The sequence below is a fragment of the Leuciscus leuciscus genome (genome assembly GCF_965113295.1).
Source record: "Leuciscus leuciscus genome assembly, chromosome: 11".
NCBI lineage: Eukaryota > Metazoa > Chordata > Actinopteri > Cypriniformes > Leuciscidae > Leuciscus > Leuciscus leuciscus.
In genome coordinates, this window is record NC_138735.1 from 19,372,811 (window position 1) to 19,661,168 (window position 288,358).

Sequence of the window (288,358 nt, forward strand, 5' to 3'; positions counted from 1 at the left end):
ATGTACTTAACCATGCAGATGTTTTCTGGCCCAACGTGACTGAGGGGCCCATATTGCGGATCTAGATGATGGTTCTGATAAAGACTACAGAGGAAATGACTTCTATATTCGGTTTCAAGCTCGATGGGCAATGAGGGCCTATGAAACCAATACACCGTTTGAAGTGTTAGTCAATAAGCAGCCTGTGCGCTCGTTCCCTGATTGCACATGGCAGCCATGTAGCCTAACAGCTAAAGTAACACTCTCTTCCGACAGTTGTTTCAGCTTAAAGCTGAAAATGGTTATTGCTTGGGATCTGGAGGCATTTATAGTTACTTTCGTCCAAGAAAGTACTTGACAACGCTCTTAATTTTTCTGGCAAAAGGAACCATCCGCGGAGCGGTCAGTCTAGGACATGTGTGGGCAATTAGCTTGAAGTTAGCTTCCCCTGATCTGAAGCACAGAAATGTTTTGTCAAGAAATAAAAGTAAGTCTTAGCTAAGCAGTTTAACTGCTATTACATGTGATAGCTCTCTGGAGAAGTTTCCTTACATTAGCAGGTTTGTTATTGGTAATTATTTGGTTCCAGTGAGGCATGAATCCCCCTCCGCTCTCTGTAAAAAAGAAAAGAAAAAAGATTGAGACCGATATGCAAATAGTGGTTTAATGTCATTTTGACAGTGTGTAAACACACTTTGTAGTAATAGGGTGAAATTACTTTGGTTTAAGTTTCAATAATTGAGGTTCCACCCCATAGTTATTGGTTGATTAGAGCCAGTGACACATGACATTTGTCTGTATACTGATAATTACGTTAACTAGCAACCGGCTTTGATGTTGAATCTCAAAGAACGGTGCTGACAATGGTGACAGTTGTCTGGGAAATCAAAGCGGTGCAATTAGTTTGCAATTAGCCTACTGGTTTACCGTTTGATCTGAGTGATGTCCTAGTCTGATGAATGGCATTCAATGATGTTTCTGAATAGCTTTTGAGTTTTGGTGCATCCAAAGTGAAAATGGTCTTCCCTTTGGGAAGTGTTCTGTGTTTGACACCTAAGCTTAGCCGTTTCATATACGTTGGTGATAAAGATGTGGATATTTCAGGATAGTGATGGGCTTATTTGCTGAGATCAGAGCATGCTTGAGGTCAAAGCATTAGGCAGCTGACTCTATAAAGTCTTTGATCCAGAGTGTGACTGCATTGCACGCGCGCTTTTGGCACTCGAGACCGTGGAAGACAACACCACAAATGTCATTTATGTTTAGAGTCTCTCTCTCTCTCTCTCTCTCTCTCTCTCTCTCTCTCTCTCTCTCTCTCTCTCTCTCTCTCTCTCTCTCTCTCTCTCTCTCTCTCTCTCTCTCTCTCTCTCTCTCTCTCTCTCTCTCTCTCTCTCTCTCTCTCTCTCTCTCTCTCTCTCTCTAATCTCATCCAAGCATAATGAATGAGATAAATGAACCAAGTAGGCCCCCTCTAGCTGATATACACATGCACAAGGTTCTCTCTGCACCTGTGAGGCTCATTTAGGCTTGTAGATGGGAGAGGGCCCTTGCAGGGGTTAATTCTGTGTCCCTCTTTTGTGTGTTGGGAGGGGGACTTTTTTTGGTTTTGCTCTGCACAGCCTAAGTGACCTCCTGCAGGGTCTTTAGGCTTAACTGACACAAGAACAGTTCATAGTGTCCTATTCTAGAGGCCTCAAACACGTAGGCTCAAAGATCCTTAAGGATTTTTTTTTTTAGTCTATGGATTCACGTACCAACCATCTCTTTTTTTCTTAGACGAGTTTTGTTAAATTATTTGAATAAATTTTTTTGTACTACACCATAAAAAAAAGTTGCTGCCTTAAATTAAGTACAATCAACTTGGATGTTTAAGTCATTTCAACTTAAATTGCATTAAACTGACTTAAAAAAAATAGTAATCTTGTACAACTTATAATAAAAGTTGAAAATTGCTTAAATTATTTTGATGAGTAATGTAGAAATGTATGTTGCATAACTTATTGATCTTATAATTTCTGATAATGCAGTAGTCTTTTTTTTTTTCATTTAGAGTTTTTTTTTTTTAGACGTCTTTGTCTTTATTTCGATGACAGTGCAAGGGTAAAAAGAAATGTTTGGGGGAGCAGAGAGGACTCAAACTCATGACTTTCGAAGCACTGCTTCACTGTATTTCAGAGCGCTTGCTCACAAGGCTATGACTCTGACAAATTCATTAAATTAACATTTTCTAAAAGATGTTGTAGTTTATATTTTGAAAGATACTCGCAGTTCCCTTGAGATCTAAGATGGGTTTATTTTAGTCTTGGGCAGAGGGGTTTTAGCTGACAAAAATGTGGGAAACCTTGTTTTGGATTAACAAAAGACCATTACCTACTGGTACAATAAGAGACATTTCTTGTCAGTGATCAGTGAGTCCACTAGATAGGATTGTTTGCCACTTCTCTCCCTCAAAGGCTTTTAGAAATTGTGGGGGTTGGGGGGCTGGCTTTGGGGTTTGAGGTGCGGCATGTACTAAGTGTGTAGTTGTAAGGGGGTGGGGTCACACTTTGTGAATTCAGTGAATCTAATTTGAGCTCTTCCCCTGAAGCCCTCATCTCATTCCCCTTTCCCCTTTTTCCAAACCTCATGTGAACCAAGACCGGGGGTTTTCATGCCCCTGATGAAAATAGCCTTTGTTGCTCTTAATCTAATATCCTGCGCATTTAAACAGCAGTGAAAATGAGAATCCTGCTAAAATGTTGGAAGTATCTGTTTTCACCCAGTAGTTCCGCTGAACACGCTGGCCGGAAAATGGATCAGAGCAAGTCACACAACAGCATGCAAATGGAATTAAGATGTGTTGAATGCATTTGCTGGAAATTTGTGTCCTGTTACATTGGAACCCCTTTAAAAACGAGTAGAAGGAAAAAACCTGTGTGGTGGTATCAAACTTGAGTCACTCTGTTCTTTCCATTAGATATGCTATGCTAAAACTCATGTTTTGTCGTCCGCTGGTTCTTAACTTCCCTTACAGCCTCTCCTGAAACTGTCACCAGTCAAGTATCTCTCCCAGATTGACACCCATTAGCACATGAAAGATGACACAAATGTAGAGTTAAAGTATAAGACGTGCTAGTCTTCTCTTTGGTTGCCTGAATAGGGTACGTGATGACGTGGTCACAGTGTTTGTTTGATTTGGGGCTTTTGAGGGGTTTGTCACAAGTGAAGATTGATCAGTGTTTGAGTTTGGTCTGGGATAACTGAAACTTTTACCAGGTGTGAAAGCAGCTTTAAAGAATGCTAATAGGTCACTTAGCAGCCTTTGTTTTCATTTCCTCAACTGATGAACTCAGTTGCTAAGATAGCACAGAACCAGGGTTAGCATGTTTATTGAGCTGAAGTTTCATGAAAGAAAAGCCACTTTCTATTGACCTTCTAACATGAGAATGAGAAATGATTGGCTTTCAATTGTCAGTGCACCAACATTCAAACTGTTTTTCTTGAGTATTGGTGGCTAAAGGGTCAGTGGCATGAATGTTCTTTTCTTTTTTTTATCCAATAAATATTCACAAGGTATTAAAATTGCAATGCATACCTACATACAAGGTGATTTTTGGAATTAGTTTACTTTATAAAAAATACATTTTTAAAAAGTAACAAAAAAAAATCAGGGTTGTCTTATACTGTCCTGATATAATGAAGAAAAAAAGCTTTATTGTAAGTTTTTTTTAGTTTTTTTCAGGACAAGGTTAGGTCAAATATTACAATGTCAATGTAATTCATACAATTATTATGAATTAACTTTCTGAAACTTTTTTTATTTTTTATATATTGGTTAAGATGTGTATCCAAAGTGTTACACCTTTTTCTTGGTTACACCAGCACAACATTTTAGAACTTTGGTTGAAAGTTTTTTTTATAATTTTTTTTATTACATTTTTAGGAATGGCACATTTGTATTTATTATTTTATTTTCTAGGACATTCCTCTGCCATTGACCGTAAAGCAAATGCTTCACTGAAGTTAAATTCAATGGAAAGTATGCTATTAACATTGAATATTTAGCCTGTCTTCAGATAAATTACACTGAAGCTATTTAAATCCCACACAGCATTACAAATGACAGTAGCTAAAATAAATGAAACTAAATGGCGCTAATGATCCTGGCTCAGTCTCTTATCTCTGGAAAATCTCTTTCTCGCTTAACTTAAGGCAGTAGATTGCGAAGGACAGGAATGCTGCCGAGACAGCTGAAGATTTATAACAGGGAGGTGTGAGTTGGGCAGATGTAACAGTGTAGTACAAACAGCAGTGCATTGTGGTCTATACAAGTATTTCTTTCTTTAACTGACCATACTCTTTTGTGGAGTTATTTTTTTACCCCATCGATGCTTTAGAGGCACTGCATTTCAACTATATGTGTGAGTGAGATTTGAGGAACCCCAGGCTGCTTCTATGGGATTCCTGTGAGCTACAAGTGGCAACATAAATGTTCATAGACGTGCTGCCCTCCCTCCCTCACTCGCATTCTCAATCCCCTCCCTCCTCTTCTCCTCTCCTCCCTCTCTCTCTCTAAATCTCAGGTTACCGTGGCTGGAGTTTTTAGACATCTCTGACTAGTGTTTCCCTTATGTCCTTGTCCCTGCCTCCAGCCTGGGAAGAGCCACCCAGTACCCTCTCTGATTGGACTGGGTAGTTTGTCTTGACGCACCACTGTGCTGAGTGCTGGAGGACGTGTTTCAACAGATGGTTGGGGTTAGTGTGTGTCATCACATTGGAGAACAGATTAGAGGAGGAAGGTTGTCTTCCAGGAGCAGTGTGGTCCCCACAAACACTCTGAGGAGCTCAAGAGCGAACAACCCACAGCGAGAGAAAGATCAACTCCATGAGCAAGACTGATATCCAGGTACTAACACTTCTTATTCTCACTCTCTCCAACTAGTTTGTTTTTCCTTGGAGGGTCTGGAATTTTTAGTTCATCTGTATTAAATGTTTTTGGCTGTCTCAGGTGGTTATCTTGTGTGAAGCTGAAGTGCTGTCAGGTTTGGGATTTAAAGAGGGGTATTTCTGAATGGGAGATTGTTTCTGACTGACGAGACGTCTTTTTGCATGTTATGCAAGTTTTAATGAACCATGTAATTGGATTTTCACTACATGAAAATGGCATACCCTTTAGCAAACCTTGATTTAATTGCCGTTTCTGTCATGCTAAAAAGTTGAAGGGAACATCTCACTAAAAATCATGACCTTTAGACTGTGCCAGTTATGCATTCACATAAATTTGATTTGAAGTGAAAGCTAAACCTTTGCTGCACAAACTATTTTTCAGACTGATCCCTGCACATGTTGCCGGCAAACAAGTTTAATCCGTTCAATTTTGCATCAGTTGTTTAAATAAGCTGTGTCCTGCATTAAGCTGACACTGTTTTCATAATGAAGAAATGTGGTGTTAAGAACATCCCCTGGACCAGGTTGCAACATATGCAAATGGCGGGGTGCCTCTAAAGAAATCATGCCACAAGTTTCACTCAACTCCAGTAAACCAAAAAAAGGCAGAACTGCCAATGAAGAACTAGATGTCTAGCATTAATATGTTGCTGCCGGGCATGTATACAGTGTGAGGTGTTTGCTGAGGGGACTGTACAGCTGTAAGGGCAAAGGGGGGCAGAAGAATGATGCCAGGAATGCCACAAAGACAGAGTTGTGTGAATGATGTTTATTTACACACATTAATCAGCCATGTCAACATCACTCACTCACACACTGAAATTCATTTGAGAAAACCACAAATACATCAGCACTAGTGTTGAGATTTTACAATGAGGGCAGTCATTACCAGTGACGACTGCAGGATTATGAAGGGACGTGATTTGAGAAACTTGTTTCTTTTCGTTCAGTGTGTTTTCGTTTCTGTAGATGTACAGTTATGCCTTATTAGCAAAATTTTTTTGGCTGTGACTTCATTAGTGTTTGAAAAATCATTTGAGAGATGACGCTTATGCAGACATTACCTTTCGTTGAACCAATTTAATGCACAAGTGGATTTGATTTAATGTGAGGTTAAAAATGACCTTGCTAAATTAATCTTGATGGGTTGCATTAGTCGCCAAAAACTGCTTTTCATTACATTTCTTTAACACGAGCCATATGTAATTAGGTGTTTTAGCTCTGAGGTCTTTGAGGAGATCTGAACTAAAGACTGTTTATGGTCTCAAACCCTTGGTTAAGTTTGAAAGCAGACAATACCACTGACCTGTTCGTTCTCTGCGAACAGAGCCATGTCGTAAACTTGTCAGTTACAGTTCTTCATCAATCACTTTCTCTAAGTGCAATTCGTTTTAAAGATACTTAAAACTATCTGTTTAGTTTATCTCATTTTTGTGCACTGTTTTTAAAAGTGAATGGTACTGTCAAAAAGGAAAATGTCAGTTACTCAAATGTTATTTCAAACGTGTATGAATATCTTTTGTGGAATGTGAAAGGAAATGTTGAATGTGCTGGCCCCTCTTTATCTTAATGAAAGTGAAAGTTCTGGGGTGTCGAGCTTCAAAATCACAATACAACACCATAAAATGTTGCTCTTCTGTATGGTTTTCTGAATTATAGACTCTGTATGATAGCTTTGTGTAATGAACGGATGAGAATTTTGGAGCTTGACAGCCCGGATCCCTATTCACTTTCTTCATTGGAACCCAAAAGGAGAAATATTTCATATTTGTTTTCCATATAAGAAGATGCAAACATGTTTGGAATGACACAAGGGTGAGTAAATAATGACATAATTTTCAGATTTGGCTGAACGGATATATGATCTTGATCCCAGCATCTTTGAGAGATTGTTGTGGTTTTGTGTCAGTCTAAACAGTTGCTGCAGCTGTTGTGAATAATTTGCAGTTCTAGATTTGGGTCTGCCAACACTAATATTGTTTCAGTAGCTGTTCGGTCTTTTGGAGAGTTAGACCGGGGATCAGCTGTACCGTGAGAGTGGGACCACGAGAGAGCATGAACTCTAAGCTGTGTGTGTGTGTGTGTGTGTGTGTGTGTGTGTGTGCGTGTGCATGTTTGTGTGAGAATGAGAGAGAGAATCTTTGTCTAACTGTCAATAAAACTCTATGATCTAATATCCTGCATGTATTCTCAGTTTTCCTGAAGCTTTGGACATGTGTTAAGTATTTGACCCCCTGCCATTCGTGTTCACTTACCAACTCAAATCAAAAGCATCGGGAACCCATGTGCCGCTGTACCGCATGGCTCTTGTGCCGTTTATAAAATGCCTCTTTGCCTTTAACTAGTTGCATATATTCACTGCTGTTCTGTCAAACAAATCACAGTTGCCAGGGTGCTGGACATTTAACTGCCCATATGTACGATCCTTTCTGTCAAGTGCTGGAAAAATGGCAGCATATGTGGAGGTGGCCACCGGTGCCAGCTGTTCCCAGGATACTCTGAGGAGCACCAGCCATTCCCACCACATGGACTTGGGTCTTGTTTAGATGGGTAGTGAGAGAGGAAATTGAGCCACACTGTGTAGTATCTGTTTATCTCTGCTTAATAATAGTGTTCCTGCAGGAAGTGAGGTGGTAATTTAAATGGGAAGGGTGGGTGATATCAAGGCTGTAATTGAGAGTTGACAATGCTTCGGCATGATGTTGTCTCTCTTATCTGTGGCTCTTAGTCCTATGCTTTGGGTACACGGTTTATAATTTCACTGTGCATGTTATTGATCTCTCTTCATAGAAGGGGGAGGGGGGGGGTTGTGATGTTTGGATGATGCTTTCTGATCTAGGAACAACAGACTCATGGGAAACACTGCCACAGATGGCGCTCTCAATAGCGCCCCCAAGTGTTTGAAGAGCATCACTCTATTGCATCAGGGTCACAGTAGGCGAATCAACTGTAAAATGCAAAGATACTTGAGAACACTTGAGTTCGCCAGGTTGCCACATTGTAAGAACCATTAGGAGAATCTCTAGGCAAATATAGCTGTTCTTTCAAAAACATGTGGCGACTAGTGGTTCCTCTAGATCCACCTTAAAGGAAAGGTTTTAAGGCACTTGAAATTATTTTGAGGCAACTTCAGACAGTATCTAGAGGTTCTCAATGGTTCTAGCAATGGTCTCTCCACTTATTTTGTTTTTACAATAATGCCCTCCTTAATGCAGAGAGGCATTCTAGAGTTAGGCGCTGACTACTTGAATCCCTTGGTGTCATGATAATTAAGATAACTCAGCCAGTCATTATTGACCTTTGGCAAGAAAAGGCAGGCAGCTTTGCCGACAGCTCACCTAATAAAAGACAGCATGCAATGCTTTCAAAAATGTAACCTCCCACCCTTCTTGCTTAATATTTTTATTCAACTTCTGCAAGAATGAATTGAGTGGGTTAGGGTTAGGGCCTCTCTGTAAGTTAAAGGCCTCTTTTGGACATGACAGCTAAGCATGCAACGTATCCAGACTCAAACGTACTCTGTTGCTGAACGACTTTGATTTGCTTTCATGTCTCTTTCTTGTCTTTACCATGGGGATATGAGTCTGACCTCTGCTGTGGCTTGCTCTTGAGTGGAATGCCTATAAACCTTTCATTGCTTTGGGTTTGTCTCGCCAGAGCCCAACAGGCAAGCCACTGGAGAGTCGTACCATCCAAATGAAGTGGTTCTGTGGTTTTCCTGTTTGGTTGCCATGGTGTGATCGATGTGGCAGAGAAGAAATTAGACGTAGATCAAGGGTAGGGAAATTGCATTTGTTTTTTTCCTCTTAATTAATTTAGCCAAAATGTTGTTTTTAGTTGAGTGACACTTTTTTAATGATACAAAAAAACGGCAGCTTCCATTTAATTTATTTTCTGTTCCAGGACCAGTATGAATACCTGTTTCTATCTCAAAGGAAAAAATAAAGGAAAATATTGACTTAACCGCTCAATTGCGATTTTCAGATTTGACTTTTTTTGTAATTGCAAATGACTCGCGACCATCTCAAAATATTACTTGTTCATTATTGCTACTTTTTGTCATAATTGCAACTATTTCTCATACTTTCTCTTGTGATTGCAACTTTCTCACAATTGCATCTTTTCATCTCACGATTGCATCTTAAAAATTGAGACTTTTTCCGTAATTACAATGATCATAGTTCGGACTTTTTCTTTTGCGACTTTCAACAGTCTCACAATTGTTAACTTATTTTCTTATGGGACTTTGATTATCTCTCAAAGTAACTTTTCTTATTAAAAATTTTGTATATACATTTATATACATACTACTAGATTTTTTTACTCTTAGGTTGAAACAGGCTTTCATTAGAAAAAGACTGGCCAGCTGAGGTTCCCAGAGGGCATAGCAGAATTCTGCTCAGGCTAATTTACATATGGCATGTTTGTCTCTGGCACTCAGCGTTTTAGGTTTGGCCTGCTGACTGTGGATTCATAAATGCATGTGAATATTTGGCTGCACGGCTTTTGAAAATGAATCCTGTGATTTTGAAAAGATCATACAGTCGGTGGATGGGGCGTGACCTGTAAGTACAGGTGTCAGAAAAATGGCAGTACACTCAAAGTTAATTACGTTACAAATGATGTGATCGCACGCTTCAAAAAAAAAAAAAAAAGCCACACGCATTCACGCCTCAAGCGCTGGCGAAGTGAGCATCAGAGTACAAATTACAGGTTGCATTTCTGCATGTGTCTATGTGGCTGAAGGGATGGATGACAAATAGTTTTTTTTCTTTCTTTTAGGAGTAACATCCCACTCGTATCTATAGCAGAGTGACAGATGGGGTCAGGGATGGGTATTCTCATTGTCGTTTTTTCTGCATAGATTCTGTCTGTACATGCCCCACATTCTGGAAGTGTACCATTTCACACTAGGACAGAAATGCTCTGACTGGGGCCTGCTGACAGAGCCCTCTATGCACCCACTTACCCCACCCAAAAACAGTCTGGAATTCGATTCCTAAGCGCCCCAGTACATTTTCAGCTTTCAGGTAGCCACAGTCTTCGCTAGAATAGGTAGACTCAAATTAACATGCACTAGACAGTGCTGGTGGCTTTGCTAGCCTCAAGTTTGTGATTTCCAGCCCATTTGACTTGTAAAGCCACGTGATCACGCTTTGTCATTTGAGGTGCTGCAACTAAGGCCCTGTTTACACCTGATATTAAAATGCATTTTGGTCGATCAGATCACAAGTGGGCGATGCAAAATACAGGTGACAACGGGGTCTAAAACAACGGGGTCATCCGAAGGACCTGTCCTTCGGATGAGACGTTAAACCGATGTCCTGACTCTCTGTGGTCATTAAAAATCCCAGGATGTCCTTCGAAAAAGAGTAGGGGTGTAACCCCGGCATCCTGGCCAAATTTGCCCCTTGGCCTCTGTCGATCATGGCCTCCTAATCATCCCCATATACTGATTGGCTTCATCACTGTCTCCTCTCCACCAGTAAGCTGGTGTGTGGTGAGCGTTCTGGCGCAATATGGCTGCCGTCGCATCATCCAAGTGGATGCTGCACATTGGTGGTGGTTGAGGAGATTCCCCCCTTCTATGTAAAGCGCTTTGAGGTCTCAGAAAAAGCGCTATATAAATGTAACAGATTATTAAACATTTTGAGCTTTCGACCACTTTCAGAGGTAGTCAAACGCATTCGCCGGGATTGCTTTCGTAGTGTAAATGCTCATGTGGTCCGAAGTGTTCGAACAGCCACAAAAGACTGTCTACTCTCTGCCTACTGACCTAAATTTTAAACATTGAGGGAACCGTGCTAGCCAGATTTAAACTTAGTTTAAAAATGACGAAAAACGTTCCAAGCACAATGTTCTCTCACCATTCCTGATTTCTAACGCACTCACAGCGTTCGGCAGGATCTTGCGGCTGTCAGAGCAGAAACGAAAGCTGCTGCTCTCCGTATGTTGTTCCGTCTTCTCTGGGTGCATTTATGTGTAAATTGCGTGAGCTTATCTTATCCAATAGAATGAAAAAGCCCATATATTTACCCCCGCCATACAGCCTCCCATCAAATAAATCAGGACAGAAATGGTTGAAAGTGGACAAAAGAGACATTAAAATACCAGGTGGAAACAAGTATGTGTCTCCCTAGTCTATTTATGATTCGATCGACCAAAACACATCTTAACACCAGGTGTAAACAGGGCCTAAGTCCCTTACTTTGGAGTTACTAAGTGCAAGTTGAAAGCTGATCCTGGCATTAAATGGAGTAACACTGTCTCAATCTCTCCACTTTCAGACAGGCCATATGGTCCAGTGGTGAGGCCTGCCGTGTGCGCTTGCTGGTAGACCAAGTATTTATATTTGGGGTTTGAACACATTTCAGTTTGGCTCATTAATGTAGCAATAAGGGTAATAATTCAAGGGAATCGCTGTCTAATCCTGTTTTTACCTGGCTTTTTTTCCCTCCTCCTTTTACCTGTGCTCTTCTGTGACTGCTTATAAATTGACCTTCTTCCTTGAAGAATCATGTTAAAAAGTACTAATTTGTTTTGACAAGTGTTCCAGTAGGGATATTCATCAATCCTCATCAGATCTTCATGGGTCATTTAATCTGTATACATCTGTGGCCAGGTCTCAATGATTAACCTGCTCTCCAAGACACAGAACCCCCATGGTATAGATGTGGCCTGGTGGCACCTCTTCTATTATAGTGAGGGATTTATGTCTTCAGGCTTGTAATGGTGCCACGCGTCTTCAGTCAGCGAACTGCACATAATATTAGGATCACTTAAGCGGCAAGGATACTCCAGCTCAAACAGATTTGCTTGGCTCCCTACGTTCTTCATGTGGGAGCTGGCCACTGATTTCATGGAAAAGACATTGATTTATTTATTCAAGACAGTTACGTCAGTGGAAACTCACTGAAGCAATTTGAATATTTTCTTTATGTGGCATTTTAATGTGTTTGGTGTATTTGCCACTGTGGTAAAGAGGAATATTTCTTTAAAAATGAAATTAAGATGAAACATATTCTTTGGGAGGTTCTCTTTAACTGGTTTTATATTGCAATCTGGAGTTTTAAAAGTCTTTTTTTCTACTTGTGATGTACGTTTTGTGGAGAATATGAATACGTCAAAGGCTCTGAAAGAAGAGAATTTCTCAATACAAAGAAGCATATTTATTATGGTATGGCTGGTTGCAGCTGTAATTAATTTTTCTCCCCCTCCCACCAAAGACCCATAAAATGCTTTTACTGTGTCTGTTTCTCTGTTATTTGTCATATACTGAGTTGATCAAAGGCCAAATGTTTGACATTGCCCCCCCTCCATTATGCTGTCTATTGAGATCTGCTTTTTTGCTTCTTTCATTAACCACATACTTAAAGGAATGGCCTGAAAACCTCTCCAGCGAGACCTCCCAGCTGACCGAGAGGGGCGAGGATGGCTTGCTTCGGCTGCTCCAACTCGAGCAAAAACGCCAGGAAGAATCTCTGTTAGGCTTTGCTAGATCTCTGCCAAATTTGGTCAGAGCTGATTTCAGTCCTACCTGGCAATCTCAGTCGATTGTACTTGCGTTTAAACAGCAGGGTAAGTAGCCGGAGAATGTCGAGGAGGTCTGAAGCTTTGACTGGTTTATGCTGTGCCGACTTTGCAGGTGGCTAATGAGTTGGGCCTTCATAAGAGAAAGCTAATCTCTCCCAAAGCCAAGCCGAGGAGGAGCTGAATGGAATTTGCTTAGCTCTGAATTCTGTGCCCTGTATGTTTAAGCCTGTGAGCTGCTCTCTCTTTCTCTCTCACAGTCATTGAGATGCTGTACGGCACCCACCGGCGCTCCTGAGTCATGTATGCCACAGTACAGGTCACCTATAGCTCCACCGTCGCTCTCAGACAGCGTGACTTCAGGGGCCTCTCTGGTGCTAGTATATTGGATTATGGAAAAATCATAAAACTCTCGAAGGTGGCTCCAGCCCCCCTGCCTTGGTATTTAGAAATAAAGGGTAGTGATGTGTGCTTAGTTTGGAGATTAGAGAGGGGTTTTGGGTGGGCTTTAAGGTGTGAGTGAGGCCCAGTGGCTGGGGTTCTTGTGCGATGGCACGGTCGACTGCCATCAGCTGCAGCTGGGTGAGGGTGTGTGCAAAGCTGGTGTCACTGGAGAACATGTTAATGTGAGCTGGCATAGCAAAGCAGCGTGGCAGCCTGGGGGAACTAAAGTGGCCATGGCATCAATGTTTAAAAGTATTAGATCTCAAACTGTCTGCACAAGTTCACAGAAGAATAAATTACTTAATCTGTTCTACCACTCTCCGAATGTTTTCTTTCTGCAATCTTAATGCCACGACTTCAAGCAAATCAGCAAATCAAAGAACAAACTGTTGTGACGTCGTCTTGAACAAAATCAGATCAAAACGAAGTTCGTTTAAATTTCGCTTCTGTAGTTTTTACTTGCCACTTTCAAACTGTCATTGGGCCGTGGCGATTACGTAATAATTGTGTGCTCTGGAACTCCCTTCTTTGATGTGGAAATCTTCTCCGGTTCATTTCATCTGTTCAGTCTGTAAAAATGCGAGCAAAAAAATGTATACGCTGGAGATGCTTTATGGTAGAAATTGAAGTTGTGTAATTCTAATTGAAAGTGACACTGACACTTTTTTATCTTTAATACTCTAAAGCTTTCTTTAAAGCAATCTATTATATAAAGTGCTTTATACATACATGTGACGTGATTTGTTTGGAATACCGAAATACAGAAACATATCCACATCATGCTTTTTTAACTGTGGTTTTGTCACCACTGTCATTTTTATTTACTTTCTGACTGAGAGGAAAGCACTTATTAACTTCCGCTCCCAGGGATGTTGGGATGTTTGCTACTAGTATACCACTGCAAAGGTATTTCGTGAAGAACAAAAAAGAACTTTGCCATGAGTATATCAGTGCCTTAAATCTGGGTCTTTGTCCTAACCAGCTGCCACAGGATAATTTTGTCCGTTGCCAGGTTTTTATTTGTTGCGTCATGCTGGGTAGCCCCAATTCTCAATGACCGAGATTCCTGCTCCCCACAAAGAGCCTCTTCAAGACAAAACTTTAAGACTTTGAAGTCTGTGGGAGGCAGATTATTTTAATGATATTTACATACATTTATAATTAATGAGATGGAGCCCTCAGGTAACAGGACCCCAAAGCCCCCCTCTTTGGGGTTGGAGACTAGCATAAGACCGGTTTTCGATGATAGTCACTGCCATTTGCTTTGAAACCACAATGTCAAAGCATTTATGCTATTTAATGTGGTGGTTAAACACTAACAGTTCTCTGCTAAATATAGTCCAGTGCCTGTTGAAATGAGTTTTATAAAAGTTTCTAAAAAATAAACAGAAATCATGAAGTAATGGTTCATAGTAGTTCATGTGTATCTTGTAAAAGCCTAAGCTTATTGCATTTTGGCTTTTTTTTTTTTTTAAATACACAACCACTAGAATTTGGTTGTTTTGGTCCATTTCTTCAAAAACCACCAGATACTGTGGTCAGGATGGATATCTTTAGTCTACAGGCATCCATATGCCATGTTCTCCTATTTGGACATTGGCATTTTTATGCTGGCTGGCATCACACTGTTGACAACTGCTGGCGCTCCTGATTTGATTAGATTTTTTTTGAGGTTTGCTCAGCTGTTCTAAAAGATAGAAAAGCTTATGTTCTCTCGGCTCAAGTCATAGATGCGCTCACAAACATGGCAAGTGCTAAAGAGAAAAGCTACATAGGAACATCAATTGGATGTTTCAAGCACACGGATTGCTTTTGAAAGAACTTCTCCCATTGGGGTTGTGTGACTAGGACAAAGCTCTGGCTTGCAAAGGTGGCTTTTGTCATGGAACTTCTGTAGTCATTCAAATGTAGAAATTGGGCTTTCTGTGTTTTTATTTTATTTTATTTTATTTATGTAGAAATGCTAAAATCATCTTGCTGTACACATTAGCATTTTGCTAAAGCCATTATTTACTCTCATTACTTTGTTTTTAAGTAATGGGAGCTTCAGAGAACCATCATAATCTCATTTAAGGGACGCACGTTATATTAGTATTAGATATTGGAGACATTTTTTTAATTAATTTCTCATGTTCTGTTTAAAAAAAGTTTATATTTTATATAAAATAATGTTATTTAAAAATTATAATTAATAATAATTTAATTTATTGATTTTGTTTTTTATATATTTAACAATTTAATGGTGAATGTACTGTGATATGGGACTAATTCAAAATCTTTATAACAATTAGTACAGATGGGACTGCAATGTACTAGAACATCATCAGTTGAAGCAAGTTTCAGTGACTAATCTGAAAAAGAGTTTCTTCTGAGCTTTCAGGCAGAGAAGCAAAGCTGCATGTGCTTTTCCCATTTAGAAAAGGTGTTTGCGTGCGAGTCGGTTGGCATGGCTGTCGTTCATGCGACTGCAGTGTATCCATTCACTCTACAGTGATTAAGCAGAATGGTCCAGTGGCGTGAGAACAAACTGAAGCCACTTCAGTCGGATTCCACATTCTTGTTCTAACCGCATAATCAGTCGTCTGTTCCATCAGTGAGAACAAAATGTGCCCTGAAAGTGATTGAGCAAAGAGGAGCTACACACTCTAAAACTGGTCACATCACGATAGTTTTGTTGGCCTTCCTCGCTCCCATGTGGGTGGATGGCTCTTGTTGATGGAGGCTCGTGCGGTGTGCTCTGGCCACGGACCTCCACGACACCGTAGGGTGTGACGCTGTGGATGGAGCAGTCCAGTCCTGGCTGATTCCTAAAAAAAGAAATGTTGCAAAATCCAAACCTCAAAATTCTGTGGCTAAGTAATCATTTCTCCCCCGATGGGAATAATCAGCATACAGAAATATGCAAACAGCCTCTGCAGAAATAGTCATTTATGTCCATGTCCCTTTACGATCTATGTCTTTAAACAGCCTGTCTTTTATGTAAAACTCACCAGATGATCCTAAAGAAACAGTTCAACTATAAATGAAAATTTTAATTGAATTACTCATTTTATTCAGTGATATCTGTAATGGGATATTTTGAGCGTCGTCCCGCAAAAATCGCTTTAACAGCGCCATTTAAAGTTAAAACAAATCTTGTCTTGGACTCTTTGATAATTAAAATGCAACTGTCACAACCAATAAACTGTGAAGTGTTCTTACTGCTGATTGTTCTCCAGTGACTTGGCTTCTTTACAGGGAGCGAGCGAAGTCTCTATAGTGAGGGAATGGAAAGGGGGATTAGCCCTCGAGACTGTGTTTGTCTATGGAAACCTTGCATTTATGAATGGCTGACTCACTTTTTAACCGTGCCATCTGGTTTGATTTATACTCGTTCTTGGCTCACCAGGGACTCTCATTTGCAATGAAGATGCACAAACAACTTTGCCATGGTGAAGGACGAGCTCTTGCATGGTGCTTTGCTTTAAAAGGAATTATTTCAAGCTGACAGGGATCAGGGGTTTCATTTAAGTGATTTTTAGAAGCTGATCGCACATGTTACGAATGCGGCCTTGCCATTTTCGTCTTCCTGGACGAGGGATTGACAGAAACCAGACTATTCGTGATGCAGTCTAGATGTTATTAAACCCAGCGCGGTTGGAAAGAATGTGCCGGGTCGTGACATTCTGATCTTAATCGTGTGGCCTCTTCCTCAGGAACTCATCTTTCCTTACCTGTGAATTCGGCAGACCTCGTTTTGGAGTCTTCTGAGAGTCCAGGTGTTTGAGGTTTGGGTTAACCACCCCACATTACCACGTGGGTCAAAGGAGGTTCAGGGTGCATGAAAGTACGTGGTCTGGGCCTTTACCACAAGCAGCAGTGGCGGTTTTTTGCTTGCCAAGAACCTCTGAGTCGCTGTCTCTGATAGCACTACATGGTAGAAAACACCGCTATGTGGGTAGGAAGGTGGGAGGGATGCTGGATGCTTTAGTATACATGGAGTGGGGAAGAAAGCATAGAGAAATCATAAAAGTACAGAATTTGGATCACATTGAAGGACCCTGGTCCTGTCATCCATTAATCTGAAAATTGCACCTCTTTCATAAGGGGTTATTTTTTGGCAGCTGTGTCTCAGGCTTGAAAAGTCCAATAGTAGCCTTTTTGTTTTGCTCCTTTGAACCTTCGAGACCTTTTTTTCTCTTAATAAATCCCAAATATTATTCGACCAGCTTAGCTCTGATTAGTACAGTAGAGGCTAATTTACTGGGTAATTTCCTCTAATCCCTAAAAACAATAAGGAGCTGAGATGATGCTTGCTCTGGTGCTCGTCTGTGACCCAGAAGAAAGCTTTCTTGTGTTCCTCAGCAATGCAGGTCTACAAAGGCATAGCGCTTGGCAAATGTGCGCAGCCGATTGGGGTGAATGAAGACCATGAACTACAATTTAAAATGATTTTAAGTCATGAAATTGTTGTAAATGTATTTATAAATAATTTTCCTTTTGGAGTAATTTGCCGTCATCTACTGCTCTCTAGGTTTTTTTCTCTAATCATTAAACACACAAATGTAATCTCAGAATTAACATTTGTCTTCCATACTTAAAACTGTGGATTTTTATATTTTGCTTTTTAACTTTATTTTTTTTGAACTCGGAATAGCTCATCAATATTTGCCAGAATTGTAATATCAGTGCATCCCTAATTTTTCTGAATATATTTTTAGGAATTTGACAGTTCTTTATGACTTCTCCAGAGTTTATTGCAGAGATCTGGACACTCCATCTCCAGATATCCACTGTACTTCAATGGTGAACGTGATTTTCACCAAGTACAACATGTTCCTGGATCATCTTTGTTGATCCTGGAACAACAATCCAATCAACTAATCAGATTTGAAGGACAAGTTTACAGTTTATGTCAAGTTTAGGCCTAAAACCAGGGTGAGGTGCTTCTGCATCAGTGTTATTCACCAATCATTTTCCTCTGATTTTAGGGATAAATTATGGGAATGGTTTGGTTTAGGGGTATAGATATAATTAGGGCTACATTTTCTGACAGTAATGTTGTTCCAGGATCAACAAAATATGTTGATCCAGGAACATATCTGTCTTTGCATAATCACGGTGACCTTACTGCAATATAACTGTAACAAATTTATAACAAATAGTTGCTTAAGACATATATTTAAAGTGAGTGAGTTGGAAGTACTTTTTGTTCTGCACATTACAAGAACATTAATCTGAATAACCATTCGACTAAAGCCAGAGGAAGTCACCAGGTTTTCCACCGAAGGCTTCAGACACAAACATCACATCTTTTTTGCAAACCAGCCCAGTGCTGATTCAGTGTCAGGGAGCCATGGGAGTGTGGAAGCTTTGTTTCCCATTATTCACGGAAATGGAGGATAGCAGGTCTGTTTTTCGCAGGCAAAGGGTCAGAGCGTCAAAGAAAAGCAAAGTAGTGGTTTATGTTCTTGCCAGTGCCACCAACTGGAACACATTTTCACAGTAATAAGGGTAATTAAAACAAAATTATAATTCACGACCCTTTTCCCTCCAGGGAAGAAAATAGAAGAGCTATTTTGGGTCGACTGTATTCTAAAATTACAGTGCTGGAATGAGGGTGAATGTGTCATCATTGAGGGCAGAGACAGTTTAATTCATGGTTGCTTGAGGAACACATGATTGAGCTAAACAGCTCAGTATTGGCTCAGATCTGGAGTTTTTTTTAATATATTTTCTTTTGGCTGAAGTTAGTTTCAAATTGCTGGAGACACATCACACAATAGTTCATCCTGTGGTGTCACATAAGAAGGTAAATGAAAGGATTTAGCACTTTAAATTGAATACTGATGAGAAAAGTAAATCTAATTTGCACAGTGTGGACATAAAACAAATGATGGAAAGGAAGCATACGTCTAAATGAACGTTTGAAGGAGTTGTTCTCCATATTTTCTCGGCCTTAGGAGGTTTTCATGAGATCTGGAAGTCACACTGTGTGTGTGCGCGCACTCTGGTCTGACTGGACCCTGCCATTCCCTGCTGTTTGTCTAAACAGCGCCAGTGTTTGTACAGTGCTGTCAGGGTGACTGGACTGACTATCCCTCATGCTGCCTGTCTGAAATCCACTCGGTCCAAAAAAGCACTTAGAGACCCATCTGAGAGGCAGACCATCATCTGCACAATGATGGAGAAGGACAAGCACATGGTTTTCCATTCAATGGCTCCTTCTTATCGGATGTCAGATGTACCCAAAGAGTGAAACTTAAAGGGATGGTCTAAACCTACTTTTTTACATTTACTGCCATTCTAATTCCATGTGACGTGTGTGTGTGTTTTTTGTTTGTTTGTTTGTTTTTTTACCTTGATATCAATCCCCCCCAAAAAAAAAGCAATACAAAGGCAATGTAAAATAGTTATAAAATATTACATGACCTCAAAAGATTGAACCTAGCTCCATATTGACTACTTTTATGCTTCCTATATTTAGTTTGATATATATGATAACAGCATAAATGTTTTTTTGGAATGTCATGAGTGAGTAAATAAAGTGACTCCCATTGAACAGATATCAATATTCTTGATGCTGCTCTGCTGCACTCCTTTACACACTGCTCTCTGTGTTGAGATGATAAAAAGCTTAAAGAGTAACATTTCTAAGGTGTTCTCAGTAGGTTTAACAGCGCTTGTCAATGTCAATTTTTGTGATATGACCAGTCGACCAAGCATGAAGCTTCAGTTTTATTGGTAAAAGAGTGTTAGGGAAGATATAAAATAAGAAGCTAAACAATTAATGTTTGACAACTTTTTATTATAGACATGTTACACAACCAACAATAATATTCAGTGATGCAAAGTATTTGTCTTTTGATTTGTCAAATTTTGCCATTTTGAAGTGAAAAGCCTTTAATCATATGTAATTTAATTGAATGTGATGAGACAAAAAACATTAAACAGAGCTGTTTTTAGTCTTGTTAGGCTTATGATTAAGAGTGAAAGTGTGCATATTTTAAAATAAAAACTGTAATTGTTTGCAGTAAATTATACTTTTTGCCATCTTTGTCTTTCTATTTTTATTCCATTAAATTCTTTTCAATTTAATTTCTTTGAATAAAAAAATATATATATTTACATCACTAATTCTGAAGGGAATTCCCGCGTCTTTCAAAATGGAGTATTGTTAGTTTGAATATGTGGACACATTGGCCTTGAGTTGATACTGTAACACCAGTGCTGACTCTAATTTACTCATTTATTTCTACTCTCACTGGTCTTATTGTTGCATAAATGACTTAAGCCATTTTCATTGCAAGCAAAATTATCAAGCCAAATGAATGCCATGCGACGAGCCTCAGGTGCATAAATGCCCATATTGTTTAACAGCTCACTGATTGGAGACAAAGATCAGCTTGAGGCCACAGGCAATATGGTCCTCCATAAGGTTTATACAATAAACTCATAGATAAATTGGACGGTATATCAATCAAACTTACTTTTGCACATGCTAGTCGTCAGGTAAATTAAAATGTGCAAAATCAACTCATGCTTATGCTTATGTCTTAAAATCTCAAGACATGGCTTTTTAGGAAATTGAGTATGTCTGTGGAATATGAAAGATTTCACTGAGTAATCTTTGCTGGTGTAGAGCGAATGCAGTGCTGTGTAAAGGGGTCCAGTGTGTAAATCTGTGACTGGCGACCACAGCACAAGGGTTAATGTAGCGGAACCCTCTACCCCCTGTACTGGCTTCGTAATTCCCACCGGGTGTCCGCTAGGGGTCACAAGCTCTGGGCCGTCTGACTGACAGCTCTGCCATAAAATGTGATTGGCTGGGTTTGGGCCAGAGCAGCCCCTAATAGCCAATAGAATAGCCTCAATAGTACTGAAGTAGTGTGACTGATTAGAAAGAAAGAACTGGCTTGTCTGCACACACGGAGAGAGACACTCAGGCCTTTCTGACTTGAAGAAAGTGTCTGTAAATATGAGTGCAGAACTGAAGTAAAGATATTGGGTGTACTGTTGCCACATGTGATGCTGCTAAGCTAAGAACTGTACAGGTAGGGTTCAGAGTTTTTGTGTTTTACTGTTCGTTAAGTAGCAAAGATTTCTGTAAAAGATTCAGCTAGTGTTTTAAAATTGTTCTTCCATGTTGATTTTGGTGCATGCACATCCTGGAAGCATGTTGGAGTTTAAAATGTGTTGACTCCTTTAAGAGGGTGTGCTGTGTTTATTTTCAAGTGCAAAGGTTGAGATTTTCTATGGTCTGTTCCTGTGCTTGTGGATTGATGTGAAAATAGATGGCATCAAGCTTAAAACGGATGCGAATGATTTCGCAGACAATGATCTGGAATTCTCGTTTGTCTTGTGGAGGAAGGAAAAGTGGTACTTTTTAGTCTCTCCAATTTCTGTTAACCAAAGTAACATTTGATTTGACCTCTTTGGAAATCATCTCTTTGCTTTTTTCCCTAAAACAGATTACCTTGTGAGGATTCCAGCCTTCTAAATCGTGTTTGCAAACCCGGTGCGCAGTCCCATGATGCAGCTGGTGAAACTGGCCTGGATGATGGTTCTGGCCGCCCCACTGGTCTGCTTTGGTTTTACCACCCGCGGTCAGGGCCTGCGTGGGCGGGTTCAAGGTGACCGCCGAAACATCAGACCCAACATCATACTCATCATGACAGATGACCAGGATGTGGAGTTGGGTGAGTATACCAGATGCAATTCATCATTAATGGCCCATCTGTTCTGCAGACGAATGAGGTGGAGACCTCATACGACTCTCTTGAGGCTTTGTCAGCACTCGGCATGCATCAGTTATGAATAAGCAAGTCGTCTGGAAAGTTACTGTAGAGATCTTCAAATACCATAATGATACTTGGAGAAACATGGGAATGGAACTTCAGATGAAACAGATTTTTATTGACCTCACTGACTTAGATGTTTGAATTTGCACACTCCACTTCAATATTTGGAGACATTTGAATTAATTCATTTTTAGTTTTTATTTCAAGTTGTTGTGGTTTTTCTTGTTTTCCAGTAAATATTTAAACATTCTTAAATCAAGGTACATTTACTTGAGAAATTGTTTTCTCTGAAAAAATTATGAAAATGTATATATTTTTTGTCTAAAACAAGAAAAATATCTTCCAATGGGTTAAAAAAATTAAGTTTATTTTTCTTGCCCCATTGTCCGATGTTGTTCTTGGTTTATGCATAAACTTACTTGATTATTATTTTTTTCAGAAAACAAGACTTGATATCCAGAGCAATTTTGCTTCTCAAGTAAATATATATTAAATTAAGAATGTTTAGTGTTTTTGTTTTGTTTACCTTTGTCTCAAACCAGCGTGAGTTTCCATACTGGTCCAATGCTGGTTTAAGTTAGTGCTGGTCTAGCTGGTGAACCAGTACAGCCAGTCATAGCTGGTAATGCCCGTTGACCAACATGATATTTCTAGTGATAACAGCTGACGAAGGTCTTGATCCTGGAGGGTCATGTTCCTTCAGAATTTGGCTCCAACACATCTGCCTTGTAATATTAAAGACCTTGAATAGCTTCAGGAGTGTTTATTTGCGGTTTTAGCTAAACCAAGGCAGTCATGCTGGTTAAACTAGTTAAAAAGCCTTGTGAGAACACCAACACACCATCATTCAAAACGTGCTGGTGACCATTTATGCTGGTCTTATTCAGGAGGATTGTCAGTCCTCTCTTGTAGGAGCTCTGTTTAGTTTAAGTTGTTCATTATTAACTCAGCCTTGGAAAGAAAAAGACTTTAGCCTTCTCGGACTTCAGTCCTGGAAACATTTGCTTGCTTGTTGTTAGTCTACTTGATCTGCCACCCAAGTCCCTCTCTTGGTATTTGTCCCATATTGTAAGCATGTTGTAACTGGATCAAGTTCCTTCCTCTTGAGCATAACATCCAATGAGTCTCAATCACAGACTGTCATCACAGGTTTGACTTATTTCCTATTTCAATATTTAATGGCTTCCCTCAGACATCTGAGAGGATAAGGGCCTTAGTCCTGGAACCACAACCAGTCGTTGCATTGCCACAGAACTGCAGGGATCCTTTTCCACATCTAACACTACTTTTGACAGCATAGTGAATATTTAGACATGTAAAAGGTTTGAACTTCTCAAACATGCATAACTGAACTTGCATTTGTCTGGCTTTGTGTGTCAGGCTCATTGCAGGTGATGAACAAAACTCGCAAGATCATGGAGGACGGTGGAACCTCATTCACAAATGCGTTTGTAACTACGCCCATGTGCTGTCCATCACGCTCTTCCATGCTGACTGGGAAGTATGTCCACAACCACAACACGTACACCAACAACGAGAACTGTTCCTCGCCTTCATGGCAAGCTCAGCATGAGCCGCGGTCCTTTGCCGTTTATCTCAACAACACTGGATACCGAACAGGTGAGAAACCAAATGAGAGACCGATGACTCATTCTAACCTGCTTGATTCAAAACTGGGTTGAATCCAGTTTGCATCATGTCCTGTTTCATAAATGTTGTTCACTTCCCTATAAAATAAAGGCAAAAAGCCTATAAATAAAATGTTTTAATTTAACATAGCTGTCAAAATTAATGCACTAATTTTATGGTTGAATTTTTTTTCTATTTAACGCAATTTACACAATCAGTGCAGTTAATTTTTCATTGCATCCTTTGGCTAGCATTACAGTATTTGATCACGCTATCATTCATTCAAGTGCTTTTAAAGCATTTACAGTCTTTGTTACCGCAATTAATCGTGTGATTATAATTTTTTTATTATTGATTGACAGCACTAATATAAATGTTATATTTGATGAAAAATACATTAAAAAACTTAAAATTGTAAAAAGTTATTACAATTTAAAATAACTTTTTTTAATATATTTAAAAAATATATATAGTAAGTCTATCACTTTTGATCAAATTAATACATCCTTGCTAGATAAAAATATTAATTTATAAAAAATAATAATAAACAAATCTAACTGACTGCAAACTTTTGAATGGCAGTGTACATTATTGTTTTGTGTGTGTGTGTGTGTAATACTTGTTAATCTTTTTTTAATCTAAATAATAAAAATAACAGACATTCCAGTTTTACATGAACACAATTCTGCCAGGAAAATGTCACATAAAAAAAAAAAAAAATCTGTTGACTGATAATGCTCAAATTATGCTTAATGTTTTGACCTGAAGGTCTTCATGAAAGTTTATTATTATTAATAATATTATTAGTTTACATTATCATATCTCATCTGTCATTTATCATTAGCACTATTCTGAATATATACTAGGAATTTGTGTTCTGCAATTTCACGGGATTTTTGCTTCACATTTGTTTCTCAAAGTCAAATAAAAGTTCAACAGGAATTTTTAATCTGTCTGGTTTGTGGAAGCTAAACATTCTGGTAACCCAGTGCCGTGTGTCTTGAGTGGCAGTAAGTTCTGACCCTGAATACAGGGGTTCAGGCCTTACCACTGCTTGTGGTTTCCAGCTGATGTGTTAGTCTACAATTAACTCTCCAGGGCAGACTGGCTGCGTGCCCGGCTCTTTTGGAAGATGTTTTGGCTTAGCTTTGAGGGGAAAGGGTAGAGAAGACATGAATACAATGTAGAGACAGATATTTACAGGTACTGTTCAAAGGCAGTGTGTTGAGACAGTTGTCATAAAATGATAATTTTAGTCTTTGCGTCGACCTCACTGAACATACTCGAGTTTATATGTTGTCTTTATTTTTTTTCCCACAGCTTTCTTTGGGAAGTACCTCAATGAGTATAACGGCACCTACATCCCACCTGGGTGGCGTGAATGGGTGGGGCTGATCAAAAATTCCCGTTTCTATAATTACACCGTCTGTCGGAACGGGAACAAGGAGAAGCACGGCGCAGATTATGCCAAGGTATGTGCGCCTGGTCACATAAGTTCACAGCCCTGTTAGTGTGCCAAAGGCTTCTTTAAACTCAATTTTCAGTTTATGCTCAATTGTATGTTCTGTGCTCAACTAATTTCAGGCCTCTAATTACATATAAAATTTGGGTTGGTTGACTCCACATGGAATGTGGTTAGATTAAAGGGGGCATGGGGAAGTTACTCTAGTGTCTTGTGTATCATCAGGTGGGTATGTTGAATAAGACTTGGTAGGCAAAGAGATGATGTCCTTGGGGCAAAGTTTCTTTTGGAAACAACCACTGTTGTTGTGCTGCTGATTTGAAAGGGGTGGATATTTAGACTATGTTAAGAATGGCATACTTCTCTAGTACAGCATTTTGTTTCACATACTGCTTTTACATTTCTTTAGCAAGCAGTATACAGAGTATATACTATGCAATTTTAAACTAGTATTCCATTTCAAATAGCCATTGTTTGCAGGTCATCCTAGACTTTTACCATCCTTCTGCAAGACCTACAATATGAGCGAAGTGATAAAATCTGAGTTTAAAAGGTTTAATTTGATATGGCCACCTTCCATCTCTCGAGTGTTTTGAAGCTGCTGTCAAAACAAGGTTTTGGATCTTCTCATGGCTGTTTTTCAGGTAGCATATTTTTGGGGAACGTGGAATTTGTGCTGAGGTTTCATGGTTTGGGAATAAATTGAGTTGGAGGCAGTCTAAGGGATGAGTAAATAAATGTTTCGACTGTTAATTGGATGTCAATAACCTGCTTGGATGAAGGTGTTAAGTTGCCCATAAGCGGAGAGGCACAAGAGGCTGAAGGTTTCTCCATTAGGTCTGGAGGAATTTTGTGGCTAGGTGTTCAAGTGGTTCCTGGAAACCCTTTAGGAACACTTAAAGGTTAAGGTTCCTGTTTAAAGGTTAAGATTCATGTTTGAAGGGATTAAATAGGTAGGCAGAGCTATAAACGTATAGAAGAACGTCTCGGACAGAAATGTTTTCCCAAATTTTGCATCATAAATGAATGCACTATGATTCTTATTGTTGAAGAATGCCGCACATTTCAAATCACCTGTAGCCTTTTAGTCAAGTGAATCATTAAGAATTTGCTGCAAAGGCACAGTTTGTGCCTTAATTCAGTCCAGGCAAAAGATCTGTTGATGAATTGGACAGGTTAGGTACATCCGGATGCTATTTCACTCAAACATTCAATATGATGCTGAATAGTTTTCCAAAATAAACAAACATGCTGGTTCAATTAGTGGTACAACAGAGACTGAAGTGACATATATGTGTTTTGCTGTAATGCTGAGGAACAAGGTCCACTGAGCACATCTCTAAACAATAACTTCCACAAGATTTTCACTCCCACAGATGCCGGTAGCTGCATGTTTTAGCAATGGGGAGGGTAGAAGGGGGGGATGGAGACTTTCCCACAACCAGCCCAGACCAGGAGCACTGCCATCAAAGGGCTTACGGCTTCAGTATCACGTGATTTTTACCCCCAAGCCCTTGTGCGCATTCCTGCTGCTGCCTCATAGCAGTAAGATTGAGACCATAGTGTTGTCAAAACACCAGACCCATGGAGGGCTACAAACCTCTATTACCATTGAGTGACGCAGTCAACACCCTTGTCGTGCTCAATACCAAGTTGTTAGCATCAGGGCATTAGTTCTGTTGATGTGGGTCCATGATAAATAATAGTGTCCATGATAAAGAATAATCATAAATAATGGTTTCATGTGATTTTGAAAAATGTCTATACTATTTTTAAGAAAACTTGAAATGTAATGATTCTAAAATGTCATGAAGTGTAACCAAGTAAAAAGTAATGGTGTACTTTCAATATTCTTGACATCCTAATCATGATTGTCAAAAAGAAAATTTATATTTTTTCTCTCCTGCATGTTGGTTGCATCACATGAATGATTTGGCTGACCAAAGGTTTTTTGTTTTGTGTTTTCCTTTTAAGAAATAATAATAGTGTCAAACTACTTTGGGGTTTTTTGGTCACAGTTTATTTTGATGGTCCACTTTAGATATTATAACTAAGTAACTTTGCAGCTACATGTCAATTAACTCTCATTAGAATATAAGTAGACTGTTAGGTTAGGGTTAGTATAAATTGACAGTTATAGAATAATGTAAGCATGTTTGATGTTAGCATCAAAACAAAGTGTTACCTTTTTGGTTATGAATATAATATTCTAAAATCTATTTTCAAATACTTAAAATAAAATTACAAATAAAGATAGAAAAATTCAATAATAATTCAGATAAATTCATAAATGCATAAATGCGTATACATTGTAAAAAGTTATATGATCAATAAGTTGACAACATAGATTTTGACATTGCTTTAACTCTTCAAAATAAGTTAAGCAATTTTCAACTTTTTTTTTATAAGTTATACAAGATTAATTTTTTTTCAAGTCAGTTTAATGTAATTTAAGTTTAAATTACTTAAATTGTTAGGTACACTCAACTTGGATGTTTAAGGCAGCAACTTTTTTTTTTTTTACAGTATATAAAAATGGTTAAATACATTTAATAAATTCCTAAATACAAATAAATAGATCTGGACCAAAAAAAAACTTGTTTTCTTTGTTTAAGCCTTGAAAGCAAAGCCAAAACCAAGCATTGTATTTTATGTTTGAATTTATTCTGCCCATTCCAGGACTACTTCACTGATTTGATTACCAATGACAGCATCAACTACTTTCGAATGTCCAAGCGCATGTACCCGCATCGGCCGGTGATGATGGTGATCAGTCATGCAGCGCCTCATGGCCCAGAGGATTCAGCACCCCAGTTCTCCGAGCTCTTCCCAAACGCTTCCCAGCACATGTGAGTGACTCCCAGAACATTTAGTTACACTCTGCTAGAGCAACAATGCTGAACTACACTGAACCCAATGTATCCTGTCCAAGAGCCAAGCCCTGCTGGAATATGCCCTGGAGTTTGAATTGTTGAGTCTAGATATTTTTATTGTCCTGTATGTATTTATAATAGGATATTCCAAGGGACACATATTTCAGAAGAACAGTAGCATTCCAAGCAGATCATTTTCCTATAAATTTTAAACCATTATAATTTGGCTTAAAGATAAATATAAGTTTGTAGCTTTAGGAATTTTTGTGGCCTTATATATTTGGATACGCCATTAAAATTAGACTCTTAAGAGATGACTGTGCACTGAAATGCACTTCACACGTGACACTACCACCATGAAACTGAAGTGATTTATCATCCAAGTAAAGTTCTGGCACATGCCAAGTAAGATGATGGGGGATGAGATTTTTATGGTCCTCTCTTTGGTGCCAAGACCTTTATGGCTTCACTGCACTATCAGTTTTGTGGCTAGGCTCCTATTCCACACACTGTGCTGTGGCAACAGGCCATCCATCTCCAAGTCCTTAACATCCCAAGCATGTCAGGATCCTGGTCAGGGCGACATCACACTTTTGTCCCTCAGGCCTATCTATTTCTTTCTCACAATTCTTTCAGCTTGTCTTCCTACACAACTTTCTGGCTTCTCTCATATCAATCATGCCTTTCACTATATAGGTTTGGGGAATGCATTGTCTTAGAAGACCCTTTTGTGTTATTAATATGTTTTTAAGTGCATGGGCTCTGAATAGATCACACTTGGATACCCCGAGGTTCACATCGGCAGGCAAGTCGCTCTAGTGCCGAAAGGGTTGCCTGGCAAGTTGTACCAAAAAAAAACAGGGAAACAGATGGCAGGCGCAGGTTGCATTTTGGAATGATGCAGCATGGTTTCAGACACGTTTGGGGGTTTATTTGTCATCTGTGTGAAAATGAACAAAAGCATGCACATCCGAACAAAAGAAATAAGGTGCTCAAGCATAAAAAAGTTATGGCTCCAAGAATTTTAATTTATTCATATGCATTTTATATATAATACATGCATGCATACAAACATACATACACACACACACACACAAAAAAATATTTATACACTTATTTATTTACACATTTATTTATATTTTATGCATATATAAATATATAAATAATGTAAGTACAATTTAAATTCAATTAATTTATATTTTACTTTTCATAATTTTAACTTTTTTTCTTGTATTATTAATTTCCATAATAGAATAGTAGGTGGCCCTGCTAACGTCATCATGTTAATGGGTTAATAAATCCACAGATCATTTTTGGGCCACTCTGGAAGAAAAGCATTACATAATCATGTGAGCTTTCTAATGTGGGGATTTATTGCAAATAATCTTAAACGCATTGTTTATATTGCTATAAAATAAATCTGCCCATGAAATTGATTTTAGTTTTAGTTTTCAAACAGATTTTCACAGTGTGAGAGTTTTGCGAACAATTCATGAAAAGTAATGCTTTCAATGTTATAGCAGAAACTACAAAGGAGGATTTAATCTCAAAGACAAATGTTCTTCACGCTGCCTTGTGACAGGTGTCAAAGTCAGACTAATTCTATCCTTTGACCTCCAAATTCCAAATTTGCTCTACCTGTGCAAAGAGACAGGTTCCTTTTGTGTGGTATATTAGTGTGCCTCACTGGCTGGGTGAAGAGTTCAGTGAGCGGACAAAGACGGACTGAGGAGGAAAGGGCAGAAGCCATCCACTCAGACAGAATGGAGCTTTCCTGTGGCCATCATTCATTATGACACCAGGCACAAGAGTATGGTCAGAAAAGCAAAGGAAGACCATGTCTTTCAGCTGTGGAGGGAGGCCAACTGCAGTCAACAGGTGGCCATCTCGTAGCCTTAGCTCCACAAACTAGTCCGCAGCCTCCTGTTTACCCAGCTTTTTATTCTCCACTTCAAATGCAAATGAGTTATAGCCCTGTCGTTGCTGGACTTATTACAAACTTTATTTTGGGCCTGAAGGCTGGGGAAGCTATTATTTTTCTTCTGCATGTGCCAACCCTCAAACGATTAAATGCTGCCAAGAAACCCTGAGACTCTCAGCATGGTGTGAGGAGAGATGGAGAGCGAACCCAAGAAAAACACCTAGCGAGGAGAATTAGTGCGTTTCCGTGGAGGGGGAAGGGCGACTGCTCTGTTATTGATGCTTGTCAAGTGTGTTATACAACAGACAACTTTAAGCACAAGTGGTTGTGAAATAGCAGACAGGTGCATGTTTTTCTCACAGTAGCATGTTGTGTTTATTCGCACAGAACTCCCAGCTATAACTACGCACCAAACATGGATAAGCACTGGATCATGCAGTACACCGGCCCGATGAAGCCAATTCACATGGAGTTCACCAACTACCTGCACAGGAAGAGGCTCCAGACGCTGATGTCTGTAGATGACTCGGTGGAAAAGGTCAGTGGTTTAGGCTTTCTTGCTCTGAATTCTGGATATTCAATTGGCTTTGTATATGAATTGAAAGGAAATGTGTGTTTGCTCTGCATTACAGATATATAATGCTCTGGTCGACACTGGGGAGCTGGATAATACCTATATCATTTACACAGCTGACCATGGTTACCACATTGGCCAGTTTGGCCTAGTCAAAGGGAAGTCTATGCCATATGATTTTGACATCAGAGTGCCTTTTTTTGTCAGAGGTCCTAATGTGGAGCAAGGGGCAAGGTAAAATCAATTTCTATTTGAAACACACCTTTTGCACAATATAATTTCTTTTCACACTTTATTTATATAATTAATCAATGTATATATTATTCTACATATTTATTTTAGGAATTATTATTAGTTTTTAGCCATTTACTATATTTTTTCTACTGATATATTAAACATAAATATATAAATGTAATCTACTGTGTACAATATGTATGTAAAAATTATGATGATGATTAGCGATATAATATAGAAATTACTTTTAACAATTACTTTGTTTATATATTAAAATGTATGTATATATATATATATATATATATATATATATATATATATATATATATATATATATATATATATATATATATATATATATATATATATATATATATATATACACACACACACACACACACACACACACACACACACACACACACACACACATATATATATATATATATATATATGCGTGTGTGTTATTAATATATACCCTTTAGATATACATTAAATTATATATTCTTAAATTAACAGTTATTAAGGTCACACTTGAGTTTAGGGTCCTATTCTCATTAACTAACTATGACTTTTGCCTCAATAAACTCCTAATTACTGCTTATTAATAGTTATAGTTGTAAGTTTAGGTATTGGGTAGGATTAAGGGGTGTAGAATATGGTCATGCAGCAGAATAAGGCATTAATATGTGTTTTATATGTATACTAATTAACAGCCAATATCCTAATAATATGCATGCTGATAAGCAACTAGTTCATAGTGAGAATTGGACCCTAAAATAAAGTGTTGCCGTTATTTGTAATATAATATAATATAATATAATATAATATAATATAATATAATATAATATAATATAATATAATATAATATAATATAATATAATATAATATATTACTCCACAGGAACAACCATCTTGTGCTAAACCTCGATCTAGCACCCACAATCCTGGATATAGCTGGCCTGGACACTCCACCCGATATGGATGGCAAATCTATCCTGAAGCTTTTGGAGCAGGAAAAGACTGGCAATAGGTGAGCAAAATCCTCTTCATAAACACATTCCCAGTATAATATATGGTTGGGTAGTATCTGTTTATTGCTTTTAATTTAATTAACTCGAGTTTAATGGTTCCTGAACATTTGGAGTTAATTTATAAAGGGTTTCTGGCGAGTAAAGAACGCTGGAAATGTTCTGGGGTCACTGCCACTCACGATGGCAGGAGATGTTGAGCAAATTAAGGTGTCATAATTCAGGCCAAGTTAAACATCTGCTTATGGTATGCAAATGACACAAAGATTGAGTGAAATAAAATATTTGCGTTTTCATGTTGCAGATTCAAACCCAACCGGAAACCCAAAGTCTGGAGGGACACATTCCTCGTGGAGCGGGGGTAAGACAAACAATATTCCCTCTCTTCTCAATCATACTATAAAATCACTGCAGAATGTGCAAAATAAATTTGAATTGATTTATTTTGTAAAGGAGGCTCACCGCATACAATTCAAACCATTCCAGGATTTCGTTGTAAAATCGCCAAAAGATAAGATCAGAAGTACTTGTTATGATTTTAGGATTCCATTGCACAAACATCCTTCTTCCTTGACGTGTCTTGGTTCAAGTTCACCTAAAAATGAAGCAAAAAATATTCGTATTTTTCCAAATTACCATTAAAAATCACTAGAGCATCACAAGTAAGATCAGACTTTTACATTCTTTGATCAAATGTGTTCTCAGGAGCTCAACTATTCACATGGCAGATTTAGACCCCCATTATCGGATATGTTTCAGTAACCTACTCGTGACAGAAAAAAAAAAATCCTTCCCCAGGGGAAATATATGATATTACCTGTGGTATCAGACTCAAACTTGATATGTGTGTGTAGTGTTTCCCTTGATTTCTGTGACTGATGTTAGGAATGTGGGTATATGGTATTGAGGTTACCCTATTTAACTCACATTGCCTTTGCATTCTCTTATATATTGTAACTGTGGCCGTGGGCTCAACCACGCAGCTATTTCAGTCTAGCATTCCTCGTGTCACTCACATGGAGCTGTCAGTCTACATAATGGCACATTATCGCTCCCACAGTCAGCCTGTGCTTAGTTTCTCCTTAAGGCTAAGTAAAAGAAGGTTTTCCAGAGATGGCGCAATCGTAAAGCACATCGTTGATCAGTGCCGGCTGTTGCTTCCGTGACTCAGTAACTGTTGTGTATAAAGCCAGACCGCGGACTCGAAGCATGTTTATACCAAAATGCCATTAATTCAACCTGTTTTGCACGGTCACGACAGCTCCCATTTTGTGAGAAGTCAGATTAGTGAGTACTTCATTTATCAGCCGTGGTGAAATCATGCAGAGTATTTCATTTCCGCTACAGGCGGAGGCCGGAATGATTCGGAATGGTGTTCCAGCACTTTTATATTTTTAAAAAGTTTTAAATGATTGTAGATGATGGCAAAGTTTTTGTAAAACTTCATTTTAAGGTGACGTAGTTACACGTTACTACATGTACTTACTATAGTAATGACAGTAAATTATGCATAATTACAAGTAACTAACCCTAAACCAAACCGTAACTCTATAGTAAGTAGTTCATTAATATTACTCTACTTATTTGATTAAGTACAATGTAACTATGTCACCTTAAAATAACATGTAACCAATATCTATTATTGAATTCCATAAAATATTTTGAATTCATGCTTTTGGGGGGACTTCATTCATATTTTAAATCAGAATCATCACATTTTTGGGTTCGCTCCACTTCAAATCCTAATTCTACCTTTTTAATGCTTTATTGTTATGGGTGGATGGGCTTAACAAATGTCTTATGTACAATCTAATACATAGAAATTGTTCTAGAAACAAGTTTGCTTAGAAATTGCTAGTAAATTTCACAAATATTTTCAGGAAAACTGCAAGTAACACATAAAAACTCCAATATTTACAAATTCCCCAAAAATAAAAAAAATCCCCTGTTGAACGATAACTAGGACAGATATATCCTGGAAGATTTTGGTCCCATTGTTTCACTGTAAAAAGTGATCAGTTGACTTAATTTGAAGTTTACCTAATTTTAAGGCAGCGGATTTCCTCACTTTTTAAGTTAAGTCAACTGATCACTTTTTACAGTGTTCTATGTGCTGTGAAAGCTGTATGCACTTATAACAACAGTTATGAGATGCGGACCTGGAAGGGACGGTAATGATTTCCAGGCTTCCGAAACTTCAGTGAGGCTGCCAACTTCAAAACGTGGCCTAGCAACTCACCCAAGCACATTTGTCATTCTAGTAAAATCCTGCGCAAGAAAGATGACTCAGGAGGCAACCTGAACACACAACACTCCAACAGCTTACCCAAGTACAAGAAGCTGAAGGAAGTGTGTCAGCAGGCTGAGTTTCAGACGCCCTGCGAACAACCAGGACAGGTATAAACTCAAATACACACATGCATCACTGTTATTCTCACCCATTGTATATATCTGTATGTGAACTTGCCCACTTATGCGCAATGTTTGACCTCAAACATTCACGTAGTCTCAACCTGGTCCTTGTTTCCTCTACTATCGGCTATGTGCTAAGAACTGTGAGTTATAACGAAGCTTATAATGATTGAATACATTAATTTGCACCTTCAACATGAAGCCGGAGATTGGAGTGTGCAGCACATGGCCGATGTCCTGTGAGTGGTGCCACTGTAATTGAAACCGATATTTACAAAAAATTCAGGATAATTGGAGATTGGTCGTAGTTTTCTTTCATCAGCACACTGTGTGCCTGCTGCACCAGAACCTCTGTGGCGTGGCAATGAATCAGAGACAGCTGAACATTACAAATTGGTACATTTTCAGGTAGTGTAAATGCAGACAGTATTTCAAGGACTACACTAATGCAAACCAGATTCATTTTATGGTCAAGTTAAGTGATTGCCTGCAACACTTTGTCTGGAAATTTGATTGAATGCAGAAAGGTCGTTTGTGTGCGCCTGGAATAACACGCAGGTTTCCGTATTCACATTTTAGTCCAGTCACCTGCCAGAACAAAGCTGAAGAAGTGTTGGAGAAAGATCTGAACATATATTTTATGAATAGACCTCATTTCATTATTTACATATTTAAGTCAACATGAAATTAGATTAGACGTCATTTGCTTTAACACAGGTCCCTCGTATTAAATGCAGCTTTAAGTTAAATGTATTGAATGTGCTTTTGTGTTCACTTTAAACAGCAAAATATATGTACAATGTATTCTCTTCCCCCTCACCGCTGAACTGACATTGACATTGTGGATTTTGTGAGAAACGCACACTCTAAGAAGACTGATATGGTTTAGGTGTTGAGCACAGACAAAGCTTGAAGTTGTTATGGTCTGCTACTTCCAGCTCAAGTCTTAGCTTGAGTAGAGTATCAGTATCTGTTTTTCCAATATACTCTCCCTCTTTCTTTTTGACTAGGAATGTTGTTGAAAAAGCCTAGCAAAGACGGCGTTTACGCAGTCTTACTGCCTGCAGTGGGGTCAATGAGGGCAGTGTGTGTGATTGAGCCTGTGTGAAAGTTTATGCCCGTTTCTTCCTGAGTCTGAGTTGTGTCTCCGTCATTCAAGAAGCGAGGCCTTACATAGTTGGCTGTGGCGCTGTTTGCTTATGTCTGTTTGACTTCTGGCTATTTGGAGCCAGTCTCTGTGTGTGGATGTGAGGTACAAGAAATTTTCAACGTGTGTGTGTGTGGGGGTGTTTGGCTACTACGTTTGGAGGAACTAAATGAGTGAAATGCTCAAGCTAGCCTTGGCTAACTCCTTTTTGGTTTGCCGCCCTTCAAACAAACATCCTTGCTGCAAACAGATATAGCATCATCTGCAGATACATAAACTCATTGACGGGACTCCAGAGTTTAACAGGGAAACAGAGCAGGGTTGTGGCCATTGTTTGGATATGGTTTCCCATAGTCGTGAGCACATGTCTGAGCTGTGGTCAGTTTGCAAAGTAAACAGCTCTGCGAAATTAGGAGATTGAGTCTAAATTGGCTTCTGATTGCTTCTTTATGGGAAAGAATTGCAAGGTGGGTCTTGTGCCGTATGATTGTGAATTAATGGGATTACTCTACAAATGCAGATGTTTGACCGCAAAGCTCACTGTTCACAGACAGAGGATTAGTTTAATTCATAAAATAGCTGTGGTTATGCAAATGAGGCGGCTCTAGCACATTAAGTGGTTAGCCAGACAAAAATGTCTGTCCTCAAGCTGAATTCCTGCCCTTTTTGTTACAGAAATGGCACTGTGTGGAGGAGGTCAGTGGGAAGTGGCGTTTACAGAAGTGTAAGAGCTCTCTGAAGGAGGGATCCAAGAAAAGAGTGAGAAGTCTTCGCTCTCGAAGCTATGAGAGCCGGGAGAAAGACTGCCACTGTGGAGAGCGACCTTACAAAGCGGCCAAGGCAGCGCGGCGGGCACACCGACAGTTTGGCCACAGCAGTAATCCACGTAAGTATGTGCGCTCAAATGAGGTGAAGAGAGTTCATGGGTCTGCTAGCTGTTCAAGACTGTGTAGACAAACACTGGACCTTTTAGACTTGGGTTGAAAGTCACTCACAAGTCGCCACCTACTGGTTTATCAATGTAGCCTACAGGAAGAGGCACTTATCAAATCGGTAAAGAGTGAACTGATTCAAAAGTTTTGAGTCACTGGGAAGAATCAAAGTCCTCACTACTAATGGACTAATCTTGTTCAACACTGAAACTATCTTCCCAAGATACAAACTACTTATTTAGTTTAACTGGTAACACTTTACAATAAGGTATAATGTGTTAACAAACATGAACTAACAATGAGCAATGCATTTGTTAACTCTATTTATTCATCTTTGTTAATGTTAGTTAATAAAAATACTGCTGTTCATTGTTTGTTAGTTCACAGTGCATTAAATAATGTTAACAAATACAACTTTAGATTTTAATAATGCATTCGCAAATGCTGAAATTAACATTAAGATTAATACATTCTGTAGAAGTATTGTCCATTCTTAGTTCATGTTAACTAATAAAACCTTACTGTAAAGTATTAACGTTTAACTAGTTAGCTACACTAAAACTACATAAAAAGCTATATATAAGCTATAAAAGTATTCTATAACTAAGAATATACCTGCGACCGATAAGTGGTTTGGAGAATGGATGGATGGATAGATAGATGTAATAATATACATAAATTAAAATGTTACATTTTTTAAAATGTTTTTTAAAGTCCCTTATGTTCACCAAGGCTGTATGCATTTGATATTGTGAAATATTATTACAGTTCGTAATAACTTTTTCAATTTAATATTTTTCAATATGCAATTTGTCTGTGATGGCAAAGCTGAATTTTCAGCAGCTGTTGCTCCAGTCTTCAGTGTCACTCCCATAGTGAGAGAACTCTGAATCATATTTTTGGTGCCATCTATTGGTTAGGAGCTGAAGTGGCATATTTTTGTGGAAGTGGAAATTTAAGGAGCTCCAGCAATGTTAATAAATATTTAACTATGAAATGTGAGTATTTAAGTATGTGTAGCTTATGCTGATGTCCTCCCTAAGGCTACAGACCTCGCTTTGTGCACACACGGCCTGCCAGATCCCTGTCAGTGGAGTTTGAGGGCCAAATCTATGATGTGGACCTGCAGGCTGATGACAAAACCCCTCTTGAGCCTCGACCAATCAGCAAACGGCACTATGAACCTGAGGGAGGTACTGATTCTGACTTTGGGTTGGAGTCTGATGACGGATCAGAGGAGATGCAGTCAGATGACACTAATGCTGTGGGATACCCCAATTCTCTCAAAGTCACACACAAGTAAGAGCTGCAAGCCTTTGGACATTCAGTATTATTGTAGTTTAGGCTGCTAAGTGTGTTTTGCTCATTTATTGTTAATTTTGACTTGGGATCACAGGTGTTTCATATTAATGAACGACACTGTGCGCTGTGAAAGAGAGATTTACCAGTCTTCCAGAGCGTGGAAAGACCACAAGAACTTTGTGGACCAAGAGGTGAGACCCACTGTCCCATACTAACTTTAGGATTACTGCTGTTTAAACCACATGAATGATGTTTTTCATATACTTGTCCCATAGATTGAACTTCTCCAAGATAAAATGAAGAAACTGCGTGAGGTTAGAGGTCATTTGAAGAGGAGGAGACCAGATGAGTGTGACTGTGGAAAGAGGAGGTCAGTTTTGACATTTGTCTTGGCAATGTGAACTGGATGATTTTGAGGCAACTCTGAGCGTACAATGGAAACATGATTGGTCATCGTTCCACTCATCATCTCTCTTGTATTTTACTTCTTTAGATACACTACTGTTCAAAAGTTTGGAGTCAGTAAGATTTTTTTCTTAAGCAACTAATACTTTTATTAAGTGAGGGAACATTCAATTAATCAACAGTAAAGACTTTTATATTATTACAAAAAATATACATTTAAAAATAAATCCTGTTCTTTTGGATGTTCTATTGACTGTTTTCAACATTAATGCTAAAAAAATTATTCTTGAGCACCAAATTTTTTAAGGATTGCTGGAATAAACTACATTTTAAAATATATTCAAATTGAAAACCGTTGTTTTAAATTGGGATATTACTTTAAGAAATTATTTTCTTATTAATTTTTGTCTTGTTTTCCTGTTCAAATATCTCGACATTTCTTAAATCAAGATACATTTACTCGAAGCAAAATGAAAATGAGTTTTTCCTTGAAACAAGAATGCCTTGTGTATCTGCCAATGGAATAAGAAAAATAATCTTGTTTTCCCTTTGAATTAAGTTTATTTTCTAATATTGAATATAAACTCACTTAATAAATAAATGCAGCCTTGGTGAGACAACCTTGGTGAGACAAAATCTTACCAACCCCAAACTTCTGAATGATAATGTAACTGTAGTTTGGATATTGAATATCTGAATTCTTCAATCCTGATTAAATAGTTACAAATTCATCATTTTGAATCTGAACAGCAATATTTAGCAAATCAATCTGAGTTAGTCGAAGGCCTTTTGAGAAATTCCAGCTGAATTTAGTGCTGTTCTCTCCTTATTACAACCAGTTACTATAGCAAAGAGAGAGAGCAGAAAAACAAACCTGAAAGATTGAAGAATAGGAATGACCACCTCCATCCCTTTAAGTGAGTCCTTTTCGTGTGCGTCTGTGCCTCGTCAGTTTGTCTGTACTCTGTAATATTGTCTCTTTGTTAAAGTGTGTTGGATTAATGGCTAAATCTGTGTAGCGTCTCTAACACACTTTAAACAATACACAATTCACACCGATAATGTCTCTTCTAAATTCAATGATTGTTGTATGTGAAATAGTGTATGGATATGTTTACAATCGGTTTGGTGGAAATGTTGGTGAGCTTATATAAATCATGCAATCTAAGAGTTCTCCGTTGGTCCTGTTGCATGTGTAATGTTGCATGCATGCATGTGTACCTGTACATTGACTTCTTTTCATTCCATGGGTCACTGTTTTATACCATGTGTCTACCCATAAACATTAGCATTTCAAGTGTAAACAAATCACTTTAATTGTAAAGTGAGATTATGAAACACCCTGATCTGAAAATAGGACAAGAACCTTGTGGTTTGGGGGAGGGTGGTGTGTGCACGATCCTTCCACTTTCTCACGACCTCTGACCCCATCTATGTGTGGAGCTGGCTGGTCTACCTCCCCCAATCATTGTGTAACTCACCTGGGATGGCGTTCCCTTTTGCTTTGGCTCTAATGTCTCATTCATTTATGCCACCAGAGAGGCCACGCAGGAAGTGGACAGCAAGGCTCAACTCTACAACGAGATCCGCCGCAGGAAGAAAGAGAGGAAGGAGAGGAAGAGGCAGAAGAAGGGTGATGACTGCAGTCTTCCTGGTCTCACCTGCTTCACACACAATAATGACCACTGGCAGACTGCCCCCTTCTGGAACTGTAAGGAAATGCTCATTGTTTTTGCTACACTCTTAAACAGGGTAGAAAAGATACACCTTTGTACCTTATTTACTCATAAAGGGTACATATTAGTACCTTAAAGGTAAATATTAGTGCCTAAAGTGTATGTATTAGTCAGATGTGTGTAGTAACAAAGTACAAATACATTGTTACTGTACTGAAGTACAGTTTTTGGATATTTCTACTTTTACATGTCTAAATATTTTTAACTCCACTACATTTTGAAGAGAAAATTGATACTTATTCTCTGATATGTTTTCCAGACACTTCCATTATATTTTCAAATCGAAGGCACAAAAAATAAAAGCTATGCACTATGCAGATTGGTCAGAGCGATATCCAGTTCTCTAATGAATCTTCTGATTTAATTCAGTTCCTTTGAATCTTTAAAACTGGTTCACAAAGAGGTCTGAATGATCAATTTAATCACAAATATGAATCTAAATCCCGAGAAGTACACTGAATAATAAGTACCTTTTGAAAGGGTACTGCCCCAGTGACAGATTTTGTACCATTATTTGAGAGTGTAGTCTATAAGTCAGCTCTTTTTAAACATATTTTTTTCTAGTTAATGTGTTCATTGACAAAACTATTTCTCTTTTTTTCATAGTGGGTGGCTTCTGTGCCTGCACAAGCTCTAACAACAACACATACTGGTGTCTGAGAACTATTAATGACACTCACAACACGCTCTTCTGTGAATTTGCAACTGGCTTCCTGGAGTATTTTGACCTAAACAGTGACCCGTATCAGGTGAGGATGTGTGACATGTTTTCAGTTGCATTTGAGTAGAATAAATTGCTCTATTGAGTCTGAGATTATGCACATCAGTAGTGCTGTAGCGCTGCTGTGGGGATTCAGGTTTGAATCTGATCCTTCTGCCTCACTACTTTCTTTGTATGCAGTGCACTGTTAAATAAAAGCTTTAAAAGCCCATAATTTAAAAAAGAACTCTGAGGATAATGACTCTTCCTGTAAAGACATGCTATTATCCTTCATCTACATTACAGCACTTACAATAACTGACTCAATAATACATATTATGTTTTGCAGTTAACCAACGCTGTTTACACAGTGGAGAGGGACATTCTGAGCCAATTGCATTTGCAGCTGATGGAAATGAGGAGCTGTCAAGGCCACAAGCAGTGCAACCCCAGACCCAAAAGCTCAGATGCAGGTAACACTCCTGTCCAGTCTCTGCACCACATGTTCCGTGTGAAATGGGGGGGAAAAACATGCCAGCACACCTTTATTTTTGATTTTAAGATGCTTTCAGTGTCCAAATCTGAAAAATCCAGTTGCATCTCTGGTGAGAAACCAGATTAAACCAGCCTAAGGTGGTTTGCTGGTCTGGTTTAAGATGGTTTCCCAGCATTTTTTTTTTTTTTTTGCTGGTCTTCCAGCCTGACTACCTGAAGCGCCATTTAAAACCAACCAGTAAACCAACTTAGGCTAATTTATTGTTTTTTATTCTAGCAGGTATACACAATGATGCATGCTGGCTCATTTTTTTAAGCCAAGATTTCATTGTCCAAGTTGAGAAGAAAGTGCTGAATATTTAGTAACACTAAATATGTTTTGGCACACTCTGAGGACGCATGAATGGGATGAACCATGTGTCGGATCTCTAAATGGTGGATGATGGATTGGTCACTGAGTTTGGTTTCTCTCTAAACCACCTGCTCATCTCTTTATTTCCCTTTAATATTTTCCATTTTATTCCCTCAACAGGGGACAGTGATTTCAGCAGTCTAGCAATCACATCATCTCATAGTTTTGCGTTTTTTCCCATTCCTGGCGAATATGAATGGCTCCTGTGAAAGTTTTGTACCAATAGAGATGGTTTATTTTATATTTATATATATTTATAGGTGTAAGAACCTATTTATGTGCTGTGTAATTTTGAAAATCTAAAACTATAAACATACTGACAAACATTCCTCTCTGAGTGTTTTTTTTTTTTTCATATATTTTAGCAGTGGAATTGTGGTTTAAAAATTCATTTCTAGGAAGGAAGAGGTCATAACTTTGGGTAATTGGCTGTATAAAACCTGCTGTCATCAGAACCACTGAGATTTTCACTGTTCTGAAAACCGTTTATAATTTCCTATGAGGAGAGACTGACTCATCATAACGACCTCATAAAGACCAGTTATAAATGCTACTGAGATTATTTGCAATATTGAATATTTTTGATTTATACAAATCGTCATAGCTTTTCAACAACTAAATTAATAATGTGGTCAGCACCCGTGTTTTGGGGGGCAAAAACAATGGCATTGATTTGTGATAAATAATCTAAAATCAATAGTTTGCCCAAAAAACAGATTGTCAGCATGTACTCATACGCATGTTGTTTCAGATCTGTATGACTCTGTTCCGTTAAAAAACAAAAGAGAGGCAAAAAAAAAAAAAAAAGGATTTACCACAAAATATCACAAAAACAGATGCATGTTTTTACATATTAGTCTGCATGTTGGCATATTCTCATGTTATTTGTGACCTTACGTCATTCATCGCTGTTAACAGTCATTCCATTCTTAACACTACACTTCCTTACTATCTTTTTCTTCAGGACCATCAGAGGATTTTCCTCATTTATCCTTTAAATCATCATTCCTTCATTGTGTCTTTAACACAACCTCTCCTCAGGAGCTGAGGGTTATGCATGAAGATCTGCAATGTGATTTACTTCATTTTTTTAATTACAATAGACATTTAACATGTTAAATGCTTTTATTTTCCTGATCAGGAAGTAAAGATGGAGGAAGCTATGATCAACACAGGTATCCACATTTTTGAATCCCTCATTGGCTTTTGAAATAACTGCATGGGCAGCTTGTTTCCACTAATACGCCATGTTTCATTGAGCTAAGTGTGTGGTTGCATGCTGGGTTGAGCTAACAATTTAAGTACATTTAAAAATCACACGAATATTAGTATTTTAAACCCCAATTACAAGTTCATTTTAACTCTTGAACAGTTTGTTGCTTTTTATGTATGCCTAGATGTCATTTAAACCAAAATCATTTACATTATTTATAAAATGTTTTGAAATTTTAAATCCAAGACTTTTGAGACTTCATATACACATCATTTAGTGGGAAATAGCATCTCATAAACATCTCAGTGCACAGATCATCAATATTTGAGACTTTTTAATTACATTTTTCTCGTCCATGCCTGTCTTGACATCTCTGTTTTTTGGCTTACCTGCTTACCAGGCAACAGCATCGAAAATGGTCAAAGTTGAGGAGGCCAAGCCTTTCATTCCTGTGAGTCTTTGAGACCATACGAATCCATTTCTGTTCTCATTCCACTGTCAAGTAGTTCTCCACACCATATACCATATCTCCATAGACGTTGAGTGGCAGTTCTGGTTCAGCGCGGGCCGTGTCTCCTAGGCCATCAGTTACTGCCTGACCCACTCGGGGAATGCTCATTTCATTCTCTCACCCTCCTTTAACACGCTTTTGTTTTTGCAGATTTTCATTTCCTGTACCTCTCACCCACCCTTTCAGCCTCATATTTATTTCTTTTTTCGGTTGCTGATTTCTTGGTTCCAGGATTTTCCATCTTTTCAGTCTCTTGTTGGATGTTTTACTTTGATTTGAACCTCATTGCACAGATTTTCAGTCTGTCTGCGCACCCTTTATTTATGATGTATTGGTTTTGGGTGTCCGTTTGGAGGACATTTGTTGTCTTGATCTGCATTCACACTGCTTTACTGCTTCGAAATAGAGCTTTTCTATTGGTCTAAAGCTTAAATAAAGCACTGCAGTGGTGTGTGGGGCACTAATTCAAGACCCCTCGGCAGGAGTAGGCCGGGAATAACTGCATGTTTTAGACACATTCCAAAGCAAAGCTTTTCTGCGCAGCTATCGCCAGCCCTTACTGACTTTTCTCGCTTCCCCCCCTTTCCCGTTTCCCAGAACACAACCAGCCTGGGACGTCCACAAAGGTTAAACTGCCCAATTTCACAGAGGACTTCATCTGGCAAGAACTGGCAGATTTGTACAGCGTGAATGAGAGTCTGTACGAACACAGGCACAACTACAGTCCCGTTCTGGATGACTGGATGAACTTTTGGAAGGATGTAGATAGTATGTTTGCACTGCTGAGAAATTTAAAGACACTCAACCAAACCGATAAGCTTGACCCCCTGGCTGAGCTGGGCTCCGGGGTCCCGGAGGAGGCCAGCGGCGCTGGTTCCCCCATCCAAGAGGAACGGCCCCAGAGCCCCGTCACCACAGGTCCCCCAAGAGGCCTGAGCCCTAAAACGCTTCAAGAGAGTCTCTTAAAGTCTCTTAATGAACTCCCAGAGGGTCGCCCGACCAAACCGAGCGCTCTTCCAAGAGGAGACACCTGGGTTCATCAGCTGGAAAATGAGTTGGACAATGACGGAATGACGTTTAGTGGCAACGGAGTCACCGAACTGGAGACCCGCCATGACTATCTGTTGCGCAGCTCAAAAATTGTAGATCTCCACCTGCAGGAAGAAGAGGAGGACATTTTTCAGGCCCAGGGTTACCTTCCCCTTTCGCCACAGCCAGCCAGACCTCCAGAGCCTGCTCTGGAAACTCTTCCAGCATGGAGTGAAACCTTACAGGAGAGGTGGAACGGAAGCTCCAAACCTTTAACCCACAAGCCCAGGGACGTTCAGGAGGGCAGTGCCGCGGGCCCATCCCATTGAGAAAGGACTGCTGCCATGCACTGTGAAGCCAGCCAACTCAGAGACACTAACCCCACGGAGCATGGACTGATCTCCTGTATAATCCAATGAATTATTTTATTTTTTACAGGTTTTTCCATTTATTAGAATTCAGTGTTATGTATTTTGTAAAAAAAAAAAAAAATTATATATATATGAATATAAAAATGTTGAGGTAAAGTATTGGATGCATCTTAAATGTTGGGTTTGGTTTTAAATCTGAAGTGGGAAAATGCCATCAAAGTAAGGTTTTAATATATTTTTAATCAAAAAGAAAGAGGTTAAAATGGTGAAACCATTGCATTCAGTTTTGAATTAACCACATGCAGATTGTTTCCCCAAGATGCACTTTTGTTTCATGTTTCTCGACTTCAACGCATTCTTCAGTCTCATTTAGACATAAACAACTCCATGTTGACACTAACACAAGTCATTATTTGTTGGATTCACGTTCGATAATGAGTATTGTTGTTCTCCTCTTCTATGTTTACTTCAGCTTATTGGGTTTACACTATAAAACACAGCTTGAACATGTTTTATACACTTGGATTGTGGGTTTAATGGTTTGACTTCTTGGCAAAATGTTTTTCTCACAAATGTTGTATAGTTCGGTCCATATAATGTAAGAAGGGTATTCACTGTATAAGTGCTTTTATCATGGATGACTCTAACGTTTTCACTAACCCACAGTAATTACTTTTAAAGTAGCTTGTTTCATTTGTGAAGAATGTGAGATGGGCCTTTATTCAGAATGTTGTGACCATTTTTGTCCTGTCTTTTAGAATTACAATGTCTAAACTCATTTTTGAAGAAATTGTTTGAATATGAGGTGACCTTCCAAATTTGCAAATATTACGTTACTTTTTAACCAATGGTGTTGGAACAATTCTGGCTTCTGGAAAGCCAAGAAGCTGTTTTGAAATAAAAATCTTCCAAACATTTGTTTCAGCTACCTTGTGCTTTTAACCCTTAAATGCATGAATGTTTCGCCAATCATTATTACATATTAAGGTCTTTAGCGACCCGGATCTATATCTAACATGGATCTCTGCCTGTCACGATAATATAAAACTCCTGATATTAGAGTAACAATTACAGAAGAACAAGAATAAAGCATATTTTATTACCTTTTGAAGCTTGGAAGGTTTGAGCAGATGTTTCATACCATCATCACTGTCCTCGTCAGAGCTCATTTCCCAGTACATTCAGCATCATATTCGCCATTTCAAACATATTCTCAAAACTATCATTTTCAACATCTTCAAAATCAATATTTTAATCGCTAACTACTTCTTCAACAGATCCACCATCAAGTGACAGTGAACCTAATATTTGATTGTGTTCAGTACTTGTAATTTTTTTCTGATGTTTTTTTTTTTTTTTTGCTGAGTAAATAAGTTTTGCTGACAATACTTCCTATTTTTTTTGTTTTCTGCCTGCCGTGACTATGAGTGAGACGTCACTTCATTATTGTATCGGACATTGCCACCTTGTGGAATAAAGGTGAACTGCACTTATTCAGTCATCAAAGATTCAATTATTGTTGTGCAGAAAAATATACTTACACTGTTACACACCTTGGGTGGTTTGCGACCCTATACAATTTTTACAAAAAATGAATGGGAAAACAGGCGTCATTTTTTTATATAATTTTTCTTGTCATATTAGTTGTAATGAATTGATTGAGGAATACTAAAAAGTCCAACTTTAAAAAATGAACGAGGAGAAGGGTAGTGATTGACATCCCGGGTCAAAAAAGACCCGAGGTATGCATTTAAGGGTTAACTTTGAAGTTTTTTTTTTTTTTTTATAAATTAGAATTTACAATGCAATGAATTTACATTTTAAAAAAATGTAGGACACTGCAAATTACAGTTTTATAGCTTTTTGTAATGTACTGTAAAACAATTTTATAGTTCATGTTTCTATCTGTAATTTGGGTGTAGAAGGTGCTTTTCTGCCTTCCAGAATCCTACAATGATAAGAAAATTAAGTAAAGGTATGTCCATATGATGAAAATGCACTTTTTTCTTTGTTCTTTCATATGTGTCACGCTTGTGGACTTCTTATGATTAGTTGTATCCTTTCTAGACATAAGTTGTTTTTTCTCTCTCTCTCGACATGCTCTTTATTAGGCCCTGTCCTGGGCTGAGTGCTTTGATTGACAGCCATTAGTAATATTCTGTCAAGAAGAACAAGCTGCTGGCATTACTCTACAAATGCCATTAATTTTTCTTCATGTTTGCCCTATAAATATATACACTCCAGAAAGACAGCAGTAATTTTTTTTTATTATTATTATTGTTTAACCGTAAACTCTGGCAATATACAATTTAAACAGTTGCAGTGATAATAATGTATTAATTTGAATATAGCTTTTCAATTGTGTTGATTAAGATTGTAGTAGAAAGGATTCAATCTGCTTGATTCCAGGCACGTCCTGATTTTTCCGAGTTAGACACATTCCTGGGCGAACATATTTTGTTGATCCAGGAACAACATTCCTTTCTGAAAATGTAGTCCTACCTCAAAACCCAACCCTACCAATAGGTTATCCCTACAATCAGAGTGAAATTATGTAACACAGTAAATAACACTGATGTAGAAGCACCTCACCCTGATTCTAAGCCTAAACATGATATAAATTGTAAACTTGTCCCTTAAGTCTGATTGGTTTACTGGAATGTTGTTCCCGGAGCAATAGAGAGGATGATCCAGGAACATGTTGCTGGTGAAATCAGGTTATGCTGACTGGCACAGTGTAAACCCTAGGCCTATTTTTTAGGTATTTTCAAATATTAGGACAACTTCCTGCAATTAGCTTTTTTTACACGCTGATTTTAACGAGCTATGTTGTATTTGTTACAAATTCTGAGTGTTGTTGCTGAAGCGTTTTCTATATTTAAAGTAATAGTAATCTACCATTAGAGGGCAGCACTTTAGTTTGTCTAAACCTGGAAATGATCTTGATTTGGGGTTTCATTAGCCTACTCAGTTTTTCAAAGTATCGTTTTGCTGAAGGTGTAGGATGGTATGGTTTTAATAAATTTTTTAAAACAATGCAATGAAAAGTCTCGCCTAAAATAAAAAAATAAAAATAAAAAAAGCCATTTTAATAACATCACGATGTTGAAAAATTCATTATTTTTATAATCATATTACGGCGTTCTGAGAAATGTCGATGTAGTAGACGAATATGCCCACCAGGAGGTGCCATTGTAATTATTCCACAAATTAATGGGAGAGCGGGGCACAACCTAACGCTTTTTGACTAAATCTATACTTAGGGTTCAGAATATATATATATATATTTTTTTCACATTATTTTCCCACATGTATAGTACAATTATGTGGTATTGTTTTATTTATACAGTGTATACTTTTTTCTTGATATACCCCGAAAGAATGGGAGTGAAATGTGACAACATGCTCCATAGGTCTGCTATCTGATCTAATAAAAAATATATATAGCAAAATATTTAAATACAATTAAAATACACAAAAATACAATTATTAACTTTTTCATATAAAATAATGGCATTTTTTAATAATTTATTTTTTTTTGAGTTTGACAACGAACACACCAGAAAACACAGCTATACAACATAGTTCAAAACATAATAATAATAATAATTTCTGAACATTGACTCTCAGTCTTTATTCACCTTTTTCCTCATGTTTTCTCAATATAATTCATAAAAGTATAGAATAGAATAGCATATTTCTAATAGGGGCTCACTGGGATTTAAACCCTGCTAGTCTTCTGCTGTTAGCGAAGCATTACAGAACCATATCAACTGTTATAACACATTGGAGATTAAAATAATATCAGATTTGTCTAATCTGAAATAAACACCAAAAATAGAGATGAAAAATGTACATAAGAAATTGACTTTTGCTATAGATAAATAAATGTTCAGTGATATCTTCCAAAGATTTCTGAATTTTGGTGCAATTTTTGCACTATATTAGTATATATATTTTCTCTATATAGTGTTGATATGGCTACTAGTGGGAAAGTTATAAGGGGTCGTTTGCTTTTCTCATCGGAGGACACAAGACCGAGACATGACTCGGACAAAAAAACATTCCTGGAAGAACTATTAAACAGTGATGCAAGATTTTTTGTATGAAGCTACAATATATTTTATATACAATGTAGCTACAATATATTTTATGATAATAAACATGCTTCTCATACTTTCATTGGAAACTCCTTAAGCTGGACAAACATGGCACATGCTCATTCTACGACTTTTTCGGTGAGTAGGGTGGTGATGAACACTAAAAAAGAGTGGCATTGTCTATAGACATGGGTCAAAGGTCAGCTGGACATCTGGGTAAGAGAGACCCCTGAGGAAGACCATAAAGTTTAGGTTTGCCTCTATTATTACACATTTGTCTAAGGGACAAAACATGTTTTAGAAGTTAGTTTTTATTATTTAATAATACATTCATTATAAACTTATATATTTGCAGGCAAAGGTCTCCACTAATGAACCATGCTAGGAACAGGTTTTTCTGATAACATTTTTTTCTAAAAATTTACATTTATTATAACTTAATTTGTGTCATCTCCGTCAGACGCATTAAAAAAGCAAGCTATTTTAATTTGATTCGTCCAACAACAGTGTAAAGTCTTCAAATATAATAGACTACTGGTGTTCAGTAAAGAAGCTAAGTGAAAAAAATACATTCTCTACATTTTTCCTGAGTTAGGGTTATTATGAACAATCCAGTTCCTAAATTCCTTAAATCTCTACCCTCCTTTTTAATATTAAACATGACCAACAACCAAACTTTCAGGACTATGTGTTGTGAGATCCACAATGAGCAGCAAATAGGAAAGGGGTCCTCGGAGTTAATGATGACCATGACAGTGCCTGACTTATTCAGAATAAAAAAAAAACGCAAAGTGAGGACACAACTTTGATAGCCATTTTTTATGGAAAATATAATTCAAGATTTACTTTTTGTATTGTTTGATATATTAGCCTACAGATCTCTGCCTTTCAATTTAAATGTAGGACTATATTTTTGAATTTGTTGCACTTTTAAACAATTTGTTTGGCAGTTTTACATTGTGACCTCATGCTGAGGACAGGTTCAATTACTTCCATGTATTTAAAATAAAACGAGATTATTTAAAAAAAATAAAAAAGCAATAAATGTCCTGAGGTTGCAGATTAGATGTAACTTTTTAAGCATTTTTATTTTATTTTTAATAATTATTAAAGCTTTTGTGTGACGTGTTGTCCCTTATCTCAAGAATCAGTGATATATGTATAGGCTACGTATGAGCATCATGTGAGAAATATTCGTGAAAAATAGAGATTGATTACTTTGTTTTAGAAACAATGGTATTTGGGAAATACATTTCCCAGAATGCGCTTCGCGAGCTCCGTGATCACCCCCCTTCATCAAATCCGCAATCTCACACTCACTGTCCGTGTCGAGGACAACAACTCACTACCTCTGTCTGTCTCTATCGCTCGTGTAAGTACACTACTCTTCATTCAATTCACTCTTCATGCTGTTCATTAATGTTATGTCTCGATATTTTAATTAGAGCTTAGAGTCGGGCTGAAAGAGATGTGTTGTGAATGAATTCAATGAAAGGATCAGTGTTTGGACTACTATATTTCTCTAAATTAAATTCATTTATGAAGTCGTAACTTCATAAACGTTAGGTCGGTAATTAGTTATATTAGATAAAAAAATAATTCTGGCAGGTTGACATGGTTTTAAAATGTTCTTGTAATGTTTTATCAGTGGTCTGTCGCACGTTTACTGATATTCTTTGTCTTCCTCGACCACTAATCTAACGTTACCAGACAGGAGCTCGACTTCACAAAACAAATGACAGGCTATGTAACGCTGTTTATGTTGCTTCTTTAACAGTTAGTAAGTAAATACTAATACTAGTTTTCCCCCCTTTGTTTTCAGGATTCAATCTCTTCTGAATCATTCAACTACAAACAATAATTTCAGCACTATGACCAGAAATCAATTCTGCCTATTTACATTGACATGACATGAATTGAACTTTTTGCTGCTACACTTATCGGTGAGGCAGCATATGATATGACCACTTTCCGATTTATTATGATGATGAGGAATAAGTAGAAAAACAGTTGGACAGATACAGAGGGATCATGCTTGGAAATGTAGTCTTCTTTGACCTCTTTATTGTGTGTCTGTGTAGTCTAACTTAATTTATAATTAAATTATAGTTCTACTTGCATTGACTCGAAGCAGCCAAAATGACTTCATTGTATAACGACGAGACCAGAAGTGATATATCAGAGTCTCTGGAAGTCTGTGAATTTGAGGGACAGTACGGAGATCCGGGTGGTTCTTACAAATCCAAAAGCTTGCCTGTTCTTAATGGCAGCTGTCCGACCGTCAATGAGGCGTTGGAACCGAGGCTGGTTAGCACGACGCAGACTTTAGTAAACACCGACCGGTGCTTGGTGTTCAACGAGCTGCGGCAGAAAGGAGACTCAAGCGAACTGGATTCACCCACCAGGACTGATTTCTCCCCTTCCATGTCCAGTATGGTGGGTCTTAGTAGCTCTATGAAAACTGAGGCCAACCGAGCTGGTGGCAAAAAAATAGGCTTTTCATTGGCAAGATTCATCCGCTTTCCTGTGAGGAAGTACGTGAGGATGATTCTGTCAGACTCTAGGTGTTTTCTGTTCTGTATGTGTTACCTGACGTTCATCCAGTCGCTGATGGTCTCTGGCTACCTTAGTAGTGTCATCACCACTATAGAGAAGAGATACAGCCTTAGAAGCTCTGAATCAGGACTGCTGGTTAGCTGCTTTGACATTGGAAGTCTGCTGGTAGTGGTCTTCATCAGTTATTTCGGGGGTCGAGGGCAGAGGCCACGCTGGTTGGCGGTAGGTGGGGTGTTTATCGCTGTGGGAGCAGCTCTCTTCTCCCTTCCACATTTTATCTCTCCACCCTATCAAGTCCAAGAGGTCAACTCATCCACGGGGAATGAGGGCCTGTGCCTGAACGGGAACGGGAGCAGAAGGGACGGTTTGGACGTGTCGTCCTGTCCACGAGACCAAGAGGGCAACGATCACTCCATGTATGTTGCCCTTTTCGTCTGTGCCCAGGTCCTGGTGGGCATGGGATCCACTCCCATCTACACGCTGGGACCAACGTACCTGGATGATAACGTGAAAAAGGAGAACGCATCCCTCTACCTTGGTAAGAAACTTCTTTGTAGTTTTGTGCCATAACCTACTTACTGTGTACATTACCTAGCTACTACTTGTTGATCACAGGGTGACCTTTAATTTCTAATATCTTTTAACATTGCCATCAATCCTTTTTATATGTGTTATTATAATTTTTTATTAAATTTCTTTAAACAAAAATAAATACACATTATGGCCATATCCACCTCTTGATGGAAATAAATGTTGTGAACTTGTGATTATTCCCATCAAGAGGTGCATACATTCTTGGTCAAGATCTTGAATTGACAAGGTTTTTTTTTTTTTTTTATGGACAAAGTTTACTCAAGCACATCAATGAATTTAAGGTCTGGACTCAGAGGTGCCAGTTTGTGTGTAAAAATGATTCTACATGCTCCCTCCCAACCATTCTTTCATTTGAGCTTGATGAATCTTGACATTGTCATCCTGGAATATGGCCATGATGTGTCTTCCTATATGGTTGTTTAAGAAATAAAAAAATACTCCATCAATTAGAGTTAGAAGAACTATTGCCAAACATATAACATGCTAGAAACATGATAATCACTGCAATAATGATCCAATCATTGACTCTTTGCATGTGTCTATTTAAATCCAAACAGTGGCATTTTTGTTTTGGCCGGGCAGTATATAAATATACATACACACACTTTTTTTAGTGATTTAATTGCAAGTCAAGGGGGGTGTTTTACATGATCACATGACCCTTGTTCTTTCCTCTGTTATATATACCTTTATCCTTAATCTTTTCCAAATCCCATTCCTTCCACCCTGTGATTTGAGCATGCCGATGAATTTGTATGAAGCCCCTTTGGCGTTTAAGCTCCTTTGTGTTTAAGGAGACTTTTGTGGAAGAAATGCTTGAAAACAAATGTGACATCCATGTTAAGTAATATTTTTGTTTTGGTCTTAAAGGGATAGTTCACTTTGAAATTAAATTTTGGTATGTTTTAGCTTACCTCAAGGGCATCCAAGATGTAGGTGTCTTTTTTTCCGCAGTAGTTTCAATTTTGATATTTTTAGGTCAAACCGTTCTTGTCTGTCAGTCATATAATGCAGGTCGATGGTCACTGTCTCAAAGAGCATGCACAGAGTCCAAATTAAAACAATTCCCCGTCGTCCAAATTAAACAATTCCCCATCGTAAGTACACATTGATGGCCTAAGACACGAAACGAGCGGTTTGTGTGAGAAAACGAACAGTATTTATCGTTTTTATCTCTTATACACAGCCATGTCCGAGTGATCTGATCTGACGTGTACGCAGACTGGTGCATAGATATATACACTAGATGTCGCATTGGCTATGGTTTCGTTCCAATGAACTGCAGTAGCCAAGGCGACTTCTATTGTATATATCTATACCCGCCCGCGCTCTCATATCACTTGGACGTGGCTGTGTACAAGAGGTAAAAACAATATAAATACTGTTCGTTTTCTCACACAAACCGCTCCTTTCGTGTCTTAGGCCATCAATGTGTACTTACGATGGGGAATTGTTTAATTTGGACGACGGGGAATTGTTTTAATTTGGACTCTGTGCATGCTCTTTGAGACAGTGACCATAGACCTGCATTATATGACTGACAGACAAGAACGGTTTGACCTAAAAATATAAAAATTTAAACTACTGCGGAAAAAAAGACACCTACATCTTGGATGCCCTTGAGGTAAGCTAAAACATACCAAAAATTTAATTTCAAAGTGAACTATCCCTTTAAGTCATAACCATCGAAATATGAAATATGCAGAGAGTGTGCACAGTGACAGGTTTTGACATAACAAAGCTGCTTTAGTTGTATGATTGATTGGGATGGACCAGTGATTTTGAATGTTATAGATAGACCCCTTTATCTACAGTTTGGTGAGTAAGTGGGGCAGTGACGGCCCTCTGTCTGTGGCACATCCCGTGTCTGACTGTGTTTTCCCAGCGTCTTTTAAAGAAGCACAGGGCTGATCTAGGAACAGGGTGGGGCCTTTGTGATGGGTGATAATGCTTCAGTGAACATGCACACAGTCTTTGGAATAAAGAGCATCCCATTATAAAGTACACATGCTGCAGCCTTAAAGTCAATGTATTGATCACCGCTTGCATCACCTGAAGCTATTCCAGTGAGCGTGATGTGAGCTAGAGAGACAAAACAACTGGCTTTTCTTTGTATTTGCTCGCTACATTCTCACAGCCTGGGGTTTTCATTCTCCCGTGAAGCTTTGCTTCATAGCGGAGAAAATTTTCTTTCACTATGTTGATGTCTTGGTCTTTCTGATCTTGTATAAAGCATTAAATAGGTTGATTAAGACGATAAAAAGGCAGTTTTTTCATTGCTGATTTACTGTATGATTGCATTACCATGTGCTTTTCTTTCTTAGACTTTTGTTTAAGTCTCACTTCAGAGACTGCAACTAACTGACAGCTAAAAATAATATATGAATCATAAAACGAAGTACCATTATTGTGTCAAAATTTTGCCTACTTTCTTTCTGGCATCTCACTCTTCCAATTATTTCAAACCCCATCAGAATTTGTGAAAAGCACTTGGGGCAAGAAGACAAATTGAAATCTCCTGTACTTTGAGAGGAATTGGATTGGAATGTTTGCTACTTGTTTGAGCTGCGCACACATTTGGATAGTGTCGCTTAGAGCCGTTATACTTCCCTCTTCACATGGTTCAGACAGGGTTTATCATTGCAAAACATGTTTATTCTCTTTTCTCTGCACACTTTCATCTGCCGCCTTTTACCTATGGTGTCTGAGTTAGTTGCGCTCAACGGACAAGGAGTCCCAATGAAAACATTTACATACCCCAAAATCCCTCAGGCAAATTCATTTTAATGAGCTGAAGTTAACCAAATCCACCGCCTCCTTTTTCTGACACACTTTCACACACTAAAACCGACCCCTGTTCAGTTGGCAGAGACACTTAAATGAACAATGACTTGAGAATAACATTGCACACTAACCTCTTTACTGAAAGACGTTGTTCATCCAAACATCTTTTTTTTTATCATTTACATTTATGCCTTTAGCAGATGCTTTTATGCAAAGCAACATAAAATAGAAGAACATAAGAAATTAGCCTAAGAGCCAACAATATTCATAGTTTACATATTTAAACAAAATTACAGTTACAATAAATAGTATACATGGTAAAACATATTTATCTACTCGCACACAAAAGATGAATTTTGAAGAATATCCTGAATACTGTTTTTAATATAATTAAAGTGAATTAAGACTGGGGTTGTCAATCTCCAATAATGAAAAAAAGAAAAAAACATATCAGTTTATACCACTTGAGCATTTTATTCCAAGTCATTCGAAGGCCAGAATATTCATCTAAAATATCAAATTTTGATCTCTACAGAAAAAGACGTATACAGATTTGTAATGACATGAAGGTAAGTAAATAATGACAGAATTTAAATTTATGGCTGAACTATGCCTTTAATGGTCTTGTTCTTCATTTGAACAATGGCTAGAACTTTGACCCTCAATCGGCAGCGTGCAATTTCCTCTTAGGTGGCACTTCATTAATGAAGTGGGGGCCCAGGTGTTTCTTTGTCTGATTTACAGCTTATCGTTGCTTGTAGACTGCAGTCAGCCGAGGGGGTCAGTTTTGATTGGATTGGTTCTGTGTGTTTGAGTGTGTGTTGCCAAACGCAGAATGAAGTAATATTACTTCAGTAGGCAGCTCTGCAACTTTAAGCTCTGACACTATAATGACTAAGGGCCTGCATTATTTCTGTTTTGGCTGTTGCGCTTTTTGTCAGAGATAGTTAATGCGCTGACGGCTCCCTGGTGGGTGAGCAGTTTTATTTGCGGTAGTAATTGATGAATACTGCGAGATGGATGAAGGCTCTGTTATATTGGTGTGCACAATATCAGGACGCCCTGTGTAAAAACACCTCCTCTGTCAGCCCGCTTCTGATAAATTTAGAAGGGGGTAACAGCTGCTGCATGTTGTGTGTGCGTATGTGGAAAAGAGAGAGACTCTGACTTTGTTGGGTGTTTCTTCAACAACAGGCACTTTTGGTCCAGTGGGTTTTAAAAAAAAAAAGTCTTAAAACATCATTTTCATACTCAATTTTTTATTTTTTTATTTACATTTTTTAAGAAAAGTAATACAAATTCCCACCACACCATCACTATTTAATATAATATTTCAAAGATTGTGATTTTAATAGTTTTATACATTTTTGTTGTATGTCTTTGTTGTGGTTGAAAGGATGCTAAAACATTTTTTAAAGACATTTTTTTCAATTTTATGATGAATTATCATATTAGAAAGATTAAATTATTGGACAAGGGTAAAACAATATACAGGGTGGGCCATTTATATGGATACATTGTAATAACATGGGAATGTTTGGTGATATTAAAGTCCTGTTTGTGGCACATTAGTATATGTCATGGTCACCACCCATCTTGAGGAGTTTGCCCCCTCACATATACTAATGTGCCACAAACAGGACTTTAATATCACCAACCATTCCCATGTTATAACGGTGTATCCATATAAATGGCCCACCCTGTAGAATCTAGACATAAAAATGTAAATTATGCACAAAAGAAATTCTAAACCTGTTGTAGTGTGATCTTAGTTGAAGTCTTTTAGTCCTTCTGCTTTGTTAAAATGCCCAAAGTTGAAGAAGAAACAACCTACTTTTTCATACTAATGCATTGCAGTTTCCTCTCTTATTGTGCTGAACCATTCTTAAGACACACACACAGAGCCACATCCATTCGTCCTCTCTTGCTCCTGAGTTTAATATTTTCCTCCACACGCTCCATCCATTATGTGCGATCATGTTCCCAGGGCTGTGCTTGTGCTCTTGTGTGGCCTTACAGAACATCGGCACACATATCACGGAACAGCCACTTCCCAACTCATCCACAGTTACACATTAAGGGTTACTCAGCAAGTAGCCAAGCTTTTTACTCACCTTTACTGTCACATACTCTCCTCCTCCTCCTTTAAACACATCGTCGTCCTTGTAAATGCTTCACGTCACCGGACATGAACTGTATTATTAGAAAGTCTTCTATTTCAATACAAACTCTAATTGATTTTTTGCAGAAATGGATTCTAATTCTGGGTCTCCGAGTGAGCGAATTGCAGTGTTTGGTATCGTTAAAGGTCACATGAAAACGTGGTATTCAATTTCCGTATGATATGAAACAGTTGGCTTGCTTTGGGGCGCATTTTATAGTAGTGCCGCTCAAAAATCCACAGTCTATATCTGGACTGAGTGAATAATGTATGAATGTGTGTTAGTTTCGAATGACTTTGAATGACACAATGATTGTACATTGGCATTTTATATGGCTTTAACATTATAAATTGGGCCATTACACCTATGTGCATGTGAGCTGCCAGATTGGCTCTGACAGATGTCACATAGAGTTTCAAATGGGATCAGAGCACTTGTTATGACATTAATCGTAATTAGTGCCTGTCCGCAGGGGTTGCGAACAATGCATGTCAATTTGAACAACTCAGATTAAACAATCTTATTCTGCAAATTAACCCTAATTGCAGATCCGGGTTTTTCACTAAATGACAGCGGGTTGAGCTAAATTATTACAGATCACTTTATTCATTGCTTTATCCCTTGGAGAGTTACAGCCTTCTGCCTTTGAAATTAAATTGCTGTTAAAACTACAAGAGAATAGGGCGAGGAGTTAAATTTCATCTTGAGTCCTTTAATCTTTGTCTTTGTAGTGTGCCGGTAGTCTTTTGTTGATGTTTACCTCAAAGCATTTTGAGATTACTGCATTCCAGGTATTTATCTTAATCTTATTTTAAGATCAGCCAAGCAGTTACTTAACACTTAAATAAGTGCTCTTGTGTGATTCTTGATGTTTGAATGCTTCTGACAGTATGAAATGCGGGTCTATGTATATCAGAGTAAACACTTGAATGGAAGACTGAAGGATTAAGTCGATTATTCCACACTTACTTTAGGGGAATTCACTCCTCTCACAAAGAATAAAGAACCTCTTTTAAAAGGATGTTTTCCTACGTCAATTGCTTTCTAACTGTTGAATTTTTAAAGGGAAGGTTCACTCAAAAATTCTGTTATCATTTACTCACCAGTTCCAATCCTCTATAACATTCATTCTTCTGTGGAACATGTTTGTCATTTTAGTACTTCATCTTACATTTGTACATTTCTAATTTTGTTTAACATTTCTATTTTTTATTTCAGCTTTATTTCTTTTAAAATGATTTCCCTGCAGTCAATAATTGTATCCCTCAAAACTCATCCCTGATCATCAAAATGACGTTAGATTTTTTTACCCTGTAAATTGAATGTATACACTCAGAAAAAAGGTACAAAAGCTGTCACTGGGGCGGTACTTTTTCAAAATGTACACTTTTGTACCTTTTTCTCACTATAGTGACTTGAATTTCTGTCCGTTTCTCACATAAAGCTGTTGTTGGAAAGTAGCGCACAAGTGAAAGCTTCAGTCCCCATTCAATGCAACCGCATGGAAAAGAACGACCAGCGCAGTCTTTGACCCAGGTGTTCCACCTGAAGAAAGTAAGTCTTACAGGTTCATTTTTTTGGGGTGAACTATTCCTTTAAGAAGTGCAGTCGCCTCTAGCTTTGTGTGTACTGTGGACATTTAAATCTCTCCATTACATCATTGGTCTGAAAGACACCTATTGTCTCTGCTGACCTCCGTTCTCAAAATACATCTTGTTGCTGCTTGTTGAAACGGCACGATATGCGGTTGGAATCATATTAAACCTGAACGAGAGGAAAAAAAGGTTATGCAAACCCTCATACCCTGTCCATCTTTTCACCGAACCCTGTTGTTTTGCTATAAATACATGGTAAGGTGATGATTTGCAGCTTCTCGGTGCATTTGCCATGGCTTATATCCCTTAATCACTCTTTGGCCTGTCTGGGGTTTTGGATGTGACTTTGTCTTATCTAATGACATTCCCTCAGGATATAAGGCTCTCTGAAACAGAATGTTCGCCACATCTCAATCCCAGCTCAGAGGCTGCAGAAAGAGATATTTTCTGAGGTTCTTTGCTAGTTATGTATCCATGAAGTATGCCTGTACAGGGATTTAAAGGTTGAAATTCTGATTTGTTATTTAGAAAACAAAGTCAGGAATTTTGCATGAAATGTCATTTGTCTATGCCATGTGTACAGAGTCATAAAAAAGTAACAGCACTTTTGGCTCGCTGGTTGACTTTAGTTGTGCAGTCATTGCTATGTAAGACTTAATTAGCCCAAATTCTCAATTCTTATGCTAATCTCGTTTTGAAAACCTTGCCCCAGTTCAGAGCAGCATCTGAATGTTGATGTAACATCTGCTACTGAAGACTGCTGGAGTAATGATTTATATGGCTTGCTTAGTTACTCTTTGCATGGATGGATCTGCATGGATGTTTTTGGCTATATGACTCTGAGGAATTCTACTGGGTTGTGTTCCTCAGAATCCTCACATTGCTGGTTTTGGGGACTTTGGAGATTTGGTTTGTAACATGCACCCACATGCTGCCAGTGCAGATGGCCATCCAGGGATTAAACTTTCAGTGAACCCCTGAATTACCTTGTCTTTCATAATTGAGGATGTATGTCACATAATAATAATAATAATAAACTTTCAGGGCAGTTATGTTACTGTAATTCAGTTGTAGTCTTACAAGCTGAAGAACATTTGCAGAACTTGTTATTCAGATTTCCCTCCATCTCGATCAATAGTCATTGAATGTTTTAGAGATAAATTACTGTTTAAAAGTTTGGGGTCAGTAAGATTATTATTATTATTATTATAGAAAGTGATACTTTTATTTAGCAATGACTCATTAAATTCATCAAAAGCGACAGTAAAGACATAATGTTATAAGATTTCCAGTTAGAATAAATGCTGTTCTTTTGAATTTTCTATTCATCAAAGAGTCCTGAAAAAATTAAAAATGCATCACAGTTTTGACAAAAATATTAAGCAGCACTGTTTTCAACATTCATCATATTAGAATTATTGCTAAAGGATCATGTGACACTGAAGACTGGAGTAATGATGCTGAAAATTCAGCTTTGCTACACAGGGATAAATTACATTTGAAAATGTATTAAAATAGAAGTTATTTTAAATTGTAATAGTATTTCACAAAATTACTGTTTTACTATAGTTTTGATCAAATAAATGCAGACTTTCATGGTGAACATAAGAGACTTCATTCAAAAAGCATATACAATCTTACCAACCCCAAACTTATTAATATTTAAATGATTAATATGATTGATATTTCAGAGACTGAAGAATAAACCATAATATTGTTGTGCCTGAAGCATTTACTAACTTTAAATCACAAGGATGGACATTTACAGTTCTTGCAAACCTCTTTTTGAAGGCCATAATGCCATGATCTGACAGTCAAACTTTTTTGTAAAATATACATCTGACTATGGAAAGCCAGAAAGGTCAAAAATGTTTATCATACATCCAGAAATATAAATACAGCACTTTTGAATGAGTCTTAGGGTGAGTTTGAGTTAGTTGGACATTTTTTTTGAACTCCACTACTACTAAATTTATTTAATGATTATGAAAAATGGTTTCTAACCGATGTAACATTTCAACTTGTATTTCAAAATGTACCTATATTGAAGGATGAAGGATGGTCCCAGATACAGATGTCTGGTCTAAGCCCTGAACATCCACTGACCCCGACTACACCAGCCTGTCACTGATGCTGCAGGTGTGTGTGAGTTCATTATCTGACACCAATGCCCAGACGCACACAAAAGAGTGGGTACCCGTCTCACTGTCTTTTCCCCCATTGGGCCCTCATTGTCTCTGTCCACTATGCAGATAAATACAGTGTGGACAAGCCAGTCGGTCCAGATGGCTCTTTTAGAAAGAATGTGCCGAGGGATCATCTGTCAGTTGCCCAGAATACTGGGTCATGGCAAAGGCATTTCTAAAGCTCATGCAATCAGTTCAAAGCCAGTTTGTAATCCAGCGTGAGGAGGAAAACATAGGCATGCACTCTGATGGCCTATGCATGTCTTCATTGTAGACTTCCTCTGATTGTGAACCCGTCAGCCTATTCGACTATTATAGATATGACATAATGTATGGCACGTATATAATAGTGGCATCTAAAGTTACCAAACATATCAACATTTAGGTAACCTGATTATATTGCCTCTTGGCCAAATTGTAAAGCATCATTGCATGTATCTTTCAAAATTGTATTTATTTATTTATTTATTTAATTATTGTTTTTTTACATTTACATTTTATTTTATACTATAATATGATATTATGCTGTTTATTTTTATCTTGTGTTTTATGCTAAAACTTTATCTTGTGCTGTTTATTATTTTTTTCATTTTATTTTATGCTGTAATCTTATTTTAGGCTGTTTGTTTTTCATTTTATTTTATTCTGTATTATCTAAATCTGATTATTTTGTATTTATGCTACACAGTAGGTCAGCTATTTCAAACTGTTTCTTGTTCTGTCTTTACTTTCCCAATTAAAGTTTTCTGTAGTTTAGTACCACGTCGTCTTTTATTCTATGGTCAGGTGACAGAGAAAGAGTGAGTGAACACAAGAAAAAGGAAAGGAAATGTAGAAAGCGAAGATAGAGCTCCCAGAGTGGATGGGATAACAGATTTAGGAAACCAGAGTAAGCATCTGACCTCACGGTGAATGACCTGACGCAGTGGTTGGCAAGGGGAAAGGTACAAAGGGATTACCAACTATTTCTTTTGGGCAGTTCCACGTAATAACATTCTTGCGCTAAAGCCCTTTAATGAGTGCAGCGCGCCTTTGATCAGCAAGTCACATGGAGGTGGTGATCGCCAGAGTGTGTTGAGCCATTTTGGGCTAGGACGGTCTTTAGCATCAGCCATCCCCTTTCTCAGGTGCTGTCAGAGGATGTGATGAAACATCAGCTCTGTTGATGCAATACATTTGTCTCTTTCGAAATGTAACTCTTTTTAGGTGTGCACTCACAGAATTCCACTAAAAGAATCTCAGATTTACACAGAATTTAAAGCCTTATTCAGATGGGACAAGTTTTCTAAATTATGTACAAGTCATAATTCTTATCTCCCGACATCTTTGATTTCATACCGATTCGGGCGGGACTAACATCTCTGTGTTAATACAGAGATGGGAGTGTGTGTTTACTAGTCATGGCCGTTACAGAAGGTCATCTACTGTGCTTGTGTGCATCACGTATGACATGTTTTTAATTAATTACTTATTAATATAACTTTTATTTATTATTAAAACCCTATTTAAATAAACTTCACATGAGTTTATAGAAGTGGCTGTTTATATCAGAGATTGAGACAGCTAGACAAGTATCTTACCTGACACTTATTTTAAAATGGACGTTCTTCGCAGTTTCCACGATTTGGATCCATTTATTAATTTTATAATTGAATTATTTCGTCCGACACCATCCATATTGAAATGAAATAAAAGCATGCGAAAGATTGGTGTTAAAACGGTAGCTCAGTTTGGTCAAAAAACACATGGAGAGAAGCGTTAGTATAATACAATATCGCAGTTGCATAATACAATATCGCACAGACATTTGCTTTCGGACGGGATTAGATTTCTCAGAGGACCGTTGAGTTTGCTGAAAAACTTAAAGTAAAAGGTTGTGTGAGGGGGAAAACGCACATGGCAGATTCGGGCAGGATTAAAAGCACAAAGTACACCTGTGAAACACAAATTTCTCTAACATCCTCCATTAAAAACTAGTTTCGTTTAAATAGTGCTTAAGTTCTGCATCCCCACCCCCTGTGTTTTTTTGCCTAAATATGTCTAAAAGAAATTTCTTACAGACATCACTGTCATATATATTTATAGTCCTACTACACAATCCGATTTCAGATTCTGAAAGTTTTGTTTATGAACCCTAAATATTGCAACGAGATTTATGTTAGTTAACATGTGCATTACATGTCGCCACGTTCAGAAATGGAGAAAGCCAATTATAGCAGCAATGCTGTAATTCCTGTTTTTGCCTTGATGACATATCTAAAAAGAAAGCTGACATAAATGTCTGCAGAGTTTTTATTAGTCTCATCCACTGACCGTTCAATCCCATTGATTGAGGTGCTTTACATGAACATTTTTCATTCCAATTAAGCCACCAATACGATTATCAATGGATTATTTGACTGCACGTAAGCTATAGTTAAAGGAATAGTTCACCCCGAAATGAAACTTTTTGCAGGAGTGGAAAAAAAGCTTGGCACTGTCATTGATGTCAAAATGTAATTGGTTCTCGCTGAATACAACATTGCCAGTTTTACTGCGGGTTGTTTTAATTGATAAATCAGTTTATATTTGGTTAAATTAGTAGGTAACGTGTCCATTCAAAAGAGTTTTTCTCTTGCTTTGATGTCCTTTGATGTCTTAACTTACTGGAAACTGTTCCCAAGTGCATTTCTTGGCAGCCAATAAAACCAAAGCAGCAAATAACATTAAGGTGGCAATTAGTCTGTGGAACAGGAGGTCAGGTCCATGAGGAGCATATCAGCAGTTTTAGCGCCACCTCAGAATGTAGGAGGGTGATGGGAGTCCCCTGAAAGATTACCTAGTGATATCTCCAGCTGGAGGAGAGCGCATGGGGAATCTGGAGTAGATCACTACGCCACTTCCACACACCACTTTACATTGGGAAATCGTTGTCTTAAGATGAAGGCTTTGATCTTTCTTCTTTCAGTAAAAATAGCGTACTTTACTTTTTTTTTTCTCCTTCCACGTCCACTTAATGTAGTGAAAATGTTCGTTTGTAAAGTTACAGGTCCGCAATTCCTGTAACAGACCAAAGCATTTTTAATCAAGACAATTCCTGCCATGGTCTTCAGTTTAGGAGGGAGCTTGGAACATCAGCAGTAGTGTTTCAGATTTGTAGTGAATGTTGCTGTCAGCATCGGTCGGAGTTCCACACGTTTGCATCAGAATCAGCAGAAACCGTTAAGGGAGTCAGCAATGTGCAGCAGAACCCCTGGAGAGACCCACCGGTTCAGCAAATAAAGTGCTCAGTCGCTTGTTGTGAGTGAAATGTTCATGGCTGGGTGCCCTGTCCTGATTATTTTTCTTTGACTTTTTTTATGAAGGAATTAAAGAACCCAGAACAATCTCTGAGGTCTCATTTTGATAATGCCCTGTGCAAGTTTATCTAATGCATAACAGACAAGAGCATCAATTATTTCTAATAGCCTAGCTATTATATAAAAGTGTTCTGTGCTTGCATATTGTGGCTCTAGTTTGACTTATAAATATTACAACCTAATGTCATAACCTATACACAAATTTAATTTATAGCTGAGCAGCAGAAGTGCATTAAGAACATTTGTTGGTGTAAATGTTTAATACTCTCTTCATAGCTTGACTCCCTCAAAATTGATTCTGGTGCTGATTGAATATATTAATCCAGCAGCTGATCTAATGTGTGTCATCTCATTTTATACTATTTAAAAAGAAGAATTCATAAGCGGTTCCATTGGAGAAACAACAAATATGTGTACAGGTGGACAGCTTTACCAGCTTGCTTTGAAAAGGTTAGAATATATCTAAACATATCTTCAGGCAGAGCCTGCTGAAGGTGACAGCTTCTAGAATAAGATCTGGTCTTATGAGGAAACCTGTACGGTATTGACACATTACCCAGTTAACATATATGGCTGTAGCAAAAAAAAAAAAAAAGTAAAGGGGTAGTTCACCCAAAAATGCTGTTATCTTGTACTCACCCTCATGTCATTTCAAATCTGTATGACTTTCTTTCTTTGGCAAAACTTAAAAGAAGATATTCTGAAGAATGTTGGGGTCTGAACAACATTGATATTTTCCAAAATGCCTTTCTTTGTTACATAGAAAGGCACAAACACCCTCTGAAGTTTTCAAAGGACATGGTAATAATGATTTAAAAAACAACAACACTGACAGTTAAGATTGAGGGCTGTCAATTTGATTATACATCAGCTTATCTGAAAGACATTGTTCACTTAAAAAATGTAATTATGTCATTGTTTGCTCACCCTCATGTCATTCCAGACACCTACTGTATGACTCTTTCATTGGCAGAACACAAAAGGAAGTGTTTAGCCGAATTCAAATCAGTGGAAGTGAATGGGGAACGGACGCTGTTAAGTTCAACCTTTAACAACAAATGAATCGCCATAAAAGTACTATAAATTTAGTCCATAAAACTACTGCATTGTATTTTGAGTCTCATGAGGTTATATTTTAGATTTGGATGAGAAACAGACAGGTATTTAGAAGTGACAATTCATATTCTTAAATATTTTTGGAAGGATTCAAATGAGTTTTAGTTTTTATATATTGTGGGTGTGTATAGAATCACCAATTTCTCACATCCGAAACTCATAACCTCCTTGTTGACCATTCTGGGAAGTGCGTGTTAGTCCATGTCAAGAGTCAAGGCCCAGAGTCCAAAACAATTACAGCACATGAGCATTGCATCATTGTTTCACTAGTAATATCTCTACTCCCTAAAATGATGTCTTAGAGACCTGGAAGTTGCTCTGTCAGTATGGTTAAGATATCGTTAGTGGGTCAATGTCAATGAAAAGTTGTGAGATTTATCATTGGAGTCCTGCTAGTTGTTTGCTGAATGAAGCACAGAGTTCTTTCTCTCTCTCATTTTTCTCTTTCTGTCTCCTCTGTGTCAGCTACATTGCTCTTTTTGTCTGATGGATCATTGCTGCTCTGTGGCCTTTGAGGCCCCTGTGTCCTCTCTGCACCTCATTAGCCTCAAAGTCACACCTGCCCCAGGGACGCAAATGCCCTCCGAGAGGACTGTGGTTTCCTGCATTCACAGATTTGTGCTTGAGGTACAGCTTAGTGAAGGGAGTTATTGCTACTATGCCGTGTGAAGTTTCTGACCATAATTTTAGGAGTACCTCAAGGCTTTGTAGACAGACCATTCCTATTCTTGCAGCTTCCTATAGAAAAGGTGTTGTCTTTCCACTTATTTTACTCTCTCGTGCTTCAGTTAATTTATTTCCAACACCATTTCGTCCGAGGGGGACATTCACACCCCACCCCACAGCAACAACCTGCACCAGGGCCCAGGATTCCCATAGCTATGGCCCTGGATGCAAACTACATATAATGACATTTTCTGGCATTAAAGCAAACATTTATTATTAGTAATTATTTAAATGAATAGATTCAACTTCTGATTGGATGAGATGCATTTAAAGACTTTATAAGATAGTTGTTGCTTAAAACACAGTATTTTGCATCCAGGGCCATAGCAATGGGAATCCTGGGCCCTGGTGCAGGTTGTTGCTGTGGGGTGGGGTGTGAATGTCCTCCTAGGTCGAAATGGCGTTGGAAATCAATTAACTGAAGCACGAGAGAGCAAAATAAGTGGACAGACAACACCTTTTGTATAGGAAGCTGCAAGAATAGGAATTGTCTGACTACAAACCTTGAGGTACTCCTAAACTTCACTCTCATGGTTTCTTCTTCACTCTTGCTTGAGCCTCATTGATATACACACTATGTGGTTTTAAATGTTTAGCACATTTGCATGTCTCACAGTTTATAACATCAAAGCACCTGGCCCTAGTTCACACTTTATTCATTGCTCTTTTCCACCAGAATAGTTTGCGTTCTGGAGCCAGGGCCTGTTCTCAGCCAGGTGAACTGGAGCATGTTGTGAACTGGCCGCGTGTTTCCACTGTCTTGAGGAACGAACGGTGACGCAATGCCGCTACGTGTTGTTTTACCTGACTAAAAATCAGCGCTGATGAAAGCCGTCGCCTGCGTCGGGGTGAAAAATCTGTCCTTGAAAACACAGAAAGAACTACAGGCGACTGTCAACTAGCAAGCGCATTCTGCGCCTGTGTGAAAGAAGATAACGGTCTATTTAAGCAGATATTTGTCAGTCAAAATGGAAAGCGAAACTAAGACTGCAGGTATACAAACCATGATCAAAGTAGCGCTTGCTTACCATTTTGAATATCAATCATGCTGATCTTGTTGTTTATTGCACTCCACTTATATTATTATGAAAATATTCGCGCAGTAGAATGCTCAGGTAATTTGATATAAAATTATAGCAGCCTTCTGTCAGTGACATCATGACTTCTTTGCTTGCTTTCATCACTTTTGCTCGTATTCGCGTCCACTGACTCATTCACTAAGCTGAACAGCCATTCAGAGTTCTCTCTCTCACTGATGGCCCGACACTGATTCTACATGTTGAATCAGCCCAAAAAAAAGGACACCGTTCGACTAGAGCCAACGGTGTGGAATGAAAAAACGAAGTCGGCTGATGGTCAAAAACAGCCTGACGTTGCCCAACGGCCGACCAGCGGCTTGGTGTGTCCTTGGCTTAAAATCAAACAGTGCGTGTCCCGGTGTTTGTGCAAGCAGTGTGGCACTTCTGTTTTGCTGTTCACAGTGCCGGGCATGATTCTAGCTTATATCGGCATCTCACATTAACTCCGGGTCTTCTTTGGAGATCTATTGAAACTGAAACCGTTGATTTACTTACTCTCTCTCACACTGGGTCTCTCTTCTATATATTTAGATATATGGAGCAATGTTATTACATTGCTCAACGAGGCTGCCATTCAGTAGACAGCGACAAAATTTCTTCATCCCCCGCTCCCCGGCTCCATTCGAAACCAGCAAGTTTTTAGGGCTGGAGTCTGAAAACTGAAAACTGATCTTTCTCGCCCGAAACCCCCTTTTCTGCAGTGGAAATGCGTGGAATAGTTCGAGAACGGAACTAAAGCCAGGAACCCGCACCGGAACAGTTTTAGTGGAAAATCAGTGGTGTAGTTCATATTACCCCATATGCTCTCTGAACTTTAATACAGTAAAACCACAGCTGTCCTTCAAAACTCTTATTTAGACACTTTCTCTGGGTAATGAGTGTTGTTGCTCTCCTCTCAAAGCCACATCCAGCACTCTGACTGGATTGAACTGGCAGCACAGGCCGGTGAGGGGACAGCTGTGTCAGGCCATTCAGATGGGGCTCTCTGGGAGATATATATATATATATATAAGGTTAGAACTTGTAAGAAGACACTGCTGCATCAGCAAATTGCCATGACAATGTCATTCCCCATTTCATTGTCTTTTACCCCTGTCTCCTAGCAAGGTTACAAGGTCGAACAACCACAGAGATTCAGTGCTATGTCCTTACAGTGGCTGGGAATTGTTCCCTGCCACCTCCTCTACATTTAAATGACGCTATATTTTACACATAATGTTGCTTTTCATTGGTTACATCACTTCCTATCGTGACAACAAAAAGGCTGAAAGGCTTTCTCTGAATTCCTCTTCTGAGATATTTTTGGGCTTCACCCCACTGAACACTGTGTGATGAATTGCTGCATATTATGCTGTTGTTGTGCTCAAGCACAATTCTCTCGGGGTACAAGGCTTCATTAGAGCCCAGTGTGAGATTATACAACTCATGCCCATATTTAATCAGCTTCATGCTCATAACAGGACAGAAGTCCTGCAATGAATCCCCCATAGGGCACAATCAGTGACATTGGGGGATGTTGCAATGCTTTATTTCATCATATGCTTTATGCTCCGTTGTTTAAAGGCTGTTAAGGGCCATTAATTATTTCTAGCACAGTGGAATTCACCTTGCGCAACCTTTTGCTCCCTTTCGCAGCAACGTCAGTGTGCACATTCTGGCTTTAATTTTTCGGTATGTAATGAAATCAATTTATTAATCTTCCCTAATTATTTTTGCCACTGGGGACACAGCTCATTTAGCATGAAAGGTGCCCGCTTCAGACTTCATCTTCTTCTGTAGAGATAACAAATCCTCAAGGAGTCAGTCGGGGTTGAAAGTGTTTCAGTCAACCTCTGTGAGCAGTAACGTGTCTGATGCCGAAAGTAAAGTGAAAAAATCAGCAGTTCCTTGCACCATGTTACTAGCCATATCTACATCCATCAAACATGGGAAAAGAGAACACACACAGCTGCACTTCACTAAAGCGACCAGTGGTGCGTGGTGGAGTTGTTTTAATCTTTTAATCTAACATAAATTAATGTTTCAGTTATATTTGATGTTTAAAGTCATAGGGACACCTTTAATCTCACACTATTACACTAAAATTATGTCATTTATTATATTATAATGTTATTCATTTTATTTTATTTTGTTTATTTATATATTATGTATATATAATATATAAATAATTATGTAAGTTCAATTCAGGATATTTAAGTAGCTTTTATAAATAAATGAATAAAATAAAATAAAATTACTGGTGTGCATCTTGAGACAAAACAATGATACTGACATATTTTAAGTTGCTTTCAGTTAAAAAAAGCTCAAACATGCATATTAGTCTGGGACTAGGCTTAAAGGGATAGTTCACTTTGAAATACATTTTTGGTATGTTTTAGCTTACCTCAAGGGCATCCAAGATGTAGGTGTCTTTTTTTCCGCAGTAGTTTCAATTTTGATATTTTTAGGTCAAACCGTTCTTGTCTGTCAGTCATATAATGCAGGTCTATGGTCACTGTCTCACAGAGCATGCACAGAGTCCAAATTAAAACAATTCCCCGTCGTCCAAATTAAACAATTCCCCATCGTAAGTACACATTGATGGCCTAAGACACGAAACGAGCGGTTTGTGTGAGAAAACGAACAGTATTTAAATCGTTTTTACCTCTTATACACAGCCATGTCCGAGTGATCTGATCTGACGTGTACGCAGACTGGTGCATAGATATATACACTAGATGTCGCCTTAAAGACATTCGTTCCAATGAACTGCCGTAGACAAGGCGACATCTAGTGTGTATATATACGATGGGGAATTGTTTAATTTGGACGACGGGGAATTGTTTTAATTTGGACTCTGTGCATGCTCTTTGAGGTGGTGACCATAGACCTGCATTATATGACTGACAGACAAGAACGGTTTGACCTAAAAATATCAAAATTGAAACTACTGCGGAAAAAAAGACACCTACATCTTGGATGCCCTTGAGGTAAGCTAAAACATACCAAAAATTTATTTCAAAGTGAACTATCCCTTTAAGCCTTGTCTTTGAAACCGGTGGATAGTGTCCTCTACGACATTTCTGCTGAGAAGGTCTGTTGTGTACGTTTCATTGCGAAGGTTGATTTGAAATTCATGGAGCATGCTTTTGTGACGTCAGTTGTTGACGTTGGTTATGACAGTAGGGTATTGCATAGCCAGCATGTTTTTCTCCTCAGCAAACACCTCCTCTTTCCTTCCCAGGAAGAAGGAGAAAAAGCACATCTATGCTGGTATTCTGCCAGGCAACAGGCAACCTTGAAGTATCTCTAATTAAATGACCGTCCTTCACCCTCCGTTCACGCATAACATTATTAACATGATGAATTGAGCCAAACAAAGCCTTTACACAATTAGGAATGAAATATGTTCAAGCTCAACTGTCACATTTGAGGTGAGCTCTTTCAGTTATGAAGTGGAGACCAGTAATGATGAATAATATATTGAATTCTAGTATGTTGACTAGTAAGTAATCAAATGCTGTTGGACTTTTGTTAATGATTATGGATTGGCTCTGTGGGCTCGAAACCTGCTTTTCTGTATGCGTGTCATGATGATTATGAGTTAATGAAATTGTAAATTACTTTTTTATATTATTATATTAAATTTATATTAATTAGTATAAAGTGTCAAGCATGTACATTTTTGCCGCCTTTATGTTGGTTTAAAAAATAATAGATTTTTTACATAGATTTAAAGTTATTAGAATAGTAAAGTTATTAGAATATTTTGTATATCTTTAATATTTGTATATTTTTACCTTTTTTTATTTATTAAAACACTGCAAATGTATTGCATGGTGGTGACCGAACATCGTCCATTTTGATTGTGATGACAAAAAAAAGAGTGAGTCAGTTGTTTACTTGGTAATTAGACCATTCAGTTTTAGTAATGTGTGGCACTTCCTCCTCTAATGTGAATTAATATTTATTTTTTATTTTTTAAATTTTTTGCAATATTCAGTAAATGAATGAGATTGAATTATTATTATTTTATTTAGGATAAATATACAAACCTGGTTATTGTTTATTTTAAACACGTTCAGTTTGCTAGTACTATTACAGAAATGTTTGCTGTTTCTCACCTGTTTATGTATGACTGACAAATATGCATCACATTAAGTTTGTTTATTAGTTTGTTAAACTAAACAACTATGTAATCCAATTGAATGGAAACCTTATATGCAATTCAAATACATAAATCTTAAATTTAGGCCTAAATATTTTTGTAGTGTGCTGTTAAGGATAGGGTTAGGACTATATTTCTATGTTCCGGGGGGTAAAAAAGTATATTTTTTTCATGAGATTGCAACTATATCTAACAATGGGACTTTATATCTCTCAGTATTTCATGTAAATGTGACTTTTTATCTCACAGTGCAACTTTATTTCTTATTTGAACCTCATCTCGCAATTTCCTGTTACCTGCTGTGTGTGTGTCTATATATATATATATATATATATATATTTCTTTTTACACTGAGGCTAAAACTGGCTTTCAAGCATTCAGAACATCAAGCAAAGTCTATTTCTGTGATATTTGCTATGTCAAACAATTCAAAACTGGCTCACCTCAAACATTCTCGACTCGACACCTACTGATAAACTGAAATGCTGGGTATGTTTTTACGCAATAGAAATGCACCACATATTTGCGTCTCTATATCAAGGCTATATCTGGCATTTCATGACCACGTTTCACCCCACAAAAATGTTATTGGACTGATTTAATCGGTATGTTTATCCAGGGACATTAGCTCTGTTTCCTGTCTCTTCTGTTCAGTAAGGAGATAAAATTACACATAATTTGTAGTTTCTCAATTACCTGACACTGAAATCAAGATAATAACTTTATTAAGTGAGAGACTTACTAGTCTTTACCAATATTCATTATGTGCTCAGTGTGAGCACTTGTTATTGTTAAAGTGGATTAGTATTGAAGCATTAATGTAATGACATGCCACTCTGATTTCAGATGCTTTACACAGACTTGTACTCACTCTTCATGTGTCATTTTGTCATTAGAATACATTTCCATCTGCTTATGCAGTGTAGTAGGAGGCCTGCTACCACAGAAGCACTAATAAATGGCTTGGACTGTTGATGAATTCATGATGAATTAAATGATGAGTTTAATGCTTCAGACAAAGGCAGTTTATTATTTTGTATCGGACTGTCTGGTGAAGGCTGTGCATGTTTCCTCTCTGTTAGTTAGATGTTGGATGGCTGTTTGGTTCTGTCTGCTGGGCATTTCTGCTTTGGGCTGATAAGAACATTTTATCAGCAGCTTTTGTGTATATAATTTATAGAATAATTTCTCTCCCCTCCCATAGTCTCCAGGGGTATTTTAAAGGAACCTGTTATTTAATTAAGCTGTAGATGAGGCTGATTGAATGTTTAAGAAGTCAAAACTAAATGAGACCCTGGTGTTCCAGAGTTTCTAAAGAAAGCCACCCATGTGAATAGATGAATAGCATTATGGGAAAAGCCTGTAGCATTATTTTCTTGGCTCACACTTTAAAGTCCACAAGAAAATTATGGGTGATATGCTTCAGACTCTATGCCATTTTATTTCTCAGCTGTGCACACTAAAGTGTATAAGTGACTTCACACTGACACAGCTTTCTTTTTAAACTGATTTATTGTGGATTTGTTGAAGGCAAAGGGCAGGGTGAAAGTGTGTGTGACTGAGATCAGTCATGGGTGCTGCTTAAATGGAAGGCTGTGTCCTTCCCTTCAGAGACTTGTAGGCTAGAGTCCTCCTCAAAATTAAAAGCTAGAATGAGACAGTTTAGTAAGTGGTTACGTTATAAATGTTTCTACACCTGCGGTTAAGATGCGAAAATACTAATTTGAAAAATACTTCTTTTTTTTTTTAGTTAAAAAACGGACTTTCTATTAAAGCAGTACAGGTAATGACAACCATCTGTGGTCTCCCAGTGGTTTACATTGCACAGTTTGGCATTATGCGATTCATTTACAACAAAACAAAAGAACATATCATTATTTTGTAGCAAGCAGGGTGGGGCCAAGAGCTATGGGAATGGAACAAGGTACTCTTCAATACTCAATCAATACTCTTGATGCATCCTTCAAAATAGGCTGAATGAAGTATACGAAACGAAGGTTGCCTTTAAAGGATCCTTCAAACTGAGACATCCTTTGACTGAGCTTCATGATGTGGCAGCTGAGATATGTGACCTTACTAGTCTAGGACGCAACTTTCCGATTGAGAAGCACCCCATTTAACCAGTGTACCATATCTTGACAGAATTCAGCTGTTAGTTCTTCTGAAGTGCACATTGTTTTATGTATTTATGCATTTTTTTGTGATTTAATGCTTAAGTTTGAAAGGTTTGTGGCATTAAATGTTCTTTTCTTTAAATATTCCAATTATTAGATAGAACTGTTAAACAGAGACAAACGAAGACACCTAATGATGAAATGAGAGCTGCTGTGCATCTACACTAAGGCACTGTGTTCTCAGCACTGTCAAAATAAGTCTTGCTTTTGACACTAATCAGTCACCAAACAGAAAAACTTGTTGGCCAATCATTTAAAAATATCACAATTCGGAATATTGGCCATGACATCTCTTGATAAGTGCTGTCCCATTAAGAGTAAATCCTTGAGTGAATTGCTGTATCGTCATGTTGTTTGCCTTAAATTTACTTTACCTCTATTTATTTATTTTGTGGGTGTTTTTAGTGCATTTAGAATATCAACCGTTAATTGGATGCCAACCATCAAGTTAAAATATTCACATCATTATTGGTCAGAATTTCATTATCAGCTCATCCAAAAGAAAAGAAACAATTAAATTGTTCTCATTTGTAAGTCGCTTTGGATAAAAGCATCTGCTAAAATGAGTAAATGTAAGTTGCCCAACACACCCATTTTATTCTGTCAAGAATCACTTGAAACTCAATTGTATTGGTGGTGTCTGAACCAGGAGGAACCAGGCAGATTATATGTGATCACACAGACAAAAGTCAGCCTGTCTCCTATCGCAGTGTGATCATCACCCATTGCTAAATATGGTTCAGAGTGTGAAATATCTGTGCCCACATGTCATGCCTCTCTGCCCAGTGTGACTGTGCGTGTGCATATTAGATTTGGCTCATTCTCTCTGCTCTGGCTTTAGAGGTCTCACGTAAGGACAGGAGACAAGAGTCTAAGCCAGTGTAGTCCTGTTTACATCAAATAGAACGTGACTTATCTGTCTCCCTCAACATGTTTGTACTTGTGTGTTATATAACCTGGCAGGCCTTTGGCCAAACCTTCTCCCATATTGAGTCAGATTAGAGATTAGGCCTAGTCGTGCACCTGTCTCAGTTCTGTGTGAACTTCTGGCTGGATCAGAACCAGCTTGGCAACCGCATTGGCCATGTGGAAGTGGAGAGAGTCCACTGCTGCTTTCTGGGAACAGGTGTAAACAGATGACTGTAGGGATAATGCTCTCTCCACAGTACACGCATCCCTCCAGCCTCGAAAGCAACAACACAAAGCAATCGAGCCTTGCATATGCATCTGTCGAGGATTAGGAAACGCTACTGAAGTCCTTTTTTAAGGAAAGTCAGTGCTCTCTGCAGTCAATTATATACACAGCCATGGACTATTTCCAGTCATGCAGTTATAGCTTTAATTTACTTAAATGGATGATGGCTGAAATCTCCAAAACTGTTTGCTTATCTTGTTGCAGTGACAAATAAAATTGGCTTACATTGGTCACACTTCTTTTTTTTGTATTCACTAAGAACTGGCTCATCATATGAGTCATTTGTTGGGAGTCAGTCATATTACATTGGTTGTGCAGTGTGTGTTTGATTCACTAAAAAGTACAGGCTTATAAGAATTTGGATTTCTCTTATTTGTTTTTCAGCAGGTCTTCTCCATATACTGGTGTATAAACAGAGCTGTATATCAGTTAGAAAACTGCTACTATACATGATGCTCCTCAACTGAGTGGAAGCATGATGCACTATTAATGATTAGCCCGTCATCTCAGTGTGGCTGACTCATTCGCCCAATGAGTCAAGAGTCGGACTACAAGTGGAGAGAACATTACCTGCCTTAATCAGACATGCTGTGATATAAAAAAAAAAGGAAAAAAAAGTAATAATGTGGATGTTGTTTTGTAACGTGGTTGTTTTTGTGTCTTTTAGCTATTATGTATGTGATGGGTGCTCTGGGACCAGCTGCGGGGTACCTCCTGGGAGGCGTTCTGATTGGCTTCTACGTGGATCCCAAAACAATTGCCAACATTGATCAAAGTGATCCACGCTTTGTTGGAAACTGGTAAGATCTGTTCCGCATTTAGATGTGTGTAGCTTCATTCCAGCCTATGAAGGAATAACAAATAAAATTTTGACCACTTTTTGAGCACATTTTGCCAAAAAAATAACGCTAGAATTTCCCATTATAGTTCATTTAATTCGGTTTTTGGTCACACTTTATATAAGCCGTCTATAATTACTATGTACTGTTTAATGTAATTTCTTAGGTGGAGTGGTTTCCTGCTCTGTGCTTTTGCAATGCTGTTGGTCATCTTCCCCATGTTCACTTTCCCCAAAAAACTGCCCCCTCGTCACAAGAAGAAGAAGAAGAAAATGCACGGGGAGGACAGCACCTCGAATGATGACGATGTCCTGAAAGAGAAATCCAACAGCAAAGGCCAGACCGTGGCGTCCTCCATGGGCTTTGGGAAGGACATCAAAGGTGTGTGTCTGATAAAGGTCATGTGATGATGCACACTACAGGAAGCGTGCATCTACATATTAAAGTGTCACCTTGAAAATGTGGCTATTTTTGTCCCTCTAGCTCTCAACACATTCTAAGAAACATCAGATTAGCAGAGATTAGCGCTTCAGTCATCATATTGAGAAGCCTTTGGCCAATGTAAATCTGCTTCTCTGCAGATTAGTTATTTTATTTAGCGTAATTGTGTTATATAAAGTAGTGACTTGATGCTTTTGTCCAAAGCATTACGGTGCAGTTATAATAAAGACAGGATCTGAACCTGCAGTCTTTCAGTTATAACATACAACATACAAATGATATACATCTATTCTTAATAACAGGCTCATGGCCTACCTGGAAGAAAATGATCGTTTAGTAGAGGAGCAGAACGGTTTCAGAAAGGCAAGAGCTTGTGTGGATCATGTATTTTCTATCACTACTGTAGTTAGAAATAGATTAATGCAAGACAAACCATCATTTGTTTGTTATATTGATTTTCAAAAAGCTTTTGACTCTGTAAACAGAGATTTATTATTTTATTGTCTTTCGGGAGAAGGGCTAGAGGGAAGGTTTTATTGGGCCTTACAATCATTGTATAAAGATCCTCAAGCTTGTGTTAAAGTCAATGAGTACTATTCAGAGTGGTTCCCTACACCACAAGGGGTTAAACAGGGGGACTGTCTCTCCCCTACCCTGTTTGCCATATTTATTAATAATTTGGCACAGGAAATAAAAGCGCTTGGATTGGGTATAAATTATGATGGGGATAACACACTAGACATATTACTTTATGCAGATGATATAATTTTGGTGGCGGAAAATGAAGAATATCTTCAGAAGATGTTAAAGTGTGCCGAAAAATGGTGTGGGAAGTGGAGACTTAGAGTTAACCATAGTAAAACACAGATTATGCATTTTAGAAAATCTGGGCATAGAAGAAGTAAGTTTCAGTTTTATTTTTGGGGTCACAAGCTGGATTATGTTGAACATTATAAATATCTGGGCTTTATTTTGGATGAGTATTTGAATTACAAGTATCGTATAGGTATATTGGCCGAATCTGCTAGTAGAGCGGTTGGGGGTGTAATAGCAAAAACGAAACAGTTGGGAAACCTGGGATATGCTACCTATTCCAAATTATTCCAGGCCTGTGTTTGCCCTGTCATGGACTATATGGCAGGAATATGGGGCTCAAAAATAAATGTGAGAGGAGAGATGGTACAAAATAGAGCAATACGTTATTTTCTAGGAGTCCACAAATTTACCCCAATCTTAGCAATAACGGGTGACATGGGTTGGGAACCAAGTGAAGTAAGGTGGAAAGGTAGTATGATGGCTTTATGGAATAGATTGGTGAAAATGCCTGAGAACCGAGTTGCTAAGAAAATATTCAACTGGGATGTGTCTGTAAAGGGTGCATGGGCATGTGAAGTACAAGATATATTTACACAAATTGGAGCTCCTGACCTTTTTCAAAATATAAACACAGTACATATACTTGCCATAAAGGAAGTTTTATTAGATACATATAAAAGTAAATGGTCACAAGATATATTTCTTAAACCAAAATTAAGAACAAATAGAATAATAAAGAGTTGTTTTGGAAATGAAAAATATGTATGTGCTCCCCTATCAAAAAAACAGAGATCATTGTGCGCTCAGCTCCGCTCTGGAGTTTTGCCCCTGCACCTGGAAACAGGACGTTACAGGGGAGTGCCAGAGGAAGAAAGAATCTGTGATTATTGTAATATTGATATAGAGAATGAGTTTCATTTAGTGTTTTACTGCCCTTTATACCATGAGATGCGGCTGAAGCTGTTTAAAAAGTGTAAAACTACAGATTTGATGTGGTTGAATGATGCGGATAGACTAAAGTGGTTTTTTGATTATAAGATATTCGCCCTTGCTGATTATCTAGAAAAAGCCTGGGCAAAGAGAACAAAAAGTACATTTAGGTGAAACACTAAATCTGTAATTCTTTATTTAATTTTTTCACTTTTATGTACTTCTTTATTTATTTATGCATGTGTTAACCTACTGTGAAGTATGTTACCATCTACAGGAAGTGAATGTTATAATTTGAAGTGATTTGTGGTGTCTTATAATCCCGAAAGGGATGGGTCCTATATGGACATGACACAATAATAAAATGTATTCATTCATTCATTCATTTATTCATATAAGCCCAGATCTTTAACCATTTGGGTCCACCTCTCTCTCATTTAATTAAACCACGCTGCTGACCACTAGTGTCAGGAGATTTTCAAATAGGGCTGCTGATATGAACATGAAGATTGATGATCAAGCTCAAAAAGTTATAACTAAAGACTGCGCAAGCTTGCAGAAGTTGCCTTTCATTATTCATCTGGGAAAAGCATTAATGACAATTCTGCCACCCTCATCACTAATATGGGCCTTTTCATTACCAAACCGCAGCTGCTGAGGAAAAAATATTGCTGAAACTTTATCTAATAGACGATAAAAAACCTGCTTCTGCCTTACAATGATCAATAAAATGGGTAATTAAATTACATTAATGTATAAAATAAGAATTAAAGTCACGTTGTGAATATAAAGTAATTTAAGAGAAATAAAGTCGGAATTGTAAGATTTAAAGCAGCATTATGTAAGATATTATGTGCTTTTTTTTGCACTGGTGTGTATAGATAGATAGATAGACTGTATATACAGTACATCATCAATTTTCATTGATTCAAGCAACTGTTGTGGCACAATACATCAAAATATCATCATAGAGAATTACAAATGACCAAAGGCTTCAGAAACAAGGATATTGACTGTACGAAAAGTAGAGCAAATAAAGTCAGTAAGTTAATTAATACTTTTAGTGACAGTAAAGACATTAATAATATTACATAAGATTTTTATTTCAAATAAATGCTAGTTATTTTTTTATTGTATATTCATCAAAGAATCCTAATAAAAAAAAGGTATCCACAAAAATATTGACCTTTTTTAACAATAAGAAATGTTTCTTGAGCGCCCAATCAGCATATTAGAATGATTTCTGAAGGATCATGTGACATTGAAGACTGGAGTAATGATGCTGAAAACTCAGCTTTGCCATCACAGGAATAAATTACGTTTTAAAATAAATTCAAATAGAAAATAATTTTAATTGTAAGAAAAAAGTTGTAAAAAAAAAATGTTATCAAGTAAATGCAGTCTTGGTGAACCTAAGACACTTCTTTCAAAAGCATTAAAACAAATTTACTGACCCCAAACTTTTGAACAGTAGTGTATATTAAGTGATATAAACCTCATTTCTGTTCTCGTCACACTGTGTCTAAACTATAACCAGATTAATGGCAACTTTTATCCTGCTTTGAAAAAGTCACACAAGTGACTACAATCAAGACAAGCCCTGTTCTATAAACCCACTGTAACCCACTTCCATTCCCCCCTGGCCTGCATGTGTTTGCATAAGTAGGCTTTCAACATAACTGTAATGCTTACAGTAGGATAGAGTAGTTTCTGGGACTTTGATGTCGAGACAGACAGGCAAGCTGTTTTGTTCATTAGTAGGTTTAAGCATTTAATATGGTTGCTTTGTACCAACTCCTGTGTCTCTCCTGTCAGTCCCATAGATGCTTTGAGGGGTTTAGAGTTCAACATTCGGAAGCAAATTAAAGTTTGATTATAGTCGGTTACCATGGAAACAATGCTACAGCGATAACTTGCTAATTAAAAGAATTGGCTTTGTTGGACATGATGAAGCATTAGCTAAAACCTATGGGATTTAAACGGATTGAATTTAGAAGAGCTGTGGAGACACCATGTTTAGGTTTAGCTGTCTTTACTCTGTTAGGACAGTAATCATCTGTTAGTATGGATTACGACTGCTTTGAGAGCTGGTAGAAGAAAGCATGTTGCGTCGTGACTAAAAGCAGTTCATGAAGAGTATAGAAATTAGCACATTTTTAGTGGTCAACTGATAAGCTTAAGGGTTTTTTATATATGTATCACCTTGCTCTCTGCTATTTTTATTTTTTATTTTATTGATAACCAGTTTTATAGATAACCAATATATTGTGAATCACCCTATATTAGTTTTTTTATGAGTATCTTTCATATGATAAATTATGTTTTGGTGCCTAAATTCACTTGTTAACTGTTTTTAGTCTTTAGTGTTTTAATATAAATATAAAAAAAATAATAGTGGCCATTTAACGGTTATCAACCATAACATGAAAATAATTATCATCTTATCGATATTGGCCTGAATTATAATAACGATGCAGAGTTAGTTTACACACAAACTGTCAATTACTCACCCTCATGTCGCTTCAAAAAGTTAATAAAGAGATCATAAAATTAATCCATATGAATCCAGTCAATCGTTTGAAATTATGAACCGATTGAATTTAGGTTTTTTACACTTATAAAAAAATATAAAAATCAGCGAACATAAACGGAAGCTCAACCATCCTTGATGTGCGAGAACAAACCTCATTGGTTCTTGCAGAACCTCAAACGTGCTGCGTAACACGAGAATGAACCTCATTGGTTCCCGCACGTCTATTTACCATATCTGGTGTGTCCATTGATGAATGTTTATATGTGAATTAAAGCCTGTTCATCTTATAAAGCAATCGTGTCTATTCAGAAAATTCATATGGATTAGATTTACGGTCTCTTTATGACATTTTTGAAGCGTCAAAATGGTAGTTGCGTGGACTGTCAATGGAGGGACAGAAATCTGTCCAATTACATTAAAATATCTTCATTTGTGTCTCGAAGATGAACAATTGTCTTAAGGGTTTGGGGTGAGTAATTGACATTTTTGGGTGAACTAATCCTTTAATGTATCTATAGCCAGGGTATGTGAGCCAGTGTATTTATAGTTGCTGATGCTGTTTTTGTTTTTTGGTTATTTCATTGAACAGAGCTCCCCAAGGCTGCCATAAGGATCCTCAGCAACATGACGTTTCTATTTGTGAGTCTGTCCTACACGGCCGAGAGCGCTATTGTCACTGCCTTCATCACCTTCATCCCCAAGTTCATCGAGTCGCAGTTTGGAATCCCTGCCTCCAATGCCAGCATATACACAGGTACACGATTATCCTGTTTTCAGGATATAAGTAATTAAATCTCTCATTCTATATTCCCTTTTTTTCTCCCTAACACTTTTACGTATGGTTTCCTTTCTTGTCATATCACACATTTCACATGATTCACACTCTGTTCATCACATTAAAGAACATGTATTAAAAATAACGTGTGAAAACGTGATTTTTTCTTTTTTTTTTATCACTGCTGTTCCCACTTATTTTATAGAGGCATATTTGATTGCTGCTATATAAAGCTGTTCTACCTTCTTTGAGCGTTTATCACTGGGTTTCAAGATACCATAAAATCCCTTTCTCACTATTTTATGCTCTTGCTCATCTAAATAAGCCCTCAAAAACATCTTGCCCTCCATCTCAGACTCAAGATCATTTAAGCCATGCATATGTCCAAATATCTCAGCACAGATGCTCTCTCATAAGGTAACTGGAGACTGGCCATCCACTTCTGTCAGCACGGGTCACTGCTACTTTGTTCCAGTTTATTTACTACATACATTCTAATGTATATTCCTATAGTATTATATACTAAAGTATCAAAGTATCTAAATTAAAAAAAAAATTGAAATTGAAAAATAATCTTTGTTCATACAGTAGTGGGTAAAAGTGAATCCCGGAGGGAATTGGTTTGGGTATTTGTTTTTAATGACCTTACATGTTTGATTAAACCATCGAAATATTACAATATTTTAAATGTTTTAATATTTTAAATATGAGAACAACACAACATTAAACTTGGTTAAGGTATTTATCTGACAAAATTATTGGCAAAAAAGGGAAACTTCAGCTACAGGTTTAATTTTACTATGAAAAAAAAAATGCATAGAAAAACAAAAATCTATCAGGAAAAAGCATACATTGATTACAACATAATCAGTTACTAATATTTTGTTGTCGTGTGTGTGTATTGGCAGTAGCAAGTCCCATACTTGCTTTGCAGCAACAATTAACAACAGCAGCGTAGCAGATCTATTCCACTAAAACCATACATATCAACATTGTCAGACAAACACTCTGAGAGTTGTCATGACTCATGACAGAATTTTCATTATTAGTTAAGCTTTTGTTCAAATATGAATAATAATAATGATGGCTTTGTTCAAATATGAGCAATAATAATAATGATCCTTGCCTTAGGAACCCTATTAACATCTCCCTGAGTGTCTGTATATAAACTAGCAGAATTCTGATTTTGAGTCATTATTGTGGCCCCTAAGCTTGTTGCCAGGATACAGGGAGAGAAACGAATTAATGGTATGCTCGCTATGTTGACTCTTAACTATGCTTGTGTGTTCTTAGATTATAACAGGAAAACAACTTGTTGGCTAGAGCTGTCAGGCCTTAACCTCTGATAAACTGGGTAGAAGTGTATGACATCCCAACAGTCCCTCGTGGATAAGATCTCTCCTTCAAACAGAAGAAAGTACAACATGTTCTCTGATTTAAACCCGTGCTATAGTAACAGCAGATTGATATGCCTGCTGAAGTCAGAGCTTTCACAAAGGCCTGGATGTTTTACACATCAATAGATGCAAGCAGGGCTGGACTGGCCATCGGGCATACCGGGCATTTGCCCGGTGGGCCGACGTGCTTTTTGGGCCGATACATCTCATACTCATACATCATTTTTATTATTTTTCTATTTTTTATTTTTTTTAACGGCCCATAAAATTTGTACATCGGCGGCCCATTCGTTTTGTTTTGTTTTGCTTAATTGGCGGCGCTGGGTTTGTGCCGGTGTAATGCAGTGGTCAAAAAAAGTCAGTGTTATTTTATTTTTTTCTGACAGACCAGCCCATGAAACACGTAGATCAGCGGCCCATTGGTTCTTTTCTTGATTGACACTGGGCTGGCCCAATCACAACTTTAAACTAGTGAGCGCGCGTGCAGCAGTTTCAGTTGTATCTGTCAAAGTAGTCTGCGAGATGGAGAAGAAACGCAAGGATTGTGCAGAGAAATAGCGTGAAAAAATTGAACCAGGCCCTTAAAGCAGACACTGTAAAATGTGTCAAAATATATGTTTTCTGCCCTTCATCAGCTCCTGTGATGATGATGATAGTGAGGAGGATCAGGAGAGAGATGAGAAAGTGTAGAGCCTGCGGTAAGCAGAACTACTTTCAAAACACTTAAGCTATGTCATGATCGAGTGTAGGAACCCATAACCCAGTTACAGATTATTTCCACATTGCATAGTTGACGATTACATAGACAGTATATAAAGACGATTACCGCAATTCACTAGAAATTTAATGAGAGGCGTTTGTAAACCATGTTTTCCGCCAAAATAAAAGCTTGATGCAGTTTGCGTCAAAATAAAAGATCATGTGCTTATCTCTTTCAAGTATAGAAATTGGTCCAAAACTAATTATGAAAGTTTCCTTTATTTTTTAGTGCATTTGTTTTACAAAATATGGCTATTACTGTCATTGGATTAATATTATAACTATTATTATGTAGTAGGTGTAATGTAAATAGACACTGTAACTAAAAGAGGTTTGAATTTTTCGTTTAATTTGCACACTGAATATGGGTTGGAGATTTTAATTTTGAACTCTCAAAGTGCACCAGATTGATGAATTTAACATTAAAATGCACAAAATTTTCTCACGTGGGGGCATGCCCCCGGACCTCCCTAGAAGAACCAAGGTCCACCCACCACAGTTTTACCAAAAATCCTGTGAGAAACACTGGTATTGCTATGCCATTGCAGCTTATAGCTTGTTTTAGGATTCATCACTGTGGAGTATAGTTCAACTGTATTAATTAATAAATGTCAAATTTTCACTCGTTCCTATACTCACTCATGACATGGCATTAGTGGTTTTAAGGAATAGGAGTTGGTATGCATATAATTAAGGGCGTGCAAAGATGATCATATAGTGGGCCAGTCTGGGCCAAAATGCCCGGGCCGATTTTTTGTCCCAGTCCAGCCCTGGATGCAAGCAGTTTGTCGTTTTATGCTGTTTCCTCAGTTATGGCTGCCAAGATTCCCGTCACCCTAAAAGACTGCAGCTGCAGAAACTAGAGACGGACAGAAGACAGATGGTGTACTATAAAACAGAAAACTGAGGCCAGGGAGCATCAGAATTACATTTACTCTCCATCTTTCCTACAAATTAATTACAGGAATTTAAGGTGCTATAAATCATAGAATGATTCAACTGTTCCTAGATCTCCTATAATCCTATGATTAACATTTATTTAATTGTCCATAAAGGTGCAAACACATTAGTGGAATTGCAGTTAAATTTCACTAGCAAAAAAGGTCCGCTGTTTATTGTCAATAGCACAGATATGTGTGAAGCATTGGTCTCACAGAATTCACTTTCAAATCAAGCAGTTTTCTGTTGGTCAACTTGGCAAATTTACGCGACCAACTAGAAAATGAGCCTGTGTTTTCACAATCACTTAAAACTCCTTCAATATCAAACAGTGTAGTGTTAATTTCGTCTATTTTTTAATGTACTCTTTTTAATTTTTAGCATATTTAGTCAACCTTCTCCTGGTTTTGTTTAGTCAAGTTTTAGTCGACATATGTCAGGGCATTTTAGTCTAGTTTTAGGGGCTGTTTGCACAACACCTTTAAAAATGCGCATGCGCATGCATATTTTGGCGAGTAGTGTTTATTTTCAAAGTGGCATTGCCATCTACTGGCCTTGCATGCATAACACAGCGTTTTTTTTTGACAACTTTGTCGTCTGTACGGAAAACGTTACGGAAAACGTTTCTGTTTTTAGTATATCGTTGACGTGTAAACATACTCTTAGTCAGTGAAAACTGTTAAATTGATAATCACTTTTATTTTGCTCAATTATAATTGCAGTGTGAGTGTATGTAAGTGCATTTATTCAGCAACCACAATCGCAAACAATAGTCAAGATCCATTTTTGGATTTATTGCCGTTCATCACAGAAGGTTTGGTTGCAAATTTAGTCACAGCAGACAGCACAAGCGGCTTGTGAAGGAACACAGTTCTGTATAACACTTTAATTTGAGCAAATTATTTCAGTGGAGATCGCTAAACGGTAGCTTACTTGTTTATCGGTGTCTCAGATCATCGACGTATCTTCCATGGTTTAGAGAGAGTAAAACACCAGGCAGAAAAATGTATCCTTTTTTAAGAGAAAAGTTCTGATTAGGGGATTTAAACTCTTGACATCTGGCAACCCCAAGCATGAAGGCTTGTAGAGGCTTGTTTAAAACAGTCTGGAATATTTTGTCTCCTATTTTTCAACAAAGACAGAGTTTTTGTTTTATTAAAGTACATTTTAGCCTCTCTTTTTTTGTTTTTGTTTTTGTCAACGATATTGCATGTTGAAATAGTCACCGTTATCATTAATGACATTGGTGTCGCCTTGTCATCGTTTCGTCGTTAGATATTGAAAAAAGGTTGTCAAAGAACTTTTTTTGTTAAAGTATTCGTTATTGAAATTAACTCTAAAACAGTGGCTTGATGTAAAAAAAAATATATATTTTTCATTATCTTGCATCTCTTGTGGCTCTGTCCGAAATCGCCCCCTATACCCTCATTCACTATTCCTTACATTACTCCACTAATATAGTTCACTTGAGGGAGTGAATAAAAATGAGTGAGCGACTTTGAAACTGAGTGTTCCGGAAAGGCTGCTGCTTTTGCATAGTTTGTGCTTGCTGTTTAATAATCATTTGAAACTTAACTACTGGAAGCTCCATTAGTAATGAAATGATTTTTCTTGAACTCTGTCATGAAATATACTTTATTGTCCCTGATAGTAATGGACATAGACAGCATTTCGCCAAAACCTGATGCATTAAAAATTGACACAAAATATTCATAAAAATAAATAGACTTCACTAATTCATGTTCAACAGTCTAATTGATGCCGGTACAAAAGAGTTTTTGAACCTATTCCGTTTATAACGGAGAGTTCTGTACCTTCTTCAAGACAAAAGCGGTAGAGTACATGAGATGGGTCGCTTAAAATCCTTTTTGCCTCATTTAATGTGCATTGCTCATACAGAGTCTGAATACTAGGATAGTCTTTCAGTCCAATCATTTTCATCGAAGATTGAACAATATAGTATCTTTGATTGTCATGTAAAACTCTGTATAAACATTGATAAACAATTTTATGATCAATTGAAAAGTAATTTATTATGTAGCCACATTAAGACCAGCTGTTTAGAAAATGGATGGATGAATGGTTCAGCTGCAAACGCCATCTTCTGGTCACATGTAGGAATTAATTCGGCATGTGACTCTTATAGTGCATTATGGTATTTTCTAGCCGTTGAGCATATATTGTTTGTACACTCGTTATTGCGGTGCATTGTGGGATTGATTGAGTGCACTCGATCCACTGTGGTTTCGGACACCACTACAAATGGCTGTCCCCTCAAATAGTGCCCTATGTAAGAGTATGGGGGTGATGTCGGACAGCCTGTGTCTTCAAGTCCACATGACCTCAGACGGCACTAATGACAGCGATGTGTGAGAGAGAGTGTGTGTGTGTGCGTGCAAGAGGGATCTGTCAGTAGGCTGTGGTCATTAACACCCTGCTTTGCTCCAGCTTGTGGCCTACAGGAATTGTTGTGCATGCCCCACGTTCCCCTCCTCCTCAACATACACACGCAGCTCTATGCCAGCTGTGCACGCAGTCTCCCAGGACATCCTCTCAAACTTTCCCTGCTCGAGGGTTTGTGTGAATAGTGCTCGTTTCTTCTTCTCTCATGATAGGGAGGTGTTCCTGACGCACTCCTGGCTAAATATAGCCCAAAGGAACGTTGTATTGGCTTCACACAGCCGTGGTTGTCTCGTGAATGGGTGTTTTTACCACCTTGTCAGGTTGGAAGGGTATGTGTGTTTATCCATGTGTGGGTGTACGAACATGTTGGAGTGTAATGAAGTTAGGTCTAATCAGCTTGAAGCTGAGTGGCATGGGTTTTCATGCTTGTTTATGCTGGTTAGCCGGTGTACTTCCTGATGAAGTTGGCTGATCAGGTAAAGCCCCGCTGGTTTAGCTTTGAGGTCAAAGTTTATCTGGTTAGCACCATCCAGATAGCACCTGATGTCGCATCTACACCATCTGGGAAATGTATTCATTGAAAACCTTTCAAAAGTAGCTGTGCATTCTTTAATCAAACTAACTTCCCCTCCTCATGCAGTGACATCTATTTTATTTTGTGATGTTTACTGGAGCGAGGGCTGGTCAACCTGTCACTCACATGAGATCGACCAAGAGCAGACCACAATGATCCATCGATCCAATCAATGCACGATGGACAAAATCAAGTCCCGGCCTATATTGTTTTGTTGTTTGAAAACCCGTTTCACGCCGACTTTAAACCGGAATATATAAATAGCTAATATTTAATTATGTTGTACTTTTCAGGTAGCGCTTTACTAAGCTTAAGCTAAGCTGTTAACTTACTAACTGAAATCAACATATTTTAATTTGACCATTTTTAGCTTCTGTAATATAATATGTAATAAAAAAGATGTTAATTTTCATTCTTTCAGCATGAACATGATCAAATACACTTCCTTTTGCCATTATATAAGTGCTTTTATGAGGAGCTCGCTCTTGACCGTGCTGAAAGCAGGCATGTGCTTGCCTTGCCCACCCAATGGATTTACACAGTGACCTCAGACTGCCAGCAGTCAGCTTTGACTTTCAAATCCCAAGCTGTGATGCCAGCACGTGTGCCACGCTGATGGAAGCTGCTCTGCCTCACTGTTATTCTGCCAGCCTGTGATGTCTATCTTTGGTTCTTAGTCACTCAATCTTTTTTTGCTAGGTTTTTTTTCTGCTTCAGTCTTCAGTCTAAAATGTACAGCCACATGATAGTAGTATTGAGCATTTTTGTTCTTTTTCATGATGGTCCTGTGAACCCTGCTCAGGATGTTCACATTCCTTCAGGTCTTTGTGTCAACTTCCACCAATAGAAATGTTCACATTCCTTTTGAGTTGGATTGTCACATTTTGCTTCTCTACTTATGAAGATTTTTTTTTTGTCTTCTCCATTTATAATGATAGACAATGTTTATTCCACCCCAAATATGATATATACACACTACTGTTCAAAAGTTTGGCGTCATAAGTGACAGTAAAGACTGTAATAATGTTAGAAAAAAATTATATTAAAAAAAATGTCATGGTTTACACAAAAAAGCAGCAGCACAACTGTTTTCAACATTGATAAGAAATTTAAAAAAAAATCTTGAGCACCAAATCTGCATATTAGAATGAGTTCTGAAGGATCATGTGACTGGTGTAATGATGTTGAAAATTCAGCTTTCTTTGCCATCACCGGAATAAATTACATTTTAAAATATTATTACTAAATATACAGTATGTATATGTGTGTGTGTATATGTATATATGTATATATGTGTGTGTGTGTATATATGTGTATATGTGTACTGTGCCTTTAAGACTTCTGTTCTGATAAACATGGACATATTAATGTGTTCATTCAAGTGTGATATTTATTGTGATATGTGGCTTTCTGGACAAGCATTACGACTGATCTCTCTTCTTTTTCTTTCAGGGGTCATTATTGTGCCCAGTGCAGGCGTGGGCATTGTACTGGGCGGCTACATCATAAAGAAACTTAAGCTTGGAGCTCGCGAGTCGGCCAAGCTGGCCATGATCTGCAGTGGGGTTTCTCTTCTGTGCTTCTCCACCCTCTTCATCGTGGGCTGTGAGAGCATAAACCTGGGTGGCATCAATATCCCTTATACCACAGGGTAAGTGAATGCACAGGGGTTTGAGGTATACTGCATGGATATGGGTATCCTATTTATGTTTTGTGGTTTCAATTATATTGGGGTTTTACAAACATTAAAATACGATGTAAGAGGCATATGCTGAACAGCAGGTGCAAGGGCAGTTTCTTGCATCATTGCACATTTCAGTGCCCTTACATATGTCTAAACGTATGGCCTGTAAAGACTTTTTTTTCACATTTTTTCAGCCAACAAATCATACACAACTTTTTACCTCCTAAAAATCTGACTGTCACATTTTATGTTTTATTTATTTGAAGAAACTATAACTAATTTTTAATAATCCATCTGAAAGCAAATATTATTATTTTTTTAACTAAGAAAACGATATATGAAAAAATTCTCATTTCAATTTCTTACTTTTTTTGGGCTTCCTCACAGACTGTACTCTGTCCATGAGCCGTGTGTTTGACATTCCTGCTCTATGAGGTCCATTGTCTATTTCCTTTCGTCCACCTGACAAGGCTCTATTGAGTGACACGAGTTGGTTTCTAGGGCTGAAGTCTGCAGTGGGTTTGCACGGCCCTGACTAGCGAGACAGCGTGTTTGAGGAACACATGGCACTGAAGTGTGAGGCTTTTTCCACAGATAGAGCTCTTCTGTGAGACACAGGTGTAGAAATACAAAGCATTTGTGCTCAGTCAACACTCACATTCCACATCCGTCCAAACACTTTGTGTTTCTTTTCGCTGATCTTCTCAAGGTTAGCCTTTCTTAAAGTGACAGTATTTCCTATGGTTAAAGGAGACACACATGCACATTCAGAAGTGCTTATTTATTATTTATTCATTTATTAAGCACAGCTACTTCAGCTCAGGTGACCTTGACGAGAAAACTGCCTCCGTTAACTGAAGCTTAAAGGAATCATTTTCCAACATAACTCATGTCTATGTCAATGTCATTTTAAACCCGTATGACTTTCTTTCTTCTATGGAACACAAAATGTAGAAGAACTGGCCATACTTATCCATTTAATATAAATGAAAGAGGATCTGAGCTGCCAAGCTTTAAAATGACAAACAAAAGCACCATGTTATCCCTTTAAATCCTGTACGGATGAGAGCTGACTATTATGGTGTCTAGTTTTGTCGCAGAGAGGTCCGTCTCATTTAGTGTTTAAAGACTGGATTCCATTCCGTCCATCCTGCTGGCTGTGTTATGCCATGATTCATCCCCTCATTCTGCTGTAGATCTGTGAGGATAATGTAAAGTCAACCAAAGCTGTTGCTGTGTTTAATGTGGGAAAGAGCTGTTTGAATTTGCCTGACAATTCCCACAGCATTAAAATAACTGTTTATACAGTATCTCTATTTATTTAACTGTCTGTCTCTTGCCTTCTCACTCTCTTCTTTATATATATATACACACACACACACACACACACACACACACACGCATAGTTTATACATTCTATCATTGGCTTATGCATGAATACAATGCCTAGGGTTGTCACAGAGACAAGTGTGATTTCTCAGAACACAAGGTGTTGTGTTGTGTTATACGTTATTCCAAACATTGCCTACAGCAGCTACTATTATGCATTTTATTCCCAAACTAACAGCTCTGTCCGTCCTCTGCTTGTTTTTCTTCAGGCCGACACTGACTCTGACCCATAGAAACCTGACGGGAGGCTGTAATGTGAACTGTGGCTGTCGGATCAACGAGTATGCTCCTGTTTGTGGCTCCGATGGCATCACATATTTCAACCCCTGTCTGGCGGGATGCAGCACGGTTGGCAATGACAGCACTGGGGTGAGCCAGACTTCATGTCTTTCTGGAGGGGGTCTGTATTTTAAGGACAGCACAAACCTTTTTAGGTCAAGATTTAAAACCACAAACATTGATAATAAATCTTAATCATCTATTCTAGTTCAGTCTGTACAGATGTTCTGTAGTCTTCCATTGCAGCTATTTCTATAAACATGTAAATATCTTATCTCATTATCCTTGCCTCTTGATCTGGATCATTGATACAGCTTCCCTTTTATGGACCCTTTTCACATTTCCGGGTTTCTCAGAAGCGAAAAGTCATCATAGTTGGCTTAACTTCTATAGTGGTGAATGAGAGACTACATTAAATATTTTTGTGTGTGTTCCCGTTTTCTCAAATAGCAAAAAAAAAAACTTCATAATAGTGTTTTCTAAAAATAGAGAGATTGATAACGGCAGTCAGAAGAGAGAAAGACGTCACTCCGACAGCCGCTGTATTAGAAACACCCTCAACTAGTTTATCAACAAAGGTAATATAATACAAAATATAGCGTTGTAATGTACATTAAAAAAAATCTTTTAAATTAAAATATAAAAAACATTATTAAAAAAAAAAAGAAAACAGATTTGAAAGCTAGTTGGTGTCAGCATTTGTTATTTTAATGCATAAAAAAACTTTTAAATCGCAGATTCAATGTTTGAATTTTAAATTGTTGTTATTATTATATTTTTAAAAGAGTGAAATGAAGGTGTTTGACATTGTTTTCCTTAAGTAATCTCATAAATTAATATCCGTGGTAATGTCGTGGTCACCATTATTTTACCAAATAAGACAAGTTCATGGATCAACATTTCTGTCTGAAAATGTTGTCCTATCCATACCCATAACCCTAAAATCAGAGGGAAATGATTGGTGAATAACACTGATGTAGAAGCACCTTATCCTGGTTGCAAGTCCAAACTTGACAAACTCTAAACTTGTCCCTCAAATCTGATTAGTTGATTGGAATGTTGTTCCAGGATCAACAAAGATGATGATGATGTGGTTAGTTAAATCTCGTGTGTTTTTTTTTTAATGTAGATCAGAAACTACACGGACTGTGCATGCGTGCAGAGCAGACAGGTCATCACCCCTCCCACCAGCGGCCAGGGCAACCAGCTGCAGCTGGTCATAGTGAAGACCTACCTGAACGAGAACGGGTTCGCTGTGTCAGGGAAGTGTGATCGCACATGCAACACGCTCATCCCCTTCCTCATCTTCCTCTTCATCGTTACGCTCATCACAGCTTGTGCACAGCCCTCCGCCATTATCGTCACTCTCAGGTAGGAAACAGTAACTATTGTATATAGTTACTAAAGAAATAGAAATCATTTGGGCACTTTTTGATATGTTTTAAATATATATTATTCAACTGTCTGAGAAAGAAGACTCTTATGCTCATCAAGGCTTTTATTTGATCATAATACAATAAAAAGTAATATTTTGAAATATCAACTACATGTACTTTCTATAGATTTAGGAATGTAATTATGCATAATTTAGTTAATACGATAGTAATATATACATAAGGGATTTGAATATAACACTATGCAATTAATAGTACATGACAGAATAAAATCTTTTTCTGTTGCAGGTCAGTAGAAGAGCAAGAAAGACCGTTTGCTTTAGGAATGCAGTTTGTGCTGCTAAGAACTCTGGGTAAGTCAAAATTATTATTTTTTTCAAGGAATGCAAAGATTTCAATATTAACTTTGTCATGAAATCCATCAGCCTTGTTTATCCCTGCAGCAGAGCTGCTCATATAGCACCTCCTAGTCTAAACTTTCTTAAATTACAGCTCAGTACTAAGCATTATACATTTCAATTAGTTAAGATGAAGGGAAAAAAACAGCATAAAATTGAAAGCTTAAGTGAAAAACCTATTTCATTTCATTTAAACTCCCCTCTTCTTCCATGTCTGCAGCCTACATTCCCACACCCATCTACTTTGGGGCGGTGATCGACACCACCTGTATGCTCTGGCAGCAGGACTGCGGCGTTCACGGCTCTTGCTGGGAGTACGACGTCACTTCCTTCCGCTTCGTCTACTTCGGCCTGGCTGCCAGCCTCAAGTTTGTGGGCTTCGTGTTCATCTTCCTCACCTGGTACTCCATTAAATACAAAGAAGATCGGCTGAAGCGCTGGCAGCAGCATCTGCCTCCTCTGGGCACCGTCAGTGAGCTCATCTGTCACGCGGGCGGCCACAAGAGCCACGCTCGCACCCGCTCCTGCCCCGTTTTCACACCCCGTCCCGAACCCCCTGAGCAGCCCGCTCTTAACCGCGGACACTGCAGCCAGAGCTGTCCCGGAAACAGCCTCAAAGCAATAACCCCACCCGCCCGCTCAATGCAGGAAATTAATCACATTTGAGGACGTGTGCCGCGACATCTGCCTCCATGTGCCTTCCTGTCAGGTGTCCTCCTCCTGCAAAAGGCAGGGCCAACGTACGCCTGTTTTTCCTCCCGCGCGGCTTTCAGGGGCTTGCTGCGCTCACCGATCTCAATGTCACAGCAGATGCACATCACGTAAAAATCATAGAGTATTTGCTGTAGAAGCGTATGGAAGACATCTCATGGTGCTAAATGGGGAAGAGGGAGGACATTTCTGTGTCTCCAATCTTGGATGACAAGATGATTATATCAAAGACGTACCACAAGCACAAATAGAAATCTGTTCTATGCAACACCGTATAGCATTAAAGCCTGCAGGCAGCGTATTATCATCATTCCCAACAGCAGAACATCGCATATGGTCTTTCGGAAACAAATCTTTGACAAATTCACATCGCAATGGTGTTAACTCCCTTCTGGCTAGTTTGGAGGGGTTGGTTATCATCAATAAGGAGCTGTACTGGAACATTCAGCCTCCTCCAGACTGATCACACAGCGCTGTATGCGAATTCAGTGCCTCAAATTGCCCTGTCAGCAGTGAGGTCTGCTGGATAACAGGCAGAGCACTGAGTGGACTGCTAAAATGCATTTGGAGAAGGACTGAAACATCGTCTTCTCATTCTTCATCTCATAATCATTGTCTGTTCAGTGATTGACTCTTAATGGCGATATGTGTTTTGACGCATACTGTGGGATCAGATGTTAGCATGATTTAGCAGACATGTTGTTCAGTGGTCCAATATCAGGCTTTGTTTAGACCAATTTGATGGATTTTTTTGGTGAATCCGTATTTGAATATTTAGTTTTTTTGTAGTGTGAACAGCAAAAAACACACGAGATCTGATGTTTACAAACCCCATCTAAACCACATTCACATCTAGTTTGAAAACTAGTTTGATTTGTTTTCCACAGTCTGAACGGTAAGATCAGACATGGAATGACAAATCGAATGTTTTTGCTCTCTTAGAATAATCTAAAAGAACCTTTAGTTCAATGGAAATTAGTCTTTAAAATCCATAGAAAATTTTCATTGAACTAAAGGTTCTCTCTTCCCACAAAGAAATAAAAAATTGGGCTTTGAAGAACTGTTCGCTGAAAGGTTCTTTTGGGAAACCCAAAATGGTGGTTCTATGGTATTGCTGTGGAAACCCCCCTTTTGGAACCTTCATTTTTAAGAGTGTGTAGCGAACTGTGTGACATTCACTATGTAGTGAATTAGTGAACAAGTCAGTGGTTTAAGCGTAAATGTCATGACAGACATTTTTTTTAGGTTTTATTTGTCGTCTTTCCACTCTTAAAGCCTGTACACTCCAAGAACAACAACTATAAAGATAACAGTAACTGTATTAGCATTCACACCAACGGATGATAATCTGTTGTTGTTTTTACTAAGCGTGAGCTGCAATTATGTATAAAAAAAAAAAAAAAAAAGCATTCTGAAAGTGATCTGTCTCATTATCATTGTGGTGTGGAATTAAAATGCTTATCAAAATTTTTCAGTATTAGAGCTACAGTTGTCATCCTTGGTGTGAACGGCCCTTTGCACTCAGTAGGAGACTTTCTTGGCATCGTGTTGACATCATTATGTAGATACACCAAACATTGACTACAAATCAAACGTGTCATTCCTAAAGTTTCGATTTGAAACCAAAACCGAATTTGTGTGAACAAAGCGAGTCAAATTCAGATTCAAATGAGAAAGACTCCGTCGACCGCTCATGCCGCTGCTGCGTTCAAGTACCTAAGCATGTCTGAGCAGTTTTAGCGATAGCATTCATAAAGCCATAGCAGAATCCGAATGGATTCTCAGCTTTGGTTCGGGAGCTGCCGACTGACATGAGCATGTGCTCCGGCTGAAGCGTGGTCCTCAAGCACTATATTCTTATGCACCAACTCTATACACAATTCAACATCTGCCTAATAATATGCAAACCTCAGATTTCAGTATTCTGTGATGGGTTTATAATGCTAGTTTGGCATTTCATTAGAAATATATAGCATTTAGATCAATACAGTACAGAAGTCATGAATTATTTAGCCATGTGCAATGATTTACATAGGCTAGGTATTATTGGGTTCAGTTCTGATTTATGAGGGACTAACATGGTAGTTAAACAATGCTTAGCATGCAAACAACAAAAACTCAGAAAAATTTAGACTATGCTGTATTAATTCCATCCTTTCACAAATTTCCACTTTAAAATGATTTTGTAAGCTGTTCTGCATTATGATCACAATCTCAGAAACACATTACTACGAGTACATGCTTTTCCGAGACCTCTAGAATGTTTATTGTCAGTTTTTCATAAATTGTATTTCAGATGCTGACTTCAGTGTTAGAATGTGACATTTAAGACTAAGATGGTTAAATCAAGCCCTGCTATTATTTGAATTTGAAATGGCTTGCTTTTTTATGTTAGTGAAGTAGGTGTACAGTGGTGAGAGAAAGTCTGAGCGCTTTAAAATAATCAGGAGCTCGCCATAAGTTTAAGCTACAATGTGAGCTGCTCAAAATCAATAAACATGAAATAAGTAATTCTACAAATAAACCGACTGCAACCTTGTAATGTGTAAGTTGGTCATGTAGTGGCTCCATGACAGCCTAAAATATCGATGAATGAGATAAAGTATAAAATAAAAAAATACTACATTTTTACTACATTGCAGGACTCCCTTAGTATCCTGTAATTATTTTCTGCTGTGTAATCACCAATATTGAATGTGTTGGTGTCTCTGCAGGGCTGATTTCAGATCAGTGTAAAGGCCAGCTGTGTTTGTCTATCTCCATACTCATGGACACAGATGATCTGAACTCCCACATGTGAACTCTTCATCTTCTAGACAGTTACTTTAATTCTGTCTTTCTTCAATATTTTGACATGTATTTATTGAAATAAAAGATTTTAAGAGAAGTGGCAATATCTATCTGTCTGTCTGTCTGTCATGTATAAGGAAGTACACAGAATGTATAAGGAAATGCGTTTTTCTTGATAAACTAGGCTTTGTCTTCCAGTAGACAGTGGCGCCACCTACAGTACAGTTCACCCTACGACCACAGACTTAACACTCCTTTATAAAGCTGAGAAATATCAAGAGTTAGAAAAAGACGAGCGTGAAAAGAGTTAAAGGTATAGTTCACCCCAAAATAAAAATTCATTATTTCCTCACCCTCATGTTGTTCTAAACCTGTACAAGTTTCTTTCCTGTTGAACATAAAAAAAAAAAAAATTGGTAACCACACAGTTGACGGTAGCCACTGACTTTCATCGTTTTTTTTTCCTTCTATGGAAGTCAGTGGCTACCGTCAATTGTTTGATTACCAACATTCTTCAAAATATCTTGTGTTCAACATAAAAAGATTGTGTTCAACAACTTGAGGGTAAATGATAACGGGGAGGGGGGGTGCCACATACATACATACACACACGCATACATACATATGTATTATCACTCATATCACACATTTTTCTGTGATTAATCGCACCTTACTTGGACTTATAACGCGAAGATCGCGCGTTAGAGTCTCAGTACCGTGTAAGTGGGGAAGTGAATGAACAGATCTCTCTTCCACTCACATTATCCATAACTAAGGTGCCATATCGGAGCAAGACATCCAGCCCCCAATCGCTCCCCGTGCACCACAGAAAAAATTACTTCCCACTGCTCTGGGTGTGTGTGTGTGTGTGTGTGTGAGAGAGTGTGTGCACTTGGATGGGTAAAATGCACCATACACCATGGGACACCATACTTGGCTACACGTCACGGTCAGTATCAACGATAATAGTACAGCTAACTGATGTCTTTATATGAAATTGATTTTCTCTCAATTTCAGCCATTAATTATATCCATTCAGCCAGCATTACCGTATAATTTAAAGCTATCGAATTTAACATTTATTAGGCTTCAAATAATATAACTTTTCATTTAAGTGACCTTAAAACAGTCTTCACATAAACCCATTATATTAGATGTCACATTCACCTGTGGCCTTCAAATTCAATATATATCAGAGCTCAATTTGTTCTATTGGCCCAGTCAGACCAGTTCAGATTTTTACTTGCCCTGTCAAAATGCACAAAAAGTTATTGTATTTTCATGCAAATAATTAATTTATGCTCTTATTTATATGCAGGAATAAGAGCGTAGTCATATAATGTAACGCTAGCCTCGCATTTGTTTTAATAGACAGGTAAGCAAATATATATTTTTATTGTACACATACAGTTATTTAGGGCCCGAGCACCGATGGTGTGAGGACCCTCTTGGAATTGCTCTGTTTATTATTATTATTCTTCTCCGCATTTAATTGCATTTTTGAGGGCCTAAACATGCTCGAAAACTCACAAAACTTTGCACACGCGTCAGAACTGGCGAAAATTTACATCTGATATAGGTTTCAGAATTGGACGGGGCAAAATGGCTCGATAGCGCCACCTATAAAAGTTCAACGGAGTGCGCCTCCCGCAACGTTCCACGTACGTGCACGAAATTCGGTACATACATGTAATCACCTAATACCTACAAAAAAGTCTCTTGGAGCATAGCCCTAAACACAACAGGAAGTCAGCCATTTTGAACTTCCTCTCAGATTTTTGTGCAGTTTTTGCCATTTTCATGCCTCGTACTTTAACGAACTCCTCCTACAGTTTTAATCTGATCATCTTCAAATTTGGTGAGTGTAATCTTAAGGCCTTTGCGACGTTAAATTGCGAAGATCTTGAGTTTTCGTCGAAGGGCGGGTCCTCGGCGGCCTGACAAATTTCGATGTTTCGCCATGAAACAGGAAGTTGCTGTAACTCAGGCATGGAATGTCCAATCTGCCCCGAACTTCACACGTTTGATAAGCGTTCTGTCCTGAACACATGACCATGCTCATATTCAGTTATAGTCATAGCGCCACCTGCTGGCAACAGGAAGTGACATGTTTAACACTGTTATGGACTCCTAATAACATATAAAAAAGTGCCAGCAAGTGCTAAACATGCTAACAACATACTAGAAGCATGCTAAAACATGCTAGCAAACTCTTAGCTAAGTGCTAAAGCATGCTATTTTTGCAATTAAATAGGAATTTGCTGTAACTCAGGCATGGAATGTCCAATCTGCCCCAAACTTCACACTTTTGATAATCGTTCTGTCCTGAACACATCTACATGAGAATATTCAGTTATAGTAATAGCGCCACCTACTGGTAACAGGAAGTGTCATGTTTAACACGTTGATGCCATTCTAGCAACATGTTAAAAATGCCATTGACTTCTAAACATGCTAGAAACATGTTAAAACATGCTAGCAATACTTAGCTAAGTGCTAAAGCATGCTAATTCAATGAAACAGGATGTTGTTGTTACTCAAGAAGGCAATGTCCAATCTGCGCCAAACTTCACACTTTTGATAAGCGTTCTGTCCTGGACACATGACCATGCTCATATTCAGTTACAGTCATAGCGCCACCTGCTGGCAACAGGAAGTGACATGTTAAACACTGTTGTGGACTCCTAATAACATATAAAAAAGTTCCAGCATGTGCTAAACATGCTAACAACATACTAGAAACATGTTAAAACATGCTAGCAAACACTTAGCTTAGTGCTTAAGCATGCTAATACTGCAATTAAATAGGAATTTGCTGAAACACAGGCACGGAATGTCCAGTCTGCCCCAAACGTCACACGTTTGATAAGAGTCATGGCCTGAACACATCTACATGAGAATATTCAGTTATAGTAATAGCGCCACCTACTGGTAACAGGAAGTGTCATGTTTAACACGTTGATGCCGTTCTAGCAACATGTTAAAAATGCCATTGACTTCTAAACATGCTAGAAACATGTTAAAACATGCTAGCAAAACTTAGCTAAGTGCTAAAGCATGTTAATTCAATGAAACAGGATGTTGTTGTTACTCAAGAAGGCAATGTCCAATCTGCGCCAAACTTCACTCTTTTGATAAGCGTTCTGTCCTGAACACATGACCATGCTCATATTCAGTTACAGTCATAGCGCCACCTGCTGGCAACAGGAAGTGACATGTTAAACACTGTTGTGGACTCCTAATAACATATAAAAAAGTTCCAGCATGTGCTAAACATGCTAACAACATACTAGAAACATGTTAAAAAATGCTAGCAAACACTTAGCTTAGTGCTAAAGCATGCTAATACTGCAATTAAATAGGAATTTGCTGTAACACAGGCACGGAATGTCCAGTCTGCCCCAAACTTCACACGTTTGATAAGAGTCATGGCCTGAACACATCTACATGAGAATATTCAGTTATAGTAATAGTGCCACCTACTGGTAACAGGAAGTGTCATGTTTAACACGTTGATGCCGTTCTAGCAACATGTTAAAAATACCATTGACTTCTAAACATGCTAGAAACATGTTAAAACATGCTAGCAATACTAAGCTAAGTGCTAAAGCATGCTAATATAATGAAACAGGATGTTGTTGTTACTCAAGAAGGCAATGTCCAATCTGCGCCAAACTTCACACTTTTGATAAGCGTTCTGTCTTGAACACATGACAATGCTCATATTCAGTTACAGTCAATGCGCCACCTGCTGGCAACAGGAAGTGACATGTTAAACACTGTTGTGGACTCCTAATAACATATAAAAAAAAATGCCAGTAGGTGCTTAACATCCTACCAACATACTAGAAACATGCTAAAACATACTAGTAAACACTATAAGTACTAAACCATACTATTACTACAATTAAATATGAATTTGCTGTAACTCAAACATACAATATCCAATCTGCCCCAAACTTCACATACTTGATAAAAGTCCTGCACTGAACACATCTACAAAGCAATATTCAGATATATAACCCCACCTACTGCCAACAGAAACTGAACTGGTTAACACAGTAATGCAGTACTAACCACATACCTATTGTGTACTAAGCATGCTAAAAACATACTAAACATGCTAGCAACTACTATATACTGTATACCTCCTTAAATGCACATTGCCCAACCATGCTCTGTCTTCCTAAAGCCAACGAGTGACGATGGCACGGGTGCGAGGGCCCTTTCATCGCTGCTTGCAGCTTTAATATTGCACTTTGTTTGTACTTTAGGAACGCTTTCTCAAGTCTGGTGACCAAGTCTATGTCAGTGAAATTAAATACAGTAGTCTGTGTGTTGCACAAAAATATTTAGCCATTACTTGCAAATACTGTGGGTTTGTTCAAATGTACTTTTAGTACAATTGTTTTAAACGTGTAAAACTGCGCAGCATTAACCCACAAAAACATTTGACAAATAGTCACATATCAGTAACAGGCTAACATAGCATTACTTTTCCCGTTCCTTACAGCTAATTCATTACGAAGAAAAAGTAGTGATCAACTGTACAAGGTAATACAAAAACTAACTTATTAGATGATATATAATTTTAATGATTTGTGAATTCCATACATCTCTGGATTGTGAAAACGACATCTCCCATCGTTCCACTTCTTTATAGCGTCATCAAGCTTCGTCTTCGTTATTATGAAAATGCGACCTCTGGGGGCTAATATACAGATTGTACCTTTAATTAATAGCCATTGAGTTTGTATTTAGATACAGAAAGCGGGGTTTACTTTTTGTATATTTACATTTATGGATATAAAACTTTGCCTTATCAGTGCTTTGAAATGGTTTATTGAAACCTGCAGACTGAAAATCCCATAGGCATAGCATAGGCATATAGGCCTAGGTGTCTAGCGGCCAGATTTACTAAACAGGACAAATTAGCGTGAGAGCGCAATCCCATTAAAAGCGCGATGGCAGCATAGACTGTAAAAAATATGGACAAAGCGTCTGTGACGTCACCCATAGACTTTCTGAAGAACGGGTTTGAAGCCGTTTATGGGGGGTATGGGCGGCGCCATCTTGGAAAATCTTGGGAAACCCTAACCCCGCCCACCTTCTGACGCAGCGCGCGTCACTCAGCTCGCTCTGCTACTCCGGTTATCTCTGTGTATATTTTAGGCAACGAAATATGTTATAAAACACCATACTAACTCTTTTCGTTTTCATTTAAAGAAATCTTAAACATTATAGCCACACAAATGTGGTTCAGGCAACGCGTATTGATTATATTCACTGCACATAACGTTTGCCAATTTATAACAAAACGAAATATAAAACACAAACCTGCCTCTTTTCGTTTTAAATATAATATAAAAATATTAAACATTTTAATATGGTCCAGGCAATATGTGCATTTGTACTAAACAACAGATGTTGCAGTAAACAACATTACAGATCATCTTCGTTGTATTAAAATTTAAAATGACAAAACTCAACCCAGTCTCTTTTTGTTAAATTTCAGTTTTATCAATATTAGCTATTATAAAAGTATAAGTAAAAGGTAAAGTTACAAGAAGCTATACAAATAAAGCAAACAATTCAGTCAAACATAAAAAGTCATGCGCTCGATCTAGTCTAACCATACAAGGGTACAAGTTAAATATAGCTTATAAAGTTATGAAACTTCCCCTCAGCCAAAACGATTGCCCGGGGAACAAATTATAGATTCACGAGACCAAAAATCGCCCGTTAGATATAGACAAGACGAATTATATCTCATGTTTAACCACTACAGAGACGCCAGAGTCCGCGGCAAACCTCAAAACGTCTAGCCGATGAAAGGCTGCTCCAGGCGGGGTACATCGCGCCGAGCGCCCGGTCATCGCTGGATCTCACAACTGGATACAATTTTCATAAATCTTTATAAATAAACCACAGATTTGAGCTTTAAACAACTACATTCTCGCCTGAAAAACTCTTAAAACTACATTTCATGATACAGAAACAGTAGTATTATATGTCAACTGTATTAAAAAATGGCGCTTCTTATGTTGTCATTCTCCGTGGCGCTGCCTTTCAGCTGTCAATCAAGCTGTCAATCAAAGTTAACCACGCCCTTATTGTCATACATTTTATATCTAAATACTATCTAAACTAACGAGTTCACTACCCTCGCCGCTCTAAAATTCACTACCCTCGCCGTTGTCAGGCACTCGGAACCTATCGAAAAATCCAATAAAAGTCCATGGGACCAACCTGTAAAAACATGATTTTATGCTGTGAAAACAGACATTTTAACATGGGGGCTATGGACATTTGCTCCCTTTTGGGACCTTCCCCTAGCGGATTTTCGATGTATTGCAGTTTTTCGCACTTCCGGGTAGGCTTCATTTTTCAGATCAGAATGTTGCCCCTTGGATGGCAGTCAAAGTTCTGCACGTGATCTACTGACTCAGCAGGATAATTTGCATAATGACCAACGGAATCTACCAAGTGCAGTGTAAATTAGCGTCTGGGCATTAACAAGATGAAGAAACTCCTAAAAAAATGTCAGCCGCAAAATAACCCTGTCCACACCTTTTAGTAAATCCTGACAGTATTTTTTTACGCCAAAACAGGATTTGCAATGGCGCAAGCTGTTAGTAAATCTAGCCTTATGTATTTATTATGTCTATGGACAGTCCCACCTACTGTCCGGAACAGATAATGAGGGCTTTTTAAGGTTACCAACATTCTTCAAAATATCTTTTGTGTTCAACTGAAGAAAGAAATTCATACAGGTTTGAAACAACTTGAGGGCGAGTAAATTACAGAATTTTCATTTTTAAGTGAACTATTTATTTAATCATACTGTGTATACGTTTGACTGTATTTTGTATCTGTAACAGAAATGTATAAACAATTAATAAATCCTTTAATTTATCCTCTGGTATCAGTACACTTTCAACAGTCTCCTTTTATGAACTAGATTTCTTTAACACAAAAAATGCATGAAACAAACACTTGGAAAGTTAACTCCCATCTGATAAACCATTTCATTTTGCTATTATTAATCAGAAAATGTACAACACAAAAAGCAAATTCAATATGAAACATCGTACACTCAACACGTGCGTTTATCTTAATATTAACCATTATATATTGAGTTGATACACTTGAATATAATCAGAAACTAACAATAACACTGCCAGCGAACAGTTTCATCCACGCTTTCCTCGTTAGCATATGTAGGACATGACGATTGGCACAGTTAAAAACGTCGCCTTGTATATTAGTTGTGTTGAATTAGAATATATAATTTCACTTTACATACCTGGAAAAAGAGACAAAACCCCAGTGCTGTTCTCAACGCGTGGAGTTGTGTTGTCTAAAAGGCAGTAGGCCCACGCACAGGTGAGGTGAGGCACGTCATTTACTACCCGCCCGCACCCCAGGCCAGGTCTCCCCCTACTGGATACTCACAGAATGACACCTCAGACATATGACCATTTCATTTGATTAACAGAACTCGAACACTCTCCTACGGAAGCGTATTGCATTCACTTGAGGAAAAAAAAATCTACTCTGTTTTTCTGAATTAATGACTTAATTATCTCAGAATTACGAGATAATTTTCATGAAAAATTTTTTTTTTGCTCTGTTTTTCTGAATTAATGACTTAATTATCTCAGAATTCTGAGATAATTTTTTCTTGAAATAAAAATATTTGCTCTATTTTTTCTGAATTAATGACTTAATTATCTCAGAATTCTGAGATAATTTTTCATAAAAAAATATTTTGTTCTGTTTTTCTGAATTAACGACTTAATTATCTCAGAATTATGAGATAATTTTTCATTAAAAAAAAATTGCTCTGTTTTTCTGAATTAATGACTTAATTATCTCAGAATTCTGAGATAATTAAGTCATTAATTCAGAAAAACAGAGCAAATATTTTTATTTCAAGAAAAAATTATCTCAGAATTCTGAGATAATTAAGTCGTTAATTCAGAAAAACAGAGCAAAAAAAATTTTTTTCATGAAAATTATCTCGTAATTCTGAGATAATTAAGTCATTAATTCAGAAAAACAGAGTAGATTTTTTTCCTCAAGTGAATGCAATACGCTTCCGTACTCTCCTATATCATAACGATTTCACATTAATTGCATGAATCATCTTATTTCTCTTTTTTATCACTAGTAGGCGTACTTCCCCTCGTCCTGACATCTTGGGATTTTAGTTGTGAACTTTTTGATGTTTTCCATTTGGACTGTTACTTTTACTATATCAATATTTTCTTAGCCTGTAATATGCCACAGTCTATCTCTGGTATCAATATGCGAGATAGAAAGAGCAAAGCAAAAATCACGGCTCAGGCTTCCCGCACGTAGGCCTACGTTTCAACTGTACACATGTCCCAAATGTACATGAGCGTGGCCTCATCCCATTGTTTATAGGTATGCTACTAATGTGATGTTTATTAAATCTCATTTAATTTCGTTTTTTATTTTTGGTTTTTAATGACTTTATTTTGAATTAAAATTACAGAAAATGACAGGTGCTATGCTTTTTTTTATTTTTTTTATCTCTAATATCGTCAGCTAGGAATCCACCCAAATTATAAAAAGTTTAGTTTTTTAAAGTTTTTTTATGAGGAAAGGAATAAAATATTTTAGTATTTATTTTTAAGGCAAAATGAAAATCTTGGTTTTGGTTTCAATGTTTTTTTTGTGTTATTTATGGTAACACTTTACAAGAAGGTCCAATTAGTTAATAGTTAACTAATATTAACTAACAATGAGCAATTACAATATTTGTTAATTTTGTTAATAAAATTTGTTAATACTTTAACATTTGTTAATAAAAATACAATGTAACATTGTTAGTTCATGTTAACTCATGTCAACTTAAACAGATAGGTAACTTTTGATTATAATAATGTATTAATAAACGTTAAAAAGAACATGAACTAAGATGAATAAATGCCTTTGAAGTGTTTTTCAATGTTAGTTCATGTTGATTAATGTAGTTAACTAATGTTGACAAATGTAAAGTGTTCCCATTTGTTATTTACTTGTTTGCAAAAGTTCAAAGATTGAACGTTAAGGATTTTTACTCAACTTATTTAAAATATATTTTAAAATAATAGGTATCTGTGTTGTTGTTTTTTTTATATAAAAACATTTGAATATTTTCACCCATGCACTCGCATGCACAAAAGACGACAAACAATGGCAGTTGTAAGAAAAAGCTGGACTTTTATTTTGTAGGGACAAACTACTGTCAAATGACTTGAATGAAATGAATAGCTTTAAACTGTTAAGCGTGAAAATATATAATATAAAAGAACTGCTTGGTTTTGTCTTTAGTTTCATTGAAGCAGAAAATATATACAACAAAAAGGCAGAAGTAAGAAACACTTTGAAAAGCATCAGAGATCAAAACATACATCAATCATGACTAATAAATACCAATCATTTCCATTTCATTGCGATGAGGTGATACATCTTTACAAGGGAATAGTAAGCTGGACTCAAACGAATGAAGCCGTGCCCACATCCTAATCAGCTTCAAGAACAGCACGTGAAGGCAAAAATAAAGCAAGTATATTTCTGATTGTGCATTTTTGCTCTAAAAGCATGTAGTACTGAGACAAATGAACGGGTCTTGCATGCAAATGCTCCTATCGGGTCAAATAATGATGTGCCGACAGTTGAAGTCTTGATGGTCAGATATGTACATCGATTCATTTCCTCAAAGCTCATTCAGAAACATACAAACTTAAAACGTCTTCACTGTGAAGTGGAAACAATATGGGCAACACAAATTTGCATAACATGATAGTGCATAATATATGCAGGTTTTATCAACAAAACGTTTTTGAAACTACTAAATTTATACCCACAATTCATGTTGTCGTTTGGGTTCAACCAACCCGTCGGAGTACAATCAAATGGAGCTTGGTAAATTCGTTTAGGTAGTTACATCGTAGTAAACACCAACTTTATGCCTGTCCAGAATACTTTTTTTTCCTTTTTTCCAAGCATAGATTTAGCTCTATTTATATATTACAAATGTTTCAATATTTGAAGAACAATGTGGATTTCATTTCTTAATAAAATAATTTGTCAATAAACAGATTAGAATTCTCTGAAATCTACATAGTTACAAAATGTTAATTCTCTATATGATAGGCAACGTTATCGGCGGTCACATTACAGGCCGGAAACTCTGATTTTTAATCAATAGGTAGGTTATATAGAAGTTCATTAGACAGGAAACAGTGGCTCCTCGTGTTAACAGGCACAAACACTAACCTTTCTTTTGTTAAACTCTTTATTGCCCAAACCATGAATAAATACTAAATAGTCCTAATGCTGAAATGCTCAACGTGAAATAATTTAACTGAAAGTGTTACTTCATAGTAATAGAATAGATTATTAAATACTTTGCAGTTGGTGCCCTTCCTCCACAGCTGAAACATAAAGATGTGCTTCACACAGGTTAATGTAGGTGGGAAACGTGAACAAGTTGCATTATTTCCACTTCTCCAGAGCACAGTGTGGCTCAGATAATATTCAGCTGGCATTCGGAGAAAAACTAAATAAATAACTCGGTAAGAATAAATAAAAGCCATTCGAAATAATGGTCAACAGATATCATGATCATATTACGCGATATCTGCGGCGTATAAAATAAATTAAAAGGAAATCGCTCACTTTTCTCCACCTTGTGCTGATGATCCAACACCATAAAATGGCATGAAAACAATCTTAGATTCAGAGACAACGGGGCGGGCGTGAGGCCGACCCATCTGCTCTCTGATTGGTTCATTTTTTCACAGATAAAGTGCTAACTGAGGAGCCTCTGGGGGATTTGTGTACCGTTAGAAAATCCCAAGGAGCCGTTTTGTGGAACAGGAGTCCTTCCTCTAGCTTTGCAAACAAAGGTACAGACCACCAGCTCAAGTCGAAAAAGCGACCGAGACAGAAGGCCCTCCAAAAGAGGCCGTTTAAATGCTGTTTGTTTAGGTGGAAATTCTCAGAAAAACGCCAAATAACAACAGCGATGGTCAAAATGCATTGCTTCTGAAAGCTAGAAAAAGTCCCTGAGATACATAATCAGCATTATGACTCCCATTGGTGCCCCTTCTCAATTCATATAAATAACCTTCGCAATAATAATAATGGTAAATGTTGATGATAATACCACCAATGTGGGTGAGAAGTTCTTCACCTTCCTGGCCATATGTACAAGTATTCAAAAACCAGTTGGCCAGACTTGTTTTTGAACTGAAATGTTAGCTGCCACTGCGATGGCAATAATGATAATAAAGATTGTTATAATAACTTAATGCTTCGCTAACATCATAAAGGCAGATAATGCAAATATTGATATCCTGGGATGGAGGGTCTCCATTCATAAAAACAAAACAAAATGGCATTCATTTACAATCCCATAGTTCATTTGTACAGTGATCATACAAGAGCCCTCATTAGACTTTTACAGACTCCATCACTGACAGCTTCATGGCGTCTTCTAGCATTTGATTGTCCGTGAAGGTGGCCGGAGGTTCTGGGACAGAATCTGACAAGCCGATCAGAGACTCCAGGAGACAAGTTCCCGGGTCGGCCGCCTGCGGAAGGCTAGGGTAGGTAGGCAACTGGAACTGAAAGAAGTTGTCCATGTGCTCGTACTCCTTCAGGGAGTTGTACAGCGAGCTCGGTCCCAGACAAGGAAAGCCGTCGAAGAACTCCAGGTCCGACTCGGATGACAGGCTCAGGTCCATGTAGCTGGCGGAGTGATCGATGGATGGTGAGGGCGTGTGAGGGACGGAGCCATTGTGGAATAGAGCGATACCTTGATTTGCGTTCTCGTCTAAGAGCTCGGACATGGCCGTGCGGCTGTTGTCCGTTTGTGACGTGCAGAGCTTGTCGTCCGTCGCGCTGAAGATGCCGTAGCCCATCGACTCGCTCTTTTTCTGCTGGTAGTCGCAGTTGTTGTTACACTCCCTGACAGAACAGTCCTCATTGTCCGCGTCACTAAAGCTTAGGATTCTCGTAAGTCCATTTTCGTCTACGTCTAGAGGCGACTGCTCGCTCTGAGCGTTCCCGGCGGATTCGGAGTCCTCGCTCTGGCCTGAAGAGCTGGATGAATCGGTCATGTCACTGCTGCAGCTGTTCTCTCCCGCAGATACTAGCTCCGAGCTGAAGTGAAATGTGGGCGTCTCTGGCGTGGTGCTGCTCTCTGCTGGACGGCTGGGGGAACTGCAGTCTGGCTGATTCTCAGACGGTGACTCGGTCTCCGGCGTGTGCTCCTCCAAACGCTTCTCCAGCTCCAGCTTCATGATGGTGTGGATGTAGTGGGTCTGAACTCGGCTGGAGTTGAACTCGATGCGGCCCTGCGTGTTTCCACAGCCGTCTTTAGTGCAGCCGCATGGAAAGGATGAGTGGTCCATCTGTAAAGTCAGGAAACATTACATTAATATATTACGGAATATATAAATTATATTTTAGAATACAAATACATATCACGTTATACATTTTTTTTAACTCTTATAAAATATACATTTCAAATATTTAGTACATTTTTAAATAGACTATTAAATTAATACAATTTATTTTTTGTGTATTATATACACTCACTACCATTCAAAAGTTTGGGGTTGGGAAGATTTTTTTTTTGATTTTCAAAAGAAGTCTCTTATGCTCCCAAAGGGCTGAATTTATTTGATCAAAAATAGTGAAAACTGTAATATTGTGAAATTTGACCATTTAAAACAACTTTTACTACTGTAATATATATTAAAAATGTCATGTTTATGAGATCGCTGAATTTTCATCAGCTATTAGTCCAGTCTTCAGTCATGTGATCCTTCAGAAATTATTCTAATATGGAGTTCAGTGCTGCTTTATTTGGTGAAACCCGTAATACATCTTTTTCAGGATTATTTGATGAATAGAAAGTTATTTTATTTATTTAATACATCCTTGCTGAAAAAAGATTTATGTTTTTGTCTTTTCAAAGAAAATTAAATTACTGACCCCACAATTTTAAATGATATTGTATGCAACGAATTTAGACAATTGGCACATTCTTGTGCAACAGGAATGATACCTGTAAATATTACAGATAACCTTGTGTTCTCAAGGAAGTCTGTCGAGACTCAAGCGCTCACCTGACATTTGATCCCAGCCAAACTACAGCTGCAGCTCTCCGGCTCGCAGAAGCCCTGGCAATCACATCCGCAGTCTTCTCTCGATGTACGCAGCTCATGCAGTTGACGCTTCTCCTCTTTATCGATTTTTTTGATGCCGGCGGCTTTGAGGATGGCATGCCTTCTCTTAGATGGGTAAGGATGAAGGAAGGAGCCATCATCCAAATTCACTCCGCTGAGGTCGATTTCATCCTCGGGGATGTCATCGACAGTCAACCTTTCAGCTTCTTCGGACACTTGGGTACCATTTTTGGTAAGCTGCCACGAGAAAAAGATATTTACATGATTATGATGATGTTTGGATTTAAATACAGCTTGTTTGACCTCAATGTGTGAAAATTGTAATCGCTACCTTCAGCTTAAGAGCTTCCAGTTTCTCCTCCCTCATTCGGTTCTTGAGTTTCTCTCGCCGTAGGTGGCGCTGTGCTATGGCAAACTCGGCTAACGTGTAGCGGCGCTGCGCGCTGTGTCTCTGCACCATGCCAAGGGTGCAACCTCCCCGGCTGGGCACGCTGGTGAAGCCCTGGCAGCGAGGGAAGAAGAACACCGTAACCTGGTCAAACTGCACGTTGCCTCGCCGTGTGCGCTTGGCTTTCTTCAGGATAGATGTGGCTGGAAAAAAGAAGGACAGAAAGAAAGAGAGGATATATATAAGACGTTCCAGCTTGTGGTGGACTTGAAAAGAAAACATTAAGTGGAAAACAGCGGGTGAAACATTCACAGGAATTTATGCTTGAAATTCCTTAAATGAAAATTAAGAGCACATGTCTGAGAGAGTGGTGGAAAAAAAGAAAGTTCTGTTCCTAGTATCTCATTGGGGAGTATTTGAGTAGGAAGTGTGCCAAGCCTAATGGGAAGACTTGGAGTCTCTTGTGTAAACATCAAGATCCCATTAACATTGTTGCGAGTGCACTACATCGCCACTAGATGGCAGTCCACACATAGCAAATTAGCATATTGTAAATGCCAGAGCTACAATCATTCCATCATACTACACTATACAAAAATATATATTTCACGAATCAACATCAGAACAGATGTGCAAATAGTTCAGCTAATAGTTTGATCAAATCCAGACACATGCAAAGACAACTGTATTCCTCTTCGCTCGTGTCTGACAAACAATCCACCCAGGAATTTCCCCTTTGGCGCTGAAATGTGCAGGAGGAGCAAAGCGTCCAAAATCACAACACAGTGGCTGGATGATCTGGAGGTTTGAGGTTTCTGGAAGTGGAGAGGGCACTCAAGACATTTAATAAAATACACTCCATCTTTACATAAGACAGGCCATCTGTCCACACTTTCCTTGCTAATTATTCCTACAACCAGTCAAAAATCAGTCAATGTCAGTGGTCGAAAGCATTTCAAAGGGAGGAATTTCTTCTTGAAACATCACCACCACATTTTTTTTAATTGTAAATCCCATATCCTTTGCACAAGAATATTTAATGTTGAATTGTTAAACTCTGTGAGAGAGAAGCTCATTTTCCCTCAGGGCCTAAAGCTGACTGATTGTTATCTGAAGGGAATGGAGGGGATGGATCTCACTGTCCCCACAGCTGGTTTATATTAGACTTGCAATGGTGGGAACTCAAACTCACACAAGCCTATCTAGAAGCCTGTGCAAATATGTTTTGTTCATCTAACAGAAAAGATGTGATGGACAAGTCTAAAAGTACAGCGTGGTCTCACATGAACCTGATAGAAACAATGACACGTTAAAAGAACAGAGCAGCTTTATGCATTATCAAGTTTATATTGGTGATATTATGAATTAGAGTAAACAAGCTCTCAGTTATGCAAGGAGTCAGATTCTGGAGACTTCATCTAATAATGAAGTCTGAAATTGATAATATATGGATATTAGTCAGGGTAGACAGCATGGTTTATTTTAAGTGAATGAAAAGTAGGCGGTGAGGGATAGTTCAGTGGTTTGTACTGTTAAGTGTGTTGGTGCCAATCATTATGCAACTCTGAAAACGCATCCAAAATAACATGGGTTGTGAATATATTAGTCATGCGCAAGCTACTGAACAGACTGTACACTACTGTTCAAAAGTTTAGGGTCAGCTATCTATTCATCAAAGAATCCTGAAAAAATGCGTCACACCAAAACTGCTTTGAGCATTGATGATAAAAAAAAACTATTTCTGTTTAAAAGCACCAAATCAAAATACTAGAATGATTTCTGAAGGATCATGTGACACTGAAGACTGGAGTAATTATGCTGAAAATTCAGCTTTTCCATCACAGGAATAAATTACATTTTAAAATATATTCAAAAATAAAAATTAACAATATTTCACATTATTACTGTTTTTACCAAATAAAAATGTGCAGCCTTGGTGATATAAGAGAGTTCTGTTCAAAACAAAAAATCTTGCTGTCGATTTGAAAGCTATTATATGTCTGCCGTTCACGGCTTAGTTTCAATTCACATTAAATTAAATATGCCGTCTAACCTGACTGAGCTCTATTCTCTGACTTTGTTTCATAAACACAAGCAGACAGCCATATCGTTTCCCTTCCTCTTCTCTTCATGCCTGTCTTCCTGCTCTGTGCCCCTTCGGTCTTTCTCAGCACCTGTTCTGGGTTCATGCCCGGTGCTCAGACAAAGCTCTGCGTTCATTCTGCCTCCCTCCGTCACATGGCACACTCTCTGGCTTCCTGCCCAGCCATCCTGGGAAACTCACAACTGTTTGCTTTCCCTTCCCTGACTCACCCCAAAAACCTGGATGAACGGCCTGCAGGAGGGGACCTGGTGAATGTGGCATGCATCAAAACATCCTGTGTAATTAGCTGCATCCATGCAATTAATCCTGTATCTCAATAACACCTTATCAGGTAGGACACAGAAAGGCTGAGATAAGCCCTGCAGACCTTATGCATGAATAAAGAGCCATGGAAATGGGAGTTTGACCATCCACCCTAATCAGAGAATGAATGATTCGATCAAGGGGAAACTCACTGTTTAAGGACGTTGCAGGGGAGCTGGGGTTGCTGGGGGTTGAATCCAGGGTGTCGGAGTAGCAGCTCTCCCCATCCGAGTCCCATTCGGAGTAGGCGGAGGAGGAGAGAGAGGAAGGTGAGGAGGAAGAGTAGCATGGGTCCTCCTCCACCTCCTCGTACTTCCTCTTGAGAACCCCGCTCATGGCGCTAGCGTGTGGTGATCTGTGGGAAACAAGCAAAGACAGAAAAGCATTATAGGAGGGATGCGTCTACACCAATTTGAAAATGGTGTTTTCATTTAAAAATGAACTCCATTCACACAAGCACATTCCAAAAGATTCCAAGTTCCACCTAAAAAGCTCACTAAGACGATACCAAGAGACCGGACATTATTAAGTTCTCACACTATTCTTATGGAACGATCATTTTATTAGCAAAATATCTCACAATTTACTGGTGCGTCCATGTCACACTCAATCGCCATTTCATGTTTGGTCTAAAAATCAATTGCCCTCATGTTTTGCCGCAGAACAGCAATTGCAAATAAATTCTCTCATCTTTGCAAGAGTGTAAAATGAAGATTGTACAAAGTAGCATTTATCTTTTAGTAACACTGTGAAAGTGAAAAATCATATAGCAGGACAGGTATGTCACATGACTAAACGTGTCATCGTTTACAAATAGGCCTACTTAAATTTTCACAGTCCACACTACAATGCAACTCTCAGTGTGGATGGAAGGCCAAAACACAGAACAGATGCAATTTCAAGAGTATCTGGATTAGTGTAGACGTAACCAAAGGGGCACAAATTAAAGTTGCAATTCCAAGCAATCTGGCTTTGACCAACAGCTAATTTGTTTTGCTGTGAATTGTTTCGATATCGCAAGAAGTGCTTAGATGTTATCAGCCAGTGTAGCGTTCTTATTGTCCTAATAGCAGTTAAATGTCCAGTGAGGTTTTTAAACACAGGCTATGAGCATTACACTCCAAACAAGCAGCTGACGGCGCTTTATGCTGCCTCTGAGCGGCCAGGAAAACAGGAAGTAATCAATCACGTCCCTCCGGTGCAAGTCAACAATTACCAGACCCTTCACCCACTTCCAAATCCAATCGCATAGACAAATACATTGATTAGGATGGGGGTTGATTACAAAGCCACATTAGTGAGGAGGGTAAATTTCGGTTACCCCACTCAAAAAGCACACATCACTGAGCCAGTAGCGGCAATTACACTTTACACAGCTGCTAAATGCATTATATGAGACTCCGTAGTAAATGTGTGTACAGCTTGGCACAGTAAACGTGTTTATGTAAGACTAGGCTGCATTTGTCGCTGCTCCCGTGGAGAGGTTGCTTATTGGGCAATAAAAGCAATCAATCCTTTGGCAGGAAGAGTCTAGCCGGTGCCCATCAGCTTTTAAGGGTCAGAGCCGGTGCAGCGCAGCGGCGTTTACACAAAACCATAATTTGATACTGGCGGCTGTGGACTCGTTTGTTTCTCCGCCCTGAGATGAACCTCGGTCAGCTAGTTCACCTCAGGCTCGGCCTCTCGGTGCACTCCACAGCTCAGACACATTCGTGCTGATACAGGCAGAATGGAAGGAAGGAAGTGGGGAAGGAAGGAAAAGGTTTGATTTAGAGATAGTTTTTACTGCTGCTTGAGTGAAGCGGATTTTTTTTTTAAACTTGAGATGTGACAGCCAGTCGTCATAAGTCAAATCTGGAGTTATATCCTATGAAAACTACACTAAAACACAGCCATTTTTCCCTAGAAGTGATGAGCAGTAAATAAGTGTTTCATAATAAGGCTTGTTCCCAGCAAGACAGCCACTAAAGAGAAAAAGTGACAGATGGTCGTGACTGGCAGACTATACAGCTCATGATGTTGGTCCATGGTGTGTCATCGACAAAAAAAATAAGGAGCGTGTGACTAACACAGTATGACTCAATAGTAGTCTGCTATTCGTCTAATAATCAACCCTTCGAACTAACTTTACTAAAGTGTACAAATACTTTTTGGTTTGAGTTCAAATTGAGCGCTTTAACTGTCTTTGAGTGTTAGATGTCAACCATGCATTTGCGTAACAATACATCGACTAATGTGGTTTCATTTGGCCTAATTTTCCCTCGGGATTCACGATATAACCAACATTAGATATTTTCTAATAATATGTTAGATATTATATGTTGGACTTTTAACTAAATTGTATTTACAATATGTAATTACATATTGAATGTATATGTGTGTGCATTTCCTTGAATAATTAATTGTGCATGCTAATTTCCAAAATTTTTACATTTAGATTGCCATCACCTCTCATTTTAAGTTATTCTTTAATAACACTAATTTAACGCTGATAAATCTTTAGCAAATTGAAAATGTAATTTTTTTTTATACATTATAATGATGTGATGTCTAAATTCACTTTAAATTGATTTTAGTTTTAAGTGTTTTATTTTTAATTTATATGAAGCACAGTACAGAATAGTGTAGAATTTTACATACTGGTGATTTATCGATATTGGTGCGTCCCTAATCTTCAGACAAGCTTGTGTAGACTTCCATTTCCCACAGGTTGCTCTGTTTACAAGCTGAACTTCTCTCTCTCTGTGCATCATGTGCGCTTCACACATTAGTGCTGCCGTCGTGAATGTGCCAGACATCGGGGTGAGTCTGTGCCGTCTGCACATTCAGCCGCGTCTCCTCGGCTGCCAAATGTCGCTGCCAGGAAGCACAAGGTGAGTCTTATCTGCGTCTGAACCGTACAATATCTTCCATGAGTCAAACTTATCTGCTCGTGCAACACCGGCTGAAAGCAAACAATGCTTGAACCTTGACTAGAGGAACTCTACAAGCCAAACAGTTGGAAAGTTATGCAATAGTTTGTGCCACGTGTTAATACTCGGACACGGGTTTTAAATGGACAAATGAAACCGCAAACAGCTGACTTGCCTGAAAACGGCAGTACAGGCTAAGGACATAATCTATTTTTATTGCAAACAGTATGTGTCCAGATCTGTCCTCATTTGCATGTAAACAGAGCCAGCGCAGGGAGCGTGAACCCTTACATGCTACGTCTTGATTTGAAACGAGCACAAACCTTGGCAGGAAAAACTTTTAGTTTTTATATATAAATCACAGAGACCTTGACACTTGACTTTGTACAAGAAACCACCTGAACATGGTATCTGGTGCTCACCACACCCTCGTTCTTATCAGAGTCTCAGACACGTTTATCTTCATATTCAACCATCATCACTACTCTACTCAATTGCCAGAGAAAAAGAGAGAATTCCCTGAGGATGGCATGAATGCCTACCAAGCAGAGGAGTTTTAATGAAGGACTCTGGACAGTGAGGAGAGGGGGAGGACGGCACGGGAGATGTGGAGATAGAGGGGGAAAGAGTGCAAAACCTGGGTGTTAGAAGTGGGTCATTGTCTCTTGACTGCAGACTACCTGACACATTGATTTGTTAATCTTGCTTAACGGGCAGAAACAATGACGACGAGCTAATCCCAGGGACAAGAGAGGAGGGGATGCGGGGGGCTCAGCTGTAGGTCAATCTGGAGCTTGTCCTGTTGCACTCCAACATCAGCAGAGACTAGAAATACGAGCAAGAATCTCACAAATGAAAAACGAGAAGTCAAAACGCACCATCCACCCATAAATCCGCCACAGAGCAGGTCTGGATTTCACATCCAAGCAAAAGCTGTCACCGCCGAGGTATCCCAGACTTTAAGAGCAGGTGAGACGTTCGCACTGGAGCATAAATTATGCAGGACTGCCATTCCAATAAAGGCAGTGCACTGATGAGGAATTCTCAATGCTGTTGTCACCAAGGACGGCGGATATAAATCTCGCACAGAAAACGAGAATGGCCACAAAAGCAGCAGATTGCTGAAATCTTTAAATCTGATGTTGGCGGGCTCACTGCAGTTTAACGTATAGCATGAGTTAAACAAAAAAAGCTTCATTAAAAATTATTTAACTCACTGGCCTGCTTCCAAATCTTTTTTTAAAACAGCATCAGTCTGAACTGCAAACAGTGGAATCCCATCCTCATCTTACGCAAGAGAGTTGACTTCCCCTGCAGCTCACGTCTTCCATCCAGATAATGTAATAATGAGCATCATGTACCTCATCTAAACTATCTAAAAATATACAAAAGTGTGGCTATAAAACCTGGCTGCTAAAGATGTTGTAAAATCACTTGTAAGATAACTGGAATCAAAACCAGATTCCACAATTTCACCAGAATAAAAGAAAACGCTCCCCCTGCTGGCCAGCTCTGAAGAACTGCAGGCAGGGGCAGGAGGGAGCCGTGTGCTGTCCCGATCACTCTTGATGTTCAACTACGCCAGAGACATTCTGTTCCTGAGCTTCAACCCATGCAGAGTACACATTCATCCCAAATAGGAGTGTGTACCGATGTGGGAGGAGGGTAGCGGGCGAGAACTTTAAACATATAAATAATGCAATGTCTCCAGCCCACAGGAATTCTCCTCTGGCACGGCGACACATTCTATCTATCCCAGATGTGTCTGTGTAGTCCAGACCACTATTGCCCAAGAGGAATCACCTCACAGAAAAAAAACATCTATAAAAACACCTGATAGGACATCACGAGTCATCAAAGATTATGTTATTATGGTGGAGATGAAGATTTGTTTAAGCATAGCTGTATGGACTCGCACTATGCATTTCCTAATTTGAAATATGCAGAGAAAACAAGATTGATAAAACACCACATATTGTGCTGCAGATTACAAGTTGACTTTACTGATATCCAAAGTGATATTTAGTATCTAAATAACTGGACAATAATTCTGACTTAGTTGGTTTTTGGGTGGTTTTCAAACTGGGGTCGGTGGAAAAGTTTAGAGAAAAAGAATAAAGTAAAAATAAATGTTTAAAAAAATAAACAAAAAAAATAAATAAATGTGATGAATAAATAAAAAAGAATTAAAATTATTAATATAAATAAAATAAATACATAAAAAAATTTAAATTCTAATTTATATTTAAACTACTTTTTCAGTCTTTAGACATGAAAATATATAGCTGCCTTTTCAATTTTAGAATGGGTTTCCTCACATGAGTATGATCATATTTGAGGGTTCTGTGTCATCTAAAACACTGGAAATCCCTGACTTAGATTATTAAGAGGAATGACAAAATAAGCCATCTCAAAACACCCTCTGAAAGTTATTTAACAGTTATGAGCGCATCGTTCCTCACGTTTTAAGTCAACGAGTGGAAAATATGACCGCTCAGGAAATTGCCAAAACTGAAAGGAGATATTTCCATTGAACAGGGAACAATTTGCATCAATATCCGAAATGCAAACTTCCAACAGAGTGTGCAAAGTATAGCTTCCCTGAGAAGTCATCAGCATGAATAACTTAATGGTGGCTAAACAAATATCAGCCATCTTTACCAGTCTCTTAAGACTCTCTAGGGAGAGCATGTGTGTCTAGGGTGGAGGAGCTCAGGGGTCAGCGGCTCATGTCTGGGGCGCACACTGGTACCTCACAAGCTGGGAGGAATGCTTGAGAGTGACAAAACAGATGGGATCCCTCTGCTTCTCTGTTTTTGAGACATCAGGACCCCCACCTCCCCCAATACCAGTGCACAAAAGCCACACACTGAACTAGCCCAAATAGTAACACCCAGTCTGTGGGTGGGAGCTTAATAAAAAAAAGATGACATGTTGTGATATACATATACACTAATGATGCCTACATCATCTCTCGATTAAAAAAAATATGTCTGGTTTAAATGGGACATGTGAAGACTCATTTGAAAAGAGGGAAGGAAACTACCCAGACAAGGGCTGATTTCACAGACCATGGTACACGTGCAAGTTCGTACCTCATCAACCCAGAAGTAGTTATAAATAATGCTTATCTTTTATGGGTCCTTTTTGATAAGTTTAGCGTGCACTCCAATTCAAAACAACACTGTTGTTTCATAGAATACAAATCACTTGTGACCAGTGGACCACCTTGAGTGACAAACACATATTAAAAGACATAAAAACACAATAATAATAAAAAAAAACTTACTTAGGTCAATTAAGATATAAACGCGAGCATGTAGGTGAGATATATATGTATGATTGCGTATTAAGTGTAGCCTACCCACAAACAAAGTCGCGTGAAAGACCGACCACGATTCGCTCAACATAGAAGCACGCGCAACATAAACAGCCTCAAACTTACGAAAAAGGCACAAAAACACAAATAAGATAATAACAAGTGCTGCTGGTTGGTATTTTAACAATATACCGAGACACTTGAACTAAAGTTTACATAAAGCTCATAAATGAACGCAATAACTTCCCTTTTCAAACATTCAACCTGCTTACAGACAGGGACTGTGAATTCTCTCACAAAAGAAGCCAATGAATATGCAAATAACAAACTGTGTAACAAGTTACTAACTAACAAACCCGTGTGAAATGAGAACATTAATTCCCGTCAGTTATTCCAATCACGCCGTGCACAACGTGTCAGTGATTGTTGCCTCTTCTCTCGTGATTGACTGATGTCAATCACAGCAATCAGCGAATTACTGAAAAGCGTCTGGGAATTTTTTTTTTTTTTTTTTTTGAGCTTCTGTCATATAGCCTACAATATTAAAAATAACATCGAATATTCAATTATTTAAGTAACAAAAAAGACTGATTTATATATTGGTTTTAACAGTGACAGAATGTAGCTAGGTGTAAAAGGATTATTTACATTTGTGAATATGGATCTTTGCTAAAAGGGATAAAAACAAATATTAAATATATTTACATTGGTCAACAAACTGAAGTTTGGTTCGGATCAAGTAAGGTCTCCCTCAGACCTGCATTCAGCCTCGCATGCACCCCCGGTGACGTCACTGAGGACTGGAAGAGCATATGAGGCTGAGCGCAGATCTGATTCTGCAGGCACACTATTGAAATGATGCGGTGTGGCACCTTAAGGAGTCGCTCGCGCTTCAGAAGACACACCAGCACTACAAACGTGAACGGGGAATGCACTCAACACATGAACACAGATCCAAACCAGCAATTACGACTTATCGGACACACACACACACACACACACGGTTCACTATGCTGGAATTCTGCCAATGGATCCGATCAGAACCGCCAACAGCTGCTTATGAGAGTTATCTATTAATCAAACCCAGCCATTTAAAATCTGACAGAGAAAACGCTTATATTTACTCCGAACAATACACATTTAACATAGCCAACACTTAAGCATCAGGGTTTAAATAATAAATCGTTTATGAGTTTATTAGTGAAATAAAACGTAGGCTATACATTCATTAACACTGAAAACGCCAGACAATGGTAAATTATGTAAAGTTAAGTTAGTTTTTTCCATGTCATGGCAGCACACAACAATTTCCCCTGCTTTAGCTACTTGAAATAGTTACACAACACATTTTATCTGTTTACACCGGCCGACAAAAGAACATTGAAACTATCTGGCTGGACTCCAGCACCGAGCTTTGCCTATTAGACACATTACAAGTGCAGTGTATAACAGCGCGGACCTCCGCTACTCACCAATAAGGTGTCCGATCAGCATTAGTAGGCTATACCACAATATAGAAAAATATGAAGCGGTAATAATCCAAGTGCCACGACCGAGCGTTTATCGAGCGTGTATAGATCCCGTTGTGTTCGTGTGGCTATTGTGCGCTCGGCGTACTGAAGCAGCAGCTGAAGCTGTTCCTCTTGTCTGAAGCAGACGCCGATCAGCGCAGTCTTTTCGTCAGTGGAAAACTCCCTCCTGGCGTGTGACGCAGGCGGTGACACTGCCCACGCGCCGCTTCCTGCCTTCCGCGCGGAGCGACACTCCTCCTGGCGCGCTCGCATCCTGACACAGAATCACTATAGTAACATGATAAAGAAAGGACCGGAACACAACTACCTGAGGGTTATGGGAAACAGTAAATCTTTCATTACCCTGAAAAAATGTACTATGGTAACCATAGGTTCTGCCAAAATACCGTAGTACGCAGTAAATTACATTTCCTTAAAACACTGTAAGACATTGTACTATGTTTACAATGGTTTTATACTGTATAGGCTACTCAAACATACAGTACCGGTCAGAAATTTGAAAATATTACGTTTTTTTTTTTTTTATGTTTTTGAAAGTAGTCTCTTTATCTCACCAAGGCTGCATTTATTTGATCATTAATATAGTAAAAACAGTAACAATGTGAAATATTATTACAATTTAAAATAACTGGTTTCGGTTGCAATATATTTTAAAACGTAATTTATTCCTGTGATGGCAAAGCTGAATTTTCCAGCCTTCAGTGTCACATGATCCTTCAGAAATCATTCTAATATGCTGATTTGGTGCTAAAGATTAATATTTTTGTGTAAAGTTTTTTTTTTTCCAGGAATCTTTGATGAAAATAAAGTTTTTTAAAAGAACAGCATTTATTATGAATATACATTTTTTGTAATATTTATTAACTTCATAAATCTATACTTTATACTGCTTTTTTGATCAATTTAATGTGCCTTTGCTAAATATATATATATATATATATATATATATATATATATATATATATATATATATATATATATATGTATCATGTAATATATCTTACAATGTTTTAAGGAAATGTAATGTATTTATTTATTTTATTATATATATATATATATATATATACACAATACACAATACACACACACACACATAAATTATATACTTTATCTATATTTTAATATTTATTCAGCACTCTTGATAGTGTGATATTGCTGAATTATAGTCAAATAAATTAATATACACAGTTTGATGTTGTCTGGTTGGTTATTATTCATAATTTTCTGAGTCAGCCTCCACTGAATTAATGAGTCATAAATCTTCTCCATAATTTAGTAAATCCTGTAATACTCTTGCATCATTCAGTAGAAAAACTTGTAATACTATTGCCTCATTTATTGGTCATATCGTTGCAGATGTGCAGTATTGACACGAAAACAACTCATTTTTTACATTTGGCAATTATTTTTAAAAAATAAGGTCAGGCTGGGGTTGATGGCAAGTTCAAGATGGGTCACGTGATTTCAGGTATGGCTGAACATTATGTCTCCTTCTATCTAAACCATCAGTGTCATCCTTGTCATCATTAACTCCGCACGCCTGCATGACACAGGATTCCAGTGCAGGATTTATCAGAATGGTACGCAGCACATTCGTGTTTAGGTGGAGTAAACTTTCATTTTTCTAGAGAAAAAGGGAGTGCTGCCAGTGTCAACACAGGTGTAAAATGCAGCCAATGTGTCTGGGTGGAGCCACCAAGAGACAAGTAGTGTTTGTGTACAGACTGAACATACGATCACGGATCTCATTTAAGAGGGCTTCGGTCCTCGGGGTCCTGTAAAGAGCATTATCTTTCTCCATCCCAAAACTAAATACGCAGGTCTGTTGGCATGCTGAGAATCACAGGTCTGCTGTTGCTGCAATACACAAATCAAACTGTTAGGCTAAGCTGTGCTCAAATCACTTCTCTAGAGCACTTTTTCAATTCATGTTGTTGTTTACAGGAGTAATTCGGTGTTCATGTTGCTAAAGGGTGTTTACTTATAATTGTAGGTGTGATTCATCAGTGTTGGATTACTTAGTGCACGTGTTGAGACAACAAAACCATAAGAAGTGTTTGTTAAAGTCTCTGGAATGTAGATAGTCTCTTCCTGATTAACTTGGCTGTCGCTTTCATGTTTTACACACTGTTCAGGCGTATCTAGATAGTCAGACTTTTGGTACTTTGTCACTTCTCTATTAAACTCTCGCCAGCAAAACCACTTATCTGTTAAAGACATAGATTGTCTTTTGTTGTGGTCTTGCTGGAAAACTTGTTAAAGAGAGAAACAGAAACTCAGTGTGCTTCCAACATTAAGACATTATTGTTACATGCAATAATATTGATAAAAGATCAGGACATGAAAGAACTCATCACAAATTCCTAAAGTGGAAAATGTTGAGGGGATGAACACTGATACTCACAAATGTTTGTCTTCTCTTCCAAGAAAAGAAGTCTCGGGAGGGGGAGGGGAATGCTTTTGCCAGGGCCACTGGCTCAGGCCTGCATATATTACCCACTATGTCTTTAAAAGTGTGCCAGAGACTTTACCGCAGAGGACGCCCCACATCGAGAACAATAATGGCCCTCAATGCTTACCATCTGCAGAGAGGAAAAAAAGCCATCGCTGCACGTGTTCATGGGAGCACCTCACATGAACCGACTCGTATATCACACATTACTGAGCTGGCCTCATATTCCTTAGTTAGCGTACGTTAGAAAACAAGTGTATATTGAAGTCTCACATTCAGGTTTTAAAGGGAAAGTTCACCCAATTAAAAAGTTCTTCTTGCATGTTCACGAGAGAAGTAACAATATCTGATCAATATTTAACAAATTGAGTCTGAGGTTTTTAGTGAATCTGTTTCAGTTCATAAACCCATTGTGAAAGATTTGTTCATCAATCAGACTGAACCATTTCATATTGATTCCATGATTTGTTTGCAACAGTTAACAGCCCACTGGAGGGGTTGATAATCAGTTTTTTTCCACTACATAAAGCGACTGTATCTCTTCACATGACTTGAAATATAGTGCATGAGTCATATATGACTCTTATGGTGCTTTTTCATCTATTGCTCAAACAATAGAGCACTGTATCGCTAACAACACAAAAGTATGGGTTCGAATCCCAGGGAAAGCAACAAATTATAAAAATGTGTACCTTGAATCCAATGTTGGTTGCTTTGAATAAAAGCTTTTAAATGTATTTAAAAGCTCGACATCTCCAGTTTTTGATCATTTTTATTGACTCTAAAGTGACAAGGAGGATATTCAATAAAAAGTCGACCTTTTGTGTTCCACAGAATAAAGAAAGTCAGAACTTTCATTTTTTGGGGTGAACTACCCCTTTAAGTTAGTTTAATATCTCAGAAATGCCTTTAGAAAAGAGTTTGCACATACAGTGGAAAAACAGTTATAGATTCTCAGGACAAAGCCTTCAAGAGAGTGTTGAGAAAGAGAGGGGTTGTCAGGGGTCAGGGTGAAGTGCAGGTTTTTTTGGGAACAGATTGATGGCCCCAGCTGTCCCTAAGGGGTGGGGAGAAACAAAGCTGGGCAGCTGGTCACCTGTGAATGAGACAAGAGCTGATACTGCACTTCTGGATCTGCTATTTAGTAGGACGCCAATTATTACCCTATACAGTCTTCCTGTATTCTCACCAGTAGCAACAAGATGTGTGCTGGCAGCAGAATAAAAAGAAGCAGATTATACACATCATTTTTAAGACAACTTATGCGGAATTTTCAGAGGTGAGCAGCAAATTCGACGGGTCACTACAGCAGTAGCACATGTCTAATCTAAAAGTCCTCAACTCAAAACACATAAAATGAGCTTTACAGAAGCAATACAGTTACTCTTTTGAGTAATTAAGCATATCAATTGGAGATTAAAAAGACACCCGACTCAGAGAAGCCAAAGCTGAGTTAGACACAGGGGTTAATCTGCAGGCGGAGGAGAGCGGAGACACCCTTCCCCCAAACTCACCGCCAACCAATTACTACACAGAGCTTCTGCCTCACTCAGAGACACACGGATCCAGCCAGTGATATGACATCATCAGATGCCCATTAAAGGAGAGTTTACTTGTTTTCTCCCTCTCGCTCTCTCTGTCTAAAGACAAGCTCAGAAACGTGAAGCCTGTTTTCCCTCTGGAACTCTGTCACGGGGTGCAAAGACAAAGAACTTTTTGTTTGTTTTTCACATTAAAACTTTCTTTAAATCTCATATATGGAAAGAGTTAAATCATTGTATTGGCTTCTTTTATGTGTAGAACCCAATGTGAGCGCTTTATAGTATTGATTTAATTAGTGACAATAAAATCCTATTCAATAAACTTTTTATATTTGTAAACTCGTTTGACTGAGCTGACTATAAAATATTAGGTGTTCACTGATAGCAGTTCTTGTGCTGGTATTTTCTCAGTTGCATCTGCACCGTGACTAGATACTCACTGTTTCCAATAGTCCCTTTCAGTCCCAACAAGCACTCATTATACTGACCCTGCCCTCAATGTGTATGTGTGTTTTTCTCCTCCACAGACTCTCTGTGCATGTCTTTGGCAGCTGAGAAGGAGAAAAAAAGAGAGAGAAAAAAAGACTCAACTGGCTTTGTTTGCTTAGCTACATTGCGAGGCTGTAAACTGTGTCCTGGAGGGATTTTATTTACTATTGCTTACATTGATTTGCCGTTTGTTATAAACTAAGTCAATCATGATTTGCTGATTAGAGCAGGAAAGATGTCGGGTTATATTAAGAATAGACTCTTGTGAGTTTAATAAGGGATGTAACAAGTTGTGGCATGCAAAAAACAGAGAGCACGTTCATTTTAATGATTAGGAACCAAATAGCAGGTTCATTTCTCATAGTGTAACGCTTCAGACAAACCTCTTTCACGACGCAGCCCCCGTCTTCACACAGGAACACAGTAGAAAGTGAACAGAGGGTCATGAATTTAAAGCTGCAAAGGTTAATGATGAGTGACAAGTGGATTAAAATGGCCGTAGATCCCAGAAAGCGGCTGACTCTGACCGACCCCCCCTACCAGCGTTAAAAATCTGTCTGCGTTGAAAAAAGTCTGATCTCCTCGCTGATCATTCATCAATGTTCAACATCTCGCTAAAAACAACAGAGTACAAGCCTATACTCTCAGTGTGTGGTCAGATGGTCTCTGTTCTCTATAGTTTTTGTAACACGCCGACAGAATTTTATAGATAATTACTGTGTTTGCAAGATTAAGCATTTTTTTAAAATTCTTTCTCTCATGCTTTTCTAATTAATATTGAGCATTTAAAATCTGGTAATATGTTAAATTAGCAACCTTGTATATTTTGATACACACATACGCAACGTGCGAGATTCCAGTTTGAAATGCAATAAGTGTAATGTGTTAAACATATATATTTTTGTATTTGAGTTTACTGACATAATGAGCAATAATTGGGTCAAAATGTAAATTCAAATTCAATAACTCACTCAACCGTACAAATGTTTGGGGTCAGTACAGCAGTGATGCAATTAAATGGTTAAAAGTGACATGTTACAACCGCTTTCTATTTCAAATAGATGCTGTTATCTAGAATTTTATATTCATAAAAAAAATCCTGAAATAAAATATTCATGGCTTCCACGAAAATATTAAACAGCACAAACATTGATGTGAGGATCACGTGACACAGAAGACTGGTGTAATGTCTGCTGAATATAAAGCAATATGTACACTACACTTATATATTCTACACTTCAAAAATGCATATTGACTGTACTGATATACGGTTGTGTTGATGAAGCACCTGAGCAATGGGCATATCTTTAAGAGCACTCAGATAAGCCAGCAGAAGTCAATACACAGTTGAGTGTGTGTCAGCTCATGTCAGCAGGACTGCAGCACTTCCTTATTGCAGTGTTTACATGCAGCACACGTGCTCTCAGTCTCTCTTTCCTTGAGCGCTGCTGCGGCTTCATTTCAAAGAAGTCTGCTGTCAGTTGAATCACTGTACAGCTACCCCTCTGCTTGCATATTTGTTTATGAAAACTCCCCAAAATAACAGGGGAGAATGATGTTAGATTGTTTTACATGTACTCCTATTTCACAAACAGACGCAGTTTTGTTGCTTTACTTCTGAAACTGAATATTTATTATGATCTGCTGGATGAAACAGTCATGTATTACCTTAATCTGTAGGCCTACACTGTATCAAATCTGTTTATGTAACTTGTGATTTCAAGACTTTAGCTTTTCTTTTCCTCTTTCTCATAAATAAGTCTTTGTGCTTCCTCACTGCACACAGAAGGTTTTTTCCAAATAACTTTCCCAGGGCTAAATATCAGTTTCCACCTCAATAGGCGGAGATAACAGACAGTGACGGAAACCCCTTTAGGACGTCACACTCTGCCTCTGAGAAAGGGAAACCAAACACACAGCAAAGTTTCCCGTTAAAGCAGGGCACTTCCTTATTACTGAACTGACACGCTTGCCAAGTATGTTTTTCCCTTTAAATAGACTCTAAAACAACAAGCTATGTTTGAAGTAGCCATGCCTCCATTCCATCCTTACGCAGAAGCTGTTCAACAGGAATATTAGTTGGGTTTTAGTTCTCATTTTCTGATATATTTAGCACGACCGGTGTGACTAACACAAATGACATGAATCACACCCATTAGAAAAAATGAGCTATAAGGCAGAGATTTCTATTTTATTTTATTTTGATGACAATTTCCTCTTTATCTTAGTATCTTGGTAGATGTGAGATGTTTTAGAAGATAGATCAGATTAAGAACTGTAAAAGGACTGACAAAAATAAACATGATAGTTTGATGGGTGATAGTTCACCCAAAAATAAACATTTTGTCATCACTTACTCACCCTCACGCTGTTCCAAACCTGTATGAGTTTCATTCTTCTGTTGAACACAAAAGAAGATATTTTAAAGAATGTTGGCAATCAAGCAGTTGACGGAAGCCATTGACTTCCATAGTAGGAAAAAAGCTTTCAACTTTCAAATTCTGGTGGATCTTCTTTTGTGTTAAACTGAAGACAGAAACTCATACAGGTTTGGAACAACTTGAGGGTGAGTAAATGATGACAAAATGTTATATTTTGGGTGAACTATCCCTTTAATGCATAAGGACTGGTTGTGAACAGATTTTAAATGGATTAAATAGAGATTTTAACATTTCAGATTCTGGTTCCTTAATGGTTCAGTAAACAGTTCTTTTAGTACTTTTAAGCAAAAAATCCAATTTCATAGCTAAATGAGAAGATAATAATTAAATTCAAAACAAAAATGGCAAAAGGTGTGTTTACAGTCTTTTTAAAGCCCCCCTGTAGTCAATAATTATATCCCTTAAAACTCATTTTTGATCACCAAAATTACATATTTAAACTTTTTTTTCCTTGAAAGAAATTTCTTAAAATGCCTTAAAATAGCTTGAATGTAACTCTACACCCTTGATTCATTTAGTATACACGGTTCTATGAATATGCAAATTAGCCCCGCCTCCACTCACTCACACCAGCTCAGAAATCCACTCTTTGACGATCACACGTTGACGTGATTGGTTACAAGGTAGTTTGTGACATCAGAAACACCAGTCATTTCAAACCGCGATTTTGAGACTATCTTTGGTTCACTGCAGTTTTAAGGGGAAAATACTCAACAATGGTGTTGACTTATGAATTTACACGTTTTGTCTTAAAGCATTTTTAAAACACCACATAGACATATAAACTAAATTAAAAGCTTGATTTTCACCACAGGGGGACTTTAAAGGCAGCATAAATGCATTCCAATAACTGGCCTGAATTTGATTAAATAACAATATTAAACAAACAAAATATGTTCCAAACCTGTATGAAAACATATTTCATCCATTAGCCTATTTTTGTCTGAAATACTGACAAAACTCATAATCTGTATCTTTAGGTAAATACTGTTATATAAGTCAGTAACTATTCAATTAAGTCAGTAGTTGAACATTGTATGTGATTGATTCCCTAAAAAGAACCAACTTATTAGATTCCTTAATTTGGGAATCAGACTACACTGTTTGCGTTGTATGAGTTTGACACACTAAAAAGAACTGGTTTATTAGAGTTATTAGTTTGGGGATCAAACAACACAGGTTGCACTGTATGCGTTTGATTCATTAAAACAAATTGGTTTAAACAAGTAAATTAGTTCTGGAACGACCCTGGTCACGTTGCATGTTTTTGACTGGACTCATAACAGTCAGATGTGCTGTTATCGAACTGCTGTAAATATTCAGTAGAGTTATTGTGGAGTATTTTAGTACTGTATTCTGTTCGCAGTAGGGGAAAAATGCATGTGCAAGAACTCTTAACGGAACTCAACGTAATTTGGTTCTGGTGTGTTTTTTGCAGCTAATGCTCTAAGGAATGTGCACATAAAGAAATTGACTTAAAAAAATACACTTTGAAATGAGTAAACGGTGTGACAACTTGCCCCAGTTTCTCCTATACAACAACACCATTAGCTTTGAACATGCAAACTTGACAACAAATACAGCTCACCAAGGGACAACTACATTCTAGTTTCAATGTGCCTTAAGTTCTCCCTTTACACTGGGACTTTGGAAAATGTTTATAACACACTAGTGTGTGTGTGAGGGGGGGGCAGAGAGGGAGGAAGTGGTGAGTTTGGCAGGACCTCAGCACTGTGTTGTTACCAAGGCTACAACAACGTGCCGGCCAACCGCAGGTGCCGAAGCAACAACAGCGTTTCCCAATTAGGGACCCTGAGAGAGGCCCAATAATGAAATGTGGCCCCGGGCTGCGCTGGGTTAACTAAATGGATCCACAGTCATTTAAAGTTAACAAAAGGCTGACTCGGGAGGCATTTGAATGCTCACCCCTTTCTCCGTGTCCCACTCTCATTCATATCACAGTTAAGGATGTGGTTTAATTCAGGGGGGCTGATTTAAAAATAAGGGATCCCCCCGACAGGGCAAATCTATCATTGGCCGTTAACAGTTTTCAATAAGACACCAACACCACGGCGAGATAAAACATATCCATAGGGAAGACACTGTGGCTCTCATAAAAGTTTAAGCGACAAAAGTACACAAGTGAAGAAACTCAAACAACTAGTCCCATTCTTGCAGCCAAAGTGCTTACAAATACGCTCAAACGCACTCAGACCAGCTCTGCCCTCAGAGCCTGAGAAAGGAACCAAGTCGCCCTGTTTGCCGAGTGCTAGTGTCCACACATCCGCCTCCACAAAGACCCCATTGAAAGTGCGCCCAGGTTAAAGTGTGTTTGAAAACCCTGTTTAACAGCACAGAAAAGGAGGCACAACCCCGACTGAGAGCAGAACCAGCAGGCCTCACACTGTCAGCCTCAACACACATACTGGCTGTTGTGCTGACACTTACTTTTTTCTGTCTCCCTCTCCCTTCCTGGTGAACAATATGAAGGGAGGAGCAGGAGAGGAAGTAGCCAGGCTGGGTGGTGAGCGGGAGGGAGGAGCGGGCCCTCTCTTTCCCATGTGAAGGACAAGTCTGTTGGAGCGTCAGTCTGGGGCCGTGATTGTGTTCGGCGCCTGGCTGCGTCTCACAGAAGACCCCCATTAATCACTGAAGCAGATCTCTCTCGCTCTCTCTTTCTCTGCCCTTATGCAATGCACCACCTACACCCAGGACCCCACACACAGAAGAGGCATGTGCGCACACATTTAGCACTTCTTAAATGCAAACATGCAAAATACATGGCACTTTTCATAAAATAAGGGTCGAAACTTACGTTTTTTGCTATTTGAACAACTGGTTAGGCTCTAAGGGATAGCTCACCAAAAATGACAAATTGACTTCATTTACTCACCCTGATGTCATTCAAACACCCAAACATTCGAGTACAAAAGGGGATATTTTGAAAGATGTCTCAGTGTTATTTTGGCCATGCAATAAAAGTCAATGGGGTCCGGTGTTGTTTTGTGTTGCCATGTTATAAGTACAGTTCATAACCCTAATCATAACCATAAGTACAGTTCATAACCCACATACACACACACACACACACACACACACACACACACACACACACACACACACACACACACACACACACACACACACACACACACACACACACACACACACACACACACACTGTCTCTGAATCAATCCTCTCTCTCTCTCTCTCTCTCTCTCTCTCACACACACACACACACACACACAGTCATTAATTTACTGAACATGTGGGTGAGCAGCATGTAAAAACATTGCATGAATGCAATAAAAACCAATCGTAATGTAAATACCACTATTTGGAAAAGCTGCAATGTTCTTTTAATCCTCTTTCACTGAAGTGGAGAATGTCAAATAGCTGGCAATCCAACCTGATGAGAGCAGTGGAATTGTTGGCGTGTTCACATGAGGATTGTGTACCTAAACTGCTAAAGCTGGATACAGACTCTCAGCGCAGCTCGATCTGAACGTTAGTGAATGCTCAACAATTGACATATTTCCTATATCATATACAGTATATACTGTATGTCCTACATATCTATTATATCTCCTTAAGTCTTACAATATCATTTCGCCAGACGACAACTGAGTTCGCTAACAAATTGTTTTCCATATTGCATGCATTTCTTTATAATTCTTTAATTATTTTCTTTATTATTTTTTTATTAATTGAGGCATAGCATGCCATCAGTTTATTTTGATCAATATCCATATTGGATGTTACAATTTATATTATATATATTATATGGTGGGCCCTTAAAGGGATAGTTCGGCCCAAAATTAAAATTAGCCCATGATTTACTCACACTGAAGCCAGGTGTATAAGACATTCTTCTTTCAGACGAATACAATCGGAGTTATATTAAAAAAATTCCCCATTTAATATTTAATAATTATATCAAAGGTATATTTTTTTGGAAGTCCATCAAAGCGCATCAATCCGTGATAAAAGTGCTCGAAACGGCTCTACGGGGGTTAATAAAGGCCTTCTGAAGCGAAGCGATGAGTTTGTGTAAGAAAAATATCCATATTTAAAACTTTATCGACTAAAATAACTAGCTTCCGGCAGACGGTTGTATGCAAGTCGATTTACGCAAAAAGAGTAACCCTTGAACTTGACGCACAACGTAATGATGAACGCGGTTGCCCAGCCCTGTTTGTTTGAACCGTGAGAGGCGTCAGAGCTTACGCTACTCCTACATCCTACGTCATTCATGCGTCAAATGTTACTCTTTTGGTGTAGGTCGACTTGCGTACGGCCGTCTGCCGGAAGCCTTTATTAACTGTTTATGAGCACTTTTATCATGGATTGATGCACTTTGATGGACTTCCAAAAAAAAAAAAACGCATTGACTCTCATTATAAAGCTCGGAAGAGCCAGGACATTTTTTTTACATAACTCTGATTGTATTAGTCTGAAAGAAGAATGTCATATACACCTAGGATGGCTTCAGGGTCATACATTAGCCCATGCATATCATGGGCTAATTTTCATTTTTGGCTGAACTATCCCTTTAACACAGCTGAGGATATTTACAGTGTTAACATTTCAATGGCTGGTTACCATTTACTATAGAATTTTGAAGTGCTCCTCCACCTTCCCCAGCTCCACCTATATAGATCTGCTACGGGAAATTGATGCTATTTGTGCAGCAGCATATATATATATATATACACATTTTTGTCTTCACTAGTTCATTTTAAAAGTGTTATTCTATCCCATTCTATTCTATTCTGTTTTCTTTTTGTCAGTTCAGTGGAGATAAGAACTGAAACATGAACTTCCTGTCACTCAGATCCTTACACCCTCATCTCCTCCAGCTCTCTAATGCCAATTTAAAGAGCAGCGGAGAGCAGAGAAACAGAGAGGCGGATAGAGCAGCAGGTCAGTGGCTTCTTCAGCACATAAACCCTCCTGTAATGAGTAATATTTGTGAAGCATCAAGATGACAGAGTCTCTAGAGTTGAGTGTCACGTGAGCACACAGTTCATTCACCTCCAGTGAATTTCTTCATGTCCTACAGTGCTTACACTGCACACACAAGCTTTCTGTGATGCACTCATGTATCATGGATGGAAATTAATACTTCCGGACAAACATAAGATCACATTCTTCTATTGCTCATATTTGAGACTTTTAGAGCAGTGGTTCTTAGTGGTTGTCACACTTCGGATGTCATTTAATTCTCTAACAATTCATTAGTAGTAGTATATATATATATTATATATATATATATATAGACACACACACACACACACAGTTTCTCACAAAAATACGTGAAATACAAAATGAGTACACCCCTCACATTTCAGCAAACATTTTAGTATAACTACTTAAGGGACAATACTATAGAAATTAAACTTGGATATATTTTAGAGTAGTCAATGTGCCTGTATAGCGGTATATATTTACTGTATATGTATGTTTGTGTATATATATATATATATATATATATATATATATATATATATATATATATATATATATATACACACAAAATCTTACAGAATTACAGAAAATGTAATCACATTAAGCATTAATAGTGTTGCTGTGATCAATCATTTCATATAATTACAGTCATTGCAGCGACAGCATTTGGTATAAATAACAATTGAAATTATGCAGATTTTGATGATATCATAACATAACAAAAAACAAAAACACATCAGCGGCAAAAACAAGACAGAGAGGCTGATGTCTCTTCATTGTTCCAGTATACATGATAAACATGTTTATCACTGAACCCAGATTATGTGAATTGGGATTATAACCCATCGGTATTCCCAATCCCAGCACTGAAATCTCATTATGTCTCTTTTCAAAACATTATATGCTAGAAAAACAACACTGTTTCATAAAACACCATTCTGAAATATGCGGACAGATCGTCATTTAGTCTGATCAAAACACACTCAACAAGGAAAAATGGCCCTTTTGATTGGCAGAGACTGAGTGAATGGAACAATAACATTGTAAGCAAGCCTGTGGGTTGTGTGTGTGCTTTCTGGGTGTCTATGCGAGGTCACTAATGGGTGTGAGGATGTATTGCTGTGTCAGCTTGATGAAGCACTGCCTCTGGAAGCTTCCCATCCATCGCCAGTGATTAATCAACCCATCAGAGGCTGTTAATCATGGAAACAATACACAGATTACAGACACACACACGTATCCTAAACAGCTCATACACATGCAATGAGATCAGATAGCAGACAGTGATTTGTATTTCATTTTACAATAACAAATCATCAAACACTTGATTGGCTTTTTGCATGTTTGCTTGCTTTTTAATACATTTTGCATGAAATAGTTTTATGTAAATGTGTAAAAGCGGTCTATAAATGCAATTTACACTGCCGATAAACTTGTTTTCTGAATATCTAAACCTCATTAAAACGGCTTCTAGAGCAAAATGTGATCAAATATTAAGACTTGTTTTCAGGAAGAAAAAAAGTTGATTTTTCTTACCCATTTGGCAAATGTTGTAAGCTAATTTAATGATGTTTATATTCATATTATCAGAAGCGTGCATAGATTAACTTGTATTATCAAAAGTGTATTCATTTGCAAGTAGATTAGCAATCAGTAATGAAACTGTAACATTGTTAAGACACAATCTGACACCTGAGAGGTGTAAATCATTCACTTATAATATGAAAGTCTTTCCTTAACGGAGCAGTACAACCACCTCACACAGTAATTTGCATGTTAGTGTTGTGTAAATGACTGCCCTCACATCTACACATGCAATGTAAGCTGAATTTGACAACAAGAAAGCTTTGTGCTCCTTAGAAATCCTGACGAATGCCTCTTAAGTAAGCCATTAGCAAATAACATCTTTCCTTTTTATCTGATTAATGTATTCCCAACAGATGTGGAGCAGATTATCTCGATTATTCCTTTCTTTAGGCCCTGTTTTGCTGCATCTAAATCTATCAGACTAGCCTCTTTAATAAACTACACCAAATCTCAATATTATTATTATTATTACTTCTTTTTGGAATGGAACTGAGATTATCACAATTCCCAGAATTCCCATGACTTTTCTACTGTAAACCATAAGTTTGCAAAACTCAAAACATTTGAGGTAATCAGTAACATAAAACATTTTAAGTTAAGAAATTCAATGTTTAAGCAGAACTTGCATATTTTTATTTTGTACTCAGACATTTTAATTGCTCTTAAATTGAAATATTTGAGTAAGCTAATTCATTCATTTAACTTAAAATGATCATGTATACTTAAATTATGTAACTTAAATATTTTTAGTAGAGGAAACTTGGCTAGCTTTAACAAATTTAGTAAATGCTAACTTGCTAATTAGAAATGCAATGCTTTGATAGCATTAGCAAAGCATGACAATTGATGAATGAGTACGGCAAAATAAATGATTTAACATATCCGATCTCAAACTAAGCATGCTCCACTCGTCACCATGATGGTAACCCCCTAAAAAAACCAACACAGCAGACACTCTTATAAATTAACACAGCAAAGCAGTCGGCGCCGATGGCCTCTTGGGGCGCTTTGGGCGACCCGAGTTTGAGTCCTGGCTCGCGGACCTTTCCAGATCCTGCCCCCCTCTCTTCTCTCCCACCTCGCTTCCTGTCCACTCAATATTGTCCTATATTATAATAAAGGCAAAAATCGCCAAAAATAAATCTTAAAAAAAGCAAAGCATTAAACACTACTTAATCTCCCACTTAACATTAATCTTGCAAAAAACATTAAATAACACTTAATTTTTGTATTTACTCTTCCTTTCGAGTGAAATTGCAAAGCATGCTGGGAAATAGAAATCCGAAAACAGTTTCAGTTTCAGTTCAAGTTTGTCAAAATTAAAAGATACAAGTTCATAAAACTCAAAACAATGAAACAATTAAGAATACTTAAAATATGTCAGTTTTGTGAACAAAAGAAAAAGAAAGTTCTAAAAACTCTAAATAAACTAAAACTAAAACTAAAAGTGCATTTGATTGAACTCATTTGTTTATTTTAAGTTTGCCCTACTCAAAGCAATTAATTATTTTGAGCATTAGGGTTTACAGTATGCAGCTGTTCCCATACAGACTCCGATCCTGTATTTTCATTTCAGTAATTAGACCCATTGATTTACCCAACACTGGCCGCTTTCCATGAGAGACTGGAACCTGCTATTTTCCGTCTCCCTTAACCACATGTTTGATATCAAAGATGACTCATCATTTGAATCGTCATTTCACATCCCTGACTCTGTGTTTTTACTGGCACCTCTCAGCTGTATGAAAGGGGAGTTTTATTTTTCTCTGTTACTTGTTATCTCCCGATCTTATTCTCTCCTAGACCGCGAGATGATTAGATATGAGAGTCGGGTGGTAAATTAGAACAACGGGCAGTTTTCCACTGCATATACAAGATGTGCTAATTTAGGAAATGTGGTCAGAGTACGTCCTCACCCCTCATAACCGTCACCCCGCGCTCTACGTGGAAGTTACGCGCTCTGGCAGATGGCTGTTCGCAGGGCAGCTAGATAATGACGGAGGATTAAACGCCTGACTCCCTCGCCACATTCCCCTCCTGCATGTGTTTGTGTTCCCTCTTTAGTGAGAATTTATGGGTTCTGCGGCGCAAAGATAGATTGCCACAAAAAAAGCCTCTGAGAAAACTGCACTAATCTGCAAACGATAATTCCCATTCAAGTGAGTGATTCTGGATTAATAAAAATGCTAATTCATAGAAACACCATGGAATGGCTCCCATTGAGGAGGATTCGTGGCATGTTTGCCCTCGACTCTATTAAAAAGAAAGACACAGGGATCATAAATATGGATCCCGTTTTGTCGGAATGTGTGGGTGGTTTGTGCCAAGCAGCTACAACTATCAAAAATATGATTCACTTGAATACCACAGGCAAAGGGACACAATGACATTGGAGTAATTGAAAGAGATGTGATTAAAACCTAGAAGGCACCTATTCAAAATCTTGGGTGATTCAATCACTAGTTGTCAACCAAGTTGACGTTGTTTACACCTATTAACATGCATCTTAAATGCATCATCTTTGAGGTCCTTGGACACATTAGGATAATTTCGACTTCCTACAAGATGTGGTCAACAGAATCTAAGGGTGCTAAGAACTGAATATTTTGCAACATTTTAAAACACAAGGTGTTTTGTGGGTGAAATAATTTCTATATGAATGCCAGGAGGCAGTCATCTAGCAGGACAGAGTTTAATGTTGTAAATATCGAAGCATTTACTTAATAAACGCGCACTTCTGGAGCATTTGTCCAGCAAATGTGTTGTAAGTGGCTTATTTTTTTCCCCTTTGTGATATGTTTGAGCACCTTAAGAAATATTTGTGTGTGTGTGGTGAAATGGTTTCGAAATAACTTGATTTCAGGCTGACTTTTGCCTCAAATTCTGGGTGAGAGGCAGAAGTCAGCAGAAGATCTAAACAGCATTATAACCAGGGCTTAAAGCAAAAACGCAGTGAAAGTGACAAAAATAAAAACCTAAAATGTGGGGGCGTAATGTTTTCTGCTGTGCTTGTAAACTGTAGTGACTTTCAATTGACTGATTGAACTGAATTTATGGGTCAATGACAAATAACAATAACCGAGAAAATGAAAAGGAGAAATCTGTTAAAAATATAGTTTGTATTTAGTGTGTGGTACAATTTATACCATTGCACCACACAATTTAGATTTAATGAAATAATGTGTAATCAAAAATGTCTAATTATCAGGTAAAAAGTACCTAAATCCAGCAGTGAAACTACTAAAATAGTTTTTTGCACCCTTAAAAAAAAAAAAAAAAAAAAAAACATGTATCAAGGATTTTTTACAAAAAGTTTCTGTAGAGTTACTCAATTTAAATGAAAGTATAACTGCCAACATGTCAAAATGACTTCCTGTGGTTACACCACACTCACTATATCACTATAATTTGACAGACAAAAGTTGTTATATTTTTCAAATATTATAGCCTATATAGCCTAAATAACATTTTTACTTAAATGTTTTTTTTTATAAATAAATATGAATTATTGGACTTTTTTTTTCTCCAAGAATTACTGCATTATAATGAGCTTTTTTTCTTTTTTACCTAATTGTGTAATTGAAATGTGACACTATCATATGGCTAAATGTATATTAAATATTAATTTATGACACTGCTACCAGCAGATCCACCATAATCAGAACGAAATGTCCTCGCTAAAATTAACTTCACTTTCCACCAACTTGTCCTACTTGACCCAGGTTTTCCATTATAACCTGAGGAATCCTTGATCTCACCAGTGTGTTCAATAGAAACATTATTCCATGACCAGCAGCCAAAGGTGATCCTTCACAGACAACATAGTAGCGATTGAAATTGCTCAAATTAAATATTAAGATGGCAGAGGATTCATATGGTCCAGACTGCACACACACACACACACACACACACACTGGGTTTCCATATTTTATGAGGATATTCCATAGACATAATGATTTTTATACTGTGCAAACGGTATATTCTATCCCCTAAACATACCCATCAGAGAAAACTTTCTGCATTTTTACATTTTCAAAAACATCACATAATAATTTATAAGCTGTTTTCATGGGGACCAAAACATGTCCCCGCAAGGTCAAGGATTTCAGATATTGCCATCTCTATGGGGACATTTGGTCCCTATAACGTAGGGTTTACCTGACCCACACACACAGACACACACACACACACACACACACACACACACACTCAGTATTCCAAAAATAAAGCAGGCTGGATCATTAGTCTCGGCACATAACCACATAACTCACTCATTGCCCCCATGAATATTCCTAGAACATGATTTGTGATCCAAACTGTCTGCCCAAGTTCTGTTTATTTAGAGTCAGTCTGACTGAGACAGTACAGAGTATCACTTAAAATAACACACGCACAGCCTATAATTTAAGGACAGTGTTAGTACGTGATAGGAGCCAGCTCGAGATCACACAATGGACGCTCTGGCATATTCAGCCCCATCGGTTTTCTCTTTGGAAAGGGAGCTGGAATGAGCTGCATTCCATTTTATTTCACCACATTTATTTGGCTCCGGTGTTGTTTTATCGTTAGTGTTTTGTGAGCAGGAGTTTAAATGAGGACAATCGGCTCTGTAGTTGCTTTAACATGCACAACTTCCGTGGAACATATGGCATCGGTGACATTTAAAGCCAAGATATAAGTCTGGTTCACGGTCATGTTCGTTACATGCATACGCAATCAAGTTGTGTTTCTTATCTGTTGCGATTCTGCGAATGGCTCTCAGAGGAAAGCTTTATTATGATGGATCACGGTGATGTCACAAGTAGTTTTAGTGTCAAAGACAAATGTGGCCTTTGTTTCTCGTGAACCGCCGTCCTCACCTGGAACCAGACCGGGGCTGGAAAGCTGCCATGTGCGTACTTGGCGGAGGATACGGCGAAGCGGGCCCTGTGTTCCTGGGAGATGAGGCCCCAGCGGAGGATTTGAGGGCCTGATAGGATTAGACTCCCTTTCTTTACACAACATTGATGAGGATAAGGAATCCGTAGAGCGCTCAAGCACTCCAAAGCTTTCCTAATGCAAAGCATCAGATGGCTTCACCGCTACACTTACACACACCATCAAACCTCTGCAGAGATGATTTCTCCAGCAGCTGGTCTGGTTGCATGCGCTTTGCTTTGATTATTCAACCACAAAGCAATAGTGGTGTTTATTACCTCATGGGGAATTCGCTCACTTCGCTCCACATGTCTTCACATACCTTGATCTTATGATAAATATTAGTAATCTTTTCCTAGCCAAGAGAAATATATGTAAACAGTCATGTAAGGACAGTTGAGCGTCAGAGTGAAAGTTCACCAGCAGGATGAGGTGTTACATGAGATGTTTAAGAAAATAACTGATAAAAGACCTTATAACAGATTATTCTTCACTGAAACGTAGAAACATTTTCTGTAAAGCTGCTTTGAAACGATATGCATTGTGAAATGCGCTATGCAAATAATTGTGAATTGAATTAAACTGAAGTATAAAACTCAATGAGTTGAAGTTGTTGGATGACTAATTGAACAGTCGACTCTCAACATTTTGGAGAATGAAAATGAAAATTCTGGCATCATGAGTAAATCATGACAGAATTTTCAGTTTTGGGTGAACTAACGCTTTAATATATTAATGCTTACTGTATGATGTCAATGATTAGCCTATTCACTGAATCATGACAGTAGTTTATGTGATTTAACTAAATGATATAAACTATGCTATGCCTAATCCAATGCGTCATATAAATTCAAAGTCCATTAAAGAAAACACATTAGTCTTCATTAGAGCTTACCTTTGCAAGAAAAAAAACCTTAACAAAGGTCAATATAAGGCCAGGCATGCTAACACAGAGTTGAATCATATAGGTGGATCTCTTAGTGACACATATCCACTCTGTGTTAAAAATGCAAAATGGAAGCTCCCTTTCCATCGTTTATGGCCAAAGGTGAAACTTCTGTCCCAACTGCACGGTTGAATTAGATGGCATATTTTAGAGCAGTTCTTCAAAGGTTCAAAGAGCCAGAAAAAGGGCTGTAATCAGGTCAGAACGGGGCCATTTGAGGCCCAGACATCCTCAGCCCAGACTTCAGATTGGTGTTGAGGAGCACGGAGCTGTTTAAGACAGTTATGTACTCCTGTCAGATAAGGTATGTGTTCCTTTTTGATCTTTTCCCTAAGCTTTGATCAGTGGCTTTGAGTCGGAGTGTGTGGAGTTCATTTGGGCATTAGGCAGTGGGGCAGATGGGAAGACTTGCTACGGAAAGTTGAGAACATGACACACACATTTGCCTTTGGTCTCTTACGCTGTGGGGTCTTTAATTCTGAGCGATGGGGATTTTTTTCAGTCTCTCTGTAATGCACTGATCCTAGCGCTAAAGCAACCACAAATGTGTCACTTATTGGTGCAATATCCAATTATCCATAAATTATTGCTGCAGAGAGAAAAGTCAACACTGGTATTTTAAAACCAGAAGAAAATGTTATTACAGATTTAACACATTCATTTTATTTTTTTTATTAAAGTTTTATGATAATTTTAAACATTAGCACAATTAATCATAGCACACACCTGTAAAAAAATGTTTTACCATCGAAGCATTTTAAGGTGATCAATTCAAGTTGCATCAACACAGCTCACCTGCAAATACAATGATTTTTGTACAAATAGTTTTAATATTTTATTAATACAATTCATAATAATTAATATTTATTTGTTAATAAATAATAATTAATTAATATAAATAATATTTAAAGACTCTCTCTCTCTCTCTCTCTCTCTCTCTCTATATATATATATATATATATATATATATAGTAGAAATCATGTAAGATAAATAGTACAATTATTAATTATATTAATAGTAATTATTTAACCTTCATTTTGGGTCAAAATAAATAGTACACAGATGATTTTCAATGCTTTAAGCTCAAGGCAATGTAACATGTGAACTGGTAATAAATTGCCCCCCAAAATTCCTCATGTCCATTACAAATTCCGATGTTCATGCCACCGATGCAGCTGTCGGATACATACTGCTGATCTGTTGCATCCCTTTGAAACAGATTTTGGAAATTGCAAGCAAACTCCACTGAGCTAAATCTTCTGATTAAGTGTGGCTGTCTGCCTCCTCTGATAAAAAAAGCTCTCTCCTTCACTTCTGCCCAGCCCCCATCATCCCTTACCAGCAGAACACAAAGAACACTTCTAACATTTTTCTTCGGAGTAAGAAAAGAGAGATACCTATACTGTCTTAATCCATTTGGATTTAAACTCTTTTTAATCCAAAATAAACCTGGATTGTAACGTATGAGAAGCAGTCGTTGCAGTTTGCACATTTTTTTCTGAGTTTGAGCTTGCAGCCACAGACAATCTCTCTAAATGGCCTTTCTCTCAGGGAGGTTGTAAGATCACATTAAGAGCTGGACTGCTTAAAGTCTTTATCTTACAGGCAATAGGTTGAGCCCTGGTTATGGGTTTCCAGATTAGCCAGAGAAATTAAGCGTCTTAAAACAAAGAGTGGCAACAAAGCCAGATCTGCAGGAAGAGCCCATTAAAGGGATAGTTCACTTTGAAATACATTTTTGGTATGTTTTAGCTTACCTCAAGGGCATCCAAGATGTAGGTGTCTTTTTTTCCGCAGTAGTTTCAATTTTTATATTTTTAGGTCAAACCGTTCTTGTCTGTCAGTCATATAATGCAGGTCGATGGTCACTGTCTCACAGAGCATGCACAGAGTCCAAATTAAAACAATTCCCCGTCGTCCAAATTAAACAATTCCCCATCGTAAGTACACATTGATGGCCTAAGACACGAAACGAGCGGTTTGTGTGAGAAAACGAACAGTATTTATATCGTTTTTACCTCTTATACACAGCCATGTCCGATACACTAGATGTCGCCTTGTCTACGGCAGTTCATTGGAACGAATGTCTTTAAGGCGACATCTAGTGTATATATCTATGCACCAGTCTGCGTACACGTCAGATCAGATCACTCGGACATGGCTGTGTATAAGAGGTAAAAACGATTTAAATACTGTTCGTTTTCTCACACAAACCGCTCGTTTCGTGTCTTAGGCCATCAATGTGTACTTACCATAAACCTGCATTATATGACTGACAGACAAGAACGGTTTGACCTAAAAATATCAAAATTGAAACTACTGCGGAAAAAAAGACACCTACATCTTGGATGCCCTTGAGGTAAGCTAAAACATACCAAAAATTAATTTCAAAGTGAACTATCCCTTTAAAGCACACAAACCAGAGCATTGACTTACGTACATAAAGTAAATACATACATACAGTACATACACATACATACATACATACGTACAGTACATACACACATACATCCAGATTAGCCAGAGAAATTAAGCTCTGCAGGAAGAGTTAAAGCACACAAACCAGAGCATTGACTTAGGCTTAATGTCAGGAGCATCAAGAGAGGATGTTTACAGTGAATTATAAACAAACAAACATACATACATACATACAGTAAATACACACATACATAGGTACATACAGTACATACATGTGTACGTGCATACATAGTAAACACATACGGTACATACATACATACATACAGTACATACACGCATAGTACATACATACATACGTAGTTTACGTACACACAGTACATGCATGCAAACGTACGTACATACAGTACATACATATGTGCAGTACATACATTCATACATAGTACATACCATACATACGTACATACAGTACATACAGTACATACATACATACATAGTACATACATACGTACAGTGCATACGTACATACATGTATATATGCATAGTACATAAATACAGTACATACATACATAAATACACACAGTACATACATAAACATGGTACATACATACATGCATTCATTCATATTCCAAAATAAACCTGCCTCTAAACAGCATGAAAAACAAAATGAACTGACTGGTTGCTTTACATGTCATTCAAACAGCTCTTTCTGGTAGAGTCAGTTTTTACTAACCATGTTCTGTCATTCCTCTCTCTTACCATATCTAAACATATTCCTCAATATCTCTCAGCTTCTTTTCTTTTGGTCCTCCAGACCTGTCTGTGCACTTCCTGTCTTTGATCCTAACCGGCAGGTCAGCGGTACTGACATTTCCTCACATGCAGAAAAACACTAATCATTATTTCCTGCATGGCTGCGGAGTAAAGAAGCTCCCACATTATGCAACACAGTTAATAAACGCAACGGAAAATGTATTCAACTGTCTGTGTGGTCTTCATCTGAACAGAAAAGACATTATATGACATTGCAAACACTATCAGAAACACTATTCGATTCGAACATCTAGCAATCTGAGTGCTGAGTGTGACATCTTTTCTTTTACGTTATCCAAAGGGTTGATGATCCACAACTAAACAATCTAAGAGAAAAAGCTGCTTAACAGTCTTAGAAAAGGGCCACATAATGAACCTTAGAGAACATGGACAATGACAAGTGTTGTGCAAATGAGTGGAATCGCCATCATTCCTTGTGTGCACTTAGAAGAGGTTCAAGCACTCCATCAAACGCTTTCAAACCACAGATCTTATCAGGTGTTAAAAGGGACTACAGAACAAAAGCTTCCATTCTCTTATGTTGCTCTAAAAAGCAAACCTGAAAAGGGGACTGGGAAGATAGATTAAAGAGAGTGTTTGTTGCAGGCTTACAGGATCACCGAGCCACCAAACTCAATATGAAGCAGTTTGTTGTTGTTCAGCAGCTTCATTAAGACAGTTGTGGTGTGTCCCCAACAGCGCTGCTTGTGTTGCATCCCTGGAGGATTATTGAAAGCCATTTAAAAATGTTATTACATTCACAAAATGTTTACATAATTATAAAGTAAATGTTTGAATACCTAATATATAACGCTTGTGGCGAGAACAAAGAGAGAAAATTGAATCATGTGATTTACTGTGCAAGCATGGCTTGAATTAGAATTGTATATAAAGATTAATAATATAATATAATATAATATAATATAATATAATATAATATAATATAATATAATATAATATAATAATAAGAAATTGAGATTTTAGGCTCAGCGTGGAATGACCTTGTAAAGCTGTTGATAGTGGTTCTCTATTCAGCTCCTACTGACCCAATGACCGGGTTATTACCTAGTAGCCATCTCAAACTTCAGAGGCACCGCAGGACACTCAACTCACAGGACGTGTAATGGAGGCTGGGTCCCTCCCTGTGGAGGTGAGGAGTAAGTGATGACGCCTTGCTGGAGTCTGTCTGCTTTTTTATTGTTATTAACAGGGAGGAGGAAGCTCTAAATCAATCCAGCTCAGAGGCTCTTTAGAAGAGGAACCGGACCTGCCAGCTAGAGGAAGTAAGTCTGTCATGATCAATAAGATCCAGGGTCTGAATGTTTCCCAGTGGTTGAGTGGTGTCTATTTTGTGCATCTTGGTTGACCACTAGCTAATTTCTTAATAGAATAGAATAGAATAGAATAGAATAGAATAGAATAGAATAGAATAGAATAGAATAGAATAGAATAGAATAGAATAGAATAGAAGCCAAGCATCACTGTTACTATTGCTGTATTTGCTTTTACCGTTTTCCTAACCGTTCATTGGTTTCTTGATGTCATGCTTGATTTCGATATCAGGGAGCTTCATTTTTTATTTTCATACACCAATAATAAATTACATTAGTTGAACATTAAAGCATTAAAAGCATGAAAGACCCAACCAATCAGATCCAAACCACTGAGTCTTACCTACATTGGTCACCAATGGACCTGTGATAAGGGTGGTGGTGGTGGAGATGGTCGTGGGGTGTTACTAATTACCTCACATGAACTAACAAGCACATAAACAGCAGTTATCTGTCCGTCCCTGAGCAACTTAAGTGCTGCTTTAAAGCATGGAGTGGCTGAGAAGAGTTATTCAGTTCAACTCCCAGAGCTCCTCCTGAGTGAGGGTGCTTTTTGCTTCACCGGTCTTCTCTTGTAGGGACAAATCAGTTCGTCAGTTGACTCGGCAGATTGCCAGGACAGAGAGATAGAGAGAAAGAAGACTAAATAGACATGACCACTGCAGGCTGTCTTATATTTAGGTGTATCTTATGAAACCGGTCAAGAAATATTCAGGTCACATTTCACCCAAGTAAATCTTTAGAAATCCTATTTTCCATAAGGATAAGCACATTTTACCTCCAATTTGTATTACTGAAATGTGTCTGATTTATTTTATTTTTTTATTACTGTATTCTCATTTTTGTATTAGAGTAAATCTTTCAATTATTTAATTAAAAAAAAATGTTTTAATGCAGTATAATAAATGCTACTGTGGTGTATAAATACTTAAATAGTATAAATAGTATTTTTTTCATGTTACAGTAATGAGAATGAGAATTTTTGGTTAAAATAATTGGTTAATTGGTAAATTGAGGTTCCCAACATTAGACTTTATTTCTCTATATGCGCTTTTTGTCTTTTGGGTTAAAATATATTAATATACAAGTCTGATTATAACTCATATATATATATATATATATATATATATATATATATATATACACACACACACACACACACACACACACATATATATATAAAATGAAATATATGATTAAATGTAATTAATAATAACATAAATATGAATAAATAATGTTATTAAGTGGTCATGCATTACTGTAAGACAACTTTTGTCAAGATCACAAAAACAAGTCAGAAAGAAGTCTCAGCCAATTGTAAATTTTATGATTACTAATTAAAGGGTTGATTCTTAAACTTTAAAATGTGGTTTACCCAATCTTGAATATTCAGTCACATCCTTAAAAAGAACACTTGTTCATAGCTTTAACTCAAGAAATCTATAACTTTTCCCCACATATTTTTGAGTATGAGAGAGCAGTGTCTGTCAAAAGTCATACATCCATCCAAAAATGATACAATAGCGTTTAATAGGCTCTCTTTCATTAGTCACGACATTTCAGAGCATACACGACTGCACCTGCACTGGAAATGTAAGCAAACAAGTGCACTCAAATATTTCATTTTCCAGAACCTCTTATGGTCCAAGGCCATTTCACGTGGTATGTTTGGCTTGCTGGTTTACTGAAAATACAGAACATGTGCCTCTTTTCTCAGCCACCCCATTAGCCGAAAGGAGAGAGAGCGATAGAGAGAGAGAGAGAGAGAGAGAGAGAGAGAGATAGGGGCCAATGCTGGAGGAAGCTGGTGCGTCGAGTCTGCATATTGATTGTGGGGCTGCTTTGCCAATGTTCCCTTAATATGTAGGTCAGCAAAGCTCCAGACTCACTCAAGAGCATGTTAAATTCTCTTATTTGGGTCGCACCTCAATTACCACTGCTCTGGTCCTGATAAGCTGCTCAAAGATGATGTGTAAGGAAAATTCCTTTGGAGTAATTCAAGAATTGATGCTCAGAGGCTATTTCGTGAGAATCGCAGCGCAACAGGCACGCATGACGGCTGATAGAGAGGCAGACGGAATAAACAGCTCTGTGTGTCGCTTATGCAAATGACAAGACCACCCATGTCCAACCTTCCCAGTCATTCAAACTTATTTGCAAGGTTCAGCATCATCTCAGGAAAGAGAAGAGCAGTGCCCCCTGAAACAATAGCATTATGGTGTAACAAGCAAGTCTTTTCAAATCTTTTGCAAAGAGATGTAGCAACCGAGGTCGGCTGCAGTGCGCGATTGGCCTCGGCGCAACCAATGGTGAGATTCCGGTGCAAACCTCCAATCAGAATTAGACGCTTTCGAACAAAGGAATGTTGCACTGCATTTGATTATACGAGAGCTGAGAGACTTCAAGAAAAAGATGCTCCCAGGGTATGTGTTGGAAACTATTCAACATGCACACTTCCAGTAGCAGGAAAAAGGCAACGGTGCTGCTATCTTTGTTTTAATATGAAAGCTTTAATGGATTAATCATGTGCTTTACTACTTTAAGGGATGTTCCATAGGGATAAACAAGCTACACATTCAATTAATACTCAACACACTCTCGGCATGGGGTCAGTGTTAAGCCTCAACCCTAAAGTCCTTTTCTCCGTATTGGGGGAGGGAGGATGACAAGCTCAGGGATTCTACCCTCCACACACACATTGCCAGAGAGATTAATGAAATGAATTTCAGAGATATAATAAACGGCAAGGAGCAGAAATATTCTTCAGCCAGGAGAGAACATGACAGGAGCTGTCAGTCATTTCAGAAGGAAGGAAAAGTCTTTATTCTCATAAGGGTGATTAGTGTTACATATTTAGCATATTGTGATTAGTGGGAATGTTCTGTAATTGAGCATCCTGTTTTGCATGTTATTCCCATTTATTTGAGATGGTGAATATTTTCTCTCCATGCATGTAATCTTGTGCTCTTTTGTGCAGCATTATAAATACTAAAAACAGGCTGAGGCTGCTAAACTGCTTTTTACCACTTTATACTGAGACAGTAAGAGACAGAATGAGAAATGGACACAAGCTTGAATTATTGTATTCCGCGTAAATTGCACAACTTAAAATTAACACAAACAAAATTACCCCCCTTTACTTCCTTAATAGACAATCCTAGTCTTTTATGCACAATTTATCCGTGGTGCACATTATTGTATTTTGCATGCAATCTGCAAGCAATCACATCATACCGCATGGCACAAGCTGATTGGCCTCTGCTGATCCAGCAGCCAATGAGACTACTTGCTCAACATTTAAATAGTCTGCTTATATAATATATAGTTTTATTGGTTTTCTTTTTAATTTTAATGTTCTTAAATATTTTTACACAGTTATACTTTTATTTCTCAATGATGTAAAGCACTTTGAATTTATATCTATGCATTTGGCAGATACTTTTAACCAAAGTGACTTGCATTGCGTTCAACATACAGTTTTCAGTTCACTCATTTGCTGGGAATCGAACCCACACCCTGGGGATGTGAGCTACATAAACAGAATGAACTTTTGTGTATAAAAAGTGATTTATTCATCAAGATATAACTTGCTTGACCTTTGAAACAACTTTACATTTTGGCTTTGTTTTAGGCTACTGCTGGAGTAAAGACACCTTTCTAAAAGATTGCTATAGTTAATAGTAATTTAATGCAAGTTAACTTTTGTGTAATAGATGTTATGGCAATACTAGTGAATAACAATAGATTTGAAAAGAAAGCGTTACCACTGGGATATGTCAAGATTATTTTGAAGGTGAAATTCCACATCCTGATTCTGTATCCTGTAAAGTCTTTTCAGTGTCCAATTAAGCTACAAGTTGCTGTAATAATTGGTAGAGAATGGTGCTAGCAACACCAATGTCATGTGTTTGACACTCATACAAAAAAATATATATATATAATAATACATTAATTGCACTTTTAGACCCTTTTAGGTGTGAGCCAAATGTATAAATATAAAAGTGTCCGCTAGACCGGCTAACTGAATTAGTTTTTTAGATGCATTATGCGAATGTACACTGATTCAGCATTTCCCCTTCTCACTCCATCTCGCTGTCTTAATGCACTGAATTTTTTCAAACGTTGCAAAAGAAACTGAGCTAAAGGACACACATGTGATCCAGGTAGCGTGTAGGTGTGGCTCTGCTGTGCTTCTCAATAGGGTGCACTGACAGTAATGGTAGGGGTCCTCTAAAGCATCCTAACATGAATGACGCCGGTACACACCTCCGTAACCAAAAAGCCAGCCACATCTGTCACCAGAACCTGTTGGAGCTCCCTAATTATCACACTAATTACCTGAGAAGGTGTATGATTACAATCACCTCCTGGACAAAATGAACACAGGCTGGGATGCTGCTGTCTTCTCTATTATAAAGAAGAGAATGTGTTAAATGTATGTCATAATTAAGCTGCCAAACTTCATTATACAGGATTACACTTTATCTGCTGTGAGGCTGTAAAATGCATTTACATCTTAAGTCATTGTTTGAATAATGTTGCGCTTTGTTTAAGCTTATCATCCTTGTGTAAGTGCTGTGAATAAACTTTCAAAGAGCAAGTGGGGGACTTTAAATGTATCTATTATATTTCCTTGCATTTTGAAACATGTTGTCCTATTTGTAAATGTACAAATTAATTTGTACACAAATACCAATTTTTGTATGTTTGCATAAACACATTAAAGGGATAGGTCACCCAAAAATGAAAATTAGCCCATGATTTACTCACCCTGAAGCCATCCTAGGTGTAACATTCTTCTTTCAGACGAATACAATTGGAGTTATATAAAAAAATGTCCTGGCTCTTCCAAGCTTGATAATGAGAGTGAATGGCTGTTTGATTTTGGAAGTCCATTAAAGGCACACTATGCAAGATTTGTACCTTAACATAACAGCTTCAAAGTCATTTCGATGGTAAACGAACTCGTAGTAGGGCGAATAATGCCCGATAGCAAAGCAGGGGGGGACGCCGCTGGCAAAACCAGCCATGCAGGTTTGAGAGGTGGCGCCCCGCCAAATCTCACGACTCGCGAGAATCGCAACTTGCTTTACGGCACGACGTCACATACATCAACAACATATGTAGCAGCCTCGGAAGACACTAACACGCATTTCAGACGTGAATCATGGCAGAGTCGACGAAGAAAGCGAGGTCAGAAGAGTCAAGGTGAGTGCAGAGATGGCTCTGTGTGAAAGGTATTTACGAAAGTAACGTTCAATACTAGTACTCCACAGCGACTCTAGGGGTCGCTGTTTAACAAAAATGGAAACTGCATTGTATGCCTTTAAAGCGCATCTATTCATGATTAAAGTGCTCGAAACGGCTCTTCTGGGGTTAATAATGGCCTTCTGGTGGACTGGCGACGAGTTTCAGGCTTTATTAAGGGTATTTGTGGAAGAGGAAACTTTCTGCGCGTTCGTCCCAGCCATCTCACGGTCAATGTCCGCAATAGCTGATAACATACAAATATGATATCTAACGTTAGCATTACGAGCTACTGAACACGCTTTATCAGTGCTCGTCTCTTTTCTGCCACAGCTTTTATTATTAAGTCATTATGTTAACACATTGTCATCTATTGCAAGGCACTCCAAACCATGTTACAAATGTACTATAACAGGATTGAAATAGCGCTTTGAGGTTAGTAACAAACAACTATTTACAAGACTGTCACTATTTATGATTGATAGACGGGGTTCAGGCTTTTTTTAAGCGTATTTGCGAAAGAGGAAATTTTTGCGCGTTCATCCCAGGCATCTCACAATAACTGATAACATACGTTGTCTAATTTTATACGCATACGAGCTTTCTGAACACGCTTTAGTATCAGTGCTCGTCTATTTTGTTTTGTTAATTACCTCGTTAGTAAACCAATACATAACTGCAGCACAGTTTGAATCTCCTCCATACTTATTATAAATGTGGCGCTCAAAACTGATTACTGTCCGTCGCAGACTGGGAGGAGCAGTTGCGCGCAGTTTACCTTCCCGGTACTTTAGACCGCGGTGTAAACGCAGAAAGCAACCGGTCTGGGGCAAAAAAAGTTCCTGGGGAAAAAAGTTCCTGGGACAAATTGTTCCGGGTAATGTGTGTAAATGTAGGTTATGCTCACTGATGTATAGTCATGTAAGTATATATATTTTATTTAATATATGTGTGTATATATGTACAATATGTATAAGCATGTATATATTAATACTCTGTATTAACAAAGTCATTTTATTCATTCATTTTTGTTTATTTCACTTTTCCTCATGCTTACATGCTCATATATTTACTATAATTGAGCAGTCTGTCACATTGTAGGTCTTGTACTTATAGAATTGATCTACGCTTGAGGGCCTTGTTTTTGACACTTATTGTAGAACATATGGTGATTGTTTTAATGTTTCCCTGTTTATGAAAAGCTAAATAAAAAATAATAATAAAAAAAAATAAAAAAAAAAATAAAATAAAAATAATTGTTCCGGGTAATTTCGGTGGAAACGCGGCTTATGTTATAAATCTTCAAGTTCCTCTAACTCAATATACTAAAATAATTTCATTCGAAGTTGTTATAACTAAAAACTGTAAGTGGTATGCTGCATATATAGTAGGTCAATAATTCTATATTGTACATTTTAGCACATATACAAATATACACAAATATAAATGTAAAAGTTATGTACGAATACTAATGAGATCAGGCAAGTTCAAAGGAGAGATTTCATTGCAAATGTATTTTTGGGATATGGTGTACAGGGGCAAATCCTTTGATTCAACACAATAGACTTCCCTGTACACATGGCAATCCTATTTTTTTTTTTCCCAACATTACATCCTACACAAAATATGCCACAAATGCACAGAGATTTCCCAGCCTTCCTCCAAAAGTCCCTCAATACACCCAACAGGGATCATCTTACCATGAGAACCAGGCCTTTCTACAGCCTCAGCCTCTTGACACATCCCGGCCCTCATCCATGCATTTCCTTTACAAAAACCTTCTAAAAGATGAAGGTGATCATATGTGAGGCTCTCAATCAAAACTTGTGAAGGTTGTGCCCTTGAAGTAAGAAAAAGGTTTTTACCAATTTTCCATTAAATCCATCTGGTTATTATTACTAAATCTAGGTTATTATTCAGTGCTGCTGGTGTATCAAAGTAATAGATAAGATTATATCCCCAAGGAATTCTTGGGAGATGGTGATGGTGATGGCCGTCTTATCGGCGGTGCAATTATCTAAAAGTGACGTTTAAGCCTATTGCAGTTCCTGAAAGTACAACGATTAATGATGCATTCGATCTGATCCGTCCAAATCAATATAGAAACATTTGAATAAAATCATAAATTATGCTGATTTTTACATGTGGAAAGTTCCCTGTCAGGAGTAGACATGGAGAGACTCTGGAAATGGAAAATGTGAGTTGGACCTTACAGGCTGAAGAAGGGTGGAAGTGTGCAGGACGAGAGGGTGGGGTTGCCTCAGGATCGCTCACATGCTTTTACTGTTGCAGTGTGGAAACTTCAAAGAACTCTGTGGCCGAAGACGGAAAGAAAATTTTTGCGTTTTTTTTTTCTTTTCTCTTTCCCGCTTGCAACTAGGCAACATGCCTGTAGGCTAAGCAGTTGTTGCAAAAAGGAGAAATCCTCAGGTTTTTACATGAACTCTGTAAAGTCACACCTCTCACCCCTTTTCCAACAAAATGAAATGCGTATACCAGAGTGATGACATAATTGACTGTTACTATATAACCTGCACACAAAGAAATATCATGAATTACACATTTTGAAAATCAGTGCTTTATATAAATGGGGGCGATATAAGCTACTTAGCATCTCAACTGCTTGATTGCTTATATTGTCGCAAAATGTAAACTATAATTATCGCATATTAAGATATTATAAACATTAACATCATGATTTTCATAAAGCTGCTTTGCATCAGTGTATTATGAAAAGTGCTATATAAATAAATTTGACTTGACTTGAAAACACATTCTAACATCTAAGGTCATTTAATTCATCATATTTATGCCATCACAAGCTGCTTCAGTAAAACAGTCTGAAGTTAACAAAAAAATACAAGAAATAAAGGTACCCACTTTATAATAAGTATACAGTAATAAAGTATTTACAAATCAGTTGCAAACTATTAGTTTATAGTTATAGTTTATAAACTGTTGCTAATATATTAATAGACTACATAAAAAACAGTTCTTCATTTATTGTCACTGTAATTAACAAGTTATTATAGTTTAATTAGCTCATATGTAAAGAGTTCGATAATGCTTTGTTAACAACTTAACCTTAAATTGTTCTCACTTTAGATTAGGTCAAGGGGTATCGGAAAATGTCATTAATTAAGTGTTTTAAACCAACTTTTATTGGACATTAATTACAAATACATTAAGCCTATCTCCAAAGCTAAACATAACCACTTAAAAAAAACAAAAAAACATAATGCTGTCCATAATGAAATACATACAAATACTCATTAGGTCACATTGTTAAAATACATCAGTTAGGATTAGGGAAAGGTTTAGAGTATAAAATATACACTTTGTACAGTATAAAAATCATTATTTCTATGGAAAGTCTCTATAAAACAAGTCACAAATGACACCTGAACGGCTCTTGAGTTTCAACAGCGGCCACAAAAGCCACTGAAAGGACGATCATTGTCAAATATCAAAGCTTCAAGAGAGGAACGACCTGTCACCTTGCGCAAAGTACTATCCCGCTGTTTTATGTCAAGAACAAGAGGTCCTAAAAAAAAAAAATCCTGGCAGATTCTCGTGCGTGTCACAGAATCCAAACTGCGAGAAGTGGGGGAGGTTTACTCCCGTCTGCCAAGTGCTTAAGTCCAAAGTACATACAGTGAAATGACTAATTCCCTCTATTATTTCATAGTTATGTGAGAATTTATTCTACTGTTTGTGTCAGCAGAACTAAATACAGAACAGAGCTTTAGTTTTGCACTTTAGTTTTGTTAGCCAAAAACTTTCTGTATGCACTTTTACTTCTAATACACAAAAGTAGTGACCACAAATATGTCAGAGGAATTCAGATATAAAGATCATGCAAATAAGACCTCACCTGGGCGAACAGTGTTTAAATGACTGCATTCAAATATCAGGTACGTGAATGATAGGTGAAAATTAACAACAGTTTAAATTCACACTCACTATCTCTGCAATGTGGCTTTAAGTTAATATATGCAAAGCCAGTTCTTTCACAGGAGATCTCGCAACCTTAAACACCGTCTGCCTTCTTTGAAGCCGCTCTCTTCATATGATCAAAGAACACATATCACTGCCAGAATGTCTTGTTGTAGATGAGGGTACAGACACCTACCTGCTTTATGGCTCTCAACGGAAATTACTGCCATCCCTTCCTTCATTACACGTCTCTGACTCTTCTATTATTCGCATGTTCTTGTCTCAAAATAAGCCTTTCCTTGCCAAATAGCTATTCCTTGGAGGAAATGAACTGGATCATCACTTTTTTTTATATATAGGATCAAAAATAGTCATTATATTTCCATGTACAATAGCACAAATCTTATGTGAGACAAATGTTTGGCCTTCCTCTAACTTCCTCTTCCTTTAAACTTTTTTATTGTTTGGATGCAATGGAATCATCTGTGACCGGTTTTATACGTCTGACTGGTGTGTGAACGGTTTTGCTTACTAGTGTTCACATGGTGAATTGTGTGTTAGCTGGTTGTGAGACAATTGTGGTAGCTTTTGAATTCTAGTGCTTTCTATATGAACATCCTATTGTAAAATGATGCATTTGTATTTAGTATTGGAAAAACTGATTTTAAACTGATATTAATCAAAAGTAAACTACAGTTCACAGTTCAATAGCAATTTTCCCTATTGAATTGTTTACATAAAAATACAAAAAAAAAAAAAAAAAAAATTTACTTGAGAAGCAGCACTGCATAAAATATAAAAACTTGTTTTTATAGACATTTTGTGGACAAAATTCAGCTTTAAAATGACAGTAAAAAAAATATTAAAATAGAAAACTGTTATTTTAAATTGTAATAATATTTAATAATATTACTGTTTTTACTGTATTCTTGAAATGCAGCTTTGGTGAGCATAAGAGACTTCTTTCAAAAACATAAAAAAACATGTATTTTTTAAATTTTGAGAAATTAGTTTGAGATATTAATTAATTTATTTTTAAAAATGACAAATGATTTTAAAAAACTGTAGTCCACTAAACCCATCGTTATAAAGTTAACAACTAATTCATAGCGTGGAATTTGAAATATGTATTAGTACGTCATGCTGGCTTTAAAGTGCAAGAGGAAAGAGCTGTGAGGGAAAACAGGTGTGAGGGACTAATTAACAATCAAAGAAACTATCTAGGAACTCAGGCAGGTAAAACAGGAACAGAACACAGTGAAACGAAAACCAAAACTGAACATTCACAGTACATGCAATAGGCTACAAGGTTACCATTATAACCAATATGAATAAATGCTGTAAAGGTATAGTTCATGACACCTAATGCATTCACTAATGTTAAACCTTATTGTAAACTGTTACTGAAAAACCTTAATATGTGATTTACTTTGACAGTCCAGCCAATTCACATCATAGAGATATATCTGCTGTGCACTCAACCATGGCCAACATCAAAACTCCAAGCGTACAGAAACAAAGGTCACTGCTTCAAAATGACACAATCCTGTGCTATTGGAGGGCTTACGTAACAATTATCAGAAAAAAGAGGCATGTTTCCACATGGTCTTTTGGTTATATAATACCATCTAAATAAATGTAAGCTGCCCCTCAGCATTTACCCAATCAGGTATCAGGATCTAATTTGACAAATCACTCAAACATCTGTTAAATGAGTTTAACTTGCTGTGACTTTTGAGTGTATCTCAGACCGGTGTGTGATACATCTCACTCTCACCGTCTCAAACTACAGGTCCTTGCGGCTCAAGTGTGGACAGGACGGGTGTGTGTCAGTGTCCGGGGACTGGGCTGGCCGCACCGCTACCCTTTTCCTGTTTGACAGGACTTTGACATTCCGGAGAGGCGTCACAGATAGGCCTCCTTTTCATGCCGCTGTATGAGAATGATTTGTACTCAGACCCTTCCTGGGAATACCGGTAGTCACAGGGTGTCATCGGGAAAGGGACATGTGCGGGTTCCGTCCAACAAAAGGACACAATATGTTCACAAATGTGTAAGCAAGGGATTATGTACACCTATAATAATATACACTGTCAGGCCAAAAAAAAGTCGCTGTTTGGATTAAAAAAGTCAAATGCCTAAGAGTCAATGATTGGAACATTATTGCAGTGATTATTATGTTTCTAGCATGTTATGTTTGGTAACAGTTCTTCTAACTCTAATTAACTATTAATTTCTTAAACAACCATATAGGAAGACACCTCATGATGACACTACAGGATGTCAATGTCAAGATTCATCAGGCTCAAATTGTGAAAGAATGGTTGGAAGGGAGCATGAAAAATCTCTGAGTCCAGACCTTAAAATTCTTTGAAAGTCTTTGGGATGTGCTGGAGTAAACTTTACAGAGTGCTTGACTCTTGCATTGTCAATACAAGATCTTGACCAAAAATGTATACACCTCTTGATAGAAATAAATGTTGTGATGGATCTTGTCCACGGTGTGATACGATAAGAAGCGCTTGCCTCAGATACCCAGATTAGCGGTCATTTTCCATTGCATCTATTGACAACGGTCATTGTCAGGAAATAACTGACCTCGAAATGTCCCGACTGACCAATCAGAATCAAGCATTTCAGAGAGCTGTGTAACAATGCTCTTCAATTTTCACAAAAGAACCAGCGTCGAGAAGCAAATCTAAGCAAAAACATGTAAGCACAACCATTTAATTTTGAGCCATCCTGAAGAAGAACAAAATGCTTCCAGTGAATCAGAGATGCAGCAGGTCTGTCGAGCCCCTCTGTGTGCATGTAATGTCTTTAGGGGAGAGCTCTTTGAAGCCTGGAGCTCCGCGGCAATCCCCGATGGCCTCATCTTTGTTTCTGCGCCTCCCCGGCGTTGGCGCAAAGCGCAGGGCAAGAGGGAGCCCCACTTGGCACAGGAGGATGAAACGCGGCAGCCTGTCGGCGCTCGAGCCTGCCCCACTAACTGAGTTTTTAATAAATAATGAGGCGCGGTATAAATAAACTACGAAGCTCTGCTACTGCCGAAGGGCTGCAAGATACCAAGGTAACAGCACAGAGAGAGAGATAAATAAGTAAACAGAAACTCGTTATCACTCGTTGGTGTTTCTATGTTTGTCAAAAAAAAAAAAAAAAACACAAATACACACACACACATTAACCGACAGCTCAGATTGGGCTAGATGAGTTTTTTTAGATTTATTTATTTTTTTGTCTGGGAAAACAGAGAGAGCAAAACATTGAGGATTTTAATTACCATGTCAGGATCACAGCAGCAGAAGTTCCTCGAAGTAGGGGGTCGCGTCTGATGTCTGAATGTTGCTTCAAATGAGCTGGAATATAGGTGTAATGTGCCAGTGTGCATACATTACTTCAAAGTGGCACTTTTAAAGCATATTATTAGGGGTATTATATCATTTATATATAATAATAATTATACATTATAATTTAAAATTATATATAAAATGCAAATTTGCACAATTTACATTCATATAGATGTATATAAATACAGATATATTACCTGTTGTAGAACATCTGATGATAAAGAAATCCCATAAATAAATAAATAAATACAATTAAAAAAGTGACCTTTAGAGATAGCCCAGCAGATGCATCATGTTCTGATATCTGTGCTCTTTTCTCAGCACCCCTGCATCACACACACCTATGGGTGATACATCACCACCAAACTCTACTGACAGCAGACGGAGGAAGAAAATAGGTCTCCAACAACCAAACAACTCAACATCACACTGGATTCATTCTCAAGACGCGACCCAGTATTGAGGTTATATATTCCTTAATCTTTGTCCCACTCTTATGAACTTGCAGCCAGGTTGCATAACATGGTATTAACATGTGTTATGCCTGTTTTTTACTGCTCCAGTTGAGATGCTGCAGGTGAATAACCTACAAACTGTCTGTTATGGCTGGAAGTGTGTCAAAGTGACGAGTTCCTCTTTTGTGGAATCAATGCCAAAACAAATATAGGGCAAATTATATAAAGACCAACCAACTTGTTTTAAAACAGATCAATTTTACTTATTACTTTACTTATTTTACAACAGACAGACACGATAGATAGATAGATAGATAGATAGATAGATAGATAGATAGATAGATAGATAGATAGATAGATAGATAGATAGATGGATAGATGGATAGATGGATAGATGGATAGATGGATAGATGGATAGATAGATAGATGGAAAGATAGATGACATACAGACGATAGATAGATAGACAGACAGACAGACGACTGATATACAGATAAAGACAAATTGTCAATAGGAAAATAGTAAATAAAATAAATTATAATTTCATGTGGAGCTATTAAAAGGATTTTGAGCTAATAGATAGCTAAGAATATACAAACACATCTTTAATATAGCTGTATGTCATTGAAGTAAGCATATTAAGTTCATAATGTTGGCTTTAATGACAGAATACACAATTAAGCAATGCCGTTGAGGTATGGTTTATGTGATGATCATTGTATTTAGCAAGCTCCGTTAGAACCAAATGAGGTGTTGACTTTAATTATTCATTAAACTTCTCAGATGCAGAGAGATAGACAGCTTCAATGAATCTCCTGATCTCAGAGAAGTAGCAAGCAGATTTAGGTAAGAACTGGAGTGTTGCAGTGCTTAAGACTCAGAAGATGAAGAGACAGACAGGGGCTGATATAAAAAAAAAAAAAAAACAGAGGTCAGAGGAGAGATAATAGATGGTAAATGAGAACCAGTGTAAGGGATCTGGGACAAGCAAAGGATGAAAAATCATGAAAGGATGATAAAAAAGAATGAATGAAAAGCTGGCTGGGTGGAAGCCTCTTTAAATGTTCTCTATTTCATCAAAGTGACTGTTGGAGGCACTTAACAGCTTTCATATTAAAATGATTAAGCACCTTTTGAAGCAGTGAGGGGTGGAACGGGCATCGCTCAGTTGGAGAGCAGGAGTGAGGAGACCTCAGAGACTGGATCTGAATGATGTCTGAATGTCATAACAGACGTCACCAACAGAACTGCAGATACACACAAACCAATCATCTGTTACACAGGCTTTAATTAAGCTATAGGTAATCAAGATGGCTCTCATGTCAAAAATGATTTTCTCCACAAAATAGGACAAACTACATTTAGACTTGAATTTTGGGAAAAACCTGAATAAAACAAAAATAGCTGCTGGATGTTTTATTGTTCCAAAGTCATTCCTGTTGTTAAAAAAAAAACAGTCCAAAAAAAAAAAAAAAAACTCAACTGGGGATCTCTGGGGACAACTTTTAACTTGAACATGTGAAAATACACTAAACACCATATATGATCCCCTCCCTCTTGCAGTGACATCTCATCTCTTATTTGATAACATGTTTACAAAGTTACTTTTTCTATTTTAATAGTATGAGTATAATGTCCAAAAATGCAGGAGTAATCTACACAAAAACAAAGGTCTGAACGTTTTCTAAATGTAAAAATCCTCTAAAAGACAGCTCTTCTGACAATGTGTAAACACTACCGTACAGAAGTTTAGGAATTTGAAAGAATTTTGTTTTTATTTTAATATATTTAAAAAAATGTTTTTAGCATCATTACTTATTCCTGTGATCACAAAGCTTTTGATCAATTTAATCGAAATTTTCAGCATCATTATTCCAGTCTTCAGTGTCACATGACCCTTCAGAGATCATTCTAATATGCTGATTTGGTGCTCAAGAGACATTTATTATTATCAATGTTGAAATGTTGAAAACAGTTCTGCTGCTTACTATTGTGGAAACTGTGACATATTCTTTCAGGATTATTTGATGAATAGAAAGTTCAAAAGAACAGCATTAATTTGAAATACTGTACATTGTTTACTTTCTTTACTGTCACTTTTGATCAATTTAATATAGCCCTGTTGATTAAAAGAATTAATTTCTTTAAAAAAAACTTACTGACCCCAGACGTCTGAAGGGTATTGCATATTTAATACATTATTATTGATTATTGAGGTTGATGACAATATTATTTATTATTATAAAAATATGAATAATATGAATAATCTATTAGTTAATGATATGAATGATTAAAACTACAGTAAATACATTATACATTTTAGCCTGATTATGTTTATTACCTATCTAGCAATGTATGTTTAAGCTGAAATGTAAATCTATCGCTTGTTGTTATATGTAGTGAGTTGGCTCACGTGATTCAAGTTCTTGTTAAGGGTGCATTGTGTTAAGGGACTTCCGTTAAGGGAACATAGTGAGCATCGATGCTCCCTGGTTTTCACGGTGCATTGTGGGACTTTTTAGGGAGCGAGCGTTTCAGTGCACTGGAAGGTTTCTGCGATTGAAACACCCCTTAAAATGGCCGACTCCCTGATCAGTGCCCTGCCTACTGATGATTGAGACTCACCCTCTGTTTCTTTTCCTGTTTCATTGGCTCCTATCTTCCCACTCTTCTTTGGTTGCTATAGTTTTTGATTGTCTAGTTAATCATCTTGTTCAGTCTCAGTGTATTTAACCACTCTGTTTAGTTAGGTGTCTTCAATGTCAACGTTGGTTTGTGTTGCTCCTGTGTACTACACCTGTACCAGAGTGTTTAGTTTAGTTTATTTAGTTTAATAAAGTTAGACTGCTGCAAACGGATTCTCTACTTGCTTCATTGTGGAACCAACCCGTGACAAGTACAGTAATCAAACCACAATAAATAATGACCTTCGACAAAGTTGTTAGAAGAGCCTAAAACATTAACCAACAGAAAATGTATGATCTGAACATGTATAAATAAAGCTGTTGAACATTAAACTGCGGTAGAAATGAGACCAGCGGTCCTCAATCACTCCAGTCAAGAGCTGCCAGCATCAGCCCTCACTCTCCTCTCTCACGGGCCTGTATTGTTCAAAATAACTCCAAACAGATGGTCTACAGGCTGGAAACAGGTGAGACCTCTCAGCCAGAGCATCTATAGAGTCAAGAGCAACTCTCAGGCACAACCGCCTCATTCCCTTCAACAGCACAGCAGTTCATTTTTATCCCTGATGCCTGAAAACAGCCGTTGCTCATTTCTAGATTTGAAATCGATAAGATTTGTAGATCGATCACAGTACAAAGCGCTGTATTGTATCCAAACTGGGATATTCAAGATATCCCTGCTGTAAACGCAACAGAAAGTATTGATCAGCTAATCATTAAGTGAATTTTACTCTGTGGAATCATTCAATGTAAAATGCAGTAAACAGATGCTGGGACAATCTGCGCTACTTTTTCTCCCTGGCCCCAGGGGAATGTTGTCACATGATCTGTGACTAAAGAGAATATAAAAGGGATTGTGACCTCTAGAGAGGGCAAACTAGTTTGGGTCCTTGCAACAAGAGAGTGCATTGAAACGCAGTCTGAGGTGCCATTAGTCAGACTTATCTTCCTGTTCTTTCGCTTGCATGTCTCCTGGTGCACGTTTTAGCGGGAGATATCTGGTCGAATTCTTGGACTACTTAACCTCTTGACCTCGTCTTTTGAATCTGAATGCTGACGCCGGACAAAGCTGAGCTTCTTAAACAGCAAGTGACAATAAAAACAAAGCTCTTGAGGAAAACATCACCAGTGTGCAGATTACCACTTTTTATTTAATTAAACAGTCTTTAAACGCACTTAAAATAAGGTAAATTATTGTTAGATGCTTAATTGCTAATGCTAAAAAAAAATTTTTTTTAAAAGGGAGATGATAAATACACTGCAAGTTTAACAGATTGCTGACACGTTCTCCAGACTGAGACCTTGCCCATGGCAGCAGTGTAGTGTCGTAACCCTATGTGTACTTCACACAAGAAAGTTGTTCTGTACTCGAAAGTAGCGATGTACAGCAAAGCAGCTGGCATTAAATTTGGCTCCATATGTCTAACTAGTGGCCCGTGTCCCAGTTTTACCCGAGCATAAGGCTGCAGTTCTGCTGCAACGGTGTATCTGAGGATTGAGTCTTTGTGGAGATTTTATCCTAACGCTGACTGTAAACAGAGCAAATGAGTTTCACCACGTTTAAATGCAGAAACGCACTCCACCGATGAGACCATCTGCTAAATAAAAGGAGAATTGCAACATGTTTGCACTTTGGCACAACTGCTTTATCGAATTCTATAGACGGAGAGATGAAACTCTCATATACACTCTTAGGAATAAAGGTTTTCTGGAGAACCACAGAATTGAAAAAACAATGAAATAATGGAAATTTAAGGTTTGTGGCATTTCGTTTTTTTGTGGCATTCTTGCGTCCAAATTTTCACAACTCCCTGTTACACTAAATGCAAAATGAAGAATGTCATAGGTCAAAGAACGTATAGGTCCGAGGTCAACTACTCCGTACGCATGTGAATGCACTTATACAACACCCTGCATACCTACAGAACATACTTCATGAATGGCAGAGAAGTAATGCAGTACATACTCTACCGTTCAAAGTTTTGGGGTCAGTAAGATTTTATTTGTAATAAAAATAAACTTGAGCAAGGATTCACTTAATTGATTAAATGTAACAGTAGATACACTTTACAAAATATTATTTTTAAGCAGCACAACTGTTTTCAACATTGATAATAACACAAAATATTTCTTTAGCAGCAAATCGGCATTAGAATGATTTCTGAAGGATCATGATTCAGAATTCAGTGATTTCAGCTTTGTAATCACAGGAATAATTTACATTTTAAAAAACGTTATTTTAGATTGTAATAACTGTAATAATATTTCCCATTATTACAGTTTACGTTTGATCGAATAATTGCAGACTAAGTGAGCATAAGATATTACCGACCCCAAACTTGAACGGTAGTGTACACTGACTGAAAGTTTGGTAATTCAAATGCAGCCCAAATGTCTTGCACATAAAATAGACAAAATATGCATGATGTGCATATATAAATTGTTGTCCAAGCATCCTAATGTGACCTGCAAGGCTACAGGCCATGTAAAAAAGGGACAAAAACTGTCTGAAACGCTCATAAATGCATTTCAAGGGGTTTCTAAAAAAAGGTTCTCCAAAAACATCAGGCAGTAAAACCCTTTTTAGTCTTTTTTGCAAGAGCGTGTCATTTACTATTTTCTCTCTTTCTCACCCTACTTTTTTGCAGATTGAGAAACACATACTTAATGCTTTCTACAGCGCTGCTAACAAAAGCTCAACACGTCTGCAGCTCTGTGGATGTTCCACAGCAGATCTGCCAGTCTTGAGGCGATGTGAGGATCCTCTAACGTACCTTATTAATTCTCTGTTCTTATCTCCTGAAGCTGGCTATCATTACAGCTCTATATATAGAGTCTCAGTGGTACTAAGGGAAGATGCACACACACATTAACATTAATGGCTCTGGGCTTTTCTCTGCTCAGGCGTAATGTACAAGTCGACACCACACAAAGATACAGTAGCTACACACAGATAACACAAAAGGCACGATACACTCCTAACTGTTCTGGCAAAATCATCCTCAATTACTTTCAAATTCAATATGCTAATTACAGCAAGAAAAAAAGAAAAAGGTCACTTGTGTTTTCAAAATAGAGCAACAACGTTGATATGTCAGCAAAATTTCGGAGGGGTATTTTTTTTCTCTCATTCTTTTGTTTTATGTTCTAATATTTCATGAATATTAAATAGCCAGTTTTGCTATTCTCTGGTAAATGAATGGGCATCTACAGAGATTGTGAAGTGCTTTTTTGCAAATGTAGACTCCCACTGAGTTTGCTAATGAACAATCACCAGGGACTCCCTGATGGGTATTGTGTGGGAGCCACTCCTGACAGTAATGTGAAAGCTGGATTACTTTTTGTTGGGCCCTTTGCAGCATTATTTCCTCTGTCTCCTCGGTGGGCATCTTAACCCTCCATTACATTTTTTATATTTACTAATCATGTACCACTTTTCACTTTTATCATCCACAGTCCATCTAGAAGCATACTTTGTACTTATCACACGTCTGCCAAACAAAAGCCAAAGTGTTTTAATGAGCCGCTCAGAGGGGCTCTTTGCTCACTCAGCTATCTAATTGAAAACTCCCCTCTTGTCACTGGCCCTCCCTCTGGGTGACTCCGTAAAGGGGCCGGCATACGGAGCCCGAGGGCTAGGAAAGCCGGGGGTCATTTCAGTGCAGAGCGGACTAGTGTCAGAATGTGACCTCTCTTGCTGCCCCTGGGGCTGGACATGCTCGTCCATGTGGAAAGCAAAGACAAGTCCAATGCCATTTCTCCAGCCTTCATTTCTCCAGGCTGCTGGACAGAGTGGTCGATTGAGGGCAATTTAGCACATGCAACTTGGCTGCAGCTCTGATCGATTGAGTATGTACGCGTGCATTAAGGTTCAGTCATTACATGTGCATGTGAGGGATGGGGTGCCTGTGGTGGATCAGCTCAGATGATGTGCAATAAATCTCAGGTGATTTTTAAATCTCATATCATCTCACTTTACATTGAGACGGTGTTGCAAAGATTTGGAAAGATAGAGCGAGAGAATAAGGAACATTTATAGTACCTTTTGTCATCTGTATGTTTTTTTAATTATTAATAATAATAAAAATTAATAAATACATAAATATACACTATAGTTCAAAAGGGTCAGTAAAATTGAATTAATACTTTTATTTAGCAATGGTGAATTAAATTGAATTAAAGTTAGATTAAAGACTTTTACATTGTTACACAAGATTCTGAAGAAGAAAAAAAACAGCAGTTGTTTTTAAAATTGAGAATGATAATGTTTTTTAAGCAGAAAATCAGCATCATCATGTGACACTGATTTCTGGATCATGTGACACTGATTGGAGTAATGATGCTGAAAATTGAGCTTTGCCACCAGGAATAAATTACATTTTAAAAGATAATCAAATAAAATTTTTACTTAGTTACTTGAAATTATAATAATATTTCACAATATTACTGTTTTTACTATTACTATAATATTAATATTACAGTATTTTTATCAAATAAATTCAGCCTTGGTAAGCATAAGAGACTTCTTTTTAAAAAAACGTACCAACCCCAAACTTTTGAACCATAGTGTAAAAATATATAATAAAATAAATATTAAAAAAATATATTAAAAAGTAAATAATTAAAAATTTGTTTTCTATAATGTCAAAAATGGAAGTAAACTTTTCATTGGTTGATTCCCTAAAAAACATTAGACTCTCTCAACATAGCACTACCGTAGTGAGTAAAAAATATCACAATCACACCAAAACAGCTTCTTTATACAAACAGAAATGATCTGAGCTCATAAACAACACGGTTGTGCAATTGTCTATGATGTAAACATCTGAAATCGTTGCATGCGGAATTGCTGCATTTTCACCGACACAAACGTTGAGCATTTCCAAACCCTCAAAATTAAATTCTAAGGCACTGCCTGAGCCCTGAGGCTATTGGGAAACTAGAAAATGCCTGCTTTCCTGCAATTACTGGTGTAATAATCTCAGAGGACCAAAGCTATACTAGCATTGTGACAAACATGATCATTTAAGCTATTTGCATGCAGGGATAATTAGAAAATATGCAGTGATTAGCCTCAAATAGCCACGTCTCATGTACAGCCCCATAATAAGGAAGACTCATTAGGTGACATGACTAATTGGCATTAAAATGATTTAGACATGTAGCAGCACAAGGTTGCACCATGACGCTGTGTATTAATAGTTAGCGCTAAACCTAAAACACTGGCAGGAGAAACTGAAGAGGAGAGAACAGCCGACCTGGAGGCGTGCTGGATGTGGCGATGTCAGCTGCGCTCTGCGTCTGCGATCACCAAATCTGCAATGACAGACAAGTAGGTAACAAAGCACAACACAAAGCAAACACATCTCCCTTGAATATCATCATGCATTAGCCAAAATAGCTATGCTAGGAGGGTAACATGGAAACACTCTCAGAGGCCGTATCAGTTCTGCTCTCATTCAGATAAAACTAAAAAGGCGTTTTTGAAATTGAAGTCCACTGATCAAGGCGTTTTTTGAGGCAATTCCTTAAACGAGTAGATTAGAGACCGCATGGAGATTAAGCTCATTGGAACTATAGAAGAACCATCTGGGCATTCATAGGACCCTGGGTTTAATTAATCTCGTTGTGGGGGAGGGTAATAAGCACTCTTACCCAAATCAGCATTTTAGCACGAGAGAGAGAGTGAGAGAGATATGAGGGAAGAAGAAACCAGCGGTGGCTGTTGTGAAGACAGCAGCAAGGTTGAAATAGAGCATATTGCCTACAGGGAAATTAGCACTGTGTGCGCCATGATGAATGCCCCATTGTATCTTCTGAGTGCATTGGGGGGGGGTGGAGAAAGAAAAATGTCTCGCTGAAATTATGAAGTGCTCCCCTTTTTATCATCCTCGTGCCCTTGTCCAGGAGTTTTCCCTGGAAACAGGGAGCAGGGGAATGTTTTAATGAATGTTGTTGAGTTGGTCATTATCAGTACACTGTGTGTGTGTGTGTGTGTGTGTGTGTGTGTGTGTGTGTGTGTGTGTGTGTGTGTGTGTGTGTGTGTGTGTGTGTGTGTGTGTGTGTGTGTGTGTGTGTGTGTGTGTGTGTGTGTGTGTGTGTGTGTGTGTGTGTGTGTGTGTATTGAACTAGAATCAGGAACCACCAGTTCCTATTGCTCATCATTATAAATTAATGAGCAAAGCTTCTTCTGGTGCTATGTGTAAAATTGCACTGAACCAGCACTGCCTGTGGTCTATTTACAGGTCAAATTTCTTTTACGTCAGTTCAGGAAAATTGTAAGAATTCTAAATAAATTGTGCAACATCGCAAACGTATGCATTACAAATATAGCATACTTCTGCCTTCTAAAATAAGGTTGGTCATGAGGAACTGAGCGGTTTTCTGGCTGCATAACTTAAGACAGCTTTCATTTAGTCATAAGTTATGCGTCATCAGATTGAAGAGTCACATTTTTGGTGATAAATTTTCCTAGTGCTCTATCACATGTGATTGTAGTCAGTCACTGTATATTATGTTTGACATATAGACATTTTGAGTATGTTTATGTGTGCGTGTGTGTTACAATCAACAAAATTGTGTTACAATTTGAACATTCTGTTAACTAAGCAACTTTGCAACTACATTCTACTCAGAGTATTAGTAGACTGTATGCTTAATATCTGTTAACTCTTTATTGTGATGATCCTCCGACAGACATTATACTGACTAAGCAACTACATGTCATCTTATTCTAACCCTGACCCACCAGTTTACTAATACTCTACTAACACTCTAATGAGAGATAGTAGACATGTAGGTGCAACGTTACTTATAGTCAACAGAAGGGACCATCAAAACAAAGTAAATAAATAAATAATTGTAGTTATTAAAATACTGCTCTGCCAGTTTTTGTAGGATGATTGCACTGAGAAGTGTACATAATGTTACTCTTTTGTTTGTTTGACGATCACAATCTGCCTGACAACAGCAACTTTGGCTCAACCAATGGCGTGAGTTTGGGGCGCGACTATCTGTTTGTACAGCCGATAGAAGACAAAGAAAGTGTTCAGAAAACCTGTTTGAAAAGTGTCATTTCTACATTTATTAAATTGGTGATACATAATTGTACCAGGGCTTTAGCACATGCGATTGTATTCAAACACTCTACATTATGCATGACAGAGAGACATTTTCAGTATGTTGTGTGCCTGTGTGTAAATATTACAATAAGTCAATGGGCCCTATCTTGCACCCAGCGCAATTGACTTTGCACACCGACGTATGTATCATTCCTATTTTCCACCCGCGCAAAGCGCGCTTTTCCCTCCACAGAAGCACGTTGCTAAACTTTCCTGTAGCTCAGTGGTAAGAGCATTGCGTTAACAACGCAAGGTTGTGGGTTCGATCCCAGGGGATTGCACATACCTATGTATAAATGTATAGGATAAAAGTCTTAACTTTTCACATTAAGTCGCTTTGGATAAAAGCGTCTGCCAAATGCATAAATGTAAATGTAAACTAGGGAATGAACTTGCGCTCCCTGGGCGGTTCAGCGCAAAAAAGGAGGCGCAAACGTTCCTTCATGCTATTTTGATGGTTTAGAAAACAATTGCGCCACTAACCAGGAAAAAATAGTCTAAAGTCAGTGGCGCGTTGCGCATGTTATTCATATGCTATTTTAAGGGCGCATGCTTGGCCATAATCAATGTAGCGTGTGCACAACGCGCATACACTTTGATTCTCTCATCTACACAGAAGCAGCAGTTTTCATTTTTGCAAATCATACATTATTACGAACGAACGAACGAACGAACGAACGAACGAACGAACGAACGAACGATCGATCGATCGATCGATCGATCGATAGATAGATAGATAGATAGATAGATAGATAGATAGATAGATAGATAGATAGATAGATAGAGAATTTATTATAAAAGCATACATCTAGCTTACACATTTACCCAAATTATCATACGCCTGTTTAACCGAAGTTAATTTGGGTGGGTTTCTCCATTTCAATGTAACTTCTCTCTTTTACGGCCGTGACGAGAGCGTTGCTCTCCTTGGCTGTGAACCGCTCCTGGCGCGCGCCTGGCAAATCCGCCGTTACAATAGCAATGCGCTATGGAAAAAGCGCGTCTGCTCTTAAAGGGAATGTGAGATGACGCTCTGATTGGTTTATTTCACGTTACGCCCAAACCACACCTATGAATAATGAAGCTACTTCAGACCAACCCATTTTAGATTTGCGCCTGGCGCAAGAGTCATTTATCCCGCTGGGAAAATTGCAACAGCGCCCAAGATCCGCCCACAAAGTTACTTGCGCTTTGCGCTTGACACTTGCGTTTCAGATCGTTAAAATAGGGCCCAATATGTTTAATTAAAAGTCATTTTTAAATGTTAAAATACTGCCGTAAGTATGACATTTTTTTAGGATGATTCACCTAATAAGTGTAAATAATGTAATGTCATTTGTTTGTTTGACCATCACAATCTGTCTGACAACAACTTTGTTTGGGGTCTATTCTACCAATAGAAGACAAAGTGTTTAGGAAACCTGTGTCAAAAAGTGTCATTGTTTTTGCAACTCCCTTTCAAGATGTATGAAATGTAACTGTGATTAAATTGTAAATATCTTAACTTTGTGGGCATTTTTGTTTAATTAAATGACATTGGGCTATTTCCCAATGTCATTTTCTGACAATACGACTGCATGATTTTGCTAGAAATGGTTTAATATAATGTACAATATTGCGTTTGTGTTTGTACATGTCAAGATAATTCCCACAGTGCTTCCCAAAGCAAGCCAGGACTTGTTAAATAATTTAACCCCCAGAGTCAGGCATTGGAACAGCTTGAGTGAGTTTTGGAGGGAACTGTGCTAAAGCCTGCATGGTGGTCCCCATCTGTGGCTGTGGAGGGTCCCCAGACGACCTGTCGCTTTAGAGTGTCCAGAAACAGACTCTCTTCAGATAATTGGGCTTATGCTGCTTCAACATTTAATTACAACCACAAGGATCTAATAATGAATACACCTAATCCAATGCAAAATGGTGGGATTTGACAAAGATTAAGAAGATTATGCAACAAAAGACCCATTCCTTCAACAACATTACTGTATCTTCAAAAATCTGGATTATTATCAAATGAGCTGCGTGTTGTTTAAAACTAGTGCACAAGAAGGGAAGTAGTACATAAAAGTGTCAAATTAATCATGTCATCCCTTGACAACACTAATACGTGTCTTTACAAGGTCATCAGCATATTATAATGGTTTTTGAAGGATCATGTGACACTGAAGTAATGATGCTGAAAATTCAGCTTTGAATCACAGAAATAAATTATATTTAAAAGTATATTAAAATAGAAAACCATTATTTCAAATTGTAATAATAATTCACAATATTACTGCTTTTTATGTATTCTGATCAAATAAATGCAAGCTTGATGAGCATAAGAAACTTCTTTTAAAAACATTACAAATACTAATGTTCCAAACTTTTGACCGGTACTGTATTTCACTCGCAACAGCTGCAGCTACTGAAATTCTATGACTTTGCTATTATATGTAGGTATTAGGGCTGCACAATTAATCGAATTTGTAATCGCGATGACAATTACAGATGCCAGAACTATGTAATCGTTTAAAGGCGCAAAAAAATAAAAAATAAAAATTCACTTACATTATTCTGCGTGTTTTTGTTTGTCTTTCTATAGCTTATTTTAAAGGTGCAGTGTGTGATTTTTAGCGCCATCTAGTGGTGAGTTTGTGAATTGCAACCAACAGAAGTTAAGGTGGCTGACAGGAAGTGATGTCATCGTCTGAGACGTCATCGTCTGAGACAGCAGAGAGTAGCCAGTTAATCAATGAGGTTTCTTAAAGATAAATTAAGAAATTAGGTTTACTTAATTAAGTAAAACGATGTTATTGCGACTATTATTGTTACTTGTTCTTCATTGTGTCAGTGTTTTATTCACTAACTTTAGCTAGCTTCTTTGCATGAAGAACAACATAGTGACGAAACGCGTTTGTCCGTTTAGGGCCACTGTAGAAACATGTCGATGTAAGCGGACCCACTTCAATGTAAATTATGATAATCGTAGTTAATAATCGCAATTACAATTTCAAGGGAATAATCGACAAGTATGATGTTTGTCATAATCGTGCAGCCCTAGAAGGTATATTTATGTATATCTAATATATTTAAAAGTTATAGAATTTTAGTTACTATAGCTCTTTAGAACCAGAACCAGCAATATAAGTGAATGAATCCCTCATTTGAGTCTGTTCGTTTTAATTGTTCGAACATTTCACTCACAACAAAAATCATTTGGTGAAACTGTAAGATAGATACTTTTGATCACAGAGAACAACGACAACAAAAAATGCACACATGCAAAATATAATATTAGTAGAGTTAAAAAGCCTTGCTTGACCAAAGTGATTTAAATGCTCCTGATGTCGTAAGTATGACTTAACTCAAAAATATGAACTTCCTAAGAGGACTTTTATTACATTATTTGACAAACCTTCAAAATACATTTATAAAAAAGTACCTTAAATGTAGCACGCTAAAGTAACTAGATACTTATTCTAAATATATTTATAAAAAATCTGAAGTACTTTAAATGTAGCAAGCTAATGTAACTAGCTACTTACTCTAAACTAAAGGATAGTGCACCTTGGCTAGCAGCATTTTTTGAGTAGCTTGTCCAACACTGAATATTTGTTATCAGTGACTGAAACAATGTAGCAGTTCTACTTGTAAAGTCTATAAATCTTGCAGTGAGCCAAATAAGGTAGAGGTCAAGACAGAGCACCGCTAACAGCTTTTTCAAACTGTAGGAATGTCCAGGTCTCTTTCTTTCAAGACTTCCTTCTTTGCACAAAAATGTGGAGCAAATTTCTTCCCGGTGTTCCACTGAAGCTAATCTGCCCTCCGAAGGAGACAGCAGTCTGCCGCAGCTGTTTACACAAACATTTGAAACCCATCACAGGGACACGTGTAGGGAGTGAAAACAGAGAGTCTTGCTACACAACATTTATATTTATACAGTCAGAGACTTGCAAGGGTTAATGTGGGATGTCAGAAATCACCCTGCTATGTATTATGAGCCGTCAGCGCTCATTTTCACCCACACATATCCACTGACCGTCACGCAGTGGTCGTTGGCTTCACTCCCTCCCACCTTGATGGCAAAAACAGATAATGCTTATGGGTAGGCCTACTTTTACTGCAGACCATAATAAGAAATGATGTCTTGTCTTCTTAAGGAAGTGAGTGTTTGCTCCGGGGCTTGTGTTTTGCATCACAACAAACACAAAATGAGCCATTCCCTATGAATAAAAGGATTTTTAAATACTTTTAAAACATGCAGTTCCAGGTGTTTCTTCACAAACGTTTACGTCCCTGGTGATTTGAATCAAAATATTAAAATAAAAAAATATTAAATATTAAAATATTAATTTTATATGAAGGTCACATTAAAACTGTTTAGATTTTTTTTTTAATATAATTTTTGCTTCTTTTGAATAGGATTTTATCTAGTTTTAACCTTGTCCTAGACCTAGACTTTCAGTCTGAACTATAATCAGAAAAAAAAAACTGAAATAAACATTTAGATAATTACTGTGTAAAAATAAATATATAGTTTTTTACACAACTTCTTTTGTGATGTCAGCAATTTTGCTAAAAAGTAAAAGTTAATAAAAAAAAAACGAATAAAATTTATAAAGTTTTATCAAAAGTTAACATACTTGATTCACTAACCAAAATATATAAAACAAAATTTCAAAAATATATACATGTTAAAACAAAAATATATTTTAAGAACATTTTGCTAATGTTCTTATGTTATGAAAGCATTATTAATGAATGTTCTCTGAATGTTCAAAACGTGCAGTTTTGCAAAATGGTAGTTACATTTGAATGCTCTCTGAACATTCTGAAACGAGTAACATTTAAAAAAAACATTAGATGAATATCCAACTAAAAGTTTCAGGTAAAAACACTCCATGAACAATGTATAAATAACATTTTTGTGCTAACTTTTTACGAATATTATTAAAGACTAGTTAACATTGAACTAGTTTTGTTAATGTTACTGGAAGAACGTTTGTTCATAACTTTGAGAGAACCATGCCAGAACGTTAGCTAAAGTTCTGAGAGCTTTTCATGTTAGCTGGGACACTGTCAAGCACACTTACTACCGTCAGTCAGTCAGTCATATTTATTTATAGAGCACATTTCAAAACAGCTGTTGGCCAAAGTGCTGTACAAAGTGTAAACAGGTCTCCTAATGAGTAAACATAAAACACACAAATTAACAATACACTACAATTTATATCACTATTTATACATTAGCATGCTTAAGATGAGTAATTATAATAGAATATTTATACAGAATATAATTAATAATATAATTAAATATAATTATAATAGACATAATATAGTACAGAAAATGTATTTTAATTTGCAAATACTTTTGGTTTGAAAAATTGTCTTATCATTTCTGTTTCTTGTGCTTCATTGCAGTTTAGTTCTGTTTCCTTGATTACTTATTAGGTCCTCGTTTGTTTACAGTTACAAATTAGTTTCACCCATGTCTAGTTTGGTTTCCTTTGTTCTTACCTTGTAAACATAGCCCTTTTTTCAGTTGCAATTGTCAGTTCTTGTCTTTGGTTATAGCTTTGTTATTCTCCTACGATTCTCCTGAGTAGTCATGAGTGTTGGAAAGCCACACTACAGATTGTGACAATTATATCATGGTATATATTATATGAATGAATATTTTTAATAATTAAAAACATTGTCATAATATATTTAATTGTGTCAGACATGTTCCACAACCACAAGATTACTGTTAAAAATAAAACATTAAAACGATCATGATATTTTAGGGGAAAAGGCAAAAAAACAAAACAATAATGCATTTCTACATTGCTCGCGAACAAATGAAATGAACTAGTGAGAGTGTGAAAGAAGAGCTTTAGAAGTCCACAGAGTCGAAGAAACGCCTTCCACTGACTATATTACACCATTCCCTGATATATGAGGGTGTATTTTCAATCCCAATTACACTAAGATAATAAAGCACACTAATATTGCGGGCTTATATTGAAAAGTGGCTTGTTCTTATAGGCGGACAAGGTCAATGTAGAGCCTGACCTCTGCTGAGTCAATCAAAAGGCTCTAAGGCTGACAGATGAATGGATTAGCACAGCTGACCCGCTATACGGCAGTAAACAGCTCCATCCTCCTCACAGCGTATATCTGTAACCTCCCGTACGACACTGAACAGATGAGCCTGATTACTTATAGACGGATGCGGCACAAACCTGAGAACAGAAACTCAATTGAGCCTTTTCATAAAGAGAGAACAGAAACATTTACCTTTTACGATAACATGGTATATTAAGGTAAATAAATGTGATTCTGGTCAAAAACAGAGTCAGATTTTCATGAATAAATAATCAGTCCTCAAACACAACTACAATAAATTTTTAAATCTGCCACCCGTAGGCTTTATGAGATCATGAATTTATTATTAGACAAGATAAAGGGGTGCCAAGAACTGTTTAAATCTGTGTCTAAACAATCAGCGGATTACAGTTTCCTTTATTTACAGCTGCATTACAAGTGCACAGATGGGACGAGTCCCAGCAGAGCGTTACCTGGGTACCTGACGTCCATATTTCTCATGATCAAGCCTCTCTTATGGTTTAAAACCAGCTATTTTTGACATCTCGCTATTCTTAGCGCTGCAGTCTCTTCCTGTCCTGCTGTTCAAATGGCGTTTAATAATTTAGCGAAACGAGAACTGCTGTTTATCAGTTGACCACAGGGCCTATACTGTAAGTGCACTACAAAACACTGCAGAGAACGAGAGCTGGAGGTGAAGAGACCTGTATAACGGCACACTTCCTGTCTATCTGACCTCGATGACAGCATCTTTGATGTGTGAAATAGACACAGTCAAGCACTATGGAAATAGCCCAGCTGAGTACACCCACACAGCCCATCTGTAGTGGAGGTGATACACAGCACTGAGCTTCCTCAATAGCATTTACACGCACCCACACAGTTAATCAAGTATGTATCCATATAGCATTCAAAAGTTGGAGGTCAGTATGATTTTTTTATTTTATTAATTCAATTAATAGTTTTACTCAGCAAGGATACATTACAGTACATTGATCACAAGAGTCAGTAAAGTCATGTATAATGCTACAATAAAATCTATTTTAAACAAATGCTGTTCTTTTAAACTTTCTATTCATCCAAGAATCCTGATATTAAGCAGCACAACTGCTGTCAACATTGATACATGTTTCTTGAGCACCCAATCAGCATATTAGAATGATTTCTGAATGATCATGTGACATTGAAGACTGGAGCAATGATGCTGGAAATTCAGCTTTGTCATCACAGGAATAATGACATTTTAAAATAATGAAATATAACAGTTATTATAAATGGTAATAATATTGACCATATGAACGGTAGTGTATGCTCATCTATGACCAAAAGTTTCTCATTTTTTAAGTAATAAAAGGCCATCTTAGTTTATTAAGAACATAAAGTCACTATGATGCATATATTATTTTGTTCACTATGCAACCAACTTAAGTCACTACAGATCAATCCTACTTTAGCAACCACTGCCATCTGCCATTTTCCCAAATTGTTTTTTTTCCCTTTTTTTCTCTTTTCTAATTTAGTTCTATGGAGAATCTTGAAAATGCAAGCTTTATAATTCTAAGAAGAATCTTTAAATGTGTTTCAAATGAAATTTCACGAAATGATCCAAAATATTTCAAAATGTTGCTGATGGTTCACTTATAATAGGATAAATATTTTATTATTGTTAAATAAATGCTGTGATTTTCTTCCCTCTGTTGAGCACAAAAGAAGATATTTTGAAGAATGTCAGTAACTAAACAGTTTCTGGTCCCCATTGACTTGAAAAAAACACTATGGAATTCAATGGTGCCTCACAACTGTTCGGTTACCGACATTCTTCAAAATATCTTCTTTTGTGTTCAACAGAGGGAAGAAAAATTCATACAGGAATGTTTGGAACAACATGAGGGTGAGCAAATGATGACAGAATTTTCAATTTGGGGTGAACAATCACTTAAACTTCATTTCACTGTAGTGTTGATAGTAACTAAAGAGCTGGGAATTATGTTATCACTTGCATTCAGATGAGGCTTTTTCTGTAGAGCTGCTTATAGCTGAATTGAACTTGTTTCATAATTGATACACTTTGCATCATTGACACAGTTAGAACTGAATTGAGCTGTATAATGATGCTACTATCTTCTGTAGAGCTGCTTTAATGCTGAAGTTGAATTTGCTTCATAATTGATGAATTTCAATACATTAACAGTAATTTTTCTGTTAATTTATGTAAAGATATATATCTATAAAGCTGAGTTACAATAGTAACCAAGGGATTCGGAGCTTATAGCGAATCGTCAATTCCGATTGTTGTTCCTAATGCTGCCTGTAACTGCTGGTCTGTGATCAGTTTTCAAATCCAAACCATAATTACAAGTTGGAGAGGCAAATCTGAAGCTAGATCAGTGACTGCAGGCAACTACAACTTCATACATACAATTTACTGAAATTACAACCATATTTAAATCAATAACTCAAACCACTCTCTAACAAGCAATGTGCAACTAGCACTGAGATGACTGCTTATGAACCCATAAGATTATAACATTTCATTAAAAAGTTGAGGGTAAAAAAAAAATATATATATAATTATTTTTGCATTTATTTAATCAAAATACAGTAAAAACAGGAATATTGTGAAATATTATTACTATCTAAAATAACTGCTTTCTATTTTAATATATTTTAAAATGTAATTTATGTAATGGAAAATCTGAATTTACTCCAGTCTTCAGTGTCACATGATCCTTCAGAAATCATTCTAATTTGCTGATTTGATGCTCAAGAAACATTTCCTATTATTATCAATGTTGAAAAAAACTAATCAGGATTCTTTAATGAATAGAAAGTTCAAAAGAACAGCATTTATTTGAAATAGAAATATTTTGTTTTTACATTATAAATTTAAACATTATAAATGTCTTGCTTCACTTTTGATCAATTTTAATGCATCCTATACTGAATGAAAGTATCAATGACCCAAATCATGCTGATAAATATATGCTCTTAAGTCACTAAAATAATAATAAATATGATGAAAGTAATAGTGATCGTAGCCTATATCAATAACAGCAAATAAATTATCTGTATAGAAGCATAACTTGAAGACCTATAGTATGGATCCGTATGACGTGAAATTTACTCCAAATGTGTTTTTAAAAGAAAAAGAGGACTCTCTAGGGATTTTACCGTGTTTACTTCGCTCTCTGTCTTAAGAATAAGAAGCTCACATCACTCAGTTTTTACTCTGTTAACTAGCTATGTGTCACTAGAACATGAAAGGGCTACAGGCTCTCCATCACAAGCCCCATAATGCGTTTTCTTTGTGTGTACATATGTATGTGCGTGCATGTGTGCCAAACGAGCATTCCAGAGACTTGATGTGACAATGTGTCTTGATGTGTAAATTACCACCACTTGTGTGAGAACCCAATCTCTGATCACTTCCTTTACATACTAAATGTGTTCCTATAGCGACCGGATGACTGGCACAATGAGCCCAGTGGGTGGACTGCTACAATAGGCCCTCTGTTTTTCATGAGAGAGCACGCAAGTATGAAGTCATAAACCGACAAAGAAAAACTAAAACATCAGATTACTCAATATTCACTTTGTAAACTCTAGTAGTCAGGTAAAAAGTAAAAATGTTCCTAAGTATTTTTGTCTTGACCTCTAAGTCACATACAGTAACATCAACTTTGACCCCATTCTCTTTCCTGGTCTTAGTTTAACAATTCATCTGTTTTTGTCTAATATATCAATGAAATGCAATATATTTGCTGTTTGGCTGATGTCGCCAAGCTCTCTCCAACACATAATCCAATCAATTCCCAGTGAATAATACAAAAAAAAGTTTGAAAAAGTTGTCAGCTGGTTGGAGGGAAACCGATAAGCCAATAATTATTTTCATGTTATAGCCAATAACCTATAAATACATTTAAAAAAATATATAAAAAAAAATAAATACAATTAATTAATTAATCCATCAATTTAATTGCTACAAGTGAATTTAAGAATCTGAAAATTGTAAATGTATAGTATACAACTTGATATTCATTTTTAGATTTGCTGAAGATTATATTTAACAGTGTTATGTTCAAGTTTTTTAAGATGGGTTTAAGCAAATTAAGTGATTGGTCCTGTGCAAATGTCACCTGACAGAAGTCCGTCGTTTTCACCAAAATAACCAATAATGACGTGTACGGATGGACGGATTCCACCTGTTTCCCAGGCCATATCACAGCTCTCCAGTCCTGTGGAGATGTCTGGTGTCTCTCCTATAAGAGCGACCTCTTGACCTAGCCTCGGTGTTTAATGGGTGGTAAAGAACAGTGGCGAGGGGTGGGGGAAGTGTGTAGCACCATTGTGTCACCGGCAATCAGTTCTCTGCAGGCCTTTCACAGTCTGTGTGTGACACACACCAGCTCCAGCATTTACTCCACTTAAGACTCATCATTAAACCGTCAGTACCGACAACACTAACAACACATTTACACAGGTGTCAACCAATCTACAAAACCTAGTGGCTGCTTTTACTGCGCAGAAAAATATCTTGAGCTCTAGCGCTAGCCGCTGATTAATGCATTATACAGTGTGATGCTGCTAATAACGCCATTCTTCATTAGGACCAGAGTATTTTGTTTATGTTATGATTGTGCTAATTAATGGTGTTTTGACTGACAGCTGATACCAATTACAGTGCCTGCACTTCTATGAGTTGTTGCAGGCCATATCATGAAATATTCATGCAGCATCGACACGCGCCAAGAGCAGCACATGGAGCCGGCCACGTTTTATGCACCGCGACCATATTTTCCATAAATGCAAATGGTCTGTAATTGTTTTCATGAGAAAGGAGATACTACGATCTACAGATGGGGGCATTCATGCAGTACTGTCTCAATGGCAACATTTGGTTAATGGTGCACACATATCATCCTCGCAAAAGGGAAAGAGAGAAAGAGGCTGATTTGAGACTGTAATAAATGCTGGAGTATCTGCTGCAATTAACAACTGTTTTACACAGCAAGGGGTTTTTTTTTGTTGAGAATTGCTTCTCAGCATAGGCAGATATAATAAACTGTGATGAGCCCCCAGGGCATTTTCCTGGGCTGTTGCCATGTGATCTGAACTGACTTGGAGTCGGGTTACCTCACATTAACGGCTGACTCCAAACCAGTGCAGAAAGCACACATGCAGCAAAATGAGCATGTAGCCCTGATCTTACAAAGACATTAAATGTGGTTACTGTGCCTGTAATAACTGTATAATGTGCACTACTGTTCAAAAGTTTGGGGGCAGTATGATTTTTTATATTAAAGAAATTACTACTTTTATTTAGCAATGATGCATTAAATTGATAAATACATTTATTACAGTTACAAAATATTTCTATTTCAAATAAATGCTGTTCTTTTAGACTTTAAATTGATCAAAGAATCTTGAAAAATGGTTTCCACAAAAATGTTAAGCAGCTGCTTTCAACATAAGAAATGTTTCTTGAGCAGCAAATCAGGATATTAGAATGATTTCTGAATGATCGTGTGACACTGAAGACTGGAGAAATGATGCTGAAAATTCAGCTTTGCCATCACAGGAATAAATTACATTTTAAAATCTATTCAAATATAAAACAGTTATTTTAAATTGTAATGCTATTTCACAATTTTACTGTTTTTTCTGTATTCTTAATCAAATAAAGGCGGCCTTGAGCATGAGAGACATAATAGACATTTAAAGAATCTATCCAACCCTAAACTTTTAATAATTCTTAAGTAATTTAAACAAATAAAAACTGTTTTTTATAATACACGTGTGATATGTGAACTAGTATTAATGTGAAAAATAGTCACAGAAATCTTTTGCTGGATAAAGCCTTGATTGGGGAGGGGGGAAGGAGGGAAGGAGAGGGGGTCAAACCCTTATAATTGACACCCTCACTCTAAAAAACGCTGGGTTGTTTCAACCCATGTTTGGGTCAAATATGGACAAACCCAACCATTGGTTTAAATTTTTACATTGTAATTGGTATACAATGTAATCATTTATAAATTAGACATTGGGAAAATCAACATTGGTCAATTGCACATCTGAATACTGAATATGCCAAACATGTCAAAGTATAAAATAAATAAAAAGCGGCAGCACAGGGCACTTATTCAATTTCAACTGCTACTGAAAAATATGTAGAATTAAATGTTTAAAAGTACTTTGTAAGTACTTTAGGGGGTTAAAGCCTTAATTCGTCCGACCAACCTGAAGTCTCTTCTTTTCTTTGTTTTCAATTTATTGGCCTTTTCTTATCAATGTAACCACATTCTATTAATTAAAAGGGACAAAATCGAATGATTTAAGAATCATCCATTGGAAAAACACAAATTGGTCAACGTTGCAGATTTTGAATGAGTAGAGCAGCATTCTTACTGAGAAAAGATCACTTGCAAGAAATATGCTAGAATGAAGTGAATGCAAGCGGGTAGGTGGTCTCATTCCTTTTTATGACCTCATAGGTCAGTGTCCATTTGCTTGAGATTCATCTGTTTGACCTATGAGGAGTGACACTTTTTGAGACATGGTACATTTTGAAAAGTGCACTTACTGTGCACTCCTCAGTTATGGTTATGCACAGTATGACAAATGATCACTAGAGGCAATCATAAAAGCAATTAATGTACAGCGACAAGAACATCTCATCACAAAGGCTATGTTGGGAAGCAGAGTGAACACATAAGGACAAAAACACATAATTGCTCATGCTCACACATACACACCCTAGTTGTACCTGTACGGATTAAGTGGACACGTGGGAGAGTTCAGACAACACCTGTTTAACTCCTCAAATCATAGCCGTGCTCTCTTCATACCCAGGTGGCCACAAAGAGCCAGACATCCATGTGGGGAGTGTCCTAAAAATAACAACATGTCCCTCTCACTAGTTATTAAAGTCGGATTTCAAAGTCATTCATAGAGCACGATACTGGGTGTTGTTCACTACAGTAATTGCTGTCAAAAATGCAATTAAGCTGAGAGGAGTGTGTATTTATGTGCATTTGTTTCCCAGTAAATAACTCACCTTAACCAGTTACGTAATGAGAGCTGAAGAGGCAAAGTTCGACTAACTGCCTGAGTCAGCAAACACATCTGAAAAGGACCCTGGAACACATTAATCATGTATGGTTTTCAACTCAGAGACTGTCCCTCTCTCAAGTAATCATATATTAGCCATCACATTTTCAATAATAGCTATAATTAATTTTTAGATTAACTTTGTTTGAGAAGTTCATGAATTTATAGCTGCCATTATTGAAAATGTAAAGCCTTACACATTATTTATGAACCATTTAACTGATACTGTTTATGTGATAGAGAATGAATATATTAGAATATATGAAAGAATATTTGCAGATTTCCTATAAAACTATGCTAGTTTTTTAGTGGACCACTTTAAGTTTTCTACAAGTATTCGAATAAAAGACGAAGATAAAAGTGAACAGTTTATTGACAGAAGGATAACAACACCAAACTGAACTAAAGCATTAACGTGAACTGACAAATGAGAACTACATAGGCATATATATATATATATATATTAATTGAAAACAAAGATGATTGGATTAATTGATGAGTAACCATAGAAATAAACTAGAACGCAATGAGTAACCTAGGAAACAAACAAGTGGCAGGAAACTGAGATCAAAGGAGACATGTGACTGAAGGATACAAAATAAAAGTCCATGAGGGTGAAACTAAGAATAATCGTGACATTCATTATCACTAGAAAAAAAATTAATAACACGTTAAACATAAAAAAGTATTATGCAATTATTTAAGAAGTTTTTCCTTAATGTCTTAGGTGGTGGTCAAGTGAGGTGAAGTGACACAACTGACGCTGGTAGGTCACATTATAATGACAACATGACGGATGTAGTACGTCTGGATTACATTCATACTATATAACATACTTTTTTAATGGTCGCAAAGTAAGTTAAAATTCAAATGTAGTATTCAGACTATTCCCTCTCTCATGCAGGACGCACACATGGACTCATATAATCATATATACGCACTCTTCATTTGACCACAGTCATTAACCGGAGCCGACAGCTGTGTGTACACTGACTTGTGTGGCTCTCAGGGTAGAAAGATCTTTGACCTTAAACACACGTCACACTTTACGCCACTCTAATGCTCATATACACACAGGCACCCTGTATATGACCCCTGTATTACAACACTGTCATCCACTTAACCCACTGAACTGTTTTAAAGTACCAGAGAGAGTGACATGGCTTGATCTGGGCCCACACTTCAATCTATTCTTGGCTATACACGAACATTTTTATAGTGTATACTTTTTATAATCTAGTTTAAGCACAAGCTCCACAGCTCAAGAAAAATGTTGTGCTGATGACAGGGCTCAAATATATAGAGCTTTTGTGGAGAATTTAGCTCAGGTGTATATTTAACAAAATAAGTTGCAACTAATAATTTATTAGGTACAACATTTTCAATTATAGCTATAAAATATGTTATATTAACTTTTTTTTTTTACGTTTATGAATTTATTGCTGTCATTATTGAAAACGTAAAGCCTTATAAATTATATATGAACCATTACCTGATACTTTTAAGAATGATAAATTAATATAAAAGAATAAATGAAAGAATATATGCTGATTTATGCTAATATCTTAGTGGATCACTTTAAGCTTATCTACAAGTAATCTAATACATTTAAAAAATACAAATAATTTAGGGTTTATTTTGCAATAATAACAAAATTATTGTACTTTGTCCATTCCTTAACTATAAAGAAATATACTACATTATAAAGAAATTTCTGCTCTGTGTTGTAAACTAAAACTAAAAATACTGAAATTAACATTTTAAATGTTGTTTTGGCAACAAACTGAAATAAGTGAAGTATAAAAAAAACTAAAACTGAAGAGTAAATTAGAATGATTTAAAACAAAAACTAATAAAAATGACAAGCACATACAATTACTAAAAATTAAACTCATTAAAATGAAAACCAAAAAAGCTCATTCAAAATATTAAAACTATAATAGTCAAAATAGTCAATAATAGTCAACACTCAAATATAGTATAAACAATACACTGTATAAATTCATATATTTGTAATGTATAAAGCATAAAATAATATAGGCTACTCTTTAAATGCCAAACCCTGTTATCACCATCAAACACGCCCCCACCAAACAGCTCAGTTGCTATGACATCACCTTACACAATAGCAACACCATGATTCCAGTCCAGTCTATAATGTGGAAAAAAATGGACAATGCCCACTAAGCTCAGGATGACTCAGGATCTTGCACGCCAACTTTTACAGAACTGATTGATAATTGATGACTAGCACAATTCACAGAGCCCACTCTTATGACATCAGCGCAGGTGAATAAAGGGGGCGGAGTCTGCAGGCTGGGTGATCATGTAACAGCTGAGTCATTCTCCAGCAGCGCTGGAGTGAACACTGCACACAATGCTGAGGTGGGTGTACAGATGACTCACTCGCAGGAGAAGACTGACAGTTTAACTTCACCACTGAGTTACAGTAAAAAACGCTGAGTTCATATACAGTATTAAGCACAGATAGTTATGAGAGAATAGAAAAGAAAGGCTATAAAATGTTCTTGCCTGGTCTATAATATCATAAAACAGAGGCATTGATGTTTTCCAGTAATACACAGCCTCTTAAATCATCGAGTCAGTGTGGTCTAATGCAGGGTAATAATCTGAGAGTGGCTGCCCAGAGGCTGTACATAAAACATCTCTGTATAGTTATTTCTCATCAGTCTAGTGTAAGACTAGGAGAAGTTTCAGGCATTTCAGTTCAGTACCGCCCATGTAGTTCTTTTAATTTTTTTCCCCGGATTACTGGAACTGGGTAAAATAACCCACAGCGGAACAAAACAACAGCTTTACCTTAACTACATGAACTTTCAGAACAAGATGAATCACAGGCATGTTTGCCAAAAAACACTTTGAGTGATTATTCCGCTGCTGTTTTGACACACGGTCAGGAGAGAGATGTGATGAAGTCATGCGTGTTTACGTAAAGTCACGTTAAACAGATCCAAACCTATTACACCACAGCATTGCTGATCTTCAACTTAACCGTACCAGAGTTTAATGGTGTCTGGCAGACAGCGGTTACATTTTTCCATCGTTTTTGTGTGATATAATAGGTTTATATTGTCAACTTGCCATTTAACAAGGTAGATTTCTAAATACTCAAAGGGATTGAAGACTAATGAGCCCTTAAAAAATAATCAGGCTTTAAAAAAAAAACTTGTGTTAACACAGAGTCAGTCCATACTGAGACAAATGTTTGCATCATATTTATCTCTAAAGTCAAAATGACAATGATGGCTATTTTTTTACCAATGTGATATTTTGCAATGTGAAATTATTTAAATGACAATTAAAGGTACGCTATTTAACTTTTTTTTTTTTTTTTTTATTAACTAAATTAAACAATGAGTCAATGCATCATCTATCCTTCTTCCAAAATGTCTTTGTATTACCCTGATTCCCTTTGGTAAACCTTTGGAAATTGTACATGCTTCGCTCGCCCGTGCTCGTCTCATCATATCCGTAAATAGAGAAAAGCTGCTCCAACTTTGCCACGTGTATGTGGTGGAAGTGTCATTGGTTACACTGTAAAAAATGTCTAACCTCCCCAACTCAAAATGTTCTAGTGACTGGTCACATCTAAATTTTTCAATTGGCCCAAGTGAAATTCTGTCAATTTAATTCTATCAATTGTTGCAATAGTCCAGGGGTGGCCAACGTCGGTCCTGGAGAGCCACAGTCCAGCAGAGTTTTGCTCCAACCCTGATAACTCAAGTTCAGGTGTGTTTGATTTGAGTTGGAGAAAAACTCTGCAGGACTGTGGTTCTCCAGGACCGACGTTGGCCACCCCTGCAATAGTCTGTTAACATTGGCTCAATGAGAAATGATACGTTGAACCAATTGAAAAAATATTAAGTTTACCAAATCATGTTATTGGCCCAATGATATATTTTAAATTTTAGTAGCATTCTTTTTTTGTTTTACCTAAACTAAAAATGTATATCTGTAAATTTATATTAGGTACTTTGAGCTCATGAAACTGCATCTTAACAGTTTAAAAATTAAACATCTAAAACATTTACAAATATTTTGTAAGACTGCAAAAGTCACATAAAAAAAAGGAAAAACGGGAAGTACTTCAGGGTTACTTCACTCAGTGTTTAGTGTAATTTCATCTGAATTTTAGTATTCTCACGGGAGGTACTTTGAGCTCATGATGTCCTCTTAAATGGTGAAGAAATGTTGATTGAGAGCAGATGTCCTTAAAATCAAAGTTGTCACAAGAAAATGTGGCATTCTCCTTAATGCCAGTCTTTGGATGTACCCTCCACGGATGTGTTTTTAAAGCTCCAATTCTTTTGAAAATTCAAACACATTCTGGGTGTAAACAAGGAAAGGAAGTTGCATTAACTGACCAATAGCAAGTTCTGTAGAACTTGAAAAGGATGTCTTGGTGATGTGATGAAAACTTGCAGAAGCGGCACCGCATGGACTTCTTATACTGAAAACCTGCAAAATAAATAAATGACAAAGCCTCCTTGCATCAAATAAATGGCGACAAGTGACAGAACAGAAGTTTTTTACATAACACTGCCAAATTTGATTAATTTATGTCTTTAAATCACATGCAGCAATATTTTAACCTTTAAACATCTTAATGAATTTTAAATTCATGAGGAAGTCTAGTGGCGGATCCTGGCAGTAACACTCTGGGCAGCAAATGAATTGGAAGTCTTGCATATTCACGTAAAATAGCTTACTTCTAATCTGATAGATGGCTTTGGACGACTCTCTGGATTTACTATAAACTGGGAGAAATCTGTTTTTATGCCTTTATCTAATGGTCTTGACTCCATTTTTCTTCATAATCTGCCCTTTAGAGTATCCCATGAACATTTTTCTTACCTGGGGATTAACATCCCCAGAAATCCAAAACTTCTCTTTAAACTTAATTATATGGATCTGATTGGCAGGCTTAAGTGTATGATAGATAAGTGGAAACTTCTCCCCCTCTCATTGATTGGCCGTGTCAACATTGTTAAAATGGTTGTGCTCCCAAAATTTACTTATTTATATCAGAATGTGCCCATCTTCCTCACTTCTTCCTTTTTCAAGACGTTAGACTCTATTATCATGCCCTTCGTCTGGGCCTCCAAGCCTGCCCGTATTTCAAAGGCCCACTTACAGAAGTCCACGGAGGAGGGTGGTTTAGGCCTGCCTGTCTTTCTGCATTACTACTGGGGCTGTAACGCCAGAGCATGGGTTTTCTGGAATCAGTCCACGGCTGTGGGGTCAGAGGTGTGCGGTCCCGGCCCTAGATGGCCTGAGATTTAGCTTAGTAATGCTGTGTCACTTACTGGTGCCTCCTTGTCAGCCATTCTATTCTCAAAACCTGATATTAAAATTAAATCGTTACGGAATAATTTCTTACTCTGCAACTCTATGAAAATTTTAAAGCAAATCAAGGTAATTCTGAACCTCCCAGAAAAGTCAATTCATGCCCCCATATGTCAGAACCCCTGTTTCAAGCCTGGTATGATGGATGCTGTTTTTATGCAATGGTCAAATAAAGGTATATCTACTATCAGAGATCTCTACATTGATAATTACTTTGCTTCTTTTGCCCAACTCCAGGCTAAATTTAAACTCTCTACTAATCAATTTTTTCGTTATCTACAAATTAGGAATTTTGTCAAGCATACTTCTTCTCTTCTAAATGCGACCCCCATGCAACATGACTTTTTTGATATAATGACCACCCCTCCCACCTCCAAACATTTGGTCTCTCGGTTTGTTAATCTCTTCGTTGTGGCAACCCCATCTCTCCATATTAAAGAGGCGTGGATCAAGGACACTGGCGAAGTTATATCTGATGAGTTATGGGCGATAGGTTTAAACAGGATAAAATCATGCTCTATTAATGCTCGACATCTGCTCAGTGAATGGACACGTATATGTATACTTTTTCCTTTTTATATTATGTGTGATTGCTGGCTGTTTGTGTTTGTTTATTTTTGTATTGTTTGTATTATGTATGTAAAAAATCTGCATAAATAAAAAAAAAAAAAAAAAAAAAAAAAAATAGCTTACTTCTGCATATATAATAAGGTGGATACATTAGAGGATTACAGCAAACAAATTTGGTCATTAAATAAGTCAATTAATTAATAATGTCAATGTAATATCATCAAATAATACTAAGTTTTGAAGTAACATTAGCATTAATCCAAAGAACACTTTTATTTGTATTGATATTCTTATTGTATTTGACCTGAAATAACAACATTTATTCAATAAATGAAAAATGTTTTGAAAATTTTGGTTTATAGTTAATAACAATAATAGTTAAATTAGTTTTTTTCTTAATTTAGAGGCTCCATATCTAATGTTGCCTAGGCCCTTGGGCACTAAGTAAGCCAGAACCAACTGAGGATCTCAGGTTACCTAAAATAATATAATGGCCACGTTGTGTCCTCAACAAGCTAGTACTAGGAGTTCCCCCAGACTAACACAAAATGGCAGACATCAACTTCGTAACTTATGCAGCCTGAATTACACTGTCACATGTTTTAGCAGTTTCATGGCGGCTCTCAATAAAGCACCTTAACACAAATTACCTAGAAGACCTAACAGTATTTGACAAATATGGAATGAACAAATATGCAATATCAACTTGTTAAATACTCACTGTGAACGTCGTAGTTGTTCCGTTTTCTTCACTAAATGATACCTGGTGAGTCAGACCTAACGATGCTGGGTTACATGGAGAAAAAAAAAATTATAACAGAAAGCTATACCTAGAGTCTCATACATTTAATATAATCATAATAAAGTTCGATAAAATTATTTAGTTCAATAAATAGTAACAGAGATTAGTATGGGCTAAATTAGGTTATAAAATGCCATCATGCCAGCAAAGGTGTGAATTCACTGTTATTCAGCAAAATACAATGTTATGTATGTAAAATATACTGTGTCCTAAAGTAAAACATTCGGAGAATCGTTCTAATTCGTTTAGCGAATGCTTATCGAGCGCGGTAATGTAATACCCATGTTTTTCGGTTTTATGTTGAAATTGAGACCTGCACTCAAATTAATGTACACAAGACTTAATAAATACAGAGTTCAGTACTCACCATAACTTAAATGATGGAAAATCTGTCTGGAAATGATGTTCTGTCGTCGTCCTCAGCATCGACTTCTCACTCTTCTGCGCATATACATTTGAATCCACTATATCAACGGTTTCTCTCTGACGCATGCATATACGCTTTTTTTTTGCAGGGCTTTTTCTCAGCAAACACAGATTTTTCACTTCTACTTGATGTTTAATATGTTCAGTGAATATTTTTTTTTAATTTTACCTTCAGACCTTAAGCTAAAATTACCACAATGCATCTTTTTGTTTGGGGATAATTAGTTGGAAGCAGAGTCAATATTTAATTGTCAGTTTCCCAAAATTTTCTAAATATATATTTTTTACAGTGTAGTTGTCACAACAAGCGAGAACCTCCAGGGAATCACTCCTGTTAAACAAACGATGAACAGAGAAGAGTCTGCTGGCAAAAAGAGAATGCGACAGAGCTCGTAATAAAACAAGAATCAACATTGGCTTGGCTTTTCGGAGATGGCAAGTTCTGAGATATTTTAAATGTTGTTAAAGCGGCACAGAGATGCGTTTTTACTACTCAACAGGTGAGTAAGATATTTTATTGAACAGATAAATTGCCATATCAAGCCCTCCAACCAAGTTCATTGCAAAGCATTATCTATTGTGAAGGGTCATTTCATTAAGGTTGTTTTAGAGTCTATTAATGGCTACAGTAACGTCTTAAGCTAGTCAGCTTGAGATTCTTTCCATCTAAACTGGTTAATTCTCTTAAGTCTAGTAGTGAATGTTTTATGAGCAGTAGGATAACCATATTCATCCACACAGTCACCCAGAGCCAAAGCACAACCAAATGTTCTTCCGCAAAATGCATGCAGTTTTGTTTTTAACCGCTAGAGGGCCAATAGTGTAGGCTACTTTAAATCTTTCCCCACCACTGACGGAATTTTTCGTCATTTATGACAATGCTTCCCCGCCATTTATGGCAATCCATGTTTTCACTGTTATATGGTAGGGGGCGCTATTATGCATCTTCTGAAAGAGTACAGAATCTCTGTATCAAAACAGGCAAAAAAGAAGAAACACGCAATAAAAAGCATTGCTTATGCACGTTTTAGTCTTTGACAAAAACAAGATTTTCTGGGCTTCTTGTTCAAAATGTTGCTTTTTTATGAAACATACCCACATTCAAGTGTTGATAAAAATTATATTTTGTGTTTGACTGTTGCGCTTGAGTCTTGCGTCTTCTGCAGCATCAAACTGCGTTCTTGACCTTGCAGTTTTTTTGTTCTATTTACCCATGTCTCGTGTTTTTAACTGCAAACGAGTTCTAACTACGGATCTATATAAATAAATAAAAAGGTGTGTCATGAAACTCTAGATCGCACAGGCTAATAAGTCCCTAACTAAACCTGCTTGCAATCACATCATTCTCTATAGCACACAGCTGATTGGTTCCTGCTGTATCAGTAGCCAATGAGCTCGCTGCTCAATCTTCAAATAGTTAGTCAGCATTTGCTGTAGCAGTGCAGCGTGCTTTCAGAAACCCTCCATCTTCCCCCGCTCCACCTGTATAGATCTGCAACAGGTAATTAATGTATGCTGTATTGTACAGCAGCAGCAATAACAGCAGCAGCAGCATAGCAGAACTATTCTGTCAAAACCAATTTTATCAACATTGCAATATCCATTACCATGCCAAGAACTCGTGTTGTCATGACAGAAATTCATATAATTTACATAGATCAGTGGTCTAACACAGTAATCTGGATTTTGCATAAACTACTAGGCAAATGTAACCATATTTAAGTATTCTAAAGTATTTTATCTAAAATTAGATTTTTTTTTTTTTTTTACATTATGGTAACAAGAATATTAGGGGAAATGTGGTGTTAAAAAATTAAATAAAACAAAACATATGTTGGGTCCTATTCGTGATAAAAGCATAAGCACTGCATATTCTGCATATCTAAATGGAAGATCTACAAACATATCATCAGGGGTGTTCACTCACACGCGCACAGAGACATCATTTCATCAGCGCCCTTTGTTTCTTTCTGTATTCTCTTTTCTGTTTAAACTGAGTCACGACTGAAATTCATCCCCTACTGTTCAAACCTCTCTAGATTTTCCCAGAATTAAATGGAAAATCTTATAAGCAATGTGCCTTCTTTTTTCTCTGGGAGAGAAACAGTATTTTATCTCATTTGAACGTGATTACCAGCCTTGTGCTTCTGGTTCTCTCTGTTCTGTCTCCCTGCGTGTGATTTCATTCTGATTTGGCAGGTGGTAGGTGTAGAGTGTGTCACGATCCTGCAGCGAGTGGTAATCGCTCTCTATATACAGCACCGATGAAACAGACGGTGAGACACTGTTCATTCACAACTCCGCTGCCAGATCTGAGTCATGAGAGAGCGAAAGAGAACAGTGTCCCACTAAGCAGTGGGAGAGATGCAGTGACCTCATTCTGAGTCATGAAGCATGTACCCTGACACAGGCCTCCGTCACCATGTGCACTCGTAGATCATCAATAACCTACATACGGATAATACTTATACAATCTGATTTTGCAGATCAGATCATTTCAGTGTAGTGTTCAGCGTAGAGAAGTCTGGCTGGGATTTTGTCTTAACACTTTTAAAAGCTGATTATTTGCTTAAATCATTTAATGTGCTGAAATTGGTGGTTGAAATGAATCTCTCTGACATTAAAGACCCCATGGAATCAAAATGAGCATTTTGTGGCTTTTAGTCTATGTCTGTTCGCTTTGATGTCACCAATAGTATTTGCTAGTATGCTAAAATTTTGTTGACAAAACATTGCTTATATACACTGTGCTGTTAAAAAGTTTTTTTAATGAAATTAATACTTTTATCAAGAATGCATTAAACTGATCAAAAGATATAAAAAATATTTACAAAATACTTTTGAACTTTCTATTCATCAAAGAATCCTGAAAAAAATATCACAGAATCCACAAAAATATTAAACAGCACAACTGATTTCAATATTGATAAGAAGAAATGTTTCTTAAGCCCCAAATCAGCATATTAGAATGATTTCTGAAGGATCATGTGACTGAAGACTGGAGTAATGATGCTGAAAATCCCACTTTGCATCAAGAATAAATTACATATTATATATCACAATATTAATGATTTTACTCTATTTTTGATCAAATAAAATAATAAAAGCCTAAATTAAATCTGTTCATCATATAATGCGATCGCGTCTCTTCAGAAAATTAGTTTTTGCTTAGCTGCCAACGATCTCTGAATTCTGAAAATGAAAGAAAGTCTTATGGGTTTGGAACAACATGAGGGTGAGTAATGAAATTTTTTTTTAAACTAACCCTTTAATTAACGGATGCACAATATCTAGGTAACATAACAGTCACATTTTAAATATATTATATTTAGATTACCTTTGCGGTCATCTAACACTCACTTAAAGTTAATCTTTAAAAAACATAAAATTCAATTTAAATTCACTGTACAAAATGTTTTATTGCATTTAATTATTATTTATTTATTTATTGAGACAAAATAGTACCGATTTTTAATATCAATCATTTATCACTTATCATACACAACATGAAAATAAATATTAGCTTATAATTATGAATGACAATTCTACTATTGTGTATCCCTAATACACATTTAAAATTGAGTCATTCTCTTCCAACAAAACAGTCCAAAAATATTGATGACTCATCCTACACTACACAGATTTTTGTCCAATAAAGTGATCTCTAGAATAAGAATGCCCCATGTCCCTTTCCTACTGTGATCCATTTTTCTTCCCGTCCAAACTTGTCAACACAGGAAAGAAATCTAAACGTGTCATGTGATTTTATGGGGCTTTTAAAGGCAGCTGTGATCAGAAAATGGTTTTTTGGGGTTTTTTTCAATACGGGTTTACAAATGCACAATAAGCTTGTTTTTTCCCCCACCCGCAGTGATAAGTCGAGTCTGAGCCAACAGGCTAATAGACCCACGGCGTGCCACTCAAGTACAGTGTTCACAACACCAGTATCAGTTTGGCTGCTGCCCCATGACTTCTCCGAGTTCAGGTCACCTAGCAACCGCTCCCCAGCTATTTGAATTTTCATGCATCACTTTGTCTGCAGTGATGTCACAGTTGCCCTGGCAACCATATGCCCGACTTATTGTGACACTTACACTGTAAGCTATCTGTCTATGGGCTAATGACATTTCCAGAGGTTTAGGAACAAAGCATTTCATAATGCTTTCGAATGTTGAGCGATAATGAAGCTCTAATTTGTGCATTCATCTAATTACCTCCATTTCTTCAAGGTATTAAACAAGAAAACAGTTCAAATAGAAAGAATAATAAGGGAACTCCTAAACAGCACGACAATAAAATAAAGCATGCAGCTTCTCAGCATCCCCTACTCAACAAAAGCTGTTTCAGTCCAGATAAATCACACAAAAATGGCTCCATTATAATTCCTCGTATATTCACGCTGCCAAAAAGTGAGGCATTGTTATAATCACGCAAATGACCAGTGCTGCCCAGTCAGTCAGAAAGCCACGGGATTGAGCTAAACATAGAGCAGGTCAAAGAGAATGAAGCACAAACCCACAGGCCTTTTTCTTTTTTAGCTCTAAAGACACTAAGCCTCTCCGCTTGAGTTCCTCTTTTTTTTTTTTTCGTTTCATTGACCAACATCTTCCTTAATCATTGTAATTTCCATAATCCTTATAAAAACATTTAATATGTAGGTCTCTGCCACAATACTGGCAAAACTAAACATGCAACATTAATAGCACCCACTAATGTCAAAACCAAAAGACACAAGGCTTTTCAGCCATGCATTTTGCGACAAGATCATGGCCTTTGAACTCTTAATCTCGACGGGGAGATTGATTTAGTGGCCTTTTGCTTTGAGCAAGGGTACAGACTTGTCCTTTTCCTTCCAGCCCTAACTATAATGATCACTGACCTGAATGTACAAGAACTGAACATCTCGCTTTTGTACGAACCCGAGCCGATGCTTTTGTTCACCTCCCTCGAGAGAGTAAATATTGATGACCAGGACAGTCAGGGGTCGCCGTGGCCAGCGGTAGGAAAAAAAGTGATAATCTGTCTAGATCACTGCCTTGCCAGAGATAATCTGTCTAGTTCAGAGTGTACAGTATGAAGAGGCACTGCTACAACAGAGAAAAGCCAGGCATGGATATACAGGCACAGGAAGCTGGTATCCTCTGCCAGTTTGCCAGCTCCCACAAGACAGCAATGCCTGAATACATGAGGAATGCGGCTGGGAAAAAAAGAAAGAATGACAAAGTGAACATAAAATCAGATTGGGAGGCCATCTATTTGCAAGTGTACTCAGACATGCTTACAAAATTCACTTCTTAGCGGAGATATACATTAACAGAAATTGTCCTCGACGGGGGCTCAAGAATAAAAAATAGCCTAATTATTATTAATATATTAAAATTAATTATTAAACTCTAAACTAAAATATTAAAAAGAAGAACATTAAATACATTGAAATGCATTTTTAAAATAATATAATATAATATAACACCTGTCATTAATTACTCACCCTCATGTCGTTCCAAACCTAAGACTTTTGTTCATCTTTGACACAAAAATGAAGATATTTTTGATGAAATCCGAGAGCTTTCGGTCCCTCCATTGACAGCCTACGCAACTACCATTTTCAAGCCCCAGAAATGTAGTAAAGACATCATTAAAGGACTCCAGTGGTTGTCACAATTTAAAGAAGATTCCACAGGTTTTCAATACTAAATGACTTTAATAATAATAATAAAGTAACACAGAGTAACAGAGTGTGAATAAAACAAACGCAAACACAAATATCGACTGACAAACACAGAGTGAAGGTGAGGAACTTAATAGCACATGGTGATTAAATAAATGACGAACAGCTGTGGTAAAGATTAGTGTCCATGGAAACTAGGGCTGTCACTTTACGGTCGAAAATCGATTGCACAATCGATCGGACTACTAACACAAGTTTCGAAAACGAAAATAGGGAATCTATTTTAACGGTCTTCTCTCGGAGCGCGTCCAGCTCGTCACGATACGCTCACAGCGAACGCGCGTCACACAGCAACTGCAGGCTCTGACAAACACACATAGTAGCAAATTATACTTCTGCATAATGTTTCTCTTTTTACAACAAAAATGTGAATTCTGCCGGTATTCAGACAGTCTCATGCATATACAGATACAGATTCGGGCTACAGTCTACAATCGCCTACATAGGCGAAATCTGTTTGACATTTCTAATCGTAAACACAGCCATGTTGAAGCCTGCTGTAATGTTTTTCATTGATGTTATGGCAGTCCACTCTGCTTATTGTTTTTCGAGAATGTTGCACTCCTGTTTGTCATTGTGCACGAAACTTCACGCCAATAAATCATCAGAAATATTGCTGACTTGTGCGCGTCTCAAGCGCCCTCTTTACGTTCGTCCTAATGCCTGTGTGTTAGTTGTCCATGGATTTGCCTATATTTGGTTAAAATGGAAACGTCTTTAGACATGGAAAATCGATTTTACAATGATTCAATGAACACTTATGTCTCAAAAATCGAACAGGATTTTTTCACAAAAGTAACAGCCCTAATGGAAACTGATGAGCGGTGGGAAATTCAAACAAAGGAACACATGTGATGAATGAAAACAAACTAAAATTCCATGAAAACAAAACTAAGAACAAACACAACTGAATAAGCATGACAGGTTTAACCTCAGTTTTATGAAGTGAAAAAAGTGCTTTGTTTGCAAAAAACAATTTACCACTTTTTACCACTTTATCAACTCCTGCATGTTGTGTTAAACCGAGAGCAGATGTTGTTGCGTGAATGTGCGTTGGAGATTACTATTTTGTAAATAAAGTGGTAAATTATGTTTTTTTTGCGCAAATAAACAACTTGGTCTCTTCATAAAGCTGAGGTTATACCACTGGAATCACATGGATTACTTTCATGATATCTTTACTACATTTCTGGGTCTTGAAAGTGGTAGTTGCGTAGACTGTCAATAGAGGCACATAAATCTCTTAGATTTCAAAGACCGTCATTTGTGTTTCGAAGATGAACGAAAGACTCACGGATTTGGTACAACATGCGGGTGAGTAATTAATGACAGTATTTTCATTTTTGGGTGAACTAGCCCCTCTAATTGAAGAACATACAGTTTTTTTAAACTTCTGAAATTACTAAATGAATTGTAGTTAATTCATTTAATATAAATAAAATTTGTTATTTGTTAATATAAATAAAACCCAGTTTGTTTATAAAAAAAGTTTCAAAACAAGCATTCTTTGTCATAATTACAACAGAAATACCGGAAATAACCTATATCAGGGATCTTTCGAATATTTTGTTAGACAACAGGGGCTTTCGATTTCAGAACCACTGAAGTACAGCCTCTCTCTTCTGGAAGAATAGAACAAAAATATTGATGATGACATCCTGCACTAGACAGATTTTTGTCCAATCAAATGCTCTTTATGAGAATGCACTGGCCCCTAATTCCACTAGCTGTGATGTATCTAAAGGCAATTTAAAAAAAAGCCCTTTGATATGTCACAACCAAAACTTTCCAATAAATACATCAAACTTATGGGATTTATAATGTTTTCCAGTGTCAAGAAGAATACAATGAAATGAGACATTCCAGATAGCGTCCCGCCTGTCTGCCAATCTTCCGAGTGCTGGTTTATCGCTGTTCAAGAGCATGTGATTGAATGCTCGTGTGGAATCTAGAGCTCTGCGTAATGTGACAGGTGATTTGAATGGGGTCTGGAGATTGCTGACAGGAGAACAAACTCATTCATTGTCTTCTCGTGTGCTGCCGTTCGACTCAGTGGCATGCAGCCAAGCTCAGGCACTGCCAATGTCATACAACAACTGAAATGTGCAAAACACATGTTTACTACAAGGCCCAGATAACACAACAAACTAAAGTGCAACGTGTTAGACAGCTATTTCATGGAGACATGCTCTTAAATGGGCCACTGCAGATGCACCAGTAATGAGAATTATGGTTAAGCACTGTAATAATGAAAATGGATCTTAAAGGACTTGACAACATAGAAAACAGCTTTCTTTTCCGTTTTCACTTCTCTTATCTGAGTTTAATGTGAAGAGATGACTATAAGTAAGCCATTTGGTAGATTACTTGTATGTTGCTTATCTGAAACTTCTGACCAGCAATATTGGCTAAGCCATGACTTTAGGGCGGGACTATCTGCTTGTCTGAGCAATGGAAGAATAAAGAATATTTGGGGAAACCCGTTTGAAAACAATTCCAAACAAGACACTTCACCTTTAAGACACCTTTAAGAGCTCTGCTATGATTGGCCAAAGGCCCTTTCTCATGCATTAAAGCACATTACATAGAACCTTTCAAACTTTTATGTAAAAAAATAATAATAATAAAAAAAAAAAATATATATATATATAAAAGATTGTTTTCTGTGATATATGCCCCTTAGAAAAAACATATCAGAGAATGAACGGCTTATTAGATTTTTTAACATTTTTGAAAAGTCTCTTATGCTCACCAAGGCTGCATTTATTTGATAAAAAAAACTGTAGCAACAGTAATTATGTGAAATATTACATTTTAAGCAAGACACTAAAGTCAAAAATGTTGTTGTTTTTTTAGCTCGAACACAAATTTGAGCTTTTTCATAATTGTTTCGGAAAACATCCAAAATACACGTTTAAGTGTTTATTACACTATCTATTTGTATCTACATTCCAATTACAATTTATCTTTAAAAGCTGAAAATGAGCTAGAAAACTTTTTCAGAAAAGATTTTTCAGAGGGTTTATTCATATATAATTTGTCTGATTTTATACATTTTTTAAAATGTTCTGATTTTGGAGTGATAAAAAAAGAGAAAATCCAAAACTCCCTCAGAAAAACCTTTAACTCTATTATGTCAACAAAATTAACTTTGAACCTAGCTTTAATGTTCAGATTTCTGTTCTGGAAAGCTATGCAAATTAGTGCGTATTAAATTAGGTGATGATGGCTCATTTGCATATTTAAACACGACATTTCAGCAAAGTTTAAATACAATTTTTTTTTTAAAAATTTCATTCCTAAAGTAATCAATCAACTGGGGAAGTATGGTGATAACTATTAGTTAAATTGTTTACCCTATTCACCTGTAGTGTTTTGCCCCAAAAAAAGCTTTTCTATTTTATTTTATTTCAAAATGTAACTTAACCCTGTGTAGCAAAGCTGAATTTTCAGCATCATTACTCCAGTCTATAGAGTCCCATGATCCTTCAGAAATCATTCCTATATGCAGGATTTATAATTTGATGAATGGAAAGTAAAAAAAAAAAAAAAAAGGATTTGATTTTTTTTTTGTAACATAAAATGTCTTTACTGCACTTTTGATCAATTTAATGTATCATTGTATTCATTTCTATCAGAAAACAACAAAAATCTTATTGATACCAAACTTTTGAACAGTAAATTATAAGGCTTCAACCTTATACCATGAAGATTCAACTTCCCTCTCCCATTTTTTTTGTTTTGTTTTGTTTTTTTGCCCACTATAGTTTTGCTTTTGATACACTGGCAACACTGAAGGGAAGTTCCTGCAGAAGAGAACTGGGAAATCCATCCTCCCTTCTCTTATTATTAGCATTTGCCGTGATGTCACGATGGACTTACCCTTAAAAAACAAAGCACACAAGCCTTAGGCCTGTTTAAATGTCATTTTGGATTACATAAAATGAGAATGTTAGTCTGTGGGTCATAACAATTGACAGGTACTTGACAATGCAATCAATTCTTCATAACGTTCAACATCAGGAAAATAGTTTACTGTAAGAAGGGATAAAATGCAAGACATGGGACTTTCCATTGCAGGGCTAGCAGAGAAATGGAGGCAGAAGACATATCTACGGTGCCCCTAAAGGGACATGGTGATGGAAAATATGAGATGGGAGGAAAAATGATGTCATTGCTTGGTTCTCTCACAAATGTTTAGAATTTTGCCAAGAAACTTTGCGTTCGCTCGCAAAATGTTTGCTTTCCCTTGTGAACAGCTTCTCCTACATTTTTTTCTATTACCATGTCCCTTTGGAGGCTCCGTACATAACAGGTCTATCCTCACAGTAATCTCACCTAGATAGACACGCTCAGGGGAACAGTTAGATAATCTCGGGCCCTGTAGCTCAAAATAGAAAAGCCCCAATCACACCTGGATATCCTACACCTGCAGATACTGTAGTCAGCTACAACTACTCACAGTTTAGTATAGCGCAAGAAAGTTTTGAAGTGTTGTTATTTTTAACTAAAACTGAACCAAAAAATTTAATTAAATTTAAAAGAAATTGAAATGTTGATTTGGCAACTAATTGAAATATGTACTAAAATTACTAAAACTGAAATAAATAAAAAATTACGCCAAAAATAAATGAACCCATACCATTCTTATTGGTAGCTGAAAGATATTCAAAATTGCAGAAGAACTTAAACAAACACTCAAGTGTTAGCGGATGTGTAGAACTTTCTGAATGGCAGCCAACTCTGCAGATTCTTCTACTAATTCCCTCTATAATCAGGTTATGAAAGGCCATTTAAAGGTCAGGGTGGGTGAAGGGAAATGTGTACAGTTGTTCTGGTAGATTGAACCTTTAGATCAGCTGACAAAGAGAGAGATGGCAGAGACCGTGTCTTGATATATTGAAAAGAGAGGGGAAAACAGCGAGATCTCACATGTGACACCATGTGAGTCTGGCTCCAGCACAGACAGTGAGGGAGAGACAGCTGGGCTGAGACAGTGAAAGAGTGAAAGAGAGACTCACATGCTGATGTTGTGGTCTCTACTAACCAGCCTGACTGTGGGATGGCCCTCTCTCCTCCCCGTCCCCTCCTCTTCCTGCCTCTGCTCCCTGCTTCACCCCTGGCACTCAAATATGCAGCTGGGACAGGGTGTGTGTGCGCGGGCGACCGGGCGTGCATATTTGTGTGTGTATATCACTGTTGGGGAAGCTACAAAACTGTACCCATTTGAAAAAGTAGTTAGTTAGTGCTACAGGTTACTAAAGAAAAGGATCTAAGAGATTAAAGGCAACAATACATTTTAAATATAATTTAAAGACAGATAGATTTATAACCTACCCTAAATATAACTAATTAAACCAGAAAACTCCCAAATATCAACCCCGAGTTGAAAAAAAGTATCAACAGTACGAATACATTTACGAGTTTGTTTGCTCGGCTGTAAAGTTGTGCGCGCAAAATATAATATCTATATAAAAATTAGCAAATTACTCTTTTGCGTAATTGAAAAAATTAAGTTATGTTAACTTGACAATTCCACATAAAACATTTTTTTTCAATTATGCATTATGTTTATTTGCTTAAGTTTAAGGCAACGGGTTTCCTCACTTTTTAAGTGAAGTCAGCTGATCACTTTTTGCAGTGTACTTCTTAGAAATAGTAGTTTGTTACTGGAAAAGCTGCACTTACTTGAAAACAGTCGAGCTACTGTCGAACAGCTGAAACTAAGTCATGTTAGCATTAGCAATGTCTCTACTTTAAGTTATTTTCTCTCCAACAATGATATATTTGTGTGTGGGAGTGAGTGGCAGAAAGATCTGAGAATCCCAAATTTGCATTAAGAATTGAAAAAGAATAGGCCTGTGTCCAGTTGGCCTCCACCCTCCTCACTCACTCATACACACAAACTCTGACACACACCCTTTCAAAACCCCAGTCTTCTGGCAAAACACAAAGAGAAGAAGTGTGCAACTGGTGCGATAAAGCCGGGAATATCTTGTCATGTCGTTGTCAGCAGAACACATTCTCCACACAATAAATCCTCACGCGCCGAGTTCTGCCCCTCCACCCCCACTGAAAGATCACTACTGAAGACCCTCCCGACTCTTTCACATTCACGAGACGGTCCAACACAGCCTTTTAGAGTCACAAAGAGACACAAAAAAAAAAGCTCCATTCACTACCCCCCTCTGCATCTTCTTAGTATCTCACACAAGGACCATATTTAGGGAAGGGAGTGAATTGCTCACCCCAAATGTATTTTGGTGTTTTTTTTGTTTGCTCAAATATTACTCAGAAATAATTTAGACCAGATTTACAATACTTTTACTGTGCTTTTTTGGAGTTTGGCAGTAACAACAACAAAATCAGCATTTACGTTTCATGCCAATGAAAGCACAAGGAAATATCTTCTTTTGTGTTCAATGAAGAAAGAAAATCATGCAGGTTTGGAATGACATGAGGGCAAGTAAATGATGACAGAATATAACTAAATCCAGAAAACACCCAAATATTAACCCTGAGTTGAAAACATAGAAAACAGCAGCATTTAAAGGTGTACCAAGTTTTTTCCCACATTGCAAATGAAAGCACAATGAAATATATTCTTTTGTGTTCAATGAAGAAAGAAAATCATGCAGGTTTGGAATGACATTGAGAATAAATAATAAATTGAGAATCACGATTTTTTTGTTTCAAATAGAGATCACGATTTTCCCACGTTTATGAATGGACAATTCTCCCACGTTTATGAACGGACAACTAAACAAAAGTGCTGGGCAAAGATTAATCGCGATTAATCGCATCCAAAATAAAAGTTTGTGTTTGCATAATATATGTGTGTGTACTGTGTATAATTATTTTGTATATATAAATACACACATATGCATGTATATATTTACGTTTTTTTATGTTTTTTTATTTATATATAAATTATGTATAAATGTATATACAGTATATACATGCAAATATTTCTTAAATAAATACATACATACATATGTGTGTATTTATATATACAAAATAATTATACACAGTACACACACATATATTATGCAAACACAAACTTTTATTTTGGATGCGATTAATCGCGATTAATCTTTGCCCAGCACTAAAAATAACATGTAATTTACTAGAGGTTCTGACAAATGTCGCGCACAGCCAGAGCAGATTCAGCAAAGCGTCATAAAAGGGGACGTAAAATTACCTCATGTCTCAAAGCACATAACATTACAATAATAATGATCGTAAACAACTAACGGAGCTCTTACTTGTACCACCTGACAGCTGCAGATTCATTTCGTTATTGATAGTGTTGATATATATATATATATGTCTCTCTTTCTATATTGAAATGCATAAATCCGAGTCTGCGGTTGTGCACAGCTCCGGGTAGAACGTCATGTGTTGCCATCTTGTAATTATGGTTACGACATAACGTGAACCCAGCAGCATAATCGTTGTTTGGGTTCAGGAGGAACTGTAAAAGGCTACTGCTGTTTGTTTCTGTCTACAACTCTGCATAGCCTTACAGAACGTGCTGATGACGTGTGATGTCTGCGCGAGCAGGTGCAGGAGGTATGGAAATACATATATTGACGGGCAGGTAGGACATTGTATCATTGCACTCGGACTTAATGTAATGATTGGACGAAAATGTTTGGGTCCTGAGACTTCCACAGAAGATATATGTACATGTTTTCATATTAAGACCACTTCTATTATTGATTGCTATCAGGATGTGAAGAGAGTTGCAACCCGAATAACAAAAAGTGTTTATGAAAAAAAGTGCCCGCCCTACCTTTAATTACTGCAGTCTATTTAAAATGTTTATTGATTTTTTTTTTTATCGGTTTGAATGAATGTTTCAATGACTAACTCATAAAGACTTCACTTGTTCCATTGCTGAATGAATCAGTGTTTTATGAACAAATCTCTTGAATGAATGATTCAATGACAAATACATTTTTTCACTTGTCGCCACCTACTGGTGTAACGTTATCTGACGCGCCAAGTTACTTTCAAAAGGTGATTTACCGGTACTTCATTTTAATAGTTACCGTAGACATCAGCGTTTTTATCAGAATTATAAATTTTATCCCAGTTCTTCTGTGATAATATGAATATTTGTACCACAGAAATAACAATACTGTGTGGTTGAAAATACTGTTCATTAAGCTGTTTCATACCTATACATGACAACTTCTCAAATGCAGTTCTCAATGTTCCGGTGTGATTTTGTCAAAGGTTTAATAGACACAGGCGAATCATTGTCATTTAGGAATGAGATTGCGTGGGTGTTTGAATCAAGATCGCGATCTTTTAATGATTAATCGTGCAGCTCTAACATGAGGGTTAGTAAATGATGACAGAATTAAAATTTTATTCTTAAACTTTTAAACTTAAACTTATTCCTTTAGATAGAGATGTATGGTATATCACTTCCATATCAGTTAAAGGCCTATATTAGAGCTTCTTTTTTTTTATCGGTAAGAAAATTGAAAACTATTTATACATTTTATAATTTATTAGTAACAATACTGGAAATTATTTAAACATTTTCAATTTATCGGTAACAATATTGGAAATGTATACATTTTAAATGTATCAGTATTGATCTTTAACTGTGCATGCTAATTTACCCTATTTAGATTACCTAGGTAATTGGCATTATCTAACGCTCACTTAAAATTAGAATAACTGTTAAATCTAATCTTTAACGAATCTCCTTAAATATAAATGTTATACTATAATGTTGTGATGCCTAAATTCAGGTGCTGCACTTAAAATGATTGATTTTAGTTCAAAGTGTTTTATTTTTTATTTAAACAAAAAAGTAAAGAGTTTTAATATCAGGCATAACAGTAATCGACCAGAATTTTAATATAGGTGCATCCCTACTGTTTTTAACAAAACATTATTAATAAAAGTTACTGAACTGAATCTATTAAAGAGCAGTTCCCAGGTCTATCAGAGACAGTGAGACATTAGGACAGAGAGTGTGCACTCTGTGCTAGAGGGTTGCAGCGTGTTCTGGAGCGTCGGGTGCTCGGAGACCAGTTCAATGAATCCTCTGAGGACATCGGTGCAAAGTCTGCCGCTGTCTGACTGTTCCCATGGCAACGGCCAGGTGAGCAGACAGGCTACAGAGCACGGTGGTAACATGTGACTCTCCCACATGCTCAGACACACAGACAGACGTGCATACAGATCTGTCTCTCAAAAGTGTGTCAGTTACACACACTCTACAGCTCTGAACAAAAACGCCAAGCCACCTCACAAAATAAAAGCACACCTAGATAACATAGTGAGAACAGTTTACTACTGGCGCGTGCATGTGCAAATGTCTCGTAATTTAACTCGTTTCTGTGACTGCTAACTAACATTAACAAAGACAAGACTGTGTTTCTTACATTAGCTTGGATGGAAAGACAGTGAAAGAGAGGGAAAGAGGAGAGGCGGGGACATCTGCCTGGGGACTGGAACTCAGAGGTGTCATGAAGTCTGAACATCACGTAATGAACAGAACTCTGACGGCAAAGAGAGAGTGGGAGAAAGAGAGAGAGGACAAGAGGATAATTAGCTACTGTGAAAGAAAAGCAGTCCTTGGCTAACATGAGTTCTTCCTCACCCAGTGCTTAAGGAGCCAAAGAATAGACATTTCTCAGGCTCATCTCACAGCAAAGATAATATACCAAATAAAAAATATTACATTTACTAAAACTATTATGAAGGCAAAAAATTGCTTTTCCATTAATACAAATAAAATAAAATAAGAACTATAAATAAGCACTACAATATGAATGAAAAATAAATAGAAAAAATTAGAAAATTATTTCAGTTATGTCACAAGATCTGGGGCCAGTTGCACAAACAAATAACCAAAATCTTATGGACTGGTAAATATGAAATTGACAAGATCACAGTGTTAGCCAGCACGCAAAACACTGCTTGAAAGTAATGGTGTTAACTGATATGTGACTTGTTTAACTGTAAAACAGAGAGAGAGAGAGAGAGAGAGAGAGAGAGAGAGAGAGAGAGAGAGAGAGAGAGAGAGGACAACTGAGTGTCATACAAAACTGTTACAAAAGGTGAAAACATGCACTGATGCTCAAGGCGGCAGCATGATGCATTAAGAGCTAGGGGGTGTCATTTTTACAGTATGATAATGTTTTTTTTTTTTATTATCTTTTTTTTTTTTTTTGTGATACCCTACAGAATCTACATGAGATATTTACAGGTTTCCCAGAAAACAAAACAAGAACAATTTTACCTGATTATCCAACTCAAAGGTTTTACACCCTCCGGCTCCTAATGTATCGCGTTGCCTTCTAGAGCATCAATGAATGTTTTATCCTTTTGTAATAGCTGTGTAGGAGTCCATCAAAACTGTCCTCGGTGTGAAAAGATCAATCTCAAAATCATACAGTCACTGTTGGAAAGGGTTCAAATATACAGAAGATGATAGAACACCAAAGAATGTGGAGGAATCCTGGAAAGAAAGGATTTTCCTGAAGAACAGTGGGCAGTTATAAACTGCTCAGGACAAGCAAGGAAGTTACAAAAAACTATCACAAAACATAAAAACAGTCATTGATTATCCAGGTAACAATATCCGAGTCTGAGTTCTAATATTCTAATATATAATAACACAGTTGTAATATTCAAGGGTATGTAAACTTTTGAACAAGTTCATTTGTGTAAATTTGGCTATTATTTTGTCTTGTGGACCATATGTAAATATCTGTTCTTTTAATGATCCTTTATTTTGTTAAAATTAACATTTAGCAAATTCTGCAAAGGTGTGTGTAAATGTAATGTGTATAGTCTGTTTTGGTTTAGTTTTCACTGTGTTCTGTTTCTGTTCTGCCTACCTGAGTTCCTAGTTGGTTTCCCTGGCTGTTAATTAGTTTGCACACATCTGTTCAGTTTTATCCTTGATTACACTCCCTATGTATTAAGCCCTATTTTTGGTTCACTTCTTGGTCCAGTATTGTCAATGTTAAACGTGGATGTATGATTTTGTCCTGCGATCTTCGAGTTTTAGTTTGCATATTAGAGACTATTTTGTTACTCATGTCCTTTGTCGTGCGCATTCATTATAGCCACATATGTGACAATAAATATATTCATTTATATTTATATTAAGTATATATTCTGTATTTTATATAAATAAAAAATAAAAATGTATATACACACACATTATCTGCCATGGACGTCCCAAACTTGGACAATTAGATCTACTAGTTATATGATGCCAAATCTGCATCCAGTCCATGCTTAATCATAAATGCAGCAGAGATCCAGTGTGATGGCAGTTACAGTTTATTGCTAAACGCACAATTATATTATAGTTAATAGTCATCAAGTACTGCAGAAGACTGTGATGTTGACAATTAAGATAAGTATGGAGCAGTTTCTGTTAAACCTAAAACAACAATAAATCTAAAAATAAACCTGATAATATATGTATATGCTTGTAAGGTTTCATTAAACTTAAAAGCGAGACAAACACATGCAATGGAGTTCAAAATCATCCATCATTATTTGAGACCGTCAGCAAGTGTCAGATTTTCGTAAGCTAGTGGCTTTTAATTCATAATGAATGACGTGCTGAATGTGTATCTCCGCTACGCATTATTTATTGATAGAATTCTCTTAGCGTCTGCTACTATAACTGGTATGAGAGGCCGCCAGTGCACCAACTGAGGGGAAATGCACTTGCAGTTGCTCTGGGGTCAGAGAACAGCACAGCTCTCATTTTTGGCTTAGGTTTCAAAGACACATGTGGCTCAGGAAATCCCATCAGATCTGTGTACAGCCACTTGAGAGCCCCTGCAGCTCGGCAGGGTGACTGTAGCTATTTCAAAGCCCAGGGCCCATTATTGGCCCATGATGTAGAGACGAATTTCACCGAAGGCCACTGGAAGCAGGGGGCAGTCCACTTTTAGAGCTGCAGGCCGTGGTATATAAGGACATGTTTGCAAATACAGTCACCGGAGTACATTGGAAGGCTATTTTTAGAAGAACTTTAATAAGCGTCCCGAATTAGCATGGGGCAAAATATAACCCATAATATGATTCCCTCCAGATATGAGCATGAGCCCTAGTTTATGACATCATCCAGGGCTTGAAGAAATTGCCATATAGAGAAAAGGGGATTAATTTGATCATTTTAACCTAATCATTAACTAATTTTTGCAGAGTTGGTTAGAAAGAAGAGGGATTCACAGGTTGTTCTGTTATGGAATAACCTCATGTCATTCCTAAGTGACTTTCTTTTTTTCTGTGGAACACAAAAGGATGCAATCTGAATCACATGGTGATCACTGTTAGAAATTAATTGGAAGCATTCAAGCTTTCAAAAGAGTGCAAAAGCACCATATCAATAGTGGGGTCCACTTGGGGTCCAAACCCATTCACTTGCTTTGTGTGAGCCAGAACAGACCGATTCACCGATAGTCTTCTACTGCAGTGTGTTGTTCACCGCTGCAATCAAATGTTGAACTTGCGTCAGTGAGACCTAATCATCGAGTCAGTGAGTCAAGCGTATCAATGAGACCAAATCATTGAGTCAGTGCGTTGAACTCAAGTCAGTGGACCGAATCATTCAGCCAGTGCGTTGAACTCAAATCAGTAGCACCAAATGATTCAATCAGTGAGCTAAACTCAAATCAGCAGCAACAAATCATTCAGTCAATGAGTTGAATTCAAGTCAATGGGACCGAGTCAGTGCGCTGAATTAGAGTCAATGTGTTCGAATCATTGAGTCAGTGAGTTGAACTCAAGTCAGTGAGACCAAATCAGTGAGACTGAATCGCTGAGTTACTAACATGAACTCAAGAACTGGATCACTAAAAATCATTTAGACTGGTTTTGTGAATTAAATCAACTGATTCATTGAAAACATAAGACACAAATTGATTCATAATTTGTTCATGATTCGGACAACGCTACTCATGAACGCACCAATTCTTGATGATTTTCAAGGAATATAAATTTCATGAGGTTGAAAAATAATGACAAATTTTTATTTGGGGGTAAACTATTGCTTTAAATGTTTGGATGCAAGATAATTGGATGCAATCATTCTTAATCCAGGTTCATCCTGCTCACCTTCAGTCTACCCCAGTCATGTCTCATAAACTCAAAGGACGAATGTGACTCATCTGCCTCTCTGTCAGTCCAGACTGATCTTCACATGTTGTTTAGATGCTGGAGGACATGCGCTCCTTTTGCATCTGATTCCACTGGACAGGAGTGACTGACCTTGTCTGTGGACACAGAACTGCTGTGTTTATCAGTATTGAGGAACCTGTCACATCCATCTTCAGCTAATTGTCGCATTAGATTATTGATGTCAGGTATGAATTTGCCTTAACGACACAGGGGCTGCCAAAACAGCTCTCCATAAAGAAATCTATAGGCTCTGTCAATTCTGCATGCTGAGCGATTAAGCTAGCCTCACTCCCAGTCTAACTCCCCTTTGATGTCCTGGAGCACATGAAGGGGAAAATTGCTTTCACAAGGTAGCAGTGAGTTTGGATTCCATCACAGGGACCTCTTATTGGAATGTCAGCTTTGATGAATGGATCCAAATGAACATTCTCCACATTGGAGGCCTTTCGTTGAGGAAGTGGATCGCTGCTGCTCTTGTTCTTCAGCAGCTGCTATCTGCGGATCCCTCTCATGGCGGGGGGAGGTGATGTGGGTCTGCATAAAAAAGCTCAGCTTGAGGTAATTCATACCACTCTGATTCAGTAGAAACACTGGGACAAAGTAGGCCTCTAAAAACCAAGGTCAAGGTCGACCTTTACACTTCCTGCTTCCTGTTCAATTGCTGATGTGGTTCAGATTCAGATGACTCCAGAGAGATCTCAAAATGGACGACCGGGCAAGCATACTTGGTTATTTAATGAGTTATTTTGAAACTTTTGAGCATTCAAGTTCCAAAGTGAACTAGACTAGCAACCAAATCCAAGACAAAACTGGCAGGTATATTAGTTTGGGGTCAGTAATATTGTAAAAAAAATTTATAATTAAAATATTTATTCAGCAAGGATGAAATATTACAAAAGATTTCTATTTCAAATAAAAGTGATAAATCATAAATGGCATTTTATAATATATTAAAATAGGAAAACTGTTATTTTTAATTTGTATTAATATTTGATTATTTATTTTTACGGTATTTTTGAAAAAATCTTGACTTTTGTACTCTTTTACATGCAGCCACAGTGAATGGGGACTGGACTTAAAAAGTGTTGTTATTAATATAATAACTGTTCGGAACTGCCTTGATCAGTGAGTTAGTGAGTTGAACTTGAGAACTGGGGGCGATTGTATAAACCTCTAAGACTAGTCTTACAAGTTAGACATCAATTTATTTTCTTTAAGACGGTTTATAGCTTTTTTAAATCAGTTACATAAAAACGTAGATAAGCCTACTTTGATGCCGAAAACTAAGACTGACTGCCCCTGACTAACTGCTAGTAGGTCATACTAGAACTTAAGACACTGACTTAACATTATGGCTATGTTTATGCTACCGGCCGCTGGTTAAGGTTTTTTTTTTTTTTGGAAACAAATTATTCAGTCTGGTTTTGTGAAATGGACCGAATCATTAAAACAATTTCTGTGAATACGGACTTAATTTCGGTCTGTTTCTCACACAAAGCTATCAAAATACTTCAGAAGACTGACAACAGAGTACAACTTATGTGGACTACTTTTATGGTGCTATTTAGAGCTTGACAGCCCCACTCCTCATTAACTTTCATTATAGTGAAGAGAGTAGCCATGGTTTTCCTTAGAAATTCTCCTTTTGAGTTCCACAGAAGAGAGACAGTTGCAAGGGTGTGGTATAGCATGAGCATGAGTAAATGATGACAGAATAAAAAAAAAATTGGTGAACTACCCCTTTAAAGACCCTTTTGGACCAAGGTTGAGACTGAGAGTATAAGAGTTGAGAGCTGCAGCTCATAAAACTACCTAGATCAAGTAAGTTCTTTGTCTTATGCTTGTTTTGGACAAAGGCTGATGAAGACACAGCCGATCCCAAATCAGATACCACAGGCAGACCGTGTCGTACGCCAGAGAAGGATAAACATAAGCGCCTGAGAGTCTGCAGTATTTGTGGTGTGTACTCCCATGTTCTCTGCAGCGTTAATTGCTGCTGTTGTGCTATAAATAGAGCGCGCACATCCACGGCCAGGTTTCTTTGTCCCTCTCCTCTGGATTCAATATGCCGCAGCTATTTCTGTGAGTGCTGCACTCCAAAATAGCCGCTATTGAGCTCTAGTGGATCCCAGTGTGATTGCCTGTAGCACTAAAAATAGCACCTGTCAGATATTTTCTCCTGCATTCAGATGAGCTAAAGGGTATTAATATCCACCCGCGGCATTGTCATATCCTGCAAATGATCACACATAATGTGGGTGGAGTGTTTTTTGGGAGTGTGCGTGGCTTTTATGATTGTGTGTGTGATGATGAGTGTAAGCTGACATCATCCACTCAGACATCACTGAGTTCGTTCTCAGTGACTTCCTGTATATAGCCCAGGAAACCGCACTGTGATCCCATATATGTGCACTGGAGCTCTGTATGTAAATATATATATATATATATATATATATATATATATATATGTGTGTGTGTGTGTATGTGAATGTGAATGTGTATGTGTGTGTGTGTGTGTGTATATATATATATATATATATATATATATATATATATATATTAAGGGTGTCATGATTTCGATTTTAAATCGAAATCGATCGAAATTAATGCTCAATCTCGATTATCGAATCAAAAAATGGAATCGTCGATGCTGCCACGCCCCATATGTCACGTCAGCTCGGCTTGCCTGTAATAGGTAAAACTCCTTTTCTCGAGAATATTGAAGCCTTTATTTTAAAACGCAGCTGCACAGCGAGAGCATCATAGCTCGTCTGAGCGAGCTGATTGGCTGTGCTGCGTCAACTGCACGAACCTATGGCGAGTAGGAGCGCTTGGCGCCCTGCCAACCTCGAGCGCGCCAATTTGGACGCGGCTGAAGTGTATAAATTCAGAGAAAACTCGCCAAAGGACTTTAGGTTTAAATCGACTGAAGCGAAGTACCTGATATGAGCGAAATAGCACGCAGGCAACGCAGTACTCGTTCCCTTATCTCTAAGGGAACCGAGGTTGCGCAAGTAACCAAGTACGTTCCCTTACGAGAACGTTCTCTCGTACTGCGTTGCAAACGCTGTGGGAACCCAATTTAAAACGCCGTGCTATTCGCCTGTGACTGCTCTGAGGAGTCCAGGGAGCCCCGGGACTATAATAGGTAATCAGAGGTGGAAGTAACGAATTACAACTACTCACGTTACTGTCATTAAGTCGTTTTTTTGGGTACTTGTACTTTTTTGAGTATATTTTTAAATCTGTAATTTTACTTGTACTGAAGTACATATAAAACTAAGTAATCTACTTCGCTACTTGTAAAATCACATTTCGTTACTGAGTACAATTTGAATTGATATTCAAATCTTTGACCGGCATTTCGGTAGCCAATAAAAATATTTGATCGTAAACGGACCAATAAAACCCCTGATATTTGGACTGAATTAAAGCCGCCGCAGTCGCAGCAGGTTTTGAAGAGCTGATCATAAGTGAAGGAGGCGAGGAGCTCAGAGTGAATGGCTGGACTGAAAGTTTAGAGAAACAACAGTCTACATAGTAGTATTGTCAAAATATCTATATTTTGATACATATCAATACTGAAATATCTGTCAATACTCATTTTGGCCAATACACCGATACGATACCAGCTGCGCGTTCTCATTCTCTCATCTCAACGACAGCGAGTTTGACACACCCGCCTCCTCTCAGCGCGGGATTGCAGGTAGGCCTATTAAGCATAATTGTATTATTACCTGCAAGTTTCTATGGCATATTTTAATGGCAAATGTCACGAGTGCAATATTATAACGCAAGGGCACATTCATGTAATCGCAGAAAACTGGACGCGAGCTCTCAAATGTACGAATGAACTACTGGACTCGGATATTGAGTGTGCGCTCTCGGACTGTGTCATATCATGTGCAATCGCGAATCTCTCCAAGTGGTTCTCACTGCAGACTCAAATGACGTCCAGCTCCAATCTCTCCATGCTCTTGAATTAAACGTTGTCAAAAGTTATGAAAAATCTAGTCTTTTTTGCAAATTAAATTCAGTTTGAAATCAAGCTTCCTTGTGCTGTGTGTGAGCTATTGCAACAGTAAACGACGTTACCCTATTGTAAAGACAAATACACTGAGTGAGTAAATATTTAAGTTAGATTATTGTAATGGTTATTGATCAATGTTTAAATATGTAAACAAAAGCCTAAATAAAAATCTCACAGTATAAAGTGGATGTGTCTCTTCAGAAGACTTGAATTAAACTTTTCCATTCAAATAGATCACTGTTACAAAGAGTGTTGTGCTTTTCGATGCTTGAAAATAATGATTGCCTTGACAAATGGATGGACAAAAATGTAGATATTAAAATATTTAGGCTAGTATGTGGTAGTTTTCCCGATGGTATTACAAATTATAGGCTAGGCCTACTGAATACCGACATATTTCATGGTGTCATATTGAAGTTAGAAATTCCAGTATCATGACCACTAATTAATGTCCTTCGACAATAAGGTAAAAACGTGTTAAAAGTAGCTATTTTCTACATAAATCTATGATTTGGTTGAATATTTATTGGTAATACATGAACTATTGCCAGCTAAAAAGTAACTAGTAACTAGTAACTAGTACTCTAGAGTCGTTTTTGAGAAGAGTAATTTGTACTTTTACTTAAGTACTTTTTTGACACCAGTACTTTTACTTGTAATTGAGTATTATTTCAGCAATGTAACGGTACTTGTACTTGAGTACAAATTTTCAGTACTCTTTCCACCTCTGTAGGTAATAGGTTATATTGTTTAAGTTTCCAATTGACTGAAGATATAAGTTATTGTTACATGTTGTTAATAAACGTTTTAAATTTGACAATGTAGTGTGTGGTACATTGCGAACAAAGGTCAGATATTATTATATTGCATAAAAGTCTAAAAATGGCATAGCTTGTGCTTTCAAAAAAAAATTTTTTTTAAATCGAGAATCGAATCGAACCATGACTTTAGAATCGAAAATGTAATCAAATCGAGGATTTGGAGAATCGTGACACCCTTAATATATATATTAGAGCTGCACGATTCTGGGGTTTTTTCATGACAAATTGTATTGTTTGAAGTATAGAGATCACAATTCTGACATTATATATATATATATATATATATATATATATATATATATATATATATATATATATATATATATATATATATATATATAAAAATTGACATTTAGGAATAAGATCGCATAGGTGTTTGAATCGAGATAACGATATTTTAATGATACAATATTGTTATTCATCCAACAGCTGTAAGTTTCTCTTCTGTTCCTATGCATAAACAAAATACAGTGCTGAAAGCGCCGTGCTAATGGATAAACCCACTTACATCTAGTTGTTGTATTGGCAGAGCTGCATGTTGTGTGCAACTCCCCCTGAGCTCCTGTGTCTGTCCCCTCTGACTCCAGCCATTAATCAAACTCCCCGCAGTCAGACCTGCATAATGCAAACCAGAGCTGACGACATGTGCAGCCCCCCGGCTCCTACCCACAGGAGAGAAGAGGAGAAGAGAAAAGAGGAGACAAATGTAAAAACAAACACATCAATAATTATAATTTCAATGACATGAATCTGTAACAGTGGGGTTTAATCCATTATTTGTTGTCTGGCATTATGCACAAATTATTTTCCAGGAAAAATGTCCCTTTTAACTACACTGTTCCTCTTAAAGTCAACATGAAATGGTGTGTGCGACCCAATTTATATCTATAATGTGACATTTCTGATTGAAACAGGACATTTAATAACATACAGAATGCACAGATGAATTGTACATCAGATCTACAACATGTATTTAAAAAATATAGTGAATAGGGTGAATTTTATTTCATTCTGACTTTAAACCATTTACTTTGTGGTTGACTCATGATTTATTTTTAAGGGTTTTTCAAACTTTTTTATTCCTCAGCTATATATCTCATATTTAAAATACCTTTTTACACTGTCACTATGAAAAATGAAAATATTTACTTTCTATTAAGTTCTGCATCTTTTTTCTACCCATCATTACAGTATAAAAATGAAGTGATTAAAAAAAAACTACAGCTATAAACAGAATATATAATTAACTGTGATTAATCTCCCGATTTCCAACTAGTATTTATAGAAAGCAGAATAAAACTTTTCCGCTGAACCCCAAGATCCGTGTACTATATCATTGTATTCAATGTGACTCATAATAAAACTGTGAATATTTCAATGACTGATGATGATATCTGTTTGCAAGCACAAGAACAAAAATAACCATAAAATATTCAAATGACTATTTAGGACTTGATTGTAGGTTAGTAAAACACCTCAACTTGACCCTAGCATCATCATTTGGCCAACTGACTCTCTGTCTTCACCCTAATATAGACTCTTCCCATAAACACTTCTATCCTTCCCCATTAATAGAACAACCTTGCAAACACATAGGCCTACTGCATGGCATATTCGCTAGCTATATTTGGCACAAAATGGAAAAAATAATAACTAACACACAAATCTAACACCCACTGACTAAATGACTAAATTCAGCAATTTATATTGTGACACATCAATCCCTCTTTACTTTCAAACCTGTCTGGAAACACAATGCATTACTGACACATGATTATGAAAGATAGGAAGCTGTTGGTATGTTTTTAGTGGGGTAAATAAGTGATATATGCTCTTAGAAGGGGCAGGGGGGATACTGCCCCCTACAGGATGGCATTGGGAACAGGATTTGTTTATATGAAGCACATGCCATAGAGGGAAGGTAATCTCACCACTACATCACACATGCACACAAAAATCTGATAACATCATGAAAAACCTTCTGTCTGTCTCCAAAAGAAGTGCATATTTAAGATGAAGCAAAGATAAGCTATCAGCTCTGAAACAAATTAAAGCACATTTACACAGACAGAATAAAGACACTGGAGTAACAAAACATTGGGAAATACGAACTGATCCGTGAAATTGTATAACAAGCTGTTTAAAGGAATTGTATAACAAGCAGTCGTTCATGCAAATACAACCACATGGGATCTTTGTTAGGAATATTCCAGGCTGTAATAATCAGTGCCATTATAGTATTAATTATACATTATAGTATTTATTAATATTCTGAGTTAATTATTTTTTATTTTCATTTTAGTTGTATTTTCAGTTTTTGTCAGTTTGTTATGTGCTTTTGTCATTTAAAATATATATATATATTTTTTTTTTACCATTTAATTTATTATTATTTCCATTTTAGCATGTTTTAGTTGTTTTAACTTATTTTATTTCAGTTTATTTAAATGTATTATTAACTTATTTTTTAATCAAAAATGTATATTTAATTTAAGCTATATTTCAATTAACAAAAATAGTTGGTAACACTTTAGTTTAGGGTCCAATTCTCACTATTAACTAGTTGCTTATTAGCATGCATGTTACTAGGATATTGGCTGTTTATTAGTCTATATAAAGCACATATTAATATCTTATTCTGCATGATCATATTCTACATCCCTTAATCCTACCCAATACCTAAACTTAACAACTACCTTACTAACTATTAATAAGCCGTAATTAGGAGTTTATTAAGGCAAATGTCATAGTTATTAATGAGAATTGGACCCTAGACTAAAGTGTTACCATGATTTTTAAGTTTCAGTTAACAATACTAGCACTGTTTGTGGCATTATACTAAAAAGTTATTTTGACTAATTTCATAAAGTGATGCTTATAATTTTGTAAAAGCACTTACATTATTTAGTTCAAACTTGTCTATTATTTCAGCTGTAAAATTGTCTTTTTTTACGCTGGTTTTAGGTACTGTCGTGGCAACAAAGTTATAAAACTGGACATAATTTCACACAGAAAAAGTCACCAAGCTATTTTTTTCAAATCACGTTTAAATTTTATTTACGTTCTTGTTGCTGTACTATGAAAACTATGAGTATTTTAACTTGCTAACAACTTTGCTTTCATTTTCACTTCCATTGTGAGTGCCTCACTGTATTTTTGGCTTTATTTTAAAGGAAACAAGGGACAAAATCAAAAGGAATTTGGAAAATTTTAAGTGATCTAGGAGCTTTATACAGATTTTTAAAGCGAATGCCATTGAAACACGGCAAGTCTATCCCTCACAGCCTCGCTTTCATGCCTGTCATGGCGCTGCTCTGAATAAGGTCTATAAAGGTGACTACTGTCAAACAGCTATAGGTATCATATGGTCAGACTCTATAGCTTTGAGCTGTAATGTCATAGAGACGTCCCTGTTGTGGATCACGTACACATAGATCTGAAGTTGTAAACTAGAATAGAAACCTACTAAAAGAATGCTGTGTAAGACCATTCGCGACCCATCTAGAACTACTATACTCAGTGGCTTTCCATACAATCACAAACCATGAAGAACTGACAAACAAGCAGCACGTATGCACACACTTGCACACATACAGTACATGCACAAGCCCAGCAGGGAAGCATCGGGCTCGTCTTGTAGCCGATACTGTATCAGTGCTCAAAGCCAGTGAGTAGCTCCCTCTCGTCTGGGTTATTCTGCCTAATCCCATCACAAGACAAATCCCCTTTAGCCAAACACACACAAATGCACCAAAGTCCATTAACACAGATAACAGGTTTGCACAACTGAAACCAGCTCAGTCAGACAGTTGTGGCTGCACCAAAATAGTGTACATCACATTTGATTCTTGTTTTATTTTTTGTCTGTTAAAGAAGCAGAGAAGATGGATTGAAGAGGGTGAATGGGGGAGGAGGATGAAGCTGAATGGTTTGCTCTCCAGGATCAGAGGCCAGTGGGGCCTCTTCGTCTCCTCCTCCTCTGCTCTAGCACTGACATGACGCCGCAGGGGTCACCAGGGCTTTTCTGGGAGCGGAATGTACCACAAAAACAATCCCTGTTACACCCTCACCAATCAGAGAGGACATGGATGATACTAATCCAGCATCACAAACCAACTAATGCGATTTATGGTAGAACTGACCATCGACCCAATCCTCTTCATGTATGCCGAGGATGTAACCAAATATTTGAAACTGAAGGAGGGAACAAGTGTTTAAAGTGCCCCTATTATTACCTTTCATGTAGTGTGTAATATAGCCATTTGTGGAAAAAAAAAATCAGCAAAGTAAAAAAAAAAAAAAAAAGTGCACAATAAATAGAGTTTTTGTCTCCCAAAAGAAAGAACCGATTCTGAACTCCATGAAACAAGTCGTCAGTAATTCCAGCCTTACTTCCTGCACAAACCTTTGTAAGTTTGTAACAAATTTGCACAATGTCGGCCTATGGTCTTCATTGGCTGGCCACGAACAACATCTACTTTGACCCGCCCTCAAACTTTTCTGCACTGCGAAAGCAAAACCACTTTGCAAATCTATGAACTTCCAAAGAATGAGGCTCTAATTGATACGGTGAGACCAACGCCATCATTACAGGTGAACGTAGCTGAGATTCAGATATAGTAATGGATGTTTCATTTCCGACACACACTGTAAGCGGGGTAGACCAATCACAACAGACTGGGTAATCTGACCAATCAGAGCAGAGTTGGCTCTGGAATGGTTTGAGACTGAATCCTTTATGAAACGGTTTCAGACACTGTGAGAAGAGGTGATTCTGCAATGTATATTAAGAGAACATTAAAGTGTTTTTTGACCTTGACCACAAACCTTTTGTAGGTAACCCTTAAAACAGCATAATTTTAAGAATTAGCATACATTTAATAATTGAAAAACTCATATTGACTGACTATTCTGAGCAGTATGATGATCTGAAATGTTTTTAAAATACATTTATATCTTCATAGACAACTGTATTGAAAATTTGTATTTATTTCTATGATGATAAAGCTGAATTTTCACCACTCAGTCTTTAATGTCACATGATTCTCCAGAAATAATTCTAATATGCTGATTTGGTTTCCAAGAAACATTTCTTACAACAGTTGTGCTGTTTAAAGGGATAGTTCACACAAAAATAAAAATGTTGCCATCATTTACTCACCCTTTAAGTTGTTCCAAACCTGTATGAATTTCTATCTTCTGCTGAACACATAAGAAGATATTTTGAAGAATGTCTGTAACAAAATAGTTAATAGAGCAATTGACTTCCATAGTTTATTTTTTTCAATACTATGGAGGTCAGTGGTGTCCCACAACTGTTTGATTACCTATATTCTTAAAAGTATCTTCTTTTGTGTTCAGCAGGAGGAGGAAACTCGTACAGGTTTGGAACAACTTGAGGGTGAGTAAATGATGACAGAATTTTTCATTTTGGTGTGAACTATCCCTTTAATACTTGGTGGAAATTGTGATACATTTTTCTTCAGGATTTTTGATGAATAGAAAGTTCAAAAGAACAGCATTTACTTGAAATAGATATATTTTGTAACATTATAAACGCCACCTTTGATCAATTTAATGCATCATTGTTGAATAAAAGTACTAATTTCTTTAAAATAAAAACTTTTGAATAGTAGTGTATTTACCTGCATGTCATGTGACCATTAACAGTCATCAGAGAACCATGAACATGTACATGTGTTGTTAAATTATTTAAATATTCACTTTTAATTTAAAATAGTATTTAAAGTAAGTATTTTAGGTCAAAGGTGCTCAGGATGAAACATTTGGGAATTCCTGGTCTAGGAGAAACAACTAAGATATTGAAGGGGTTCAATTTTGAGTATTTGTTCTCTGATTCAGTTTCCTCCCCACTGCTGTTCTGAGTCTCAAATCCTGACAGTTTAACAGTTCAATCCGTTTGCATATTCCTGAGGTGTTAATGTATTACCAGAGAGAATTAACAGATGCCCAGCAGTCAAATAAAAACCTGTCCAATAAAATCTGCACAATGAGTGCGGCTGGTAACACCCGGCTCACGGACACACACACACACACACACACACACACTTGAACGGAAGGAGCAGTGAGGCATGTTGCCTTGACGTAGCACTGCTTTGTGCTGACAGCAGGAGAACACAGAGGAAACACTGAGTACACATTGTGCACACAGAGGAAACCTGATATTCCTGTTCCCAGCAGAGGACAGGCACCACAGCCACACACAGAACACTGTGAACACTCGCAAATTCACTCACTGCCCACACAAATAAACAACATGCACCTTTCTTTCCTGGTGTTACTTTGGTGTTTCTGTGCTGAATGCTCAAATCAAATATGTAAAGCACACAGGATGTACCCTAATGATAATCGACCTCCTATTGTACATAGAAACATTGTTTTTTTTCTACTGATGACAGAAGTGATGAGAATATAGAAACAAAGTGTTCCAGAATTACTGAGAATTATGGATTATGTACAGTTTAGGACTGCTTTATTAAAAACTACTGTCAGCTGTGAAAGATTTCAAGAGATCCATTTAGTAAATTAATACATTAAAAATTAATCAATTATATTGTATTTATTATTAATAAATTAAATGTTATTGAATTAATTATATAAGCATTTATTAAAATGTATGTTTTATATATACAAAAACACTGTATATAATGTATATATAAACATGTTAATTTATTATTGTTTATATTAGTATTCAAATGAATTTTTGTATTAATAGTTTCATTTATTCTTTTGAAATATTACATAATATTATATATTTTATTATATTATATTAATTTATTTATAACACTTTTAGTAAGAACGTAGCCTCTCAAAATGGCAAAACAATTTGGTAATTTCAAAATGTGATCACGTGATCAAGTTGTCTCGAATTAAAAGTTCTTCTCTTGGTCTGGCGGTGACAAAGTCATTGAGTGCAATACATATATTGCTGCATCAGGGATGACCACATTTATTTTGACTTTAATCAGGGACTAACTAAAGCTGAAATAGATTTGTCACTCAATGTTAGACCACTTCCAAATCACTGTCCGATATCTGAGAAGGAGGGAACAACTTTAACACCATAAACACTATAGACACGTGGTTAATTTCATTAATAGCCAACTCACGGTTTACATTCTTATAGAATCATGTTTTTTTTCTTTTTTCTCATGAGCAAAATCAATGTTACGAGAAAGCCACTTTTGCTAAGTTGATCAAATTAAGGTGTGATCATAAGAAAACAATAATGCACAGCCTCTTAAGGCTTCTATAATATCCATTCAACATTACACTTATAGCTATACCACCAGATGTAACAGCATGCTGGCAACAACAAAAAAAGTGTGATAGAGAAGTTTTATATGAAATGCTTCTATTACTCAAAAGCATGCAGGTCTGAACAGACACGTTGTTTTCAGGCTGAGCATTTGACAGTCCTGCAGCACCATGTGCAAACAGCTCTCATCTGCAACAACAATCCCAGTGTGTTTCTAGGAAACGGACACTCTATTGAGCTTTTGCAAAGCAGCTTACAGCCACGGTCCGGTCCACAGCCGGCACACGTGTGAAACGTGCACTCTCACGCACGCACGCTCATGCATGCACACTCGCAGGCCTGGCCTAGACACTCTCTCTCAGAGCCACAGAGACAGGAGGAGGAGTGTCAGCCAGAGTGGATTGGTTCCCATGCACGGAGGGAAGTGTGCGCGAGTGTGTGTGTGCGCGCGTGTGTGTGTGCATGCAGTGCCCTCCCAGTCAGATGGACTTCAGCACGTTTACTGGAGCAGCACACCTGCGTCCTAACAGCTGAGACACACATTGTTCTACCTGTTTCGTTTCAGGATTGTCACTGCACTTAAGTACAAAGCTTATGTACAGTCTGTCATACAGTCATTATTATAAAATGACTTTCATAAAAGCATATATTGTATAAAATGCAGGGCTACAGGCAAACTTTTTCCTGCAGGATCTTCCTTTATTTGAAAACTGCAGTCATAACCAGTAAGCCGATTAATCAGTCGATATTTTGAAAGTTACCTGCCAGCTTGTTGCCAATTATCTTTTTGGAAAGAAAAATAAAATTATATTTTAGTGAATAAAAAATTGAAGTAAAAACAATTCATGAAAAATATAAATATATACCAAATATACAATTATTTTTATAGGTATGTGTATAGGCTACATTAAATTTTAGTGTGTTTAAATATTTTAATTCAGCAAGTTGAGTAAATCTAAAAACTAAATAACCTAAAATATTTAAAATATTTCTGTTAATTAATGTTGCAATAAATAAAAAAAGACATACAACTTGGCAAATTAATGAAATAAGCTTAAGTATTTCAATTCCTATCTGGAAATAAATAACAAATAAAACTGAAGTAAAAATAGATAGTATCTAAATAGTATTTTAATTAAAAAAAAAATTATCATAAAAATGTCCAAAGTGCACACAACAAAATTACTAAAAAATTACAATAAAACAAAAATGAAAAATGAAATAGTATATTGTAGAACTATAAAAAATGATACTTTTTTCCAAAGGTTGAGGTTCCTAAATATGCATGTGTAAATGCATGATTTAATAACAAAAGCGAATGTTACACACATTCTTCAGTATCAGTTCTCATTGTTCAACAAGTGATCTCAGCTTCACACTACAGTTATCATCATCATCATCATCAGAACTGCCAGGTGAATCAGGGTTATGTCTCCTCTGAGGAATATTTTTTGTCACACGAACGCATAACTTAATGATGTAATGGTTAAGTCATATCTATTGTAGTTACTGGCATCATCACCCACATGATCTGTGCCACCTGAATGCGAAAAGAAATATCATATTACTTTACTATAACGCTAAGCCCACACTGCTGACCTCACCCAAATATAACGATGATTGCAGCCTGTGTCATTATCCTAATCATCTTCATGATTATCACCATCACCAGAATAGAAGCACACAGCATGTACTGTACTCAGTCATTATGTTTGCACCACTGGGAGAAATTCATAGCTGTCATCGTCAAGCTCTGCGTTTTCTCAGAATATCTGACTATCGCAGGGGCCAAACAAAACAGCATTATGTCCCCACACTGATCCGGACTTGGTAGCAAGTAATTTATTTTCATCAGGCGCTCAGCTTGTTCTGTGGCAGAACTTGTGTGAGTCCGTCCCCGGCGCAGCTGAGGGCAAAAGATCCGAGATCAGTGGAGAAATGAACCCACAGGAGCAGTGAGTCAGATCTGAGTCAAGCCCTGCTCCCCACACAGTCACGATGCTGCTGATAGTATCAGATTTGCCAGCTGACCTTCTGAGGATGGCATACAAGGTCTGCTATGCCAGGATACTTGGGTGTTTCTTCAACTATGGGCACTTTTGGTCCTGAGGACTTTAGAAATTAAGGAAATCTTAAACTGTAGAATTAATCTCCCTTAAAACCTATTTTTAAACCCACCAATTATTTCAATCTGCCCCCTAACAAGTAGATATTTATGTGTCACAGGAAAATTAAATAAATTTGTATTGTTTTTTCCCCCCACCTGAACCATCATGAACATATTCATTTTCACAACATTTCATTCTGTGGGGTGGAAATACTACATAATATAAAATTTTATTTTATTTTTGATTATTTTTAAAGATTATACATATTTACATAATTTTTTAATATATATATATAATCTTTAAAAATAATCTTATATAATATAGCACATATATACATTTTTTAAAGATTATTTGAAATTATTTAAAATACATTTAATTTTATAAGATTTTTTAAAAAGATTATAAGGTTTATATAAGGTTACTCTTATCTTATTACATTTTTATAATCTTAACTTATGAATTATTAAAAATGTTAAATCATAGATAACCATAGTATTGAAAAATGTTATCATAGTTATTCATTTGAATTAATTTAAGTTCATAGTTTAAAAAAAACACATAATATTAATAAAACAAAATGAATAATAGTTTTCCATATGTTATGATTAAACGTCTCAGACAAAGTTAAAAAAATTAAATCTACATATAAAAGGCATTTGAAAAGTAGCAAAAACAAATTAAGCCATTGTGAAACAAAATTTTAACGTGGCATATAGCTAAAAGAAAAATGCTGTGACATGAAAATGCCTGTAGTTGAAGAGACACACTGGAACTTTTCTACTGACTTTTGCCCCAAAAACACTACTCACCACGCAACAGTTTGAGAGAGAGAAAGAGGGGGAGGGCTGCAAAGGAAAAGGAGAGTAATGCAGGAATTTAAAGAATCTGACTTGTTTGTGTCGTAAATATGCATTTGCGCCAAGAATTCAGTGATTCAGGCAAAAGGCAGCAGGAATGGAGACTGAGATCTGCCCACAAAGCTGAGATCAGTTGTGTTTTGAGCAGCTGCCCTGTGCTTGACCCCAGAGGTTCACATGCTGTAAACTGGACGGGACAATGGTAGGACTTCATTAAAGCAATTCACATTGTTGTCCTGGTGTCAAGGCACACTGAGAAGAATAAGTGGAAAAGCAAGACCCTACATGTGTGCGTGAAGAAAGAGTGATATACAGATGAACAGTTGACTGAGTGCAAGTTTAGGTCAGTAAAAATGTGTGTGTATAAAGATGCACTGTAAGCACAGGATTACTCACTGTGCTTTGGGTTGCAGCTGGGACTGCTCCACTTCACTGCTTTGGTTGTCGCGGCAACTCAGTGCACGGCACGGGTACGCAGAGGGCACAATGCCAGGTAAAAGGGGGATGTTGGCATCGGCCTGTGGTTCTTCCAGCTGGCACTGCCAGGAACTCGGATACCCTGCAAGGCAGAGCCAACTTTATTCAAACACCATCTTACACTTGTGCTAAATCTGCACAGATGTCATTACAGTACTTGCTTGAGGAATATCAAGGAATATATTTTGTACTGCATTTCTTTGAATTTTGTTTTAAACCCTACGCATTAACTAACTTGACACTATTTTATTGTGTAAATGTGAACACCTACCATTTATGTGCATGCAGTTTTCACAGGGCCAAAGCCTACACTTACCTAAAACTTTAACATTACCCTGCTAAAGAAAACATCTGAAACCAGCTTAGACTGGTTTGCTGGTCTTATCTGGTCTGCTAGTCAGGCCATAAGGGAATTCATACTGTTGGTATTAGAGGTCATGGTCCAAGCTGGATGACCTACTAAACTAGCTGAACACTATTCGGGATGGGAGACCAGCTTAAACAAGCTAGACCAGCAAACCAACTTGGTCTGGGTTAAACTGCTTAAACAGGGTGAATTAGGACCATTATTTCCTACAGAAAAAAAAAAACTAGTTTATTTAAAATAGGCTTTTCTAACCTATGTTTACGCATTTAAGTAACATATTCAGCTATTAAACGAAGTGTGCGTTGCAAATTAACAAAACATTTGAAAGAAAAGCAAGCAAAAAACCAGCAACGATTCCATAAAGAAGAAAGTCTGCTTATCGTGTTACCACAGTGGTCTTGATTTATGACTGAACAACAACAGCTCTTTGTCCCTGGCCTGTGCTTTCTAATGTTCAATCTGATTTATCTCGACAACGACTCTCTCCTGCCCTCTATTGCTCGTTTGGAAATATTACATTAATAAACAAAGCAGATCTGTGGCCCAGTTTTCATGACCTTGTATTTGGTTGTTAAAGATATTGTTTTCCAAAATGTTGACGGTTATCTGAAAATGCGCGGCAACATTCGTCATAATAAGTCTCGCCAGATGAACGACAAGAAATGACCAAACATGACCAAAATAAAAAAAATAAAATTAACATTTGTTAATTAGGCTACCTAATTTGCGTATGAGGTCAATAAAATCGTGCACATAAAACCTAAATAAATGTTGTATTTGAAAGACATACTAAACCCGGAGAAGACAGTTGAACTTGTCGACCTTAAACGTCACATAAATTGGGGCACCTCGCCGACCAGATGTGATGAGAAATCCAGTCACATGAAAAATATGTTCATAACATCTTATGAAACTGCAGTCTCGCGAAGGGGAGCACGAGGTTTGACCTCGACGCCAAATAGTCATAAGTAAACCTAACTTATTAGTTAAGTTGACTAGTTAGCTGCCGCGTGCGGTCCACTAGGGGGCCTCAGTTAACTTCCTGTGAATCAACACATTTGAAAAATGTAAGCAAGAGTGAAAGTTTGTTTATTAAACACACACACACACACACACACACACACACACACACACACACACACAAAGCACAGTGAGGGAGACAAATATGCATAAACATATTATATAACACACATAAATATATAAATAATTACATTAGCCACCAATGATCAAAGTTTTAGCTGTTGCATTATGGTGACCCAACAGAGGCAATATAATAGATTCTTTGTGGTAGATCTTCATTTTAGGCAAGAGTATCAGAAGAGGTCAAAACACCACAAATATCCTGAAGCGGCCAAAATCATGTGCCTCATCAAAAGCATATCAAGAGTTGGTGTAGTAACAGGGTGGACTGCAGCCAAGCAACATGTGAGAGGGAGAACAAACAGCTCAGAGGACTGATCTGATGAAGAATTGGCTAATCTGTTTTATGTAAATAAATAATGAGTGGTGAAATAAATAAACATTTCACTGGGAAGAACGGTGCTGTATGTCATAAGTTCAATTCCCTGGAAATACATTAACAAAATGTATACTGTAGGCCTACCTTACATCCCAGTCAACACATAACTGAACATTAGTTTATTTTTCTTATTTGTTATTTTTAGAACCAATACGCTTTAACCATGATGTTCCCAGAACGTTTTTTGTTGTTGTTGTTGTTGTTGTTGTTGTTTTTTTATCAAATAAAAAACTAAGATTACATAGCTCAGACACTAAGTGCTTTGGATAAAAGCCTGTAATTTTATGTTTTCTGACATTTAATGTAATGTTTTTTGCATTTAAATGAAAATGCAGCACAGCATAAGAAATAAATGCTGCTGAAGTTGAACACAGCAGAAGAAAGAAAGTCATACAAGTTTGGAACAACTTGAGGGTGAGTAAATGATGACAGGATTTTCATTTTTGAGTGAACTATCCCTTTAAACTGTTAGGAAACAGTCAGGAAAGTACTCTAAGTACACTTTTAAATAAGTTTTAAAATGTGAATACACTACAAGTTCACGTTCAATACAATGGAGCCTATATATTGCACTTCTTTTCACAAGGGAATGAGCACATTATATTTTGTGAACCTTGCTTACAACGAGGCACAGGGTCTTACACTTGATGAACCATGAAAATCACCCATGCCTGTCCTGAGGCATGGGTGTTAAACATGTCCTATAAGGGTTTAAAGTATGTCAAAGGAAGGCAAACATTATAAATCCAATATATGCCTGGGGGAACCTCAGCACACGCACATAAAACTGCTGAAGAAGTTAAGCTTTGCCATCTTTTCCTTCCTCTCAACCACTCGCCAGTTTTTAAGTAAAATATATAATAAAAAAAGTATTAACCCTCCTATGGATGCTGTGATCTCATGTTGCTATTCTGCAGAGACTGGTGACAGGGTCTCCCCTCAATCGGCCCTCCATGGAGACCTTTAAAACCTAAAGAGCCCAGCTGTCTTTCCTTTATAGAGCAGCATTCTGTTTTCAAAGTGTGAGGTGCTTCACGCTGTTTCTTTTAAGTCATTAACACAAACAGAACCGACACAGTAGACTCAACTCAACACCAACCTGTTTATTCTGTTGGTTTGAACAGCAAAGATGAGAAATGAAATGTAAAGGTGCCAGATGTTTCACAGTGCTGTGAAACTGTGATGTAACCCTAGGGCTTCACAGAACTGATTTTACTGCATGAAAGGACTGCAAGTCGTTTAAAGCGCTTGTTTTGCAGGTTGAGATAAAACACTTGTACTAGCCTGTGGTCATGTGAATACTTGCTAGCAGATGAACATGAGAAAAAACGGCCACCCAGAGGCACGCGGCATGTGAAACTCACCACAAGAGAGTGATGTTATGTGTACAGATAACAGCTTCTGTGATCTGTTTTTGTTGTTGTAAAGCAGGGGTGTCCAATCCTGTTCTTGGAGAGCCACTGTCCTGAAGAGTTTCGCTTCAATCTTCATTAAAAACACCTGAACCATCTAATCAAGATCTTGCATGCTAGAAACTTTCAGGTTGAGGCAAGTTGGAGCAAAACTCTGCTGGACAGTGGCGCTCTAGGACCGAGTTTGGACACCCCTGTTGTAAAGACTAAGCAGCATTTCCAAAGAGATTTCCAAAGACAACTGTGAAGACTTCAGATGACGCCAGCTTTGGCTAACCCTAACCCTAACATACAAAACTATCAAATATTATCCTTATCCTAGATTGTAATCATTACGAGCTGTAAATGTTCGTTGAGTCTACTTAACTGAATACATGATGTTAACTAAGCACATTATAGCTGTATATCACTGCCATATGGACTTTACTTTGCTACAGTCATTTCTGACTGATAACAGAATACCTTTAAAACAAGCATTTTCTGTAAAGCTGCTTTGAAACAATATGTAGGCCTATTGTGAAAAGCGCTTTACAAATGAACTTGAATTGAATTGAATATTCACTCATTAAGATTGAATGTATATTCACAAAATTACAACAAGGATCTCATGCTCCAAGAAACAGTGCATTTCTTAAATAGATGTATGTACAAATGGAGCAAAACATATGGAAAGCTGTTGTGCAGTAAACAGATCTACACCCAGTCATTTCCATCAACACTTCACTTAAACACAGCTGATCTTGGATCAGAGATACAAGGGTAAATGATACACCGGGGACCCAGGAAAGACAAAACAAATACCCTTCTTTGCCCCATTGACTATGGAAGAGTCTTAGATGGAGACAGACTGTCAGATCAAGGCAGAAACTCAAATCCAGTCATTTTCTGGGCTGTCAGGGGCCATTGAAGTGTGTTCAAGTGAGTCATTCATGTACTAAACTCATATGACAGTCCCACTCACAAACATGAGCATTACAGTCAGAACACCTAAAGTCAAGTTCCCCTGTTTGTAGGCGCTCTCATGTGCGGGAAAGATGTGCCATATTACTGTATGTAGCATTATCAACAACAAACATTTCCTAGAAGAACATTCATTTTATTATGTATCTTTTATAATGTGACATTATTTTAATACAACAAAAATATATCATATCATATATCATATCATATCTCATATAACCTGGAAGAACCTTTATGATTAATGTATTTAAAAAAAATAACACTGAATTGTGTAAATCCATAATTTAACAAACAATAACACGTTTTTGTATCATTATCATATAGAACTTTGCAAATATTTACATTGTTGCAACAAGACAACTACAGATTTAAATACTTAAATCATGAAAAATGTTGTGTTCAAAAAGTTTACATCTCTCAACCCTGACTTTACAACTCGTAATTGTGAGATATAAACTTGCAATTCCTCATGAGGAAAAAAGCCAGAATTGTGAGATATAAGCTACTCGTAATAGCTAGGGGGGGAAAAGTCAGAATTGTGAGATAAAATGTCGCATTTACCTTTTTTTTTTATTCCCTGGTGGAAACAAGCTTCCATATTAATGTGATGAGATAATGAAGTTATAGGTCAAATAAAAAGTTTTGCTTTCTGTGCTAAATGTCTCTAATTCTCTCTCTGGGCATCATGGGTGATTTGCAGAGTTCTTCAGTGCTTCTTAAAGGTTGTGAAAAATAGCACAATCGCACCTGCAATTCAACCGAGACCTTTAGCTTAAAATAGGGTGAAAGAACTAAAGGTAATAATTTGACAGGAAAGTGCAAGCACAGGGAGCAGAAAGACTACTATTAGTGCAAAGCTATATGGCTTTAAACAAGGTAGTTTGTCAAACAGACAGCAAATTAGCTAAACCCGGGATTAATGACGAGCAATTCCTCTGGTATTACTTTAAAACTATCTCACAGTAAATTTGAGGGTGTAAAATCTGGCTAAGGAAGATGTAGATGTAAATGCAACGCGACCTGCAAAAGGAAAATAATTCAAACTTAATCAAACCATATTGTGAAATTCCCTCTTTATTTACATTCCTTTCTGGTCATTTTTCTCAATTAAAAGCATTTGAGGTTTAGATAAAGCACACTCTTTGAAGAAAACGTTCTATATTAAAAGATTCTGTCGGATGCTTCATAGAACATTTTATAAACATACTTTATTTAATCTTTTTTAAACCTGTTAAACAAAAGTATTATGCAATTAAGACATTTCTCTTTACATAGAACCTTTTTGGCATAAATGTGCTTTAAAATTGAGTCAAGCACCCTATAAGGTTATAAAACCCCATTGAACCTTTTTAAAATAAAATAAAGTAAATACAAATAAATAAATAAATAAATAAATAAATAAATAAACAAAGAAATGAATAAAGAAAGAAAGAAAGAAAGAAAGAAAGAAAGAAAGAAAGAAAGAAAGAAAGAAAGAAAGAAAGAAAGAAAGAAAGAAAGAAAGAAAGAAAATCAAACAATCAATCAATCCCGATCCGATGTACATTTACATTTACATTTAGTCATTTAGCAGACGCTTTTATCCAAAGCGACTTACAAATTAGGACTAAATTAAGCGAGTCATCATGAAGAGGCAAAAACAACAACAACGCAAGAAGTGCTCAAAATACGAAGTTCAGGTATTATTCGGAGTAGCATAAGCCTGATAAGTGATGTTTCAAGGGAAAGGAAGTGTTTTTTTTTATTATTTATTTTTTTATGAGGTAAAGTGCTCACGGAAGAGATGGGTTTTTAGCTGTCTTTTGAATGTTGTCAGGGATTCTGCATTCCGGATGAGGGTGGGGAGAGCGTTCCACCAGCATGGAACTGTGAATGAGAATGTTCTGGAAAGTGATTTTGTGGCTTTCTGTGATGGAACTACGAGACGTCGCTCGTTGACCGATCGTAGGTGTCTGGTAGGGATGTAGACTCGTAGGAGTGAGTGAAAGTAGGAGGGAGCTGAGCCTGTGATAGATCTGTAAGCAAGCGTCAATGCCTTGAACTTGATGCGAGCAGCGAGAGGTAGCCAGTGCAGAGAGATGAACAGAGGAGTGACGTGGGCCCTCTTGGGCTCGTTGAAGACAAGACGAGCTGCAGCATTCTGGATCATCTGTAGGGGTTTGGTTGCACATGCTGGAAGTCCAGCCAGAAGAGCATTGCAGTAGTCAAGCCTAGAGATGACCAGGGCCTGGACGAGAAGTTGTGTTGCATGCTCAGTTAGGAAGGGCCTGATCTTCCTGATGTTGTGCAGTGCAAACCTGGCAACTGATGTAAGACACATACTCCCCTAAAACACTGCACTAATTCACTGGTCAACACGTCTTTGCAGTTTCCATTTTTAACCTGTTTCCAGTGCCTGAAACCAGCCATCATGGTTTCAAAGCACTGAGGCACAAGAAACAGGACCAAAAGCACAAAGAAGTGATTATATCAAATAACATGCTAAAATCCGTCACACTCATTAACAGAACAAAGTATGCAGATTTTGCCCACCATGTAACTTTGGACTCATAGGTTAATCCATGCATTTCGTAATTGGTTTCCTGATTCCTAATAGAGTACAGCGTAAAATTTAGACACAACAAAATGCCTTTAAGTCTCATAGCTGTTTTTAGCGGCTCTTTTAAAGACAGAATGAGATGCAACGCCAGCTCTGGGACTCGGGACTGACCCCTGAACATAAGTGTCTAGAGCAGGCTCTTGTACCTCAACCCTACAGGGGCAAAAGTCAAATGGAAGCTTGACCCTAATAAGAGAAGACATCAGGGGTCCCACAGAAGTGACCTGGGTCATGGTTAAGTAATAAAGTCTAACCATCTGTCTAACACCTATCACAGCATCTAATGATGTATTGCAGAGAAAGCCTTTAAAATGAACATAGATAAGATTAAATATTTAAAATATTAACTCAATACAGCACAGCGCACAGAAATCAGAAAGCGCTCACGTCCTCCTGTAATGCATAAGAACGCACCAAAATACAGATAACATACTATCAAAGGAAAAGAAATATGCATATATTGTTATTCAAGCATATTATATTATTTAATTTGTTTAGATTTTAGTTAATGAAATAAATTAGATGAATATTTGAATGTGATGGATGGAATCATGCAAACAGTCAGGCCTGAGAAAACCCTATACCTTCGTTATGCACATATCACACCACGTATGGGCAGAGATGACATGTAACATTATGCAACTTTCAATAGTAGCAGCCATGTGTTTTATTGATGGCAATCACAATTTTTCTAACCAACCCTTTTTACAGGGTACAAACCTTCAGGAGGCAGTTTTCCCAGAGTCAGGTGTAATAAACCAGCCGGACTTTGCCCACAGATTCTGTCCTGTGAGTTCTCCGCGTGATGCACAGAGAACTGTCTCAAGGCATTTGTCAATCGAGTGAGCAACACACTTTTCAAAGGTAAAAATATTCACTTATTTGATGCATTTCATGTCAATATATCAAAAAACTTGTGTCCGGTTAAAAAACAAACTGCATTTAAAACCATGATTAGGCCTATTTAAAATATCTTCCTTTTTTTTAAAGCATATACCAATGGATTACTAGCATTCTGTAAACGAGAGATGGTTAATTATCAGTTAGCAGATGTATTATCGGCACTGGCAATGATTAATATGAGTAATGTGCCATGGGTCAGTTAATCAAAGATGTTATATTCTGTATCATGGTTGTAATTCATGAATGCTTTGGAATACAGTCCTTAAGTTGGTATTTTTTAAAGAAACGCTCAGATGATTATTGCAGAAGTGAAAGTAGCTTCAAAAATGAAAGTGTAAGTTCAATGTAAAGCAAATGTACTAAACTAAACATGTATTATCTTATACAAAATGTACTATTTATTTTGATGGTCCGCTTTGCAACTACATGTCAGCTTACTCTCATTAGAGTATTAGTAGACTGTAGAAAACACTACCATTATCATATCCGTGTAAACTACAAAAAGGCGAATTTATGAAAACGATGATGTCATGCGCATTACTTGTTCAGTCTTTAGGTGCGTAGTTTCTTCACAAAGTGACATCGCCAACTACTGGCTTGGCATGCATAATACAGCGTTTTTAACTGTGTAACTTTTCCGTTTTTTGTTGCGTTTTGAATTTGAAGATATCACAGTGGAATGGATTTTGAGTGTTTAAGCTTTCGAATGATACCTCATATGATGATGACTAAAATATGTGAGAAAAAAGGCAATAAAAAACCGTGCCAAGTGTCCTACTACCGGGACTGGCTGTTAACAGGATAACTGGCTTTTCCCATAACTGATTTTAAAATGTAAGACAACTCCATGTGACTGAATGCCACAAATCTGTCCATGTCAAGATGCATGTGATGTGTGTTCATAGTGTGTAGGTTGGGACGTGGACGGAGGACAGAGTATTAGGCGAGGAAGAAGAAATGGAAATGAAGAGCAGCTTGCGGAGGGCCCAGTCTCTCCGAAGTGTTTCCACTGATCATGTCGCGTCCTGGACTGAAACTGGACTCAGAGACAAGAGGAAGTCTGTCTCTCAGCTTATGTTAAAGTGAGGGAGATGTTTCTCTTTCTTTAAAGGAATAGTTCACCAATTCTGTCATCATTTATTCACCCTAATGATGGTCCAAACCTGTATGACTGGCCTTCTCTCTGGGACATAAAATGTGATGTTTAGAAAAAATGTCTGAGATGCTGTTTTTCATACAATGAATGTGGGAGGGGACCAAGCTCCAAAAAGGAAAGGGAAAAAAAAGGTTGTCAATGAAATTTGTTCACTACATATATTCTAAGTGCTCTAAATCCATACAACAACTTGACGGAATTTGAGTTGTTATTCACTGAAAATCTTGTTTGATTGACATGGTCACCATTCATTGTATGGAAACAAGCAGCTAATACATTCAGCTAAAGATATCCTATTGTATTCCACAGAAAATAAGAGATGAAATGTGTTTTGAAAAACATGAAGGTGAATAAATTATGACAGAATATTCAATTTGAGTTAACCAAATAAATGAGAGTTTATACTTAATCAATAAACACTTACTTGTGTAATAATGACATAATTATCAATAATCCATTGGACTTGATGTTGATGTGTAAATAAACAGAAAGTGTACAGTTCTATTTTCCGAAGTCATTTTGAATTAAATGAAATTAAATACAGGACTTTATCAGACCTTCTGAACACCATGTCTTCACCAGCTACCAAAACTCTCCTGGAAGAAAAACAAAAGTGGATTCAGAGGATATCAAGCATGAGGTAAAAACACCAAACCTCACATAGACTACTCTATTAGATTTTTCAATATTCAACATGTGTTGTTTCCCTAAGATTGAAGGAATCAACCACTTTTACCTGCATTACCTGGTTTTCTAATTTCTCCCACAGATGAGCATGCAGATTGAACCAATTCCTGTCAGTGAGAATGTCAGCAGAGTTGAGACACAAGTGAAGAAGACTGATGTCAAAGAGAAGACCAGAGTCTCTCCTCTGTCCCGCAGTAAGTCTATGGGGAGCCTCCCCCGGCAGAGACCTACAGGCACCACAGCACTCAGGGCGCTCTTTGAGTCAAAGGTCACCACTCAGCCTGAGTCCAAGAGAAGCAAGACGGCACTTCAGTCAGTGGGTGCTGAGAAAGCCAATAACACTACTCTTCCACTCACTCTTCCCAATAAGAAGGATCTTGAGGACATAAAGCCCCAAGTAGAGCCAGAGGTTAATAACAGCCATGATGAACCAGAGAAATGGACCAAAGAGGTTCAAGTGATCACAAAGGTAAACAGTTAGACCTTACAGAGATGTGCGTGACCAAGAGTCATTTGTATTTTACTGATGAAATATTTACTCTTTCAGAGTGAGAGAACAAAACAGATAACCCGATCTGATAGAAGAAAGACCATTTCTGGCATTTATAGTGAAAAAATATCAACTCCAGAGGGTGAGTACATACGTAACTTTTTACATTTTACAAAAGGCGCTTTTCCACAGCATCGGTACACCTCACGATGGATGGATGGATGGATGGATGGATGGATGGATGGATGGATGGATGGATGGATGGATGGATGGATGGATGGATGGATGGATGGATGGATGGATGGATGGATGGATGGATGGATGGATGGATGGATGGATGGATGGATGGATGGATGGATGGATGGATGGATGGATGGATGTGGATGGATGGATGGATGGATGGATGGATGGATGGATGGATGGATGGATGGATGGATGGTTTAAGTAGGTTTAAGGTATGTTCAAAACTCTGACTCAAACTATGAGCAATATTAATAGCAATGCCTACCTCAGCAAACAACACTATTAAGGATTCTAGTTCAAGGTTACGTTTCAAATGTTGACAGAGTATCATGTGACCTAAATGTCAAGAGCAAGCTATATAGAATATCTTTCAAGACAAAAAGCACTTTCTTTTGCAAATACTGTCAAATAAAAGCACTGGTGAAATATAGAAAATATACTTTACTTTGCTTTTGATAAAACTTGGGCCACGTGTGAGGGCTCTCCAAGCTGTAACTGAGGAAAACGCCTGACATCACAGCAGGAGCAACAACTGTTCATAATGACATGAGATGAAAATAACATGCTTTTTTTAGTCATTTCTGAGTGCTGGGTTGGGGCAGACTGGAAATATAGCTGTGTATCTCAACAAGTGATTGACTCAGCCTGGTGTAGCAATAGCAGAATAGCTCCTAAAATAGCTGGCTGGCACTTATCCCTCCATGAGAGCCGGACAGGGTCAGCTGTTACCAGAACAGAAGCGGAGCCACAGGCTTGCTGACACACTCAGAGGACACACATGGCCGATAGACCCGTCAGAGGATCATTACTGAACTAAGTAATAAAATAATACAGAGGGATTTGATTTAAGCTTATGAGCAAAGAGAAAGAGCACTGAATGGTGAGTTTACACACTTTTAAACTGTTATATTGCATCAAATAGATTTCCCACAACATGTGTATTATAGAAGACACACTGCTGTGTAACCAAGGACATGGGATTTCCAGAATTTCATTATTAATTTTTGTGTTAAAAAAAACAGGCTGGAAAACAAGCTTAACCTTAACATTTTACTGTGCAAATAAATAATCGTATGTTAATTTTCAACTCACTAACATGCTGAAATTAGTTATAGATGATTTTTGTTGGACACTTTGCTTCACTTGTCTTCATCAAATATTATTTATAGACTGTTTTAAAGGAAATCTGTCTTGTATTGTTAATGAATAGCTGTTGGAGAATGTGTGATGAACTGGACAGCAAAAGATGATAATTTAATCAATAATTATGGAACCAAAAAATAATCTCATTATCATTGTGATATCTAGATCAGATGAGTAGCAAGAGTGATTTAATACAGATGCACTCTACAGGTAAATTATTTACTACAATAAAAAACAGACTTAACTAAAATCAGATAATGAGTTTCACTTCCTTAATGCTTTTCAGATACTAAAATACAGCCATGGTTGATTATAATTTTATTTGACCAGCTTAAGAGGCAAGACAATATTTTGCCCTTGAAATGTAATATTAGTCTGTACCCTTCTTCTCATTCAACCAAGCTGTGTGTTGGTTCTTGGTTCTCGACTGGAAATCCCACAAGTATCTGTGTCACAGAGAGTCAGATGTTTTCCACCCTTCGAAACGCACTACATTGATGGCTTGCGATCATAGCAGCTGTCCACATTACTGCAATAGAGCTGACAGAGCAATAACCATCATAACATCACCGTTTTAAAATGAAGCACACTTACAAAATGGATTTAATATTCATTTCAAAGCATTAATGGAGGCATTAGTTGAACTGTTTGATGTCAGTTACATATAAAATCAATAAGTCAATGCAGGGGTCAGGACTTTCTTTAAAAATATACAAATATTAAAATAAATGTGATACATTAATGATTTTAAGAAATAAAAAAGGTAATAATGTTTGGTAATAACAATTAGAATCATTCTAAATTGTTATTGAGAAAACTGTACAGTATTTGGGAGTACTATGTTCGCTGAAAGTCTAGATAAGGGGGTCTCTGGGTACGAATCAGTCAGTAAATAATCTATCATAATTTACAGTTAAATCTAAAAGCCCTGCTAAAAGCTTGCTGAGTCACAGATAAAGTTTTTCACAAAACTAACAAACAATATGCCTGACCAATCGCCCACCACACACTGAAAGACAAACTTTTCTTTTTAAATGAATCTCATATCTGACAGTTCAGAATGTCTTTTTTGCCCCCCTGATGTGTGCGTCTGGTTGTAAAAGCACAGATGTTGACCTTGATTTCATTCCTTTCATCCAGGAAATTAGGAGTACAATTTTGAGTTATAATGATTCTGATCTTTCTGCTGTTACAGAGGATAAAAGAAGGTCAGTCGCAGACTTCAGAGACAACTCGGCTCTCTACGAACTCGAGAAACCCTCTATTTCAGTCAAAGCATTGTCTGCACTATATCTGTCAAAAGTGGCAGCTGCAGAACCAGCAGGAAACGTCTTGAAACCAGTTAGTACTTGTAGCTACTTTTGGGGCCAGGGGGATGAGACAGGGTAAGGCAGCAAGAAAATGCTGCTAAATGAACTGCTTGTACAACTGCTTTCTGTTTATCAGTGTTTAGCTACAAGTTCAAGGAGCATGAACTGTAAAAGAAAAGTTGCTGTCTTAAATTTTTTAAGTACAATCAACTTGGATGTTTCAAGTCATTTCAACTTAAATTACATTAAACTGACTTAAAAAATGTGTTGAATCTTGTATAACTTATAAAAAAACTTTTTTCATTGCTTTTACTCATCAAAATAAGTTAAACAATTTTCAACTGTTTTTTATAAGTTATACAAGATTCAACAATTTTTTTTTAAGTCAGTTTAATGTAATTTAAGTTGAAACAACTTAAACGTCCAAGTTTACCGTAATTGTACTTAAAAATTTAAGGCAGCAACTTTTTTTACAGTGTATATATAATTACTATACAATATGTTCTACTTTGGAAAAACTCTTTAAGTTATTAAAATCAGTTCAGTTTTTTTTTATTTTATAAAAGCTTTTATTTTTATTTTTATAAAAGCTCAACTTGAAATTGAATTTGCTATTTCTAATCAGACACGCTAGTCATTTCCTTGATTTTTGTTTGTTCTAGGACCAGAATCCCACTTCTCCAACTGGAAAAAGGCCAAAAGCAAGCAAGGTAAGAATTTTTTTTTTCAAATATGTACTTTAATCTAGTGATAAAACTCATTTGGCTTCTTCATTCGATTTAAAGTACAAACTAACCCCTGGTGTGAACTCTGGAATAAATTATAATATTGTGTATAAATGTGTTTTATTCAAAATTAAGTACATTATATACTATTTTGCACTTTATTCTTGAAATAAAATTGTTGGCTCTTTTAGTGCTGTTAAACATTAGCGAAATATTAGCAACATTTGTAGTTTGCGTCATTCTGTAATTGCATACTCAGTAAATAACAAATTGTGGTAGTGACCCTTTTGATATTGGGTCTGAATTAAATTAACAACATATGAAGTTGAATTTGCAGTGTTTGATTACCTACTCATTTAGCAGGACAGAATATATAATTATTCTGGGTGTCTTTGCCGGACTTTTTCTGTTTCTTAATCACCGGTCTCATAATCACAATACTAACATGAATGATAATGCTCTCAACTGCCTGTATTCAGACTGCTGAAATTAATAACCATTAGAAACGTTAGGCACAAAACGCTGGTTTTCTTTGGCATGCGGTTTGGCTTCCGTACAGTTCAGCAGGTATGTTTAACTTCTTAACCATTCGTGTTTGCTCAAAATTAATCATAACCATTTGAAATAAAAGGTTAATATATTAGCTACAATAATCTAATGTGGTTGTCATTTCTTTTTACTCTAAGATGGCTGAAGGTGCACAAAACAGCATAGCATATGCACCCGAATCAAATCCATCTACACGTCATCCGGAAACCAGTGTTGATGAGTATGAGCGAGCTTTTACTTCACCACCCCCTATAAGAGAAGTAATGTCCATTCTGCACCAACGCAGACAGAAATGCGAGCTTAGACGACTGCTAAAACACACTTATCCGGAGTTGAAAAATGTAGACAGTTTGGTAGAGAGGGAGATGGCTGATATTCTCAACATCGACCCAGTCACAGACACTGGATACCAGAGTGAGGTCCAATCTAGGTGCTGGCTGTTTGAGAACCAAGATATCAATTCAGTGGATTTCCACGACCAAAAACCACAGATGAAAAAGGAGTTTCAAGAGGGCGAAATCAAGAGAACCGTTTGTATGTTTGAACAACCTACAGCTAACTTCCTCAACGAAGAGAACAAACCCCAACTCAACGAATCAGAGGAAGGGACATCAGAGCAGAGCATCAGAGTGGATGTGAAAGCCACACGCAGAATGTTCGAAGCTCAATCAATGGATATTCTGAGAGACAGTCAAAGCCCCTGTCCAAGGAAAATCCTTGCTTCTGAGGAGGAAGGTGGATCGGTCTGGAAACCAAAGAACGATTCTGAAGCTGATGGAAAACAAACATCAAACATTCACCATAACAGTGAAACCACAGATTTCATAGGCACAAATGAGGTATTTGTAGGTATATCTAGAGCCAAACAGGTCTTTGAAACAATATTACATGACAAGGAGAACATCTCACCCACAAATGACAGCTGTAGCCAAGAGGAAGAACTGCTGAAGGCAAATGTAAAAAATAGAGCTCAGATGTTCGAATCAACTCCACTTGATAAGATCAATCAGCAAACCAAGGAAGAATCAGAGACCATCCTTGAGAGCATGCAGGAAACTCTAGTTTCTTTATGCAACTTCAGTATCATGCATTCTGATGGAACTATCCTTGAAGCTAATGAAACTGGCCATATCAAGAAAGCAAGATATCACTTCATACAAGAAGATACAAGAGCAGAAATTGATGATGAGGAGATAGTGACTGGAAACATAAAGAGCATCATGCTTCAGATGCTACCAGGAACAAGCCTGAACCCAACTGTGACCTTCCTAAAAGAGGACAATCAGGGCAATGTGGAGATTCAGAAAGTAGATGTTCCCACTCACCAACTTCCGTTCACTCAAGATAAAGAGTGCAGGACTGCCAATGTGGTGCAGATTACTGAGGATCTTCTCAGTCAAGAGAAGTCAGTGAGGAAAGGAGTCATAATACAAGATGGTACCACAGGAATGAGAGAGATAACAGTTTATGTACTTTTTATCCACGGTGAAGACAGTGCAGGGGTAAAGGAGTTGGGTAAAATTGAGTATAGATCCATTCCCTCAAGTCTAAAGATTGATCCAGAGTCTGAAAAGGGTGATCTCAAGACAGATATTAGTTCATCAGAAAGTTCTTCAGCAGTAGATACAAACAAAACTAGTAATGTGCAGCTATGCCAGAGCTGCATTGAGAAAGGAGACCTTGATCATCTAAAAAGGCTGCAGGAAACATCATCAGATGTAGATATAGGTGCTTCAGAAAAAACAAGTGAGATTATACCAGGTAATGTTAACAAGTTCAAAGCCCTTTTTACTACCAATATAGATAATTTAAGCTTCAAAACACAATCAGAAGAAAACAAGTCAAAAGTGTCACCTACAGAAAGTGTGATAAATAATGAAAATAATACAGAAAAATCAAACAAGGCTGAAATTTGCACTAACACTGGGGGCACTCCAATTATTCTCCAAGATCAAGATATCATGGATGATGGAGCTGTTCTTCAAGCAGAACTTGTTGATGTAGTGGAAGATGATGAGTTAGTGAATCTACAAACAGCAATTATGAATCTTCATCAGGCCACAATGGAGGCAAAAGCTCTTCAGCAGAGTGTACAAGCACTTGATTCCCAGACCAACCAAACCCAACAAATCTGTGACCTTGGTTCAGTAAACCATGAGTTTACACATGAGAAAATAAATAATAATGTAAGTGTGAAAGAAGAGCTCTCACAGTTATATGAAACTCAAAATGAAGAAGAAAGTAAGGAGGACGCTATGAGGGGTGGCATACAGGCAGCTCTTGATTCCTTGGGAAAGTCCAACTTTAATGTCTCAAAGGGGGATTTTAGAGCTGCAATGATTTATAGAAACTCTGCTAAAGGATTTGCAGGACACAAAAATACAGATGTAGAGCAGTCAAGTAAAAGGACTAAAGAAAATAAGCCATCAACATATTCTCCTGCACCACTAGCTGAACAAGAGGCTTTAAAATCACTTGGTGAGGAAACTGACACAACCCAGTTTGAAAACAAACCAGTGACTTGTCCTCCCCTTCATGTCTCCGTAGACACACCTGTTAAAAATCGGAAAACTCCTATTGGACCCAAGCCAGCTATCCCACCTAAACCAGATCATTTAAAAATTAAGCCAAACCCTCTTGGTACTGAAACTGATGCATACCGTCTCAACAAACGCCAAGTCCCAACTACTTCTTTAAAATCACCAACTGAGCAGATTAAAGAACCTTCAACTCCCAAATTAAGCCCAGACCCAGTGGCTCATGAAGATGTACTCTGCATAAGTGTACAGCATACTGATGCCAATGAACCTGAACCTAGTGATACATCAATGACCAACACTGAGAGTCCTGAAAACAAAAAGCTAAATGACATACAGGTTGTTGAAGAACCTCCAAAGAGCTCTCCGGAAAGCATTGTCAGTGAATCTTCCACAGGATTTAATGGCACTCTTCAAAACTTTGGGTTGAAGCAGAGTGGTTCAGTGCCTCCTGTGAAACCTAAAAGAATCAAAATGGCTAAAGAAAATGTGAAGAACACTACAGACAACACCAATAACAACTCCACCATTTTGGAAACTCAAACGGCACAGGAAATCAGTCCTTCTCCTCACAGCAATGGCTCCTCGGTTAAGACCTGTAAGATAGATAGTAACGACCGTGAAGAAAAAGAAGATAAAAGTGATGATCAACAAGTGAGTGGAGTGGTCAGACGAAAAAAGAAAAGGAGAGGAGAAACTGAGGATGAGCGAAGGCAGAGACTCTCGGTCCACATGGATGAAATCATGAAAGGAAACGTGCCGGCTGTCATGGAGATCTTCGACAAGCTGAAAAAGCAAGAGGAACTGAAAAACATACTCTCCAAAGTAGAGGAAATCGAAGACGACACCAACAAAGTAGACGTGAGCTCGCTTCGAAACATTTTCGAGAGCGTACCGGATTGGGTTGTGCCTCGGGCGAAAAAGATCAGGCCAAAAATAGTCAAGTCGGAACATTTAGGAGCACCGAGTGAACCTGAGGTGATGTCATCCATGGAGGTTGCTTTTGGGGATCTCGAGAAAGCTGGTGCTGACATCATTCGTTTAAAAGACCAAACGCTTGCGAGACTCATGGATATAGAGGAGGCCATTAAAAAGGCTCTTTACTCAGTCTCGACTCTTAAATCTGACTCTGACATTGTAGGACTCTCTGGTCTCTTCAGGGAGTCAATGGTGGCTGTACAAGGTTCACCTCCCTCAGGTAATATCAGGAAAATCAGTATTGGGTCGAGCAAATCCCCAAAAGCTCAAAACAAGATGGGAAGGAGTGTTTCTGGACAGTCAACGGCACAGAAAAAGCCAGAGCTTTTTATTCCCACAACCAATCAGAGATCAACCTCACCAGCATCTCCTTCATTTATTTCCATTCAGTCTGCAGCGAGGAAGCCTACGGAGTCGCCATCGCCTCAGATCAGTCCCCTGAAAGCAGAACCGAAAGAAGAGGCCAAGCCCCAGTGCTGCTGTAGTGTGCCTTCAGACCGCAGGCAATGTTCTGTCACAAAGGGGGCGTCCTCCAGCCCCCCGAATCCACAACGGCAGGTCAGTGTGCTGGAAGTGCAAACAATGCCTGAGGTAGAGAAAGTAATCGGAACAAAAACCATCAAAGAGAACTACGAGAGGACGGACTGCTTCGGCAACAAGTTCTACTCTTCGAAAACCTCCACGCTTGTGACAACCCAACCGGAAACAAGGACAACTTCTAGAAAGCATATTACGAGCAGTCCAGCCACATCTGAAATTGTCACATACCCAAGAATCAACACACCTTTTATTAAAGAGGACCATCCCCCACTGTGAATGTTGGAAATTTATTTCAGTTTTGGTTGTCACATAAATGAAAGATCTAATAATGTAATAGCCAATGCATTTAAATGTAACATGTTTGTACTGTTTTTGCTTGGTTATTTTGTAGGTTACCTCACTATTTCCATGTATGTTAGTATTGATCATTGTTAGCATTTCAGTTTCTGTTTTTTTTGTGTGTGAATTAATATTTTTTTTAACTAATATTTTCTTAGTATGTTGCAGTCATGCAGAAAACATGTTCTGATATTTCTGTGAATACAATATCATTTGAATTTCTGCCATATGTGTCAATAAAAGTAATAGAAACGTGTCATTCTAAATTTCAGTAAATAGGTGCTCTCATATGTTTAATAGTTAAAACAGAAACACAGTGTCACTCTCACAACAATTCATAACTATTTTGATTTGTTGCAAATTTGTATGTGTTTGCACACTTTCGTAAGATTTTTGTCCCACTGAGGGGTAGGTTTAGGGATGGACCTTCATTCATTTTTTAATATGATAATATTTTTTCAATTAGACATTTTCATATGAATCACATCAGACGAAATGAAAAATTGCTACATTTTCTCATGAGATTTGGTTGACTGAAACGGTGATCTACAGAAATATTTTCCCCAAAATCTGGTAACATTATTTAGTCTTGAACAAACATTTAAAAATACCTAGCAGATCATTATGTCATGTGCGTTCAAATATGATTATAAATCAAAATATATAAACCAATGTTTTCAACAACCAACTATTAAAATGTTTTATATATTTTTTAATCTATTTAAATGTACATTAAATAATGATCTGTTTAGCATTCTATTATTATTTTGGTAATGTTACATTTATTTATTTTAAAGTGTTTGTAGAATTTAATCATTCTTTTGGGATGCCAGAAAAATAAAGTATTTTACATTTCAAAGAAAGATTCAACACAAAGTGCCCACATCTAATGGGCAAAATGCTCAATAAGGGGGCTCAACCACAAAACAAAACAAAAAAAATTTTAAAAGGAAGGAAAAGTTGGCCGACCACAAATATTTATTTCAAGTTCTCAACACGTGAGACTTTAGGTTTCTTCACCTGAGTGCGAGAACATGAAATAAATATTTTTCTATTTTTGAAGCGGATGGTGTCAACTTTTGTGAAGACAAAATACAGCTTGTGTTTTACTGAAAGAGTTCAAACACCATAATTTACACCAGTGTTTTCCAAAAGCCCGCATAAAAAAAAAAAACACAACCTAATAGCTTAAGTGAATTAAAAGCCAACTTCTGACCCCAAGTCAGTGATGTGTTAACCCTTTTATGTGACTGTAGTTTCAGCCAGCAGCTCAGGAAACATGCTCAGCCTGTCTGAAACCAGTTTACCCAATGGAAAGAATGGCAGCTGATAAACTCATTTTTCACAAAACCTGTTTCTGCTGCAAGCACTGCAAAAAGAAACTGAGGTAAGAATGTTTCCGATAATGAACATCCCTGAAATATAAACATTTAAAACACATTACATCCATAATCCTACATTAGTGAAATCACTTTGTTACTATAATGCAACTAGACCATAAATCACAGCAAATCATTTATTAGGCAGCGCTGAAGTTGCAGTTCTGCACCAGTCTTTAGACTTTGCCTCTAAAGCTGTTAACCTACTTTGCTGACACCGCAGCTGTTGCTTAAAACTGTTAATCTACAAAAATGCACCCAATTAATGTGTTTTTTATAGCCTACAGATCATAAGCAAGGAATATACTAAAATGTGTTTTCTTGGTTTTAGCCTTCAAAGCTATGCGCCTCTCTACGGGGAATTCTACTGTGTTTTCCACTATCAGCAGCTTTTCAAAAGGAAGGGCAACTATGACGAGGGCTTCGGCCGTCAACAGCATAAAGACCGTTGGCTACAGAGGAATGGCACTGACGTCATTTAAAACCACTGAACAAGTATATGGGCCTTAACCAGCAGATGGTCTTATGTAGGCAAATACGATTTTCTGGTCTTTGGCGATTGTGCATCAACACGTTCAAATCAAATAAGGATTTAATATTAACATAACATGATTTCACAAAGCAGTTTATGCCTATAAATCAGTATCACTCTATTCTAAAATGTTTATGTTGTTATATTTGAGACCCTGCATGATGTTAGTGTGTTTTATGACATCTAAAGATCATTAAAACTAATATTTTACATACTGACTGATGTATCTTTATAATTTTAAAACAAATGTGTAAAAAACATGGATGTCTGGGATAAAAATCAAAAATGAGTATTTGTACATAGTTTTAAGTTGCTGTTTCACTATTAAATTACTGAACTTCTACTGTAAATAAATGACCAGATTATGTCTTCATTAATGGCTTTCTAGTTTTCTGTGGCATCAGTCTGAAAAGTATTGGGAAAAAACACTCCTGCATGTGTTGAATCATTAATAAATCACAGTTTTTTTTTATTATTATTTTTCAAAATGAAGTGATAAAAAAGTACAAATTCATTTTTATCAATAAAACTTTACAAACATGATACTTGCAGCATGAAAAGTAAACAGTGACACCTGTTTGTCTTATTTTACTCATCCACGCTTATTGAATAAATCTGTTAAAACACCCATGAACATTAACAACATTTTGCAATATAAATCTCATAATTTTGTGCTCCTAAGAGCCATTTCCTGCTCCTGATACAGTCCGTTTTCAATGCTGGCTTTCTTTGATCCCCTGTAAATGAGATATATAAAAAAAAAATCAGTTTTTCATTTTTTTATTAAATTCTGTGCATCAAAAGTTAAGTGCTTTTTACATGATTTATTATTGCAAGAGATGTTTCATGCTTATATGTGTGAAATGTCACTAATATAAAGAATCCTCACATGCTCTCATCCACGGGAACCTCAGTGTGGTCCTGTAGTTCGGTGTTTAGTGTTTCTGGGAGCAGGAAGGTCAGGGCTCCTCCCACAAAAGGAAGAGAACCGAATATGACCATTGGAATGGCATGATGATACACGTTCAACAAGCCAATCAGAGGAGCTAGAATACCAGCGACACGCGCACACATGGAGTTCAGTCCCACTCCATTTTGCCTAGACAATTGAGTTTAAGAATGAGAACTCATTTAGAACGCAGAACTGAAAACTGTGAGTGTTCATGCAGGTTTCTCTCTTTTACATACACACCTGACAACCGTTGGGTACAGCTCAGCAGTGTACACATACACTATGGTGAAAGAGGCAGCGAGGGAGAACTTCCCAATCACAGCGATCACAGTCACAACCACAGGATACTCTGGGAAAAAGCAGTCAGAGTTGAAATCAAGAGGATTAATGTGCTTCTGTCACATTAATGAACATTTAAGCAGCTTGTCATTTGATTGCTTTTCCAACCCAGTCTCATGAAAACTCCTTATGACAAGAATTTTATGATTTGGTGAATTAGTTGCGAATTCATACAATCTCATTAAAACATTTTTATACAATCTTCTCACACAATCCTGAGGCATAAGTTAAAGGATTAGTTCACCCCAAAATGAAAATTTCCTAATAATTTACTCACCCCAATGCCATCCAAGATATCCATGTCTTTCTTTCCTCAGTGGGAGAGAAATTATGTTTTTTGAGGAAAAAATTTCTGGATTTTTCTTCTAACAATGGACTTCATTGGTTACCATCGTATTAAAGTACAAATCAATGCAGTTTCAAAAGTCTTTGAAGTGTTTAAACGGGCTGTACGCGATCACAGCTGAAGAAGAGGTTGTTATCTAGCGAAACGATAGGTCATTTAAAAAAATATATATATATATAATTTATAGACTTTTTACCTTCAAAAGTTCGGATTGAGCTGATCAACAAACGGACAGGGAACTACGTCATCACGTTGAAAGGTCACGCCGGCGCCGGCGGAAGTACCGCCCCACTGTTTACAATGCGACCGTACGTAGGAGGATAGTTCAAATAGTATTGTTTGCTATTATATATATAGTAATAGTATTCAAGTCAAGTCAAGTCAAGTTTATTTGTATAGCGCTTTTCACAATACAGATTGTATCAAAGCAGCTTCACAGTATTAAATTAAAATAATACAACAAAGTTTGTTTCAAGAGGAATTTATTGATTGATAAAATTAAATTAAATATCCCCAAAATATCCCCAACTGAGCAAGCCAAAGGCAACAGTGGCAAGGAACCGAAAAACTCCATCAAGTGACCTAATGGTGTCCTAAAACTCCATCAGGTGACCTAATGGAGAAAAAAAACCTTGGGAGAACCCAGGCTCAGTCGGGGGCCAGTTCTCCTCTGGCATTTATGAGCTAGAGGCCGGATTGTAGTTTGAACTGTAGGATTATATGAATGCCTGGCTGAAGAGATGCGACTTTAATCTAGTTTTAAACTGGGAGAGCGAGTCTGAGCAACGAACAGTATCAGGAAGACTATTCCAGAGTTTTGGAGCCAAATGTGAAAATGCTCTCCCTCCTTTGGTGGTTCTGGATATCCTAGGTATGACCAAAAGCCTTGAATTTAGTGATCTTAAAGAGCGTGATGGATTATAGGGCGATAGAAGATCCGTTAAATAGACTGGAGCTAAGCCGTTTAGGGCTTTATAAGTCAGTAGCAATACCTTGTAATTAATACGGAACTTTATAGGTAACCAATGCAGTGATGATAAAATCGGGGTTATATGATCATATTTTCTTGATCTCGTAAGAACTCTAGCGGCGGCATTTTGGACTAACTGTAGCTTGTTTATTGAGGATGCAGGACAACCAGCTAATAAAGCATTACAGTAATCCAGTCTCGAGGTCATGAATGCATGAACTAACTTTTCTGCATCAGAAACTGATAGCATATTACGTAGCTTAGCAATGTTTCTAAGGTGGAAAAAGGCTGTTTTTGTAACATATGAAATATGATTTTCAAAAGACAGGTTGCAATCGAGTATAACACCCATTCAGTGAATATGATTATGAATAGTATATGAATAACATTCTGATGAATATGAATAGTAGTTCAAATAGTATTGCCGGCACCGGCGTGACCTTTCAATGTGATGACGTAGTTCCCTGTCCGTTTGTTGATCAGCTCAATCTGAACTATTGAAGTTAAAAGTCTATAAATTTTTTTGGGGGGGGAAAATGACCTATCGTTTCGCTAGATAACAACCTCTTCTTCAGCTGTGATCGCGTACAGCTCGTTTAAACACTTCAAAGACATTTGAAACTGCATTGATTTGGACTTAAAGACGATGGTAACCAATGAAGTCCATTGTTAGAAGAAAAATCCAGAAATGTTTTCCTCAAAAAACATAATTTCTCTCCCACTGAGTAAAGAAAGACATGGATATCTTGGATGGCATTGGGGTGAGTAAATTATTATTTTCATTTTGGGGTGAACTAATCCTTTAATGTGTGGACTTTAATGGTGATGTTTTGCCTGAAAATCGAACGTTTCATAAGAATCAGATCATATGAATTCATACAAAATCGGAAACTAGTACAAATCATGCGACGTGCCACACTGATTTCTATGTCACATTGATGAACAATTAAATAGTTTTTGTCCTTTGAATGTTTTTCCAACAGTCTCGTGACAATTCCTTTAAGATTGTCATGGTTTTGTGAATTTGTTGGGAATTCACATGAATTACCGTAGTATGATCTTATTTGTATGTTTTTGTTGAGTTAAGTTTAGTGGTGGACCTTTATGTTGACGTTTTTTTACTAATTCATACGAAATCACCAACTAATACAATACTTATGAATTCTCATGAGACTGGTTGGTTTTTCTATAAACATGTTCTATTAACATTTCCACTGAAAGTGACATCTGAAAGTGTTCAAATACTTCAGATTTTGTAATTTTATCTATTTTTGTACACTGTATAATTTTTTGAAATTACAAACATATTTTTGTCAAATGTTTTGGTTACAAAGTTTTTTCTTTATAAAAATACCATATGTTTTTTTTTTTTTATTATACATTTATAATACAAAGACATTTTTATTTGTGACTTAAATGTCTTGCTTAAATGTCCAAATACTTTTTGGGGACACTGTATGTGGAATGATAATTCTAAATAAATAATTATATTTTCATGTGTTAGATGTAGCAAAACACACGTCTCACACATTTTGGGGACAATTTTGTGACTCCAAATGGGTCAAAATTCCTCTTTCCTCTATAATTATAAAATGAGACTCGCTCACCCCCTGGTATAGCAGGAATAACCAGGCAAGCTGTGCCTCCTAGAAGCAGAACAACACTCTGGCAGATCCTCCTTCCGAAGCGCTGAATGAGAGGAAAGCAGGCCAGCCGGGCGGGAAACTCTGCAATGCCAAAGATCAGTTGAGTCAGGTAAATGTCCAGGCCGAAGTTCCCCACGTTCAAGCTGACTCCGTAGTAAACCAGGCTCGTCACAAACCTACAATAATGAGGTTTGCAGTGAATGAATGCAGTGTCAATGTAAAAACGTGTGTACACAGTAAGTGCATTACTATTCTATGACATTCTATGAAAAAGTACACTTTAAAATATCCGGATGATGTATTTAATTAAAGGTGCAGTAAGCGATTTTTCAAAACAGAGTACCACAACAAACTTGTAGCCAATCAGCAGTAGGGGGCGTGTCCACTAATAATGGGGGAGAGAGAGAGTGAGCAAGTAGATTTGATGAAAGACTGTAGAAAGAGAGATGGCTGAGAGACAATACAAAAGACAAAATCTCAGAGGAACATCACTGGAAAAAGAAAGGTTATGATCAGACAAGAGCTTTAAACCCGCGTTCATTTTAGAAAAGCTTTCCCGCTCTGGAGAGACCGACGCGGAAAGGCCTGGAAACGGACGCCGAGGTTGCGTTGTTTCTTCTCCATACGCGAGTAACATTGCTTTTGCGGTTTCATAGAACCAGGAAATGCGGCTGTCGTAATGTTAGCCATAGTTACAGGACAGTTTTGAGAGTCATTGTTTGTCTGGAGCTGTTGTGCTGCTGGCGACTAACAACCAACTCTTGCTTGTATTTACTCTTGTATATGTAAATTTTTTGTGCTTCCTTGTCGTTCGTTCAATCATCTTTGCTGTATTTTTCGTGAAGCATTTCGTGAAGCAATCAACACTTGCATTGCGTGTGTAATGGAGGCCAGCTATTGACGCTAGATTAGAGAATGCAGTATTTAGCGTCTTTGTTAGCGTGCCGGCCTCACACACCAGTGATTAAGGTTCGAGACCAGCTATGGACCAGCCTAACAGCATCCGGGCTGTAAAGTGTTTGTGAATTTTGGAGACGGAGCAATGGGTTTGTTTGGGTTGATTTCAATTATCAACAGTGTTCAACAACAACTCTGGGAGATCAAATACCGCACCTTTAACTGTGTTAATTAAAAATGAATGAATTAATTAAAAGTGTGGAATGTTTGACACTTCATGCACTCAACTGTCGCAGCTTTAATAGCGAAGGGGCTAAGAGACTCCGATGTTGAATGAGGAAATGCTGTCATAACTCACCACATATAGCACATGATGAGAGCTCTCTTTCTCAGGTAATCCACTCGGAACAGGTCTAGCATGGAGCCTTTATTTGTTGTGTTCTCTGCTTCCATCTAATAATGTAGCATTTCATGTTAATTCATCATTTAAGCAGGAAAAGCTCACTGAGATTAAAAATCTCATTTACAGGAGTGTCCGAGAAGCCCAAATTTGCATATACATAGACAAGTAGAAACATATATAAAAACAACAACCATTAAATGTACAGATTTTAAAGACCTACTTTCGATTGTAGGATACTGTATGTTTTAGAAGGAAAATGGGAGTGGATATGATCTTTTTATCAGCTCTTTTCTTAGACCAGATAACGCTTGGCTATCTACATAGAGAAAACAGTCACCTTGTCGAGCAGATTTTCGGGGACCTTCCTGCCATTGATTCGGGCTGCTTTCAGGATCTCTTCCTTGGCTCTGTCTTGCTTGCCCTGAGTCAGAAGCCATCGGGCAGACTCAGGCAGAATCCTGCCAAAAACATTGAAAATGATTAGAAAAAAAAAAATAGAAAAAAACAATTACTTCATAAAAGAATAAAAAATGTTAAAGGAACCGTATGTAAGATTGTGGCCAAAACTGGTACTGCAATCACTTTCAAATTACTGTAGAGCGGTGTATCCCCTCCCCCTCCCCCATGACTCGAGGTTGCCAGTTAGGCTGCAGGATCCAGCAGGAACGTAGGCTGCTACAAGGAGCTTCCAATGGCAAGTGACAAGTCCTACACAGTACGTTTTTTTCGGACTTTGTCACGACGTATTTCGGATTCATAACGAGGTCTTTTAAGTTTCGTAACGTTAGACATTTTTTATCCGACACGTTTGTAGCTGCAGCTGTGGTAACTAGAGCAGAGCTGGCAACCCGGATGCCGAAACACTACTGACTTCGTGATTGGCAGATAGGTGGAGGGTGGAGCATCAGGCCAAAACACAACATGACAACATCAACATCAGTTGGGGCTGCAACTTCACTTTTTAAATGACAATATCCTGGCCGGACAACTGTTGTCAGTGATATAAGTATTTGAAATGAACATGATTTCTTAATGTCTAGTGACATATCAGGGCCATTTTATGATTAATTGAAATACATTTCTTACATACGGTTCCTTTAAATATTTCATTTGTATACTCGCATGTCATGTGACCGACATCAGAAAATGCAAATGCAAAAAGTATGGGAATCCCTGATATAGAATAACTCTAACCAGTAATAGACGCAGAAAAGCCCAACTGGCGCTGACAGAACCAGCTGTAAAATCCTCCAGTTTCGGATCCCAAAGGCCACACCAGACAGCAACATCAGACCGATGGCATAAAAGCAGTGCGACAAAATGGTGAAAAGGGCGCGCTTGGCTGAACCGCACCACTCGGTACCTAAAACATGTTTGAGATACCATGAAAAAAAAAATTATACAATTATAAAATAATAATCATCTGAGATCTAAACAGGTTTTATATGCATTTTCATAGCGATTTCTGTTGTTACAGGACATTTATTTAAAGTCAGCATGAAACAGAAGTTGCTATTTGTGATGTATACATGGCTTCTTGAACAAGAAAAATGTTAGGGCGGGACTTAATCGGGAGATGACTGGATGATTGGATGGTTGTGGTTTGCTATTGCTGTGATCTCATATGAGTGACAGGCTGACCCACCCTTGCAGCGAAAAACACATCAGAGAAGAGAAGAGATGTCATTGCAATGGGGAGGGGAAATTATTTTGATTAAAGGGTAACTAAACCCCTGGTCAGAGCCTGACTCCACCCACTGGCAATATTTGAAAAATGCTGGAAAAGTAGGCAGAGCCCAGTGGAGAGGGGGCGTGCATCTGTGATGTATCTCTCTGCAGGCAAGGGCGTGGTTAACTGGTACTCTCTGACGTCAGAGGGTACCACAACTTCCAATAGGAAAATTCAACTGCAGTAGCCACTGTTCAACCTGAAGAGGGCAGCACTCAGACGTTTTTACACCATATTTTGTAAAATTAAAACACTTTAAACACAAATGTCAAAAAAACGACTTGAATCAATGAACAGCACTAATAAAGCCCCATTCTTACAGATCATTAACTAAAAAAAGTTGGTTTAGGGTTTAGTTACCCTTTAAAGATTACGAGAGCACATGAAAAGTCAATTTTGATTTCATGGTGACTTTAAAGCATACTTGTACTGTAAATGCACTTTCTACATGCTATCTAATTATCTAAATGAAATTTCAGATTTATATACTGGCGTTAAAAGGAGTCACAGGTGTTACCCAGAACAAACGTGTTCATAGAGATCCCTGATATCGTGGTGCCGACCACAAAGCGGAGGGCTATGTAGACATAGATGTTGGGGGAAAATGCTACTCCCACCCCAAACACAAACTGAAGGAACAAGGAAAGCAGCGTGACAAACCGCCGGCCATACCTGTGACAAGAAAACAAGTTAACCAGCACAGTCATGCAAGCACTCAAATTACTTTTTTGACACAAAATATGACCCTTTATTACTGATGGGTTGTTAAAACAAACTGAATAATCTGTATGTTTTGTTTTTTGTTGGAATAACTCAAAAATAATCAATGTGTGTTTTATATCATTCTTATGTTGCTTGGACTCTACACGTACTTGTCTGCCATTGGCCCAAACAATAGGGCTCCAATAAGAAGACCAGCCATGTAGATGGACTGAGATGCCTCATTATAAATCTTATTTTCACACACCAGGTCAAACTATGATAAGATAAGAAAAGAAAACATGATAAAAGACAGTAAACAAATGCCAATGAAAATGATATTGGTTACAGTTTATAATAACTTTCAATTTTATGTAATTGACAAACATTAAAACATAATATAAAAGGGTAGTTAGTTTCTGTAAAGACATACTTTAAAGTCGTGGCTACAATTTTTGAAGATTTCGACCATTAATGTCAAGGAAAAAAGACATATTAATCTTTTGTGATAACAAGGGGTAATTTGGCCCAATTTAACCTGTCAAGCTAAATGTAATAGGAAAAATTATTAAACTAACAAAACTAAACTATTATGATGATACATGTATGCATTATATAGCAATTGCTTTTATTCTAACAAATGGCTGTAAAAATAAATAAATAAATAAATAAATAATAATAATAATTAGCTGCAAAGCTAACAGGGAACATTCTCAGAACTTTGGCTAACATTCTGGCAAGGTTCCCAAGTTATGAACAAAATTATATTGCAGTAGCCTAACATTAATAAGAAAGTTCATTCAAAGTTATCTGGTTTTCAATAATGTTCTGAAAACGTTAGCACAAAAACATTATATATACATTGTTCATGGAAGTTTTTTTCTGAAACTTTTTGGTTCCAACTAAGTGCAAGGACGTTCAGCTAACACTTTTCAGAATATTTAGAGAACATTCAAATGTAACATTCCCATAATGTTTGCAAAATTATAAAATAGAATGTTTCCTTCGCATTCAAATAACCAAGAAATAACTTTTTAAACATTTTATTTTTTTTACATTTTAGAGAACATTCAGAAAAAACATTTCCATAACTAATATAAATATTAGCAAAACGTTCTAGTTAGAACATTTTAAGAACGTTCGCATCTAACATAAACGTTTGTAAAATACATGTCATATAATATCACACATAGGCCTACACTACATATATAAATTGTTATGTTAGATGTGATTAATCGATTTGACAGCAATTTTTTTTTTTTTTTTTTTTTTACAAATAAGTATAAACGTTTCACGCGTTTTCAAACGATTCGTAACCAAAAGTTAAATTATGAGTTAGAAATTGCCTATGAGAGAGGAGGTCACCATGGCAACAAACACTGTCATTAAGTTATTATAGGTTTAATCATCACAAATACAGTCGGTAGGCTATATGACATAATTGTTCATGTTTTTAAAGGGTTGAGTCAACTTGCGCGAGACGAACTTTGATTTTGACCAGAAGATTTGTGTAATTTTTAACTCTGAAAGACACTGAATAATAAGTGAATATTATTAGGCCTAGGCTAAATCTTATACCTATGCGTTAAAAGTGTAAGCATAAAAGTGAAATATTTATGAAAATAATAGCCTATAGCCGGATAATTAAGGCCTACTTTTATAAAGCAAATTAAGAAAAGCCCAATAATGCACCGTAGCTATAGCCTATAATTATAATCTATATCAAAGTTCAGTACAGTACCTCAGTTATAAGGGTGCTGCTGTGTTCTGGTGCCTTATAAACCCATCCATCGGTACATGATTTCGTTGCGTTTATTCCATAAGCTTCAATGACATCGAGATCCAGATCAACAGGTGAGAACATCTTACAGCTCTCATATTGTCCTTTACTGTCCAGAGGGATGGTGAGGTTCAGCTGCCTCTCCTCCGTCAGGTTTGGAGCCCGCTGTAAGATCCAGCTGCTGTTGCAGTTGTGTGGGAAGCTGATGGCGGTGAAGACCTGACCGAACATGTGGAAAGCTGTGAAGATGTTGGGGAGGCATACCGCCACCAGCAAGCGTTTCTGAAACGCTCCAAACTCGCCGACGGACGACAGGATCTGCGCGAAGTCTATCATGGTCACTGTGGGCCACCGTCAGCGGCGGCTCGCGCTTAAAACACCTGCACACCGCGGATCCCACAAATTAATTTTTAAACTTGTCACAAGTTCAGCATATCTGCTCGCGCGCACTTATCTGTGTTACGATCAAAGATAAAGCACGCACTTATTACTTATTTAGAAGGACAGTCAGAAGACTTTAAATAATCATAATAATGAAGTAGCCTACGATCTAAATTAGGTATAGTAGCCTAGGTCAATAAGCTGATTCCAATGGTTAAAATGTTCTGAGAGAGGAGTTCCTGCAGACAGTGTGTGTGTGAGTGTGTGGGACTTTGGATCATGAGGCAAATGCAGTTAAACACTGGGGCCTTTTTGCTAGTTAATAAGGCGGTCTTAATATTGTGGTAATGTGTAAACTGTTGTTATGCTTGTGGGTTAAGCACAATATTTAGACAACAATGTAGCCTATATGTAACAAAGTAGCCACACTCTCAAGAGAAAAAAATAAGATGATTGTGACAGGACAGGCTATATGTGTCCATTAATTAATCTGTCCAAAACTTACTCAATATTTTAAAAAATATTAATTATAAAGTTTTTTTAAATATATTTTTTAGTCATATAGGGTATGACCTGTCCTGAATGTGTGCCTTTTAATTAAATATTTAATGTTAGTTTGTTCTTAAGCTGTATTTCTATACTGTAGAACAAAAATATACATAGCCTAATTTTATATATTTTTTTTGTATGAATACAGCTCTGTGGGAAGCATAATATGCAAATACATACAGTAACCAATAAGGAGGCATTTTAGGCATTTTTTAAGTTAATTCTTTATTGATTTTAAAGCATTTTAAAACAAGCCTTAAAATTCAAAACAAGCTAAATAAAAATAAAAGAGATAATATAAACTAAAGAAAAAAATTATTTTACTGACTGTTTTTTTCTAAAAAAATTTTATTGCTTACAGTAAACAATCTGTACCTGTACTACAACACTGGTCTGCATTAAGAAGAAGCCAGAAATTTGTGTGACTTTATAAAAATGCATATTACTAAGATTGGATATTATTGTTTATATAGCCTACCATATAATCATGTTGACCATATATCTGCTGCATAGCAACCTCAATATTCAAAACTCGCCTTTTCAAAAGCAATTAAAAAAATTAAATAATTCCCCTATTTTTAATGGACAGCTTTGTTGTGATTGCAAAGAGGTGAAAAGAAAATATCAAAGCTTTATTTTACACCTTCTTTTATCTTTTAAATCTTCCCAATAAAACTGGAAAATGTGTGAAATTACTTAATAATTACTTGAATATGAATTATATATATATATATATATATATATATATATATATATATATATATATATATATATATATATATATATATACATATATACATATATACATATATACATATATACATATATACATATACACACACACTGCCATTCAAAAGTTTGGAATGAGTAAGTTTTTTTATGTTTTTAAAAGTCTCTTATGCTCATCAAAGCGGCATTTATTTGATTAAAAAAAAACTGGAATATTGTGAAATATAAGTAAAATAAAACTGTTAAAATAAGTAAAATAACTTTTTTATATATTTTAAAATGTAATTTATTCCTGTGATGCAAAGCTAAATTTTCAGCATCATTACTCCAGTTTTCAGTCACATCATGTGACTGAAATCAAAATCATTAGAATATGCTAATTTGTTGCTCATTAAGAAATATTTATTATTATTATTATCTTAATAATAATAAAAAGATGCTGAAAATTCACATGAATACATTATATTTTAAAATATGTTAAGTTATTTTAAGTTGTCATAATATTTAACAATATTACTGTTTTTTTGTTTTGTTTTTAAATAAAATAAATGCAGCCTGGGTGAGCATAAGAGACTTCTTTTAAAAACATAAAAAATCTTACAGATCCCAAACTTTTAAACGGCAGTGTACAGTATGTATGTATATGTGTGTGTGTGTGTGTGTGTGTGTGTGTGTGTGTGTGTGTGTGTGTGTTTGTGTGTGCGTGTGCGTGTGCGTGTGTGTGTGTGTCAAAAAGGGCAAAGGGAAAAAAAAAAAATCTGGTGAAACACTGCTTAAAAATAAATAAGATACTTCAGATTATTCCAGGCTGTTCTTGCACAGGTAGCGATATGTTTAATGAGATTTCTTGAGTGAAGTAAACAACCTCTAACATGAGTTCTAAGGAAAACTTCAGAAGTTCAGGACAGACCTGCTGGAAACATCAGGCAAATATAGGCCACCTAAGACCCCGCTGTGATTACAGGCACCCTCATAGACAAATAAGACAAACCAACAAAACTCACAATGTGTCTTTTGTAACCGACACCACCTCCCATCACCTTATTTATGGAGAACACAAAGGCCATGAGTGAAGCATCCCATATAAAATCAAACCCATGGCAAATTACATTATTTACATGTTCAATCGAGATCAGAAATACACATGAATACTTAAGAGTTCAATAGCAGAACAGAAAAAAACAAACACCAAAGTTTCATCAGGTACCTCACGTACGTCTACCTTTTTCAAAAATCTAAATCGCTTAGACAGAAACTTATAAAAAAAATGAGCAGAAGTGACAGATAGTCAAAAATTTAAAACCAAAATGCACAAATTAATGTGAAATCTAAAAAAAAGGAGAGATATGGTTGATGCAAATGTGTGGAAACATTAAGGCAATAACTTTTAGAGCAGCGTGGGGTAGTAACATTTGCAAATGTGCCCTGTTGAGACAGCGCACACACACGCGCACACACACACGCACACACACGCACGCGCACGCGCACGCGCACGCGCACGCGCACACGCACGCGCACACGCACGCGCACACGCACACGCACACGCACACGCGCACACGCACGCACACACACACGCACACACACACGCACGCACACACACACGCACACACACACGCACACACACACACACACACACAAATAAAATAAACAAGGGAAAAGCAGCAAAATAAACCAGCTTTTAGGAGTGTTTGTCGAGGCTCAATGACACTGAATAGATCATTTAATCTTATTTAGCAAATCTGTGTTGCGTCTGAAATAAAGGATATTGTACAATGAAGAAATCAGACTCTATATAACATGCGAGAATGGAAAAGTAGTGTTTGAGCTGAATCAGAATCTCTGACATTTCTAAACCAGATTCTGTAAATGTTCATCAAGCTGGTTTAAATGAACCCCAGTAAATAATGCAAGCGGTCTGATAAAACATGCTAGCTGCTTCTTTTTAAAGGCGTAGAAAAAAAAATACAAGTAAAAAAAATGCTATAGCTACTGCAAACCCATTCACTCATTTCCTCTATTAACGTTCCATTCTCCTCACATGCACACAATACTTATATTAATGGCATTTTTACATTTCGTTTTTTTTGGGGGGTGTCAGTTCAGATTGTGCAAAAATAGAACAAACATAGAAAGAAAGAAAGAGGAAAAGAAAGAGAAACATTAAAAGAGCATTAAGGTTATATCTGGTTATGATAATTGCATCCTTAGATGAATCAATCGTAAACTTTATTTTAAAGGATTCCTACAAATTCTGATCTCTGTGCAACTCTGCTGTGGGCCGTATGGGCTGCGCAATGGTACTTTTCTCTTTGGCAACAGTGGTTTCTTGAGGGCAATTGAAAGAGGAAAAAAAAATATCAATGTGTCATTCATTCATGTTGGTAGTGTTGGTTTGTTTTCACATTTGTAGGCAAGTCATGGTCCCGCACAGAGCCAAAGTTTAGCTAATGCTAAGCTGAGCAAATCCCAAGAGTTTGACATCATCGGGAAGCTCAGAGCCTTCAACACCAGATGCCTGGAAAACACCACACATGACGTGTTACTGCAACACACCATTGAGGATTTAAAGGGATAGTTCACTTTGAAATTAAATTTTGGTATGTTTTAGCTTACCTCAAGGGCATCCAAGATGTAGGTGTCTTTTTTTCCGCAGTAGTTTCAATTTTGATATTTTTAGGTCAAACCGTTCTTGTCTGTCAGTCATATAATGCAGGTCGATGGTCACTGTCTCAAAGAGCATGCACAGAGTCCAAATTAAAACAATTCCCCATCGTCCAAATTAAACAATTCCCCATCATTGGAACGAAACCGTAGCCAAGGCGACATCTATTGTATATATCTATACCCGCCCGCGCTCTCAGATCACTTGGACATGGCTGTGTACAAGAGGTAACAACGATATAAATACTGTTCGTTTTCTCACACAAACCGCTCGTTTCGTGTCTTAGGCCATCAATGTGTACTTACGATGGGGAATTGTTTAATTTGGACGACGGGGAATTGTTTTAATTTGTGCATGCTCTTTGAGACAGTGACCATAGACCTGCATTATATGACTGACAGACAAGAACGGTTTGACCTAAAAATATCAAAATTGAAACTACTGCGGAAAAAAAGACACCTACATCTTGGATGCCCTTGAGGTAAGCTAAAACATACCAAAAATTTATTTCAAAGTGAACTATCCCTTTAAGGCCCGTTCACACCAAACTAACTATATTAGCGTCCGCTAAGCAGGATGAACTCTGATTGGCTGTCAAGGTTTTAATCGTTCATCAGCTGGGGAAAAAAAATCGTTCTGAAAGTGATTCCAACAATATCGTTTCTCTGTGCCGTTGTGGTAATAGTGGTGTGGACTCTGTTATTATTTTATATTTAGAATGATTTTTTATAACTATATCTTTATTGTTATAGTTATTGTCCTTGATGTGAACGGGCCTCTACACACAGTGGGTTTAACTGAACACTCACTTACCAGTTTAAATGTGACATTTTTATTGGAATGAGGCTCTTCAACTATCTTCTGCAAATTAGCAGCCACTGGAATGACACAAAACAGAAGTTTAGGACTAAAATCATGATTTACTTTAAGTTTTATTTGACCTTTTTAAATGATTTGAAATTGCAATTTATTTTCTTCACACATAACATCGCCATTTTTCAAGCAGTTTAAACAGATGCTGATTTCAGTAAAAAAGTTTTTTTTTCTGCACAAAGCATACAAATTAGTGTGAATTTTATGATTATTATAACTGGGGTTATAAAAACAAATATATATAAATATATTTTTAAAAACTGGAAAAAAATTATATTGTATTTGGTCAAAACAGTAAAAACAGTAATATAGTAAAATATTACAATTTAAAATAACTGATTTCTATTGTAATATATTTTAAAATGTATTTTATTTCTGTGATGGCAAAGCTGAATTTTCAGCATCATTTCAGCCGTTTTTCTGCTCAATAAATATTTCTTATTATTATCATTAATGTTTAAAACAATTATGCTGCTCAATATTTTTGTGGAAACCGTGATACATTTTTTTCAGGATTCTTTGATAACAACTTTAATTCAAAATAGATATCTTTTGTAACATTATAAATGTCTTCACCTTTGATCAATTTAATGCCTTCTTGCCCAATGAAAGTATTAATACTTTAAAAAATACCTTACCTATAACTAAATCTCGCCCATCTACCAAGCCAGCTGATACCAGTTCCTGAGAAACCCCATCTGCTGTGTCTACAAACAGAGAACATGTATGTGATGCATTTATTCCACTTTAAAATGATTCGTTTAGAGCAACAAACTTTGAGCATGACAAATTGCAACATCCTGGATATTTGAACTGACAAGGTTGTAGATCTTCTGACAACTTAACTGCACACATCATGCTTACACACTGTAGTCAATACAGACAGCAGAATGAAGACGTGTTCAGGCAGAAGAACATTCTCACACAGGCCAACTATGCGCATGTCACTAAATGTTTTATTTTGGGAAAATTCCCAACGTGACTCTGACAAAAAGGCAGATGCGGCAGGCTCTTTGACATCTGATGGGGTAGAAAAATTATGCTCATGCTTTTCTTGGGCCTTTCCGCTGGAGGGCAAAACACTGAGATAAACAGGAACTGATTCTAAAAGGGCGTTAAATTGATTTTTACAGGCAAAAAACATTGGACAAAAGAACTGCCCAAGTGTGTCGTAAATCGTAATGATTGAGATGTTCACCGCCCTTGACAAATGTGACAACTGTCAACCATAACATTCAGTGTTTTTTGAAAAGAGTTGTGAAAACAATCAGTTTGGGAATACATCTTAAAGGGATACTCCATCTAAAAATGTGAAGTTTTGTGTGGTTTTTGAAGTGTCAACTTTGAGGGACTCATTTTATGGACTCATAGAGATGGATTATTTTTCTAAAAGTCTTCATTTATGTTCATCTAAAGAAAGAAAGTCATATACATCTGGGACAGCATTGGGCTGAGAAAATGATGAGAGAATTTTCATTTTAGGGTGGAATTAGGGGTGCACCGATCCGATATTAGGATCGGATATCGGCCGCGATACTGACAAAATAGCTGGATCGGGGATCGGAAAAAATAACAGATCCATGGGACGATCCAGGTTTTTTTTTTTTTGTCGTCGCAGCAGAACCTACGTCATTCGTCAGCTTCACGTGTGTCGCATGCTAGAAGCATGCTCGCTCTGGCTACTCCGGTCATCTCTTTATGTATGTTTTAGCCAACAATAAAACGAAATATGTTATAAAACACCACTCTGCCTCTTTTCATTAAAAAAAAATCTTAAACATATTAATGGCCACATAAATGTGGTTCAGGCAAACGCGTACATTGATCATCTTTACTGCATATATTTATAACAACACGAAATATAAAACACAACCCTGCTTCTTTTTGTTTTCATTTTTTAAAATATGAAACATATTGATCATTAAAACTGACATTTAAATTTGCCATTGCTGATTAAGTGAGCATTCACAGGTCATGTTTGTGATGGTGGTGTGACACTGCACTACATGTTTACAATGTTTGGTTATTATTTGTATGTGTGATCAAGTTGTTGTTCGACCAACTTTTTATTTGTTTATTCTCAGGTTCAGCTGCTATGTTGCATTTTAAATTCCTGTTTGCAGGACTTTGCACTTTATATTTTTTACATGTTTACAATGTTTGGTTACTGTTTGATTACTATTGTATGTTCAACCAATGCACTGTTTTGTTTCTTGTGGCTACATTTTATTTGTTTTAATTTAAGAGTTTGATTACATTATATTTTAGATTTGAATGCACAATTGTTTTTTTTAAATAAATAAGAATTCAACACATTACATACATCTGTTATTTAGTCTTAGTTATGTTTAGTTAGTAAAGTCTGGTGCCTTTAGTCTCTTCAAGGAAGGTATAAGGTGGAAGGTATACAGTTTATTATTAATTCAAAAATAGTATCGGATCGGTATCGGGTTTTGACAGATACACAAAGCCCAGGCATCGGTATTGGTATCGGGACTGAAAAAGTCGGATCGGTGCACCCCTAGGTGGAATATCCCTTGAAGAGTGTATTATGTGGATTTATTCAAGTGCAATTATTGCAAGACTACTAGCCATGTGTCTTTACCTCTGCCAGGCATGAACTCAAATCGGATGTCGTTCAGTTCCTTTTTCAAGTTTCTGTAGGACAGGAGGAGAAATATAAGTCATCTACTTCTTCTGTTTACACTTTTAATAATACAGCTTCTTTATTGGCATTGATGATTCTATGGAGAACCTTTAACATTAATAGAACCTTATGACTCCAAACATAAGAACAGCAAACACAACTTACCTTAACCTTAATACTAAACTGATGGGGGACTGGGGGGCATCGCCTCCAGGAACTGGGGCCTACAGATAGAGACAGCTTCATTTAAAAACTGAGGTGGCCTAATAACTGAATGTTGAAATGCTTGATGATACAACAGCTACTGTACCTGTGCAGGCTGTGAAGGGGTTGTAGTGTGTTGAGTGTTGGCCGGGCCCTGGCCAGCAGCTTGAGGTATTTCAGGCTGGAGGTGACTGCTGAAAGGCTGGAATATCTGCAAATACATGCATAAACCCACACAAACATTTAGTAATTGCGTTATAAATATATATAAAAATATATTAAAAAAAATCCAAACTCTGGTCATAAAATATAATACATTGAAATAATACCAACATTAAATGAAATGTCTGGAATGGAATACTAGTTTACTATTTAGTGGATGCTGTGCAGTGTACACTATTCTCAAAAGACAGTAGGTATTATTACACAATAATGTTTAAATAATATTGTATACACTGCATGTGAGTGGCGTCGAGTTGTAGCTTGTGAAAAAAAGGTTGTTTTGCCCATTTTAAGCCAGTTTACAAAAAGAATAATTGTAGTTTAAATCCTTAATATTGTAATACAAATACAGCCAAATCAATTCAGATGTTTAATTACTTTTTACAAAATGCATTGCAGGATACAGTAGTCTGCAATACTTTGCCAAATACAGTAGATCATTCATGCATACAAAAAAAATGCATGATATGACAATTATGCATTAAAGTACATACAGCAGGAATCATAAGAATGGTAAATTAGTATGGTAGTAATGGTTTACATACCTCTATATTCTGGAGTCCTTCTCTTACTCTTGGTGACTGTGTGAGAGAGATAGAATGGGCAAAAGTCAAAGGTCAAAGTCTCCTGTAATAATATATAATTGTTTGGGTTACTGTAATTCAGCGTTGGATTTAAACACACTGTAGTAAGGAATGAAGCAGGGAGTTAAGGCCCTTCATGAGCATTTCATTTTATACATTTGCTATGATTCTAAATACACATTTCATAGCTTTTGTATAATATCCTTCAAGAATTCAAGGACTATTGGGGATTGTTTCGAGATATGCAACCAAATTACGGTTTATATCCACAATATCTGCTTAGAAAATATTCTATTCAACAGTATGCACTACATCCAAAGTATTCTCCCCCACCACCAAAAAAAAAAAACACACTTAAACACTTCCACCTAAACGGAGTAGTATTCAGACTTACACTGCCGTTTAAACGTTTAGGTCAGTATTTATTTATTTAAAATAAATTAAAACATTTATTCAGCTATAATGCATTCAATGAATCAAAAGTTTCAGTAAAGACATTTATAAGGTTTAAAAAAATCATTCTGCTGAAACTTCAGCTTTGTAATGACACGAATAAATTACATTTTAAAATATATTAAAAACAAAACATAAATTCATAATATTACTTTTATAAATTCATTTATTTATTTTTTGATCAAATAAATGCAGCTTTAGTGAACTTAAGACACTTAAATAATAAAAATGTTTTTACGAACCCTAAACTTTTGAACGGTAGTGTACATAATGATATGACATGATATCTAAGGTATATGGCCATATAACTAGTGACCAAACTGGAATCCAAAAATCATTTAGTGACCAGAAGTGGCCATAATTCATGTTAGTGCCTCAATCAGCAGAAGTTTCATTACGAGGCTGTTAAACAGAATTTGGTTGGTTATCAAAGGTCATTGATTTGGTCAGTATTTCAAAGTTGTAAATAAAAACACAATACAGATGGCGTCCAGGAAGCACACATCACTATTCAGTCAGTCTCTGCTTTTTTCTAGCAAGAATTGGTTACACTTTTTTTGCTTTACACAAGTTTAGTAATTGAGATTAGAGTGAGTGATCAAGCTTAAGTAGATATTTCAGTATTTTTGTGATCTCAAAAGGCACATATAAGCATAATGACTAGGGGATACGGAACAAAAGTTATCACAATAAGCCATCTAAATGCTTTTATACGGTACGTGATTATTTCTTGCATAGATAAACAGATTATCACAGACAGGTGAAGGTGCAACGGTCATCCTTAACCAACCAGAACTCTAGTATCTTTATTGTCTTAGTCTTAAGCTGGATAACAAGAATATCAGCAGATACTGTATATTATGCTCTCTGAACAAATTCAATTCCTCTTTATCTAGCACTTCCTACACGTCCAAAATGCTGTGTTTGACTGAGTGTGCTTCCTTGTTAAGGTGAGCCATTTGTATCAGTGGGAAATCTGAACAACCCTGGGTGGGGGCAGCTCAAGAGGCTGAGAGAAACGGACTTGTCGCCTTGTCGACTTCGACTGCTGCTCCTTTAGCGGCGAACAAAAAACACAGAGCCCAGGGATGAGAGGTGCCACAACAGCAACACCATTACAAACACCACAGACAAACAAAGAGTGCAGAGAGAGGGTGGGTGTGTGTGTGTGTGTGTGTGTGTGTGTGTGTGTGTGTGTGTGTTACCCGTAAGGCAGCAACAGCAGCTTTGCCCTCCTCGCTCTCCTCATCCAGTTCATCATCGCTCCATTCCCACTCTCCATCTTCTGTTTTATGGAGTCTCCCACTGGAGCCAGGAACTCGCCGTACCTACACACATACACACACAAATATACATACGTTTATACAGACATGCGTACAGAAGAGCAAAATATGTTTAGGTTAAATTTTTTATTTATCTATTAAAAGTTAAAACAAAATGTAATTAATATTTTAATTATACTATATTTATATATATATATATTTTAAAAAAGCATCAAAATGAATACATCTAATTATCTGAGATTCTGAATATATTTTTCCAAACTGATTTGGGATATTCTTTATTGTCCCTGAAGTGATTTTGATTTGTGGTGCAATTGGCTAAATCGTCATAATACAGTATATAAAAATGAGCAGTATATAGTAAAAATACATAGGTCACAATAGAGCATGGTAAAAATTAAAACATCATAAATGTCATTATACTAAAACATTTTCCTCACCTTTCTCGCTCTCTCTGTAATTGTAGGTGCTCTATGTAATAATTTCTCCTGCAGGAATTCATTATTCTGCCAAACAAAATGGAAGAGTAAGATAAATATTTTTCTAAATTATGCAAATAACCACCAATTAAGGTGGAAATTCAAATTCAACTCCAGCCCCCTACTGGGCATGTGCGGTAACATCTGAGTACTCAACGCTGGAAGGAGAGAGAACTGGCTTGATTCGAATAGTAAAAAGGGAAATCCATTTGGGGGAGAGTTTGTCAGCCAGTTGGAAAAGGATAATGGGATGCTTATCCCTGCTTTTAGACTCCGATATGACGGCCCAGTAATGAGGAAAGCTGGACTGAACTCAATAATGATTCTTCATTTACATGGGGGGAGCGTAGAGGTATTCATACACAGACACACACACACACACACAGGACATTGCAAAGTCTTCTGTTGTATTTATATGCGGCTAGTTATAAATGCTATATCATAACCCTAACAGAAAACTTTCTGCATTTTTACAATTAAAATAAACACTGTATTTACTTTATTTTTATGCCGTTTTCTTGCAAAAGAGGATGTCCCCGAAATGAGGTTTTGGGAGACTTCTGAAGGATCATTACACACTTCACACGTCAAGGATATGAAAAGATAAAAAGCACCATAAACGTATCATTTAAAATGTATTTGTGTAACATGAAATTTAAGTTATTATGCATTGGGATTCAAATATGGTGTGAAAGCTATCATAAGGATTAAACTTTATTTTACAGTACGTGTACTTACCTAAGAAAATGCTGGGTAATATAAGGTAACTACAGGGGTTAAGGTTAGGTGTAGGTTCAGTGTTAGTATCTAGTTATTACCCAGTTATTGTAATTACTGTGATAAGTATGAACATGGGGAACAGAACTGTAAAATAAAGTTCTACCATCATATTAAATAATTGGTGCTTTTTTGTTGTTTGGAGCTTGACAGTGGTCACTATGAACCGTTGATGTATGAAAAACATTAAAAAGTCATACAAGTGAGGAACAACATGAGGGTAAGTAAATGATGACAGATCGTCTTGCAAGACTTGCATAAAAAACATGGAACAATAAAATAAACCAAAAACAATGTCCTGAAAGTAAGATTCTTACCTTGGCTTTCTGGAAGAATTTATGTTTTAAGAGTTCTGATGATGTTGGCCTAAAAAGCAAACACTATTGAAATATATTTGTTGTAACTTAAAGTGTTATAAGGGAATATCAACATTAACAGTCACAAAAATGTTTTCCTAATTAAAATGTTTTACACGTAAATGACTTTTAAAAAGTGTTTAAAATCATATCAGCCAAATAAAATTTTCATTTCATTTTACATTGAGCAGGTGGCGGTGGCTGCCATGCTGAATATTACAGAACATATAAACATACAGTACTGTTCAAAAGTGTGGGGTCAAAAAAAAAAAAAAAAAAAGTTTAAAGAAAGAAAGAAAATAACATTCATTAAGCAAGGATGTATTCAGTTGTTCAAAAGTGACAGTAAAAGATATTACAAAAAGTTGTACAAATAAATCTGTTCTTTTAAACTTTCTTTTCATCAAAGAATCCTAAAAAAAAAAATTATCAAAATTTTTACAAAAATATGAAGCGGCACGAATGTTTTCAACAATGATAATAACAACAAAACAAACAAAAAAGTTTTTTGAGCACCAAATATTATAATGATTTCTGAAGGATCATGTGACACTAAATATATATATTAAAAAAAAACTTTTTATTTTTTTTATATTTTATATAGAATATACAATATTAATGTTTACTGTATTATTATTTTATTTTTTTAATCAAATAAATGCAGCATTACTGAGCATAAGAGAATTTTCAAAAACATTTAAAAAGTCTTCCTGAGCCCAAACTTTTGAACGGTAGTGTATTTGTATCCCACGACCCCACAAGAACAAGGCTCTGCTCAGCACCTTTTCTCTGGCTCCTTCTGCAAACACAACGAGAGCATCTTCCTCAAAGATTTCCCGTATTTCTTCACCATCTCTTTGTCCGTGATTCCAGTCTCCAGGCAAGGCGGATCATTCTGCAGGGTCAACATCAACACCTGCAAACACACACACAGATCTCTGAAACACCCAACATGTTATCAAACAACATGTTTCTCATTAGAGTGATGCATGACTGCAGTAAGAGTCATTAGAGCTCGTATGGGACTGTATCCTCACCTTCATAGGAGGGTATTTGTGGTAAGGAGCGGAGCCTGTGGCCAGCTCGATGGCTGTGATCCCAAAACTCCAGATGTCTGCTTTGAAGTCGTAACCTTTCACCTGCACACAAACAGTCACAGATTTGTTTAACACGAGAGATGCATCCATATGCCAGCACTTACTGGCAATTTTACACCACATTGAAGTCTTTAGACTTCATAACAGCTTTAATTGTCCGTGTAATTCACTCCATATACAGTGAGGTCCAACAGTCTGAGGCTACTGGTGAAAATGCACCCATTTTGCATTATTCTAATTGAATCTTCCATGTTTGAAGCGCACTGTATCTTCTTCACTGGAATCAGAGTTTGCATGTCATTCGTTTTATGATGTGGTTGTAGGGTGGAAATACTTACTTGCTCCATCACCTCTGGAGCCATCCAACACGGCGTTCCCACAAACGTCTTCCTCACTTTATTTCGAGTCATGTCACCACCAGTGGCTAAGAAGGCACTTACTCCAAAATCTAAAGAACAAAGAACAAAATCACTCATCATAATGTTAAATAAATAACAAATAAATATATTATCCAATAAGTACGTGTTTTTGTCTAATAAGCGAGTAAGTAATCTTAACGTCTAATAAGAAAGTACTTTATTGTCAGTGTTTACAATTACAATAAAATTCAGTGTGGAAACTTACAGAGTGGGCACTAAAACATTGCACTTAAAAATAAATAATGTAATACAATTTAAGTTTAAAATAATAAGTAAAAAAGTATTCAGATGTATACAATCATATTGAACGTATTATTTCAACGTTGATAATAATGATAAATGTTTCTTGAGCAACAAATCAGCATATTAGAATGATTTCTGAAGGATCATGTGACACTGAACACTGGAGTAATGAAGCTGAAAATTCAGCTTTGACATCACAGGAATAAATCATGCTTTAAAATATAGTTAATTTAAATTTTTATAATATTTCTTTATTATTATTATTATTATATTCTGGACTGCAACGAGCAGTAGTGTTAAACAAAGTTGGCACCTGCGATTTGCACTGACCCGTCCTCCCCCAGCAGGATGTTTCCAGCTTTAAGATCCCTGCAGACAAACACACACAGATGAATACAGATGTGAATCACACTGGTCAGACAACAGTTTCATGAAAAAGGATAATAATGAAGACCTATTAAAGGGGGATTCAACCAGAATGAAATGAGTACAAACAATATGAGTGCATGATGTTTCTGTGTGTGGCCTGGTACCGAGAGCAGCATCCAAACATCTGTGGTCATGGTGTCGAACTCCTTGCAAACAATATGAACACTATATCTGTCCCTCTGCCCTGTGTTTAACACTCAGCTGAAAGCCAGCAGACATCTCTCCTCCAGAACTGATGATCAAGTCATGTGTGTGTTTGTGTAACACAGAGTTCGAGAATCTGCATTTTTTGCTTCACTGCAAAAGTACAGTGTGTTTCTATTTAACTGGCAAAGCTGAGACTAATTAGGAGACTAATGAATGGTTCATTGGATATTCTTGAGAATAATTCATGTTTACAGTCATGCTTTATGATACGGTAGACATTCAGGTTCTGCGTCCTTGTATATAAAGTCATTTCAGTGTGCCGATTATTTTCAGTTGTGGGGAAGAAAATATTACAAATGAACCAGCCAAATGCTGTCAGAAATGTTGTAAGTTACTCTATATAAAAGCAAAATCACTCTTGCAATATTCGTTGGATATTCAGAACTCTTGTGTGATATTATATTTAAGACTTAAGATGCCAGTGGAACCCATCAGAATATATTTAACATGATTAAATTCAGCTCACATGAACATTTAACTCACATGTTTATTCATTTGATGTATTACTTTCTAGGGCTGTACTCAACCAAAGAAAATCTTGGTCGACTGAAGTCCTGAAATTTTCGACTAAAAATCGACTAAAATCGACTAAAAATGACGGTAGAAAAAAAAAGTTTAATTAATTAGATGCGCACTGTGCGCAGTACTTGGTAGCCTTGTTGTCCGCCTAAATGAATTATAAATAAATATAAAAAACTAGTAGGCTATTTGCAGTATATTAAATCGTTTTTGACCTAATTATTTTGCACTGAAATGAGTCTGACACTCGAGTCTGTCGGCTCTGACAGCGTTGCATCACGTGCACCTGCGCAATATCATAGCTTATGATTTCCGAAAATAGTACTATGTTGTCAACTAGTGATATCATCACAAGAACTGATGAGGAATATGCAACATAATTTAGACAATTATTTTTGTCATATGTTATAATAAGTTATAACTGTCAGACACTATAATTTCACCGTGCATGTCCTCGCACCGAGCGAGGCTGAACATGAGCTCAGCTTCGCAGCTGAGACACGAATAGACTCTTAAAGCTTTTACTCTTAATAAACACAAAAGGCACGTCCACTTTAATAAAAAATGAATATTTATTAAACAAACCATATCAAGAGCAGAAACGAAATAAAGTGCATAACTGAAAAATAAAGCATCCTAGGCTCAAAACTAACACAACCAACAGCGCAATTGCGCATTAGGCTCCAAATAAAAAAAATAAAAAATGTTCACTAAAACATTGAAATATGCAAATTCTGATATATAGCCTACTCAAAACAGACAGGGCAAGCTAACGCAGACAAGTGAGCTTACCAAGATGATATGTCATGTTTGTCGTCGAGCTGTGGAAAACTGTTGCTTGCAAACTTTGCATTCGACTTTTTTCCTGTTATCAATTTGAACAAAATGCTGCCACACTGTCGATTTCTTTGTTGTTGACATGTTAGAAGAGGACTGACTATTAAACGCTCTCACAATTAAATAAATAATATTCAGCATCAAACCTTCTATAGTTATCGCTCTCTCTTGGGTTGGGCTAATCCAAAAAAGGTGAAAACAAGGGGGGTGTTCTGAAGACAGACTGTTACAGTGAAACAAGGGTACTCTGAAAACACCCCCATTAGCAGTTAGTGCTTTCCACCTGATGAAATGAGCGCGCCTCAGCGCGGCAAAACTGATGAAATAAACACGGCAAAACTGATGAAATGAACGCGGCAAAAAATCGACCAATCAGAATTTTGGTCGAACCAGAACTTATCGACCAATTAATCGACTAATCGACTGGGACAGTACAGCCCTATTACTTTCATTATTTATTACATTATTTATTAATTACAATCAGTGCTGCTGGCAAACCAATTAAATCACATCTAACATAAAAGTGAGTAAATTTATAATATATATATATATATATATATATATATATATATATATATATATATATATATATATATATATATATATATATATACACACATACATATATGTCACGTACATACATATACTGTGTGTGTATATATACAGACTATGTATGTGTGTGTGTTTATATAACCTGATTATACACACACATATATATATTTAAAAACGTTTAATGTTAGATGTGATTAATCGCGATTAATAGATCTGACAGCACTACACAATACATCTAGTGTGATGAGCCTGTAATCTTAGAATTTTAATTTCTTGCATTATATGTTACTGTCCAGCTGGGGGCAGCAGAGATATGAACTAAACTGAAGATGAAGATCAAGAAAGAAAGTAAATGAATATTTGAACATAATAAGAAGACTTTGTTTCTGTTATCATAACAGTCACATTCTCTTGCCATGACGATATGCAATTATGCGCTCCAGGGGTGCAAAACCATAATTGCAACCTTTCTGCAGTATGAGCCCCCACACACACACACACACACACACACACACACACACACACATATTCTGAGAGGTCCCAGTTATTCACTCCTGCTGGGCAAATCAAAACATACTAACACATGTCCACTCCAAACTCATGCACATTCAGAGGTGTTCTTGAAGAAGAGTAAAAGATGTTTGGAGAGTATTAGTGGTCGGTAACACTCCTGCTGTCTGTGAGCACAGCTGATAACCGCTCGCATATTTATCAGACAGGGCACTGAGAAGAGAGAACATGTCTGATTTGGAAAACGAGATATAAATATTGAAGAACAAGTTGCAATGAACAGGATATGTGGTTTATCTGTGTGTGAACGGTACAGAATACTGTATTTACACATGTGCATATGGTTTTCTTCAATTACAGGCACATTTATGACCCAGGGGCTGAAGCTGAACAGCTGAGCCGATTTATGTTGCTATTGTAATGCTATTATTATTTATTTTCACTTTTTAAAAGCAAGATTAAAATGGTATATATTGTATTAAAACAATTATATATACAGTTGTGGTCAGAATTAATAGCACCCCTGGTACATTTGATCAAAAATGGCTGTAAAGAATTAATAAATCTGCATTGTTTATCCTTTTGATCTTTTATTAAAAAAAAAATGTGTCACATTATGAAATGTTTTTCTCCAAAACACGTTGGCCACAAATATTGGCACCCCTAGAATTTTTTATGAATAAAATATCTCTGAAGTATATTCCCAATAATATTTACCTTTTTTTTTTTAGCACACTAGGGTGACTAAGAACATGAAATTGTCTAGCTATGACTTCCTGTTTCAAAGGAGTTTAAATATGAGGAAACACAAAGGTCAAATTCCCTTAATCATCCATCACATTGAGTAAAACAAAAAGAATATAGTTCTGATGTGCATCAAAAGATTGTTGAGCATCACAAAATAGAAAGTGGCTGTATGAAAATAACTAAAGAATTGAAAAATCCCCATTTTGACCATCAGGGCAATAACTAAGAAGTTCCAATCAACTAAAGATGTTACGAATCTGCCAGGAAGAGGACGTGTGTCTATATTGTCTTAATGCACGGTGAGGAGGAAAGTTTGAGTGGCCAAAGACTCTCCAAGGATCACAGAAGGAGAATTGCAGAGATTACTTGAGTCTTGGGAGTCAGAAAGCCTAAAAATATATATATATATTTTATATACATGTTGTTTGGGAGGATTTCAAGAAAAATCCTCCTCGCTCCTCCAAAAATAAACTCCAGCATATTCAGTTGTCAGACACGACTGGATCTTCAAAAGGGACCGGATTCTATGGTCAGATGAAACAAAAAAAAGGGCTTTTTGGCAGCAAACCCACCAGATGTGTTTGGTGCAAACAGTGATAAAAAGTAGCCCATGCCTACGGTTAAATATACTGCTGGATCTTATATGTTGTGGGCCTATTTTTTTGCTGGAGGTCCTGGACATCTTGTTCAGATACATGGTATTATGGATTCTAGCAAATACCAACAGATAAAAAAAAAAAAAATCTAACTGACTGCCTCTGCTAGAAATCTTATAATGGGCCGTGGTTGGATCTTCCATCAGGACAACGGTCCAAAACAAACATCAAAATCAACACAACAATGGGTAACCGAGCACAAAATGAAGCTTCTGCCATGACTGTCCAAGTTCCCTGACCTGATGAGTGGAGTGAACTGAAGCACCAACATGGATCTCATATTTTATATATATACTGTATATATATATATATATATATATATATATATATATATATATATATATATATATATATATATATTATATTATATATGTATGTATATATATATTAATTACTACCACCACTAAAGCAAATGAGTCTGCAACTTAATTGTAAAATAGTTTAAAAATGTTGTTTCAATCTGCATCGACTATGACAAATGTAAATTTTTTTAGTGTAAGTGCCAATTCATATTTTATCTTACAAAATTTGAAACTCGGAGGACAAGAAAGCCTTGGAAGATTATTAGAGGAACGATAATCATACTACAGGGTTCAAACTTCCAAGAAAGCAACTGCATCACCATATAAAACCCAGATGGTACTAGGCAATCCAAAGAATGTCAGAACAAAAGCAGAATGGTTTCCTGAGATCTAAGCGATACAGATCTCTTACAGCCTCAGCAATGATGTCACCCCTCTGTGGGAGCCATGACAACGTGTTCTGGTTTCCCCAGCTGACACTCATAACAAAGAAAGCCTCAGTGTGAGGACAGACCCAAAGAGTCCATCTGAGTCCAAGAGAAGCTCAAAGCTCTACATCGACAGATTGTTCTTAAACTGCGGCGAGGGTGAAAGACTATACGAGAAGCCACGAGGGAGAGAGTAGATGGGCGAGATGATTTTTACATCCATCTGCTGGACTTCACAGGGCAGTGAGGATGATGAAGAATTTTGCTGCTTCACTCCCTTTTGACAACTGACCTCATGCCAGCCTTAAGCCACAGTGTCTAATTGCATCCTCCAGGGATGTGGAGGGTACCGTGTGACTCCCTCCTTGTGGCGCACACACACACACACACACACACAAATACATACACATACATATACATATATATATATATATATATATATATATACACACACACACATATATACACATGTATATGTGTGTGTGTATATGTGTAAAATATGTGTAATATGTGTATATATGTGTGTGTGTGTGTGTGTGTGTGCTGCAAGGAGGGAGTCACACGGTACCCTCCACATCCCTGGAGGATGCAATTAGACACTATGGCTTAAGGCTGGCATGAGGTCAGTTGTATGTACACTGCCGTTCACAAGTTTTGGATCAGAAAGATTATTAATGTTTTTTTTAAAAGAAGTCTCTTCTGCTCACCAAGGCTGCATTTATTTGATTAAAAAAAAAAAAAAAAAAACGGTAATATCGTGAAATATTATGACCATTTAAAATAAATGTTCTCTATTTTAATATATTTTAAAATGTAATTTATTCCTGTGATCAAAGCTGAATTTTCAGCATCATTACTCCAGTCTTCAGTGTCACATGATCCTTCAGAAATCATTCGAATATGCGGATTTGATGCTCAAAAAACATTCATTATTATCAATGTTGAAAACAGTTATGTACAATTTTTTTACAGGATTCTTTGATGAAAGAACAGCATTTATTTTAAAATAGAATCTTTTGTATTCAGCTTTGATCACAGAAATAAATTACACTTTTCATAACAACGCCCTTCAGCTGTGACTTATTCACGATACAGCACAGCCTCTCGTACCTTATTGCTTACATAGAAAAGGTGTTAACAGCTGTTTTAAATTTGAATAATATTTAACAATATTACTGTATTTTTGTAAATAAATATTAAATATAAAAGAGACTTCTTTTAAAAACATAAAAAATCTTACCGATGCAAAACTTTTGACTGGTAGTGTATTGGAGATGGAACAGTTCAATATGTCTAATATCTAATATAAAAAAAAAAAAAATCTGCCTACATAATTAAAGTCCATCTTCCAAAACCTATGTCCAAAGGCAACAGACTAAATTTACAAAATTTGATGTCAGACATCTTAAAAACACTCTAACAAGCTTCTAACAAGTCAAAAATGACCTCCCGTCCCACTGGCGGCACAGCAGAGACCAAAAAGACAAGGTCTCCTTCATTGAGATTCATAGTCAAGCTTGCAAGTCATGGGTATTTAACCAGACTAAAAGCCTGCGATTTATTTACACTTTCTGCTTTAACAGGCCTGTGCGTGTACAGAGGGAACAAGGGATATGAGTAGAAACCAATTAATATAAAAAGGGAGAGATAGAGAGAGAAACCGACAGTTGATTTAAATTAGCCATCAGTGAGTCATCACCGCAAAGAGTGTATTGACTTCTAAAGATGAATGTCTCAGATAAACTAGCAAAGGAATCTTTGATGAGCTCAGTAAAAGATTGGGAATGAAACGGCCATATACTGTATGCTTGGCCTGCATCAACTGAGATTTGTATGTTTTAAAGATTTAATGATAAAAGACTTTAGGGTACGATTAGACTAGAGCGCTCACTCAGTTTTTCCATGGATTTCCATTGGAAACCCAAGCAGATGTTGATTCTGAAACGGAATTCATTAATTCCATCATTCATCATCTGAGATTAGGCTGATTAAATGGAGTCTCGGTCCAGAGGCATCCTACAGACCTTCTTTGTGTTGAAACCAGTCCAGTCTTAAAGAGACAGTTCATTTCAAAATGAAAATTCTGTCATTATATAATCGTTCTCATGTCTTTTTTCTATATGCTGTTTTTCCTCCTGTAGAACACAAAAGATTTGTTTTTCCTATACAGATTTTTTCCATACAAAAATAGTCTGTAAAGCACCATTAAAGTGGTCCATATAAAATCTTGCACAATTTTACAAATCTTATGAAACCTACAATAACTTTGTGTGAAAAACAGGCCAAAACTCAAGTTATTATTCCCTGAAAATCTTTCCCTTCCAGTGAGTGTTTAAAGAAATCACAGAGGCATTTGAATGAGTAACAAGCAAATCAGTCCGATTTGTGAATAAATTGTTCTTTCAAACCAGTCCTTTTGAGTGAATGAACTGATCTGGTTCACAAATTAATTAGCCAAAATGATTCTTCATGGATTCAATTATTCTTACTGGATTTCTTTATAGTTATTTTTGTGATCACTATAAACTTTTATTGTATGGAAAAGAGCTGCATGAATATTCTTTGAAATTCTGTTATCCATTAAACGCGTATTTCAAACAAACGCAGTTCACCTTTATTCCACAAGGTCCACAATGTCTGATACATAATGAAGAAGTGTTTCACTCATAGTTATCGCAGGCAGAAAACAAAAGAATAGGAAGTATCCTCAGCAAAACTTGAAATGGCTCAGCGATTTACTGCAGAGCAAGTACTGAACACAATCAAATATTAGTGTCACTGATGGTGGATCTGGTGAAGAAGCTGTCAGCGATCAATATATTGATTTTGAAGATGTTGAAAATGATAGATTTGAGAATATGTTTGATATCGTGAATATGATGCTGAATGTACTGGGAAATGAGCTCTGATGAGGACAGTGATGATGGTATAAAACATCTGCTCAAACTGAACCCTTCCAAGCTCCAAAAGGTGACAAAATATGCTTTATTTTATTCTTCTGTAATTGTTACTCATATCAGGAGAGTTTTATATTATCTTGACAGGTAGAGTTCCATCAGTGTTAGATATAGATCCGGGTCGCTAAAGACCCGAATATATAATAATGATTGGCGAAACATTCATGCATTTAAGGGTTAAACAGAAAAAAACAGCATAGAGGTTTAGAACAACATGACGGTGAGTAAATAACGACAATTTCTAAGTATTCAAAATCTTTTCTAAAAGTGAGAAGTGTCACCTGTGGATCTGGCCATTTTTGTGGAGGTACTCAAGACCCTGAAGGACCTCTTTCAGCACTGTAGCAATACTGGGTTCATCCAGCACACCGGTCTTGTGTTCCCCCTTTGAAATGATGTGCTTTATCACATCCAACACTGAGCCTGCAACAAGGAGAACACAGAGAGCTGTTAGTAGACAAAGTTGTACTGTCATTAGCTTCACAAGTGCACATGCTAGAAGAGCTTCTGTAGAGGGCACATGTTATTTACTAGGCCGTTTTGTGGCAGACTTACTGGCCGATGTTCATCATTCTTGTGCACTTGGCTTGCGTGCATGACCTTAAAGCTTTTCCAGAAGGTCAGACAAAAATGTCATAATCTAGAGTGACTTGCTCTGGCTGCTTCCCAATAGTTTTTGTCTTTTTGTGCTGTTTATATTTACAAAGCTTAACTTGATTATGGGACACCCAACAAACCAATATTGTTTCAACCTTGATGGACAGAAATATGGACACCCAAAGTAAATGTTTTAGGAAAACAATCTGTCAATCATTATGTTTCCCATGGTATTTAATTAAGGCATATGCACGAGTCCATGAAGAGAATGTTCCATCTGCAACTTTATCAACCAGTTAGGTCTTTTTTTTTTTAGCTGGAGGACGGCCAGCACCTCCCGCAAACAGCGCAGACAGACAAAATATCCAGAGGGAGCTGATGTAAACGGCATAAACCAAAAAATCCGCTGGCCTCCATGTGTCAGGGAACGCTCTGAACGGCCTCGTTTCAGACATCAGTTAGACAAAGACGGTCTGTTCATGCAACCACCCTAGAGTTGCATATGTAATTCCTATCCATGTGAAAAGATGGAGAGAGCTGACAGCAAATGAAATTTCATCCCACTACCTGAAATGAAATTCTGAGAAAAAGAATTCGGAATTCCCGGAATTCTGATCAAGTTAACTCCCATGGCATCACAGGGTTCTGTTCACTGACACCGACAGCGGAACTTTAAACCCTCCGGGGGAGAGGAAGTCCAGCAGCGTGCCGTCGGTACACTAGAGTGGGCGGCTGGCCAGTGTTTGTGTGGGGCAAAGCGACAGTCCAGAGGCACAAGGATATTTACTAGCACAATCACTTTAGGATATTTCTTAAGGATGGAAACATTATATTAATACTCAAAAAACAACTTACCATTGAAAAAATTTGGGGTCAGTAAGATTTGTTGAAAGATATTAATACTTTAATTCAGTAAATATGCATTTAATTGATCAAAAGTGACAGTAAATGCATCTACAATATTTAAAATAAATGCTGTTCTTTTGAGCTTTCTATTCCTCAATCAGTTTCCACAAAAAAATTAAGCTGCACAACTTTCAACATTGATAATAATAAGAAATGGTTCTTGAGTACCAAATCAGCATTTGGAGTAACAGATGCTGAAAATTCATCTTTTCCATCACAGGAATAAATTACATTTTAAAATATATTTAAATAGACAAGAAGTTTTTAAAATGTAGTAATATTTCACCATGTTACTGTTTTTTACTGTATTTTTGATCAAATAAATGCAGCCTTGGTGAGCCTAAGAGACTTCTTACAAAAACATTAAAAAACCTCACCAACCCCAAACTTTTGAACAGTAGTTAAATACACAGTATGATTATGCATTATGTTTGCATATCATCTATGCAGGTTGCTCTACATTTCTAAACCATTAAATGGCAAATACAAAAATACATGTATGAAAAATACAGATATACAATTTCACACGGACTGAATATTGTATTTTGAAGAAGTGCAGCATGACTCGCCAGGAAAAACTGTGAGATCATAGCCAAGGAAATCAAGGTAGTTTATCACACCCACACCCTAGCTCACGGTGAAAGTGATTCGAGAGACAGAAAAATGGCTTATGTGTTTTCTTATTTTGGTTTCTTTTTTTCTTCTTTCTACAGCTCATTCTTCTTCCGTGGTTTAAAAAGGGTATCGTCGACCTCTGAGTGGCCTGAAGGTTGTTTTATATAAAAACTCATAAGTGAGCATTCGAATGAAAGAAAAACAAGACGGTGAAAGTGTGTGTGTGCGGGCATGTGTGTGTGGCATGAAGCCACTGCTGACTGAGCAAACAACACATCAAGTTTCACTGATGGCTACGACCTGGATTAAGAGCAGTCAAGCTCCGAGAGAGAGAGAGAGAGAGAGAGAGAGAGAGAGAGAGATATCTTGGTAAATGATGCTACATTAGTTTACAAACCCATGTGAGATTGATGGGTGAGGCTGCTGAGTGAAACCAGCTAAATTCTTAGCGTCAAACATACACAGGGAGGGCCAGAGAGCAGAGATAAAAATGTAGTAAAATAGCTTGAGCTCTTTGGTTAACATTAACTTTAAGACAGTGTTCCACAAAAATAAAATTGTGACATCATTAATTCATCCTCATGTTCTAAACTTTACGAGTTTTTTCTGTGGAAAACAAAAGGAGATTAAGTAGAATGTTCATGCTGCTTTTTTCCATACCATTCCATAAAGTGTGTTGTACGTTCTCACACTACAAAAACAACAAAAGGCACCATAAAAGCTATATGGAAATAGTCAGTATGATTTGTGGGCTATATTTCCTTCTGAAGCCACATGACAACTTTGAAATATAGCGCACACGTTGTATGGATCACTTTTTTTGTGTCATTTTTGGAGTTTGACTTCTGGTCACCATTCACTTTGATTGAATGGAAAAGAGCAGCGTGAACATTCTGCTTAATATCGCCTTATGTGTTTCACAGAAGAAAGTGATACGGTTTGGAATTATATGAGGGAGAGTAAATGATGACGTGATTTGTATTCTTGTCTTTAAGTTAATATTAATCTCATTGAAGAAAATCAATGACAATAAATGACAAAACTGTTGTCATTAGTTGTTCTACATTTACATTTTACATTTATTCATTTAGCTGACGCTTTTATCCAAAGCGACTTACAATTGCTATATATGTCAGAGGTCGCACGCCTCTGGAGCAACTAGGGGTTAAGTGTCTTGCTCAGGGACACATTGGTGTCTCACAGTGGATTCGAACCCGGGTCTCTCACAACAAAGGCATGTGTCTTATCCATTGCGCCACTACCACCTGTTGAACAATAAATTGTTCATTTTTTGAACAAATGAACTAATCCTTTAATTATGAATGAAAGGGGGGGCTCATCAACAAAACTTCCCCAGTGTCGGATCCCAAGAATGTTCATCTTGGAACGCCTCAATCATGTGAAGCCCCATGCTGAGGTGTGATGGAGATGTGACTGTAAACACTTCACATTTCATTAAATACTAAACAAATGGCTTTATGTCTTGTTCACATGAGCCAAACTCCCATTCCAAATGCTCTTGAAAGTAACTCTAACCGTGACCATATGGTGCAAATGCATTCTTGATATTCTCTCATGACACTTTGAGGAAAAGCATCACCAGGAAATCTCCCCAATGCCCTTTCTGTAATTCCAATTATGCTTCCGCAACAGGAAAAGAAAATGACTCTTTGTCCAACAGTTGTCAGACTATCTGACACTGCTGCCTTCCTAAGGATCCTGCATTGGTGTGGGTGGAACATGCCATGTCGTGCCCACTGGGCCAAAGGGCACAGGGCCATACGGGGCTGCTGGTGAGGGAAAGATTACTCTAAGAAAATAAGGGTGGAGGAGCAGAGGGAAGATAGGAAGCATCTGTTGTCTCTCAGTGGGCTGAGAGTCACTACGGGCACAATGCCATATTTCAAAACATTGTGCTTAAAACCTACAAGACGGCGACAGCTTAAAATATTATTGCACAAAAAATTTAAACTGCTCCGAGTAATCTGCTTCCTGGATAAAAAAAAAAAAAACACATTCATGAATGTAGAACTGAGTTTATATTGAAATTCCTGGTAGTGTGTATGTTTGTACTTATATGTGTGTGTGTGTGTGTATATAATATGCTGAGTCTCCAAAATTTGATCTGTTTAAGTGGATTGTTCATCTTGACCCTGTGAGACAGTCATTACATTTAGTATTGGATGGACATCATTTGGGTCATTCAATAAAAAGGGTCCCTTTTCCAGGCTGAATAGGAGATTTCAAAGTCATTTTTTAATATTTTACATAAATGAATTGAAATACATAATTGTATGTAAATTTAAATATACATTTTAATATATGATAGGATGCAATAAATAAATCGTTATTGGATTTTTGCTGATGTGTAGAAAATTTGTATATGTCTATCTCACTATGTGAGAAGACTTTTTTGTAATTTGAATATATTCTGTCAGATAAATAAAATGTGTAAGCATCAATTGAATTCTATCCTATTCTTTGAAAAATGTATACATTTTAATATATAAAATTATATAAAATAAATTATAATATAATAAAAGTTATTGGATGTTTGTTGATGTTTGTAGAAACTGTCTTCTAGCTACTTCACCTTTTACTATATGATAAGACTATTTTTTCTGTTTTTGCACTTGTACACAAATGGCACCGGTTCCCTTTCAAGGCGGTAACTTCGACATTACGTCAACTGTGACGTATATGGGAACTCCTCCCTTCTCCATTTTGCTGAAATCTTATGGGCTAACGCCAGCTGGGGACAGCTGGCCAATTGACGCGAAGCATGCAAATACTGACAGGCTGCGGGCAGTATAAATGCATGGGTTCGTGGCAATAACGTCAGAATCTCTCTTTTCACGCTAAGAAATCATTCGTCATCGTGAAGTTGCATTAGAGGACTAATAAGTAATTTTTCTTCGACGCATCCGATGGCTACTACATGCCAGTTATGTGCGGGCCCCTTAGACCCGCCCGACACTCACCTGTTCTGTGTCGCTTGCCTGGGCCTCGCCCACGCTGAAGCGGCACTAACGGACGACACGTGCGCCCACTGCGCCGAGCTGCCAGTGCGCGCCCTCAGAGCCAGAAGGGAAGTGGCTCGATCAGCAGCGGGGATAAGGCCCACTGCCGCCAGCGAGCCGCTGGTGGGCCCTCCCCCATCCGACGACGAGGTCTTCGATGCCGTCAGCTTCGCGGACGCGAGCTTTCGCCCCCCCCACGCCGTCGCGAGCTTCGTCTCCTTTGGGGCTGGTGGGGAAGACGACTCCATGTCACTCTCGGCGTCGGAAAAGGATTGGGCGTCTCAATCCGAACGCCCCGACCAAGAGGGCCCTGCAGACCTCCAGGATGAGCTCGTCAGGGTCCTCGGCAAGGCCGTCTCTGAGCTGGACCTCAAGTGGAGCGCTCCGGACGAGCCAGCCAAGAGCAAGTTGGACACTTGGTTTCTCCAGTCGAGCCGTCGTCAGACTGCATCGAGGAGAAGTACCCCGTTCTTCCCAGACGTTCACGAGCACGTGGTGAGGGCGTGGGCTGCACCCCAATCGGCGCGCACCCACTCGAACACGCAGGCCATGTTCGCGCACGTGGACGGGGCGGAAGCCCACGGATATGTGCGCATGCCCCCCGTCGAGGAGACCGTTGCCGCGCACCTGTGCCCGTCTTCATCTGCACTGGGGTCGGACCGCAGCCTGCCATCCAAGCCGTGCAGGTTCACCGCCCACCAGGCGGATAAGGCCTACGCATCTGCGGGGGAAGCAGCTTCAGCTCTACACGCCATGGCGATACTACAGGTGTTCCAGGCGAAGCTACTTCAATCCCTAGACGACGGCACAGTGGACACTGACGTCATCAGGGATCTGCGCGCGGCAACGGATCTCGCGCTGATGGCTACCAAGCGATCTGCTCAAGCCATCGGCCGCTCCATGGGTTTCATGGTAGTCCTCAACAGGCACCTATGGCTAACCCTAGCTGACCTGAAGGACACTGACCGCAAGACGCTCCTGAACGCTCCAATCACTCCCTCCGGCCTCTTTGGTGACGCCGTGGAGTCAGTCACGGAGCGTTTTTCTGAGACGCAAAAACGCGCGAAGGCGATGAGCCACGTGATGCCCCGTCGCTCACTCCAGCCATCGGCGAGATCCCGCTCGTCTTCGGCTCCTCGCCAGGCTCAAGGACAGGCTAGACAGCCCGCCGTGGTGCCCCGCCCCGAACCGGACGCCCGTTTCGCCCGCGGCCGGAACAAGCAGTGGACGGGACCTGGGAAAAAACGCCAGGGTCAGAGTCAGAGGAGGAGCCCGCGCCGTGAGAGAACCAGCGCGCCATCCTCGGCTACCAAGCCATCCACCTGACAGAGCGGTCAAGAGGAAGAGAGAGCGTGCGGGGGGGCCCTCCCCCAAACGCCGTGTTCTAAAGCACCATGTCCCCCATGTTACCCCGGGCGACAAGTGCATTGTGTGTGCAAATGTTGTTTCTGTTTGTGTGAGTTCCACAATAAAAACATGTACCCCTGCACAAAAAGAGCTTTTTCTTCCTCTTACACCAAACACTGTGTCACTCGCCCTGCCCCAGAGCAGCGCAGAGTCACAGCCCATAACTATAATGGCCTCTCGAGGGCACGAGAGTGTCAACATTACACCAAGCCCATCGCGAGCCGCCCTCCCGCCAGTGTTTTTAGACTCGCGGGGGCGGGGCTCCAGTCAAAACACGTCGTCACTAGCTACGGCGGCAATAAAGCTAACGCGTCCGCTGTGTCACTTCACGGACGCGTGGGAGGCTATTCTGGGCGTTTCACCGTGGGTACTGGGAATAATTCGGCACGGATATTCTCTCCAGTTCAGACGCAGGCCACCCCGCTTCAACGGCGTGGTCCCGTCACTGACCTCGCCCCAAAACGTTCCCGTTCTGAGACAGGAAGTTCTCAGTCTGCTCGAGAAAGGAGCGATAGAGCGGGTCCCTCCGAGCGAGCAAGAGAGCGGGTTCTACAGCCGTTATTTCGTGGTGCCAAAAAAGGATGGAGGACTCCGTCCGATACTGGACCTGAGACCCATCAACCGAGCACTTCACAAGCGCGCGTTCAGAATGACAACACTGAAACAGATCCTGGCACAAATTCGTCCCGGGGACTGGTTCGCTTCAGTGGACTTAAAGGACGCCTACTTTCATATTCAAATAGCGACGCGCCACAGGCGCTTCCTGAGGTTTGCTTTCGAAGGGACGGCTTATCAGTATTCGGTGCTACCGTTCGGACTAGCCCTGGCTCCCCGAACATTTTCAAAGTGTGTGGACACAGCGCTCTCCCCCCTCAGATCGAGCGGGATGCGTATCCTGAATTATCTGGACGATTGGCTGATATTAGCCCACTCAAGAGATGTGCTAATCAGTCACGTGGAAACGCTGCTTCGCCACCTGGATACGCTGGGACTGCGTGTGAATATGCAGAAAAGCGTGTTTATTCCGAGTCAGACTATAACTTATCTGGGAGTATGTTTGGACTCGGTGGCGATGCGAGCCCACCTCTCTCAAGAGCGCATAGAGACAATCTCTTCGACCCTGCGCCGTTTCAGACCGGGCAGGTCTGTTTCATTGAGAGAATTTCAGAGGCTCCTGGGACTGATGGCGGCGGCTTCTTCAGTGTGCCACCTGGGTCTGCTGCATATGCGGCCGCTGCAGTTCTGGCTGAGAACCCGAGTTCCGCCGAGGGCGTGGTCTTCAGGCCACAAGCGCATTACGGTCACTCACAGTTGTGTCAACACTCTGAGACCGTGGAGCAACCCGGACATATTCAGCCCAGGAGTTCCTTTGGGTATAGTGACACAACGCACCGTGGTCTCGACGGATGCATCAACCTCGGGCTGGGGAGCAGTGTGCTTAGGCGTGCCTGCCTCAGGCCTGTGGTCGGAGTCACAGAGAGAGTGGCACATAAACCGTTTGGAGTTGGAGGCGGTGTCCTTAGCCCTGGAAGCATTTCGGTCAAAATTGGAGCAGCAACATGTACTGATTCGAACCGACAACACGTCCGTGGTCTCGTACATAAATCGTCAGGGCGGCGTGCGCTCCAGAGCTCTGTTCAAACAGGCAGAGAGTCTCCTGTTGTGGGCGGACCGTCACCTCCTCTCCATAAGAGCGGCGCACATCCCCGGTCTCCTGAACCGTGGAGCAGATATGCTGTCGAGGAACGGGATTCCTCAAGGAGAGTGGAGGCTTCACCCTGGGTCAGCCCAAATGATTTGGGATCGATTCGGGAGGGCGGACGTGGATCTGTTTGCCACAAGCGAGAACACGCACTGTCGGACGTTCTTCTCGCTATCTCACTCCCCACTGTTGGGAGATGCTCTGACATCGCGCTGGCCGGAAGCCAGGCTTTACGCGTTTCCTCCAGTGAAGATTCTGCCTATGGTGTTGTGCAAAATCAGAGAGGAGAGAGCGTCAGTGATCCTCGTGGCCCCGAACTGGCCGAATCAGCCCTGGTTTGCGGACCTGAGAGAGTTAATGGTGGCTCCCCCATGGCGAATCCCCCTCAGGAAGGACCTGCTGTCTCAGGCGAATGGCACGATATGGCACCCCAGCCCCGAGCTGTGGAACCTTCATGTGTGGCCGCTGCGGGGACTTTAGTGGAGCGAAACACTCTGCATTCTCGAGTGCTGAGCACACTCGCGGAGGCGCGCGCGCCTTCAACCAGACGCCTCTACGCTCTGAAATGGGGAGTTTTTACTAAGTGGTGCCAGGACATCGAAATTGACCCGGTGACTAGTTCAGTGTCGGATGTTTTGCGCTTTCTGCAGCACAGAATGGATAGCGGCAGTTTGCCATCAACACTGAAGGTGTATGTAGCTGCTATTGCTGCTTTTCGTTCCCCGGTCGACGGGCAATCGATTGGTAAGCACGCTATGGTGACCAGGTTTCTCAGGGGAGCGAGGAGATTGTGTCCATCACAGCCGCCCTCTGTGCCGCCGTGGGACCTAGCTCTAGTTTTGAGAGCCCTATCTCTACCACCGTTCGAGCCCCTAGCTTCGATTGCGGTCAAGGAGCTCTCTTTAAAGACGGCATTACTCCTGGCTCTTGCCTCAGCGAAGCGCATCGGGGACTTGCACGCGTTCTCGGTGAACGACGACTGCATCTGTTTCGGACCGGGCGATTGCAGCGTCACTCTCCGGCCGAGACCGGGATACGTTCCGAAGTCACTCAATACACCGTTCAGGGCACAAGTTGTTTCCCTGCCCGCCTTATCTGCTGAACCGTCAGCCTCGGATGACGCTGACGCCCAGACCGCTGTGTGCCCGGTCAGGGCTTTGCGGATGTATATGGATCGCTCGGCCGCCTTTCGTCAGTCGGACCAGCTATTCGTGTGCTTTGGTGGATGTAATAAGGGACATGCTGTTTCAAAACAGAGGCTTTCTCACTGGATTGTGGACGCAATTGCTTTGGCTTATAAATGCCAGGGCAAGGATTGTCCCCTTAACATCAGAGCTCATTCTACGAGGGCGGTTGCCTCCTCGTGGGCCTGGTCTAAAGGGATGTCTATCCAGGATTTATGTCTTGCTGCTGGCTGGTCTTCTCAGAACACATTCGCCAGGTTTTACAAGCTGGATGTACGGTCCGTAGCGTCTCAAGTGCTTTCGGTAAGTTGAGTTTACTCATGTACCGTGAAACTGTGATCCAGTGCAGTAGCTACCTTTAGCTAACCTGTTATGGTTATTAGGTTCATACAAGTTGTCACCGCGAAGCCGTCGACACTGTGTTTTCTCTCATGCTTTGAGTGCTTAATGTGTTGTGCCTGCCCTGTCACTGTCAGTGCAGACCTCACGTTAAAATTCTTGGGATATGCAAATTTTGATAGGGTTGAAGCTGCCGTCTCATTGGCCTACCTCGGCCTATCAGATGTGTGTATTCCTAAGCGGTGCGGCTATTGGCTAGGAACTGTTGTATACGCTTATGTGACAAGGGGTTCCCCGTCTGGGCTTATCTTCTCTGCTCTCACGGCGTGATTTTATACAGTTCCCATATACGTCACAGTTGACGTAATGTCGAAGTTACCGCCTTGAAAGGGAACGTCTCCGGTTACTATGGTAACCTCGGTTCCCTGAGAGGCGGGAACGAGACATTACGTTAACCGCCGTGTCGCTGTTTGATCAGCTGTGCCAGCGTTCAGTCGTGATTCTGACGTTATTGCCACGAACCCATGCATTTATACTGCCCGCAGCCTGTCAGTATTTGCATGCTTCGCGTCAATTGGCCAGCTGTCCCCAGCTGGCGTTAGCCCATAAGATTTCAGCAAAATGGAGAAGGGAGGAGTTCCCATATACGTCACAGTTGACGTAATGTCTCGTTCCCGCCTCTCAGGGAACCGAGGTTACCATAGTAACCGGAGACGTTTTGTAGAATGACTCATTTATTTCCAGTGCAGCACACAGGTGACAGCCAACAATGTGTGCTTGTAAAGTTGCAAAACTCCCATCTAGCTGTAAAAGATCTACTTACAAGTGCTGTTCAGAGGCCAGAGAGGACAAAATCTCTTGTGCTATGTGCTATTGAACACAAAAGTGCTATGTGCTAATGTGTACAGGGTTGAGGAGATTCCCGCCCTTCTATGTAAAAGCGCTTCGAGAAGTACCCAGAAAAGCGCTATATAAATGTAACAAATTATTATTTATTATAATTATAATGAAGTTATTGATCTTGTTCCGTATCTCACATACCTTTGTACCCAACAAATAGGCTAGGCTGAGAAAGTGCCTTTCTGCCAGATCTGCTCTTCCTGTAAATGCCATGAGTGAATAAAGCAACTATGAGATGTATTGTTCTTTTCTTTTCTTTTATTTAGTTTAAGGCCGTTTTACCTTCATGGTACAGGACAGTACACAGGAAGTGGAGGGAATGACAAAATTAGTAAAAAAAAAAAAAAAGAAAGAATGTTTGTTTCGTAGTTCTTTTCCTGAACGCACTTCCTATGTTGAAACTACGGAATGCCACCAAGCAGCATCATGTAAAATCACATTCCTATTTACCTCATCACTTCTGACAGCTGTCAAAGGGAACGTTACAAACGCCACTGTCAAGATGGGACGGTTAAACACGAAGTAGTCAACTTCAGGCTACCAACCAACAGATGGCTTTGAGCAGTACAGCTCTTTAACTGTTCACTGAAGAGGATTGGCTAATGATTGGCTAATTTTTGCCATTATATTTAAAAGGATAGTTCACTCAAAAATCTAAATTGTTATCATTTACTCTCCCTCATATTATTCCAAACCTGTCTGACTTTATTTTTCATGCAAAACTCCAAAGAATATATTTTGAGGAATGTTTGAACTGTTTTTGTCCATACAATGGAAGTCAATGGGGTCCAAAACAACAATGTTTGTTGTTTTGTATGGACAAAAATTGTATGGACAAAAAAAAAAAAACTCTTCAAAAATGTTTATTTTTTGTGTTCCACAGAAGAAAGTCAGTTTGGAATCACATGAGGGTGAGTAAATGATGGCAATTTTCATTTTTAGCTTAACTATCATTTTAAGACCCCTTTACACAATAAAAACACAGCAGTATCTGTTATGTTTAAACTAGCCGCCTGCCCCACAGCTGTGAGACCTGCCGTGGCCTACCTTCATACTTAAGATGGGCTGCGTGCCACCTGGGCATCTTCAGCTGGCAGAAGCAGGAGGGCACGACAGCTGATGACAGGCGTAAAATGAACTGCGATTATCCAGACAGAGTGATTTCAGCTCTGCACCGGGGGAAGAAAGGCCGCGTCCCACGGCTGTCAGTGTCAGCATGAGCCACACTATAATCTCCCTGTCCAGCACTTGGCTGCGTCTGGGACAGAGCATTACACGCTGGCTTGAAACATATCATCAAACTCTCAGCAGTAGCTTTACACAATGGGGTTTGGAAAGAGGAGGACTATTGGAGCTTAAGGACGCAATGCAATCAAGAAGCAAAACGGGCTGTTTAAAACTCATAAATAAAACCAGGGCTGCACGACACTGGAAAAAAAACGGACATAGCAATATTCTGTTTTTCTGCAATATATATTGCAATATGAAAAGATGCAGGAATTTTCACCTGATGACATGAATAGCCATATTTGGAATAAATGTATGATTCTCGAGTGAGTGGGGTGGATTTTTGGGGGAGTGCATCAGCATAATAATAATAATAATAAATAATAATAATAATTACTTTTTCTGAGGACTTTATTTGAGTGTGAAATCCTTGTAGGGCTGAACGATTTGGGAAAAACTTAAAAATTGGGAAAATTGATCATACATGGGTTACTTTTTACTTATTTCAGTAAAAAACTGTTTAAAAAAAAAAGTTTTCATAGGCCACATTTCATATCCCACTGTTGACTAATTCAATATATACGGTATATATAGGAGCACTTCAATATGTGAAATTCTGATTTTTTGTGACTATTATTTTTTATTATTATTTAAACATTATATTATTATATTTAAAATATATATATATTTTACTGTAAAATTACAATACTAATATTTACGTCTTAATTTATTCATTTTTAAACAAGCTTTTATTTTTACGGTTTGCAGAATAAAAATATGAGCTGTCAGTTTCAGAATGAAGCACCGCTGAAACACTTTATAAACTACACGTGTAAATGCCGCGCTTCACTCTGAAAACGGCAGCCAGCGCATATTTTTTTTACTAAATCGTACCCTGTGCAATAATCGCACTCGATATAACGTGCAGCCCTAAATAAAACTATTTACAGCAACTTCACAGCTGAAAAAAAGATGACAAATTCTGATATGTTTGCATAACTTTATGTGCCAAGATGTGCTTGTGCATGTCTTAGGAAAAATTCCCCAAAAGCCAGACTGGCAAGATTGTCAAAAGATATCCGTGCTGGACACAAGTTATAATGCAATAATGCTGTACGATATTGTGTGAGTCTCAGGCTGCTGCACTAATGCATCTGCTGTAATTAACAGCGGCCTCTGATTAACTCCGTAGGGGAGCTCCTGGAAAACTCTATTATCATTCTAACGGCTCATTTGAGATCTTAATATAGCACTCAAAACTGAAATACAAACGCATACATTTATTTCTACTACCAAGAGAAACCATCTATATATCTCGGCAAAACTTAATTTAATGTGTCAAACAGTATTTGATAGATGAATGACCAAATAAACACTACTGTTCAAACTTTGGTGTCAGTAAGATATTGTTTTGAAGAGAAATTAATAGTTTTATTCAGCAAGAAAGCATTAAATTAATTAAAAGTGAAAGCAATGGCTTTTATAATGTTACAACAAAATCCTATTTTCAAAAAAAAAAAAAAAGCTCATTTGAACATTCTATTTATTAAAGAAACCTGAAACAAAAAGTATGACGGTTTCCACAAAAATAATAATCAGCACTACTGTTTTTAACATTGATAAGAAATGTTTCTGGAGCACTAAATCAGCATTTTTGTTTTTTTGAGTTTTGAAGGATCATGTGACTGCAAATTTAGCACTGCCATGACAGGAATAAATTACACTTTAAAATAACAGTTATAACAGTTATTTTAAATTGTAGTAATATTTCACTATATTTTTTTATCAAATAAATGCAGCCTTGGTGAGTATAAAATACTTTTTTTATCATACCAACCCAGAACTTTTGAACTGTGGTGTATGTTGTTGGTGAATTGCACATATTCATAGCAGCTTTCTTAATATTTTTTCTTTCTAGAACAGCAAGTTTATTGGATAATATATCTCCTTCACAAAAATGATTAGGTAGATATGATAACGGATATGTGTTTTTCCTCAAGCTAATCACACCCAACATAACTCTAAGGCATCACATGGTCTTGATTTAAATTATTATATATATTTTTTTTTTACTTCTCTCAAAGCTCCTTTAGATGCTGCCTTAAAAAATCCACCAAATCAAGTCCTCTCAGTACACAGGATGTTGCATCAAATTTGGAAACGACATAACTGAATGGCTTTTTTCAGTGTTTGGATGCAACCAACTGGAAATTAAGCGATTTGATTGGAGGAAAAAGGACAGGTGGGCAGGACTTACCACCACTGAGCAGCTTCATGACCAACCACAGCTCATCCTTCACCACAAACGACGTGTAGTACGACACAATGTTGGGATGGTGACACTGGCTCATCGCCTGAATCTCTTTCTAGAGAGAGAAGGGAAAAACCCACAGTTAACCTGATTTAACCAATATCCTTTCTAAATAATTCCTTCAAGGCATCTGCAGGGGTTTTAAAATCCAATTTAAGGCTTTTAAGATGTTTTTCAAGACCTCCACAAATAAAATTAATATCGTTTGGTAGGGGGATGTAGATCAATGTTTATGGCAACATCCTAAACCATAAAATGACTGTACAAATTTAAACAACTTTACCATTCAAATAATAAAAGTTGACAAAAACAAGTTTTATAAAATTATAAACATCACATTTCAGCCTTTAAACCATTTTTTAAGAAAAGGGAGGAATTAAATTATAAATGGTTACATATTCATGTAAAATATGATTATACATAATATTCTAGAACCTTATAATTCTAATTTTTTTTAATGCCCATTAGCTTGTTGATCCACCGGTAGCACTTTATTTAAGTCCTGTTTCACATGTACATACTGTATACTTATTGTAGTAATTACAATAACTGGGTAATAACTAGGTACTAACCCTGAACCTAACCTAACCTTAACCCAAGTAGTTACCTTATATTATTCAGTACTTACTTGGCAAGTACACTGTAAGTACATTGAAAGTGCATGTACTGTAAAATAAAGAGCAACCGATCCACCTGTTAACATTTGCAACACTGTGTGGAAGCTGTGTAAAATTATGAGTTGATTTTTACATTGATCTAAATTAAATGGAAGACGTGCTGAAAGAAAACGCAAATACAGTAGACAGACAGTAGGTAGCGATGAGGGAAGAGCAGAAATATAGTTTCTCTGGTTACCTCTGTAAATAAAGTAGCGCTGCTTTATTAGTAATTCTATGGAGGTAATATGAAAAAAATTATAATAATTGCCACCGAAACTTTCCTTGCCGAAAGGCGAAGAGTTTGCAGGTATGACTGATATCAACAAACAGTCATAAATCATCAACAGTAGATCAAAGTAATCGCTTGGCATAAATATGGGCTTTTCGGTGATTGCAAACTGCTATGAGAGTGTGAGGCTGTAGAACAAGCAACAGTGCTGCGTTTATACTTTGAAACACACTTTTATTTCATCAAATTGTAGCCTTTTGAAGTTTATTACATTAAGCCATGTTGCGATTCCTGGTTTATCATCCCCACATTTAAGACATCTTGAAATAATAATCAAGTCTTTTCTTAATTTTATGACACCAAATTTGATAAAACTAAATTTAAGACTTAAGGACCCGCAGGGACCCTGTTCTTTAGAAAGACAGCGTTAAACACTGGAATCAGTTCATGTGCTTGTCGCAGACTGAAGCCGCTCTCAATAAGGCATTTACTGTGTATACATACAGTCACATAGTATGTGGTCCAGAATGCACTGGGCCTCATGGCTTAACCGAATAACTGAGGTGCCTCACAATGGTGCCATTCCAGATCTGGATTAATGTTTAAACAAGTCTAGCTCAGTTGCACAGTTGGCAAATCTTCAGGTTCAGCGCAGATATTTACGTACTTCAGGTGAACTAGTAGTTTTTATTAGCTCACTCGTATATGAAGCACCTCCAGCCACTTTCACCGACCGCAAAGCACGAACAAACTGTAAAAATAAACAGCATCAATCCAAGAGTGCTATAAACACCACGACACCTTCACCTGATTGCCTTACAGCCTGTTCCAAATAACCAAGGTAAATAATAAATAGGTGTGTATGCTGTTACTGTCAATGTTCATCAACAAAACGGGGATGCTAGATGGAT

The 288,358-nt window shown here is 37.5% G+C and overlaps 6 protein-coding genes and 2 long non-coding RNA genes across 22 annotated transcripts in view; 3 read left to right on the plus strand and 5 right to left on the minus strand.

The window, feature by feature from the left end:
• Nucleotides 1-4,587: 4,587 nt before the first annotated feature.
• On the plus strand, nt 4,588-45,540 carry sulf1 (sulfatase 1; the record flags this gene model as incomplete). 9 transcript variants are annotated; one of them, XM_082183887.1, is made up of 21 exons in its annotated part: nt 4,588-4,864; nt 21,330-21,557; nt 23,040-23,279; nt 24,609-24,760; nt 27,430-27,599; nt 29,932-30,082; nt 30,177-30,352; nt 31,256-31,384; nt 31,687-31,743; nt 33,644-33,779; nt 35,617-35,827; nt 36,917-37,172; nt 37,270-37,366; nt 37,451-37,545; nt 38,420-38,497; nt 39,119-39,291; nt 39,923-40,065; nt 40,366-40,489; nt 42,065-42,098; nt 42,537-42,587; nt 43,245-43,414. In XM_082183887.1, exons 2-21 carry the CDS (start codon nt 21,389-21,391, stop codon nt 43,276-43,278), a joined length of 2,676 nt encoding a protein of 891 aa, XP_082040013.1. In that variant the 5' UTR covers nt 4,588-4,864; nt 21,330-21,388. The 9 variants fall into 9 exon arrangements, with proteins under 9 accessions (XP_082040013.1, XP_082040010.1, XP_082040008.1 ...); XM_082183884.1 differs by lacking the exons at nt 42,065-42,098; nt 42,537-42,587 and adding an exon at nt 8,563-8,682 and having other exon boundaries at nt 43,245-45,540; XM_082183888.1 differs by lacking the exon at nt 42,537-42,587 and having other exon boundaries at nt 4,589-4,864.
• Nucleotides 45,541-49,418: 3,878 nt separating this feature from the next.
• On the plus strand, nt 49,419-94,947 carry slco5a1 (solute carrier organic anion transporter family member 5A1). The gene is made up of 10 exons (XM_082183896.1): nt 49,419-49,519; nt 49,970-51,241; nt 74,467-74,599; nt 74,805-75,019; nt 79,948-80,112; nt 87,658-87,856; nt 89,488-89,647; nt 90,687-90,928; nt 91,240-91,304; nt 91,570-94,947. The coding sequence occupies exons 2-10, from the start codon at nt 50,287-50,289 to the stop codon at nt 92,013-92,015; spliced, it is 2,580 nt and encodes an 859-aa protein (XP_082040022.1). The 5' UTR covers nt 49,419-49,519; nt 49,970-50,286; the 3' UTR covers nt 92,016-94,947.
• A 9,114-nt stretch (nt 94,948-104,061) lies between these two features.
• On the minus strand, nt 104,062-118,745 carry csrnp1b (cysteine-serine-rich nuclear protein 1b). 2 transcript variants are annotated; one of them, XM_082183904.1, is made up of 5 exons: nt 118,560-118,745; nt 111,009-111,211; nt 108,393-108,652; nt 108,002-108,298; nt 104,062-107,281 (listed from the first exon to the last, which is right to left on the minus strand). In XM_082183904.1, exons 2-5 carry the CDS (start codon nt 111,190-111,192, stop codon nt 106,319-106,321), a joined length of 1,704 nt encoding a protein of 567 aa, XP_082040030.1. In that variant the 5' UTR covers nt 111,193-111,211; nt 118,560-118,745; the 3' UTR covers nt 104,062-106,318. The 2 variants fall into 2 exon arrangements, with proteins under 2 accessions (XP_082040030.1, XP_082040029.1); XM_082183903.1 differs by lacking the exon at nt 118,560-118,745 and adding an exon at nt 113,497-115,917.
• LOC309509273 lies at nt 112,362-113,490 on the minus strand. Its single transcript, XR_014209838.1, has 2 exons — nt 113,299-113,490; nt 112,362-113,106 (listed from the first exon to the last, which is right to left on the minus strand). It is a non-coding gene; the product is annotated as an uncharacterized lncRNA (long non-coding RNA).
• A 64,422-nt stretch (nt 118,746-183,167) lies between the features above and the next one.
• LOC309509276 lies at nt 183,168-210,055 on the minus strand. Its single transcript, XR_014209841.1, has 3 exons — nt 209,908-210,055; nt 185,141-185,205; nt 183,168-183,214 (listed from the first exon to the last, which is right to left on the minus strand). It is a non-coding gene; the product is annotated as an uncharacterized lncRNA (long non-coding RNA).
• Nucleotides 210,056-227,553: 17,498 nt separating this feature from the next.
• LOC309509247 (xin actin-binding repeat-containing protein 1) lies at nt 227,554-240,831 on the plus strand. 6 transcript variants are annotated; one of them, XM_082183868.1, is made up of 9 exons: nt 227,731-227,841; nt 228,786-228,962; nt 229,619-229,676; nt 229,806-230,192; nt 230,271-230,355; nt 232,795-232,940; nt 233,572-233,619; nt 239,834-239,964; nt 240,288-240,831. In XM_082183868.1, exons 2-9 carry the CDS (start codon nt 228,838-228,840, stop codon nt 240,436-240,438), a joined length of 1,131 nt encoding a protein of 376 aa, XP_082039994.1. In that variant the 5' UTR covers nt 227,731-227,841; nt 228,786-228,837; the 3' UTR covers nt 240,439-240,831. The 6 variants fall into 6 exon arrangements, with proteins under 6 accessions (XP_082039989.1, XP_082039994.1, XP_082039990.1 ...); XM_082183863.1 differs by lacking the exons at nt 239,834-239,964; nt 240,288-240,831 and adding an exon at nt 234,321-238,938 and having other exon boundaries at nt 227,554-227,841; XM_082183864.1 differs by lacking the exons at nt 227,731-227,841; nt 239,834-239,964; nt 240,288-240,831 and adding exons at nt 227,865-228,214; nt 234,321-238,938.
• Nucleotides 240,832-240,928: 97 nt separating this feature from the next.
• On the minus strand, nt 240,929-250,884 carry slc22a13b (solute carrier family 22 member 13b). The gene is made up of 10 exons (XM_082183909.1): nt 250,211-250,884; nt 248,643-248,746; nt 248,288-248,442; nt 247,236-247,404; nt 246,379-246,499; nt 245,997-246,091; nt 244,703-244,917; nt 241,681-241,789; nt 241,378-241,587; nt 240,929-241,225 (listed from the first exon to the last, which is right to left on the minus strand). Exons 1-10 carry the CDS (start codon nt 250,583-250,585, stop codon nt 241,150-241,152), a joined length of 1,629 nt encoding a protein of 542 aa, XP_082040035.1. The 5' UTR covers nt 250,586-250,884; the 3' UTR covers nt 240,929-241,149.
• A 1,833-nt stretch (nt 250,885-252,717) lies between these two features.
• The window catches only part of oxsr1b (oxidative stress responsive kinase 1b), a 60,770-nt gene continuing 25,129 nt past the window's right edge, over nt 252,718-288,358 (minus strand). The window contains exons 3-18 of the mRNA XM_082183912.1: nt 286,506-286,614; nt 272,633-272,774; nt 264,521-264,576; nt 263,884-263,993; nt 263,486-263,587; nt 263,231-263,364; nt 262,410-262,458; nt 261,277-261,342; nt 260,759-260,881; nt 259,062-259,097; nt 258,401-258,505; nt 258,256-258,314; nt 258,049-258,101; nt 256,082-256,150; nt 255,384-255,448; nt 252,718-254,423 (exon numbers count right to left, since the gene is read on the minus strand). Of these exons, the coding sequence (XP_082040038.1) occupies nt 254,349-254,423; nt 255,384-255,448; nt 256,082-256,150; nt 258,049-258,101; nt 258,256-258,314; nt 258,401-258,505; nt 259,062-259,097; nt 260,759-260,881; nt 261,277-261,342; nt 262,410-262,458; nt 263,231-263,364; nt 263,486-263,587; nt 263,884-263,993; nt 264,521-264,576; nt 272,633-272,774; nt 286,506-286,614 (1,353 nt within the window). The 3' untranslated portion in view covers nt 252,718-254,348. The remainder of the gene's footprint in view (nt 254,424-255,383; nt 255,449-256,081; nt 256,151-258,048; nt 258,102-258,255; nt 258,315-258,400; nt 258,506-259,061; nt 259,098-260,758; nt 260,882-261,276; nt 261,343-262,409; nt 262,459-263,230; nt 263,365-263,485; nt 263,588-263,883; nt 263,994-264,520; nt 264,577-272,632; nt 272,775-286,505; nt 286,615-288,358) is intronic.

Bases quoted from the DNA above. Each gene is read 5' to 3' on its own strand.
- slc22a13b (XM_082183909.1), bottom strand. From the start codon at position 250,585: ATGATAGACTTCGCGCAGATCCTGTCGTCCGTCGGCGAGTTTGGAGCG. The intron at 248,443-248,642 runs GTACGTGTAGAG...TTCTTGTCACAG, and splicing joins TTTGGGCCAATGGCAGACAA to GTATGGCCGGCGGTTTGTCA. The intron at 247,405-248,287 runs GTAACACCTGTG...AACATGTTTTAG, and splicing joins TATGAACACGTTTGTTCTGG to GTACCGAGTGGTGCGGTTCA.
- LOC309509247 (XM_082183863.1), top strand. From the start codon at position 228,838: ATGGAAATGAAGAGCAGCTTGCGGAGGGCCCAGTCTCTCCGAAGTGTT. The intron at 232,941-233,571 runs GTTAGTACTTGT...TGTTTGTTCTAG, and splicing joins CAGGAAACGTCTTGAAACCA to GACCAGAATCCCACTTCTCC. The intron at 233,620-234,320 runs GTAAGAATTTTT...TTTTACTCTAAG, and splicing joins AAAGGCCAAAAGCAAGCAAG to ATGGCTGAAGGTGCACAAAA.
- csrnp1b (XM_082183903.1), bottom strand. From the start codon at position 113,681: ATGTGCAGACGGCACAGACTCACCCCGATGTCTGGCACATTCACGACG. The intron at 111,212-113,496 runs GTATGTAAAATT...TGTTTCCCACAG, and splicing joins CCAATATCGATAAATCACCA to ATCACCACACGCTAGCGCCA. The intron at 107,282-108,001 runs GTGAGCGCTTGA...CTGACTTTACAG, and splicing joins TGGCTGGGATCAAATGTCAG to ATGGACCACTCATCCTTTCC.
- slco5a1 (XM_082183896.1), top strand. From the start codon at position 50,287: ATGACTTCATTGTATAACGACGAGACCAGAAGTGATATATCAGAGTCT. The intron at 51,242-74,466 runs GTAAGAAACTTC...TGTGTCTTTTAG, and splicing joins GAACGCATCCCTCTACCTTG to CTATTATGTATGTGATGGGT. The intron at 89,648-90,686 runs GTGAGCCAGACT...TTTTTAATGTAG, and splicing joins TTGGCAATGACAGCACTGGG to ATCAGAAACTACACGGACTG.